The sequence below is a fragment of the Rattus rattus genome, chromosome 14 (genome assembly GCF_011064425.1).
Source record: "Rattus rattus isolate New Zealand chromosome 14, Rrattus_CSIRO_v1, whole genome shotgun sequence".
In the NCBI taxonomy this organism is placed as follows: domain Eukaryota; kingdom Metazoa; phylum Chordata; class Mammalia; order Rodentia; family Muridae; genus Rattus; species Rattus rattus.
This window is the reverse complement of record NC_046167.1, coordinates 40,188,000-40,476,357: the sequence shown is the minus strand read 5'-3', so window position 1 is coordinate 40,476,357 and position 288,358 is coordinate 40,188,000. Positions and strand designations below refer to the sequence as shown.

Below are 288,358 nucleotides of genomic sequence, written 5' to 3'. Positions count from 1 at the left end.
GGTCATCCAGAGACGGCCCCAACTGGGGATCCATGCCATTTGCTGCCACCAGACCCAGTCACTATTGCTGATGCCAATAAGTGCTTGCTGACAGGAGCCAGATATGGGTATCTCCTGAGAGGCTCTGCCAGAGCCCTATTGATAGAAATTGGGATTGTTGCAGATAACCATTGGGCTGAACAAGGGGAGCCCAATGGAGGAGTTAGAGAAAAGACTGAAGGAGCTGAAGGGGTTTGCAACCCCATAGGAAGAATAACAATATCAACAAACCAGACCCCACCAGAGCTTCCAGGGACTAAATCACCAAGCAATGACTACACATGGAGAGACCCATGACTCCAGCCACATCCACATATGTAGCAGAGGATGGCATCATCCAGCATCAATAGGAGGAAAAGCCCTTGGTCATGTGAAGGCTTGTTTTCCCAATGTATGGTAATGGGTCATTGAGGTTGGGTAGGAATGGGAGCACCCTCATAGAAGCACAGGGAAGGGAGGGGGTGTATGGGAGAAGGGGTAGGGGGATAGCACATGTAAATACATAAAATATCCAAGAAAAATAAAATTATAAAAAAAGTTAAGAATTGCTATCCATAAAGGATATATAAAAAGTATCTGTGGATTATTTAAGCTATGAATTATTTAAGACATGGTTTTATTCTTTAAAAAAAACCCTTTAAGATTAGATTTCACCACCACACAGCAAAACAATTCCTGGTTAGATTAATGACTGAGGCATGTAGAGAAAGTAGGTGCGAACTTGGCAGAATTTATTGCTCTACAAAAGAAGACAGAGTTTCTCAGCATAAAAGCAACAGAAGCAGCCACAAATTAGGACAGTGAAGGATATCCTGTCTTAAAGTATAAATAACCATCCATGTAACAGAAATGCCTGCAAAATTTAAAGGGCAGTAATAAAGCCAACTAAAACATAGATAATAAATTCTTTGTGCTAATATTTAATATTTGTATTTAAAGTGATTTTTTTCAAACATATAAATCCCTAATTGGAAAATGAATACTACTCAGGATATTAGCTAATGAATGTCCAACTTTATAATAACAAAAAGCTAAGTTGCAATTCTTAGAGCTACCCAACTAGAATATATTTGAAAAATCAGAGAAATAAGTGGTTGCTAGAAGTTCTGGTTGAAGCACAAATCAGAACAGAAGGACGTGTTGCAGATGTGGCAGGCCTTTTAGATTTTGGCAAACTAATAAACATGTACTAATACTTCCCTGCCAGTCTAAAATACAGACCAAAAGCTAGAGAATTTTGACTGTTCTGTTGCCTAGATATTCAGATAGTAACCTGAACATCTAGACCAGACCCAGGCACATAACACATTTAAATTAATTTATCAAAATGAATTTTATACCCTAAAGTTATTCAATATCTTGTATGCTTTTAGAAAATTATGGTAAGAAAAAAAATCCAACAAGAGAGCAATATTTGCATATGTTATTTTACCCCAAATACTTGTGGAAAACCTATATTCCCAGAGGGATTCTAAGAGGTTGCAATGGCAGCATAGAACAGTACAGACCCTATATCCTTAATAGACCACAGGCGGAATATACATGTTGATAAGGGAAGTGAGGTAGCTGGAAAAAAACAAAACAAAACAAAACCATTACCACTGTTTGTATCCACAAAGAACCTTTTATCTATGGAGTTGTCAAGATCAGACCTGTTTTGGACACCTCAAGCATCACAAGGAAATGGAAATTGCCTCATTTTTGGCATGTGCTTCCAGAAGTCTGTCTACCAGCCTCTTCCACAGGTTTGCCGGTCTACTCTTGATTCATCAGGAACCGAGCCATCATGCTCTGATTATAAATGTACAATGATTCATCATTTCATTCATAACTTCACTTCCTATGCTCTCAATGACTACATGGTCAACTAGGCTTCAAAAATATTAAGTAAAAAAATCCCAAAATAAGCAATTCATAACATTTAAATTATGCATAATTGGGGTCAGAGGATGAAATTTTGTGGTGTTCTGTCTCCAGCCTTCCAAGTATAGGAATCTTCATATGTTGTTTGACGGATCCACAATGTATATATTCTGCTAGCCTATTAGCTTTTAATTATCTTTTCAGCAAACTAATATATTACAATGCTTGTATTCAAGTGACACTTTTCTTAACAATGATCTTAGTTACAAAAGTACTGATGCTGGTGATTGACATACACCCAAGAGAATCTGTAAAGTCCTTCCCTAAGTGAGAAGGTGGGAGTTCTAAAGAAAGAAAGAAAAAGAAATTATATGCTGAAGTTGCTAAGATGTGCATTAAGACTGACTCCTCTGTCCATGAAATTCTGAAGAAAGAAAGAGAAATGTGTGCTAGCTTTGCCACCTTATCTCAAACTATGAACATTACAGTCATAGTAGGAGAGCAGTGCTTTAAAGAGATAGGACATACAGTGTTTTTAATTCTGCAAAGGACAAACCCATTTATGTGGAGTCTATCTCCCATATTGTTTCCAAAGGCTCACACTGGGAGTCTGGGCATAGGTCTCCTGAGAGTAATGCAAGGACACCTTAACCTCAGCTCTCCAACACACAATGGAAATGGCCACGCATACTAATGCCTTACTGCTGAGAGGGAGATGCCACTGTCACTGAGCGGGCCCCATAAATAGGGTACACACTGGCAGCAGTCCACGAGAATCTCACCTTCTTCATGTTCCCAACTAGACTGTGTTTTTCTCTTCTACAGGAGAGCATTTAAAAGCTACAGCTCTGTTACCAATGACAATTTTCTTGGGAACACATGGAGACAAATGTGACTACATTCTGCCTTCACATGAGCTCAGGGACAGAGAACGGTCTCAAATCTAGAAGCAAGGGACAGACCAAAGACTTTTTATGACACTGTGCAATTTCAGCTCTTGAATACTCTTCCAGTAATTCAGATCATGTTATGGCCCACAAGCAGGCTTCATGTCACTCTTACCCTTTGGAACAACATGGTCTCCTAGTCATTACTTAGCTAGTATAAGTCCAAAACCCCTGTTGGATGGCTCTCCGTTCCTCTGATCCTACTAGCTGAACCTGAAAGCTAACTGTTATTATTTTAGAATACGTCTTATTGAAGTCTAGGGCACCATTCACAGTATCAAATTTATCAAACAAACGCCATTGAACTTTGCAGTCTCCACTCTACCTTATATAGTATGTGGTGTATTCCTTTCATACTAAATGAAGAGCATGCTGTATCAACATTCCTAAGGAGCCCAGTTATGTAGTGTGCTCAATGGTCTCGTTCAATAATTCTAATCTACTCTATCTAGTCTTGTCCCCGTCTTCCTCCTGTCCCTCCCCATTTCTCTCTCTTTCCTCATGATCTCTGCTACAGTTCTTGTAGCATCTTTATCTATGATGCCGTCTTTGTCTCCTATCTACAGGAGACCAAAGGATAGGAGTAGGTCCAAAGATGTCCTTGGTTGTCATCACAGCTGGCATCTCAGAAAGTGTCCCTGCATTGCCACATTTCTTCCTAACCTCATGCTTTATGTTCCTTAGCCTAACACACCAAGGCCATTCTCTCACGTTGCGTTGATTCCAGAACTATATATCATCCTGAGACTGCAATTCTGCGGCCACTGAACCATGCTGCCGCAATTAGACTTCAGGGCTGTGCACACTCCCTGATGAGATGCCCCACATCCTGGCTGTATTGTTGTAAAGCTAACAAAGAGAAATGGTGTGCATCTCCAAAAGGACAGCAACCATGTTCCAAGCCACCTGCTGCAGACAAAGCCCCTTCACAGGACTCCAGACACAGGCAGCTCCTTTCCTCTACCACAGAGAAGTTATGTTGCTTCAACCAAGATAGAAGATTCAGGGAATTCTGGGGTTCTTTGATACTGAGACAGTCCAATGCTGTGTCCCATCCCAGGCCCAGGGATTGCATTCTTTCCTAATTGGTGCTCTAAGTGTGACATAAGACAATTCTAGAGACTGTATGGTCAGTTTCAGTGGCACCTGAATTATCCTTAATGACTAACCCTGGCTTGACTGTCTACACAGCCTTCCTGCTACTTGGTCTTCCAATGGGTCGCCTGACAATTGAAGTAGGTAGGACCTATCTCTTTCTCTGTTGCCTGCCATTGGATCCCCTTCCCCTAATTGAACTGCCTCCTTGGGCACCAGTGGGAGAGAATGTGCTTGGTCCTGCTTCAACTGGATGTCCCAGGTTGGGGTGGTGCGCATAGGGGATTTCCCCTTCTCTGAGGAGGGTTGATGGGAGGGAGAGACTTATAGGGGTGAGACTGGGACAAGAAGGGGAGAGATGGAGCTGTGATCTATCACATGTGGAGTAAATGAGTATATAAACTAATGAAGAAAAATGTACCATTTGATTAAACCCTGGGCCATGAGTTGACCTAAGACTACCATTGTTTTGTTTTGTTTGTTTGTTTTGTCTTTTTGTTTTTCATTTTGGTTTGTTTCTTTCACTTTATCTTGTTGTTTTAGTTTAGTTTTGCTTTATTTTAATATGGTCAGTCCATCTTTATGGAACGAAAGCTTTCAACAAACTTATTTGCCCTGGCTGGCCTAAAACTCATAAAACTCTCCTTAATTCAGATTTCTGAATATGCGCCACCATGCCTAGCTCGTTTTAATTTTTAAAGCTTCCAAAGCAGCCAGTTTCTCAATCCTTACAGTTTGCCATTGCCCCGGGCATTCAGCATTAGGGCTTCGATGTAACCATCATGTAATGGTTCATTTTCATTTGAACTCACTCGTCCCTGCCGAATCGGTTAGCAATTTTGGTTCTGTGCCTGCTATGCATCATCCACACTCCACCCGATAGCATAGAAAGTGACCGCTGGGGATTTGCTTTCTAGGAGAAGCTCCCAAAAAGCAGAACCTGAGGCTCGACTCAGCAGAAGGTTAATTATTCAGGGGTTGTTACAACAGGACAAATGGTAGGGGGGGGATGGGACTGGGGGAATGTAACAGGGAAGGATGAGAAATCAATAAAACGGTACATTATTTAGCTCAGTACTGCCTTGAACACCCAGGGCTCAATTTCCTTGGAATGCTGGGCATAGACTGACTTAAATTCTACAACCACAGACAGACAAGCACAAAAGAACATTTATCTACCAGTTTCCACTTCCTCTGGATGACAGGTATCTAAGGCATCTCAGTTTCCTCTGCTCTTGTGGTCTGCACACGAATTCTGTGCCGTGGATTGCAGAGCTACAGGACAAAGCAAAAATATAAAGTGCAGGCCCATTAAAGGAAAGCACTACCCACAAAATGTAAATAAAACCAAGTACAGACACTTTCATTTGCAGAAGCCACAACTGGAATCAGCATATGGTGGGGGCATGAAGCTCTCTCTCTCCCTCACTCCAACACCTCTGTTCTAATCCCCGGAGCCTGTGAATATTACTTATATAGGAAGCTATCTGTGATTCTATCTGTGATTAGTAATATTGAGGCAAGGTATTATCCTGGATTATTTGTATGGTATCTAAACATATCCCAAGTGGCCTGCTAATAGGATAAGGGCATGATGTTTTCCTGTAGAAGATAAAGTGTCACAATAACAGAGGTGGGCTTTAAAGCTGGAAGAAGAGGCCGCAAGCCAAGAAATAGATGCATACAGGAAAGGGCTAGAAGTGGATTCTTCTCCCAAAGCCCTGCAGAGAAAACCATTCCTTGATACTTGACTTAAACAAAGTGGCACTCATTTCAAATGATCCCCAAAGCTGTCAGAAAATAAATGTATTGTCCTCGGCTGATAAGTCAATAGTAGTGTATTGCAGTAGCAACAGCTAATAGCATGCAGAATTATGAGAGTGACCCTGTCGTGTTGGCCATGGGGACAACTAATATGCTCCTTTTGAGTCAGATTTAGGCTCAGCAACCCTTGTCCCTGGCCCTCACATACTCCTGCCTCAGCTGTGTATCTTGAGTTTCCTGTTTTAAAGCTCTCTAATACTCGTCCAATGAATGCATTCATCTCAGCCTTCAGAATTGGCCTATTTATCATCTTGTTACAGGACATGCAGGGCTTCCCATCTGTAGTCATCTCTTTAATCCTTCCCCGGAGCCCCATTTGTTTCTGTCATGACACCCATAATTTGTTCCTGTTTTACTATTTTCCTTGAGTGTGTGCTCTGTCTCTGCCTCTAGGGCTGAGTCTCTGTCTTGGTTTCCTTTCTCTTGCTGGGATAGAATACCCATTTAAAAAAGAGAGATTATTTTAGCTCACAATTTCCTGTTATAGTCCATTTCTGCATGAGGGAGTCACAGCAGGAGCTTGTCTGGTCACACATCACATCTACTCTCAAGAGCAGAGAGAAATGATTACATGCAGACTTGCCTGCTTCCTTGCTTGCATTCAACTTAATTCTCCACTCTTAAACTCTGTTTAGGATATGTACACCCCAGCCTAGGAAATGGTGCCACCCACAGTGGACTGGGTCTTCCTGTATCAATTAACTCAATTAAGATAATCTCCCACAGACATGCTCAAAGGCCAATCCAATATAGATAGTTCCTCGCTGACGCTCTTCTCAGTCTTCACCATTTTATATTCTCCACTGAAGAGAGCATCTAACACGGTCAACACCCAAAATAATTCACTCTCCTCATCTGCTTCTCTGTTTGGTCTTTTTGTTTTCCCCTACCCCGCCCCCACAAAAGTTGAGGACCAAACCCAGGGCCTTGCACATGCTATGCAAGTGCTCTACCGCTGAGCTAAATCCCCAACCCCTGCTTCTCTGTTTGAAAGAGCTGATCTCAGTGAACCTATCTGGTTCAAGTATGCATTTACAAATGATCAGCATTTAAAACTACAGGCACAAAATAACTTCACAATAAAACCATATTAAATTAAGTAACTTCATAAAGCTTGGCAAGGTAGTGAAATTTTACCTTTTCTAATAGTAGATAAGCACCACTCCAAACCAACATGTAAAAAATTAAAGTAATTTGTAGAAAAAAAATTCTGCTCCCCAAATTTGATAGTCAATGACTTTACTGTGTCTTTCAAGACAAACTGATTGATATCTTTTAATTTCCTAACAATTTCCTTCAGTAGTTTTGACCAAGTAAATGAGTTGTCCTCTGTCCTGTGGTCATTACCATCCATACAGCTAAAATTTGGTTTCTTGTCATATTTGTCAGTTAGAATAAGCCTATGATGAAATCTTCGCTGTCAGCTTAAATAGATTTGGAATCACGTAGGAGACACACTTCTGGGCATTTCTGTAAAGATGTTTCCAAAGGGCTTAAACAGAAGAAGGAAGGCTCAACCTGAATTTGGGTAGAACCACCAACTGATGGGTTGGTGTCTCAGACTAAATAAGAAGGAGAAAAAGAAGCCAATAGTTCTGTCATCTGTCTATCTGTCTTTCTGTCTGTTTTTGCTGTTCATTGCAAGTGAGATATGACCAGCCTTTTCACTCCTGCCTCTCTATGTCTTCCCAACTACAGCAAACAGTATTACTTTCAAACCATGAGTCAAAATAAACTCTTTCTTCCCAGAGTGAAACTCTGTCTCACAACAATACAGAGACTTTTCTTTCCTTCCATGATTATGCCCTGGATAATGAACAATGAGACTCTTAGCTCCTGCAGCCTCAGAGAATATTGGAGTAATCTTCTTTCTTGAGTATAGCAAGTGGGGAAAGACCCTTCTGGCAGACAAGAAGAATCCAGCCACCATGACCAAGCAAGGTAAACTCACATCCTCTACAGACTCTACAAGTATATGATCCTTTCAAGTTTAGAAGAACAAAATAGAAAGTCCTATTTGGACTTCAAAACTGTGCATCATTCTCCAAGCTAGATGGTAATATACTTTGAAACTTGCAGTTTTGTAGCCCTTTGCTATTTGACCACCAGGAATTTTGCGTGGTGTTCATTCACAATATGCACGAACTTGGAAAACAAAGGTTAGATGAGGAACATCCATCAACTGCCCCACAGTGTTGCAGAACAAAGCAATTCATTCTTCCACTACCTGCCTTACCCCATGTGACTGATGTCTTTACACTGTCTGTAATGCATTTATGTTTCTCTCAGACTGGTTAGATGATATTGTGGCACTGTTCATTGAAATGTCTCCAAAATGCTCCTGGTTCCTCCTTTATTAGTGGGGATCATTTGAAAACTTATTCAGCAACTAGTTTATCCACCCCAGACACTGAGCTAGACTGCAGAGATAAGCAAGGTATATCTCATTTATAGAAAATCCTTATTCAAAAGTTACTCAGATATGCAAAAAGGTCAAATAAAAGTTTTCTATGCTCCTTGACAAAAAGTGCTGCAATGATTCTATGCTCCAAGTAGTAATTCAGGAGTGAGAAAACTCTTGATCTGAGTGTCAAAACTAAAGAGAAATTCAACAGAGACAATCAGAGAACAAGAGAAGAGCATGTCAAATGTAAGCAACTGGGCAGGTTGGGAATGATTCAATGAAGCAGTGTGTGTGTAAAATTAAGTATGACAGGGAGAGACTCCAGAGGTATTGGGCCTGGAGGAGATGGAGCATTCATTGAAGGAAGCCAGCGCACACACATCCACTCATCTGGGGTATGACAGGAGGTATGCTCAGGTGCTAAACAGATTTGGGCCTTAAAAATTGTGTATTCATTGAAGATGCCTGCAGCATACACATCCATGTTTAATCCCTATTCTCACATTAAAAGGAGGAGTGTCATGGACTCAAAATCTCATTTAAAAGGCTGGGACTTAGAAGAATAGATACTCATTCCAACACCAAACCAGAAGGCAGCCATAAGGACTGAATGTACAAAGCATATGCTACGGGAAATCCAAAATTAAATGTGCATGCATTGAAGTTTCACAGCTCAGTGAAGAATAGTGATTGATGCTCTCTCTACCCAATCCTTCACTTGCGATTGTATGCCTGATAGAAAGCCAGCTGCCATCCACACTGACTGCTCTAACATGCACCAAGGTTTGGATACTTTTCCTATATTTATTTCATTCAGGGAAAGAAATCATGCATGAGTTTCCCCATTTTGGTGATGAAGAAGTAGAGGTTGGAGAAGTTAACACTGAGCCCAACTCATCTCAAGCAGTAAATCGCAGAGTTGAAATCCAGACTCAGTCTTCTCCAGTGAGTTGTCTCCACAGCTCTGAGTTGCACTGGATCTGAACAAAATTCAAATCTACACAGCTTTCCCATTAATGTCTTCCTGGGTTATTCTCTGGATCATTGCAAGATACTAGCAAGAGTAACAGTGTATATACATACATGGAAATGCATCGCTGTGCTGAGAGATGGCTCCGCAGTTAAGAATACTTGCTGTGAAATCATGAGTTAATTTTCCAGCACCCACAGAACAAGCCTGCATTCTACACAACCCTGTAACTCCAGTTTGGAAGGACATGATACGCCCTTCTGGCTTCCACACACTCACCAACATGCATCCTTGAGCATAGACTCAGACAGACACACACAACAAATAAATATAATTGTTAGGAAGTGCAATGCTGAGAAATCTACACACCAAAATGTGTAAAGGTTCTCTGAGTTGAATATCCTTCCATGAAATACTTGAGAATTTGAGGTTTCAGACTTTTTCAAATTTTGGAAAACTTGCATATATTTAATGGCATACGTTGGGAATAGGGTCCAAGTGTAAATACAAGGTTCTTTTGTTTCACTTGTACTGTACACATAACACAAGGTAAGTTTGCACAATATTAGCTACACTGTTTTCCTTTTCACTATTAGCACCATTATCTTAATTTAAAATCACAGTAAGCTGAAGGTTTATTACAAAGACAAACAATGAAACCCATCCTGAAGCTTCAGGTTTTTTCTATGCAAGACTTAGAATTAAACATTTGAGAAGTTAAACTTTACTCCCAAGGAGAGGTGTTTAACACTGACTGATACCTACCAGGTAGGGAACATTTCTGGAGAAATAGGTGATTCCACATGTGATTTAGAGTATGGGGACATTCAAGGATGAGGTGATCAGCCTAGGAGACAATTGTTCTGGGTAACATCACCAATAAGTTTCTCAGCTTTGATAAGAAAATGTAAGGAAAGTCCAGGAAGCCTGCGGGAGACGAATACAGCTTGCAATCAAATTATAAAGAGAGTGGGGAGGCGCATGGCATCTGGTGGAGAAGAAATATCTACACAGATATTTATTCTACCTCGACACAAGGCATCTGGTGGAAACTTCTCAAGCATCTGTCTAAGGCTATGTTTACTGGTGTGGGGTTGAGGGCAAATGTGTGTGTGTGTGTGTGTGTGTGTGTGTGTGTGTGTGTGTGTGTGTGTGTGTGTGTGTTTGAGAAAGGGAAAGGGACACACTGAGAGAGAAAGAACATATAGAATGGAATAAATCAAAGGAACAAGAGCAGACGAATGACTGAGACAAGAGGGAGTAAACACTCCAATATATCAAATCACACAGCTATGTTCAAAGCTCAGTTCTTGCACCCACTATTTTGTTTCCTAGAAACGTTCTTGAGCTTCCTAAATGAAGGGTGATTCTGTGTGAAATGGCAATAGTAACCAGAGTGCTGCTGGCAGAATAGGTGGAACTAAGACATTCTAAAGTTATTAATAAAGTGGGCCATTATTGGGACTGTTGCTATTCTCACTAGTCTGTTGAAGGATAATGAAACAAAAACCGGATAGACTAAATTCCCCTTTATAATGGAAAAGTCTCCGGCAAAAGCAATTGTGATTACAAACGATCAGCAGAGTAACAGTGGGTCACACACAAAGAACAACTCGTGAGTTAGGTTGAAGCACACCCTTCACAAAGCATGAGGTCCTTGCTGTGAGACATGTGGTCTGCAGCACCTGGGGGCCCATTGAAAATCCACCATCATGGCTCCCAACTCAGAAACTTCAAAGTCAGAGTCTGCATTTTAACAAGATCCTTTCATGATTCCTAAATGCCGTACACCATGAGAAACACTGAACTAGATCACAGGGACTGTGTCCACCAGCACACCTAACCAGCCCTCTAATGTCTGCAGAGGAGGGTCCATTTAGCTAGCAGCTGGTCCATCAAGCCACAGACGACCAATTTATGTCCCAGAAAATAAACAGCTGAGCTGACCAGCAATACCCAATGCATTCGTCTCTAAATGGGAAGCAGATGGTGTTTGTGAAGGGCCGTCCACATGATTTTCAATAAGAACTGTCCCTTGCACCGTGAACTTTATGACCATTTAGGGACAACAGAGGAGTAGACTATGAAGACACATTGCTGGGTGAGTAGCAGGTGGGGTAATATACTCTTCCTGGGAACATCAGAGTCACTTTCTTAGAGAAGACAGAGGTGACTAATAGTGACACAGCAGCAGCTCCATATGAGAAGAAAAGGAACATGAAGGCATTGGAGGGAAGGAATCCATGAGGTGTAGCCAGAGAGGGGTGTGAGATCCGTTCCAGTGCAAGGCAGGGCACAAAGACCGATAAATCTGCAGACTTTGGAACTGGAATGCAGGTGGAGGCAGTGTAGCAGCCTCATCATCGAGGCAGAGCGAGCTGACACGTAAAGGCATGCCATCATAAGCAAGGCAATGTGTGGAACATGTGTGTCTGCTATTCATTTTATTCAGCTATAGCCTAAGCAATAGGATGTAACCTCCCTGTGGCCCACACAAGGCAATTCCATGTCATCTAAACTTGATTTGTGGTGTTTGGTGTCAGCGACCAGCTCACTTTAAGGGCTTCCTCTCCCTGGTTTGCAATTTCCAGGCTCACTTTAGTTCTTTTTCTCATAATGGACACCTCAGACCCTTAAACTTAGAGAGCAGAGAGGGCTGTCTCCATATCAGAATGTACTCATTTTTCTTGTAGTAGTGCATTTTCCCTGGAGAATGACTTTTCATGGTGGCCCTACTTTATGAAGTAGGGTCTTGATTCTTTATCCACATTGCATGGCCAAGAAACTAGTTCTCACCAAAAACATAGAAACATAAGAAATATATTCGTGCCATTCAATAGTCATTGAAAAAGAGGCCATGTTTGTATACCTTCCTCTGCCCACAGGCTTGATGATAAGAGTGGCAAGACCATAGAAGAAGGCAGAGTCTGGGTCACAAGTCTCTATACCAAAGGGAGGCAACTCCCAGAAAACATGGGAGAGCAACTATGCTTTACTGCCACACAGAAACGAGATTAGCTCCTGATATGCCAGGGCCATTGCATGTTTTCAGGTCACTATGTTATAGCAGTTAGCATCACCCCAATATAGATACTGAAGGAGTGAATTTTCAGATAAGGGAAGAAAGGAGAAAGACAACACTTGGATTAGTGTCTTTTTGCAAAGGGAACAGTCAATGAGGATCTTCTGTGTTAGTTACATTTCTGGCTACTATAACCAAAAACCTGACAAAAAAATCTCAATGGGAGGTTCATTTAGGTCACAGTTCTAGGGTACAGTTTACCATGGTGACGATGGGGAAGTCAGGGTGGGTAGAGCATGACATGGCTGGTCATGTGGCATACTGGCTCGTTTTATGTCAACTTGATATGAGCTAGAATCATCAAAGAAGAGGGAGCCTCCATTCAGAAACGCCCCCATAAAACTGGGCTGTAGGCAAGCCTATGCAGCATTTTCTTGAGTGATGTATGAGAGGGCCCAACCCATTGTGGGTGGGGCCACTGCTGGGGATGATAAGAAAGTAGGCTGGGTAAACCATGAGAAGCAAGCCAGTAAGTAGCATCTCTCCATGACCTCTGCATCAGCTTCTGCCTCAAGGTTACTGCCCTGCTTGAGTTCCTGCCATGACTTCCTTCAAAGATGAACCGTGAAGTGGACGAAGAATCCAAATAAACCCTCTCTTCCCCAGTTGTTTTGGTCATGGTGTTTCATCACAGCAATAGTAACCCTCACTAAGACACCTGCTATTCAGACTCAGCATACAAAGATAGAAACTAGTGCTTAGCTACCTTTCTCCTTTTGATGCAGTCCAGGACCCCAGACTATGAGGTGAAACTCTCCACCTCAGTTAACCTAATCTAGTAATTCTCTCATAGACATGCTTAGAAGCATGGTTCTCTGGTGATTCTAAATCCCATCAAGTTGACGAGATTAACCATCACACCTACAGAGCAACTGTTCACCTCAAACATAGGAACAGCACAGATTTATTTTCTGTATCCAAGACTAGCTTCTAGTCACTATCTGACAGAGCAGGGAAGAGCTTGCAGCAGAGGAAGAATGGCATCCTGTCCTCGTTTATCCAAGGGAACAAAAGCGGCAGAATGTTTTTCACTGAGTTTCTATGTATTTATTTTTAAATGCATAGCTTGTTTTGTTCCAGGAAAGATTTAAGACAGCTTACAAGATGGCTTAATTTAGAAAGGAAAATGAAAATGAAAAGTCAAAACAGGGCGGGACCATGAAACCGAGTCAAGAATACAGCTAAATATGCAATCACTGATGGCTTACACACTCGCCACAAATTTGGATCTGAGATATCTGGAAACTGAATCAAAATGTGATGTGCTCTCTGCTATAATGTTTATAATTAACTTCTCAATATCCTCATTCACTACAGTCCAGAAGCTCCAGAGAGGACAGAGCCTGTGCCTTTCACAGTACTAACTCTTCTGTGCCCATATGATCTAGCCAAATTCCCAGTCCAAAGCAAGACCACAAAAAAGCATGTGCATGAGATGTTGATGCAGCCTGAGGTTCAACCATTCTTAACACCAAGACCTAGACATGTTCACTCCCCAGATCTTTGAACTATGATAAAACATGAAGGACTAGCAAGCTGTCTCATCACATGTCTATGATGGGCCCAGTGGCAGACACCTATACCTAGGTCATCACTTCCTGAAATCCATATGCCCGTGGCAACAGAGTAAACACAACCCCAAAAGAATAATTTCTTGATGGATAGACTCTCTCACGTTCACAACTGCCATTCTTAGCCAGAAGGGTGCAACTTTGAGAATTGGCATCTACTGGAAGGAAGGGATGGAATATACAACTCATTAGCAACTCTCCCTCAACACTGTGTTTCTTGAAGTATCTTAGATCCTTCATTTTCTCACACTAGAATCTGCACTTCCCAAGGGGATCAGTGAAAGGCATTACCAATCCTGTTAGTGAGGAGTTCCCCAGTAAAACTCTAATCGGTTGGACCAAAGTACAAAATAACCTACTTTTATTACCAAATGAGACCTTTCCTTTGTGTTTACTAAGGCTTTATGCCTGGCCTGTTTCTGTCTTTCGCTTTGGCTTTTGATTCTGTGACTGGGGTAGCAAAGTCAGCAATGTTTCTTTAGAAGGAATAGAAGATGTCCTGTTTAAGTGGCAGAGCATAAAGGGCCAATAGAGACATCAGAGATCAGGGCTATGACTGGGGTAAGGTACTAAAGATCAAGACAAAAGGAAATTCACGAATCCTACCTGCATTTGGGGACAGCACATGGTCCTCAGGTGTGTTGACAAGTGAATAAACTGGGCTTGTGGTCAACAAAAACCAAGCTGCAGAACCCCCCAGGCTCTATTTGCACTGACCCAGTCAATGTGACAGCGCCCCCTGGAGTTTTGCTGTTTATCTGTCAAGCAGAACACAGCATTTACAAAGAATTTCAGGGGACCGTTGCATTGTGTAAGGATTTTAAAGCATTACTTCACTTTCTCGTACTATTCTAAACAGGCACTATTGTGCCCCTTAACCAAAAGGGCAACTGAGACTTAGAAAGGTGAAAACAGACTTTTAAGTAAATAATGAAACCAGAACTCCAGACATATCTTCTGAATTCACACTCCATGCTCTTAATTTCTCTAGTGTATTTCCTTCCTAGAAAGGATGGGGGAAAACACTATCCAGATGTTGTATAGAACAACTTTTGAGTTTTTCCCTATCAGCTAAAGACTCATCCCTTGCTGAGACTGATACCTTGTTCAAGAGGACATTTATGTCAAAATACCAAGGAAGTATGAATGCTCTCCAGGGCACAGAGGCACCTGCACAGCAGATCTGGCCTTACAATTGCTCACTGCATGTGGGGATGAATGCCACCTCTAACAGAGATCATTGTAGTGCTAAGGCATTTATCAAGTTTGGCCAGTTAAATTCTCCCTCTGAGGCAAGCAGATGCCTTCTGTTCTCCATGGCGAGAGCTGTTGGGGACACGTTCAAAGGCAGAGCACAGCTGGGGACACTCTGAAGGTACCAAATCTGAGCACAGGGCAGCAGGAATTATGATGGATCTTTCTGAGCTGAAGCTGTCACTGGAGAGTGATTCCTGCCTGATGGCAATGGGGCTCCGCCGCACGAGACACCTGTCTGCAATATACAGAGGAAACAGAAATAAGGCACAGCAAATGACATGTTCACAGCAAGATGTTCAGGCATCCCCGTGCCTTTCTGCTCCCAGAGATATCAGTCAGGAAGAGAGGAAGCTCAGCGTGCCTCAGCTTCCCCTTCATCTGTCATATTCTGGATCAGCTTGTTCCCGAATAATAGTTTCTTCCATTTGGTTTTTCAGACAGGGATTTAAACTTGTAGCTCATGCCATACTGAAACTCACTGCATGGTCCAGACTGGCCTTGAAATTATAGCAATCCTTCTGCCGCAACTTCTGGGGTGTTGAAATTCCAGGGGTGATCCACCATGCCAGATTCTATCCCTTTTGTCTTCTAAGTATAGATTTAATTTTTCTTCCTCTGTTCTTCCCTTTCTCTGCTTCCCTCTATCCTTCCCTCCTCCATCCTTCCCCCTCTTCTCTTGCTTTTCCTGCATCCCCCTCTTTTCTCCACCACATCTGCTTTCTCCTCCCATATATCCTTCTTTCTCTCTCCCCTCCTCCTTCCTCTCATATTTCCTCTCCCCATTTCCCTTTCTTGTCCTTTGCCCTCTCGCCATTCTTCTTGTTCATCTCATTCTCTTATCCGTTCCTACATGTGCAGACAGATTTAAGTCTGAAGGTCTATCTCTTCATTTATGTGAGCTCTGCACACATAAAGCTAGAGATGCAGTCCAACCAATCATGTAATTCCATTTGTCCAACCCCAGTTTCTCCAGTGGTCATCCTCTGGACACCTGACACATAGATTGTCTGGACACACACCCATCCTTGTTCCAAGATGCTAATCTCCCTGATGCCTGCGCCAGGACAGGAACTACCAATAAGTCCACCTGTGGCTTGAAGCTGGGACTTGTCTCCATTCTGGAGTCTACACTACACTCATTGGCCCCAAAGCTCATATTTTTGGCTGAGGCCAGACAGGAAATTATACAGAAAGAAAAGACAAGGCTTCCTTTACCTAAAGCTGTTCAGTCAACATAAGATATGATTTTAAAATGTCACAGAGCCTATTTTGAAGTTCCTTCTGCATTATATTTATTTGCTTACAGTTTTGAATTTTTACCCAGACAGCTTCTAGGGTGAAATAACAAATATTTCCTATATTTCACATTATGACTTTAAGGTTTGTTTTTGGTTTTGTCGCCTTTGTAATGACACTTCTAGATGATTCTAATCTTTCCCTGGTCTTCTCCATCTTGGATTGTGAAGCATTTTCCCATACAAGAGTCTAATTAGCAATGGAAATCATTGAAATAGATCTTAAAGTCTGAAACAAGGGTATTTGAGATTTAGAAAAATCACCAAATGTAGTCCCCAGCTCATTTGTAGGCTTCTTACATAGCAAATTCAGAGATTGCTACATGAATGGTTTTCTTTCTACTGGGAGGGAAATATAGTGAGCAGAGGGTAGTTTATTAGTAAGATTGGACTAAAAGGCATGTGAGTGGGTATTGATAATTAAACTGCTGGGGAAATAATATGGGGTATGCTTAGAAGACAGAGACAAAAGGATAAAGAGTTAAGACCAGCCTCAAGGACAAAGAAGTCTGAGGCCAGCCTAAGGTCATGAGCTTCTATCTCAGATTACAGAGGGCTGAAGAGATGGCTCAGTGGTTAAAAGCACATGCTGTTCTTCCAGAGATTTTTTTCCAGAAGTAGGAAGTATACAGGGAATTTTTAGGCCAAAGGCATATCAAAATACAGAAAATGATATATGAAACCTAAACAAATAAATCAATACTGTATGAACATCCTGTAAATCAAGAACAAGGTAGACGTGTTCCAAGAATTCAGCTTTTGAAAACCAATTAATGTAATTCCCTATAATAAAAAAAAAAGACAAAATGAATTACTGGCATCCCAGTGCATACAGGAAAAAATACTCATAATCTTTCATATCAACATGAGTCATCAATATGACATGAGTCAGGGGGAATAAACTTTCTTAATCGTAACAGTGCTGTGTTTTAGAGTCCAGAAATATTCAATAAGAAACATGAAAATCGATTTTTCTTAGATTGACAATGTGGCAAGGAATCCCATCTTAATTACTACCATTCAGCATTGTCAAGCTCCAAACCAATCTAATATAGCAAGGGAAAATAAGAAATATATGTATATAACATAACTCCATATATATTTCTCATTTATATATATGATATATATTACTCCATATATATATATATATAGTTCTAGTTATTACTCCATTACAATGTTGAATAATCAGAAACTCTAAAACATAGAATAAACATGTAATAAACTATTAGAACTCACAGAACTGAAAGAGGTGATGGACACAGGACTCTATTCTAAAATTCAATGCATTTCTATATATTTTATGTTAAAATAGAAATGAAATAAAATACTCTTTCAAAGGCATCAAGTGTTTAGAAATGTATTTTAATATATGTAAAACCTCCATAGATTCTTTACAAACCATGACCAAGGATATCTAAATTTAAGTAAATAACAGAATAAATCATATTTATAAATTAGAACACCCTCCATTGTTAAGATGCAAATGATTCTCAATTTTGTCTTTTGGTTCCCTGAAATAGTACCCAGATAGCCATTTAATAGACATCTGCAGACATAGCCAAGTAAGGTCTTCCTAAAGCAATTTCTGTAACAAGCAAACAAAACATTGTTGGTGGGGGGAATCTCTCATATATTTAAAGACCATTCAAAATAAAGTTGTGGAAAAAGAAAAGCTAAGGAGCATTTATTCGAGAACAATAACTGTGCCTCAGAACAAGTTTTGTACCACGGTTTTGTAACCCATCCTCTGTGCAGCTCCTCAGTCATGTTTAAAATCAACCAAGTCGAGCCATGTACTGGCTGGTTTTGTGTATCAACTTGACACAAGCTGGAGTTATCACAGAGAAAGTAAGTTCCCTTGAGGAAATGCCTCCATGAGATTCAGCTGTAAGGCATTTTCTCAATTAGTGATCAAGCGGGGAGGACCCAGCCCATTGAGGGTGGTGCCATCCCTGGACTAGTAATCCTGGGTTCTATAAGAAAGCAAGCTGAGTAAGCGAGGGGAAGCAAGCCAGTAAGTAACATCCCTCTATGGCCTCTGCATGAGCTCCTGCTTCCTGACCTGCTTGAATTCTAGTCCTGACTTCTTTGGTGATAAACCGCAACATGGAAGTATAAGCTGAATAAATCCTTTTCTCCTCATCTTGCTTCTTGGTCATGATCTTTTGTGCAGGAAACCATGCAAGGTTATCGTCTCTCAGCCATAGCAGATGACAGGGCTACCCTTGCTTAAGGCTCCATTCTCAGGCGCTCCTTGTTATTTAACTTGCTTAGCAGGTCCCTGGATATCCTGACTCACAAGATTTGTCTTTACTTGCACTAACTCAAATCCATTCAGTTTGAACAGACCTTCACCTCAATGAAATTGCTGAGGACAGTCAGGGGAACCCATGAGTAGTGGACTGGGACTATGCAGTCTGAAGAAGAAGAAAAGAGAATGGAGAAAAAGAGAAAGGGGGCTGAGAAGTCTGAGGATGCCATGAACACACCAACATAAGCATGATTGATATTCCAGAAAGAAAGGCAAAAGACAGGGGCAAAAGAACATTGAGGCAATGACCAAGCAGGCCTAAAATCTGATGAAAAACACACACATCTGAGAAGTTCAACTAATTCCAAACAAGGTAAGTTCAAAGAGAACCACATCCAGACACATCGCAGCAAAAATGACAGGAGACAAAGTCTTGAAAACAGAAAAAGAAAATCAGCTCATTAACACAACACCCAGAATCACAGACGCAATTTTGAAAAAGAACAAAGTTGGACAACTCTCACCCCCTGTCAGAACTTACTGTAAAGCTAGCTATGCCCGTGGTGTGAGACTGGGGGTGGGTGGGAGAGACTGACAAGTCCGGAAATAAATCTTCATATTTATAGTCAGCTGGTTTTGGAAAAGATACCACTGACAGTCACTGAGGAAGGTAATCCAGGATCATTAGATATCTAGTAGATAAAAATGAGCTTAGAACTTTTCACACTCATATCCAAGTGTGACTCAAAATGATTCAAAAGCTTGAATACAATCTACTTCTAAAAGCAAAATAGGAGACTCCTGCAGAGATGGCTCCTGTGGTAAAGTACTTCCTGCTTAATCACCCAGTTCAGAGGACCTGAGTTCAAATCCCCAGCACCCAGGTAAAAATGTGACAGTGCATGCCTAGTATTCCTGACCTGTACAACTGTGTGTACATATAATATATATGTGTGTATGTGTGATAGATAGAAAGATAGATAGATAGATAGATAGATAGATAGATAGATAGATAGATAGATAGATAGATAGGACTTTGAGACAAGTTTTCACTGTGTCACCTTGCCTATCCTGAAACTCACTATATAAACAAGTCTGGTCTAGAACTCACAGAGATCTGCTTGTCTCTGTCTCCCAAGTGCTGGGACTAAAGAAAGATATGCCACTACACTGACAAATATTTTAATTTCAAATGACTGTCATAAGCAAATAAGTATATAAAACAATCGACTGGCAGAAAACATTTGCAAAATTCATACTCAAGAAAGGACTCAGCCATAATTTACAAATAATTTACACATATATCCCATAACACAAAACAATCAAAGAAAGGGAAATTATGTATAGAAATGTCATCAGTTATGAAATGGCTAATTTAGACATGCAGGTGCTAATGTAACAAAACCACAGTAAAATACCTTTGCACAGAGAGTAAGTATAAAAAATGAAAAGGATTAAAAATAAATTCTGAAGATGTAGAAAAATGGGTAATGGTACACAACTAGTGATAAGGACATTGTGCAAATACTTTGAAAGACGTTCCAGCAGTTTCTAGACTGTTAGGCACAGACCTTAGAGGAACCACTGATCTACTCTTAGTTATCTTCTCAAGAGCAAGGGAAATGTTGAAAGACATGTGAATATTCACCCCAGACTTGTTCAAATAGAAAAATATTACAAGTACACTACCTGTCTATTAATGGCAGAATAGATCACCGAAGTGTAATGTATCCAGTAAATTGAATAGGTCTTAGCAATAAAGAGTTGAGATGGTTCATTGAGTAAAAGCAGTTGCCACCAGACCTGACAAATCCTCAGAACCAAATGACAGAAGGACAAAGGCTGACTCCTTCCTCCAACTGGTCCTCCAACCTCCATACACATCTTGACATGCATGTGCATAGACATGTAAGAAATAAATTGATAAAATAACTTTAAATGCAATCATGATTCACGCCACAGCACCAGATGAGGTTCATTTTCATGACATTAAGTGAAATAAGTCAGACACAAAAAGCCTCATATTATGTAATTCTGTACAAGAAACTCAAGAAGAAGCAAAATTCAGAACCAAAAATAAAATGTTGGTTGCTGGGAGCTGTGGTTAGAAACGGGGATGAATATAGACACATGTGATCGTGTTGTATGGATAAAAAAGATGTCTTGAAATTGATTTACTGTGATGGCTGTACTTGGCAAGGTTACTAAATATAATTGAATCGTATATTCAAACTGAGTGAACTTAATGTTACATAAATAAAATTCAATAAGGCTATTAAGGAACAATAAGCCAAACTAGCAGTGTTATGGACTGAGTGTTCATATATCCCCAACATGGCTGTAATTGTATCTGGCCTCTGAGAGGTAATTACATAATGAACGTGGAACTTTGGTGAACGAGAACTTCCCTGCCCCGCTCCCCCCAATACCTTCTTCCATGTAATGAAAGCAGTCTACCATGCAGAGGAAACCCTTCCCACCAGCCCCACGCCACCAGTACCTTGCCATGTCAAACTCCTGACCAATGACTTCAGTCTCCAGGACTGTGAAAAATTAAGTCTGAGCCAACCCGCCAATGGCCATTCATTAAAACAGCTGAGCTGACTGAAAACATAAAATGGGGAGAGAGGGGAGACAGGCTCACTGGGTAAGAGTGTTTGCCATGCAAGCATGGAAACCTGAGTTCAAATCCCCAGTACCTATTTAGCAGGCCAATGTAGCTGTACCCATATCCCCAGCATAGAGGGGTGTGGGAAGCAGACACAGGAGGATTGTTAAGCTTGCCAGCCACCAGCCAAGTTCCAGATTCATCAAGAGACCCTACCTTCAAGAAGTAATGGAGTGCTAGAACTGGAAACAAAACACCCTCTCCTCTACATGTACAGAGGGTATACACACACACACACACACACACACACACACACACACACACACACGGGTACACATCATATATATCTCACACAAGTAAAATTAAAATATTTATAATATAAAATGTAGCAAACATTAGCATGTGTTAAAAACCAGAAAATAGTCTGTAGTGCAAGCCTTTGCTTTCTCTAAGTTTGAAATATCTCACATTTTCCAATTTTAACAATAAATCGATTACGGTGTTTACTGCCTGAAACCCAATGTGGTCCATGGGGTTATATCTTGCCATGACTGGAAAGTACTTCTGAGGTAGCTATATCATTGTTATTGTTGCTTTATGAGTTATCGAAAATCTATGCTTGGTAATTGCTTAGTGGTTTTTACTCACCTTCAGCAACACTTGACTTAGAACTGGGCTCAGAGGAGATCACTGTCAGCTTAAATCAGTGCCTTCTATTCTCCCAGATCTAATGAGAGTTTCCACAGATACCTTAGCCACTCAAGAGTTTCTTCCCGAGAACGCTGAATCTTCTAATTAGAAAATATGGCTGTCACAATGAATAGATACGGCGTTGTGAGATGAAGAAGAGGGACCGGGAGATAAACAGACTCAATTTGCTCAGTGGTTCTCTTCTCCACCCAGGCCCCTCTCAGCTCCTGATAGCCAAAGCTTACTCCCACGGGTGCAAATTATTCTCTCTATAAACCTTGGGTCAAGTCCAACATTCCCACGAATTAGTAATAATAACCTTTTACACGCATTGATTCCCTAAAAGTGTAATGGGAGAGCAGAAAATGTGATTATCATGTTATTGCAATTTATTTTTCTAATGAAGAAATGTAGGCACAGGATACAAGCTGGGCTAAGGCTCATGAGTATTCTCGGTATGCATGTAGCAGAACCAGAGAGAAAATTCTGCTATGTTGTGTGGTAAGATCAGGCTACAGAAGAACGTGCAGACCAGGTTATTATTCACTTTGACATTAGACTTGTACGGATATCGCAGAAATAGCATATTCAAAACTACATTCCAGATCTTCTCTATAGTCTTCGTTGATTCTGTAAATAGTAACTGTCCCTCCAGCTATTCAAGACAGAGTTTCAGCCCTCCCTGGGGCTTCCTGTTTTCTCTCCCATCCCCGCTACATCTATCTTTGACATCATCCAGAAATCCACCATATCCCAATAGACACCTTCACTTTCAATAGCCACTGCTTCAAGTATTCACAATGGATCCTCTAACACACCCCACGTCTGCTTAAAACCTGACAGCCACTCAGTCACTGGTTAATTAAACCCTCTGGGTTCACTGCATCCTCTAAATCCTATATTAGAAAGCCCTGCCTCTGGGAGCTTCCCTTTTCCTTCTCTCTAGTGTTCCCCTACCCTCCCCAGACCTTCACACTATTCATCAGACAAGCCACACTCCCATAACTGCCTCACCTCCTCAGGATGCAGGTAAGGTTGTGCCATCTCTGCCTTCACACACACATATGAACTTTCCATCAAGCCTCACCTGGCCCCCATATTCTGTCCTTAGTTGTTGCAAAGCAAACATCAACCCCAGCCCTGTACTTCCCCTTGCTGAAGGGGAACCCTGAAGCTCCACTCATAGAGGAGCTGCTTTGCAAGGGCTTCCCCTTCAGCTCTGTTCCATACACTCCCAAGATCTACAGGGAAGAGACTGGGCAATAGATTAATGATAGAAACATGGGTATGTAAGAATAAGCTCACCGGGGCCTGCAGTGGTCAATTCCAGACTCAAATCTCTTCGTTTCCTTTTCTAGAATGCCACAATGTCTTTCAGGTGACTATTATCCCATCGCAATCCAGAGCACTCATATGCCCTTGAGTCTTGTTTTCTAAAGCAATATTTTTAGGCTTGGTCTCTTGATCTCCCCAGGGCGCAGCAAGTCAGCCAAGCTATAAGCAGCATGAATCAGGAATCAAAGGCACGGATACCCTCACCCTGCTGCCCATGTGGGATTACCGGAAGAGCTTTCTATCACTGCCTCGTCAGAGAGTCACCTCAGCTACTTCCCCACTGTGTTTTATGAATATTTTGGTACTTGGCATTCAGCTCTACAGCATCCCACCCTCTTTGAAGAGTATCTTTAGCCTCTAAAGTGACAGTCATGACTGAGTCTGCACTGTTAACCCCCGACCTACTGAAGCAAGCCATCGTATTGTATCAGGAATTCACATACTGTTCATGTATTCCCAACACGCGGTGAGTGTTGTAGTTGGAAGGTTATGTGATATTATGGGAACACAGAAGATGGAGCCGCACCTGCTATTTATTTTGTATATACAAAGTGGTGTGTGTGTGTGTGTGTGTGTGTGTGTGTGTGTGTGTGTGTACATGAGTAGGTATGCATGCCTGGGTATGTGTGGGGGCCAAAGGAACATGTGAGATATTCTGTTCCATCACTCTCTGAGGTCTTCTCCTCTGCTATGCTTTTAATATACACTCTGGATTTTTACCAGATAAATAATAACTTTATAAGTCATTTAAATCAGAGGGAACTTGAAGGATAAAAAATGAGGACAAGGGTAGATCTTCAAGTAGTAGAAAAATAAAGCAGCATGATTAAAAAAAAAAGAAAAGCATGATAAATGCCACATATACTTTGGTCTGAATGTGTGTTCCCCAAATTCATATATGGAAATCTTAATTCTCAAGGTCATTTCCAGGAAATAGAACCTTTGGAAGGCAAATAAATCATGTGGGCAGAGTCATCACGAAGAGGGTTAGCTCCCTTATTAAAGAGATTCCAGAGAACATTGCTGTTTATACCCTGTAAGGGCACAGAGAGAATGTGCCATCTATGTGAACAGGCTCTCCCCAGACACCAGATTGACCTTATTTTAGGCTTATTGTCCACAAAGTTACAAAAAATAAATCTTTGTTGTTCTTAAGTCACTTAGCCTATGAGTTCTGTTTTTGCAGCTCAAATACACTAATACCATAGTAGAGAAACCCAGATGTATTTACTTTCTTAGGTAGACCACACCATGGCAAATCCATGTGATGCCAAGTTAGTTCATTGCAAATCCATGCATTTACCTAACTAAGCAAAGCAAAGCCAGGGAATTGGATAATTTAGAGAAAAATAATGTAAAACCATTGGGAAATTGGTCATTTACAGGATAGGGATCAAGACCCTACAGAGAGGGACACATGAGCCCAGGATTTCGTCACTTTTCCCTCATTGCATTGGCCAACTAGAACATAGGGACTGAGGAGCTGAGATTATCCTCAGAGAATTTCAAGATGTTCATGTGACTGAGGGACAAATCTGGAGCTCCCTGAAGAGTTTGTTTGGTCACCTTCAGGACCCTGAAAGAGAGAGCCCTGTGACCTGAGAATAGCTGAAACTGACCATCTCTTACAAATTTTAACCCTCACATTTGGTAAGTTGTCTGTATCTAAGCAAATGTCCTACAGTGACTGGCAAGCCCAAGCCATTTAAATGACCTGTGAGGCCAAGAAGCACTTGAAATGTGGCCAGTGCGACCTGAGAACTCATCTTATTTACTTATATTTAATTTTAATTATGTTAAATATATTGAATAGCCATGGTAGCCTTTTTTGGGGGGGGGGATGAAGACAAGAGTGACTTCATCCATAATCTGGTCCCTTTCCCACTTTCCCAGAGTGACACTCATCACTAAATGGTTGGCACCAGTGTATGAAAGCCCCACCTCTTTCCCCAATTGAGACCATGTGAACTAAACTAATTCAGCCACAGAGATGCCAAGGCTAAAGACACCTCACAGTCGAGGTTTCCTTATAGTGACCCTTTCTCTCTTCTTCCCTAGATACTGGCATCACTGTCTCTTCAGAAGGAACCCCTGAATACTAATCTCTACCTGGGTGTGACTCCCTGGAAGCCCTGTCTGTCGTACTGGATGCTTGAGTAGTGCAAAAGTGTAAGTAAAAACTCAATGTGGAGGTAAGTTTAATAAGTTGACAGAGACCCCCAATTCTGGTAGGACTGACTCACAGCCCATGCAAACTAGCAATCCGAGTGTTGAAGCTACCACTGACTGTGATTGGAATAGGATAGTGAAGGAAAACACTTGTCAACTTATGGGACACATTAATTGTGGAGAATAGTCACTGCCAATGGAACAGTTGTTTGAAAAACATTGGAGTTGAAGGCCTATGTAAGCTTTGTTAGGTGCATTGGAAAAATAAATGGCTGAGATTTCAGAGGTGAATGTAAGACTTACAGCTCTTCCTCAGCAACATAGAGAGAGCCTTTTAGTAAGAGGGCAGAGGGAGCTGAGAACCAGGCCCAATATGGGATTTTCAGAGTAGCTAAATTCCAATCAAATCTGGAGTCTTGATTGCAAACCAAGTGGCCCCTGGTACATGGGCTGGGTGACATCTACATGAAGGAGAGACATTTAACTTTCAGAAAAAAAATGTCAGGGTCCTTCCTGTGAAGAGTTAGCACTAACTTCAGAATTAGACAATGCAGAGTCCTCTTTATACAACACCCTCTGCGTGTGAGCCCACCTCCCCCAAAGGCTCGTGCTCAAAGGCAATCTAACCTGTCTGAGAATTACCAGTTCTGATGAGAGGTAAAGGTTCCATTGAACGTGTTCTGAAATAGAATACAGGTGGTACCCCACCATGGAGTACCTGGGAAAGGGCAGACAACAAAATCTGTTAATTATGAAGAGAAGAACTTTTATAGGATACTGGAATTTCTTCCTGCAAGACCTGGGAAGAGCTGAAGAGCCCAATAAGACAGTTCCTGGAACCCTGAAAAGAATGGATGGTCTATACCAAACAACACAGGCATTCAGGTAGGTGTCCAGTGAGTGATGGAAAAAGGTCTACAGAAGTGGATATGTCCACATGGGTATCCAATGGGTCTCTCTTACCTTCAGCTTGCATTCTTATAGCTTCAAAATCTCAAACCAGTAACATTTAATGATTCAAAAGAGAGAAATACACACACACATACATATAATATGTATGTGTGTATGTATACATATGAGCATCTTATGTATATATTATAGTATATTAATACAACTGTTCTAATTTTTCATTTTAACTGTGTCATATTTAAGGTATCACAACATCCATACAGTCAGACAAAACTATACCAAGATGCCTTGGCCCAAGGATGGTGGCTGGAGGTTCAGATATCACAGAGTTTCTGGGAGGGAAAGAAGGGTCCAAAAGTAGAAACTTAGAACCTGATGAATGAACTCGTCCTGCAGAAATCAGACTCAGTTCTCCACCTGCCTCACTAGTGTTCTTCTTGACACTTTATATGCTTCTCAAAGATCGGCTCTGGTTACATGGGCTCTGGCCCACTGGGAGGGGGAATGGACATTAAAGACTGCCCAGGGATTCAGAGGAAAGTGGAATCTTATTGATGTCCTGAGAACTGTGGCAACCAGCATGCCCTGGGGGAGGGACTTCCAGTGTCCTTCAAGGATCATGCTCAGCTGGAATAAGGTTTTCCGATTGCTGTTTTTACTATTGCTGAGTCGTCAAATACTAAATAGAGGATGATTCTGCAGAGAGGCAGTTCTCTCTCTCTCTCTCTCTCTCTCTCTCTTATTTAATGCACTAACCAATAATGGAAGTAACATTTCTCACCAATTAATATTTTAATGACTCATAACTTAAAGTACTGCCTGGCTGCAGCAGAATACAAAGTGCCTACTGTGTGCCACCTTCCATCCAATGGGGTTTGTAGGAACTAAATATCTTCATTTTTTATGGAACCTTAATGAAAAACAGTTTCTTATCACTATGTAATGAAAAAAAACTGAGGCCTAAAGATTCTGAAGAGCTTCCCGAGGCTAGACTGCAAGAATGTGATGATACTCAGTACTCAAAGCCAGCCTCAGGATAGGTACTGTTCACAGCTGTGCTGGTTACCTCTCGTGAGAGAAAAAGGACCTGAGCAACTCCCTTAGGGGCCAGAGTCTGCTTTCGTGCTCTGGATCTTAGCAGCGGAGCAGGAAAGCAGCGAGCACAGCTCTTTGGTGGTTGCATAGTTGTATTCAAACTGAAATAGAGTGGATCAGCATGAAAGCCGAGCTGTGGTCAGCATTGCTCCACAGTAGTCAGGGTCAGGTAGAACCTGAGGGCAGGAAATCCACCCGGCAAGGCTTCATTGAGAGGCCACCATCAAAGAAAGAGCCCCCGGACCCAAGAAGAGCAGCTGCAAGAACAGCGGCTCTCTGTGATGAGCAGTTTCTGTGTTTAATTAAATCCTCTGTGCTTGTTTTCATTAACTAGGCCCTGGCAGGCAAAATGAGTGCTTTCCCCATGCCCAGAGAGAGGCAAAGCACAATCCAGTCATTCATTGCATCATGGAGGCGAAAGGGCAAGCCCAGAGGGTTCATGGCCCGTGAGCTCCAGGCCTCCTTCCCAAAGCACAGCCTCCAGCTGGACCACTCTGACCTTCCTGCAGATGGATGCACGCTACCTCCTGTCTCAGCCCAGCACTACCACACCAGACTCCATCATTCTAGCCATCGCTGGCAGAATTGCCACTTGCCTGGAACGTGGGCTGGAAGTGACCTCCACTCAACTATTTCAACAACAATTCAACTGTCCAATGGCATTTCCCTAGATTTTTATCCTTTCAGATTCTGTCGCAAGGAGGCTGACCTCTTTCCCTTCCCCAGACTGGCCATCACTCTCCACATAGACAGACAAAATGTAATCAGAGGCCAGAAGACAGAACTTGCTCAAAGCCCATGGTCAGTAGAAGATAGCTAGCTCCAGGCCTTCCAGGTCCACAGCAGAACATTCCCACTGACCTTTGACCTCTCTGATAGGGGCTTGCTTGAGCCCTTTTCTTTCTACAGAAATACCAGACTAGGAGTTGTGTTTTTTCTCTTCATGAACTTGGTCCTCAAACTTGGAATTGTAAGCTCTGAGTCATGCGCTATCTCCCTGCTCACCTCAACTCTTCCCAACACATACCAACCACACAGGCTCCTGGTTCTCTAATGTGGACATATCAAACATCTCCATTCACAAATTGCTACTTGTAGAATCTTTGTCAGAGTTTTCTGCCACCCCTACAAAGTGCTTCCCATCCTGCTTCTCCTGTCCCATCCCCTCCCTAAGGTGCTCCCTGGCTCCCTGGATCTATACAGGTGCTCCCCAACTATAGTGACTATGAGCAAATTGAACTACACCTGTTTGGTTGATTCTGCAGCTCCAGAGTCTTGCCTTGTATGCACCCCCCAGCATCTAGCATCTATTTATCTGTGATTGTACCACACATGCACACACACACACACACACACACACACACACACACACACACACACACACACTGGAAAGTAAATGGGAAAAAGATAAATGAAAAAAGTTTAACCACTGTATGGCTATTGGACATAGATGACCTTGAAAATCCATTTTAGAATATCTATTTAGACAAGAGAGGGACACTCGTATTCCATTCACTTAAAAAAAAAATGTTCTCTGAGAAACAGTCCACCTTTCTTATGTCTGTTGCTGAGCAGAGAGCTTAGGCCCTCCAGTTTGATTACACTGCCTGCAGATATCCCCATCTAGGTTCATGTCTCAGGAAAGAGGCAATGAAGATGTCAAAGGTACCAGTTTCCCTGGGGATAGAAGCCTGGCCAGTGCAGCTAGCAGAATTGGCTTTGAAACATGCCCAGAGCAAATGGGCCTGGAAGACCCCTCACCTGATGGACCGGTCCAGATGGGTCCTTTCAAAAGTTGAGTCGCAGCCCATGAGTCCATTCTGCCTGTCATTTGTTTAACACAGCTGCAGCAGCATAAAGATGGGAACAAATTGGTGAAAACAAATGGCATGCCCAGCTGACTGCTCTTACATTTAGCTAAATCAGGACCAAAGAATGGACGTATTTCTCACCCTGAAAAGCCCCTTCTCCCACACCAGTATCACCCAAAGGAGCCAAGTGAGACTTATTTATTTATTTCTTGATCTTTAAAAACCTGAACCAAAATAAAATACATTCAAAATCCCCACTCAATTGCTAATGTTAACTTGTCCGCTATCCTTGAAAGCTTTTCTGACCCAGGGCATCTTAGCATTCGAAATGAGGATTAAAAGAGAGTATAACAAATGTCTCCCACTTGAGATTGTATCAATGACCATGTACCCACAGAAGGGCCATAGTGCCCTGGTCCAGGCATAAACAGGCTTAGAATGAATCCTTACCTGTGTGGCCATGGAAAAGTCACTTAACCTCTCTAGACATCAGTGTCCTTATTGGTAAGTAGAAATGCGAAGAGCACTTGTCTGTTGTGGTGGATCTTCCTGGTTGTCGACTTGACTACATCTGGAATGAACTACAACCCTCGAATGGAGGGCACATTTTTAATCCAGCTCTTGATGCATAGTGGCCATGAAAAGCTTAGGCCTAGGGAAGGTAGTGCATGCCTTTAATCCCAGGAGACCAAGGCAAGCAGATCTCTGAGGTCAAGCCCAGCCTGGGACAGAGCAAGTTCCAAATCCAGGTGTGGTGCTACGCACCTTTAATCTGGGCCACACCTTCTGCTGGAGGTCTGCAGAGGAGGAATGAAGAAGGAAGGCTCACCCTTCTTCACCTGCTTGCACATACTTGCCAGAACATCTGTTGGAATTCAGGATCCAGATTATACAGAAGAGCAGCTGAAACATCTAGCCCCTTGGGACTGAACAACTACTAGATTCTTGGACTTCCCATTCACAGCTGCCCATTGCTAGGTTTGTTAGACTATAGATTGTAAGTCATTACAATACATTTCCTTAATCTAGAGGAAATATATAAGTTCAGTGGCTTTAGAGAACCCTGCCTAATTCACCTATTATTTCAAGAGCTGTTGCAAATGTTGAATGTTAATACGACTTCCATAAAGGATTTAATGCAACAGTAGCACATGATAGAAGCTCAGAGTATAAGATGGTGGCAGGATTAACTCTCTAGAATAGTGAAATGCATAAGCATAGTCAAAATCGCCATGATTGGCAACTAAACTAACCTAGCCTATTCACAAAGACTTTCCTAAGAACTCACCTTCCTGTCTGAAACACAGAAGGCTGGCTCAGGTTGCTGGGCTGGAAGAAGAGTGGGGTGCAAAGTTTCTGATAGAATCACCTAATCTAGCACCTGACTCCCCTCTGCAATCTAGGGACATCATTTTCACTTCTTTCCAGATCTGTGCTGGCCATCTGGAATCACCCAGGCCAGCACAGAGCTCCCTGCTTCCTGTACACATAAATGCATTCTTCTACCCAAACATTAACATGACCCTTGGCTGAACAATGGGCATGGTTACCCTGAGTCAGTTCCAGATGCAAAGACAGAACTTTTGACGACCCAATCAGACCTCCCTGGCTGAAGGATCTGGACAGAACCTGGTAAAACATTGCTACTTTTAGAATTCCTTCTCTGAAGAGACAGAAATGAAACCTGCCCCTTCCTCATAAGGCCCCAATGGCAAAGAAAAGACCTTTATCCTTGGGTTCCAGTGAGATTATAGGGCTACATACAGAGTGTGACTGAAGACTTGCTAACAGGAGAATGACCAAAAAGTAATGGGATCACTAGAAAGACTTGTCTTCCTCAGAGATGCCGCCTACTTCAATTGGCTGTCCCACCTCGGGAGACCCAGAAGCCAGTGCTACAAAACCAATCTTCAAAACGTCTCAGTAACCAACTCCAGGCATTTGGTGCCTGCTCTTTTCAGGTTAGCTGCACTGTAAGAAAGTTAGGTGGCTGTGTCATCCTGGCCTAAAGGATCCACATTCTTTGCCATTGGGCATCATCTCTGGAAGAGCAGGCAAGAGTTCCAGGTTTCCTGGGTGGCTCTCCACACTAGGATCCTGGGTGAGTCATTGATCGAATAGAGGACAGGTACCCTACGTATACACACTCAAATTTCCCAGTGGTACATAGCACCAGGCATTCAATCCAATGAGCCGGCTGGGACCTGAAACAGGCCCTGGCACAATTACTGAGTTCTTGGAGGCAGGTAATGGGCTGGATCTAATGACGGGCCAGGGAGTGAGAAGGGCTGCACTGGGGAGCAGGGAGTTTGCCTAGGTGAGGCAGACCATCTATCTCAGCCTCTGCAAGCAAAGCCATTTGCCTGGAACATTCATGGATTCCTCCCAGGAGAGTATTTCCTCTTCCAGCTCACAGATAAGAAATCGCCAGGTGCTGAGTGACTTATTATGAACCATCTGAAAGCCTAGATCCGGGCCTCTGAAGGGCCCCCCAGGGCCTGAGACTGCAATTACACACAGCCACGGTGACTGAGTGTTTTAGAAGTTCCCTTGGAATTCATCCACTCTGTTATTTATCTCCTCTTCATAGCTCCAAATAACTACCTGACTGAAAATTTTCAATCATTACTGCTTTTTTTTTCACATAATTATCAGGATGTGGGGTAAGCCAAAAGCCTGCCTCAGTTGAAAGTCAGTCATCCTCTGGGGCATCTTCCCATGTTATGTGATTTGAAAATATATCATCACTACTATCCCTTCCATTCATTCATTCATTAATTCACTCATTCAATAAACTTGTATCAAGTGACATGTGTCAGATGCTGAACTAGAACATTGTGGGTGAAAAGGAAGGACATACATCATTATGTCTAACCAAAAGGGCTTCCCCCAGTCCATGATAAAAAACAAAAACATACACAATTATATAACTCTTTCTAAAAACACATTTTAATGTGTGTGTGTGTGTGTGTGTGCATGTGAACCATATGATATTAAATTACCAAGTGAACCCAGAAGAGAAGGTAACATTGAAGATGGGTTCAGAGGGAGGAAGAAGAAATTCTGAACAGAGAATATGTACTGGAAACCATAGACCAGCCACTCAAACTCTTGTCTTCTGACCTGTTCTAGAGAAGTCTAGAAAACTAAAAATCCACATTGCATTGGCTCCTTGCAGCTAAGGTCTGAGCACAAATTAAGCTGTACTCATTATAAGCATCCCAGTAAGTATGAAATATGGAGACACAGTGAAGCAACTTCTTTGCCCTTCTGGAAGGTTTTAGGATAAAATGTTCTGCAATACATCTTGGGCTTTGTTCTCCAGTTTCTAATTATCCAGTGGCATTTGAACTGGGAGCAAAAGCCCTTGAATTCAGAATAGCTCCCCTGGCAGCTTCAGAAATAGAAGCTTTCCTGGTGAATCAATTTTATGATGATTTGGGAGTGAGTCAACACGGTGATTTTGTGAGCACTGAATTCCTTTTTGCTTAAAATACTCGAATTGATTTCTATTTCCTACACTCAATTTTTCTGGTATTGAATTTGAGACCAAACAAATTCTTAAAGATAGGAACTTGAGATTCATTCCCGGAGTTTAGCAGGACTGAAGGCAGAAACAACGTCATTCCATTAGAAAGAGCTACCCAGAACATAATAGCAAGGCCATCATCAAATGACCACTTTGGAGCTTCTATTAGGCTGGTAAAATTGACCTTGCAGCCACAAATGATCACAAAACATCTATGTGAGGAAATGGGCACCACAGGACTGAAATCCCTGAGTGAGGGAAATTCACAGGTGAGACTCATAATTTCCCTGCATCTCTGAGAAGGTCAACCTTGACTGTGTAGTGGACACCAAGCCTGGCCTAGAGCTTCACTTAGAGAGTGAGCAACATGGATATTTGGAGCAGGGCTTTGGAGGTGAGAATGGTAAATGATGTGGAGAGTATCTTCTAGCCTCTGGGTTTCCCAGGCAATGGACAGGCAGGATTATTAATTCACAGAGTGGAAGGGAGATACCACAGGTGAATCAGGGTTCAGGGAGCTGAAATTCTGACCAAGTGCGACAGGAGGAAGATTGTTAACACTGCATAATGAGTTCAGTGTCACCTGAAATAAGAGAAGGGCCCTGGTTGTGACCCAGAAGTAACATTTGCACTGGACACGCAGATGCAGACCCTGAAATTGAAGCAAGAAAATCTGCAACAGAGGTAGTCTAGCAAATGAGTCTCCCAGAGCCATAAGACTGAAGAGAAAGGTTGGGGATTTGGCTCAGCAGTAGAGCACTTGCCTAGCAAGCGCAAGGCCCTGGGTTCGGTCCCCAGCTCCAAAAAAAAAAAAAAAAAAAAAAGACTGAAGGAAGGAATACCTTACATTTTTTCACATGCCAGTGTTAACAAAGTAAAAACTAACACAAGGTCAAGGTACTACTCCCAAAGGGGAAAAAAAATCAAACAAATTCGTCATTTTCTTTTCAATTAAAAAATTCTAAAATGCTTGACATTTTACTTGACAATGTTACTCAAGAACAATACATGGATTCAAATTCAGTTTGAAGAGAAAAATCTAGCTCTTAGTTCAGGTTTTACTGCTGTGAACATACAGCATAACCACAGCAACTCTTACAAGGACAAACTCTTAATTGGGGCTGGCCTACAGGTTTAGAGGTTCAGTCCATTATCATCAAGGCAGGAACATGGTAGTATCTAGGCAGGCATGGTGCAGGAGGAGCTAAGAGTTCTACATCTTCATCTGAAGACCACTAGGAGAAGATTGGCTCCTACATGGTTAGCTGAAGGGTCTCATTCCCACCTCCACAGTGACACACTTCCTTCAACAAAAGGCCACACCTCCTAATCATGCCCCTTCCTGGGCCTACAACATTCAAACCAACACATAAACTGGTACAAATTTAGTGAACTAAAGTTTTAAAGCAACTATTACAAATATGTCCATTGAACTAAAAGAAAATAGAATCTAAATTAGTGAACAGATAGGGTATTTCCACAAAGAAATGCAAAATATGTAGAGGAACCTGAAGAAAACTCTAGAATTAAAAGCACATGATAACACACACCTGTCATCCAAACATGTGAGGTGGAGTTAAGAAGATCACGAGCTCAGGGCCACCCCTAATTACATATAGTAAATTTTAGGTTTTCCTAGCTATATGAGAGCCTGTCCAAATTCTCCAGCACCAAATGACAAAAGTTCTGATGAATTTGAAGATATACCAGCATAAATTCTCCACTATTAAAAGTAGAATTAAATGGAGTGTTATCAGATGAGCAGATATATGTGGGACAATTTCTGGATGTCCTTAATGTCTCTGAATTACATAGGACAATGCCAATATCATACAGAGAATAAGGTAGTCATAAGAAAATGAAAACAAAGCAGGAAAAGGATTATACAATAGACTGCAGGATAAGAAGCAGAACTTATAAAGCTTCTAATTGGCTCTGTATGACGAATCTACAAAGTATTCAAGGCGGAAATGAGTGGAAGGTGAAATACAAATTCATTTCACCCTAGCCCCTCTGCCACATGAGTAGATCTCACCTCCCCAGAGCTCAGAGGAATGTCACAAAAAGACAGGCAGAAAGAACTGCAGAGACGGTGGGTGCTGTGGACAGGTTATGGTCATGGCAAGTGTGAAAACACAACAGCTGTGGCTGTAGGCACAAGGTGAGAACTATATCAGCCCCCTCAACATTCCACCATGAAGGTAGGAGGGACTCGTGAGGTTCTACATAAGCTGGAGGAGGATTGGATAGTTAATGGTTGTTGAGAGGAGCCATTTTCTTCAGTCCCATAACTACCTGTAAGTTGTCCTAAGTTGTCCATGTTCCAGTAAATAGGGCCTTGCCAGCAACCATAATTACACTTAGTAGGACACACACACACACACACACACACACACACACACACACACAAACACACATATACACAAACACACATACACACTCACACAGTCGCCTGGTGCAGGGAGCAGGGATGTATAATAGGAGAGGCCTAGGTGGGAAAAAGAAAGGGACAGTGTGAGTGAGAAAGGATTAAGGGGCAGTAAACAGTAAGCATGACTACAATACACTGTATACATATATGAGGTTGTCAAGGAGGAAGATGAGGAGGAAGAGGAGAAAGAGGAAAAGGAATTGTCTTTCAAAAATATTACATTCTGAAATGAAATGCAGCTCAGGCATTTCTTAGGGACATGTGTGATCCTGGCCTTTCAGGTGATGACCTTGATAAAGTGGGTCAGAGAATCACAAGAACAAGCATTCCCTAAGACAGGGGTGTATCTACAAAGGAAGGTGAAGGTAACTAAAGACAGACATCCTCCAGAGGTAAGTGTCTGACCTTTATCCAGTCTGCTGCACACGAGCACACCTCCACATATTGTATAGCAGGAGAAGCCACAAGGGGCTTAGGAAGATCTGGGGAGAGAATTCAGAAAACTCATTTTCACTGAAGAGGACAGGAGCCTTGGAGAATTGCCAAGAGCCAGGAGGAGAAGATGGCTGTGTGTTTGCATTTCATTTTGGGAAAGCCACAGAATTGTGCTGAAGGCCACCGAGGTGAGAAGAAATAGCATGAAACCACAACTCTCGGGTGCCTGAATTGCAGCTGAGTTCAAGCAACACTTCTCATGTTCTAAACAGAAGAACTCAGATAATAGGAACCTACAGATGCCACGAAATACAAAACCAAAATGCCAGGGACCACTAAGAAAGTGTCATGGGATTGCCTGTGCAGGAATATCAGAGTTCCCTTCTGAGGGTTTACTAATTGGGCCTGCTAAAACAAACTGCCAATAAGAAGTCTAATGGAGGGAGAAAGGTCATACTAAGTCCTGATACGCAAAAGTACACAAAATACAAAATTCACAGAATCAGGATGCATGCCATGATTGATGCTTAAATGCATGCTTCATAGGAGATTGAGGAACTAGGGAGCTATAGGAAAGTATAGAGCATCAGAAACTAAGAGAAATTGGTGAACCAGAGGGCAATGTCTTGTGACAGTTCTCTGGACTCTAGGTGCTGTGTTTGAAATCCACTGTTTTCCTCCATGATATGAGCTTAATCTTTCTCATTAATGGAATTCGGCAAGCAGGTATGAAGGCAGGTGGATACCTGTTTCACAGATCAGTCTCTACATAGACATTAACCATCAAGTAAAGCTCTACTTCTAAAGAGAAAGAAGATCAAAGCTGACCCAGAGATGTGTGGGGAAGGCCAGAGAAACAAGCTCTGAGGCTATTCCTCCTGCTGGGCACTGTGGGAGCCTCCCACATCTGGGGACTGTTTTCCGTGCAGGAACACCTGAGCCTTTCAACTTCAGGGCATACGGAACTCACTGTTACATCTGATCTTCATGACAGCCCACAAGGGATGTGGTCTCCTTTCCTTTTTACATAAGAAGACTCATTGAAGAATTGAGAATTCCTAGAGGCACATAATTAGTTCTCCTGACAGGACTGAGACACAAAAGCAGCTCCTTCCTCTAATCTATCCCCAGCCAACAGGAAAGAAAATAGCCAGAACTAATCCATAACAAAACTGAAAAGTCAGTGCTGCTTCCTCCTTCCTTCACTATGGCCAGCTGGTTTGATCCCAAAGGGAAAGAACTAAATTGTTGTAATTAAAAAAGGAAAAGACTATGAATGATTTCAATAATGCTGAAAATTATACACATGTATGAATTACACCAGCTACTTATCTTTGAGGCACAGAGATCTTTGAGTTGTGACATAATACAGAACAATCTAATACACAAAACTATAGATGGCTTTTCTGCTGTAGAGTGCTTTCCAACATCCTGAGGGCTGGTACACCTCTCAACATAGTTCCCAGGTTGTGGTGCTTATCACATGATATCTTCCTTCACTTAGTGCTACAAGGCTCTCTACTCCTAGTTTGCCATCACCAAAATAGGAAGGAATTGTGAAAATCTGCATATACCATGTATGAGGGAAGTCAATGAAGAATGGCCAATGTCTACAACACTGTCCAATTTCAGAAAAAGAAAGAAATGCTAATAGAGATGGCTTGTCCCAGCTTGAGCAAAGAAGCGTTTCAATTCTAAGACTCCTCTCAAAGATATTTCCCTTTAACCTGAAATACTAACATAATTCATGTACCCTTTAAAAATCTGTGACTGTGTGTATTTGTATTTATTGTTATGGCCAAATAGCTGTCATGGGGGAGGAAAGGTTTTAATGGGCTTGCAGTTGAGAGGAAGGACTGGCAATAGGAGTATGATGGTCACATTGTGTACTCAGTCCTTGGTCCATTTTTGTTCAGTCTGGGACTCTCAAGCAATGGCAAAGTACTCCCTGTATTCATGGGGAGTCTTCCCTCTTCAGTTAACCCTCTCCGGAAACACACAGAGACCTACTCAGAAGTGTGTCTCCCAGGTGATTACAAATGAGAGCTAACCATCACATCCTGTAAACAAAACGTCTTCTTGTCCAACTTTCTTCTTAGTTTCTGCTCTAGATTCCTTCCTCGAGGTCCTGACTTCCCAATGATGGTCTAGAAGTATGAAATGAAACAAACCCCTTCCTCTCACAGTTGCTTTTGGTCATACTGTTTTATTATAGCAACAGGAAGCAAACCAATACACATGGTAGAGTCATGTTTCAGTAAGACTCTATTAGTGGAGCTGCCTATTTTTCTAACATCATATAAATGGAATCTTGCAATATGTAATCTATTATCACTAACTTCATGAACTTAGCATAGTCTTGCATTCATGTGTCATGTATTTTTACTTTGTCTTCTGAATAGCATCTTGTACATGGCATGTGCTACTTAGTCTCTGTCAGTTTTACTAAGTCACTAAAAAGTCATCAACTGACTGGCCATGCCATTGTTAATTCAATTGACTCCCTGATGATGGGCATTTTAATCTTTCCAAATGTTTCAGAAAACCACACAAATCGTATATTTGTAAACATTTCTTGATAGATAGGTAATAACATAACTTAAATTTCAAGAACTGAAAGTATATATACTTAAGACAGGGGATTTTTTTGGTTGCTTTTGTTCTGTTCGTTTTTTGGTTTTGTTTGTTTTCAGGGATTTTTGTTTTGTTTTGTTTTGGATTGGTTTTGGTTTTTTGTTTGTTTGTTTTGTTTTTTGTCTTTTTGGTTCATAGTAAAGCACTTCCCTCTCTACCCAACAGTACTTCATAAAAATCACTTGGTCATCGGTATTGTCTCTTATTTTAACATGACAAAGAGAGTACTTGTCCACTCTTATCCTACCACCCTCCGAGTGGTGAGACACTAAGAATGTTTTCCCATTCTTCACTTCCCAGCCTTGTTTTGAAATCAGTTTGACAAAGGATTTAATAACGGCATACACATAGCTTCTGATTATGAGTCAAGACAAGAGGTTCAGAGGTTAGAAAAGCAGGGGAGATGGCCTGGTCCCATAGAAATGATAAAGAAGCAAACAGTCCTACAAATCTCACAAAACTTTCTGTTATAGCCTGGATCTTAAATGTATGTATGTATGTATGTATGTATGTATGTATGTATGTATGTATGTACTCAGGTACATACATATGTATATATTATTGTATATAAGTATTTTATCTACATTATGCATATGTATCACCTGTGTACCTGTTGCCCTCAGAAGCCAGAGGAGGGTGTCATATTCTCCTGCAATTAGAATTATAAACAGTTCTGAGCTTCAGTGTGTATGCTGGAAACCCACGCTAGTGCTATAGAAGAAAAGCCTGTGCTCTTAACCTCTGAGTTTCTGTTACCATGTTGAAACCTAATTGCCAATAGGATGGGCCTAGGTGGTAGACTTATTAAGAGATGTTAAGAACCAATCATCTCTTAAATGAGACTAGGGCCTTTATAAAAGAGCCCCAACCCCTCTCCAGCCAGTGAGGGCATGAGATGAAAAGGCCATCTACCAGCCAGGAAGAGGACACTCACCAGAAACAAGACTTGTCAGTACCTGCATCAAGGACTTCCAACCATCGAACTGTGGAGGAAAACATGTTATGCATAAATTCTCTTATCTGTGGTATCTTTTTATAGCTTACCAACCCAGGAAAGACACCCCCACAAGACAGCTCATCTCTTGCTATAAACAAAACCATCATAGACAAAAACATACACCAGCAAACGATCCCAGCAGAGACTCACACCTGTTGTTCTGACACCCCCCCCCCCCGGCCATGCTCTTAACCACAGGATGTCTGCATGTTAGCTGCAAGATTGAGTCTTCAGGAAATAGGAAGGTTTTGTAGAAGAGCCAGGACTTGATTCCCCCTGCAAACCTCTCTGACTGCTTATGAAAGGAAACGGATGGTTCTCTTCACAGTGGGACTGCCAGCTCTCTCCTTCCGATCCATTAAGCATGGCATGGAGCCTTGTAGCTTTGCACATGCCATGCTGTTCTGTATAAATAGGGGCCATCCATCAGAAATGTCACAGGCAGGAAGCCAGTGACGTCTCTACAACCAATTTACAATTGGAATCTGCTGCAAAATAGATGCAAAGAATGCCTTCACAGACTTAGAACATGCAAACACACGGTGTACATAGCCAGGAAGTCCTGTTAGATCTATGTTGGGGCACAGAGGAGCAGAAAGTACACAAAAGTGGAGGAAGAAATGGCGGAAATTAGGTGGGGGTCTCTATTCATATTTTAAAATGAAAAAGATGTGACAGATAGAGTGGCAACAGCCTATTTCTTGCCATTCTACAAAGGTTGCAGGCCAGAGGTGCTCCTAAAACAAATATCCAGATGCTGAATTTATTATTGCTAGGCTTTAAAGCATTAAAAAAAGTTGAGGATTACTTTTGACACAGAAAAAGTAAACTTACCTAAGAGGAAAGCAATGCAGGTTTTCTGAGACTGCTTACTTGCGGCAATGTTTTCTCAAAAGAATCACCCACAAGCATAAAAGTTGTCCAGGGTCCAATGTTATACGGTCATTTTTGAAGCTTCGAAACTACCCTTGGAGACTGTGGTGGTTTGAATATGCTTGGCCTAGGGAGTAGCACTGTTTGGAGGTGTGGCCATGTTGGAGTAGGTGTGGTCATGTTGGAGTAGGTGTGTCACTGTGGGCATGGACTTTAAGACCCTCATCCTAGCTACCTGGAAGCCAGTCTTCTCCTTGCAGTCTTCAGATGAAGATGTGGAAGTCTCAGCTTCTTCTGCACCATGCCTGCCTGGATGCTGCCATGCTCCCATCTAGATGCTAATGGACTGAACTTCCTAACCTGTAAGCCAGCCCCAATTAAGTGTTGACTGTATACCAGTTGCTGTGATCATGGTGTCTGGTCATAGCAACAAAACCTTAATTAAGACAGAGATGTGCCTGTCATCTTTTTCACAGGCAGCCTGAGTATGACTGTTCTTGCATAGGGTAGAAGTACCAGGCAGTTCAGTGGCACTGAAGAAAATCTAACAGTATCTTCCTCTCCAAATAGATGGATAGCGGGGAAAGATGACCAAGTGTCATCAGCATCCTCAATGTCATCATCATTATCATTGGCATCATCGCCATCCATTAACAACACTTAATGGGTGCTGATTTTCATGCAAATGTGCACTTGGGTGTGCTCACTTTAAAGCTGGAAGAACTTGAATTTTAAGAGTGCCAATGAAGCACAAGGTTCAGGATCCTAGCATTACCTTTTGAGGCCCAGACCACCAAGCAGAGAAGCAATGGGTCTCTTACCATTGACCAAGGTCCTTACCAAGCTCTTCAAATGTGTTCGATATCTATTTTTCTTCCTTAACTTATCCCTGCAACCAAATGGATCACCACCTAAATGACTTCTTCTTAGCACCTAACTGTATCATAAGAGCAAAACATTGAGTGCTAAGAGAACAAGTCATTTAAAAAACATCAGTTCACTCATTCATCCCATAGACCCATGGATTAGCTACACTTACTATCAATATTTTGCAAGTAAAGAAACTGAAAGAAAAATTGATGTACATGCCCAAAAACGTACACATGATTTTTAAGTGTTTGAACCCAGGATGTGATGCATCCTGAGAAGCTCTAGCATCCTAGATCCAGGTGCAGATATTTAGAAATGATAGATCCAAATGACTGTCTTACTGTTCTCTCCTGAACCCCTGACACCTTACTGATGGTTAATGATGACTGTTAAAATCCATAGAACTGCAGAGGTCAATAATAGAGTGAGGAACTAGGGGAGATGACGGATGTCCCTAGGACACAGAAATAGAACATTGTATAGATGGATGGGGTGAGGGCTGGATAGGAAGATCAAGTGCAGTGGGAGGAAATACAGGGGCAGGTAGCTAAAAGTAAGGGTCATTTGAGGGGTAGTATGGAAAGAACCTAATACTGTAGATAGACGGTTCCTAAAAGATATACATATATGAACCTCACTAGAGAAGCTGTACCAGATGGAAACAAATACAGAGACCCAGAGCCAGATACTCTATAGAGTGTGAGAGATGCTGGGGCACTTGGCCCGAAATCTGATCCATGCAAGAGCCAAAAAGGATGGAGGACACTAAGAAAACACGGCCCTCTGAATCAGCAGGATGAATACATAGATGCACTCACAGACTGAAACAGCATATGCAGGGTGAGCATGGACCCTTTGGATGTTCCAGCCTAGTATTTTTACGGGATTCCTGAGTGTGTGAACAAAAGGATCTCTGAGTCTAATCTACTTTTTTGTGCTCTTTCTTGGGCTTTTTTCATTCTGTTTGTTTGTTCTGTACAATTCTGATGTGTCAGTTTTGTTTTATTTTATTATATTCTACTATTTTATTTTATTATTATCCCAAAAAAAACCTGTTTGCTTTCTGTCCTACTTACGGTTTTACTGCTATGAACAGATTATGACCAAGGCAACTCTTATAAGGACAACGTTTACTTGGTGCTGGCTTACAGCTTCAGAAGTTCAGTTCATTATCATCAAGGTAAGAACATGGCAGCATTCAGGCAAACGTGAGTCTAGAGGAGCTGAGAGTTCTACCTCTTGTTCCAAAGGCAGCTAGCAGAAGACTGACTTCTAGGCAACTAGGATAAGGGTTTTAAAGCCCACGCCTACATTGGCACTCCTATTCCAACAAGACTACATCTCCAATAGTGCCACTCCCTGGGCCAGGCATATTCAAACCACCATACTCCATTCCAGGCTAGCAGCTTTCCACAGCAGAAATCCCACAGCTCTGGCTTCTCTAACATCTTGGGGTCTCCAAGGCAACTTCAACGTTGTAGTTCTTGTGTCAATGTCTGGGATTCCCACATGATTTTCTGAGCTCCTCCAAATGGTCACATCCCCAGCTCTGGCCTCTGTAGCACACCAAGCTCTTGTTGACTCCACTCCACGCTGCTGCTGTTCAAGTCATCCTCAGCAACAGAGTTTTCCATATTCCTAGTAGGATGGCCCACTAAGCTCCACGTAATGCATTCCACTGCCTTCCAAATCCAAAGTCCTAAAATCCACATTCTTCCAAACAAAAGCAGGGTCAAGCCTATCACAGCAATACCCCAGTCCCTGGTACAAACTTCTGTCTTAGGATTTCCTTGCTGTGAACAGACATCATGACCAAGGCAACTCTTAAAAGGATAACATTTTATTAGGGTTGGTTTACAGGTTCAGAGGTTCAGTCCATTATCAAAAATGGGAACATGTCAATGTTCAGTTAGACATAGACATGGTAAAGGAGGAACTGAGACTTCCACCTCTTGTCCCAAAGGTGAAAGGACAAGAGGGTCTTAAAGCCCACACACCAGTGACATGCCTACTCCAACAGGGCCATTCCTCCAATAGTGCCACTCCCTGGGCTAGACATACTCAAATAACCACACATTATTTTATTTTATTTTTTTAGTTTTTCTTTTATTAGATATTTTCTTTATTTACATTTCAAATGTTATCCACTTTTCCAGTTTCCTCTCTAGAAACCCCCTATCCCATTGTTCCTCCCCTTGCTTGTATGAGGGTGTTTCCCCACCCACTCACTTCCTCCTCCCCTCCTTGACATTCCCCTACACTGGGGCATAAAGCTGTGACAGGACTAAGGGCCTCTCCTCCCATTGATACCCAACAAGGTCATCCTCTGTTACATATGCAGCTGGAGCCATGGATCACTCCATGTGCACTCTTTGGTTGGTGGTTTAGTTCCTGGGAGCTCTGGGGAGGTCCGGTTGGTTGATATTATTGTTCTTCCTATGGGGTTGCAAACCCCTTCAGCTCCTTCAGTCCTTTCTCTAACTCTTCCATTAAGGACCCTAATTTCAGTCCAACGGTTGGCTATGAGCATCTGCTTCTGTATTTGTCAGGCTCTGGCAGAGCCTCTCAGGAAACAGCTATATCAGGCTTCTGTCAGCATGCATTTCTGGCATCTGCAAAAATGTCTCAGTTTGGTAACTGTATATGGGGTGGATGTCCAGGTGGGGCAGTGTCTGGATGGCTTTTCTTTCAGTCTCTTCTCCACATTTTGTCTCCATATTTCCTCCTGTGAATATTTTTTCCCCTTTCTAAGAAGGACCGAAGTATCCACACTTTGATATTCCTTCTTCTTGAGCTTTATGTGGTCTGAAAATTATATCTTGTTATTCCAAACTTTTGGACTAATATCCACTTATCAGTGAGTGTATACCATGTGCGCTCTTTTGTGATTGGGTTACCTCACTCAAGATAATATTTTCTACTTTCATCCATTTGCCTAGGAATTTCATGATGTCACTGTTTTTGATAGCTGAGTAGTACTCCACTGTGTAAATGTACCACATTTTCTGTACCCATTCCTCTGTTGAAGGACATCTGTCTTTCCAGCTTCTGGCTATTATAAATAAGGCTGCCATGAACATAGTGGAGCATGTGTTCTTGTCATATGCTGGAGCATCTTTAATTCCATCTCAGTTATTTATAGAGTTAGAAAGTGCAATTTGGAAATCATTTGAATAACAAAAAACCCAGGATAGAGAAAGCTATCCTCAACAATAAAAGAACTTCTGGGGGGATTCACCATTCCTGACCTCAAGCAGTATTACAGAGCCATAGTGATAAAAACTGCATGGTATTAGTACAAAGACAGGCAGGTAGATCAATGGAATAGAATTGAAGACCCAGAAATTAACCCACACACCTATGGTCACCTGATTTTTGACAAAGGAGCTAAAACCATCCAGTGAGAAAAAAGACAATATTTTTCACAAATGGTGTTGGTTCACCTGTCAGTCAGCATGTAGAAGAATGCAAATTGATCCATTCTTATCATCTTGTACAAAGCTCAAGTCTAAGTGTATCAAGGACCTTCACATAAAACAGATGCACTCAAAATAATAGAAGAGAAAGTGGGGAAGAGCCTCGAACACATGGGAACAGGGGGAAATTTCCTGAACAGAACACCAATTGCTTGTGATCTAAGATAACAATCAACAAATGGGACCTCATAAAATTGCAAAGCTTCTGTAAGACAAAGGACTCTGTCATTAGGACAAAGTGGCAACCAGCAGATTGGAAAAAGATCTTTACAAATCCTACATCTGATAGAGGGTTAATATCCAATGTATACAAAGAACTCAAGATGTTAGACTCCAGAGAGTCAAATAACCCTATTGAAAAATGAGGTACAGAGCTAAACAAAGAATTCTCAACCAAGGAATATTGAATGACCAAGAAGCATCTAACGCAATGTTCAACATCCTTAATCATCAGGGAAATGCAAATCAAAACAACCCTGAGATTCCACCTCACACCAGTCAGAATGGCTAAGATCAGTAACTTGGGTGACAGCAGATGCTGGTGAGTATGTGGAGAAAGAGGAACACTCCTCCATTGTTAGTGGGATTGCAAGCTGGTACAACTTCTCTGGAAATCAGTCTGGCAGTTCCTCAGAAAATTAGACAGAGTATTAGCTGAGGGCCCAGCTATACCACTCCGAGGTATATAACCAAAAGGTCACCGGACTTTCTAACAGAGAGAGACAGAAATAGGATGTGCCCAGATAGAAGGGGTGGTGGGAAGGAACTGGGAGAAATTGAGGAAGAGGATACCATAATCAGGATGTGAGGAAAATATATTTTCAATAAAAGGAATAAACTCTGGCACAGTATACAGCACAGAAAATTCTATCATTTAATCCTATTTGAGTGGACATCTTGGCTGCATTAAGTATATGTATCCAAGATGAATGTGATTGTCACTACAGTGTCTTCCTAGAGCTCTCCAGTAACTTTAAGCGGTCTCTCCCATCCCCTGAATCCTGTATTCCACTTCTTACCCATACCAACTTGCTTATTCTTTGTGCCTTATGGAAGATTATGACAGTGTTTTACATTTTCATTAAATTGCAACCTTATATGTCTGAAGGACAACATAGAAGGAAATCATTAAAAATGAAAAATGATAGGAAGCGCAAGGCCCTGGGTTCGGTCCCCAGCTCCGAAAAAAAGAACAAAAAAAAAAAAAATGAAAAATGAATGGATGCTTCAGAGAAGAGGTGGAAATGAACACTAGAAGACTTAGATCACATTTTCAGGGGAGGAAAACAGAAGCCTGGGGCCCTAAAACAATGAACAAAAGCAAAAAGAAGGAACTAAAGTCAGACACAAGCAGGAGTACTGCTGGAGACACCCTCCTTCGCTTCCCCTTCCCTCGCTGCCTCCCTCTCTTACTGTCCCCACTCCCTTACTGCCCTTCCCCTTGCTGCCCCTCCCTCCCTTGCTGCCCCCTGGTGTTTCAACATTAATTTTTGTCAACAATATTTTGCCTTTCATATTTTCCAGGATGAAGGGCTTGCACATCTTTTGTTAATGTTTTCATTAGCACACAGAGTAATGGATTCATTATGGCATTTTCAGATGCACATATCATTATGCTCTGCTCTCGTTTTCTCTCCCCATTGCCCTTCCCAGACCCCTTCTCTTACTGCTTAATGTTCTCTCCTACTTTCAGGTCCAATGTATCTCATTATCCTTCTCCATCCCCCTCTTCTTCTGTCTTTTTGACTTTGATATCCTATGCACATTCGTGTAAATTGAAATCTAGATTTTACCATGAGAAAAGGCATGCAATATTTATCTTTCCTAGTATAGCTTATTTCACTTACTATAATTATCCCCAGGAACTCCCATTTTTCTGCAGATTAAATGATTTCATTCTTCTACATGGATGAATAAAACTCAATGGTTTATACATACCAAAAAATATTGATTGTCAATTTGACAGGCTTTAGAATCACCTAGGAGACAAAAACTCTCAATATGTCTGCATGACTGCATTGAAGAGGAAGACTACCTTAAATGAGGGCAACACCATTTCTCAGGCTGGGGTGCTAAAAACAATAAAAAGCAGGCAGTAACTAAAAACCAGCACTCATCTGGCTCTGAATCCTGAGCGAAGATGGATGTGACCAGCTACCTCAAATTCCTGTTGCCATAGCTTCCTCACCATGATGAATTGTACCCTGGGACGGTAAGCCAAATTAACTTTTCCTCCTTAAGTTGCAGCAATGAAAATGTAACTAATCCAACCCTTTCTTTCCACACCAAAGGACCACCTGTAATCCTCTACCACTCCTGTGGCTTTACTCGAGTTAAAACAAAATATGTTCAATAAATTCACGGCTGAGCAAATGGGTCTTGCATCGAAATTCACGATGCACAAAAATTAAGTACCAGTATATAAATGCTCTCAGTATTCTGTTCAGTTTGCTTACCAAAAGAACTAGGGGAATGAAAGTCGTTATTTGGCTTACAGGTCATAGCCCATCTTCAGGAGAAGCTAAGGCAGGAACTGAACCAGACAGGACTCACTTCCCCTAACTTGTTAAGCTACCTTTCTCATATCAACCAGTCCCACCTGCCTAGGGATGACACTACCCACAGTGGGCTGAGCTCTTCTACATCAATTATCAATTAAAAAATGCCCCCACTGACATGCTCATAGGCCAGTTCAATAGAGGAAATTTCTTAATTAGGGCACCCTTTTCCTAGGTGTGTCAAGTTGACAACTGAAACTATGACAGGTGTTGTGTATGAAGTTATAAAAAATATAAAGGCATACTTGGAAACACAAATATTTGCATCACAACTGTGAATTGAAACTGCAGTTTAAATTATAATTCATTTTTACTATAGTGTATTAAGAATGAGGTTTAGAATAAAATTTTCAAAGCTATCTCAGAGAAAAGTCATTATTCTCTAACTCCCTGCGAGCAAGCAGTCGAGTTCTCAAAGCTCACACAGGTCCTCTTAATGGAATTGTGTGCCTCCAAACACCGGAAATGTAAAATGCACTGGCATCGGTGAAGATGAAAAGTCAATTTCACATCACAGCAAGAAAGTCATTTTCCAAGAAGTTACACAAGTCAGCAAACAGAAATACTCAAGCCTTTGGCACTGGCCTTGTCCAGGGAAATAACTCTTGAATTTAAAGAGGGAAACAGCCTAGAGAAATTTGGATGAAGTCACCTGTCTAGACGTTGACAAGAGCGGTGACAAACTGTTGAAGCTAAGTTCTCAAGTTCTGCAAGGTTAACAGAAATGTCTGTAAGGACTGCACGTGGCGGACCACTGAATGCTGTAACTTCTCCAAAATGCATAGAAATCCTGTCAATTATAAGCTAGTGAGCTTGACTTCCATCATCAAAACTGACAGATGGAAATGAGACACCTTTTATAAGCTTGATATCAAATATGAATTGTCAAGTCATCTGTGTCTCAAGCCTGCCAATGCCAATGAATCTACAGTAGCCTGCCATGTGTCTGATGAGGCTACAAGCTAGAAATGTGAGAAGCGCATTGTACAGAGAGCTTCCTCTTCTTAGCTGTGTGGTTCTCTCAGCACTACCCTAGACTCCATCATGAGCTTGTAGCCTAGCACAACCAATTCATGAATGCCACAAATCCCTAGAAACAGTAGGTGCATGTGTTGGTTTTGATCATATGAAACGTCTTCCTGGTGAAATCAATACCAGGACTTTGGCTTGAACCACTGAATAAGAGGGTGTGGCTTACCTCTGGAATTGCCATAGTAATCCGGAGTTTGCTGGGCCAGTAGGAAGAAGGAACTGTGTATGAATAATGACAATGTGGAGACAGAGGGAACTGAGAGATGGAGCGAGAGGTGCTGGGACATCCCATACCTCCCTGATTCTGCCCTAACTGAAGTTGAATCCACTACTGGTTATTTGCCAAGACAATATATTCTTATTTTTTGTCAAACTAGTTGGGCTGACATCCCGGCTACTGTCACTGTCATTCTCCCTGTTCCTGGAATATCACAACTACCTTTGACTCGAGGCATCCAAGTCTTCAACCCGACCTTGAACAATCTTGCTCTTTCTTGGACTAGCAGAGGTTAGACAGAAATAGTTTGAACTCCCAGTGACTTTACTCTTCACACTGCTGACCCCACTCTAGAGCCCTGTTTCAGTAACTGGGTTTTGCTTTGTTTTTGTAAATACACAGTCACTGATTCTGTGAAGTGTATTATTGCCTCAATCTCAGGTGCTTAACCTATTGCCTTCAAGAAACTTCCACACAATCCCAATCCAGCCGGCCATCTATGATTCTAACCTGCCTCAGACTGTACCCATAAAAGAGAAATAACATCTACCTAATTATTTGTAGACCAATCAGTGTCCTGTCCAGAGTCTCTACTCAATTGGTGCATTCAGCCCTATCTTTGAGCATTGGTTGCAGCAGACTCATAACCTTTCCTAAAGGACTAGACTCCATTGAACATATTCCTCTCCGGAACCCTGGAGGCTTAAATTGTCCCATATCAGTAAGCAACTCAGAGACAATGACCGATGGCAGCATCTTTACTTTGGGCAAGCCAAGGTCACACACAATTAATGCTAGGAAGCTTATGGGAGAACTAGGCTTCAATCAGGCTTGCCCCAAAGCCTATCTTTTTTTAATAAATCTTTTTTTTCCTTGATCTCTACTATTTCTCATCCTGTCATCCCATCAGCCTGTCTTTTGGGAAATCTTTCAAAAATCAATTTATATAGACTTTGTAAATTTACTCTATGACACAGACCAAACAATATTTGTTAATACTGCCATTACACAGAACAAAGACTACCTGTATTACATGTCATGCCCAGGAGAATTATAGACATTCACACTGATAGTATTCCCACGGTTGAGGAGAGGAAAGGGCGTGCATTGCAAAGTGAGTCTAGATCAGTAAAGCAGAAACATCAAGTGGACAACAATGTCCGGGAAACTTAAATACCCAGCTCCTTGACTGTTTTCACCTTAATGCCATGACTGGTCAGCACTGCAGGATAAATCAGAGTCTGATTTCCTCATGTGATCCTCATGCCTGAGCTCCAGACATTTACATCAGTGAGTTAATGCCAGACTGAATAAAATATAAGGTTGGAAAGAATTACAAAGCATTAACTCAAAAAAGAGAAAATGGAGAAAAGAGAGTAATGGCCTCAAACTGTTGCCATTCTCTGGAATGTTCCTATAGAGAGGGAGTTTCAGGTAGGGACTAATTCCTAAATAAAATTGAAGGATAAAAGCTTTGAAAGGGTATGAGATAAATGAAGAACACAATAAATAGTAGCTCAGCCAATTGGAAGACTCCAGTGTATATTAGGATCACTGTAATGGATAATCTGACCTCATATTAATAACAGCATTGAAGGAGTATTTTTCAGAAGCTGCAAATCAAAGGGAAAGAGTGCGATCATGGCCAGTGCCTCAATCAAAGTGCCTAAGGCTTCACAAGAAAACTCCCAGGTTTATGCTTTTTTCTTTTACAGTTTTTCAAAATGAACATCCCTCTACAAATAGATATACTTCTTTGCCTTATAGATAATTAAGGGTAGGTCCGGAGCTGCGGCAGTCAACTAATTCTTGGAAAATAGACTGTCCAGAAGACAGTCCTTGTGCCTAAAGTGGAAATGGTAATAAAGTAGTTGTTTGTTTAAGAGACCTTTTTACAGCAACTCCACACTTCTCAGAGTTGAAGCCTCCCTGTAGCCCTAATTTTGATGATGAGAGCCTTTGCTGTAGCCAAACATCAAATATCAAACATCAAGTACCACTGACAAAAAACCACTCAGTAAACATGAGGAGAACATGTGGCTTCAAAAATGGCATACAGTAGGCAAATCCCAAGTCATTTTTATTGTACTTGTTACATGCTCAGTGTCTCCTGCAGTAATGCAAATGTTGAATAGACACTTCAGTAAACAAATTTCTTCCTTCCCTTGTCATTTGCTCTTATTAGACCCCAGATTTCCTAACTACAGAATACTGCTGATAGGCCACCATGCTTTGTTTTATAGAATTACACTAAACAGTAAAATCCACACAAGACCTTTTAGTTTATAGGGTACCTAGGTACCATGAAAGCATGAAAGAATCCTATCTCCTACCATATACAAGGTTGTTAATTATCTCTAATTATGTTCATCGGTTGCAAAGGAAAGGAAAGTAAAAATAGTATCCACATACTGCCAATAATACAGCCGACAGAGGGGATGTTCACCATGAGAGAGCACGTGAACCTATGCCAATCGCTTTTTATTGTGTGCTTTACGCACACTGCTCTAAGCTTGGGAGGGGTGGGTTTTCTGAGGAAGCAGATGGATGTTGTGGATATGTGACCTACCCACAGCAATTACACAGTTTTATGGAGCTTTAAATCATCCCAAAGATAAAAGTTGAAAACAAAGTTTTGGAGCTTGTCAAAACCAGTCTAATTAAAGCAGCAAATGTGCTAAGGAGCTACTATGCTTCTAAGTGAGATAGCGCAGGAACTGTTGGGTGCAAAGCATGCTGGGATCTAGTTGACATGAACAGGTAAGAAGGAGGATAAAACCAACACCTCAAAATGAGAGATAAGTAAACCATTTGAAGGACTAGTGGAATGTGTCTTAGCTGGGCCTGGCTCTAAGAACCAATAAAGTCCAAGATTAGTGCTGGGGAGGTACCTCAGTCTGTAAAGAACTTGTCTACTAAGAATGAGGACCTAAATTTGACCCCTAGAGTCCATTAAAAATCAAACAAATAAAAATAGGTATAGTGTCATGTGCTTGTAATCCCAGTTCTAGGAAGTGAAAGGCAGGGAGATTTCTGAAGACTTCTGGCAAGATCACTTTCTTATCCTCAGTTCCAGGCCAGTGTGAGACCTTGTCATTAAAAAAAAAAAAACAAAGAAAAGAAACAATATAACAATATTCAAGGTTGTCTTCCAATCTACACACACACACACACACACACACACACACACACACACACACACACACACACACACACACACACACAAAAGGCCAAGCACAAGGAAATAGAAAGTAATGGGCAATTCCTGTGAGGAGAAAAAAAATCTTCAACAAATATTGCTGTCCACAGTACTGAAGTGTCAATGACCAAAACTAAGTGTCAGTAATCCAGAAAGTAAAGAGAAAGAAAAAACATAAACAGGACATTGTGTTGCAATAACAATTGGATATAGTTTATTGACCTCCTTTCTGTGATACCCGTCATGCTAGGTAGTGTTTGGAACTATTAGTCCTAGTGGACTCTAACAACAATGTATATACCAGCTCCCTGTCTACATCTCTAACTTAAGTAAACATTCATGGAACAAACATCACCTGCCAGGATTAATGTTGATAATTTTATGTGAATTGCCTCATTAGCCACTTGAACACAGTCTTAATTCTTAGAACTTGCTTGCATCCCTCTTAACAACAGACTGTTGGAGTGAGCATTTTACTCAAATTGCACTGGTAGTGCTTTTCCTTTGAATTTTGGTCTTAGTCTATTATTCTCACATCATCTTACCTCTTAGAAAGTGAAGATATTAATGGGAGCAGTGTGACTGTGGCCATCAAGGATTAGACATATCTACCTTCAGAAAGAATCCTCGACTGACATGTAGACAGAAACTAGAAGCGAAGGGAGCAAAACATTTTTTATTTCAGCTCTACAAATAGTGGGTAAGGTTCTAATTAGGGGACCATCAATATTATGACATTAGTTTAAAGCCCTTCAATAATTGCCTGTCCCCTTCAAAACAAAATCCTAGCATCTTTTCATAACCCACAATGCCATCTACAATCTGCCCAAAGTGAGCTTCTCCCATTGCATCTGGAGCTGTGACCTCTCACTTGGTCTTTTTCAGAAACACCCACTTCCCTTTCACTCCAAACTACCAAGACTGTTCCTGTTCTGAGACACTGTGTTACCTTTTCTCCCAGTTGGAACAATCATCTCTCACATGGTCAGGTGGCTGAACCTTATCTCAAATAATACCTGTTTTACAACTCTGTTCTGATATAAAGTAGCTTGACTGTATCCTCAGTATTGACTTTTCTCACTTTTCTATGCCATTCACACCCATCATCATCTTATTAGTGGAGTATCTCTGGGCTTGCAGCTAGGCTTTCTCTCCCTTACTAAAAGTAAACGAAGGCAGAAGAATTTTTTAGCATTATTCCCCATGACCTAAAATAGTTCTCTGTGAACCTGGAGGGAAATAGATGTTAGCAGGGTGATTGTCCTTTATTATGACCTTGGGGAATACCATTCATTTTCTCTGCTTCAGTTTCTTTATCCACAAGCATTAAGAATTCTAGCAAATGACCTTATCTAGCTTCCAAATAGCATGTTTCCTTGATGTTAGGCCTTTGGTGGATATTATAATAAAGAGAACCTACCCTGAAATTACTTTTTAAATGATAATCCTTTGTGCAAACACTAAAGTTACAAAACTCTAAGGTCAAGGTTGATCAGCGTGAACCCAACTGAGTGCAGGCATGAACTCTTTCATTCACTGCCTAACCAATTGGGGTGTTTTCTAGAATGTACATCCTGTCTACTTTGCAGCCTTAAATTTCATCATAAAATTCACATAACTATATGAACTTCTTTTCAATTATCTCTACTGGTCAGACATATGGAGAGAAGGCATTTGAGTTTATCAAACATTCAACAATGGCTTGATGACCTCAGCTCTTGGTGCTATGGTTCAGCAGCTCTCTGAGGTAAAGAGGATTAAAATTCCATCATAGAAGCACAATTCATTCTGTACCCTCCTTCCCAAGAAGTGGGACTTGCAAAGAAAATAGCTATCAATGTGGCAGTCTTCCCCAGCATTTATCAGAGGCACTATTAAAGACTAATGGGTACTACCAAGATTTCTGAGACCTTTCCCATGTGTTTCCTCATTTGATCTTATTTTTCTTGTAGCAGTTTGAAAGCATTTCAAAGCCTTCTTCTCTCAGTGCTGATGTGGGGATGTCTAATCCAGGCTAGCTTGTATTCACTGATGGATGTTGTACTCTTTTCACTTGGAAGCTTTGTAGGAAGCAAGAGAGCCCAGAGCATGAGGCTCCAGAACAAGACCCTGGAGGATCCTATTCCCTACTCTTAGTGTCTTTCTATCTGAGCAGTTCCTTGAATTCCCTGTAATGCACACATCCTTGTGTGTAAGGTGGTAATAATAAGAACTCCAGTTGTTAAGTATTTGAAGAGGTAATGTAGTCAGCTATGCAGCATAAGACAGTGCCTGCAAGATAACAGAACTGGGTAAATGTTGTATGTGACCATCTTTGAACTTTCCTGTCTGTCATTATATATGCCTGTCTGTCTCTGTTTGTCTCTCTGTGTGTCTCTGTCTCTCTGTCTCTGTGTATGTGTCTATGTCTGGCTCTGTCTGTGTATGACTCTGCAGCTACATCTTCGTTTCTCTCTGATAGAATTAAATTTTGCTTCCACATGTAACAATGTCTTTTTCTTTATCCACCCTGTCTTACCTGTAATGACGTCTTTGACCAAGATTTTTTTAAATCATTGTTTAAGCCCAGAAAATTTCAAGCCATTATTGCTTCATCTTTTGTCTTCCTAATTACTTTTGCATTTTCTTGTAGAGATGGAGCATAAAATTAAGAACACTTCTCCAGCACCATATCCAACTCTAATGCCTTCTGAGAGAGTGCCTCAAGCTGGCACTCCAGCTAATTTGTCCTCAGACTACAGACCTTCTGCTGTGCTCTCCATCTATTTTTCTTTATTCTATCACCCCATTTTCCAACCATGCATTTCAATTTGATTCTGTTTTACTAAAGTTTTGCTCCTGCTTCCCATCACCAATATTCTGTCTTATCTCTGAAGGAAAATTTATCATGCTTATTTTAAATTTATGACCTGTCTATGCCATTAATTTTTATTTTATATGAAACCTGAATCTCATATTCTTGTCTTTTTTTTATAGTGACTGTGCCTTCAGATATGGGGGTTAGTTTTTCTGGTGGGATTATTATTTTGCACGACAGAATTTTAATAGCATCAGATACTAGTTCATGTCACTCACAGTAAACATGCTTCCCATTTGGTGATACTAACCACTAAGATGGGTAAACACACAAAATCAATGTATTTTGCAGCACAGAATTATATATAACACCATTATTTTCTGTGTCAGTCATTATATTTCCTACTGGTATCATCTCTCTTCAAAGAGACTATAATTGCAAATTAACACAGGTCTAAGCTGTTGAGATGCAAAGAAAAATCTCCAAGTGACCTGTGAATGTGGATACACACTACATTTGAATCCATATATACTGGCTGTGGAAAGATCAGTGCATATAATTGTTTCTAATACAAACCATAAATTAAATCTTGTATTTTATCCTATAATGTAAGTCTAAAATCCCAAGGGGTTATCTCCTGTCTATACATACATTTTTAGTAAGCCATTACACATTTAACTAAACCAGAGGTTTCTGGGATCATGATGGACATTGTAATGACTGGTCATTCCATGGACATGGGGCCACTATTATACATCATATGAAGTGAAAAGTATTTCTTGGTCAGAAGCAATGGTGTGTGTAATAGCATGACTGCAAATAAGGCCAAGTAGAATTGGAAGGATGGGGATGTGTGCACTAGCATGGGCAATAATAGACAACCTACTCTTAGAATGATAGTCCACTCAGGCAAGAATAGACCTTGATAATGCAAGAAGTCCAATATATCCAACATACCACCTAGCAGCTGGCTGAGAACTCAGGAAATGATGCAGTATGAGAAGCTTACTGCTCTATTTACTAGCAAAGTTGTAAGCTTACCAGCAATTAAGCCTGGTCAGTCTTAGGTCATTTAGATGCTAAAATCAATAGGTCAAAGAGAAATAAGTAATGCAACCAGAGTTGGTTTTAAAATATTATTAAATACTCAGTACATGACAGTAAGCTTAAAAAAGCCAATGTTGACCTCATAAGAGAATAATTACTTGAAGAGACTGGAAATATATTCCTTCCTAAAATCTTAGAAGTCTGAATAGTGATTCTGCTGCCATTGCTATCTAGAGATATCATACAATTTCCCTATTTCCATGGAATACCGCAAGTGCCATGCCTTGAACAGATTAAGAGACCCCAGAGATAGAGAAACCTGCACTGTGACTGAAATTTGCTTTAGTTTCCAGGTAAAAGTGACAGCTTTCAGATGACTACAGATTTCCCATTGGCATGTCATGTCATATATATATGTATATATATATACATATATATATATGTATATATACATATATATGTGTGTGTGTGTATAGTTTGTGTGTGTAGTTTTCAAATTCAGATCAGTACTTACTCAGACATAGACACATATTCTATTAATCTTTGAAAACTGCACACATGCATTCAATACATTTTACCATGTTTAGCTCTATCTCTTTACCTAGCCCAATATCCTACCCTTCTGACCTTCATATCCTTTCTTCTCAAAATCTCCTGTGTGCTGCCCATATACTCATGGGTGTGGGGCTATGCACTAGAGTACACCTGACACCAGGGAGGTTGTTCTTAAAGAAAAACAACTCTTCCTCTCTTACATATCAATTTCTCCTCAGCTTGAGGTGGGGGATCATGAGCCCTTTCTTCTCCATAGAAGATAGGCTGTCTTGCTCTAATTCAAGTTTGGTCTAGCAACCACAGCTGCTAGGAATTCCAGAGTACAGCAGCCCTGTCCCATTCAAATGATGCTAATTCCTGAGCTCTTGATGGGAGGAGTAGGTTGCGGAGGTCCCTTTTATGACTAACACGTATTCTCTTTGACCAGTTGTGAGTTTCTGCATTAAGTTCTGTCCACTGCACAACGAAGCTTCTTTAATGAGGTCTGCGAGCTGAACTAATCTATAGATATATGCAATATTAAAATGCCATGCTTTTTCCTTTCCTTTTTCAAAGTAAGTATAATAAAGTGTGTTTCACCACAGGGGCAATATCTAACATTCCCAAGACCTGAGTGCCTAGAAACATCTCTGAAGAAGAAAGACCTTAATGCTAGTACTTTGTTTTCTACCCTCTAATTCACTTGTATCTTTTTTAACTCATCCAGGAGACTTACTGCTGCCTCACCAGATAGGGTCATCTAACTGTCAACAACACACCAACCCAACGCTTTCATTCATGAGATATCCAGGTCATTAAGAGCCCTGGGAGCTATGCAATGACACAGAGTAGGAAAATTGATGTTGCCTTGTAGCATCCCTGTGATAGGTCCATGCTGAGCCTGCAAGCCACTGCTCATGGTCATGAAAATTGATCTGGAAAATAAGGTCATGTCAGTGGCTATATAAGGTGTGATGGTAACTCCCTCAGTAGAGATGGTACATTGGACAACAATGACAATCAAAATCTGATTGGCCTGTAGACATTCTTCAGTATCCATCTGACTTTTGAGAAAACACAAGGTGGCAAATATAGGGGGACAGTGATGAAGATCACCATCGCTATGCCCTTCATGAAAGACTTTGATGGTGAAATGGAATGTTGAAATCCACTCCCAACCCCAGCCCCAGTAATAAAGCATTGCTCTGGTTACAGTCTTGGTAGGACTAGAGTAGAAGTATCAAAATCTCTACTTATCCCCCATCAAAGATAGCCTCATGCCTTCAGTCTAAGATCAATATAGTATTCTTAAGGTTTCTGGGCCTATCAGTTCTGGGTACACTAAACAACTCAGCAAAGTCATAGGATGGGTCCTTGGAACAGAAAGGCCCATCACTGTGAGGCGTTCACCTGACCAATAAACATAAATTATGACTGATAGGCTGTCATTCATTTGGGTTACTTTAAGTTAAAATAGAGTAAAGATATCTGATTATTTAGAGCAGAAAATTCCTCCAAGACTGAGTCACCAGGGCTGTCTGGGCACCAGGGAACATTGCTGTATAGAGCTCAATGACAGAACATTTGTACATCTAGAGCTCCAAGTGCATAGAGAGGCCCTTATTAGTTCTGCAAGACTTAATTTTTTTCACTGATGCTGGCATAAGCTCCAAACTCTGTTTATCACTCATTTAATGTGATATTCAACTAATATAACTGCTCTGTTTCTCTACTTTAGGCTAGGGCCCGCTGGCTGCATCTCAAACCCAACACCTACCATAAGTCAGTTGCTTTTTGACAAACCCTGGCTGTGACCCCTAAGGAGTTCACACATCAGAGACCTCCAATTACAATAAGGTGGTGATGTCAATGGCCAGGGTAGATGTGGGTGCTTCATGTGTACAGGGGTCACAGATGGCTTCTTATAATCCTGCATTGCAATCTCTTCACATTGATCTCTGAGGCTGAAAATCAATTGCTAACTCAAGCTTTCAATGACCACAGCACAATGCTATTATAACATCTATTTTGGGAATGCAAGATTCAACTCAGAGACTTGCTCACAGATCATTTCTTTTGTGCTCTACACAAAGAACTCTGTGGAGCAGAAAAGGACTGGCTATTCTTTTCCTCTATATCGCAAGGATCTTCCTCTAACCTTAACTTCTAGCATAGGCTCCCATAACCCCAGTGGGCTAGAACTTGAGGATAGATGGCTTCCTGGAGCTAAGGTCTGTAGACATAGGAAAGTCTAAACAGAAACAGATCAAGGGTACACTAAACAACTCAGCAGAGCCATAGGGTGGGCCCTTGGAACAGAGAGGCCCATCACTGAAGAGCTGTACAACCACTTAATGCTCACTAAGAACAGAGTATTTAAGGGGTCTCCAATAATGAAAAACTGACTTGAAATGGGACTCATGAGCATGACATGAACCCCCTAGAAATATCAGCAATGGGCAAATCGATAGCACCAGGAAACATGATTTGCCCTAGGGAAATTAAGATTAATATGGGCCTATCCCTAACCACAAGTCACAAACTATCTAGAGCTGAAGCAAAACTATGCTTTGCAACAGTTCTGCCAGCAAGATGTATAACTCCCCAGGCTTAGTGCAAGGATGTAAAACAAGCCACAGCCACTTCTGCAGAGGGTGGGGTGAAGGAGACTGGCATGAGGAGATGGCTCTTCCTTCAATCTGACATCCTGCCCCCAGAAACCTAAATGGTCTGGTGACTGAGAGCCTTTTGGATCATTCTGTTTTGGATACCCCTGTACCTCTAAGCATATTTGACCAGGAGCCCTTTAATACCTAATAAACAGTCCTAACAGCCTCCAAAATAAATGCTCCAAGAAACTATGTGGAGGAGCATGGCTTTTGAGCATTTGCACACAATTGAGCACTTAATAAGCATGAACTTGTATTGACCATTGATGCCTTCAATTAATCAAGCATAGATTATTTGATGAGGAGCCACTAGAAAGAAAAACATAATTTTTACATGAGCATTGCAATGTGCCTAATCCACTTACATTGTACACATATTGATGTTGTCCAGATTTTCCCCATAGCCACTGCCCAATTGATCATTCTCAAAGCTATTTGTCCTTTGGTGCACACTCCAGACTTTCCACAAGAGCACCCTAAAACCCTCAAGACCATGGTGAAAACAATGGCAAACCTGTAGGTAGAACTGTGTCTGAGTACAGAAAAAGTAAGACTGTCACTTTTGGAGAGAACCTGAAAACAATGACTACAACCTTTGAGATGAATCGGCCTGGTGCCACTGGCTGTAAGATGATCTTGGCAACATTAAAGGTTATAAAGAGTCCTAGCAGAGTCAGTACGTACTTACTGGAGCCTACCATAACCTCTCTCCTGCTCCAGCTCAAAATCACTAATCCATTATCCCTATCACTACCCAGAGTAATTGTTCTAAAGCATATGTTACATCACAATTACCTGCAATATTTCTTCATTGTTTGACTCCCTGTCATACCATAAAAGGCAATTCCCAAGTCTAGCCACTAGATAGCCCAAGAAAGTAGCATTGCTTGAGTCAGATAAAGTCCATTGTCATGCACACCATGAACTTAGTATGTCCTCACAAATATCCACAGCCTTGCAAAGCTTGCATGACTCAGCTTCTCTATTTTCAAAGCTCAGCTGATATCTGCCCCTTCTGAGCAAGCTGGCTAGGTCTGATGGCGTTATTGTTCTCCCACAATGCATTGTGGGCCTCCTGCTCAGCTCCTTTTAATGATGCTTTCCATCCTCACTATGGTGTGAGCTTTTCAAGGACACAAGCCTTGTCCTCTGCATCTGTCCCCTCCATCTAGCACTGACTCTTATCTGGCCATTACCATACTCAGTAATCTTTAATGGATTTGGACAGGGGGATAAATTACTGATACTGTGTTGCCTTTCTTAAAACTGAAGTGCTATAGCACACACACATATAAATGAGAAGAGGTCTGGGGGTATGGCATAAGAATATGGGGTCAAAGACGGGAGAGCAAAGAAATCGTGCTATTAAAGAAGAAAAGATCAACATCACAATCATGTTGGGTAACTGTCTTCTGTCTGAGGAGCATCTTATGCACTTAAAAATATGATCCTGAAATACACCCAGGAAAGGACAGCATTAATAATTAACTCAACTTTACTTCTCTTATCACAGCAGGTCTTGGGCCCTAGTACCTGTTTGTTGAAAGAATTAATGAATAAATTAGTGAATAAGCAAAAAAAATTTTTAAAAAAATATCTCCCATACCTGGAGGGAAACTTTTCAAAACCAGACTTAAATAGTCCCTTGGTTGTATGGAGAAAGACAAATGCTACCAGGCTCAGAGGCTGTACCAATCTAATCTTTCCCCAGAGTGCTAGAAATGGAACAGGCTAAAAGGCATTGTTTACAGACGCATGCATTGTATATTCTGAGGCAGCTGACGATTTCACTACCTGTCCCATTAGTCCTGGGGCTAGCATTCTAATAAGGTGGCATCAAGTAGGTCACAGCCTCCATTCATAAAAGAACCTCATTATCTTCCACAAGGACAAACAGGACTAGTCGTTCATCCATAGTCCATCTGCACAGGGAAATAGGGTTAAAGTGCCACCTTGATCCCCAAATCTGCTGTGAGGAGCCCACACCTGGGGACAGGCAGCTGCGCTACAATGTTCCATGTGAATATTAGTAGTTGGCATCAGGAAAACTATAGCAACATTGGAAGACACTGGGAATAAATTAGTAGGCTGGATGCTGGTCAAACCTAGGAACCTGGGAAGTAGATCTGCCTTGGAATCCCAGCAGAGCTAATGGCTAAGTAGGAGAGGTTGGCTAGTGTTTGAATCTTAAACTTCAATGTCCTTATTTGCACTACTTTTTGTTGCTGCAACATTTGAGAATTAAGTACAATGACATATGCAAAGCATGTTATGCACCTCAGCTACTGTCCCACTAGGGAGACCCAGATACAAAAAGGAGCGACCTGAGTCTGAAACAACCACCCAAGCATACCATGGCCCTGGGAGAGGTGTGCTCCCACTGTGGTGTCAGGAAGATTCCAGAGCATCTCATTTATGGTAGATGTGCATAGTAGATTGATAGTAGCCATGACCAGTGCAGACCAATGTAAAGAAGTTGTCTTTGAGGTCCAATGAGCCTCTCAGAAGAAACAGAAATGGTCCTCTATGTTGTGTGAGGAAGTACTTCACCCACTGACACTAATGAGCCTTTCTTTACCCTGGTGTGAACTCAGCAAGACAAAGTTGGAGAAGTTTATGTTCCACAAACAAATGGTTATATTGAGGCAGAAGATCCCAAAACACTTCTAGAGTTCAAGTAACAGATGATAACGTCAACGATGACGACAACGACAACAACGCTAATGCCGACGCCGCCATCTACAAATGCTTAGAAAATGATGAGACCACATGAAGACCCAGATGAAATAGAAGGGTAATTCCTGCACACCTAACTTGTACAGTATGCTCCATGAACCATTTATCAACATCTGTTTTAAGGAATATGAAATAAACAAATGTGATTGAGATGCACCAAGCAGTTCATAAGGGATATTCCAGTTGATTTACAATAGAATGCACGATTATACTACACCAGGGGTATTTTTTTAAAAGGGCGTTAAAAACACCTTCATATATTTAGCAAAAATGTCTAGATGTCTATGGAAATTATTTCATCTTTCTATTGAATGTAGGAAGTCATTTCTTGAATGCCCACTACAAAATAATTTCTCAACTTAATTTGTCCACTCAATAATTCATTAAAGTAGGAAAGAGAGGAATTATATAGCAGATTTTGCATGTGAGGAAACAAAAACACAAGTGTTATAAATCTCTAATATGGCTAGGTGGTGTGGCAAAACCTGTGGCATATCATATCACTTAATTATGACATGGAGGAAAGGGGACAGACCCCTTACTTTGGGAAGGCATGGGGTGGGTGCACTTCATTCTTGCTATGCAAGCCATTTGTGCATCACAACCATGTTGGAGGTGGACAGAATGAACCCCACTTCACAAAGATGAAAAATGGGGTTCCAAGAGGTAAGTCAACTGCCAAAGGAAACATATAGGGTAGGTGGCAGATGACAGTTTGAGTAATAAAATATTCTTCAGAGGACCTCTGCTCTCTAACACTGAAAGAGGCACAGCCTGGTGTGGATCACTTTAAGTAGAGTGTGTGCACCTGAATGAATTACAGAGTGAATAACTGCTGTGCCTTGGCAGAGAATGGGGCCATCATCTCTCTGTCACCACGTTTGATCGTAACTCAAGAGACTAGGGAAGCTGAGCTCCCAGAGGCTAAAGGAGTCAAAGAGTATGGGGGCGGGGATTACTGCATCCAGAATGAACACTGAGTTGGCAGATCAGTGCCCCAGAACAAAATTTAATTTGTTCCTTTCTCTCTTCCCTTGATGTTCAGAAAACTGTACCCTTTCCCTAAAAACTGCCTGAGGGGATAAATACAATTAATTTCTTGATTAAAATTATTAAATCAAGAGCCATGTGCAGTAAAAACAGGGAAGAAAGGAAAATGTGCAGTAAAAATTGGATGAGCAATGTTCTTGTGTTCTACCGGAGGCAATCACAGTGGAGTCAGACAGCCAATGAAAAGCTGGACAGGGCCTGGGCCAAATGGTTATAGAATGGGATTTGGAAAGAAGCTTCTGTCGGGAGAAAAGAATAAGAGTTCTAGAGTCCGGATATCCAGACAGGTGAAAAGTCTAGATTCACCCAGTACTATGTGTGATGTCAGCAAGTCACTTCTTTGTCGTTCCTTCCTTTCTCTCTTTCTTTTCTTTATAAACTTTTAATTCAACAAATATTTACTTACCATGACCAGTTGTCATGTGTCCCCTTCTTGCAAATGCTGGACTAAGTTAATGACCAACAGTCTGTGCCAAAATCAATAGAGACACCTCTGAGACAGCAATAGCAGCAAACACAACATTACATCTCTGGTAAACCCAGTGAAGAAAGAGGATACCAATAAGGTGTATCAATGAAGTATCTGGTCCAGGCTATAAGGTAATGAGTTGTTGTTATACACTAAGGCTCAAGAAGCAACAACAGTTAACCTGAGCATGAGCGGAAGAAGAATCACTATAGGCATATGGAAGCACTCAAGCAAAGGCCTTGCATCAGAGAGAGTGTGTTGCTTCTGTGACATTTTAGGTAAATGAAAAGGCCAGTATGCATGACATACAGATGTGCACGGGAGAATAGCACATAACAAAGATAGAAGGCAAATACAACAGGATGCCTTAACATGTGTTAAGAATATAAGCTTTTTATCCTACAATTATGACTCAGATAAAACACTAGTTCAGAATGGGTAGAAGGGTTACAGAGATAAGCAAACAGACATACAGGGGTAAGTCTGAAAAGAAATCACAGCCTCAGATCTTTAAAACCAGCCTGTAAAAACACATTTCCTGAGGCTGACAGTCACTTGGTGTACTGTCAAACTTTTTGTCTAAAATGTGTTGGGATTACCTTTAGAAATAAAAGCAGAGATCTCACGGCAAAGCACCCAGAAGATGCCCTTGTTGGCAGCACTCAGCCTGTGCAGCAGTTACCAGTGAAGAACAACTTTGCCAGGTAATAGAACAGCTGAACAGAGCAGCATTGCCTGTCTCTTTCAATGCCAGAAGCCAGGAGACCATGCGCACACCACACAGAGCCCATTGTCTGGAGAAAATCCTCGGCACAGCCTGGAGTTCAATTCTGATCCTCTCCTTTAGTGTATATCTTGTGGCTAGCTAGTCTGGGGTGGGTGTGGGGGGATTAAAACCCAAGCCTCCAGTCTCCCACCGATTACTACCGTGAAGTAGAACAGCACTAGCTGCAAATAAATACAACAGAATGGTCCAGGAAAGCCAAGGGTGGATAAAATTTACTTGCCAAAAAATGTAGTCATCAGTCAGAAAGTTTCATCTTTCTAGGATGCAGGGTTTCTCCAACTGCATCCACTCTCAGAATCACATAGGAGTTTGGCTAAAATACAAAGAGCCAAGGCTCACTGTCTGCTTAGCCCAAGCCTGTCCACTTTGCTGGATGATGCAGAGCCAGACTTGATGTAATCCGAGCTCTAGAGAAGCGGAGACAGGAAGACTGCTAAGGCTTGCAGACCAACTAGTCTAGTTTACTTGATGAGTTCTGGCCAATGAGAAACTATCTTTATAAAGAAGGTGAACGGTGGCAAAGGAATGACAACTGGGGTTATCCTCTGGATTCCAAATGCACTTGCACATACCTGCATGTGTACCCATACACACAAGAATGCACACACATGTATAAATGTGAGCACACTTGTGCATGCATGTGTACACACACACACACACACAGAGAGAGAGAGAGAGAGAGAGAGAGAGAGAGAGAGAGAGAGAGAGAGAGAGAGAGAATCCTTAATTTACTTTAGGAGAATTTGCCTTCTAGGAGTATCTTGGTCTTAGCAGAGGAAATAGAGGCATCTGGGAAGAGCGCAGCAATACAAGAACACTAAGACAGAAGCCCAGGCTAGAGAGGCAGGATTTCATGCTCTCTGTATCAAGGCTCTGAGACTTGCTTCATTGTGAAAACAGAAAAAGAAGTCGGTCCTGATTTAACATGAACCCATCCTTCCAGATGGTGGTGCATAGGATGTGCAGAAGGAAACAGGTATGAGAGTGTGGATTACAAGCTGTCAGGGAGCAGGGTCGAAGGATGAAGTATGACTGGGTCTTGAACAGAGCAAAAGGAAACCATGAGAATGGGAATGAATAAAGGTGATACAGCAAGAGGTCTAGAAGGATCCTCAGTGTCCAGGATGGCACGATGTCCTTCCCTAAGATGGAAGGTCAGGAAGGGGAGGGCAAGTTCCTTAAAAGTCTGGGGAACTTTTGGCTCGGTCAGGTGTAGTAATTTTGGGGTCCATCAAGAACAGATGCTTGTAACACAGTCATCCAGCATGTCTGACACTTGCATTACACAAATCATTGTTATTTGGCCAACCAAGTTTGCTGTTGTCTTCCTATAAGTAGCCTGACTTCCTGTTTGAGGATTTGTTTTTCAGGGTGACAGAAATTTAATCTACAAAGGTCACTTCATCTTTCCGTCAGCCTTTTTGGGCCCTTATTCCAGAGGTGAACCTATGCTGTTTCCAAACTTTGTAGCGACATGAGGACATTGGAGAACTGCCTTATTTAATCCCTCCTGACATCATGCTAACCTCGGGCATTTCTACTCTCTGCCGAAGGTTCCACCAAGGTGGGAGTGCCACGCATCCATGCTCACCCTAGGGGTGGATGACACAGCTTCTCCTTACTCTTGGCTTCTCTGTAACCTGTGCAGGCTCATGTTCCCCACTTCCTGCAATGTAGAGACATGGAGTAGGTATTCCCATAAACACACAGCAGTATATTTCTTCTCCATCCTCTTCTTCCTGGGACAAGGCTGGGCACTGAGAAGTTTATAAACTCAGAGAAGACTTCCTACTGTGAGCACAAGTAAGAAGGGGGAAGGATCAGAGACAACATCAGAGTTCTCAGATGCTGTGACCCCAGTTCTCTTGGGGAACACCTGCTCTTTTCCAGATGACTGAGCCATAGCTCTCTTGTCTCCCTTTTGTTTGGTGATGGTTTTACTTTGAAATGAGCCTGATAGTGAATAGCACCATATAAAACATACTCAAAGAGGTCATAGGCTTCTGCCCATGCACATCTGCCTGGCTTTCTACTTCTCATAGAGGCACATATCAGGTCTGGATGAGCCAGAAAACCAGACTTCCCAGAGGGCTAGAACTGCTTGAGGACAAGAAGAGGAAGGACAGGTTATACTGGTTTCCCAGATCCCAGGATGCCCAAGCCATGCACTGCTTCAATACCTGTGGTGTTAGCTAAGACCCCTTTCCTCATCAGCAGCCCCTGCAGAGCACAGGCACTCCCACCCCTCTGCCCTCCATAATGAACAAGCAATCCTTTGTGCCCTCACACTCACCACCCATCGCCTTGGGTTCTTAGTTTCTGCACTCAGCAAGAGGGAAAGGGAAAAGCCAGGAAGCTGCACTAGTCTGAAAACACCTCCAGACTTTTCAGAGCTGGAGAGAGTGATATAGAGAGAAATTCCCATGAACATTTCACAAAAGCCATATGGAATAATATCATTTTATTTTTACCCAAAATTACATATAATACAAATATGTGATTGTATATATACTAAATGAGATAATACATTATGAAATTGTGCCACTTTGGGTAATAATGTTCTTTCTAAGAGCCATAAAGCGTCTAAAAACAAAAGTAAAACAAACAAACAAAAGCATCAAGTATGAGAAACCTGTTTTTCAGTTGTTGGAAAGGGGAGTTCAAGAAATCCCCTAAACAATATATGCTATTGCTGTTGCCTCTGACTACTTCCTAGAATTGACAAGTCCCAATAGGAGACTTGAAGACACCACCAATTTGGGTACAATAATTGAAGAAAGAGAGGTGGAACTAACCTGGGACACTTCTTCCTGAAAACTACTTCTCATCGTTCCAGAAGGTGCAATGAAAAAGGGCAAGAGAAAAGTCCTAACCAGCTCTAATGCATATGAACAATAATAATGACCAATGTGGTAAGATCTTCCTACAGGTGCAGTGGAGGCACTTATAACTTGAGGTACCCAACAATTACCTAATTGGCGTTGGGTCCCACTCAACCAGTAGGGATTTCATTCTTGGTACTATAATCTTAGCTATCTACCCATTGAAGCCATGGAACCTAGAAGATAACCTAGTATTGCCACTGCCCTAAACCAGTGTAATTCCTAATTATATCCTAAATACTTATCCTTATACCCACAGGTTAAGAGTAGCTCTCAGCTCTCATTAAATAACTTTTGTCTAACAGCAAACAGAGAGCACTTCAGAAAGCCACAACTGGTCGATGCAGAAAACAGCCAAGTCTACAGCCTTAATTGATACAGACACAACACAGTCTCTATATCTAAGACTCAGGGAACGTCACACAAGAAAGAATGAAAAGATTGTAAGAGGCATAGGACCAAGTGGTCTGCAGTGAGACTATGTTTTCTATATATAGGAAAGAAGAACCCATTAAAACTCAAAATGCAGTAGCTTAAACAAGACCTGAACAATGATGACACATGTTAGTATGATAATATTAATAAAGGACATCTCACAAGGCCCCACACTTAGATGATGATCTACAGGCAACCAGAAATGGATGAGAGAGGATCAATCAGTCCCTTAGGATAAATTCCCAATTGGTTATACTAAGTAGTAAGCTCTAAAAACATTTATATATACAAAGAACAGTAGATGGACTCAGCAGATTGCATTTATATATCTATGTTATGTTACATGTATGTATACATGTAATAATAATAATTTAAAAAAAGAAAAATGGGCATGAAAGAAAGAAAACAATCGAAATACTACATGAAAGGAGGAGGGTTTGAAGACAGAGGAAGGGATACAGTGGAAGGGGATCTGGATGTGATCATAAAAACTTGAAGATGACTAAAGTGTGTGTGTGTATATATATATATATATAATCATAATTATATAAATACTACTATTTTGATTAATTAATAATGATAATAAATAAAAACAAAACCCACCTCTCAGAGTAAGAAAAAGGAAAAGAAAGCCTTAGTCACGTTAAATGTTCCAAAGCTCACAGCTACCTAGGAAGCAGCAAAGCGAGACCTAAAGTCATCCTAGGCTGACTTCAAAGGTCAGGCTCTTTCCAAAGCTTCTACCACCTGATGCTTTCCCTTTGGAGAATTGGCCAGGGACCCCTCAACATTGTGGAGTTGTCAGATTGGTACACAACAGAGACAATGCACATCTGAGTCAGAGGACAGAGATCCAGCTTGAGATGCAGGCTTCCTTCATCAGCTCGGGCCCCAGAGAAGCTGCCATTGTCTTAAACCTTAAGCTAGTGCTTGGACCAAAGCCTGGCTCTGCCCCTCCCCAAATGGGTTGAGCTCTTCTACTGCTTCTTCATCTGTGCATGCCAGCTCAATCCACGTGCTCATCACATAGAGATAAGACACAACTTTTACAAGGACTGAAACTGCTTCATAACTATTGAGTCATGTGTGCTCGATGAGAACTTACCTTTTAAGGGGCAAAAGAAAGCTGATTCTTGAGAGGTGAAAAATATTACAGTGTAATAATAGCCTGTGGTGCACCAAAGCTAAATCTTGTTCAACCAATGGCATCTTTGCTACCTCATGTCTTTCATTAGGAAGAGATGAAATCTAAAATTCTCTCCTTAAAGGAACAAAATGAAGGCTGAAAACCTCTACAAGAAGACTTACCTCTTAGCCCTTTGCCCTCAGCCCTCAGCACCTACCTGTCATGTACCTCAGTTCTGTGCATCATCACACTTCACACACAGCATGGAGACTCCTGCAGACTCCATCCCTAGTGCCCCACATTCCAAGGCTTCTCCCCACTTTTGACCCTGTGGTCTCCTTGTTTATCTTTCACATTTCGGCTTCAATCCTGCTGCTCTGTGAAACGCTGCCCTACCCTCCTAGGAGAAAGCAATCTCGTTTTCAAAGCCTGCTGATTATGCCTCTATTAAAGCAGTAATTCAATTTATGCCCTGATGGAGTGAGTTGTTTACATGGATGACTATAAAACAGAAAGACATGAAATTGCATTCCCCTCGCCTGCATGGCACCAGCGCTTTCGTATGGCAGGGAGGGAGTTGGCCTGCTGTGTTAGCTTCTGGGACTCTGGTTGCACTGGCTCTGAGAGAAAGAGGGCAAGGCAATCCAGTTGCCCCTGTGATGCTTGAAAACACTGACTAGAGCCAAGCCTCCAGCACAAAGTCTATGTCAATGTAGGGGGACAGAAAGCCGATCCATAGATGTCTAGGACTATGGGAGTATTTGAGGAAGTAGGAGTTTCATAGCCAATGGATTTGATGGAGCTGTTCTAAAATGAACTTTGAGTTAAACCTATTTAATTGTATACTTCTCCTGGGTGAAATGTCATGTCTAATACAAAACCTTATTTACACTTAAAAAGAATGTTGAGTCCAGAGAGCAGGGGATGGTGAGCAGGTAGAAGGTAGCATTGTGTCAGTAGGAGCTTTAAGGAGGGTCAGTGTAGACCTATCTAAAGATGTTTGCAAGACCTGGGATTTGAGGACCTTAAAGAGCAGGGCTGACTACAGTCTGCTACTGTAGATGATCTTACTTCAGTTTCAGAGTACTTTTATACATGCAATGTAATAAAGCACTAATCCAAGGAACGTTGTTGTGTGAATTCAGAAAAACATGTAAATAAACACCAGCAAGCACATACTAAATATTATCAAAAGCAGCCCTTTTCTAGAACTTTCTCAGGACAAAGCAATTTAAATATACTTGTCTGGCTCATAGTACAGTACATCTGGGAAAGCACAAATCAAAGCAGAGGCCATATCCAGATTTGAGAAACACTGAGGACAGCACTCAGCACATCCTTTCACCAGATTGGTAAAAGGCCCTTTTGCCTTTTTTCCTTAGAGCCTCTCTCACAGCTCCCTATGGCATTGATGTATCATTCATTTGGCCCCATTCCAACAAAGGGTGATAGTGTTTGGGGAACACTATGAAATTTAGTGCAAGGAAGATGGTGACACCCCTAAAGTTCACTGTGTTTTATGAGTGACTTAACTCTTGAAAGGGGGATTCAGAAGCTGGGAGGCCCACTACCATGGCATGAGTGAAGAGTCAAAAGGGCATGTGTTTGCTAATCTTCACTGTGAACTTGACATGGTTGAGAATCCCGTAGACAAACACTGTTGTGTGTCTGAGAAAAACCACTCAAATTGTGTGTGACACTAGCCAGGGTGCTGGGGTCTTAGACTGAATAAAAAGAAAATGCTAGCTGAGCACCATAGTTCATCGCTCTCTACTTCTTGATGCAATCACAGTGCGACCACCTGCTTCCTGCTCCTTCACTGGAATGAACAGCCCTCTCACATCTTGATCCAAAATAACCCTGGCCTTCCATACATTGGTATCGATGGGTACTTTGTCACACCAATGACACAGCAATGAGAAAAGTCATTAATACAGACCAGATGGGGTGAGTTTAAAGCTTCAGGAGTTAAACTCTAAATGGGGCACAGGGAAGACAGAACATTCCAGTTCATGCACTCCCAAGCTCTCTGGGTATGTCTGGGTCTGGAATTCCATGGCTAAGGTCCTGTCTTCAATTTTATAGCAATAATAACAACAAATGCTAGTACCAAGGCCATAGGCACCAGGCACTCTGCTAGATACAGCCACTTGTCATACATATATTTTTCATAAAAGGAAAATAATACCATTCTTACTAATCACTAGGTTACTAATAACTCAACAGTCTGTAGTCAATGACACAATCAAGAGCTGAATTAAGACCACGCTAAACTTTGCACCATGCTGCTCACACAGGGTGAATGGTAGTGGAAAAGCAGTTAGAAGCATGAGTTTTCAAAGGGGGAGGGGGGAAGAAAGCCTAATATTTTATTCAGTGCACCTTTATCAAGAATATTCTCTATGCCAGGCACTGGGCCAGGAACCAGAGAAGAAAAGGGACACACTTTCCTGCTACTTTGTTATCTCTAAGAATTTCTAACCAGGAGAAAAATGGAAAGACATCCTGATGTTGCACCGAAGCCAACTCACGAAGGCTCTCAAAAGCCAATTAGCATATTTTCTGAAATTATGCATGCTGGCTGCTAAACCTGGCCATTATTGAAATTAAATTACACAAACAAATGAAACTATATGAAAAACAAAGATACAAAATGCTGATAACTCACCGCGCCCTAATTAGTCTACGATGTCTATGCTGTTGAGATAGTGGGCCCTGGACTGCAGATGTAAGATTGGAGGAAGGTGCGGTGGGCACTTGTATTTTTCTACCTAGCTTCTCATCTGGAGCATCACAACCCACCATACTGAGGGGATATTTTCACCTCAGCATTCTGCCAGCTCTAGAAGCCAGTACCAGGATGATGTTTTACTGACTGTCCAGATGGAGGAAAGTGATAGAGAAAATATCAAAGATGCAGAGTACATACACGTGCATCTTGTCTCTTCCCTCTAGGTTGTAAGGGGCACAAAAGCTCAGTAAACTATTTGCGATTCAAAAATTACTGACTCAGCGAAGAAGGTATTCCCTTCCCCTTGTAAAAAGGAGCAAAGTTCTGACGCACAGCCTTATTCACTTTGCATTCATCTTGCTCTTCGGTGATCACCATCAACTCATATCCACAGTGAAGCTGCACGATTATGAATTGCAGGTACAGATTTCTTACTGATAAAATGAAACATCAATTGAACCTTCCATAAGATTCCACTGACGATATGGCATGGACGACAGTAAATACTGTATGTTTTATCATCATGTATAAATTATGGACCACCCATTCTTTACATAATTAAAATTCATAAACTCACTGGGTGTACATGTGTCAACCTTCATTTTTTTCCTACACAGACAAATAGAAATAAATATTTAAATTTTTTGCTTCTTCCTATATCCACATTTTCAGCAATGTGACTCTCCAGGATCTACTATCTTGCCTTGTGGCTTCTACCAGTCAGTAGAATGCAATGGAAGATGAGAGTGTTGGTTCTGAACCTGCTGTTTAAGAAGTTTCATGACACCCACTCTTCTTTCTGTCTCTATCCATCATGGTTGACATCAGAGAGAATGTGACATATTGAACAAAGTAAAATCAGTGCTGTGGCCCCAGCTGAAGGTCCAGACAAATCCAGCCAACAATAGAAAAGCCACCTAGCCAAATTTCAACTCCCCACATGCCAGTGACTGAGCTTTATGATATAGAAACATAACCGTCTGTTGTTGTGTGCTATCAAGAACAATTTATGATTTGTTAGTATTCGTGATACTTGAGTTAAAAAAAAAAACTTGACTGTGGGTCACATGATCCTGTTTCTTCATATGCTTAGAAATTTAAATTAGACCTGGCACATTGTAAAGCTTATACCAGTCAAGTTCCCCTCAGTTTTCCTTTTAGCCACTGTTAATTAGCTGAACACAAACTTCAAATCCTGTCTCCTCTCCAATAGCCACTACTGCAGTTTCTCCCGGCTTCCAATCATTTTATCTGAACAACTTGTAATTTGCCCTAAGCTTGCATCACTATGCCAGAGATTTAGAAAGAATTTATGCACAGAACTTGAGCTGGCTCCTTTTATGTCTCTCGTTTGTTAAGGTTTTGCTCGTCACTTTGGGGGCATGACAATTGTTCCAATTCAGTCATCCTGATCCCTTAGCCCGTAAGAGATACTTGGAATAGCTCTTTAAATATTTACCAACCTGAGACTCGAGATTAGAACCTGACCTTAAGGGCAAAGCTGTATGTTGGAAAGATGCTCAGAGCTGATTTTTTTCTTTCAAGTTTCTGGACTCTCAGTTCTACCTATTTTATCTCTGTATGAAGCTTATTTTTCTTTTACTTTACCATAATATTTCATCCAGAGTTTGTAATTACTTTTTACTCCAGGCTTGGCCCAGGAGAAGTAACTCCATGGCTACTTCCTAGAAATGAACTTTCAGTCACAGGTAGTTGTGATCCCTTAACAGAACCTTGTCCCTTGATCTCATGGTAGCTTCCATTCAAATAGCCACCACCCCACCCCATCCCCCCAAAAAAACACTAGGGAAGAATGACTGGAGACCTCTATTGATTGCTTAACTGAGGGGCTGAATCCATGAACTGTGCCAAGTATCAAGTGTTAGGGTCTCATCAAACCACTGGCACAATTGTAACAAGGCTCCAATCGACACAGACTTATTGACTATTTATAGTCTGGTGCTGTGGGAAATGTCTATGGAGACTGCCTTAAAGAGCCAGAGGCCAGTGATCTGCAAGGATTATTCATCTGTGCTCAGAATTAGGTTGGGGAAACATCCTCCCAGCCCAGTAATTTGTCACAATTTGAATACCTTTACAGGCTCAGGGAAAGTTTACAAACCTTGCAGCAGGGCTAGGGAGGGCTTTCAGGAATATTGTTACCTAGAGCCGCTGGGTGTTAGAAGATAAGGAAAGCATCCTGGTATATTTTATTAGGAATGATTGGACAATGTATCACCTGAAACAAGGCACGTCTGAGAATGAGGAAGATCCTGGTAATAATTATCCTAGGGAAAAACAGTGAAGAACTGTTATTGTCTCAGGAAAACTGGCATGTTTTAGACATTAAGAGGTGTCAAGCATGCCTGATCTTCTACACACTTATGCTGGGTAATCCGTTCCTTGTGTCCCGTAAGTAACCAAGTCATGGATGGCGCAGTAGCTCCTAGCTTTCTTGTATACAAGCTCTACTCAAAGGCTGGAACAGGGCAGCCTGGAAAGATGGCCACAAGCACTGGGGGTACTAAGAGCCAGAAATGAATATGACGATCCCAGTTTCAAGCTGGCTGGTAAAGATAGCTATATGGTTAAATGTTAGTGCCAAAGGATCTGGGGAAATGTGGGCTCGAGTCAGATAGAAGCTGATGTTTAAGGAATGTTGAGTGGAACAAGGTTCATGCTATACAATGGCAATTCTCCAAACTGTGCTATTCTAATTAGCGCAATTTATTCACTCAACAAACATGCATTGAGCAAAGGCACTCTGTTAGGGTTGAAGCATACAGTAGCAGTTTGAAGGCACACCCAGATTTTAGGAATCAGGGCCACATCTAAGGAACTAGAACATCATCAACCAGGAGTCAGATCTCAACAGCAGTCACTAAAGTCCAGCTCCGGGATGTACATCAAGCAGAAATTCGGCAACTAAACAGGAACTGGGACAGAACTTGGGTTATAATAAAAAGGATACAGGGTCACGATAGGAACCATGTACAGTTGCTGTAGAAAGAATGCATGCATCGTCACAATAGGAAGCATGTACAGTTACAATAGAAAGAATGCATAATCACAGCACTAGCAATCACAGTAGAGAGCGTGCAGCCTCACAGCAGAAATCAAGCAAACTTACAATGGCAAGTATGTGTGGGGTCAACGGAGAGCATACAGAATCACGATAGAAAGTTCGTATGATCGTAACAGAAAACATGCACAATCACAACAGAACTCATACATGACCCTGACAGAGAGCATACATGGTCACAATAGAAAGCATGCTCAACTATGTTCATAGTGGTTTTCATAATAGCCAGAAACTGTAAACATCTTAGATGTACCTCAACCAAAGAATGGATTAAAAAAAAAAAAAAACGTGGTACATTTACACAATGGAATATTATTCAGCTATTAGGAGAAAAGACATATCATGAAATTTCCAGGCAAATGGATGCAACTAGAAAAAGATTGTCTTGAATGAGGCAAGCCAGAGGCAGTAAGACAAACATGATATATACTCACTTATCGGTAGATAATGGCTGTTATGTAAAGGATAATCACACTACAATCCAGACTCAGAGAGGGTAAGTCATAAGAAGGGATCTAAGGGAGACGTATGGATCTTCCTAGGAAGGGGAGATAAAATAGATTTTGTGGGTGGGTTGGGGACAGATGGGAATGGAAACAGAAAGGATTGAGCTGGGGAGGGAGAGACAGAAAGATAGATAGATAGATAGATAGATAGATAGATAGATAGATAGATAGATAGATAGATAGATAGATAGATACAGAAATAGAGGGCATTTAGGAGGTAATAGAGAAAATTAGTGCAGTGGAAACTTCCCCCAATGTATGAGGGTGCACTTGGTAAGGACTCTCAGTAATGGAGGATGAGAAGCCTGAACTGGCCATCTTCTGTAACCAAACTAGGCTCCCATTGGTGGGACTGAAACACCAACCCAGCCACAAAACCTTTGACCCACAACCTGTTCTGCCTGCAGGATGTGCTAGGGCAATGGTGGCTTATATCTTAAAGGAGTGGCCAACCAATGTTTGGTTTAACTGGAGACCCAAGCCATAAAAGGGAGCCCATCCTGACACTGTCTGGATGGCTAGGAACTGTATCCTGTATGTATGACCCAGAGACCTAATGTAGAAACAAACAACTGACAAAAAATAACAAGGATCAATGAAATGATTTCTAATGATGTTCTGCTATACTCACACATGGGTGCCTAGCCCAATCATCATCAGAGAGGTTTCCTCCAGCAGCTGATGGGAGCAGATGCAGAGACCCACAGGCAAACATCAGGTGGAGCTCAGGAAATCCTGTGGAAGGGGTGGAGAGCTAGGAGGATACAGTCCATACAATCAACTAAGCAGGGCTTAAAGGGGCTCACAGAGAATGAAGCACCAATCACAGAACAAACATGGGTCTGCTCTAGGTCCTCTGCATACACACTGTGTTTGTTTAACTTGATGTTCTTGTGGGGCTCTTAACAGTGGGAATGGTGTGTTCCTGACTCTTCTGCCTGATATTGGGGTCCTTTTTCTCTTTCTGGGTTGCCTCATCCAGCCTTTATATGTGGCTTTGTGCCTAGTCTCATCGCATCTTATTATGCCATGTTCAATTGATATCCCTGAGAGGCCTGCTCTTTTCTGAAAGGAAATGGAAGAGCAACGGACCTGGAGTGAGGAGAAATCTGGAGTGACTGGGAAGAGTGGAGATTGCAGCAGTTGGGAAATATTGTATGAGAGAAAAATAATTTTAAAAAAGAAGAGAAAAACTTAAACAATAGAAAGCATGCACAAGATGACTGAATGGCCAAAGACCAGTCAGCTACTCCTTCCCTCCATCTTCCTGACATCCAGCCCCATGTTTGACAGATGTACTGATTGCTGGCACAAACTGATACTGCTAATCCTCAAACACATTGGCATTAGCAGGTTTTCTCTGGACTTTTGGGATTGATGAATGACTTCCCTGAAGTACAGAGCAAAGTTTTCAAAAGAAAACACTTTCATCTAGATACATAATAATATTCCAGAAATGGGGAACCATTCTACAATCACATAGAGAGCAGATCTCTGCTGGTCTCCATTCCTGACTCTGGGTATTCCAAGAATGCAAGGAGGCAACCCCTATCCTCAAGAGTGCACAGGCTAGTGGAAGAGACAGTTCATGACAATCCAGTGAGTAAGGACACTCATGAACAGAGCTTAGCAAAGGGCACTTGGCATGGCCTAAAAGCATAGAGTCCAACATTACTTCTTGTATTTTCTTTGTAAACAAAGAAGATGTTTGCTACTTGGAAGAAAATAGTCCTCTCTGGAGAACTATTTTCCAACTTTGGGTCATCACCAGCATTGCCTCTGTGCTTTGTTCAGTTGTGATAACCATAACATATTAGTCAACATTTGTTGAGCACCCAATATGAGTCAGAGGAAGGTGCTATATGGTATGCATTTGGCAGCTATTACTGCACAACAAACACAGTGACTTTTCACACACCTTTGCAATTTCTTGGAGCTGGGTGAGCTTGTCAAGTCTACTCCTTAGGCTCTTCCTTAAGTTGGAAGTTTGAGGAGTTCTAAGTCAAACTCTGCTTGTATTTCAAACACTGCTATGCAGAAACTTTGTATAACTAATATTCCATTTGACTTAAGTAATCTATATAGCTGAACTCATGGTCAAATGCTCTGTTGTCTTGTGGGAGGACTTAGAAAGTTGATGTCAGCAGCTCTGGAGTTGGTTGGGCAAGAATGGAGAACTGAAACTAATAACCAGATTTCTATGTTACATAGGATGCCTTCTAATACTCTAGGCATTGTGTAAGATAAACAACACTGTCTCAATCGAGAGAGAGAGAGAGAGAGAGAGAGAGAGAGAGAGAGAGAGAACTAAGACCTAAGACTCAGGGTAAGTTCTCCTCTTCTAGGGTTGAAGAAAGCCAGAATCAAAATGAGCACGGCCGTTGAGTGGTGCTTTCCTTCTCATCTCCCACTCTTCATGAGTGTGAAGTAACAGTACTAATGATAACAAAACCAATTTCTAATTTTCTAAGGTAAGAAAATTAGAGAACTAGGTATGCTCTAGAGAGGCCTATGCAGCAGACTGGATCACTAGCTTCTTCTGGAAAGATGTGTGACAGAGGTAAAATCAGACTATCAGGAACTGGGCCATGTCTGTTCTCACACTCACTGATGACACCAGAGCTCAGAAAGGCAGTAAATTAAATGTAGGCCTAGTTCACTGAGACCTGGAAGTGTGCAGCAGAGTCATGTTACATTCACGCAAAGGTCTTTCAACATCAGTGACAACCTCTGTGAGCAGAGAATTGTTATTGGTATTCTTTTTTAAACTTATTTATTTGTATGAATGTTCATTGGTATTTTGCCTGTATGTCTGTGTGGGGATATCAGATCCCTTGGAACAACAGTTATAGACAATTGGGAGCTGTCATGTAGGTGCTGGGAATTGAACCCTGGTCTCCTGGAAGAGCAACAAATGCTCTTAACCATTGAGCTATCTCTCCAGCCCTCTGCTATTGGTATTCTTAAGCCTCTGAGGATAGATGTGCCATCACTGATCTCCACTAGCTCACAGAATGGCACAGGACACAGATGGGTGGCTGAGTCTTTTCTCATCAGAGCTGCTGTCGAGGAAGGAACAGGAAAGCACCAACAGGGTCAGGACTTCAGATCCTGATTCTCACCACTCAGGATCCTTTGTTATGAAGTGAAAGAACTTCAAGTGTGGCAGGGAGGAGAGACTGCTATTTTCAGTCAATGCTTTGACCATAGCATCTATCTCTGTGATGGTTAATCTCAGTAGTCAGTATGATGGGTTTTAGAACTACCACAGAGCTAAGTCTCTGGGCACATCTGTGAGGTATTAGATTTAGACTCAGACAAGTAAAGTAGGAAGTCCTACCCTGAATGTCACCAGCACTTTTCTACAGTCTGAGCTCCTAGACTGAATAAAAAGGAGGTGGGGGTGAAAAATCAGCATCCCTTTCTCCTTCTTAACTGTGGATCCTGTGAGACTGGTACCCTCCTACCTCTTCTGGCAGGCATTCCCCCACCAATAAAGGACTGTGTATCCACTGCAGCTATAAACCTTTCCTTCAGTAAATTCCTGCCATCTAGGATTTTGTCACAGTAAGAAGACAAGTCACTAATACAAATTCTGACTTGTAGCTGCTAAGAGGGATGTGGAGGGCTCTACCTCACAAGTTATGTGGCCCAAAATGACCTGGAAGATTCCACAGCTAACTGTAGATGGTCAGTGACAGACTGAAATAGGTAGATTAAAATCGTAAACTAATAAGATGGATGAAGAAAAGAAGCGCAGGCCAACAGGAACCGGATATAGATCTCTCCTGAGAGACACAAACAGAATACAGCAAATACATAGGCGAATGCCATCATCAAACCACTGAACTGAGAATGGGACTCCCATTGAAGGAATCATGGAAAGAACTGAAAGAGCTTGAAGGGGCTTGAGACCCCATATGAACAACAATGCCAACCAACCAGAGCTTTCAGGGACTAAGCCACTACCCAAAGATTATACATGGACTGACCCTGGGCTCCAACCTCATAGGTAGTAATGAATAGCCTAGTAAGAGCACCAGTGGAAGGGGAAGCCCTTGGTCCTGCCAAGACTAAACCCCCAGTGAATGTGATTGTTGGGGGGAGGGTGGCAATGGGGGAAGGATGGGGAGGGGAACACCTACAGAGAAGGGGAGAGGGAAGGGTTAGGGGGATGTTGGCCCAGAAACTGGGAAAGGGAATAACAATCGAAATGTAAATAAGGAATACTCAAGTTAATAAAGATGGAAAAAAAACTAGCTCTCACCTCAGGAAAGGAAAACACTATGGCTCAAGTTAGAGATCAGGCTCCAGCTAGCCTCCCAACTGGCCTGGCTGATCATGGTCTTCCACAGACACAAGTCAGCAGGAAATACACCACTTTCTGAAGGAGAGAATACTACCACAGATGAATGATATTTCTTACACCTCCAAAAACCTCAGTTTTGTTCTAAGATTTTTCACTGATTGTAGGATACCCAATCTGTATCATCTATAACTCAAAAAGTTGACTGACTGCCACTGTTAAGTTCCTCTACATACCTTCAAGAGAGCAATTCCTAGATTAGTAGCCCAATAAAATAAGTTGAATACCAGGCTCGCCCAAGATTCCCCACTTTCCTTTCTATCTCTGTTTGTTTGTTTGTTGTTTTGTTTGTCTCCTTTTGTTTTTGGAAAGCCAAACAAGCCTCATTAGTTCTGAGGGTCCCAAACCTTTGTTTCAGGTTCTAATTTCACACTCATGACTCAGAGAACATCACAGAAGAGAAAGATTGTAAGAACCTGAGGGCACAGGTACATCTTTGTGTCTGACAGAGACGCTGCTCCTATGAATTCTCAACAATATGGTTGTCTTCATAAAACACAAAACTACATCAGCTGACATGTCAACATCGATGGAAGAAAAATTTGCAAGGTATCATCCTTGAGTAAAGAACAATAGGCAATTAATGGCTGTTGAGAGAGAAAGAGAGCGGAAGAGAAAGAAAGTGAGAGAGCGAGAGAGCAAGAGAAAGAGAAAAAGCAAGAGAGAGAGAGAGTGAGAGAGAGAGAGCAAGAGAAAGAGAGAGAGTTTTGTCTGATTTTGTTGGGTTTTTTTTGTGTGTGTGTGTTTGTGTGCATGTGTGAGAAAAAGAGAGACAGACAGACAGACAGACAGATCACGAATTTAAGTAAGACCAGAAGAAACACAAGAGAAATTGAAGGGAAGTGGAAATGATACAAATATGTTATACTCATGTGTAAAATTCTCAAATTAAAAAATTGCAGGAAAAAGAAAACATGAATTATCCCCAGAGTCTCACTAGTCTCTCAGCTCCTGACCACTAATCTTGTCTTGAGCGATTAAATGATTTGAACAAACCAGTTATCCCTATCCAGAGAGAAATTGCATTTTAATGAATATCATTGGAAAAAAAAAGAGCTTCAGAACCCAAAGGAACTTCATGGCTTCTAAGGCTTAGCTTGGGTTTATGGCTCTATTGGGGTAAAAGTTGGAGCCATGGTCCTTAGCTAGAGTGTATGACCATTGATTTATTCTGAAAACAAAGATAAGTTAGGCATGATAGTGCCCAGTCAAAAGCTCTTGAGTGGGAAATCTTTGAAGACATCTGCATACAGACTCTTGAATTCTGATATGGAGATTTTACTGGAAGAGAGCTGTCAAGTCACACATTCTTGCTGTACTGGTTACTTTCACAATGTGGTGAATATACTTGAGATGACAACTTAAAGGAGCAGAAGTTCACTGTATTAGTGATTAAGTCCATCATAGTATTGAGGGTCAGGTGGAATAGCTCTCACATCATGGTGGACAGGAAGCAGACAAATATAATAAAAGCTCAAAAAGATACTCCCAATAATGCCATTTTAATAATGAATCCACCAGTATCAGTAGACCACAGAGCTCAAACTAATGTGAACCACCAGGCCATCAGGGACACACACAGAAGCATGCTCTCCAATCTCCTAGATCATTCTCAACCCAATAAAGTTGATAATTAAAATTAACTAGCACATCCACCTTCTTTAGGCTGACAAGAAAGATACTACAACGATCCAGGAGCATAGCCTGGGTCATTCTTGTCTCCCACTTTTTCACTTGACCCTCCTGGTCATCTTTTAATTGCAACACTATCACTGGCCCCTGGGGTCATCCAACTTCTTAGAATGATCCAAGTGTGCTATTACTGTTTTCTATACCACACTTTAACTTATCTTATTCAATTTTGTTATATTCCTGCCTGGATCCCAAGTAGTCCCAATACCAAGCCCTAGAGAATGGCAGGAAAATAGGGCTTAGTAAACAAGCCCTACAAAACATGCTGGTCACCCTGCTCACAGCAGTGCTGGCTTTAGGAGAAGACAGGAACATACTCATTCCATTTTGAGCTCATTGCTATAATAAAGTTTCCCAAGCAACATAAAAGAATTAATTCTGAGTAGATGATTTCAAGAAGGCTGCTAACAGCAAGGGAAATTGGAGCAAGATTTAATGATAGTCAATATTGACAGGCTCACAGGACAGGCATTGCTCATGGCACCTAGAAACGAGAAAGGCATCAATGCAGGAAGGTAGGTCTGGACCAAGAAAGGAGCTTTCACAGACCCACCTACTGAGACCTGTGCCAACTGCCCACCAATCAGGTCATGTGAAACCGCAAAGCCATCATTTGGCTGGTGTGAGTATACTGCTGAGACCCAGCTTGGATTTACAGTGACACACATTGATTTTGGCTCTTGGAGGGTGTCAGCTCACTGTAAATTAGAAGGTTTGTCTGCTGGAGCTGCTGAGAGAAGTGGCTTTTCACACAAATACCTTCTTTTACTTTTCTTTAAAAAAAAAGAGTATAATTCTGGGGTTGCTTCATAGGAGGACATTTAGGGAACTCCTTGTGATCTACTCTGGCTAGCATACAGAGACAGCCAAGGATGCCCTGGCACTCTCAGAACTTGGAGCTATCCTTTCCTCCCTCTCCCTTGCCTACCACAGTTTAAGGTATGGTATGGCATCTCTATACTCGTTAATTTATCAAATCTAAACTTGTCTGGGATGCTGACCTCACAGACAGGGACTTAAGGCAGACGTAGAGGTGAAATAATGGAGCTCAGACAGTACCAGTGGACATGGCCCAAATTAATAGTATGTCATCAGGGATAATACATGCTAGCAAGAACACAAACTGTTGAAGGATGCTATCAGGTTCAGTGCAATCAAGCTTCTTGAACAGTAAAATCTGAGAAGAGCGAACCTGAAAATGACAAGTACATACTGTATCAAGGAACTGGAAAGAAAGCATTCTAAGAATTCAGGGAAGGAGTTGGAGCATTGCAGAAACAGGAATATGACAAAGGTAGCTGGCTGAGCATTTGTGAGTGATATAAAATGAGACAGAAGAGGAGAGTCAGTTGGATACCCTAAGTCAGTGGATAAGTTTAGATGTGATCATAAGTTTCATAGCAAACTATCAAGTGGTTTTAAGTGGAAAAGTGATTATGTTTTAAAGATGGCTCTGATGCTGCTGGAGATTGTATTGGAAGTTCCCATAGTAGAAGGGAAGCAGCTAGAGAGCTTCTGTAATCATCTGGGAAGGGGTGACAGTGGCATGTTGGAAGGCAGGGACGGCGGTGGCAAGTGGATATAATTTGAACTTCATTCTGAAGGATGGTATGTCTTAAGTGCTGAGATACCCAGGCTGCCATACTTCCAGGCTATAGTTTCTCAAATCATTGACAGCCACTTATAAGAAAATCAGCAGGCCACACCATCACCTAGAAACATTGTCCATAGACTTCTGGGCTCCCTGCCACTTCTGGGTGGAGTTTTCTGGAATCTGAGCTGAAGCACTGGGCTAACTTTTCATCATGCACTGGATTTGCATCCACACAGAATCCAGAAAGCTTCACAGAGAAGAGCTACTTATGGCATGATGTGTCAAGTGAGGGCCTTGCTTGAAATTCTTCCCCTCAGGGCCTTGTCCTTTTGTTTGGGCATCTTCTTATTCTATTTCCTTTCACAATTTTCAAGAGACTATTTTCCTCATGTTCTCTGCTACATCCTTATTTAAAAGCTAATGTGTTCTGGGTCCATGTGGGTTTGTTATTACATTCATTATTTGGCAAAATGGTTTTAGATTTTAGACTGATTGGTCCCGAGTGAATTGATTAGCTCAAGCTCCAAAAGGACTGCTATTGTTCTGACTTGAAGATGGGCTGAATTATGCTTTGGATATAAAGTGCTCCCCACGGGCTCATGTGTTTGAACAAGTTGGTCCCCAGATGGCAGTCCCATTTTTAGGTTTTGTAGAACCTTTAGGAGGTACCCAGATAGAAGAAGGGTATCAAGACACAGACATTAAGGCTTAGCCAAATCCCTCATCCAGCTTAGTTTCTCTCTCTCTCTCTCTCTCTCTCTCTCTCTCTCTCTCTTAGTTCCCCCAGATACAAGCAAGCAGTCTGACCTTCCCATAGCTGAAGACCCAGCCAGTTCAATTCATGAAATCACGAACCAAAAAAACTATTTCCTCCCTTTGAGCTTCTTTTTAACAGGGATTTTGGCACAGTAACGACATAAGTAACTGATGCAGACTCAAAGTAGAGCACCAGGGACACCACATGTGGTCTTCATTGCAGGCCCCAACCCTCGTTCCTTTCCCCTCAAAGCGACAATCAACATCTCATCTGTTCTGATTATTTCTACTGAGGACTATTGCAGCCCATCTAAGGCAACAGTGTGGCAAACACAGTTGCTTACTGAGATGGTTTGAATATGTTTGACCCATGGGACGTGGCACTATTAGGAAGTGGGGCCTTGTTGGGGTGGGTGTGGTCTTGTTGGAGTAAATGCATTGATGTGGGGGTGGGCTTTGAGGTCCTATGCTCAGGTGCCTCCAATGTGTGGAAAAGAGTCTGCTGTTGGCTGCCTGAGGAATTGAGTTTCCTTTTGGATGCCTTTTAGATCAAGATATAGAACTCTCCACTCAGTCAACACCAAGTCTGCTGGATGCTGCCATGTTTTCCATTGTGATGATAATGGTGTAAACTGCTAAAACTATAAGCCAGCCCGAATTAAATGTTTTCCTTCATAAAAATTGCCTTGTTCCTGGTATCTCTTCACAGCAATGAAACCCTAACTAAGACAGTTACCTCCATAGAGCCTGACCAGTCTGATAGTTGGAAGAGGTTGTTTGTGATGATGGGCTGAAGCCTGGTCATGGGAACTGGTTGAGCATAATTAAACAGACAAAGAAGCCAGTCAAGAGTCTTCTAGAAAAATTTTCTTCACTGATAAAAAGGTATCAGGAAGAAGTGCCTTTTCTTTCCACTGGGTATGATGGATGCTTGGATCTGGGTGTTCTGTCAAGGCCATGACTAATTGATAAAAAGAACAAGGGACAAAAGTAAGGAATCAGATTAATGGATACTGGGCTACTCCATGTCCAGGCTCCTTCCTTTATCTGAGAAAAGAATGTTCTTTTTGCTATAGTAGATTTCAAACTGTGACTTTTGCAACCCCTATTTTTTTCAGAGCTGCTCCCACCAATATACATTTTATTCCCAATCTAGGTGGTCTGCATCAGGTCAGGCTAAACTCTGCTTCCACTGGGCAGGACTAGGAAAGCTAAATCTAAATTGCTTCTGTTCAAAGTACCATTGGGCAAGGGGACAGGGGTGGGGGAGATAACGGTGCTGGATAAGCATTGAGGATGGAGCCAGAGATTAAAGGGGGCTTATCCTTGAGTTATGGGGCCCTACTAAGGATGCATGAAAGGAAAGAAGGGTGAGAATTCCATAAATAAGCTTGGAGCTGGGGAAGGCATCATCACCAGGGTCAGGATACTAGTAGGATACAAATGGGATTATCAACAAAGAGAAATTAGGGCATGGGGAAACCCCATAAAAGTGCAATGGATGGAGACTGTAAAATTCTAACTCTAAAGTCCAACAAAGTTAAAGGAAACCTTGATTAATGACCTTGAGGGTCTTCTAGCCTGGGCAGACATAAAGTAGCATCAATTCATACCAAATGAGAGGGTACCCACAGACCAAGAAAGGTTTCACCCAAGTCCAACCTAATGAACCAGTGAAGCTTGGGGAGGATTATCTATGGTAGCATGAGTTATTCAAAGGCAGCCATAATATAACAAAGATTCCCTTGGGCAAACTTATCACATGCCACCACAAGTTGCAAGTTGCCATGTAGCACCATAAACTCAGGTACCCTGCAGGAAAAACCCTGAAGGGTATAGATTCCTGGGTTCAGGTCAAGATCTTACTCACTTTGGGGAAGTTAAGCCTCTGGTGTCACTCATCAGGAGTCTCTTGGGCTAGTCAGAACTATGCTGTCTAATGTTTCATAAGCTTCCAGTCAATTTCATCAGCCCAATTACATGTTATAGTCACCTATGAGGCCAGATCTCTTTGTCCAACTTCAGAGAAGAAAATATGATCCCAAACTAACAATGCTAAGTAACTTGAAGCTTTCACGTTGTACCAGGCCTTTGGCAGGTACATGCTCACTTCATGTTCACAACTGCCTCGAAATTTCCTGGATGTTTACAGGCAGGAGTTGGCATGAGCAGCAGACCAGATCATCAGCATGCAATGGTCAAGACCATGTGCCTGGAAGGAGGGACATTTCAGAGACCTTCAATGGATGGGTGAGCTACTACTTGAAGCCAGGGTAGCCAGCTATAGAACTCATGTTCTTGCTACACTGTAGTTACAGCACCTGGGACTCACTCCTGTGTTCTCAAATTGTGGGAAATGTGACTGCTCTCCCTGCACCCTGGAAAAGGAATCTAACCAAAAGAAATTTATAATATAGAGGAAGAGGCAAAGGGAAGCACATCCCTCTGGTCAGCAGTTATGGAAGGATGTCAGAGTGTGTGTGGAGATAGGCAGAAGTCGGAGAACATTCCCATCAGAAGTCTTTCTCATCCCATGAATGCCATGGTTCAGGAAGGGGAACTGAAAAAAATATATATATATATTGAGGCATGGGAAATGCTCAGAACAAGGAGACAAGTAGTCACCTCTCCAAGAGGAGCTCAGTGCCACGGACCTTACCACAAACCTCATCTAAATAGGACTGGTATCTGCTGTCAGCACTCTACACAGGACCACATGTGCCTCGTCATCACTGGTCATAAAGACACACTAGAGGCTGCTGAGAAAGGAGTGCAGAAGGGGAGAAGTCTGAATGTCACAGGTGTTACATTAAAGAGGCAGAAGAAATAGTTAAGAAATTCATTCAAACCACATGTATCAGGATAATCTGTTAACTGACAACCTCAGAACCCCAAAGCCCTGCACCCAGTAGGATATGGGTTAGAGCACTTAGAAGTCACAGTGGGCATATTCCCTTATATATCTAATTCTAGGCTAGTTTGTCTGCCTGTGATGGTATCTCAGTAGCTAAGTGCTCTCTAGGATTCTACTAAAAAAGCTATGAAGTAGAAAATAGGACTAAGCTCACACAGAGTCTAAGACTTGGCTCCCTCCACATGCTGAGTCCCTGCAGCTGCGGAAGGAGTACCCCTGTTAGGAAGACAAGCTCTATTAGGAGAAGAGCTGTTTGATCCACCAAAATTTAATAAGGAAGGGTTCTGAAAAGAAGGGGTAAAGAAAATGGACTGGTAAGTGGATTGAACCTGGAGGCTAGAGAAGCCAAACAGCCTGGGGAACTGGAGCATCGACATCTCAGGAAGATATCAATCAATATACTGAAGACAAAGAAAGAGAATGCAGGTATGTATGAGACCCAACATCAAATGGGAAGTTTTCCATTTCTAATCTTCCATCCACAGGGACATCCCTACATTCAATAATGTTCATCTGCAGAACAGACTTCCTTCCATTTTGTGTTGATTTGGCTGAGGAGGGGGGCTGTCTGAAGTAAACAAAAGCCAGCCTGTTCTCTCTTCCCCTTCCATTTTACCAATGACCCATTATATCAAGAGATCAGAGTTGTGAATGTAATTCCTTGCATGGAGAGAGTGAGATTGCAGACTATAACACTGACTCTGGAAAACTTTAATGCCAAGCAGCTCCAGGTACCAGGGGCCTGCAAGAGGCAGATACATGAGAGCAAAGGGGCAAAGATTGTCCTTCAGGCATTGAGAATGACTGGACATGAGAGACAGGACCCAGAAAGGATGAAGCGATTGGAAAGGAAGTGACCCCATCCCATCCGCGTGCCTATGGCAGCTAAGAACACAGCACAGGTAGTTCGTGTTTTATCCCTGGAGATGATTAAAAGGAAATGCAAGTCATCTTGGTGCCATTCCCATCCTCAGCCGAATGGCGCTTTTATTGTCACAGTGCAAAGAAGAGTCAGGAACTGAATGGTGCTGAACTCCACGGCTGGGCTCCATGCATGTTTCACAGCCATTCATTAATATTCATGTTGTGACTAAATGACCCAGTTCAGCATCCCCCCACACTCCCTGCTCCCAGCACCTGGTCCCTACTGTGACCCCTTGGAGGGCTGCCCGCCTGCCCTTCTCTCTGCCTGGAACCAAAAGTGCCTGCCTACCTCATCACGCAGCGCCTGACATGCTCATGACAGACACTGACACCCTACATCAAGCCTTTCCTTCCACTCATCCAAAATCAAATGAGCTACAATGTGGTCATTTATCTTCCCTCCCATTGTCCTCCTCAGGCTGGCCCTGCCTCAGCGGAGGAAGGACAGATGGAGTCATCCCCTGGGATACAGAGATTACCTCCTGCGCTGTTCACAGCAATCTTGTCTTCTCCCTGAGCTAGCTTTCAGTGAAGCCTGGGCACTGTGAAATGCCGGGTGCGGTGAGGGCAATGGATGCGTGTTACTCCATTTCTCCAATCCCCATTCTTAGGACAGTTTGTCCCAGGATACTCTGGGCAGACTTCCCATCGCTTGGCTGAAAAGAGGTACAGGACATTTACTCTGTCTCTTTTGCATTTTTCTCAAATTGGAACTGGCACGCTGGCACGCCGGAATGGTGATAGTCATGTGGTCCCCATGGGGAAGACTGTAGAGACCTGGTCTTTGACCTAAGTGTCCAGTGGGGAAGGTGACTCAGCCAAAGGGCAACCTCTCTTCTCCACATTCACTCCACAGCAGGACTTACAACTCAGAGCAGCATACAACTTATAAAGCTCAGACCACAGAGTGGAGAGATGGGTGAGCTACTAAAGATGTCGTGAGAGGTCAGGGAACACAGTGGACATCACATATCAGACAAGGTCTCATACATTACTTTAGTGCTGTCAACTCTTCTCTATATACCTAACTGTTATGGAACAATATGCTAGGTGCTGTGCTGAGCAGCAAGCAAGACAGAGCCTTCTTGGTCCACACATGGTGGTCAGGGACCAGTTATGCTATAGAGAGAGCGGTAAAAAGGTAAAGGCACTGGTGAAAGTTGATGGAGATAGAGTCAGAGGCAGGTGGACAGCAGAGATGTTTTGCTACAGGATGATCAGGGACAGCTGTCGCCAAAAGTGTCCCTAGGAACAAGACAACTTCAGGATTCTGTGCTCCTTAGGAAGAGAAGAGCCATGGGACAGTGTTGGGTAGAGAAGTCATCTGACCTAGTTGGGCTTTCATAGGCCTCATTGTCTTCCTAAAGGACAAGGCAAAAAACAGGAAAGCCTGCCAGCTATGGGAATAGCTAGGGGATGTTGGCTTTGGGCCTGGTTGGCAGCTATGAAGATGTTCTGCAGGGTTTGAGGAGAGCTGGAGTGCCGGAGACCATGGACTGTGCCTTGAACAGAGCCACATTCTCCTATATTCTGGAAGACTAGGGCCCCAGCTTACCACCTGTGGCTCATTCCCACTGAAAAAGTAAGAGGAATGGGTGGTCCTATGGAGATGAGAAGCTTGGGCATAGATGAGATATTATTTCATTCTTTCTGAAGGAGAATGTGCAGAAGGGCTATTAAACCTTCCTGTCCGGAGTTTGCTGTGGGCAGCTGTCAGCCAGCCCTGGAGCATGACACTGCCAGTTCCTTTCCCAGACAGGGCACAAGGACATGTCAAACCACTTCAGTGGGCCAGGGCCACAGCTCCAGAGCCCTGGCAATGGTGAAGGCACACCCATAGCGCAGCTTCTGAACCCCTAACCACTATCCACTTCCTTTCCCACATAAAAAAATTCTAATTTCCCCTTTGGCCTTGTGTAGAAGGGCCTGTTCACCAGCAGCCTGCACCCTCAGCTTTCCTGGCAGAACACTTGGTCCCTCTCCTCTTCCTTTTCTCGTTTGTACCTTCTTCCTCCCCTGAGTTGAGTCTCAAGCAGAAATGACTCAAGCAAAATCATAACGGATAAGTAAACCCACTTATGAACGTTTAAACTTAACACATTGAAAATGAACTCACTCAACATATGAAGAATAGAATTCTTGAGAACTTTGTGTGTCCTTGATAATTTTTCTGTATTTTCTGAAAGATTTCCAGCAGGAAGGACCTTGCCCTTGGCTGCTGTTGGTGATGAGTTCAGATGGACTACAGATCACATGCCAGGACAGTGAACAGAGTGAACAACAGCTCTCCCACCGAGCTGTACCACTCCCAGGAGTCAGAGGGAAGAAAGAATTCATGAGGGATAATTAAAACATAATCCGGCGTTGCGAGGAGAATTAAAATGTGTTCCAATCTTCAAAGTGTGCAGATCTCAGGGTTCTGCATTTGGAACGTTTCAAAGCTTCCTGGAATCTATCTTCATTTGGTGCCCAAGCTCTGGAGAAAGATGATAAACAGGCCTGCAGCAAGACAGCCAATTAACAAGCGAGAGCTTAGAGAAAACCAGGAAGGCTTCTGCTTCACTCCTGTGCCAGTGGAGCGCTGTCTGGAATATGTAGGTGTGTGGTGTGTGTTTGCTACGCAATGGATGTGTGTATACATTTTGTGCGAGGTGTGGTCCATGTGCACAGTGTGGTATGTGTCAGTGAGGAAAGTGCATGGTTTTCATGTCTATGGTATCTACTTTGTATATGTATATGTACCTTCGGGCATATGGTGTTTTACTATGGTATTCGAACATGACGTGGAAACCACCCTCTTGAAATCAGAGCAATTAGGATTACTCCCATGAGATCGTAACGGGATTGGGCCCCTGAAGATTCTTTCTGGATGGGCAGGGAAACTGTCACGAGGTGCACTGAGCTGCACTGGAGGCACATGCAACCACATTTCTCCACAAGGATGTAGACAGTTAACCATCAGTGGAGGAAGGGAGCTGGTTGAGTGGTGCAGCTTCCCACACTCCTCAATACTGCTTCTGTAACCCCAATAAACCTAGTGGTTCTCCGAGTTAGACATGGCTAGAACTATTTCTCTGTTCCATCCTCATGGCCCCATCAGGTGCCTTACCCCAGGAAAAGCCATGTAACACGATACCAAATGGGTTTGCATTGTACGGGGCTATCTGTGTGGTGTATGATATGAATGTGTGTAACTAGATGATGTTTTGTATTTTAGATATGTGGAGCATGGTGTGTGTGGTGTGGTGTGTGTTTTCTAGTGTTCACAGGGAATGTGGCAGGGCATATAGCAGGGGTGAGGGTATTATATATGAAACACATCTGGAAAATATGGCATGTGTATAAGGGCTGTGTGTAGTGTTTGTGGGGTAGAATAGGAGTTGTTGGGGGTGCATGCATGATGTTTGAATTTGTGGTATGGGGTTACCGGTGAATGTGGGCTGTATGTATTGGGTTCAGTGTGGGGTGTCGTGTGATATATGTGATGTGAAGGTGGAGGAGTGTGTATGTGTACCATTGGGGTAGTACAGGTGTGGTAAAAGATAGACATGGGTGATATGAGGGTGCAGTGTATGATGTAGAGATAAAATTAGTATTGTGTAGTATTTGAAGTGGGTGCATAACATACATGTAGTTTTGTGGGGATATATACAGGGTGTGGTAGAATATGTCTGTGCTTTGTATGAATATATGCACTGTATTTTGTGTAACATGTAGTGTATGACATATGTGTGCTGTGCTTTGTGGGATGTGCGTATGTGGTGCATGCACACTGTGAATAAGTGGTGTGTGTACAGTGTACTGTGGTGTGTGAAATGTGTGTTTAGTGCATTGTGCGCATATAGTGTGTGCACTGTTTTATGGAGATATGTATGAGGGGTGTGTCTCTGGTGTGTACCCTGTTTTGTGAGATATGTGGTATGTGTACATAATACATATATGATCTGAACTGAGCTTCATCACTGATATCCACAGACATGGAATAATACTTCAAGACATCACCTTGCCTTGGGTCCTTCCTACTCCTCTGCTCATCTGTCTGGCCTTCAGTGCTCAAGATCTGGAACTTCTGGTGGAGACTGGCTCCCTCTTCCATCCCCACAAGGATAGAGGCATGAAGTGCTCAAACAGTCATTCATTCCAGAAGCCTGTTCCTCAGTGCCTGGCATACAGAAAATGGCCGGAAAGAACACTGAAGTTTGGCCCCAGACACTCACATAGCTGTATGACATGGGCATGCTGTGCAACTTCTCCAGGCCTCAGTTTCCTTCAAAGAGGCAAGGGGGAATTTATGAAGATTAGACACATCATAAAAGGGGATAGTTTGGCTGTACAGTCATTTAGGCAATGGAGACCTGCAGCAGCCAAGAACTCAGCAGTGCTGAGGGCAGGGATCTCCCCAAACACACATACACACACCCTCCACCATCACCAGCAAGCAGCATGACCTGTGACCCTTTGCTAAGAGCCTGGGAAACCAGAATTCTGGTTCCTCAGGATAAATGTGTGTTATATTTGTCAGTGAATTTGAGATCTTCTTAGAACCTATGCTGTCTCAGAATCCCCTCTTGTCTGACCTTCTATCATCCACCCCATCCCCACCCCATCTCAGAAAACCAAACACAAAGTCTTTCAGATCTCTGATCATCTCACCAGTTCTCCACCGAGTCTCTAATGTCCCAGGAACATGTCTTGTGAGTCCCTGTCAGATCCAGTACTGGCCCTTGTACACCTGACTCGCTGACTTAGGTTTCGGTCTATCTCCGTGTTCCAGGCAGGCTTTACTGAGATGCCTCCTAGGGAAGGGGAATCCTAACTACCGTGAGAGAGCACTTCTTCCCATTTGCTTTCTCTCTACTGTCTGGTCCAGAATTCTTATCATCCAACATTTTTTTTCATTCTTGCTTGTAGCTCCAGTTTGTGAGCTCTCATAGGCTTTCACATGAGGATGTCCCTTGTATCAGTGGGTCTTCCATAGCTGTGCATGAACTGAGAGGATGAATGATGAATGACAAGTCATACCCAGCAGATGGCTTTCAGAATCAGGGTAGGACTGCCCTGGAAGGTGGTCCAGGGAACCCACAGCTTTATCTACATAGTCGTTATTGCTGACCACATGAGGTCTTTATGAACTGCTCGTGAAGTTATACATCAACAAGCATTGGAAAGAAACCACCGTAAATTATCGGGATGAATGTGGTGGTGCTGTAGTAACCATAGGAGTCAAACTGGGATGATGGAGAATGTGAGATTGTTTCCAGCAGAGGAAGTAATACAATTAAATGCCTGGTCAATCTGAGCCCCTGAGAGCCTCACAAGGGGACCCAGGGGCCACTGAGCTAAAAGTCAGGCTGGGTGGAACCCTCTCACATGCTCCATGCCAATCCTACCCAGACCACCAGCCTATGAACACACAAGGAACTGGTGACAAAATTCAAACTCACAAATCTATACACTGCTTCTTAATTTCCCTCATCAGGGAAGTCAGAACATAAAACAAACTCCACTAAGTCCAGAAAGAAAGGCAGTGTTTTCATCCTGGTCTAGAACAAAGTCCTCTCACTATGAGGATAGTGTGTTTTCTTCTCCAGGCTGAGCAATACGGTTCAGGATCCTCTCTGAGTCTACCTTAAGCCATGGGGTTAGGAGGAACAGTCACCTTGGGGAATAGTGTGGAGGTGAAGGGAAAGAAGGGACAGATTTGGACTTTCTGTATGCTGAGCTAATCCAGTACTTAGTGACATGTGGAGAGACACTGAGTCCAACATTTCCTAGATTTTTGTAGGAATCCTCCCATGCTCTCCTTCCATTTTCCCCATCTCCTCCCTGATGAGTTCTCTTTTCCCCTTGGGCATGAGGTGGTTCTTTTCATATGGTTCTCTGGTGCTGAACTCTTGCCAGCCTCGGGTCTCTGTACATGCCGTGTCCTTCATCCAGTTCAATCCTGGACTTCCACTTCAAGGAGATGTCTTTGGACTATCCGATATCCTGAGAAGGCTTCACCTCACTCTCCAGGACAAGCTGTGCTCCTCTTTCACACCCCCATTGCTCTTCATACCTTTTATGTAGCACTCAGTTTTCTCATTTCCCAGTAATCCATCTGCCCTGATCATCTGGGAGATAGGATAAGAGTTAGATGGAGGTGTACCTCCTGTGCATGCTAAAGATTCAGGACAGAAGGGGTTCTTGTTAAATCCTGCAAGGGACTGTGTGCTTGTCTGGATAGGAGGATACACCACCCACATAGTCCAGGATCAGGCAATGCATTACCTGTGGAAAACCATGACTGCACAGCTAAGAGAGCGACAAGGTTAAAGTCCTTTGTATTGAGTTTGTTTATGGTGCCAGAGACAGGGAAGAGATAGCCCCAGGAGACCAGAGTCAGGAAAGATTTTCAGGCCAAAGGCTTTGTAGTGGTGCAGGACATGTGACTGTAGGAACAGACTGGAGGTTTGAGTTGAATCTTCAGTCTGGATCATGATTCGTCCTCCACAGCAATGGGACCCAGAGGTTGAGTGGATCTATTGGTGAGAACCAGGGATGAACTAACTGGGCTCAGGGCAGCAGCACAGGGCCCGGAACTTAGTATATTTCTCCACTCTTTCCAGGAGGGACAGCTGAACCAAATAGAGCTCCCATCCCTGGCTGGGAATGATAGAATTAATTGCATTTTGCAAGCTCAAGGAAGATCATCCAACTTAATTAAGATTGGCCCATCAAGGGAACATGCATCAGGGGCTGGTGCGGCAGGGAGGGAGGAAAGCTTATTAGGGAGAGAACGGAAACACAGTGAGGAGAAGCTACTGTACAGAAGAAGAATCCTCCATAAAAGGGTGTCCAGGAGGGGTGCAGACCCCCATATCTGTGGCTCCAAGGAACAAGGAAGAAAGAGGGCTGCTTGATCCATACACAGAAGCCTCTGCTTCACCTTGCTTGAATCACTCAACCCTTTTAACGTTTCCATACTTTAATTACAGGATATTCTCCTTTCTAACACTGTCTTATTTTCCTCAAAGCATCATTAAAGGAATTAGAAGTCACTAAAGCAGATATGACTGACTCATTCAGAATAAACAAAAAAGAATCATCATGATGTCTATATACCCTACTTCCCTTCCTCAAGCAGGAAATTGAGACTTAGACAAAAGGGGAACCCTCAGGAGCATGGGGCAGTTTCAGAGTACAACGCTTCTCTCCGATTCGTCAAGCATGGAGGACTGGCATCTTCAATCAAAGGCACCAGTGGGTTCCTGTTGAAAGGGACGTGTGTAAAAACTGAGTTAGATTTTGACGGTGGAACTGCTTGGCGGTTGGAAATAAAACATGAATATATTTGCAGTTTTTATCACTCTGACCCTATAGACCCAAGTGTCTAGGACAGGGTCAATAAACTATTACCTATGGGCCAATTCCAACTTTTATAAATGAAGTTATATTGGAATGCAATTGAGCTTACGTATTTACACAGCTGCTTTCACATTAGAGCAGCAGAGGGGAGCAGTTGCAGCAGAGACGACGTTGCTTACAGAATTTAACGTCTGTCTGGCTCTGCCGAAAAGTATTTGTTGACCTCTGTAGGACTGCAGTGGCCCATGGCTCCATTAGGAGCCCTCCAAGGTCTAGAAGACCCATAATACCAGGTTAGAGCAGACCACGCAGATTCATGTCAAATAGTAAGCACACTGTCTATAGCTATAGCCTACATAACATACTAGCTGGCAAGTTTACAGTACAGTTATACTCAATCATTGCCTTAGCCCTACAGAGTGAGAGCACTCTCATTTCCGAGCAAGCTAACTGAAGGTCTTTGAGGTAAAGGAACACATCTCAGGCTACAAAGTTGAAATCTGTGAAGAGAAACTCAGTCCCGAGAAGACTTCTCAGGGTCATCCATGGACCAAAGCATAATTGGGAGGAAAGAATTCTCAGTCTATCTGAGTGGAATGGCCTTTGGTCCTCATAATGGGATTCATTGAGCATGTGCTCTGAGTCACATGAGGCTCTAGAAAGATCTGAGGTCTTATCTCCATCTGTATAAAGACCACAAATGCCTGAGTGCCTCCATTTTGCCAGAGGAAGACAATGAAGGCCAACCCACAAAAGGCACATTGTCCAAGGGGCTGCTGCCAGGAAAGCCGAAGGAGGAGTGCAGGACTTCCTGGATCCCAAGTCCTTCTCTTATGCACTAGGCTGAAGGGTGAAATGGAGCTGCCCTGGAGGCAGAGAAAGGCTTCACCTCCTCTCACTCACCGGGACACTCAAGACTACACTAACTAGCAGTCTACAGACATCAGCCTAGGTCACTCAGCTTGGACCAACCCGGGGAATCCTAGCTCCCCCTACCGGTGGCTCACTGCCTCAGACAATGGTATGCCTCCTTTTTGGTTCTGTCTCCCTTGAAACCACATTCCCCTGCAGGTTGCACCTTCAGATGCTAGAGGAGCGTGGGAAGGGAGCTGGAACTGGACACACTATAATGAACATCGGTTCTCAGCTGCCACGATGTGTGTGTTCCGCAAGTGGGAAGTGTGTGGCCTGACTAGGAGGAAACACATGCAGACTCAACAAATATTCTCGCTGCTGGGCTTATATATAGGAAGAAAACGAAGGCACCAACAGCTTAAAACTAGCAAAGATCTGTAACTTAGGGGCCATGAGCCCTAGGAATCACAGTACCATTTGCATGTATGCACATTTTCTTGGGAGTAGGTTAGCGTTTCTTCTAGGCTCCTCCCAACAGTTACCTAGCAACTGCCAGATGGAGCCTGGCTTGCTATGTAAAAGGACTGTTTGGCCTCTCTCTGACCCCCTCCTCCCCCTGGCGTCTTTCTCTCTCTCTTTCTCCCACCGCCCCATCTCTCCCATGTTCCTAGCCAGTCTCTGTTCTCATTCTTCCCCACTCTCTCCCTCTCTGTCCCCTCTCTTTCTCTGCTTCTACTCCCTTCTCAACCCCCCTTCTCTTGCTTCAAAATAAAACTTTATTTTATACTAGGCTCATTGTATGGATGGTATGGGGGGAAGGGGTGGAAGGGAGTGGTCAGCATGGGCCTGAGGCACCTCCTCCCACTGCATCATATCTTGTTTTACAAAACATATCAGTAGATCTTTGCCTTTCATCAGGACTCCCCAAAAAACTCAATCATTGTTCAAGTGTGTGAGGGAACCTTTTGGCAGCACACTGGCTTCCACAAGTGGGGTGTTCTCCCCTCTCATAAGCCTGTAACATCCTCCAGGGATAAGAGTAGGAGATCTGGGGTTGGGTACAAACTTTACCTTCTGATCAAGCAGACTCCTATCCTCCAGAGAGGTCAAACATTGTCTAGGTGAACTCAATGTAGACATGAGAGTACACGCTGGGTTCTGCTCACCTTTCTGTCCAGCCTTCCATAGACAATGTCAATGCTAATTGGGCTGGGTGCAAGTACAAGGCATTTAACACTTTTCCTACCCCAGGGTTTTCAGTTCACAGCCTTCCACCCATACGAGCTCATCTACCTAAAATTACTTTCACTATACAGTCAGTAAAGAGTCAGGCCAGTTGGGGTGTCCCCTTCTGTGGACAAAAGGTCCTCTGACCAACACATGATCAGCTCCTATGAAATCGAATGGGGATGGTGGGGTGGACTTAGGTTTGCAAATATTCCAGTAAGATTATTGCTCACTGCAAAGGTACTTTGGGGTGAGTTATGACATCTTGGAGGGCCAGGAACAGACATGCAGATTAACAGTGTCCTCAACTATGGATGTTTTCCTTCTGCAGGCCATGGAAGCTCCTGATGCCCAGCTTACACTAACAGGAGAATGGCTGTATCTCTGTGGCGGTCCACAGTGGGAGGAGCTGGTCCTTGCTGCTGGGTGGCTTTGTAAAGCCTGCTTCTGAGTCTCTCCTGTCCTGTTCTGACAGAAGGTCAACGGCAGCAGGAACTGAAGGTAGGATGACAATGACATGGCAGGGACAAGCCTTACCCAAACCCTTACTGGGGCACATAGCTCTCAATGGGAAGACCTACTTGTTCTCGTCATACGATGTGTCCTATTTCCTGAGCCTGTTTGTACAGATAGCTCCAACATTCCATACTCTGATGTGGTGCATTCATTTACATTGTCCTCTCTCTCTCTCTCTCTCTCTCTCTCTCTGTTTCTCTCTCTGTGTGTGTGTGTGTGTGTGTGTGTGTGTGTGTGTGTGTGTGTGTGTGTGTGTATGTGTGTGTTGGGGGTGACTTGATGAACTTCGCACGTCTCCCATCTCTACAGCTGGTTTGGCAGTGCACTAGCTGACGGCTGTGACTGCATTCCAGGATTTGAACTGCTGATGAGGTGATGGTATTAGAAGGCAGTGACGAGGTCCTGAAGCCTGTGCCCACATGGACGGGGAGGGTGCATGTTCTCTAGAAGAGCCATGAAAGGAACCTATTCATCCTCCTACCAAGTATACAGTTTGAAGGCACTACCTGTGATAGTAGGGCCTGTCATCAAATGTGTTAGCTTTCTGTCACTGTAACCTGAGATAAGATCCTGGAGAGGTGTATTTGACCAACACGTGATCAAGTGACCCACGGCTCCATGTATGCCTGTGGTGAGGCAGCAAGCACATCATGGCAAAAACACAGAGCAGGGGAAACCTGTCATGGCTGGGGAGATAATCAGAACGCAAGGACTGGGCTGCATAATTTAGTCACCAGGGGTCCCTTGCCAGGTGGTCCACCCTTGTCAGCCCCTTGGAGCAGGGCTACTGTCTGAATACCTGTGACTCACAAATTTGACTGAGAACACCCTGGAGAGAAGTATAGAAGCAGAAATCATGACCAAGAACTGGGTGGCAAGCACTACTGTCCTCTCCCCTGTTCGCCCAGGGGACTCTGGCCTGACACGGCCTCCTCCGCCCCCCACAGACCTTTCTCTTCCTTTTTATCTGCTTTGTGGTAGGTAATACACCAAGCTGTCACTGCCTTCTTAGCCTGCAGGAAGTGTAACAACTGTTATCTACCACAAGTCACCGAAGCTTTAAATTATGGCAGGAATGGGGACAGTGATTGATTAGAATTTTTTAAATCAAACCCAAACGTGTCCCTGCCACAGCTAAGAAAGGGGCTGGGCTGACTTCAAAATAATTTACCTGGAAAATTTTGTGGTACATGGTAAGTTAAGCCTCAGCAACCCCTCCGTTTTCTTTTTCTTCTCCAGCAAAATATTAGCCTACTGAATTGATTCTTAGACATCACTCTAGGACCTAAAATTATTACCACTGGGAAGAGATTGATGTAGCCCCAGGGTGCTTTCAGGGACAGCAGGGACAATTCACTGGAAAACTTTCAAAGGGACATAGCAGGGAGACAGCTTAGCACCACATGGTCTTTTTGCTCCAGCCTTGAAAGGCAGATCCAAAGAGCAAGGAGAAAGTCATCAGTGACAAAAGCTAATGAATTTTAAATAGCTAGTACAAGAAAAATTAATTTGCTAAATTAGTCTTGTAGATACAGGTTAGAAAACGAGTCACTGTCACCTCAAAAGCATGAGACACAGATAAACACTGCTCAGTCATCAGCCAGGTGGAAGATCATATCCACAGCTAAGCACTACCCTGAGGGGCCAGAGTTACCCTCTGCTCAGCACTTCCCGAGTTCATGGGGCAGCACTCAGTGGGTCTCCCCTGCTCTTGAAATTAAAATCTAATTACATAATTCTCCCCTTTCCTTTCCTCTCTCCAACATTTCCTGGGTATACGCCCTTGCTCTTTTTCAGATTCATTCTCCCTATCCCTGTCTTTAGTTGTGTTGGTTGGTGGTGGTGATGGCATGCATGGTGTGAGTCTCAGTGTCTGTCTGTCTGTCTGTCTGTCTGTCTGTCTCTGTCTCTCTCTCTGTCTCTCTCTCTCTCTCTCTCTCTCTCTCTCTCTCTCTCTCTCTCTCTCTCTGTGTGTGTGTGTGTGTGTGTGTGTGTGTGTGTGTGTGTGTGTGTGTTCTCTAAATGTAACCTTCTCAGTACAAACAATGATGCTTGTATTTATACGATTTGGGGGCTGACCACTTGTTATCAGATAACTAATTTAGGAGCTTGAAGACTGCTTATGTGAGCATGGCTTCAGAGGGACAGACACTGCAGATGATTCCAGGCCTGACCAACACTACATTATGCCTGCAGCCCAGCCCCAGGTACACAGACACTCTTGGCTGATTTGCTTGTCTGCTCTCAGACTGACACTGGGGCCTCTCTTCTCCCACTGGCTCTTGCTCGCCAGTCGCATGCCCGCTGAAAAGGAGAACTGGGCCTTTTCAGATCCAGGTAGCAGATCCAGATTCTGAATAAGTTAATTTCTTGATGATAGCATTTCCTATCACTGAAATTCGACTGCTGGCCCTAATTCACTGGGCTGCTGCTGTGGCAAAGCACAGCTGTGTCACTGACATTGACCTTAGCCATGCTCCATGGAAACATCTGTGCTCTGACCTTACAGGGACACAGGTAGTGGGCAGACCGAATGCCGTAACACATCAAGATCTGGCTAAGCACCTAATGGAAAAGAAAGCCTGAAGGCAGAGTCCATTGTGCCTTTCCCAGCTATTTCTTTATCTGACAGGAAATACTAGTTGGGCTTAAAAAAATCCATCTAACACATTCAGGGTTGTGAGGAGGTCCCAAGGGAGAAGCCGGAACAAGCTATATTTTATTATTGCTGGAATGTTCAATCCATCTTAGAAAAACAGTCTATGAAGGAAGCTCTGAGTCACCAACCTCTCTGCTTGATTCTTGATGTCCACAGGGATATGGGAAATGTCACAGAACACCTCCTGATACACACACACACACACACACACACACACACACACACACACACACACACACACACACCTCTACCACTCTCATCAATCCCTTTCCAGGGAAGAGCTGTAAGAAATGTGTTTCCTTCCTTCCATCCCTACAAAAACAAACAGCAAGGATGCCTCCCATGCGGGCTAAGGTCTTTGGTCTCTGCCATGGTCAAAGCCTCTCAAGGTTCAGATACCCGAATTTGTCCATAATCAGAGAACTTGGCAATCAATCACACTCATTCATTTGCAACTGGACTTGAAGGAGAACTCCAGCAACTTGCTGAGGAAACTTGGATGAAGACAGAGCCTGCTTGCACTCTGGACACTGGCTGTATCTACAGACACTTGTTGAGACAGAGAGCTCCCCAGAACACTGGCTGACTCTGTCACCTCAGTGTATTAAATGGCCACCACCAACCGAGGGTTCTGGAATAAATATAATCCCAGTCTCTTCACAATCCCACCCCTTGTGGAGCTGGCATATGGATAATTCTTCCCATTCCCCCTTTGCAGCCAGCCCCACTCTGGGGCAAAGCAGAAATTGTCCCTGTCCACTGTCCAGTGTACACTGGACATAATCCCCATAGCAAAGCCCATGGCCCTTCCAACAGCCACTGGTGTAAACTAACTCATGCGAGCAGAGGGCCCTTTGTTCCTCTGAGGTCAGCATACCCTCCCATCTCCTCCATGCCAGCCTTGCTTGGCTTCCTACTGAAGTGTTCTCCCACAAGTTCTGGAAGGTCCTGTGTGGTAAGGTTAGGGACAACTGGGATACTAACAAGAAGTACTATTGTCTGTGTCAGTCTCTACACCCTTGCACACAGCTCCACTGGGAAGGGGACTTCAGTAGAGGAAGTATAAACTGTCCCCAAGAAGGACAAGGAACAGGTACAAATGCTTTAATCTCACCCACCTCCCTGAATGGGGGGAGGGGGTGAAAGAAAAAATGCATTTATTTTAAAAGAGAAAAGAATTCTAAGCTGGGCCCTCGTGATAGAGGACCATGGGTCACTGATTTGTTTCCAGTGTCCCTGCGCTGAGGAGGGCAGGGCCCAGTGAATGCTTGGATGGTTCTGCCCACCCTACCCAGGGTTAACTCAAAAGACATAAGGCCACTTGCTGTGTGATGTCTGTCTCCCTCTCACAGACAGCACAGTGGGCCCAGCCAAGGATGTGCACCAAGGGTGGAGGGTAGGGACCCAAAGGGCTGGGGTTGAAAGAAGATGCTGATGGGGAGAGGAATCTCTGAATCTTGAAGCAAGTAAGGGGTAGGGCAGGAGAGTTGATGGAAATGTCTTCTGGAAACAGAGGGTCCTGGGTCAGGATGTGACTTGTATTGAGGACTGGGCTTCTGTACTGCTGGTGATACTCTCTGGCTTTGACCACACAGAGGACAGTATGGAGAACGTTATCTGGGCCAGTGGGCAAGAAGAGCAGGGATGGACCTGGTGGGTTAGGAGGTCTTCAGGCCCACAAAGGCTGGCTGCCACAGGAGGCAGAGATGCTCTAGAGTTCTGGGGCTGGCTGCTCCCCGACCTGCTCCTCCATGGGCTGGACAGCCTCTTGCACGTACACGATGAACTCTGAGGCCTCCCCACCCTGTGTGTACACTGTCACTGTCTCAATGCCCTCCACGTCATCAGAGGACACCACCAGATGGTGCTGCTCGGCCAGCTCCACAGAGGCCTGCTGCAGAGTCTCCTGGATCATGACTGTGTGGTTGGAATTGGGTTCCTCATCGGTGACCTAGGAGGGAAAGCAAAAGGTGACTTAGCTTCAGTAGTAATGTCAACATCACAAATGAGGCATTAGGAGCCGCACACCATCCTCTCATCAATGCTGCACTGTCTCGCCCCTTTTTCATGAAGAGAAGAATGAGACTCCATAACAGAGTGACAAGGTCAGGTCTTTCCCTGTTGCGAATGGAAGTGTCCACACCCCAAATGTAATCTCTCATCCTGATGCCTCATCTGATTTCTACAAGGTGTGGAGTCACAAAGCATGAGGGTTAGAAGGCACCATGGGGATATTAAATGCATAGGCATAGAGTATAGAGTAGGAGGCTCCTAAAAACTATGTACCTAGTCCATTTGATACTGATAAAGTGGCTAGGTTCTTTCTGGTTTCTTTGTTTTTACTACTCTGGGAGTTCCACTTCAAATGCTACAGTCCCCAGGGGCTGTCCATCAATGTGGATGCCTGGCAATTCTTTGGAGGCCTGCCAATAGATCCATGCTGCCACAGTGCTGAGCAGGGGAGGTCAGGAACACTGACAGTGGAGAAAACCAGCTGATTTCAACAGCCAGGACTTTCTAGATTGCTCGGAGACTGCAGAGTCCAAAGCCAAATTCCTACCAATGCTAAGGTACCATATCACTGAATACCAATCAGTTCCAGGCTGTTTGTAATTGATAATAACCATCTTTAACCAGAGAAGAGGGACAGGAGACAAGTTTCGGAAGAACTGAGAACCTAGATCGCAAAACTAAGGGGTGGGCTGAGAAAGACAAGGTGCTGGTGGTAGCCCCACTGGTCCATAGGGGATATTGGAACAGCTGTCCTTTCAGGGTCTCAATGACAAGGCTAACATTCTCTGGGATGCACTAAGCAGGTATGAAAGTCAGCTCCAGCACTTCTGGGAAGGCTGGGCAAAATGCTTTACAATCCTTGGTGAAGAAAGGACCAGCGTGCCTACCTTAGAAGAGCATTAGTAAGCGTCTAATGCTTGTTAGCTGATGATCTACCAGATCCCAGGCACTGTGATGGGTGACAGCAAGACAAGGGGGTAAGAATTGACAGGGTGGTTCAAAACAAATCATGACCACACCATAGATGACTTCTGGGTCCCATGCAGGTGTGGGGCAGATTCTAGGCAAGTGGAAGAAGGGAAAGAGGGGAATTTGCTTAGGCAGCCACACAAGCTCCCACTCATGACTTTTCAGACTCTTCTTCTGGCTAGTGACTGACAGCATGAGAGTAGCTTTCTACTCCCCACACTGCCCATCCATGGCTCTCTAGCTTGGAGGGTCTCACCTCAGCTCCATACCTACTGAAGTTGCCTGAGAAGGACCAAGTAGAGAAGGTTCAGCTCATAGAGACTGGGGAGGGAGGAGACGGCTGTGGGTGGAATCTGGGCATCCTGATGTTAGATGCTAAAAGGAGAGTGCGACAGAGAGAATTCCAAAGCTGCAAAGCTATTCTGAGAGAAAACTGCTAACTTATCTAGCCATTTCTTTATTTATAAACCAAAACATTTATTTCCTTTCTTTTACTATTTATTTCCATTTCATTTATCTGGGAGATGCACCAGAACCAAGGCTGTGGAGGTAAACACTGATTTCTTTCATTTTAAAAGATAGTACCTAACCGGAGATTGGAATGCTGCAAACCTCCTTCCTCACTGGTTGGTAAATTATACAGAGGAAGGAAGGAGGGTGGGTGATAAAGACTGAGGTCCTCAGGAAACATGTGCAAAAAATACAGCACCTTCCAGGTAAGTGTGGTGGTATCATGTGAGCAGAAGGGGAGAGACACAATGAGTTCGTGTGATACTTTGAGCTGTACTTATTACGGCAGGGTGAAGGCTGCAGAGAAGGGCAGATGAGGTTTAAAGCGATGTTTGCATGAGCTCATCAGATCTAAGAGCCTTAGCAGTTCACACACAGACTGGGCCTTTATTTCACAAAGCAAGGCAGCCATTTCTGAGAAACCCAGGCCTCAACCTAACCATCCTGCCAAACAGTTCTGTCTGTTTTGTCTGCTACCTTTTTTAGGTGCTGAAGTCCATTTAAGAGAACCCTTTCTCCATCTGTTTCTTCAGTTTCTAGCCCTGGTTGGTCTTGTCAGCAAAACCTGTACTACATTCATCCATGGAACATCACAATTGGTCATCAGAAAAGGTGACAGATGATGGTAACTGTGCATTCACTCAAGTCCTAGCATAAGCATGTGTTAAGTAACACAGGTCACGCTAACTGGGGGATCCCTGAGTCTACCTGCTGCCTATGGGTGCACCTCCTCTAGATACGTAGGAGCTCCACAGTGAGGAAGAGCCAGAGGCAAGAGGCTGCCTTACAAGGGGGCTTATGAGGTTTGGAAATACGTGTCCCTCAAGCATTCTAAGTGTCACCTGCTCATTCTGCTTTTCTGTCATTGCTGTAATAATGCACTGCCTACCCTGCTCCCACAGAAGTTAACAGCTATTTAGTGCTGCAGTTTACTGAAAACTCCATCAAACCTCACTCCAATTCCTCACACATAATACCTGTTCCCTCTTCACCACGGCATCATGAACCCCCTAAAGGGTCCAGTGATTCGAATAAGGTCGAGCTCACAAGTAGCAAAAGCTGGTCTGGTGTGCACAGGCGAAGTCGAGAGCTCTTTCTCCCTTAGCTGGCGAGTGTGGCAGTGACTAACGGTATCACATGTCACAGATTGATAGGGTAGAATTATTGCTCTTTAGCCATCCGAGGCAGACAAAGGTTGGCTTGTACTGCTCTAACCAATCTTTTTGTTCAAAATGATCACTCTAGCAGTTTAATCTATTAGCACAGGCTTAAAATTGTTCTTTGCAGCAGAAATAATATGGCTTTCACAGTGCCATTATCCCCTGAGACAGATACTCTATCCTCCCCCCCTCACAATGCTGTATCTAACATGTCTTTCAGCTAAATTATTAGCAGCACAGATAGCTTAATAGAAAACCTTAATCCATGGGACTGCATACATTATTCACTAAATCGGGTCCTATGTTCAGTACTTCTGCCCACCTCAGATGTTCTAGAATCAGGATTAAACCCTGCTATGACCTACCCTTGGCAGATCTATTGCTGCTGGAGAGCAGCTTCCTGTGGGGACCCTGTCTCTTCACTTTCATTTCACGGTCTGCTCTGCAGCATGGATAGATATTTTGCAGGATGCCATGTCATCCAGGGGCTCCCAATCACTCCACTACTTCCATATTCCTCACCTGTTCTTCCTTCTTGCTCTTCTTCAGCTCTCTTCTCCACTGTCTATATAAAATCCATCCCCATGAGGTTAAATCCTTTCCTTCCCAACTTTAAAGAAAGTCTTGGATCTCCCCTTGCTCACAGACCCTCAAGGAATATATGACCCTGACTGGGTTTTGTGTTATAGTCCACTTCCAAGTTCTCCCAGTAGACCTATAGCATCGAGCGAGAACAGCAATAGTTGCTGTGCAGATGCCAGCATAAGCATCAGTGTTTACCCTAGCAACCACTCCCCACAGCATCTGAAGGATCTTAGCACCCGAGCCTCAGAGGGTATGGGGCTCAGAAAAGATGGGAAGCTGCCTGCAAGGCCCTACTTCCCACAGTCATGGATGGTCAGGTACAGGGTAAGGCCACACCCAGGTTCCTGTGCTTCTGGTGGACAGGAGCTTCAGATAATTATTCCAACTCAGGAGTGAGCCAAAAGGGCAGCAGGTATTGGGACCACCATTCAGAATCTTCCCCAGTCTCTCATCACTTTCTTGGGCTGAATCTCATTTTACTATCTCTTTAATAAGAATGCACTGAGAGGCTCCTCTGCCGAAGTGTTTCATGTCTCAGAAAAAAAATATGCCCACAACAGAGAGCAGGACCAACAGCACAGTCTCGTGGGCTGGGCACAAATGTATCCTCAGGACCCAGCATTGGTCAGGAGAAAAATATGAGGTGCCTTGTCCAACAAAAGGACCACAGGAAAGAGGCGGTCTATTGGAGGCCTGCAGAGACTTCTTCCTCTTGGCAGCTCTAGACCTTCGGCTCGCATCCCTCCACACCTTTAGGGTCTTGACCTAAGCACATGTTCTTCTGTTTGAGACTACACCAATTACTACCTCTGCGGACACCAAAACAGCCCAGAGACACAGTCAAGGACACAGACATATGGCAAACAAAGATAATTAATGGAGGGAAAAGCTGTAGCTCATGGCTGAATCCCAGCAGCAGTGATGAGGAAAGGAGAAAACATTCTCACTAGCTGGCATTGATAGGAACACTCTTTAAAGCCACCAAGGACCACAAAAAGCAGGACACATCTGCAGCATATCTTCACCCAGAGCTCTCAAAGCAGTGTGCAAATAATTCCTTGGCACCAGATCCCGAACACCTGTGCTGGGGCTCATAGCCTCATCCTCATCAGCACCATCTACTAAAATAAGTTTGAGTTCAGTCCCAGTGGGGCATTGGAACTGCCAGGCTTCATACAGGGAAAAGTTGGACCCAGCCTGGCACATAAATAAATGCTTAAAGAAAGATGAGAAATACTTCAGCTGGCCAGAAGGACAGAGTGGGAAGGCATTGTCTTATCATATACTTAGCTTATATCTCTAAATAAATATAGCCAGCAGTAGCCTATTAGTACATGCTGCCCTCATGCCCAAGCTTGGGGGCCACTGCAGACCTGCAAGCAGACAAGTGGATTCAATTCAAGGATCCTAGTTGAAGGGTCTTGTCAGGATAGGAACCCTGTGTATGCCTTTCAAGAGGCAGAAGGTCAAGACCATCATCCTCTCTGCCACTGCTGCTGCCATTCCAGGAGATTGCACAACTCAGGCATCCTTCACATTTCAGATAACTTGAGTTGAGCCAAGTTCCTTTTTATTAAGCCATGCCTTGGAGAACAGCTCTCTCTAGATGTCTTTAGTGTCCATGATAAGAAGTACCTGGGGCTGCAGCCCAGCAAACACATGAAGCCACTTCTTGCTCTCTTCGCTTTGGCACTCCTGTTGCTTAGGAGTGGTTCTTAAGAACTGCTGAGAACCCTGTGACAGGGAGAAGGTCACAGGACTCAGAATGCCTCAGGAGGATGAACCATGCTCAAGACAATCCTCAGAACATAATGAACCCTCTGCACGGGTAAGGCTATTAAATAAGACTCAGAATCAGAGGCATAAAGAAAGAATCCAAGAGCCTGCCCCCCCCTCTCTCACACACACACACACACACACACACACACACACACACACACACACACACAGAGAGAGAGAGAGAGAGAGAGAGAGAGAGAATGAATATGGGAAGGAAGATGGGTTTGCATACATATATAAGATACATGGTATCTTGGTCCTGATGTCACCTCTCTGGATCCAGCTTCATTCTCTATCCCTCTTAAGACAGCCAGTTATTCATCTTAAATCCAGTCAGGTTAGTGCTGTTTGTAAGTGGAAGCAGTCACACATGCACAGGGGAACAATCGTTCTGCCGACCTCTGAATCTGTGTGGTTGGAGCGGAGTACTCTCACTGTTTTATGATGAATGAGTCTATTTACTTTGCCTTAGTACACATACACCACTAGATTGTTTTTGTTTCTTTTGGTCTTGTGTATATGGGAGCCTTGGGTAGTAAAATCAAGGTAACATAGTGTCTACCACTCAATGAAACCTCTGATTCATGGGCTGGTGACTCTATGAACTGTCAAGTCTTCTGCTCTCCTAGCAGCCAAACCTGCTACTCACTAGCTAGCCCTGGTTCTCACTAGAAGAACAAACCAAGCCTGGGGCTGATGTCTTCAGAGCCACTATCTTAGTGTCACTTCATTCCTGCCTCACCTGTGTCCTACTGATCAGTTGTTCCCACATATACTCTTCAAGATAGAAGGAAAGGATGTAATGAATGGTTTCATCTAAAACACCCTGACTCCGAGGACCGTCAGAGCTACTTCTCAGACAGAATCAAATGAGAAAGCAGTCCGAAGTTAAGTGGCATATCCTGTGCACATTTTGGCCCTGTAAAGGAGTCTCCCCACTGCCTGGGTGATTACCCCACCATTGCTTCCCCTGCACTCCCAGGAGAGAGGCAGATCTGTCTCATGGGAGTCATAGCAGGCACACGCCCTGTTGCAGCCTAGCTTAGGAGTAGAGCTCCATGCATTGGAAACAGGGATATTATAACTATAATCCCAAATTTATTGAGGAAAGAGAAAGGAAAAATGAGTGTGCATTGTGGGTAACATTATAAATTTCTAACTCTAGAAATATGTATATTTATATACAAGACCAAAATGGGGTGATGCTATCCTCAAGAAACTTGTACAAATACCAAAAATATTCACAGACAGGAAGAAGCCATTCCTGAAGATTGAAAGTCCTTTCAAAGGGGCAGAATGCAAGGATGGAGGGAAGCCATGGCCCTCTACACACCAGGCAACCATCTCTCGCAGGAGAGAGGGCACGTTTCCTCCTCTACTCACCATCTTCCCTTAGTAGTATGCAGATAGCTGATATTTTTCTTTTCTGGGAACACACACCTCAGATATAGCCCAAAGTCAAGTTTTCACAGCAGCTTGCTAATACTTGTTCCTGGTCTCTATAACAATCTCCAGGACCTGATAGGCTGGGCTTCTTGGTGAGCACAGAAGCACAATTGTTTGAAGCACAGGGCAGGCTCTGATGCAAAATGTTATCATTTTATACAAGTTTGTTCACTTGGGCTCCCTGACCCAACCAGAATGGGAAGGACCAACTGTCTTTGATAAAGAATGTGGTAAAGGAAGAGAAAAATGATGGGCAGACTTTTTCCTGGTCCCTGAATCATAGGAGAAGGACAAAAAGTTTCCATATTGGACAAATCAATTGCTGCACAGTGATCAGATGCTCCCTAACTGGACATCTCACACTTCTCTCAGGAGTCTATGTCCCGTTTAATCTGCCCTCACTTGCCTGAGAGGGGGAAAAGTAGACCCGTGTCTTGGAAACAATAAGCAACGGGGAGGGCAGCATGGTATCTCAGGAGTAAGTGGTTAATGGCACTCAGTCACTGCGAGCTGCCATTCCTCCAGGAGGAAGAGTTCCCACCCGGCTCCATCCCCAAAAGATGGCCTTCCAACACATGAACCAATCCTCACACTTGGCACATGCCTCTTCATTGAATACATATATGGTACCTGCTTTACAGTGGGTGCTCAATAAATACCGACGTGTGCTAGTAAAGTGGGGACCAGAGGAGTATTTTAAAGGCCCACTGAAACAGATGGTAGAGTAGTCACAGTAAGGGGTAGAGAACATGTGTGGCTTTTTGCTATCTTTTGCATCTTTCCATATGTAGACAACCTTATGGAAGATGTTATTTTGCTGTACTTTATGCTCAGGACATGCAAATGCACATCAATGCCAGGATCTTCCCACAAGGCTTCTCCAGGTTAAAAATTTCAGACATACAACCCAGTAAGGCTTTGCTTCTAATAGCAACCCTTCAGGTCAGATAACCATTTCATATAGCTCTACAATTTCTCAAGAGAAAAGATCTCCACCCTACCCACCCGTCACTCCAGAGCACAGCACTCCCAACTCTCACTGTCCACCATTTTCTCAGTCTGGTGGGTAGGGGCTGGAACAAGGCCTTGGCCAGGACTGTCTCTGCCTTTTGTTGGACATGTAAGGATGCTTCTCTGTCAGCAGGTGTACTGGTTACTTTTCTGTTGTTGTGATGAAATAACATGACCAAGAGCACTTAAAAACATATAATGAAACAAAAGAGTTTATTTTGGCTCCCATCCACAAAATGCACAGGCTTACCTCTCGTCACTATTTCTATTGGAGAAGAGCCCTCACTCTCATAGTCACCACCCACTCCTTTTCACTTTGGTCCACGCCCCTCAGCATCAGTCACATCAAATCAGCCCATCTTGGCTTGGGCTGCTGTAACAGAGCACCTTAGACGAGGTGGCTTATGAACAGCAGAAGTATATTTTTATATTTTTATCACTCAGAAAGAACAGAAAAGGAAAGGCTGACACAATGGCCCCAATGTGGCTGGAGTCTAGAAAGGACTGTGTTCACCACAGCACATGCTGACTTCATGTAATCTTCATGTAATGGTTGAAGGAGTATGAAGGAGTTTTGAGGCCTACTTTAATAGCATCTGTCCCACTCATGAGTGTCCCATCTCTTGTCCCAAAGCCCTACTTTCTAATGCTACTACCATATTTGGGGTTGAACTGTACCATATGTATTCTGAGATACAGGCATTCATTCCATAATGGCCTCTCCCAGGGAGGACTGCCTTTGTGAAAATAACTCAAATTGACTCAACATGAGGTTGTACAGGGACCCACAGGCAAGTGTTAATTTAAGTTAATGGAATTCTTTTTCTTCTAGGATGAGTCACACAACAAACTCTTCTAAGAAACAGGTAGATCTAGAGAGGTAACTACATGATAGCATACTTGCCTAGCCTGGGCAAGGTTCTGAGTTCAATGCCTAGCATCACAAAAGATAAAAAGGAAAAAAATGTCATTTTACCTTGCTGAGACTCCCAGTATGGAGCCTAGATAAATGCCTGCTGCCTGCTGAATAGAATCATCAAAAGATAAACATTCATAATTGAATTCTATGCATATAGTAAGGAGTTGAGGAGTTATGCTGTGTCTGTAGTGCCAAGAGCTAAGATACTGCAGTCGTAACACATACCAAGCCCAGGGCCAACTGCCTCATTTACATAATCTATTCAATTGCCCCACTGGGGAAATTCTATTATTTTAAAATATTACAGAGAAAGAAACTGAAGTTCATTGCAAAGTACTTTTCCAAGGTCATGAGCTATAAGGAGAGATCTGGGGTTCAAACCAGGCATTCTTTACCTCCCATTTAGGTATTTGCATAAGCTCAATATTCAATGCTTGTGCCAAGGGAGACCCAACCACTGTGACACACCCTAGGTTGACACCCATGTCATAGACTTTGTGGAAGGCATGCCTTTGTGATTTCCACACAGCAAGGTACCCATAGCCTGCCTGGAGATGATAAGACAGCTCAGTAAATGCACTCCAGCCCAGTTAGCTCAGCATCCCCGGTTCTGAGCTCACAGTCATTAGTAGAAATGCTCATGATGCCTGGGAAATGAGCCAGGCCCTGAGTCGGGTGCTCGAGAGCCCAGGGACACCTAGGAGACTACACCTCCACCTACCGTGACAGGTCTTCAGTGTATAAGAACTAACCACACATACAGCAATACTAGGGATGATTTGAACAAAGTTTCTAAGAACTGGATGAAGAAGAGGGTCCTGCTGCCTCTTCACATTTCCTTACTGCTCAGAAAGAGAGGAGAGCTTCTTGCAGGGTGGGTCTCCTTGCAGGGAGAGGTCACTACCACTCACCTTCTCTCTGCTTAGAGCTAGGGGATAGAGACAGAGAGAAAACTGAGTGTTCTTCTGGATAAAGCCCTTCCTGGGCAAGCAAGAAGTCCGTATATGCCTGTATACTATTCTCTGACCAGGGCCCTATAATGCAGGTTACTGTATATAGGTCTAATGTTAAGATAGAGTATTTGGGTCTCATTTGACTATTTGGTGACTAGACCCATCATCTATATTGCCTAAAAAATTAACAGAAAGGCAGTAGCTTATAACCCTAACTCCCCTGACCCGAATTGTATAGGTGGCTGTCACCAACTGGAGATGGTCTCTGCTTTATGGACCATAGATTTGATTACGGCTCACTGACCAAGCTTCCTCCTTTAGAATCTACAATGTCACCTAGCCACAAAGAAGCAGGGTCACTTATATTCACAGGTTCTAGAGGACTGTACCCTGTGGATTAAGAGGTCCACTAAGGGCTTACTGCCAAGAAGAAGCTAGGACGTACAAATAGGCAACTCTCATCCTGGGCCATGCCTACATCTGATGCACAAGCCTCAAGGTGGAAGGAGAGGAAGAAAAGGCAGCGGTGGGCTGGTACAGGCTAAGCAAGGGGGGTGGGAGGCAAAAGGGCAGGTGGCCTTGGAATTAGCGGGACCATAGTGAAGTTCTAAGTTTAGGAGCACATCCTAAGTTATCAAAAGAGTTAGAAGAGCTAACTCAGGGGGTGTGTGTGTGGCAAGCCCAGTGATTGTATATGTATATGTGTATATGTATGTGTATGTGTGTGTGTGTATATTTCCCAATGTCAACACTACTAGCACTAGAGAGCACATTTTAATGAGTGAGCACCTAGATGAGAGCAGCAGTCATAGACAAAGGGAGTTTTTAAGGCATCTTGTACAGGTGAAGCTTGAAGAACATGCTAGTAGGAAGGTGACATATAAAGGAGCACAGTGACTCCCAGGCTCCAAAATAAATGCCTATGTGGCACATTTGGATTGCTTATGGAAACAGAAAAGAGGTTATGGAAACAGAAGAGGTAAGAAGTGGATAGTGTACTGAGGGGAATTCCTATGGCCAGGATGTAGGCTATTGGCTCAGTGGGAGTTTGGAGCAAGGGTTAAGTCAGACAAGTATTATGTGGGGACAAATCCAAGAAAGGCCATTTCACATCCTATCTCCTATTTCCTCCTCTGAGGAGAACTGCCCTGGCCTTATCTCCGCACCTGATATAGACTCAGTGAGTTCAACCATCCACATATTTTCCCAGAGTGAAGTTGCAGAGAGAAGGGATGAGACTAAAGAAAATTTATCAGCAGGGTTAAGGATGAGAGGCAGGAAATAGGTACCAAGCAACTGTAACAAAACTCAAGAGGGATTCTGCAGCGTGTAGGAGACCACAGTAGGAAAAGTGGAGCTCAGAGAAAGGGAAGGAGAAGCGATGTTCTGCAGATGGGCATCCTCAGCACTAACAGCAAGATGTATAGGGAAGACTGGCATCCTCAACTCTGAAGCAGAGATATACAGGGAAGACTGACATTCTCAACTCTAATGGTGGAATATACAGGGAGACTGGCATCCTCAGCTCTAATGGTGGAATATACAGGGAGACTGGCATCCCCAGCTCTAATGGAGGGATATACAGGGAGACTGGCATCCCCAGCTCTAATGGTGGAATATACAGGGAGACTGGCATCCCCAGCTCTAATGGTGGAATATACAGGAGACTGGCATCCCCAGCTCTAATGGTGGAATATACAGGAGACTGGCATCCCAGCTCTAATGGAGGGATATACAGGAGACTGGCATCCTCAGCTCTAATGGTGGAATATACAGGAGACTGGCATCCTCAGCTCTAATGGTGGAATATACAGGGAGACTGGCATCCCCAGCTCTAATGGTGGAATATACAGGGAGACTGGCATCCCCAGCTCTAATGGTGGGATATACAGGGAGACTGGCATCCCCAGCTCTAATGGTGGGATATACAGGGAGACTGGCATCCCCAGCTCTAATGGTGGAATATACAGGGAGACTGGCATCCCCAGCTCTAATGGTGGAATATACAGGGAGACTGGCATCCCCAGCTCTAATGGTGGAATATACAGGGGAGACTGGCATCCCCAGCTCTAATGGAGGGATATACAGGGAGACTGGCATCCCCAGCTCTAATGGAGGGATGTACAGGGGAGACTGGCATCCCCAGCTCTAATGGAGGGATACACAGGAGAGACTACATCCTCGGCTCTGAAGGAGGGATATAGAGGGAAAGGTACCATAATGAGACAGACAGAGCCTTTACTCAGTTTCTGCAGACCATTTCTCCTACGTCCAGTGTTATACCATGGGACTTATTTTTACTTCTAAGATCTCACAGAGAAATGGGCTTTTCAGCAACTACCAATGCATGGGAGGGCACAGCAAGTAATAAAAGAGCTTTGAGAGGAAGCCATTTGGAATGTCAGCCATCAGACATTATGCCAGGGACAGAACCCTCTGAAAAATGTCATTTAGCAAGAAGAAAGAGAAGAGGTTTGAAAGGCAGGAGGAGAACTAAGGAGGGCCTACAGAGTACAAAGGTGGCACTAAGTAACAAGAGAGGGTCAGCTGCTCTTTGTCCCAGCGTCTCCATGCTGTAGGCCACGGTTCAGCAACAACAGAACAAATGCTCTGTAGAGAAGGCACAGTATGAACGTGCCCTAGGAGGCTACCTACACAAATGTTAGGGTCCTGATAGAATTAAAGTTGGCAGGGACTTGTGATCAAGTCAATTTTATGGCAAAGTTCCTGAGGCAGCAACCAAAAGTAATCGAACAACCAAAACCAAACTACAAGATGAGAAGTCTTGTCACAGAGAGCGCTATGATGGGACAGCAGGGAGAACAGTCATTTTCACAAAGGACCCAAGGAGTTGGAAATGCAAGCGCTCAGAAGAGAAGGAGGCAGGAGGATGAGAACAAGTTCCTGGCCAGTCAGCATTAGAAAGTGAGACCCTGTCTCAAAGAACAAACCAAAGTAAACCAAACATGCAAACAGAAGAGCTGGGAATTGGACAATACTAGTAAACATGGCTTGGAGGCATCTGCTGGAATCCCGAAGCATTAGACTCCCAGAAGCCAGCAAGTGTTTACTCTCCATCCCTGTGACATGCACTGGTCTGGGTATCCGCAAATGCATACATACACACACACACACACACACACACACACACACACACACACACACACACACACACAAATGCGCACATGCATATTTCCTTAATCTCCTACAAAGAATCCCTTAGATGAACCACAATGACAAAAGCCATTCATGGGACTGACAGGCAACAACACAAGCCAGCATTTTGTTAATGGTGTAAGAGGATTCAGCAGCTGTTACCTGAGGTATGCACGCTAGACCAATATGAAGTCACACCAGCCTAGGAATGTAGCTAGAGTAGGGGCCAGGCCTGCTGGGGCCTTATCTTTCGTCTCTAGCCCTTGGCTGTCTTGAACCTCAGCAGAAACTGTTTCTAGTCCTGCACAAACAAAACTGTCAAATTCCATTATTTTGTGTCATTAGCACTGAAGAGACAACAAAGAAAACAAAGCCAAGCTTCCTGAGGTCAAGGAAAGAGAAACCTAACCTTGAGCCACCTTAAGGTATTTCATCTGCCAGATTTCCTCTATACCACGTAGGATTCTTGGGTCAGGCTGCTAGACATGTAATTACAATAAAATAGAAGAGGATGCTTTCTTTAAAGTGGTCATGAAAACAGACTTTGAAGCCACTTCACCTAAATCCTTTCCTGTATGGCTCAGCCCATAATCTGGCTACAGTCTCAGGTCACGCTCAGCTTCATGAGCTAAGGCAAGAGGCCAGGCTGGGCTCTCCTTGCAGGGCACACAGGCTTTCAGGCCAGGGGCTGCACTTGTTCCTCTGTAGAACAGCTTCTCTTAGCACACAGTTCAGATGTGTGCTGAGATGGTGACAGTGGACTTGGCAAGCTTGAAAATTGGGGACAGATCACTTTTAATTATTGCTCTATTCTGGAATGTCTCCAAAGACTCATACCTTGACGAGCCTGGTCCACAAGGCTAGTTAGTACTGCTGGGAGAAGGTAGGCGCTTTAGGAAGGAGGGTCTTGCAGAAGAAAGGAAGAATATGGTGGCAGTTCCTAGAATGGATTATTTAGATTTCCAGCCCTTCCTGCTCTCACTCTGTGGCTCAGGTACCATGACATAAGCAGCTTTACTTCAATATGTAATTTTGGCCAAATGATGAGGCTAAAATAGCACAGAGTGAAACCCCTGAAGCCACGGCCATAATACATATCAGCTCATAAGCACCACATAAAGAGCAGAACATGGTAGTGCATGCCTGTAATTGCTGTGCTGAGAGGTAGACACAAGAAGACCTCAGGGACTTTCTGGTCAATCAGTAAAGCCAATCAGAATCCCAGATTCAGTGAGAGATCCAGTCTCAGAAAATGTAGAAAATTATGGAGGAGGACATGCGATGCGGTATCAACCTTTGGCCTGTACAGGTACAACATGTGGGCACACCCACCCACTAAATTCTCATGCATACATGCATACACCACATACACATATAGAAAAATGAGCCCATACAAAACCTAGAATATATTTGGACGCTGTAAAATAAGTACATAAAACAGACAATTCTGTTTTAAAAGATATAAGATTATGGCATGCAACAGGAATTTCAGGCATTGTTGTTATATGTCTGAATGTGCTTTTATGACACTTCTTGCTCTTTTCCTCTTCAGTATTAACAGGAGGTGAACAGAAAATGAACACATGAAACCAACAGTGCAAGCAAACTTAGTCAGCATTTGCTGGTCAATTGCTTTGTGTCCTGACTTGGGTTGCAGCAAGAGAAAGTCTTCGACACTGCTGCCCTGTGTGCTCTGCCCCTGATGAGAGGCAGCACTGGGTGGCCCAGCGGGGGGCAGGACTCCATCAGGGCTTCATCAGTCTCCTTAGCACATGTGATTTCCTGACTGAAAATACCGTAAGCCAGTGCTTAATTAAAAGAAAAAGAATCAATCAACCCATTAAAAACAGCCAAAGTAAACCCAAATGATGGGATAATTTAATCAAAAGACAGACATTCCTTCACCTGCAAAAGCTTGAGATGCTGCAGCCCCTCTGCTATAGGTGTGGGCAGGTTAACGTCTACCTGGCCATCCAGCCATCCCTCCCTCCCCCTACATTTTTATCCATTAAGAGCCACAGCTGAAAGGGAGGCTCAGCCAGGTACACGAGATGGTGACGATGCCACACACATTCTTGGGAACATTTTCAAATGTCGTCCTGTATGAATATGTTCCCAGTTTCACTTGCGGCTCTAGGCTGAAGTAAGAAAGAAGATTCTTCTGGGGTATCACTGTCCCCTCCTCCTGTGCAAATCTGGACTTGTGTACAATTGTATTGATGTGTGTCTGCCTTGGCCTCTGTTGGGCTGTCAGTCCGATGGATAGACGCATATTTAAGCAGGACTCTAAAAATTTGCAACCTCATGTATGGTAGCACTGCCTGTGACACTCAATAAATCATAGCCCTGAGTAACAGCCTATCGATATGAAAAGATACAGATGACAATAACTGCACCTTAAGTCTCAGTAGTCACGTGGTCAAACCAAGCAAGGTCTCCCAATACTTTCCTAATGAGACCCCGTGCCAGTTCGTACTTTAAAATTCCACAAATTTAAGTGAGGAGTTCCAGAAGATAAGACAACCTGAAGTCTGAAACCTAGCAAATGCCACGATAAAACAAAAAACTATAATGTGTCTTTCCAATCAAGATGCTGCAGAGTTAGCACTCATCTTTCTGCTGTCCAACTTCTATCCAAGACCTGGAGAGGAGCTTCACTATGGAAGAAGAGTTCCAGGACACCCAATTCAAATACTCCTCTCCAGGACAAGCCTTGTCTCTGGATCAGGAACTCCAGTGTTAAACCGGAAGTTCCTACTGCCCCAGAGAATTGTGTGGCATGAACTTCCTATGTTGCACCAGGCACTGAGTACAGTCATGGAGACAACAGTGAGATTGCCATATTAATCACAAAGGCAATTAGTGTTAGCCAGGGCACAGGACCCAGGAGAGCATATATCAGAACCATTGTAAGACATGTCTTCATTAATGCAAAGGAAAAATGTGTGTGTGCACAACCTTTTAAGTTAAATGTTTCATGTTTTCTTCTTATTTTCAATCACAAAAAAGCTACACTAATTTTACATTAAAGTCTGGGCAGCTCTAGTAGCCAAGCCTCACATTTTAGAGACATCTGGCCTAACAACGCTTTGTTACAACAGCCTTCAGCCCATGCTTGCTGGTCCCCCTCCGGCCATGATACGTGCACTGGGTCTGCATTTGTTCAGCATTTCACATTCTTCATGGCCTACTACTTTATTCCTGTTCAATCCCTTTCCATGAGGAGTGGCCACCCTGATGGCAGGCATTGGTTTCTCCCTGGCACTGCAGCACCACAGCACTGACTGACAACAGCCGAGTACTCAATAAATACCCCGTGACTCATAAAAGAACACACAGCAGCCAGGCAAAATGCTAAAATCTAAATAGAAACTTACTGTATGCATTTCAAGTATATCGTTTCCTGGTTCTGATGCGCTTACTGGATTTGTTTTACACCTTTAAAGTAGCTGTGTAAACTACTCTTAAAAACTGAAGCCTGCGGTAAAGAGGCAGGCATGCGTGAGTAGAGAGGAAGCTGATCATCTATCTCACGTGCTGTATTCTAACAGACTGGTGGCGTCTCTTCTGAGGACAGAGGAGAGAAGGAGTGGATGAGAGGAATACCAGGACAACGTGGTGTTGTTTCTTTCCAACTCATCATTTTCTTCCTCTCCTTTGTGAACATAAAGAGATGATAGTTCTCTTTTAAAAGAATCAGCCCATGGGCAAACATTCCCGGGCACCTCTGGCCCTCCCCACGGCTCCGACTAGTTTACTTCTGGGTAGTACACTTCTCATTATGCTCATTTGCACTCTATGATTCTCTGAAAGGAAATGAAGAGTCTCCTCAGGGCTCCTAAAACACCTGGGTGCTTTCTCTAACACATCTGCACAAACAGAGCCATCAAGACACAATCCCATAATAATCCAAGAAGACCCATTTCCTTGTAAATTCTACTCTGGGCAAACTGAAGTTGTGAGGAAGAAGAAAGGAGAAAGATGGCTAGTGGCTTGAACAGACAAATGCTTCTGAGCAGAGGGACCTCACCTGCTTTACAACAGTCACTGTCCCAGGCGCCATGGCAACCACGGAGGCCACGGCAGCAGCATCGTGAGTCTCTGAACCCAGTTCAATGATCTGCTGTAGGATATTCACAGCTGTGGGGTCAAGTCGATCACCTATGGGAAAGAAGCAACAGGACATCATTAAGCTCTCTGCACTGAATGGCATCCGAGGGCAAACTGGCCCCTAGACGAGAAGACTGTGGGGTCTACCTATTCAGAGAATTCATAGATTCTCACAAATTCTTATTCAGATAAGAGTACTTTACAGCTCACTACATATTTCCTATAAGAACTGCTCAAGGCCTGACTGAAACCATAGAGGATGGCATGATGGTATTATCACTTGGACACAAAAGCAGAAATATGCCTCAGGCCATTGGGGCAATGACATCACAAACATGGAACTGAAGCCCAGATGACCTGGATCTTGATGTGGTTACACAAACTGCCCTTCGGTGTCACTACTGAGGATTACCAGTTGACATGCTCAAATGCAGAGCTCCTAAGGGAGGATGACAGGCAGTGGAAACATGCCGAGTGGCAGGCAGGACACCCAAAAATGTCTTACTTATTCAGCCAATGGGCTTCTGAACTATTAACCAATTTTAGCTTGCTGTTGTTTTAATCTTGTCAAAAGACAGGGGCCCACATCACCAGGGCAGCAACTTGGCACACCCCTCCTACTCTCTCTCACCATCTGCTGCCCATCTGTAATCCTCCTGAGCACACCCTCACCCAGACCATTAATTTACTAAAATGGAAATTACTGCTTGGTCTCTGTGCTTCGTAATGCCATGAAGTGTTTGCCAATGTTTACACCCCCATGCATGGCTTTCTGCAGGCCTTCAGCCAACACAAATCAACCAGTAAGAGGTTGGAGAAAGAGGATTTGACATGATCAGAGCGGTAGGTAGAACTGGCTTAAGATAAAGGAGGTGACCTGCATATGCTCAAACACACCACATAGCATCCCCCATCTACAGCACCTCTGCCTAGACCTGGGGCATGACTCAGATGTGCCCTGCAGCGAAACACCCTAAATTCTACATACAAAAATGTTTACTTTGGTGAGTCACTGAGGTTAGATTTTAATTCTTCCTCCATTCCCCTCCTCACTGCTCATTATCCAGCCCAAGCTTTGGGTCAGCCAGGAGCCGTGGTTCCCACTGGGAATACAGATAAAGAAAACAGATAAAGCATAATCCCTCCCTTAATCCTTCCTGGGCTGACAAGCTCCTGAGACCCATGTGTAAGCAAATCATCCTAACACATGGTATTGGAGGGCAGTTAGGGGACAGCATAGAAAAGTCTGGTGGGATCCCAGTAGACAACATGCAATCTAAGTGCTGCAGATGGTGGTGAGCTAGGCAGAAAAGTGCCATGAGGGGACCATAAAATTGAGCATATACCTATGAGGAATGCAGCCTATGATAATAAGCGTAGAATTTGGTCTGCACGACATAGCCTGGAGGCAAAAAGCAAAACAAATAGGCAGCCAGGAGGTAGAGAAGGAGGTCTGGCCTGCTGAACTACAGAGGAGAGACAGCATCACTGACAGACACTGGTGGGCACGTGGGCACATGTGCATGAACTCTCCAAAGAAACCCACTGGCTGGCAAGTGCATGCGCTCACGGATGTTCTGAGACACTGGAGGGAAGTAGACGTGCTTACATACACCCCCTAAGAAGACACTAATAGGCAAGTGAGCATGAGCTCATGGTTCTCACAGGAAAGACATGGGTGGGGAGAGTGGACATGTGTACATAGATGCTCTAAAGAAAGCCATTGTTGGGCGAGTAGAAATGTGTCTGTGGACGCTCTATGGGAAGACACTGGTGGGCAGTGATCATGGGAGATGCAGACATCACTAACCACTGAGACAGAAACCCAAATTCAAACAAGGACTCAGTAGTGAGAGTCCTGCTTAACACTATGGCCTTGATTCTGGTAGAGGCGGGGGTGTTGCAGCCCCAGTTTGCTCTAGCCTGACAGGCAGCAGCAATTGACTGATCAGAAACCGATGCCCATAGGTGTTTGGACAGAGCTTTCTTAGGACCAGGAACTGAGGACTTCAAGTCAGGGCAGGAGCATCCTCTTATTTCCCATTACCACTGTTCTCACCTAATGCTTTCCCATCAATCCTGCTTGCCTCACTCAGCCTCTAATACGCATGTGCTCTGGCACTCCTAGAGCTTTGGAAAAACTGTTTCCAAGTACAGTGTCCAGTTTAGAAATGGATCAAAAAAATTCAAAGTTATCACATTTGATTTAAAAATATGATCTGGGTTTTTGGGAAAATGGAGACAGATGAGTGATCCTGAGCATACAGGTGAGTTTTGGTAGTCCTGGGGTGACACACCAGTACATCACATCCTATGCCACCCACTGTTATCACCTGCCTGGACACTCTGGGATAAGACCTGTGACATAAAGGCCATGAGGAAGCATGAGGTTGTAGGTAGGGCTGCCTTGAGGTAAGTCAGGAGAACTAGACTCCAACTCTGTGACCTAAATGGAAGACTCAACTATGTTCGGTGGCCAGCCATCTACACAGCAGTTAAGTAAGAATGGCAAGACAGCCCACACCCGAAGTTGCTCTGGAAATAAGTCTGAGCTATGTAGGCCCCACTCTGGCTAAGTTCATTCTGGAGCATTTACAGGGAAAGACATGTTGGCTTATTTATTACATAAAGAGCATCACTGAAGTGAGGAAGAAAGCCAGGTGTGTCCTTACCACTCTCGGAGGTATATCGCAGGTCCTGAAGTGCAGCTACAGCTGCTTGTGTCCCCTGAACATCTTCAGCCTCGGTGATGTAGAGATACTGGGTGGAGGGCTCCTCAGGAGTCTCTGTCGCTGGCTAAATAAAAATATCATGTCTCAGCATCCTTGCAAGGGACTCACAGCAACCCAAAATTCGAGGATGAGAGAAGCACGTTCAGGAGAACAGCACTAACACTTCACTGGCATTGCTCCCCCGAAGAGCCATCGGCTCCAACAGATGCATCACCCAAAGAGAACACTTTCTCTCGAGGGTCAAGACCTTACACAGACACTCTGTGTGGAAGCTTGTCGTCCCCATGCTCCGGGTGTGAAGTGAAGAATGTTGTTCACAATGAACACGCTTGAGTACCCACTTCTACAGGCTTCTGTCTCCTCCCACTGCTACCAACACTGTCTTTAATCTGCCCCTTATACTGAGCCTCCAGACACGCAGCTAACAGAGGCAAGGAACAGTCATGGAGGAAGGTGGAAAGGGAAGAATGCATTGTTACTTAGCACATGAAGTACAGGCCCTACCATACAGTGAGATCCCACTGAACTTTAGCTACTGACACACATCATATTATACAAAAAATGCAGAAGGGCATATTCTGCAATGTCAGAATTTGTGATCGTACTCCATGTAAGGTGAGGGCCATGAATCTCACCAATAAAGAATGAAAGGCAGAACTTTGGCCAAAGCATATATGAGCCAACATTGTGCTCTATCAACATCCATGAGTAACTGACAAGATCAGAGTGGCATGTAACTGCCCTTTCATAGTCAACTGGCCAAATTCAGTTTGGTTATACTTGTTTGACATAAAGAAACGCCAATAAATATCAAATGAAGGCAGAAGCTATTAAAAAGATAATTTCTTTAGAATAGCATTGAGCAATGTACTGGCTGGCTATGTGTCAGTTTGACACAAACTATAATTATCAGAGAGAAAGGAGCCTCAGTTGAGGAAATGTCTCCAGGAGATCCAGCTGTAAGGTATTTTCTGTTAGTGACCAATAGGGGAGGGCCTAGCCCATTGTGGGTGGTGCCACCCTGATGGTGGTCCTGCATTCTATAAAAAGTAGGCTGAGCAAGCCACGTGAAGCAAGTCAATAAGCCGTACATCCGTAGCTTCTGCATCAGCTCCTGATTCCAGGAGTCTTCCCTGTTTGAGTTCCTGTTCTGACTTCCTTCAATAATGAACAGCAATATGGAAGTGTAAGCAGAATAAACCCTTTTCTCTCCAACTTGCTATTTGATCATGGCGTTTTGCTGCAGCAACAGAAACCCTAATTAAGACAAGTGGGTACCAAGAGTGTATGATGTTGCTGTAACAGACCTGACCATGGTTTTGGAAGAACTGTGGAAGAACTTTGAAACTTTAGACTAGAAGAGCCATTGAGTGCTAAGAATTTAGTGGGATGTTCTGTAGGAGCTTGGAAGACAAAAATGTTGAAAACAGTGCAGAAGATGGAGGCTTGGCTTGTGAAGTTTCAGGAGTATAAAGACTATCAGGGCCACTGGCTATTTTAAGATTCTGTCATTCTGGTTAGCTGAAGCTGAAGAATCAGCTGTGATTAACAAGACACCAGAACTTCTAAAACAAAACTTTGCTTTGCTGAAATATTCAATGTTGGTCAGCTGGAGCTGTGAATTTAGCAGTAATTAAGAATAAATAAGCATTGCTGAGGTGAAATCTCCTAGAAAATGTTTCCTGAGAGTCAGCACACAGAAGCTGTGCTCCACAGACAACTAAGTACCTTGAGCCGGCAACCAAGCTGGGTAGTGGGAGAGTCAGCCACATGGTGCTGGTTTTGAAGGCATGAGGGGCTGTGGAGAACAGCTGAGGCTTAGAATGTGAGAGGCCAGGAAGGGCCGCTAGTGAAGGTGCAGCCTCAATAGCAGTTGAAGACCCAGGAATGAAGGAGTGAAAAAGACACTGAGGCTTGGCACTAGAAAGACAGCCTATTGAGGCTATCAGTGAAAGTGCAGCAGGAGAGCCAACCATTTTGGAGATCTCAGTTCAATGGGATGACCACTAAGAAAGCAGCAGCAGTGGAGTGGAGTCAGATGGAGCCTAGAACACAGGCTACGGCGTGCGTGTGCTGGCTGCTTGGAATTTGCTTTTGCTTTGCTTTGATTGTGACCATACTGACTTTTCCTTCGTGAAATAATCCCAGTGGAGACTCTGAATTTTAAAAGACTTTGTATTTTAAAGGAGATTGTCTATTCTAAAGGAACTGAAATTTTAATGTATCCAATTTTGTAAAGACTATAGGACCTTTAGTTATTTATGTTTTTACTGTGATATCTTGGTGTCATCCATCCCTGGGTTGGTGGTCCTGGGTTCTATAAGAAAGCAGGCTGAGCAGACCAGGAGAAGCAAGCCAGGAAGCAGCTCCCCTCCATGGCCTCTGTATCAGTTCCTGCTCTAGGTTCCTGCCCAGTTTGAGTTCAGATCCTGACATGCTTTGGTGATGAACAGCAATGTGGACGTATAAGCTGAATAAACCTTTCCCTCCCCAGCTTGCTTTTAATCTGTGCCGTTTTGTTACAGCTACAGAAACTCTTACTAAGACAAAGAGTGCACTACCCAACTATAGACCCATGTGTCTTAGCTTATGAAAGAGCTGCTCTCCTTCTGAGGAACCCAGGTAATCATGACATTCAGTAAGGCCTGTGTTCTCTGCAAGGCACTCCTAGGAGTTAAGTAAAATCTAAATTGCCAGGCAGCCAGTGTGTTATTCTACTGGGGGCCGCCCTGTGTCCAGCTTCCTCTATGTTTAGCTGTCTCACTTCGAGAGGCAGTGCATTTTTTTTTTGAGCTGGGAACCGAACCCAGGGCCTTTCACTAGGCAAGTGCTCTACCACTGAGCTAAATCCCCAACCCCTGCAAGTGCTTATTTTTGTGTGTACTGTTTTGTGAGGGTCAAAGCCCTACTAATAGCTCGACTCTGCTGGAGGTACCTGACTTAGTGAGCTTTCCACCATGAACTGGTATTCCAAGTCTGTCTCTTTAATAGACAACACATTCTGTAGCATGAACTTGAGAGTTCTGGAAAATAATCATGGCACCATCTATGGTAATGAGACACTGAGCCTGTCCTCAGCACCTACAACACAAAGGGCTTGTCTGTCACACAGGGACTCCAACATGTTACAGTATTCGCTGTCAGTTTTTCAATCTATCAGCCTACTGCATGATTGACAACACCAAGGGTAAACTGAGTCAACAATGGCTCAAGTCAAACAGCTTATAGATAACACAGATAAGTCTAAAGACTGTAATCCCTAACCCTAACCCATTAGTTGTAATTTATAAAATGCTTCAAATACAAATAGAAGTACAGAGAAAGGAATAATAAAGCTTCACATATCGGTCACTCAATCACCTGATTTAAACAATTATCAACTCACAATCAGTTGTCTCACCTATTGCCCCACATCCTCCATGCCATGCTTTTAGATTTGTGAGGGAGTGTCTGTGTGCATGCCACATGCACATTTAGAGGTCAGACAATAACTGTGGAGTTGGTTCTTTAATTCCATTTTACATGGGTTCCGGGGAACAAACTCAGGCTATCAGGCGGGTACAGGAAATGAATCACACATCGTGCTAATCTTGCTGTGGGTCTACCACTGGTAGCTTTGAAGCAAATCAGAACCATTGTTTCCTCCACAAGTATTTCAAATGAGGTGAGATGGGAATTTTCCACTTGTGGGGGCCACATTGATATCCCAAAGCTTTTGGAGTTTACAGCATTGTGGATTCTGATTATTTTTGTTTATTTTAGTTAGGGATTTTCATCATGTAGATGATGGTAAATAATAATAACAGTAAATCACATGAGTTTGGAGTTCTTTGATTCCAGGTTGGCGCTGAGGCTCCATGTAGCTTAGGCCTATGCTATTGTAACATCTCAAACGATGAAAACACAGTTCCATTTATATACAGAACGTTCTCAAGAGAACACTGCTCAATTATAGAATACACAAGAAATGGTTGCAGAGATTAAGCATAGTACTGTGGCAAGCACTCTGAGCAGACTGCAGCACTCATCGGCTCTTTGACTTTGGCCCTAGAGTATCCAGCAACACACTGTTTCCATAGTTACTTGCTTCTGACTTTAGTGAAAACCCTCTAGTGTTTCCAAATGAAACAAGATGCTGGCTTATGGCCAACACAAATACTTTTGTCCTCTTTAGGAGCATCCACTACATTCTACTGAACGTGTCTAAAAGGTGAACGATGCTGTCTGTCAGGCCTTTTGGCATCTGTGAAGATGATTATTCCATTTCTCCCCTGGTTCATGGTTAGTGGTATTAACATATGTTCTTCCATGGGGCCATGCTTTCCTCACACTCCGAAGTAATCGCCACACAGTCATGGTGTTTCATTATTCCTATGTGCTATAAACTGTTTCAAAGACTTTACTCCTGACTGGTTATAACCAGGTAACCTCTAAATCCACTATCAGCTGGAGGTGTCTGTGATTTCCAGAAAGTGATAAATCTTGGCAGTGTCTGGAAACATCTGTAATTGTCTCAATGAGGTGCAGAGAGGTAGGGTGATGCTAGAGGTATCTGATAGGAAAAGGCTAGAAATGCAGCTAAACTTTCTATAAGGTCAAGAGTAGTCCTCCCACAACAAAAAGTCATGCAGATCAAAACACCAACAGAACGGAGTCTCAGAAGCCCTGCCGAGAATGACTGCAATCTGTCCATTGTAGTAGCATCTGGTACCTGAATACTTGGGTGGCTGCTGATGCTCATAATGGTGACAGATTCAAATTCCTTAGGGAAACAGCTAATGGGAAGGACCTGGAACCAGGGAATAGGGCCCCTTCCAATTCTCTCTGTGAGGACAGCAACAGACCATTTGCCTTCTACTCTGCTGGGTGCAACATCTAAAACAGGGTTTGTGGGCTGGAGAAGCCAAGACAACATTCACAAAAATGTCTAAATTCAACCCAGAATAAATTCACATTGGTGGCTCAGATCTCACTCAGAGGGACCCAGAGCCCTGATCTGGAATGGCTGCCGAGGATTTCCAAGGAACACTTCTGGTGATCTTGAGGGCTGACTGTGCCCAGCACCTGGGCTCACCTGACTTGTCACCTGTGTTTCAACATGTTGAGATCAGACCACACTTAAAGTGTTACCTCCCATTTGGGGTCTCCATCAATCTCCACTACCTTCAAGCCATGCTTGTTCTTCAAGTGTCTGTTGAACTCCCATTTGGTTCCATACACAAAGCTGCAAACAGGACACTTCAGACCACCTGCAAGCACAGACAGGCAAAGAGAAGTTTTTAGACCACAGAAGCATGCTGTGTGTCTCCTATCCACATGTGTGGGATCTATAAATTTAGTACATTATTTTTTTCTCCAGCAGCCACAGTCACTCAAGCTTACCTTAGTATTGGAATACAACAGCAACCACACATCAGCTTTTAGAGTAGAGATTTTAGAACTTAATACACTTTTCTTATTTACTGAATAGGCCTTTGCAGAGAGCCTAATACCTGCTTGATATTTTAAATGCCAGAGAGAAATGAGCAACATAATCCCCTTGACCAACTAGATTGTGGCTAAAATCAATCTTCCATGTTGTTATCTGTAAATAACATTTTTTAAGTCACTAAAGAGCAGTGGCTGATTTGTTCATCTCCTTTGCTCCCAAATGCTTAAGATCAGATGCTCAATTCTTAAACCCCTTCCAAGAGAAGCTAAGTCACAAGGATAAATTCTCCTGTGACATTCCCAGTAAAGAATAAATTAAAAAGCTGGTCACATCCTGAAGTGTCACTGTTTATTGAACCAATTAAATTTTGCACATGTTCCAGGAAGAGTTTAGATGTTTTAACTGGAAGTAAAACTCAAGGTAAGAATAAAAAGAACACCACCAACAAAACCAACCCTAAGGTCACAAAAGAGACTTTCTTTCTAAAACTGTATCAGAAGCAGTACTGAACACTAATCTTGTAGCAGGAGATGCAAGCTCTAGCCAGAGAAAGCCAATTGCTTTCAATTGGTCGAGGTGTTAGATGACCAGGTGTTAGCTCTCTAGGCTAGAGTTGGGTCTCCACATGGGACTGGAACCAGACAGTAGATACCCTTACCAGTGCCTCCTGCCTGAGTTTTTGCAGCCTGCTGCTGACTATTCACTTCCAGCAGCTCATGTCCCAAAGGTGAGATTTCAGGCCTCACCCTCTGTGCCCTGTGTTTCCCCTATGGATAGCCTTTCCTCCCCAATCTCATCCTTGAACTTAATCATGAGAACAATGAAACTTAACCTTAACTTCATAAGGAGGGCTTGCTCTTCCCTTCCTCTTTAACCAGCTCTCCCTGTGTTCTGTTAATCTTGGAAATTCAGTGTTCCTATCTTGCTTGTTCTTTTAATCCTGCCTCCCACCATGGCAAACTTCTCCCGTACCCAGCACATGATCAGATCAGTCAGTAAGCCAATGAACACTGTATGTCATACTTCTATAACAGTAGCAGCAACAGTGTGATGGCTATTTTTGGCTGTCAACTTGACTATTTCTGGAATGAACTACAATCCAGAAATGAAGGGCACACTTGTGATCCAGATCTTGAAGCTGAAAAACACAGGCTTTTAATCCGGATCTTGGCTTGGATAATGCATGCTTTTGATCTGGATCTTGAGGCATAGCTGCCATGAAAAGTTTGGGCCTAGGCAAGATGGTACATGTCTTTAATCCTAAGAGACAGAGGCAAGCAGATCTCTGAGTTCAAGGCCAGCCTAGGGCAGAGCAAGTTCCAAATAAAGAAAAGTTTAGGTCCAGGCATGGTGGTACACAACTCTAACTGGGCCATACCTTCTGTTGTAGGATACACAAGGACAGTGGAAAAGGAAAGGTTGGTTCTTCTCTGCCTGCTTGCACTTACTGCCAGTACATCTGCTGGAACCTACTCCTTCAGGTCTCCAGCTTATACAAAGGACCAGCTAAAACACGTCACATTGTGGGACTTAGGAACCACTACCTTCTTGGACTTCCCATTCACAGCTGGTCATTGTTGGGTTAGTTAAACTGCAGGTTGTAAGTCATTCAAATAAACTCCCTTAATATATATATTCCCTAAGTTCTGTGACTGTAGCAAACCCTGCCTAATGCAGAAATAACAGTAAAGCCTCTGTAGTTGGTGGATCATAAGCTATGCTGACTTCCAGCAATGATTACCTCATTTTAAACAGAGGTTGGGAGTATGAAGTAGTATTTGCCTTTAAACAAGGCTGTAGCCAGCCTGAGTTATGCAAAGTAAACAACAACTGTAGCCACAATTTCTACCAAATATTTCCTGGACAGTATGACACCTCACTCTCCCCTCAACACATCTCTGGCTTGGACACCTGCACCAGCTCCTTCCCTTTAGTCTCAATTACGAAGCCTCACAAACAATCCTTTCTACATCCTTGACATGCACATCAAGTGACGTCCAAGGTGACCCATTTTTCCAATGTCTCTGAGGTGAGTGAATCACAGAGATGCTTAAATTTAGGCCGCCAAGGGTTGAGCTGATGAGCCTGTCTCAGGCTGTCATATCCACTTATTTATTACTCATTCTGAAGAATTCTGTCTTGATATTGAGTTTGTCTGGATAAATTTATTATGGGCCAGGTAATTTCAGGGGCATGCATCATTCAATTTTATCTTCTTTCACGTGTAGCTACAGTACACTCCGTCTCCTGAACTAACTCCACGTCTGTGGAATCTGCGCAAAACATTGTCTACAATTCGAGTTTCTTGTCTACTGCAGAAGTGGAGGCTGACAGCACTTCCCTTCCTACCTGAGCTCATTGCTCTTCGATCTTCTTATCCTGGGCATGTTCAAGCACATGCAGAAAAACAAGATAGAGGAGAGACAACGCCAGATGACAGTAGTCATCATCAGAATGTCCAGAATGAACGTCAGATTCTCCTTACAAAACATTCTACAGAAAAGGCAAATTCTTAAGTGAGTGTTTATGTTAAGAATCTCAAAGACATTGCATTGTTCTTATAGATAAGATCAATGAATTGTTCTTAGCCAGGAGCATAAGTCAACTTCCTTTTAAACTTCCACAGTAGTTTGAGCAGTGACCCCATAGATTTGGGTGTCTGAATACTTTGTTTCCAGTTCCTGGTGTTCTTGGGGAGGCTACAGAACTTTTAGGATATGCAGCCTCTCTGGAGGGAGTATGTCACTTTGCAAATGTGAGCCTCACTCCAGATCCACTTCTGTTTCCTGCCTGTATTTGAAGATGCAATTTCTCAGTTTCCTGCTCCAGTCACCTGATGCTATGCCTCTCCTACCACTCTGGACTCTCCCTCTAAAACATAAGCCAAAATAAACTCTTTCTTCTATAAGGTGCTCTTTGTTGTAGTGTTTTATCACAGCAGCAAGAAGAAAACTTACACATGCTCCCTGTTATCATGTATTAGTCACCTACCCCACTGTCTTTCCCCATGACCATCTCTGAGGAGCATCTTTGAAGACTGGGAGAGACCATAACTCTCCCAGTGAGGTTCTCCACCTCTGCTCATGTTGATGCCAACCCTGCTTTTCCTTAAGTTAAAACCAACAGCAAACTTCCTGAGGTCAAATGGAGGCTTCACAATGAAACTGGAATACTATTTTAAGGAAACTAATTCAGGGAGAAAAACATTCTCCTATTATGTTTAAATTGAGCTTAATATGATAATGCCCAATATTAATTAAAACTTCAACCTTTGCCATAGTTAATTTTAATTAAAGAACAACAAACAGAAATATGTAATCTTACCTGAATGTATAACAATGCTAGCTAATTGACATTAAAGCAGAGAGAAATAATTTCTGCTTCAATTAATTAATTTCTTAGCATGCACAGCAAAGGTCAACAGAAGACTTAGCTACTCACAGCCCTGGCATTAAGTGCTCAGTAAAGGTGCAAATGGCCAAACCACAGTTTTTTCACCTGGGCTGATTAACCCAAAGAAAGCTAGGACATTCAGGTGCAACTTTAAAAGCTCACAGGGCAACCTTCCTCTTTAAAGAGTCTAATCTATTGGATTCCTAGGTATTAAAAGATTTGTCCTTTATTGTGGTCCCTAATGTTACGGAAGATTCCATGTCATGTTTAATAATATCAGTTCAGGAATGACATAGAACATTAGGCAGGCAGGACAGACTTCCTTACACTTCCGAGTTTTCTCTTCTACTAAGGTAAATATATGAATTCTCATATCTTCATGGAAGCTACAGCATGATAGACAGACTAGAGACCCCAAATGTATGGATATACTACTGCTTGGAACATATCAGCATATTACCTTGCATGGGCAAGGTACTTTGCACATGTGACTCAGCTAAGAACTCTGTAGTGAAGATCATTGTGGATCATGGAGTATATCTAATATAATCAAAAGGATCCTTAAAGGGACAAAGGAAAGAGGGTCATTATTATGAAATATGAGAAAGACTCCACTGACCACTCTTGATTTCAAAAGTGGAAGAAGAGCCCCCAAGCCAAGGCATGCGGTAGTATTTAGAAGCTAGACAAAGTCAGAAAACAGACACTGCCCTAGTATCTGTAGACTTGTTAACATCTCTGTTTTGGCTTAGTGAGCCTCAGTGTGCATATCTGACCTTTGTAAGATAACAACTCTGTGTAGTGTAAAGTCATGTACAACAGCAGCTTTGGGAAACTAAAGCAGGCACTCGGAGACCAAAGCAGAAACAGCTTCGTTAATGAACCTGGAAAGTAAATAGTTTAAGTTTACAAGGTGAGGAAGTGAAATGTGGTTAGGCCCACTTGCAGAATTCTCATTTCCTGTTGAATGACAGTGTTATCCTTAGTGGCTTGAAGTGCTAGAGATCACACCAGGCCACAGAACTCAATGTTAGCTAAATCCTGTGTCAAACTCTAGCCTCTCTCCCCACAGGATCCTTGAGAAAAGCAGCAGAGAAAAACAAGCACAATTTATCATTATCTGAGCGAATATCCTGAACTTTAATGAGTCATCCCTGGTAAACAGAGTTCAAGTAAAGTCTTCTCCGCTTCTCTCTAGGATCTGAGACCTTGGGAAGGACTGAGCAAAGGAGATATATAGGTCCCATAGTTAACCTCGGGCCACATTAGTGACTGGCCTTAGGGACAAGGCTAAGAGGAAAGAAGGAGCGCCTCATGTGAGAACCTGCAGGTACAACTCAATCGCTATCCCAGTGTGGGACCATGCCTTGTCCTCACCCTCATCCCACTCTTCTGCCTCATCACATACTGAAGCAGGAGACAGAACTGGCCTGGTCACTTCCTTACTGCCCTCTCTCAGCTTCTCATTTTAAAACGGCTGAATGAGCACACCAACCTCACAGGACTATTGCTAAGAAAAGTTAACCAAGCACTAGCAATAATCAGTAAGAGGCATACCATCGCGCCGCTAGAGCACCTAGCAATAACTCACCGAGTCTGGGGTTAGACATTTTAAATATGTCCCAAATACTAAAGTGATAACGTCTGCACTACTTACAAGTTACAGGATTCTCTGCTATGCTAAGCTATTTCCTGAGATTAGCATGAATAACATGATATGCATTTGCAAACAAGGTTCCCATGGACACAGATTTACATTCTTCTAATTCAGTAATTCAAAACAACAAAGACTTCAGCAGAAGACAAAACGGAAACCATCCTGACCCTCTCCTGTCATTACTTCTCTAGTCTTGATTATTTACTGTCACTTCAGTAACTAGGGCTCCAGAGAGAACTCAGTTACTGCAGAACAGCTGATGGCCTCCCAGGATCTTGTTCTCAGGTGGAAGCGATGTGTTCTTTAGCAACACCATCACAACATGGCTGATTACAGGAACTGCTTAGTCCCACTGCTACTGAACAAAGAGATAAACAGGTCCAATTCAGGTAGTAATACCAATGAGTGCCACCGTAAAATCACCTAGTTTAATATTGAGATTCAGTGGCTGGAAATGGGCTGACCACACTGACGAGGCTCATGAGACATGTGCTCAAGGAAATGTATAGATAACTATAATCTATACATTTCATCAAGCAGTTACTCCATGGTCAGGAAATAGCTAGAAGTGTTAGAGAATAAAATGTAATTTTTGCAGCTACTTGAGGCAGGTGTTGGTCTTCTTTATGATGATCTTGAATGCAAGTTCAAGTATAGGGAACATAAGTACCTAGTCCAAAGGCCACACTGTGCAGAGACCCCGGTCCCAGTCTGTGTTGTTCCTAACCCTGTGTTTATTTTGGAGAATCTAGAGAAATTGCACAAAGTGCTTTGGGGCACAGGAAAACTGACCTTTCCTAAGCCCCATCTTCATGGTATGGCATAGCACTCAGAAGGGAGCTATGACTTCATGAAGCTTGGCATCCAAAGCACCTTACACACCTCAGTGGCTCTGATACTTTAATCAGGCATGGGCGAAAGGGCAGGAGTGGAAGGCCTGCTGAAGCAATCCAAGTACACCATCCTCAAATAGCATAAAAACAAAGGCTTTTACAGGAGAATGTTTCAAATCTATACTGATGATAAAGTGAGTGCTAAGAGCAATCTGCTTTCAAAATATGAGATGTACATACACTACAAGCCAGGAATAAACTGCTTCATGTATAGGACTTAGAAGTCTAATGTTCAAATAGTACCAGAGTAGTGAAGACACATTTAGATGTCTGCTTCTTCAACAAGTACCTGGAATGGTACAGGGACGGGTAGGTGGGAAGGGGGCGGGTACCTGAAAGAAAATGAGAAAACACTCATCTTCAACGCTTAAATATGACACCCACATCTTATCAGGAAATGTGAGTTGATTGGAGAGATACCAATTGATTAGAGAGCCTTAGAAAGTTAACAGAAAATTTGGGGCAGAAAACATCACAAGTTCAACATGTTTTTTGCAAGGCAGTGTTGAAGGTCTAAAAGCAGTGATAGCCTCATCAATCAGATCCAGGGGCCTGTCCCACCAGCCACACTGAAAGGTTGTTTGCTGCCAATCAAACCCAAGAGTGTGAAGAATGTGAAAACCAAGCCCCAGCCTCCTGCTCATCATTTATGGTGACTCTAAGTCAATCTATTCTCCCTGGTGATTGCTGGACACAACTGTCATTAAAAAGTGATGTAATGGAAGCTGGTGGTGCAGCTCATGGTAAGACAACTGCCTAGCATGTTCAAGTCCATCCCCGGCACACAAGAGGAAGACCCCAGAAATGGTTCTATAAGTGTTAGATACTTCCAGAAAAAAATCTAGGAATGAATCAGTCTTGCGTGCCAGATGCCCCTGCACTGCATTCTCTTTACCCTCATGGCTGATTGTGCTCTGCAGTCAAAGGACCCAACAAGGCTAAGTGACCTGCCTAAGACAGCACAGTTTAAGAAGAGAAAACACAGATTTGAGGCAAGATCCTTCCTCTTTACTCTACCATCCTGCTCCTAGCCCCATAAAACTCTTGCTGAAGAAAACGAAAGGCCCACAGTACCTTTCTGATGGAAGGCTCTGAAATGCTCCTGAGAGTGAGCTGCTCATCTATTCCTGTTCTGCTCTGTCACTGGATGCTCCAGATACAGACAGTCCATTTGTGTTACGTGGAGATGCATCTCTAGGCAGCTCAGCAAGGGATGCTTTGTACCGAATCAGAAAAATAAGCATCCCTGGCTCTAACACAGCTCACAATCCTCCAACTGGTAAGGTTTCTAAAACCTCTCTCAGTTCCACACAGTAGCAGCCATCAAGGAGTAATGACTAAAGCTACACACTGTAGTCAATCTTAGCTGAATTACTGGAATGGAGACATAAACATGGCTATACTTCCTTATGTGGTAAGAGCATGTGTTATGCCCTCTTCAGTAGTAATGTGTGGTTATTTACTTTCAATAAAACCCATAAAGAGAAGCCAGACAGTGGTGGCATCCTCTTAATCCCAGCACTCAGGAGGCAGAGACAGGTGGATCTCTGTGATTTTGAGGCCAGCCTGGTCTACAGAGTGATTTTTAATTACAGTATAATCATTACCTCTCTTTTTGCCTCCTCGTTACTGGCCCATATCTAGACTCCCATCTGGAGTTCATGGGGGTGCTCTTTTTTAATATCAAGGAAGAGGAGGCAGAAAAACTGCAAGAGCCAAAGGACCATGACATGTTTTGTAAGATCACAGCTCTAGCTATGACAGAGACGCTACACTCATGAATACTCAACAACGCGGCTGCCTACACAAGACCTGAAGAAGTCCAACACCAGCTGACAGCCCAAGAGAGAGGGAAGAAATTTTACAGGGCCCCACCCAAGTGTGAGGAGCTAAAAACAAGCAGCACTGAGAGAGGGAGAATTAGTCCTCCGTGACAATGAGACCCCCGATTAGTTATCTAATACCATGTGGTCAGCCCTAGAAATGTATAAATACACATGCTTGCACGACACAGAATGACTCTGCAGGTTGTACTTATGCTTATTCTTTTATATGTGTTTGTAATAATAAGAGTTAAAAACAGAAAAAATACTCAGAAACTCCATACTTTTCAACAACAGAACTTTTAAAGACTGCACCAAAGGACAACAAAATGTTCCTGTTAATGACACTGAGTGAAGAAAAAAGCCTAAAATTTCTAAAGTCTGCAAACATGAGCAGATAAAGAGTAGATGAGAGTGTTGACAATTGTATCAGAGACTGTAGGTAACCACCATCCTTTTAGCTCACCATACGACAGCTGCAATATCGCCTCGTGCTTTCTGGTGACTGATGGGATGGGGATGGCATGGCCAACAAAGAGGATGGACTAATGCCATGCCAAGTCCACAGGTTAGAACTGAGCTTTTAGAGGCTAGCAGACATTGGTGCTTCTCAGAAGGCCCGGGCTCCTCACTCACCTTGCTGGATGAGGGCTTCAGCTGCAAGCTCCCCGCTGCCCACATTGGCATACTCCTCGTTGGGGTGCTTCCTGTTGTAGTGCCGTTTCAGAGATCCAGAGATGTTACATGAATAATGACAGTGAGCGCAGCGGAAAGGCTGGAGGAGGACAAGGAACAGCAAAGGTGAACCTCTGCAAACAAGCATGTCACTCCCCAGTGTGCCTCCTAGTGAACATCTGCCACCAGAATGCTTTCATGAGCAGGCCCAGTAGACCCTGCCACTGAGGAATTGCTCGTCCTAGTTAAAGTTCCTATTGTGATAAAACACCTTGACCAAAAGCAACTCAAGAAGAAAAGAACTTATGGCTTGCTCAGCCTGCTTTTTAAAAACAATTCAGGATCACCTACTCAGGGGTGACACTGCCCTCTGTGAGATGAGTTCACCCATATTGGTTATGAGTCAATAACATGCTCAACAGGCTTGTCCATAGGCCAGATCTGGTGGGGACATTTTCTCAGTTGAGGTTCCCTCTTCCCAAATGACTGTAGTTTGTGTCAAGTTGACATAAAAACTAACCAACATATCCTGCCTCTGTGCTACACCAAGTGGCCAGGGCAAGGACTCAGGGTGTCAGCTAAACAAGTTTGTTGTCCTTACTTCATGATTCCTCTTTCTCTCCTCCACTGTCACTGAAGATGTCATTAAAAGCGGTTCCTGTTACAGCCGAGTCCTTTGTACTCTTTGTTTCTTCATCTAAACAACTTCCTTGGTGACATTTCCCTATCATCATCCACATGCAGTACTAGGATGTGGGGACCTATATTTGGCAAAAGCCACTTGTAGCCTGACCTGGGCTGGAGGAGGCACTGACAGAATGGGTTACAAATGGGTCCACAGCCTTGTCTGGCCTCCTGCACATCACATCTGAGGACTCAATGAGAAGTAAGGAAGGGGTGCCCACAGGTCCCTTAGAAAAACACCAGCAGCAGCCTTGGAATAGCTATGTATCTGGATCTATGTACCTAGCCACATGCCAGGCTCTTTCTCATACCAAAGTGCCCTTCTGTGTCATGGTGCTATGTAGCTCAGACAGTGACAGGAATCCCTGTTTGGTATTTGGGCCCATCTAGCAGCACCAGATTTCTGGTGCAGCAGTAACAGAAGCAGCACATGGGTCAGTAAGATGGCCTCAGTGGTACTCTGAATGGTGCAGGGTGGTGCTCAGAGGAAGCATGCTTAACCTCACAGCTGGAACTCATCTTCAGTGGAACCTCAGACAAGGAACAAAACATCTTGGAGCCATTTCCTCATCAGGAAACCTGAGGATAATAACTACTTTCTTGGTTTATGCTCTGGATGAAAGGGTAGAAGGCACACCAGCAGCTAAGATGCTCCTTATGGTTTCCGTTAGCAAGTTTCCAACTCTCTTTCACACACAGAAGCCGACAAATCACTGTGTCTAGTAAGACAAGCTTGACTCTGTGACTGACAAACTCATCCTTTCACCATTATTATGCAGAGGCACACTAACTGAATGTGGGGAGCACCAACCAGGGGCTTGGGCTGACCTGAAGCTTCCACAGCCTCTAACAATGGCTCTTCCTCTCAGGCATACGAAGGCAGAGAGGAAGGATGGATGGGTAAACAAAAAGGAGGCCCTTTGCCTAAGTCTTCTTTCTCCATACTGCATACCTGACCATTCCTTCAAAACCGTTCCTGTCCATGCTTTCTACTCCTCTCCTTCCTACTTAGGGCTCTACAGTCCCCTGGGAGAAGAGTTCCAAGTGGTTTGGCCAGCACTGCCTTGTCAGATCCTATGTCCCACAGCCGTCAGTTAGTGTCACCTCCCAGGACAAGAGCACACAGCAGCACTGCTATTGCCAGCTTCTGCTGATGGCCTCTGAATTACCTGACAGGATCAGCATTTCAGTCCTGATATTTAGGGCTGACTCTCTCTAAGGCACTGCCTTGGGGCCTGTTCTGTCTTTCTGCTCTGGTTTCCATGATCATTTTTACACTGTTGATGGCTGGCTGTAAATGTTCAGTGTGATCCTTCCTCTCTCTTTCCCCAGGTAGGAATATCTAACTTCCTTCAAGTTTTCACCACAGGGACATGCTACAGGCATAACTCAAAGCAATTTCACATTCATATCTTCCTACATAATCTGCTGACCATTCAGACACAAAAAGCTGACACTCACCACAGCCACCACTTTTACAGCTTAACCACTTCTGTTACCTGGCCCCTAGAATCTGTCCCTGCCCCTCTCTGCCTGCCACTGCAGTCCAGAGACAGAGGCTATTCCAACTGTATTGGTTTGGGTACCAGAGCCTGCAAGCTAGAGCCTCTCACTGTGAGGCGAGCATCCTGCTACTGAACAAACGTCTGAAGCCCAAATCCTCCTACAAGAAAGCTGTCATACCCCAGGAAGGCCATTCTCAAATGAGAGACAAACAGGAGCTTCAAAGCTTCCCAGAGAATTCCCTACATCAGGACCACAAGGACCCGAAACAAAGGCAACACTTGTAGGGGCTTCTCATCTATCAACTGCATAGGGAGCAAATGGTTCAATAACAGACTATTACAAGTTAAAAAAAAAAAAAAGCCACCCCATGTTCTAGTGCTTTCCTTTCTAAATAAACAAGCATATGAGTTTATTATTTTTGGAATGCTAACACTTACACAGACATCAAGAAAAGAAACTGAGAATGCTATCCTGCCTACATTGGGGGGGGCAGTAAGTGGGCAACAGGTGCAAAAGAGAGAGGCCAATCAAAGTAAGAAATGGTCCTACAAGCCAAATCCAGATCGTGGAGCCAAGTCTATCCTTCATGTGGCAAAGCAGATAAATTGCCACAGTAGAACTTCAATGCCTTTTAGTTTCCATGCAGAGTCCTTGGAAGAATTTCTAATAAGAAAAAATTGCAAGCAGGTATTGGTGGGGGCTGGGGGGTGGAGGGGTATCTGCACATGGAAGGCCAAATGAGAGAGCAATTCCGAAGCTACAGAGTTTTATCAAAATGCCAATTATTGACATTGGAAGGCTTGTGGGAGGGCTCTGCCACACCATCACAGACAGACTAGGGCATCAGGTTGCTGTGATACAGTGAGCTCAGCACTAAGCTGAGCAGAGGGCTCCCAGGTGAGCAGTTCTGGGGCTAGAAAGATAACAATTGCCTTCCCTGGGCTTGATTCTGCTCCTCAACCCTTTCTATCACTTAATGAAATCCCTTGCTAGGGTATTCTGTTCTAAACTACATTCACTGAACTACATTTGGACCTTTCTACAAATCCAAATCTAGGTTGAGAAGGCATGGTAGTGCCAATCTGGCAACTCTCCAGGGGTTGTGGTACCAAGAAGGGACACAAACCACTGCTAAGGCCCTGCGTTGCATGAGGTCTGGCTGTATCCCCAATGCTCACGGCTTAAGATTTCATATCTGAAGCATCTATTTATTGACTTCCTACTGTGAGTTAGACACTCTTCCCTGACCTGGGGAGTCCATGATAAATGAGGCAGGCTTGTGATTCTCTGAATGCATATGAGCTTCCGAAGATTAAATGCTACATAGGCAAACTAAATCATAAAACTTGGTTCCTAAGCCAGATACTCGCAAATAGCAAATGACACTGGACCGCCAAAGAGACGTTATTTATTCTGAGCTTCAGAGCAGAATCTAGCCAAGAGTTAGGGAGACACATAAACTTGAGGCATCAACATAGTTCACTTGGAACAAGGTCTAAAGTTCTCACTGTGGTTCAAAAGAAAAGAAATCCCACAAAAGACAGGAACCCACCAGTCATAGCTTCTGTTCAGCACACTGGAGTTGTTTAATCAGCTTTCTGAGATCTACCATCACAATTAAGCTGTTTCACCCAACAGTTTGAGCTACCATATGCCAGCCAGGTAGCTGTGCTTTTCATGGATTCATTTCTCTATGTCTCACGATTTTGATATGGATGCAATTAGTGGTCCCATATTACTAATAAGGCAACTGGGGCACAAAGTAATGAAAGGAGTTGCACAAAGCCTCATGGTCTCTTAGTCTTCACTGCTTCAGACCCAGGAAGAGTTCATCACTCAGAAATGATTTTGTTTTTCAGTAGTCACAATTTTGAGAGCATTGGTCTTCCTCACAGCTCTTCTGGGAGGGATTCAGGCTGGTATTCTTATATAAACCAGATATGAGTCAGCCCAGAGCCAGAGTTAAGCATCAACTAATAGCCATGGTGGACTGGGAAAGACTAAGGATACTGCTGGTCTACTATGGTACATGCATATATGCGTGCACACACACACACACACACACACACACACACACACACACACACCACACCAACTATTAATGAGTGATCTCTGGGAATAATAACATTAGGCTCTAGGTATCAGGCAGGAGAATGAGCCCATGTAAACAGTAAACAAGCTCAGTGTCTTTTCTTTATGTCTGTGTAAATACTAGCATGCCAAACATAATAACTTCAGAAAATTTGCTTATTTAGAGAAGAAAGTACTAGTACATGATGTGGCTTTTAACTTTGCAATTTTTGAAGTATTGGAATTGTTAGAGTTTTTGCTCAAATTTCAAATTATTGCTCCAGAGACTAAATAAAGGATGGACTAAAAGAAACTAGAGTGAAGGGGCTGGAGAGATGGCTCAGTGGTTAAGAGCCCTGACTGCTCTTCCAGGGGTCCTGAGTTCAATTCCCAGCAACCACATGATGGCTCACAACCATCTGTAATGGGATTCAATGCCTCTTCTGGTGTGTCTGAAGAGAGCGATGGTGTACTCACATAAAATAAACAAATAAATCTTTAGAGAGAGGGGGAAGAGAGAGGGGGGAGGGGGGAACTAGAGTGAAGCAGGAACCAATCTTCCTTTGCTGCAGTGCTATAGGACAGAGGCACTGAGGGCCAGCCTAGAGTGGGGAACAAATACCCTGCACAGAAGCCACTGGTCAGAGAGAAGGAGACAGGAATTCAGACAACCCAATGGCTGAGATGATGTGCAGGAAGACAGAGATTAGAGGCTTGAGTAAAGGGGTATTCAGTGTATCTAGTTCAGATAACAGAAAAGATGATAGTAGTCTTACAGGAGTAAAACCAAGAAGTCTAGATCCCTGGTCCAGAGAAGAGGCAGAGCCATAAATATAAAACATGCCAAAAACTGTGGTATAGACACATATCTGGACATAGAGCCCCACAGATGCTCTATGATTAAATGTGCCTGTGGCAAGAGAACTGGCAGCTATGCATTACAGAGGTGGCCCAGAATAATGAACAGGAAAAGGGGCAGCAGAAAGGGAGCTCAGTCAGCAGAATTAGAAGCTTCTGGAGTTGTGGAGTCCAAGGCTGTTGTCCTTAGGGTGGGAGAGATAGTAGAGTCAAGTAGATTGAGAAGCCCAATCAGAAAAGGCCTTAGCAGTGTTCACAGTCCTGACAAGGAAAGTTCACCTCTGGTGAGCTCACTGAGGAAATTCACTAAGGTAAAAACAAAGATGGAATTCAGCAAGTTGCTAAGGGGACAGGGGTCAGGAATGAGTTCTGGGTCATGGGCTGATGCTCAGAAGATGTCATCTATTCATGATCCATAGTGAAATTGCAAAAATGTAAAATTTGGAAGGCATGATTCTCTAAGTTCACGGATTCATATCAGGAAGAGCTTAATCCAAGCAAAAAAGTGCTGCCTTCCTTTTGTGGGTGTGTTCCAAAGGCTCAGAGACCAAGAGCTGAACCTGCACCTTTGAGAAGGACCTCCCTATGCAGAGGGTGACAGTAGCAGATGACTCTAGTGCCTGAAACCTATGGCCTAAGTCTGACACCTTGAAAGAGACAGGCCTAAAAAATTAACACAGAAAATTAAGCACTCCTTGGATTTGCATCCTAGTAAATGTGGGAAAAGACAAGGTAATACTAGCCTGTACCAAGCAGACTAGTTGGTGCAAGATATGTTATTAGAAGCAGCATTATTAGACCACAAACACCTCCACACTATAGTAGGCCCTGAATAGTGACATTATTATTGTTACATCAAGCAAAAAAGGGTGGACAGATAGATGGAGTAAAGCCATAAGTGAACTAGAGACGAGAGATGAGCTCAGATATCAGATCCATCACTAGTTAGCCATAAAAAGTCCAGTTGCTTTGGGAGATGGAGTGAGTGCTCTTTCTCGGTTGTGTGCATATTAATTTGATGTGGGTTTATTTGGTATACGGGTGGAGGTCAGAAGCCAACTTCAGGTGTTGTCGTCAGGGGCAACCATCTTGTTTTGGCTCTTACTACCTAGGATGTCGCCGAGTTTGCTGGCTGGAGAGGAAGGATACACACATCTCCACCTCCTCAATACACTTCCACATCCTGTCTGGCTTTTCCCTCCTCCCAATCACTTCTGCTCCCCTATTAAATGCAAGAGTAAGCCCTGCTCACCTACCAAGGCTCTAAAGAGATCACAAAAACAAAATGGGATTATAATTTCAGAAGTACAAAATGCAACAGGCCTTGTGACATTTGTCATTAATCAGCTGTGTAATACTGTCAGTCCTTTATATCTATAAATTCCATTTCTAGGGATTCAACCAAGGAACCAAAGTTTGTTTTAAAATCTTCTATTATGGGCAGGTCTCTATAACAACTGTTTAAACTGTAACATATTGCTTTACGTATGGCAATTTACTCTGGAGACCAAGTATTTGTGATGTACCTAGGTCACATGCGTATCCTGAGCATCTTATGAAAAGGACTTGAGCACAGCAGATGCTGGTGTCTGTGAGGATTGTGAAGGCAAGCTCCTCAGAGGCAGACGGTGAACTTTGCCTACATTTGCTAACTTTAACTCTCCACGAAGAGAACATTCCTTTCCTTTTCACCCCAGAGAAGGCCTCCTCTTCCTATAGCTGTCCATTCTGAGAGACGCCTGCCTGCAGCCTGAGGCACACTGAGTGAGGTTTGCCCCTCATCATGCACCATGGTCCTTGCACCATCAACAAAGTCTCCAAAATATTTCCCCCACATCGCCGCAACCATATCACAACATCTGTGTACACACTGACTGTGACTCTTGCCTATGACATGCTCCTGTAAACAGTAGAAAAAGAGTTTGAGGTTTGTTGCTTTTCATGGTGCTGGGGGTGGAACTGAAGAGGTACACCGTAAGCCATTCTAAATACTTTCATAGCGCTGCATTTTAAGTGAGTTAGCAAGGGGACCAGCAGCCAGAGAACACTTGGCAGACTTCTGACTGTGGATGATCTGACAGAAGATGCTGTTTTCAAATGTCCCATTATTGTCAGTATATTTAACCATCAACTAAGTTCAACCTTGTCACATAGGACCTTGGGTAAGCATTCATTCATCTTTGGTCTAGAATCATATTCTTTAGGTTAATGAAAATACACTTAGTACTGGTGCCAGAGATGAGGGCCCAGTTCTTACAGGCTTCAGGTATATACAAACACTGTGTACTGACCAAGAGAACATGAACTGCAGGACCTCTCCACAGGGCCCAGAAGGGAGCCTCAGAGCTTAGATTTATCTACAGCCAGTCTCTACATAGTCTCTACTAACCACACAGACGGCAAAGGCAGGAGAACAGTTATAAAGAACAAAGGAGACAAGGAGATGAGAAAAGAACAAAGAAATGAGTCCAGAGTTTGAGGTGAAAGAATAGTAATATATCAGTCCCAAGACCATGAACCACTGTAAGATATATAACCTTTCTAATAAACTCTTATAAATGTTCATACATAAGTTATTACTTGCTTATTAGTGCGTTGGGAACTAGAGGTGAGATTACAGCAGGGCTACATTCATTAGGTCATCACCAAGTCCACAGATCAATAGCTCTTTCTCCCATATCTGGTTCTCTTCTCAGTGTCTGAGCTACCCTGTCCCACAGATTCCAGACTAAGATACATCAATGCAGTGGCACTCTGGTGACCTCAGGATGCGTTCCCTACTACTGCAGCAGCATGACCCTTGCACACACTTACAGATCTGCACTTGCAGAGCATGACTATCATCAGCACTACGCATGCACAAACATATGTGCATAAGACATGGAAGGGGACACTTTGCACATCTTTGCTCAGCCTCACAACAATTGCAAGGCTAAAATGTTTTCCCTCCCTCCTCCCTCCCTCCCTCCTCCCCTCCCTCCCTTCCTCCTCCCTCCTCCCTCCCTCCCTGGGTCCCTGTTTCCTTCCTTCCTCTCTCCCTCCCTCCTCTTTGTTCCTTCCTTCTTTCCCCTCTTTCTTTCTCATTCAGACAGCTAGTTGAATTTAAAGATAGTTATATGATCTGCCCAAAGTCCCACAAGGGGAAACATCTGGAAGAGCAAGTGCCAATATAGATACACAATGAGCTGACTCCAAAGCCTTTGACCAAGTTCAAGTCCAGCAATGAATTCAACTAAAGGAATTAAGAGTGGATATTGCCCTACACAACCAAAACTACCCATGGGCAAGAAAAAAGAATTGGGTTAGATTAATACAGCAGTTTAAAAGATACTAAGAATGAAAGACATCTGAAGCCAGGCATGATGGTACATAGTTTCAATAGCAGCAAACAAGAAGCTGAGGCAGGAAGATCAAGAACTTGAGGCAAACCTAGGCTACATAGCAAGAATATCTCTAAAACAACACAATACATAATAACACACACGCGCGCGCACACACACACAACACACACACACACACACACACACACACATTGTGTGATGCCTATGAAAACCTCTTAAGCTAATGAAAACACAAGTACCATCTAATCACAAGTGCCTGGGAAAGCCTCTTGACCTTTTTTGTGCCTCACTTTTCTCATCTGTCAAATGTACATAAGATCAGATCCTGTAAGGATGGAGTAAGATGCTATAAATACAGCACATGACACATGATAAGTGTTAGTTCATATGTTAGCTGTCACCACCATTGTTATTTTCAATGTCAACAAGCTATAGAAGAAAATGTCAGAAAATGAATGGAAAATTAACAGCAGCAACAGGAAAACGGTTTTCACAGCTTTTGCACAAATAGAACAGAACCACATCTTTGCTGCATCAGAAAAACCTGAAATGTCAAGAAGATAACAACATTTTTACCTGTCCTAGCAAGATTTGGAACAGAACAATTCATAAAGTCCTACTGGTTTCTTCAGCTCCCTGTATCCAATCAGAAGTGTCAAGCCCAAAACTGTCAAGACAGAAGCGCTGCAGAGACGGTGATGGGAGCAGAGAAGGCAGCAGTAGGCACAGAAGAGGAAACAAATTGGCCACAGACGATTTCTCAATAGGGAGGAAACTAGAATGGGGATGGTACATCCTGATCAAGAATCCTAAACTCTTTGCTAAACATTCAGCAGGACCCTGCCCAGCACTAAGTGAGCACTAATGGCACACAAGATCTGATGACAGGACTGGGGCATACCTGACCTTCTGTGTTCCTAGGCCTTCTTAGTGCAATGGGTCAGGTAAAAGGTTGCCATCGTCACCTATGAGCCATTAAACATTTTCCCCCACCCCCTGATGTGTTAGTTCCCTCCTCTGAAATATGAAAGTTAGAAAGTACTATCAGAACAGTTATTATAAGGGGTCAGGGAGACCATTTCTCTGACAGTAATGCTAAATGCTCAAGTATCCCGTTACATCACCACTGCCAGAATCCATGGCTCTATGCTCTTCCTCTGTCTTGTTCTGTTGTTGTTGGGGTTTTTCTGGTTTTTGTTTTGTTTTGTTTATTGTTTGTTTGTTTGTTGAAACTGTATTTCTCTGACTGTCCTGGATCTCTATTTGTAGACTAGGCTGGCCTCAAACTCAGAGATCCACTTGCCTCAGCTTTCCAAGTGCTGGCATTAAAGGTATGCACCACTACCACAAGACTTCCATCCTGTGTGATAGCAAGTAAATATCACAGCAACTCAGATGTCCTCCTTGGACCCTTGGAGGGTCTCTACACACACTTCTTCTTTGGAGTCTTGCATCATGAGCTCAGAGATCATCCTCTTATATTTTGCAACTGGTTTACTGCAATGACTCTATTTTGTGGCTTTCACTGTCTTGTACTATGACACACAATTAGCCTTGTATTCATTCTGCTTATGTCTAACTCTCCCTTGAGAACATGTACTCTAAAGAGCAGAGTCCCCTTTGGCTAGAGTGTACTGACTTGACAGCACCTAGGACAGCACCCAAGGAAAGCAGAGACAATGTGGCTGTACCAGTGACACAGGAGCATTCCCTCCCGGCTACATCTGCACTCTGGTGATAAGTCAGTCCCCCAGGGTTTTTGTAGCTACAGGAGCAAAAAGGGAGACAGTATACCCAAAGGTTAATAAGCAAGCACAACTGGGGTTATTGTCACTTCAAGTCTTTTCTTCATAAGCCATGTTTCCATGGCTTATGCATTTTTAAATAATCAGAAATATGTAAACATTATGTTAAGTAAATTAACAAATCAAAAGAGAAACAGCCTCCACCTATGCTCCCTGCTCCCCAAGAGCTGAACTTCTGCTTCAGAGCATTCAGAGGGGAAGGAGAGTTTAGGCAGGCAGTGAGGACCAGGTGAGAGAGAGCCTGACTGAGTCCCACCCTCACCTGGACAGATAGCCCAGCCTACCCTATTGTCCAGAGTCCTTCTTCTGCACTGAACTTCTGTGAGCAATCTTTTCATACATGAAAGTAGACCATGTATGCCTTGGTCTTGTTCCCCACTGCACAGTGCAAGGAACAGCACCTTCCCCTTAGGCTTGTCTGCTCCATGTCTGTCCATGGCTCAGGCCTCACTGCTCTCCATAGTCATCCACAATGGCCAGATGCAGTCATAGCACATCCTTTCTTATTGTCACTCTGCCCTAATCTTCATGTACCATGTCCTGGACCACACTCATGACTGTTTCTTACCACCATTCACTTTACAATTCCCCCACTTCCTCCTGACGGCTGAAGTTTGCAGAGAATAAGACAGGCATAGTCCAGATGATCTTCTCAGAGTCTCTGTGATAAGGCAGTTACTGCACTTGGTGGGAAAGGCATGTACAAAGCCCCACATGAGCTTAAGATATCTTCTGTGACTGTCAGGTGTATATGAGATATGAGACAATGCTTAATAGCTCACTCCACACTGTATCACCCTACAGCTCTACTCACATCCTCTGGCTGTTCCTTTTTCTCTAAAGAAAGCCCATCTCATCCTGCTTTACTCTCTAAAACTTTAGGGCAACTTCAAGGAGATGGGCAGATATAACTGTCCCTTTGAGGGTACCTCATGCTCCTCTTTGTAGGAATCTCTGCCCTTCTGACCTCACTTCTTTCTGCTGGAGTTCCTAAGGCCACACTGTGCCTTTTTCCTCCATAGTTTCGTTAATCAACCAACCAATCAATCAATCCTAACACCATATGACAAGGAAAAAAAGGATGTGATATCTTAGTGATATATGCCATGCCTTAGTGACAGTCAGCTAAAGCCACGTGAATAAAGAAGTTCAAAATGAGTTCAGTGCTGACCCACTGATTCCTGCCAAAGCATCACATCATATCCACAAAGCATGATTCACAGAACCACATCCTCTGAAAACATTTCCCATCCCTACTGAAGACAATTCCTGCTGGTGTGAAGGCCTTCAATTATGCCGTGAGTCACACATCACAGATTTGAACCAAAACTGATGATTCTAACAACATCTCTTCATCCATGTTACTTACAGTACATGTGCTGCCTTGTGCTTGATAGTAGACACATGCAACACACGTGCTCATGGTCTACCCATATGACATACACCCACGTGCATGGCAAGGACTCCCCAACTTCTCTCAGAAGAAGCAGTTCCTTCTCACTGGAAAACTGACCAGCATGTCCATCCGCCCCCATGGCCTGCAGCTCCTCTCTGGAGTCCACATCAGGGCATAATCATCTATGCTTCCCTAGTGGTCAGGCTGGACTCAGCAGCCAGTAGACTTGGCTACTGCAAAGAATGAGTGGATTAGAACAGGGGCAAGAAAGACCCCTTTTCTGTCTCATCTGTATGTTGCAGAAACAGAGCTCAACACAACCATTTCAAGTGTCCTGGACATACATGCAACATGAGGCCTGAATTGAAAGCATCTAAGGTAATGGAGAAAAATAACTGGAGGGAGAGAGTGGGGAGGAATCAGACTCAGTATACAATGTATGAAAATCTTAAAAAATAAATAAGGCATAGCCATTATATGTATAATTAAGATGTTACATACTAGGTTAATTTCTCTGGACACACAAGTGTAGATGGTAAAACCACAGAGTGAAAATAAAAAGCAGGCAGTAATCTTGGAATAGAGGAAGCAAAAGCCTAGGAAGTGTCCCCCCTCCTTTAGGTAATCTAATCTAATAAGGAAATGATCCGGTTCTGGACAGTGACAACATGACTGTTAATTGACAATCTTTATTACATAGTTCATATAATAGTTGATATTCTGTATATATACTTAATTTCACAGTAAGTGAAGGGAAGAATAGAGAAAAGAACTGGATGACTAATGGGGAACTCAGTGACATGATCCCCCTGGGCAAGGTTTGATGGAGAACCCGCAGAATACAGAGAGCATGAGTGGTCGCCTCTATTACTAATAACAAGGCCTCTACTTGGCCATGAAAGGAAACTTCTAAATGTCTTTTCTTTAATTTGTGCCACAAAATTGCCTTGCTATTGTACATGTGCTTCATCAGCACCAGACCCTGGGGTACAATGGGGGCCCTTCAGCAGGGGCACAGGCCTGGAGCAGACACTAACTATGGATCTGACCCAACCACCCTCAAGCTCCCTCATGCTCCAGCAGCCTTGGATTATGCAAGCACTCCCCAGGGCTTCGGATTCAAATGAGACACTCAAAAGATTTACACCAGCACTTGGAGAAGAATGTAGTCTGTTTCATTAATGTCGGAAGTAGCCATCAATCTCCTAAAATGCAAGCTTGCATTAAGGTGGCCTGCAAAGATGCAGCTAGGTTAGAAGAGGCAGCTCCCGCATGCCTGAGAACTTTGAACTCAGCGTTCGTCTCTCTCCCAGACCTAAGTCAGTTACTATTTAGGCATATGAGATAATTCCATCCAATCAGATCCTAGGAAAGAGGGCATAAGCTGACAGCCCTTTCAGGTTGAGGTGTCCCTGGATTGCATTTTTTGAACATGGTCCAGGGCTGATGCTGCTAGAATGTGTTCCCAACAATTTGTTCAGAAGAGGTTTGTAACCTTGGCTACTTCTCACCACCTTTGACTGTCTGTCAGCAGTTTCTGGTGTCAGAGATCCCTGGACTCAATCTGGGTTCTGCCTTTGAACAGCTGTGCAACCTTAGGCAAGTTTGCTCGTTTTGTTGGCTGGATTAGTGGTGATATAAACAAAGAAGCTATACAGACACTTTATCAGCTAACTCTCACCAGTGGCTCAGAGGCACCCTGGATGCAAAGGCCTCATCTAAAACAACAGAACACACGCATTCCTTTCATCTGAACATCTGCGCTTGAAGCTTGAGTACCTTACTATTTCTGTTTGCACTGACAGAAGAGGAGAAGATGAAGGGGACTCCAATCTGCTGATGATAAGAGAGGAGGAGAGAGTAGTAGAGTGGCCCCTAAACCTGTCCTGCCTGATTGCCATCTATGGTGAAAAAATAAAGCACATTTTGCAGATGAGACGTGGGGGATGGGGGCTGGTGCAGAGGGTTCCCAAATGAAACCAGGCAGACTCCAAAGGTCAGGTACCATCCTCCTGGGGAGCTGGTGCACAGATCAGTCAGGGCCACTGCAAGTAAGTGTGACTTCAGCTACAATCACTCCTGCTGCTGCATCAGCTGGGCAACATGTGCAACTTTCCCACTACACTGAGCTTTTCATTTTTCAGATGACTCTGGGTTTCGAATTACAGCATCAACATGGTCTTGTCATTTGACAATGGCACGTCTAACACCTAGAAAACTGGTGGTGGCACAATCAGCCATTTCTTTCCCTTTTCTCCCTAGCCCTACTGTGGTGATCTGGCTTTGTGTAGACCCTGTCTGGAATGCCTGTTAACCACCAGTGTGCTCCTGCTGACTGGAAACTGCAGAGCACACAGGATTAACACTGCCACAAAATGAAGACCCATATTACCTCTGTTTTCCTGTACTTCCTAAGGATACACCAGAATGGATCAACCATGTGCCTTCCACAGGAATCTTCGGGTTGATATTCCTTAACAATGGTAGAACAAGGTATACAGGGTCCAACAAAAGAAAACAATACACTAACAGATATTTACCTTCCCCTTTGCTGAAAGAAAGACAAGCCCTTGTCCACTGGCTGCACAACTGCTCTGAGGCTTGGCACTAACCAGGGCCTGACTCACTGAAGCCAGGAGCAAGGCAATGACAGGACATCTCACTTCCCAAGCACTCCCATTTGCTTCATCCCATTTTAATATCAATGATCTCACTACTTCGAGAAGGATGGACTTAGGTCTCAAGGCTCCATATGAGAATGAACCATAATAGAAGGTCTGAGGTATTCTGAACCTTTGTGGTACTGAGCTCTTGAGGCAGCTTAGAATGCAACACTCATCCTAGGAGTCATACCACCATACAGACTGGCAGACTAGAGTCAGGAATGTAGCTCATCTGGCAGAGTGCTTGCTTATCATGCAAAGAACCCTGGGTTCCATTCCTAGCACCACATAAACTAGACATGGTGCCCAGCACCCATAATCCCAGTACTCGGATGATGGAAGCAGGAGGAGTAGGAGTTCAAGATCACCCTCATCTACATATCAAATTTGAGGCCAACCAGGGCTAAGCGAGTCCCTGTGTAAAAAAATATAAAAGATCTACAGACTGTGTGCTTGTGCACAACTTAGAAAGTGCTGCCCAAGCATCAGAAATAGAACAAAAAGTAAAACCAAAGCCTCACAGAAGTTACTTCCTGCATCAAAACAAAACACATAGCATTTGCCAGAAATAAACCTAGAAAAACCAAGAACGATGCTTGAAACCTGGAAGAGATGAGACCACCGTGGCCACCTGGAAGTAAAGCAGAGAAAAAGTGAGGAGCAGGTGTAAGCTGAGCATGGGGCAAAAGACAGGGTGACATGGCTGTACTGGGTCACCCAGAGGAGTGGAGAGGAGGGGCCGGTAGCTGGCAGCATTTTCAGTCTCGGGTGGAATCCATGCCTCCTTGGTAAGTGCTGCCAAAGGACAGGGTTGACTCGGCCACGCACATACTGATATGTATGCAGTTCTGGAGGGACAAACAAGAGAAGAGCAGCAGGAGTACAGAAGCCACTGGCTATGAGAGCCACGTGACTCACAGAGAAGCACAGGGAAGGGTGGAACCTTTCCTGGACCCATGTTCCCGGCTCGCAGAAATATCTGTACCAAAGATGAGAGAACTACATACAAAGGCATCTAAGTAGCTCGAGGCTTACTGGATATGGGTGTCAGTGAAATTCCATTCACTCCCCGCAACACAGGCAGATTTTGCATGGGAGAAGCTTTGTTGTACTGGGAGTCTCGAAGACAAGATTACCAAGTCAAGGGTTAAAAGTTTTGCTAACGCTTTTGTCTCTTTTAAGAATTCCCATCATCCAAAGCTGGTGCTCAGTTCTACTGTGGATCAAATGTGGCAGGAACAAAACCACTCCCAGGGTCACTATCCAAAGAGCAGGAGTCAGACCTTCATACCAGATAATAAGCACAAAGCTAGCTCAGTTTTCAAATAAGGCCAGAGAGAAATTAAACAATTTAAAAGAATAAATATTGTAAAGATGTGGGGTACCACAAGTTCAAAGCCAGCTTGCTTTGAGGCAATTAACTCATCACAATAAATAACAGTAAATCAATCAACACTAATTGCATTTTGGTGCAAGAGCTTAGAAGACTCTTTAGTGTTAGCTGGTTATTGATTTTATTTTCTTGTTGTTATTATTATTAATATTGTAATCACTTGTGATGTCAAAAATGCAATATTTCCAGAAAATACACTGCATACTCATAGATGGATAGGACATTAATTTAAACCTACCCAGTTTCCATACTTTCCAGAGATGTTTAAAACTCTAAGGTACAACAGAACTGAACAGGAAAGGGCTTTTGCACAGGCTTCACCCAGTACACATGTCCTTTCTTCCCCCCACACACATCTCCACACTCATAGGAAACAGAGAAGAGTGCAGTATCAGAGACCTTACTGCCCTTCAAGCTCAGATACTGCCACAGAAACCCCACATATAGTCCTCACCTGCTGCCCCTGTATTCTGTGGTTTCCACTGAACGTGTTAAGTGTTCCAGCTACTAACTCAGTCAGCATCCTGTGCCGCATACTCCTAACTCATGTCCCTTCATCGGATTCTGAGCCTTACAATCCATAAAATGGAGATATAATACTTGCCTTGAAGGGTTTTCAGGGCAAATTAAAGTGTGCATATAAAACAATTTCTACAGCAACACCAGACAACTGAGTGAGATCACTCATGGGTACTAGTAATTTGAACTGCTTGCAAATTTTTGTCTTCTATTCTATTTACTCAAGATTATCTCTTCACTTCTACTCCCTTCCTTACAAGGGTTAGAAGGAAAACCAGGAGTAAATTATTTAAACAGGAATCTCCTTGGCTGATTTCATCCTGCACACTATCTTTGTCCAATGTTGCATATGTATTCTCATGTGTTCAGATGCCCCTTCTACATACATAGCTCACTATAGCTTGCTGTATTCACATCGCAAAGGCCTTTAGAATTGATTTCACTATGAAAATGCAGGCGCTTAAAAACTGCTTTTGTTAAAACTCTACAACTTGGACCTACGAGGTAAATGTTTGTAAATGCAGGATGAAAGTCCAGCATTTCTGCCATTGTTCCCGTCTGTCTCTTTCAGTTTGGATGATGACAGGTAAGCCACTATTATGAAATTATCTTCTTGAGTAACCTTAGATTCCTAGGCAAGAAAACCTTTCTAGGGCCAACACTTTGCCACATAAGAGGGTCTCTCCATAAGGATGAAGTCACACCACGGAGCAGAGCAGCCCTCTCTGGACAGGCACTCTGGTCTCTCAGGCAATCTCTGAGCACATTGAATAGCACATTCAGAACATCCAGACACAAGATACCACAGCTCGACCAGGATTGCTCAGCTATGCAAATCACGTACACCTCAATTTTCCCCACATGTAAACCTACAACACACTTCAGTACACCACTGATGGACTTGTGGACACTGAACCCTTTTATCTGTTCCTTCTCTGAGTGCTGCTTGAATTCCCTTTGACTTGTGGTTATCAATCAGTGGAGAATCTTTCTGTTGCAGGTTTCTAAAAATATGGGTTTTAAGCATTAGGGTACTATAATCTTAACTTGGCTGAAATAAGAATTAAAAACTATAATTGGAATGATGGTTGTGCTGGTCTTCTGAGTTCCCACAGACCTAGGACATAACTTTCTCCTAATACACCATACAACAGCTATTATTTTTCTTGCACTTTTGGCTCTGCAAAAGCCTATGAACCTGGCAAACAGGGGCCTGGGCTCAGCCCAGAAGCCTGTGTACCTGGCACACTGCCTGACAGAGAAGGGTCTGGTTCCCAGATCATCTCACGTACATTGCATCAAAAGACCCAGAAAAGACTGAATTCCTTCGTTGCCCTTACTTTGCCCCTGAAAGTTCTTACTGTTGAGCAGTGGTATGAGGTACTCCAAGGGGAACAGTTAGAAGTTTATCAGTGATAATGAGATTAGAGATTAAGGTCTTCTTGTCATCTTATCAGTTTTGTGACAATGCTGTGACTATGCAAATTTTCAACTGCAATAAAGCAATAAATTCCTTGGGCTTTGTGGCATTGATTGTCAAGTTTTCAACTGCATTCAAACACATCAAATATAAATTTGACAGTGTGTTGTCAAGGTGAAGGGTCAATTCCTAACCTCAGCTATATCTAAGGGCTTTCTGACCACAAAAAACGGAAGGGCCAATGGCCAAGAAGGTCACACAGTGTCAGAAACAGAGGAAGCTAAATAAAGATGGGTCAGCATTCAGCCACCCTGAACAGTTTCCAAAAGGTACATATTTCAAAACTGCTGACTTTAGAATGAATTTTTCTTTGCAGACTTGCACAACTCACAGACCATTTTTTAAAAAAACACTTATTCTCTAGAGGCCAGGAGATTCTTGGTGACCTTGAAACTCTATGGAGGATAGAGCTAAACTGAGCCCTCGTGACATGTCTCAGTGTGATGAAAAGCACTGGTGGACAGCGTCGACGGGGAGAGAATGCTGGGGAAGTACAGAGCCTGGTCTTTGCCAGGAAGCAGAACTGGAAAGCACGGACAATAGGTGCAGTGGGAAGGGGTGGGGCTGATGAGGAGCACACGCCTAGATGTTCACAAGCATTGTAAATGGACCATGCACCTGGTGAACGGTTCTCTCTGCCCAGGGCATGTATATGTGTTAGAGCCACCATTGAGGAAACTGTCAAACCAGTAGGACATGTGACTATGACTCTAAGAACAGTTGGAGCCTGTCTCAGATACTAAGAATGTTGAGTAATGGGACCATGATGGACAGAGTATGCACAGTCAAGGCAAGTTTACTGCAACCAGGAAGAAGGCAGAGAAAGAACAGATATAAACATCTGAGAATTGTGTGGCAAGTCCTTGTCACTTAGTTTCTTGCTAATGTTGGTCTGTACATTAGCTGTTCTCTTCCTAAGCAACAGGTAACAGGACTTGCCCAAGATCACCCAGTACATGACTGAGCTGGATTCCAAGGCAGTATGGAAGCACATGAGCACAGGCCTTGCTCTAAGACACAGGGCTTTCTTCCAGTTGCACACTGGTGCATCTCCCTCAGGTGCTTGTGAAAGGACACGAATCAGGGTCTTCCCTGTCCTAGTGTGAGTAACTCTTTGTAGATAAAACTGTAACAAAAATGCTGCCTGAGTACTCAGTGGGTAACCTTCAATCTGTCACATCTGTCTGCAGCTGGCTATTTCCTCAATCACTCTCCTCTCTCCTGACATCAGGTGAGAGTTCCTCTGGGTCTGGCATGGATAGGACAGGGCCAACATGAACATGCAATGGGTAGTCACTCTAGGAAGGCATCAGGGAAGACCTGTGAAGGTGACAGCTTCATGGTTAGAGATCCATGGTAATGCCCAGGAGTGTTGCGGTTCAGAAGCTTAACCTTACAGGAAGCAAAGTCCTGACTGTGTTCCCAGAATATCTGCAGACAGAGGAACTGCTCTGGACCCAGCTGGACTACATACTAGAATCACTGCTCTCTGAGTTGGAGGGCCCTAAGAAATGAATGCAAGTTTACAGACTCACTGGGAGGCCCAGAAGACTCATCATAAAACCAATTATTGAAAAAGAGGACAGAGCAATGTCAGACAAGATAAGATACACATGCAGCAAAGTCAAGAGAAACCAGGAGCAAACATGTAAGAATTTTCTTCCAATATGGTCACAGGGAACATAGTCATACTCCTTGAAACAAATATACTGATGCCAATCAGAGATTTTTCAGACTCAGCACCCGCACATTTTGGGATGGGTACTGCTGACATGGGCATGTTCTTCCTAACATGTACCCAAGCTCCAGGAAGGAAGACACTTCTCCAAGATAAGTCATCTCTCTCTTGTACAGGGAAGTCAGAGCAAGTTCTTACCAGCCAGGTTGTCAGGAACTCATGAAGTCAAGTTATCATACACCAACCATTAAGCCAGCTCTCATGAGAGCAGCTGGGATTGCTTCATTGTCTCTTCTGCCCAATACTCCACATCGAAATCACTTACGATTCTGATATCAAACAACATGTACCACAGACTTTATTATTTATTGAAACATAATATTTGATCTATTAAATATTCTGATATATGTAGAGAGAAGCAAGGCAATGTAACCTCAAAATGGGGGTGAGATTGATATATAGATTCCATATGTTGATGCTGCCAGAATGAAATGTGAAAATAAGTATGTGTGAAAGGCTCTGGGAAGACAGAGAGAACTTACTGAGACAGATGGAAAAACTGGGCAAAAAATAAAGCCAGTTGAACCAAATGAAAATGCTAGGAAGTTGTAACCATTAAAACCCTTGATTTGATCATCTTCCGAATGGCACGTACAACCTAATGAGCTTGAAGAAAGGCCAAGAAAAATAACTGAAACACAAAGAGATAGAAGTAGACAGAGAGAGAGAAAGGAGGTGAGAGATCTGACGAGTAATGGGATCTAAGGCACTCACATTACTGCCCTAAGAAAGGGACATGCAAGAAATTAATGAAGTGAATAGTACAGGAGACGATGGCTGAGGACGGTCCAGCTGATGAAAGACACCACCTACAGACCCAAGGATTCACCACCTGCAAGTCTGGTACACACAAAGGGTACCCTGATTCCCGGTGTTCATAAGACAGAAACAAAATAGGGCAGAAAAAACATGAGTCAGCCTGAAGAAAGAGACCCATTACAGACTGGTTCAAACCAGTGACAGAGAGCAAAGGAAAAGTATCTTGTCATGATGTCCCCCCAGAGATTCAATCTGTGGCTCAGCCTGTACACAGATCAGCATGTAGATCAGTATATAAATCAGGCTAGCCTTCACCTGACGGAGCTTACTCCTCCTGCCTCTGCCTTCAGAATACTGTGTACAAATGAAGGCATCAGCAAAGATAAACAGAAAACCCAACTCAGTCAGGAACATGAGCATCATCAGTATGCTCAAGGACATTCTCCAGGCCAGAAAATAGAGTCTCTGACCAAAGCCCAGACCTGCAAGAGAAAGCTGTTAAAGATATAGGTAAAATTTACATTACAACTCTTAATACATTTCAAGTTAATTTTCTAAATTTAACACTTTAAGAATTTTATTTTCAAAGGCATATTTGAAATTTCATTAAATGTTGCCGGTTATTTAAAACAAAGGCAGCACTGTGTTGAAGAGTTAACAACTTGAATATAATGTAAATGATAATAAAGTGTAAGCTTGTCAATGTAGAAATATAGAGTTTTGTAGATTTTAGTATTTATATTCATGAAAGAGTATATTATTTGAAACCGTAGAGTTTTTAAAAAATAACATCTACAGCAACTACTTAAACACAGACTCACACACACACATGAGAGAGAGAGAGAGAGAGAGAGAGAGAGAGAGAGAGAGAGAGAGAGAGAGAGAGAGAGAGAAGGTGTAAAAGCAATATTCTCTTCTAAGGTCATCAAAACCAAAATGTCTAAGAAACTGTCAAATTAAAACAGTGCTGTAAAATATAAGATATTTAGTAAAATGTTGTTTCCTCCTCAGATCCTAAAGCAAGAAAGGGACATCAGATAAAAATGAAAGGATGTGAGACGCAGACTCAGTTAATAATGTGTCAGTGTTAACTGTCAGTAGGAACACACGGCCATACCCATGTTGGCTGTTAACAACGGAAACTGCAGTGGCTTCAGAGCCTTGAAAGCTTTGGCGTCACCACCACATGGAACGTGTTTCAGTCAAGGAGAATGACTGGCTCTGGCTCACTGAGAACACCCCCTAGGGCTAGAAATTCACTCTCCACACATTTCCAAGATCCAATAATGATTACAATGCTCACTATAGAGAAGCCAAATAGGTATGGAGATGGCAATAGGCCTTGGAGAAAGAGAGTGAAAGTTGATGCCCTTCCCAGCCATCCTCATGAATGTGGCCGGTCAACAGCTATGCAGAGTCATTGTCCAGTTTCTTCACAGCAGTCCTCCTAAAAGCAGCTTTTGAAATAATCAGATTATTGTTGGAAGTTTCCAAAGAGGCAAGCAGTGGCTCAAATTAGCAAAGGAGCACCACAGAGGTCTACTCATGGGCAAGCAGTGGCCCAGCGGTATGGCCCTAATCTACTTGCTGATGAACAATACACACCACAGTGAGGAGAGCATCACTGCCTAGAAGTGAATAGAGGAAAACATCTATGAGAATATTAGAGCAGGTGCTTTACAGACTCAGTGCAACCCAAACAATAAGAATATGGACACAGTCAAGCTGGCTTACATCCCTTGCTTTGGTACTTTTGGGAACTTGGAGCCATTTTCAAGAGATACAGGAGAGAAAGATGGAGCCAGCATCCTTTGATCACCCACCAGGTACCATGTACCGGACCCACTGCTCATAAAGTTACATTGCTTTTAATATCTCCACACCAGGAGACAGATAGCGCATCGACATTTTACAGGTAGTAAGATTTACACAAAGGAGTGAAATGACACAATGTACAGGTGGCACAGTGAGGAACTAACTACACCGTTAAATCCTGCAGTATCTAAGGTACCTCGCTGCTCTGGAGTTTTCAATTGCCATTGCTCATACAAGATGCCACCAGAGACTACGAGCGTGCTCAAACTCTGCTAATAATCTGCTTCGACTTTAGTTTCTAAGATACCTTTTTTTCTTACAATGTATGTTTTTTATTTATATATCAAGGAGGTGACCCATTCAGTTCACACAGTTTAAAAATCAAGCATTGGTTGGGGGTAATGGCTCAGTGGGCAAAGAAAGTGTGAGGCCCAGAGCACATATCCTCAGGACTCATGCAGAAGCTAAGTGGGCATGGTCGACCTGTAGTCTAAGTATACAGGAGACAGAGACAAGGGATTCCTGGGGCAAGACGGGATGCCAAAATGGCACGCTACAGGTGCACTGTATACGTGAGCATACATACAAATGTGAACCTTTACACATGTGCCCCCCACACACAAACATGCATGTGTGTACACTCCCCACACATCACTATAACCCTGTCCTCCCATACAGTCAGTTCATATTCCTACTCTCCTCAATAGATGATGTGTCTGTTTCTATTGCATTTATTTTTTACAGAGCCTTGAAAGTAAACATAAGAAATATGGTTTTATCATTTTTAATCTTCCTTTTGCAGTTTCTTAACAGATTAAATATCTCTCTGTAAAAGTGAGCAGAGAGAGATTTTTAGCCTCTTTTAAAGCTACAAATCATTCTGTTGCATTTTGCTGAGTTCTAACTTAACCATTACCCTATACATGCATATATTACCTATTTCTGATAAATGACCCTACGCGGTTATTTCATATATCTGCAAGAATCTATGCAGTAGATGAGCTCTTACAAGTGACCATTTTACATCTTCTAGGACACACCTGCAGTTGGGGCAGTTTCTGCTGCACTCATCTCCTTGGGGAACATGGCCATTTTTACTCCCAACAACAGTATCTGAACAGAGCGATTCCCTCATGGCCTTCAGTGGAATGTGTACTTGAACTCTGAGATTTACTGATACAAGTGAAAAATGATCATAGCATAGTTTTGCTGATTTTTAATCAATGAAGTTGAACATTTTTTATCATGTACCCAAGTTATTCCCTTTTTTTGTGACCAATTCTTGTTACATACTTGTTTATAAGAAAACTCTTCATAAAAATAAAAGATAAATTAAAAACCTCATATGAAAATAATTCTAGCTGCTCAGCCTTTCTCTTGAATTTTAGAGTAATCTCAGAATACCATTCTGAGGCCTTGATATCTCAAAGTTTGTTAAGAGAAAGCTCAGTTTCCTTGAATGAAAGAGATAATCATGCTAGGAAATAATCCAAGGAAAGAGAATGGCTCAACTCAGCAAGGAGGGAAGATCTAAGCCACCACTTATATGTGAGGCTGTGATATTATATGATATATGATTATATGATATAATATCCCTGGGATATTCTTCTAGCCATCTCCTTTCCTGATCCCCTCACTTCTCTCTTCCCCTCCTCCTCTCTCCCCTGCCTTCCTCCAGCAGCAGCACCATCCACATACCACATCTCTCATGATAGGAAAAAGTACAGTAGGGCTACATTTTCAGAGCTAGCATTTAGACAACACAAAGGATGTAGGACTCAACAGAATTAAGAACATAACTCTCAAACTTAGGATGGATAAAATGTGATGCCTATAAAATAAAGCATTGTCTTTAGATGAAAAGCAAGACTTCATTTAAAAATAGTTTGTTTGAACTACGATACAACTCACCTGCAGATGCATGCTCACTGGCCTAACAGGGGCATAAATGTCATGGAACTAAGCAAACATTCCTGGTTGTATTTAATACAGGCATTGTACATTTAGACATGACGACCAGCCTATTGTTTAAACCCTCCAGCTCGGGGGCTGCCCATCACAACTAGATGCGTTCTCCAGCTCTCCTCTAAGGTTAAGCATATTGACTATTGTGGGGAGTACCAGAAGCCCTGAGAGAATATGAAGAAGTGGGTACATCCTGAAGGAAGCTGTATCATTGACATGAGCACAACCATGACAAGGATCCCAGTGCCTCAGACCCAAAGCCTTCCTGGAGTTAGGCAAAGCCTTTCCCTGGTTCATGTGTGGATGTAGACAGTCTGTACAGGTAATATGGACTGTTACTTCTTCTTCCTTGATATTTATAGTCTGCGACTTCTCTGATTCAGAGACCCACCTACATAGATGAGCTGACCCTGCCTCCTCATTCACTTCACCTACATATAATAAAGCCACCTCCATGATTCGAATTCATAAAACAAACCCACTGAGTTTCCGGGCTGCTGGTGTGTCACCATAAAACTCCAGCTTTTCTATATGTGTGCCTGTTGTTCTTAAATCCCCGTTTCCCCAGTTAGGTCAGTCCCTAAGCCGTGCAAGGTCAAGACAGACTCTGCCCTTGAGAATGCATTGTGATTGCAGGCAATATCTGTGATTTCTCAGTGGTGTGATGAGCTTGGCTCTCAACTTTATCACCCATTAGATTTTAGGAGACACGAAAACGCTTCCTGCATGAAGATGTCCACTGCGCAGTTATTTATAACAGCCCAAACTGGAAGCAACCAAAGGACTCAACTGAGGGGCAAGATTAAATAAAGCGTAGAACTCAATACTTCTGCAGCAATGACAAGGAGCTTGTAAGTCTATTTCATGAAGTGTGAAAATAACTAGAAACACTCAAGGGAATGCAATGCTTCTAACTGCATAAAGGGCCCTCCACCCTCCTTCAGCTGTGAGGGTCCTCTACCCTCCTTCAGCTCTGATGCCAAAGAAGGGCATTTTTAGCAAACCACCAAGACTCAGCTATGCCACAGAACCCAACAAAGCTTTATCAGTGGTAAAGCTGGTGCAGTGATTTCCATCAAAAAAAAAAAAAAAATCTCATTTACTGCTGGACTGCAAACTCATCTTTTAAAAATGCTTCAAAAGCACTCTAGATTCTATGGAGAAAGAAATTTATAAGCATTTTCAAGTCCTGTTTAATGAATACTAAATAAATACATAAATAGAAATGTGCCATTTAAAAAAAAAAAACAATCTAGGAATCTGCCTTACTTCAGTGTTTCCTGTCACAAGTCATATACTATAAATTATTAAGTCTACCTCAGGAAAAGCAAATTGTTTTCATTTTGCAAACTAACTGCAGAAGTTCAGTAGCATCTCCTGAGGAGCCCTGCCCACTCAGAGGGGTAGTCAAAAGAGAAGCCTGAGCGCTTTGCAGCATTAGCTAGCAGGCGAGATGGCTTTTCTGGCCTCCGTAGAACAGCTCCTCCACAGACAGACTGGAAAGGAAAACTGTGGGGGAATATGATGGCAGAACAGTGGCCCTCTCAAGACGCCCATGTCCTAATCCATGAAACTGTTTAAAAGGAACGAAGACTACAGGAAGTAGACGGTGCTATTAGCTCAGAGTTAAGAGGCTTTCTAAAATGGATGAGACCTGGGTCACCCCCTGTCACTGAAGAAAACCCAGTAATAACTAAAGGACAGAACCTAAGGTTCAGACAGCTGGCCAAAGCATAAAAAGACTTTACTTGGGTTATAGGAGTGTCATCACAGGGGCCTTTAAACATTTTATTATTTGAGACAGGGTTTCCTGAATCCCAAGCTGGTCTTGAACTTTCTACATAGTCAAAGTTGACCTTGAATTCTGAGCCTCTTGTGTCCAATTCCTGAGTGCTGAGATTACAAACATGCTGTCATTTTGTATTTACTTGGTGGAAACTGAAATGGAGTACATGATAGGCAAGCACGATACCACCTGAGCCACACCCAGTAAGCATTAGTTTGTTTCTCTGTTTCTCTCCTCTCTCTCTCTCTCTCTCTCTCTCTCTCTCTCTCCTCTCTCTCTCTCTCTCTGTCTCTCTCCTCCCCCCTCCCCGTGTGTGTGTGTGTGTGTGTGTGTGTGTGTGTGTGTGTGTGTACAGGTACATGTGGTATGTGCACACATGTTTATACATCCATGTGCATGTCAGCCTGGGGGCACATGGAGGCCACAGGCCAATGTGAGGGTGGTGATCCTCTGTAATCCGTGTTCACCTTATGTTCTGAGAGTTTCTTCAGTGAAGCCAGATCTCACTGACTCCACTAGGGTAAGTATCATGATCAGATCTGCTTGTCTCCATCTCCCCAGCGCCAGGATTACAGACATGCACCACTGTAGCCAGCTTTACATGTGAGTGCTGGGGAGTAAACAAAGAACCTCATGCTTGTTCAACAAAGCGCTCCACCAACAGCCATCTCTCTGACATCACCCCACCACCATCAGCAACCCAAAATGGATCTTTAAAAGTCAGACAGGAAATTCAGAGCAGAAGTTATGAGGGGACATGCCATGTTACTGGCCTTGAAACAGAGAAAGTGGCTACAAGCCATGGATTGCAGGTGATTCTAGTGGTGAGGAAAGGCAAGGGCATGGGCTTGAGAGCTGGCCTTGTCAACATTCACAGTTGGGAGCAAGAGCAGCATGCTAGACTGTTGAGTTACAGAACTATAAAGTATGTATGTTCTTTCAACACAACATCCATTTTACCAAGAGGAAACCAACATGAGGTGAGAGAGGGGAGAATACAGAGGAGTGATTACTACTGTCTGGATGGGAGAATACAGAGGGGTGATTACCACTGTCTGGATGGGAGAATACAGAGGGGTGATTACTACTGTCTGGATGACGGTGGCTGGTGTGGACCAACCTCATGCAGCTCTATGAGCTAACTGAGAAATTCCCTTAGACAAACGGACATGGAAAAGCTACAGGATGACAGACCAAGGCTGGCTGTGGTGTTCCACAACCTGGGAGAGTTTCATTTTAAGCTATGGTACTACTTGATAAAGAGGTTCCTGAACCCACTGGGAGTCTGAGGGAGACCAGCCATAGCCCAGGGATCAGCTAAATGCAGCAACAACAGGTTCTGAACTGGATGCCAAAGACATGACATGTATTACTGCCTGTGTGGATGCTTAACAGAATAAATCCCCCATTCCTCTCCTGAGCCACAGTCAAAAACCTTAGAAACTGAGAATTAGTTCAGGGCCAAAGGCTGCTTCGCCTGTTCTGGTCAGGATCAATGTAAACCAAAAATGACTGCAAAGGCCACTGAGACAGCAGCAGCTAGAATTATTCTCAGTGGACCTGGCTTCTCATCTACAAACACAGAAGGCTGCTTTGGTCCTCTGATCTCTAGCACAGTAAATGCACTTTGTTTGTGTCCCATAAGACATGATCTAATTATATACAAAAATAGGGATAAAACTGAAGATATAACAGACTCAGTTACTTGGTACTCGGTGACGTGTAGGTTCCGCCTTAGCAACTCATGCTCACTGTGGACAGATCAGCTCCCTCAAAACTGTCTGCCGCACTGTAGCTTTCCCAGCCCTCCCTTCTGCCCAGTCACTAAGACACAGCACGAAGAGCACTGAACATTGGTTGGATGCAGTCTAAGTTCTCGCTCCTTTGCTTTCTGGATGCTAAAAGTGTGTGCCCACACTCAGAGTGCTTTGAGCCCTTCAATCCATGAGGAAAAGCCCTAAGGCACCTCACAAGCTGTCCTGAACACAGGATGAGCTTGCTGCTGGGAAAGGTCCTTCTCACCTCACAAGTGACAGACAAGGTCAACATGACAACACCAGCTGAAATGAGAGTCTGTGGCAGAAAAGACTAGCACTAATCAGCTCACTTCTGAGGCTCAGGTTTCTCATCTGATAAGCAAGGGTGGCAGCATTTACCATGGGGAGCTCTAAGGTAACAGGTATGAGCCTCCTTACACAGAGTCAGCGCCTGAGGTGTTCAGTGAGAGAGAGCCTGATCCGGTGACCAACATCCCTTCCACATTAGACAGTTCTATGGGATTCTATAGTAGGCATTTTAGAGCAAAATGGTTGCAAACCTTAAAAATTCAATTTCCCGAGTACATATCAGCAAACGTAACAATGTCAAGGGTCAAGCTGACTTAAGTGATATGCAGAGTTTTTATTGAGAGACATAGTGGGCCATCTTTCTTCCTCTCCACAATTCCATGAGAGACTGGCTAAGTAGATATTACCAAACACATGGAAGAAACAGTACTTACAAGCATTAGGAAAACCCAGAGGGACTCCACCCTCCAATCTCTGTACATAACAGGCCAGTGATTCTCAACTTGTAGATTATGACTCCTTGAAGGAGGGGTGTCAAACAACCCTTTTACAAGGATCACAAATCAGTTTTTCATTACAATTCACAATAGTAGCGAAATTACTGCTACGAAGTAGCCATAAAGTAAGTTGATGGTTGGGAATCACAACAGCATAAGGAACTATATTTGAGGGAAACATCATTAGGAAGGTTGAGAACCACTGTGCTGGGTGGGCACTACAGTGGGTATACCAGAATGTTCTCCCACTCAGACAGAAGCCTGCTGGTGAGATTTATTACACCTGTTTTACCACACAATTTACCTGCAGTAATCCAAGCTCTGAAGGCACAGATACACCTCCCTAAGTCTGTACTTTGCCCCCACCACCACCACAGCCCTCGCAACTCACTCAAGCTTTGAGTGGGAAGTGCATGCCTTCTTTTCTGTCTGCATCCTCTTGAACACTCTTCCTTGACTTGGTTTCCAAAACACAGAGAAACTCTATGATTATGGAAAGAGGGAGCACAAAGTAAACTCCACATATGACAGCTAAAGGGCTGAAAAACAAAGTCAACACAAGTGTTGTGCGTCCACCTGTGTCCTCCCCACTTCTGCCTTGCACACCTCTTACCTTGAAGGAGGCATGCTGCTCCATGTGTCGCAGCAGCTGTGGTTTCTGGGCAGCTGTGTAGTCACACACCGTGCACTTGAATTGCTTCCCTGGAACGAAGCGGAGGACAAAGTGATCATTGCCAGGCTTGTAGCTCCTGCATGTAAAGGGGCCATGTACACACAGGTGTCCCTTGCCAATGGGAGAGCAGATTCTCAGAGCGGGTCAAGAAGGCAGTACACAGATGCAAGGCAGCATGATCAGTTGTCAGCAAGGAGGTCCAGAAAGGAGCTCACCCATTGAAGGAGGAGAGTAGCCAGCTTTGTCTAAGAAGGTTCTGAGCAGTAACGTTACAGCAGACTCCTAAAGGGAGAAAAGTGTATGCCCAGCCACCTAGAAAGGACACTGAAAACAGAGGAGTGTTTATGACAGACAGAGAGAAAGAGGGAGAGAGGGAGGAGACAGAAGGAAAGAAGAGAGGGAGGGAAGGGAGAGACAGAGAGAGAGGGGGAGCGAGACCAAGAGAGGGAGAGGGAGGGCAGGAAGGAGTGAGGGAGGGAGGGAGGGGAAGAGAGAGAGAGGGAGAGAGAGCACAAGAGCAGCAGAATAGGCCACACCATGGTCAGAATCATGAAACAGCCACATGTTCCTCCTGGAACAGGAAGTACGCAGTCTACAGGAAGTCAAAAGCTGATCTGGAGAAGAGGGAAGCAAAACATTGAGGATCTGGGGCATCTCAATGAAGATAAGGTCCTGAGCACCAGAGGAATCTGTAGAAAGACTTTCCATGTGGAAAAAGAACACTGTGCAAAGTTCTCATGCTGGTGGGAGAGCCAATAGCATACCTTCAGAAGTGCCAAAGACAATGTCAGAGAAAATCACTGTTTTAGCAATATTCAATAATCAGGGGACTGGGTGAACATGTTAACACAACACAAAGAATGGATATGTGGAACACAGCACCCTGTTCCTTATGAGAGTAACTCAAATCTCCATTTGCAACCATACAAATATGTAATCAAACAAGTATGACCTACTCTCTGCAGCAAAAAATAGCCCTAATGGTGCCAGCATTACATGAACACAACTACTGCTTCAGCAGTATGGATCCCAAAAATTCTTGCTCTAATGTGGAACCCTACACATCTCCATCAGACCAGACTAGTAAGACTGCTCCATAGTTCCATTCCCTATACTCCCCTCTTCTGAACCCCTGAAGTCAAAGCAAACTGAGCAAAGTCACAACTGGTCTTGACACCTGTTCCTACCAAAGTAACCACTAGTCAAGCCAATGGTAGATGTCATTCCTGGTGTTTGTCAATGACTCTACTACCTGAGTCTCTACTGACAATCTATGACTAGAAAGCCTTATTCTTTGGTACTACATCATCAGCACCTAAGTGTGTCTCTCTGACTAGCCAATAAGTATTTTGGTTCTCTATAGGCTGATGCCCCACAGTGTTCTAGCCCATACTGTTTTCATTCTGCACCCACTGCACATGAGTGATTCCTACACTTGATGCCCATATCTACACCTTCTACTCAGATCTCTTCCCTCAACCCAACATTTGAGACATTACCCATTGCCTTAGTCACTGCTCTATTGAGGTGAAGAGACACCAAGACCAAGGTAACTCATAAAACAAAGAATTTAACTGGGGTCTTGCTTACAATTTCAGAGGATTAGTTCATTATTATTAAGCTGGGGAGCATGAGGGTACACAGGTAGACAAGGAGCTAAGAATTCTACATCTAGATTAGCAGGCAGCAGGAAGAAAGCAACATGGACCTGGCCTGGACTTATGAAACCTGAAAGCCTACCCTTAGCGACTCATTTCAACTAGGCCACAGCTCCTAATCTACTTCAAGTAATGCCATTCCCTGATGACTAACCATTCAAATATGTGGATGCTTGTTTAAACCAGGACATCCACTCCCTGGCAACCACAGGCTTGTAGCCATATCATAATGGAAAAATGCATTCAGTCCAATTTCAAAAGTCCCTATAGTCTTTCACAGTCTCAAGACTTCTTCAAAGTCCAAAGTCTCTTCCGTGACTCATGGCAATCTCTTAAATGCAACCTTCTATAAAATTAAAATCAAAAAGCAGATCACATACTTCCAATATATAATGGCACAGGATATACATTACCATTCCAAAAGGGAGTAAAGAAAGCACCATGAGAAAATACTGGATCAAAGCAAGAATAAAAACCAGCAGGGCAATCTCCAAATTCTGCATCCCCACATCTGATGTCAAAGCACTCTTCAGATCTTCAACTGCTTTCACATTGCTGACTGCAACATACTTCTTTGTCAGGCACTGGTTCCACTCCCTCTTAGCAGCTGTCTTTGGCAAGCACCCCATGATTCTGACCTCTCCAACATCTTGGGGTCTCCAACACAATCCAGACTTCACCTTCACAACTTCATGAAATGGCCTCTCTCAGTCTCCATGCAGGGACACCCCTGACATCTATTTGACCTCAGACACTTTCCTTAGTAATGGAGGGAGCTTCCACAAGCCCTCTCTTCTATTCTTCAGTCTAAAACCAGAACCACCTAGCCAATGCTACTACTGAGGCTGGAACTTGGTTCCATCTCTCAAATATATTTTCATCCGCTTTCTGATATTGATGGTTTTCTTCACTGCTTAAACTTTTCTTTAATTCCTTTCTACATGTTGAAAACTTGGCTGGGTAGGTCTTGCCCTAAGGTCACCACCCTCTCCATTTCATTTAGCATCAGGCTTCTCTTCCAACCACACCCTATGCAACAGTATGCTTCCCACCCTACACACACTAACTACCTGCTCACAAGATGGGCTGTCATCAACTGCCATGCATTCTTCCTCTCAGCAACCCAGTGTCTAGGTTCAGACATATATGACCATATTACATGTATTTTATTAAGTTGAAATAGGTAAGAAACAAACAGAAAGCTTTTACATCTTACACACATAACAGTCTTCATAGAAGCAGCAAAAACAACAACCAAAAGACAGATGGTTCAAAAATATTAATACTAGAGTTATATACCTCTCATCTTAAGGGTATGAACTCCAAACTCTAGATTTTACTAGTCTCTCTCTCTCTCTCTCTCTCTCTCTCTCTCTCTCTCTCTCTCTCTCTCTCTTTCTGTGTGTGTGTGTGTGTGTGTGTGTGTGTGTGTGTGTGTGTGTGATATACAGCCTGACAAAAAACTTTGATAATATTAGCAGGTGCTATTGCCAAGGGATTGGAGGCAACGAATACTCATAAGTAGTTATGAACAACAAGGACAGTGATCATAGCAGAAATAACAGCAGTAGTGGTACTCATATCTTTGTGGTAACAAGGAGCTCTCTATTTAGAGTTTGGTACCCTAAGCATAAGGAAATCCTGTCTGATACTGAAAACACAGTCAACCATCCACAGATGAGGTTATGTATCTTACAGGAGAGCTACTACTGACATTTTATTAAACCAGCATGAATCTTAACTGCACTTAAAATATTTATTAGTATACTGACAGATATAATATAGCTCTCATGACTTGTCAAAGAAGCTTTTCTTTGTAACAGAGATGATTAGCGGAAATCACAACAGGTCAAAATTAATAAAACCAAAAAAGACAAAAAACTAAACAACAACAACGACAATGACAACAACAACAACAAACCCACAAGTAATTGTGGATGTCTAACCCAAACTGACTGTATAGCAGATTCCTTGCACTTACGGATAGGGGAAGGAACATTGATGGAAATCCGGTGGAAAGACTGAAAAAGCAGAGGACCAGAAAACTGCTGTGAGAATGTATCTCATAAAAATGACAGAGAAGTTTTATCCATGATACCTCAACAATGTGGCTGCCTAAACAAGGCCTGAATAATTACAATACCAATAGACATGCTAACATTGAAAAGGAAACTCTTATGGGACTCCACCCGCAGACAAAGAACTACAGGCAACTGAGGACAGCTGAGAGAAGGAGAGTTAGCCTTTCCTAGGGATAAGCCCCCTAATCAGTTTTCCAATATCAAGTGGCTGTCCCCGAAATTATATACATGCAAGTAACTAAACAAACTGAGCAAGTGGCATTTATATATGAGGCATGTGTATGAGGGGTGTAATAATAACAACAACAAAATGGGGCCATGATTTCAGGAGGAAGTGGGGTTTGGGGCACAACATGGAAAGGACTAAAAGGAACAAAAGTGAGAAAAATTATATAATTGTATTTTAATTTAAAAGATAAAAAAAATTAAAGGAAACTTTGAAAGAAAGAAATGAAATGACCTAGTATTCAAGGCTCTGCATCACATAAGGAAAGTGGGTGCCTCCAAAAGGCCATCCCCACCCTGGACAATCCAGCCAGGCAATAGTGTCCCAACCAACAGGCCTGAAAACATAGTTACATGATCTTTATTGCCTAAATAAAACAAGGGAATGCAGATTTCCGACTAGTTATAAAGAAGCAATTTTCAGGTTGTGACGTGGATCCCAGCAAGATACACCTGGGAATTATGAATAACATGGAAGGCAAGCTAGTGCTTCCTGGGTTAAGATGACCTCACAACACTGACAATGAACATCACACAGCTGTATGTGGATACAAACCACACAGTACCCAAGAAGGAAAACAACAACAAAGCAAAAGAGGTTAATTTTCAAAACTGCCCATCTTTGCCTCTCGTTCTCCTTACTGAACTCCTAGGCATCTTTTAGCTGCCCTAGAGCTGGGTGTGTATCTTCCCCCTGGGCACAGAGACCAGGGAGGCAGGAAGTATCATCAGTTTCTGGATGGCAAATCAGAGCTAAGTAGTTTTCTAGGTCCTAAACTGGGGCAAGAGAGCCCAGACTCAGACCCAGATACATTCTACCTTCAAGCACAGAGAGTCATTTCATCCAGTGAGGGCTGACATAACTGCCACCAGTCATGGTGCTCAGAACCTCTCACATATAAAGGTGGCCTTCACAGAGTGGCTGTCCATTTGAAAGACACCCAAGAAAACAGTCGCAGAAAAAGTAACTGGTTCACCCTATGTGGTCCTGGATAATCAGGGGCCACAGTAGACAACATGAAACACAAACTCCTCTCTACTGTAAGGATGACTAAAGCACAGGACTATGAGCCCTAAAAATAAGCCCTTGAGAGACGAGACGGGGTACATGCAGGGGACCAGAGGGAGCCTTGTTTCCACAGGGGGCCCCCAGGCTACTTGGTGGTGACCCTCCTTTCCTCTTGCTATTCGTTTCCCTGGCATTCTCTAAGGGAATCCAAGCTTAACCTCTAAGGAAGGCTGTCTACACAGACTACGGATAGAGGAGAAAAAGTGTAACGATTGTGTAAAGTACAAGCAGTGTGGAATCAATGCGTTTATGAAAGACTGTTGGCTCCAGCCTCCCACAAGCTCTCGGCCTCTCCACCCCCAACACAGGCTCAAAGCCTGCAATGGCTGCATGGGCCTTCCATCACATGACTCCATCTCTCCTCTCTTCACTCGACACACCCAGAGCCTGTTCTTCCCTGTTTTGGGGATGCTTCTCAGGTCATCCACGTTCTGTTGGCTCAGTGGCCTACACTCAAGTGTCATCTCTCCTGGGTCACTCCACAGCCATCCAATATAGAATAACAGTCCCCATACTCCGCCTTACTGATTCAGTTTGAGTACTAGGAAGCTCATGTTTGTATAGAAACTGATCATTTTTTACTTATATTTTTACTTTCAAACCCATTTCCTCAGTACTTGAGAAGGTTCAAGATTCCCATTGTAACACAGCATGTCTTTATTGATTTTTGCCATGTGTGCCATCTATCTCACTCACTGGACTTTCAGCCTCCTGACAGTGGAAGTTTATACTTTCTGCTTGCTGTCACCAGGGATGTCAAAGAGAAGATTTTCTTCATGAGGCTAGAGCAGTTAACCAATGCACCTCTGCTGAGCTGTGAGCTCCTTTGTAGATGTGGGCACGCTGGAGTCAGAACTATAAGCCTTTCATTCTACAGCCTAGGTGCTGAGAACTGAGGGCCTACGGAAGATGAGACCAGTGATGAATGCTTACAGCAGCATTCACTGGGGCTGCATAGACACCCTGTACAAGTAACTTTTATTTGCCAGATGTTATTGTTGTCTGGATGCTTCTTTCTTCTGTCTGGTATTCTAGACCTAATCCTGGAAGATTCTCACCTCCGGACAATCGTATCAAGGCCTAGAATATTTTCAGCCTCTGAGACTGCTGAATAAGCTCACCCCTTCCAGTACTTTCTGATCTTTGACTGGCTGGTTCAACTCTATTGTTCTGGCTCAAACTCTAGTCTAAGCTGACTGATTCAGTCTGCCCCCCACCCCGCCCTCCTCAGACTCTCCTTAACTCTCTTTGGTCTCAAACTAACTAGCAATCTCTTCTAATCTTCTGGCTCCTTCTCATTCTGTCTTCACCTGTGTCTAACTTGTTCTTTCTCTGCTACGTGTCTCTGTACAACTGTCCCAGTAAAACGCTCTCGCTCTCCCCCCCAACCCCATTGCCCTTCAAGTAGCTTCCCTATCCTCTTTCTTCTTGTGAGAGTTGGGCACATCCTATTCTGTCAAATTCATCAATTTGTTTGCCACTCAATTAGACATCACTTTCAAACATGGGTGCTTCCTTCTACAAATAATTTTACCTTCATTGTTAGGTAATTAAGTGCACATCTGTATTCAGTCAGAGGGATTAAAGGTGTGTTCCAAGGGCTAAATGACACCAAAACCAGAAACAGTTGTTTTCAGTAAATAACACAATCTTGGGATTTAAGGTATGATCAAACATCCTGCAACACACTCCCTTTCCCTCTCCCCAGTCAAGTTGAAGGTATGACAGGAGTTGGGACACAGCCTATGTATTATCTCCAGTTCTAGCCACAAGGGACTAAACCACTAGAAAACAGGTGGCCTGAGCTGATCCAGAAATTGAACTATCTAGAAATGAATCAAATATTATGTCACAATTAGTGGCTTAAAAATGTAGCAGTGTGCATGGGGGTAGACGGTGGCTAAGGGAGACAATGTGAGATAGACAGACAGAGAGAGAAGAGAGAGTCTCAAAAAGAAGAGGGCAAGGTAGCTAGTGCAGAGTGCAGATGGCAACCTGAGACCTGTGTTCAGTACTTATCAACTCTCATGAAACAGTCGCTATATGCCAGAGCCATGCCTGACTACAGGAGACAAAAGTGAGCAAGCCCATGGAGCTGGTCCCTCTGGAGCTCATCAACTTTTATTTGCCAGATGTAACTGTTATCTGGAGGCTTCCTACTTCTGTCTGTTAACCTAGGCCTAGACCTGCAAGAATGCAAATAAAGTATTATAAAAATGTGGACGAAGAATGATTATTGACACAGAGTGCGGAGTATGCAGGTCATGAGAGGCAGCATGGTCCTAGGGCTGATTTATAGGGAAGGCCCCAGTGAAGATGTGACATCAAGCTGAAATAGATGGTAAAAGAGAGTGGCTAAGTAGACAGAGCCAGCTTTGGGAAAAGAAATAGCCACTGTCTCTGTAGAGGCTAAGGACTTTCACAATAAACCACTGTCTGTTTTGGCTCCTCAAAAAGGTTCTTTCCACAGGTCAAGACCTCCAGTACAGGTAGCTCCTAAACCAGCAAGTAATGGATGAATACACACCTCCTCAAGAGAAAAGAAAATCAGTTTCAGGCCACCAACAGAATTCCTTACAAAAGCAAGCACACAAAACCCTAGAACATGATACATAAGCCTCATGAAACGTAGGTCATTTAATCTGTACAGTACTTGGTCAACTTTATGAGTTGTCAGATAAATACCAATTATAACCCAGAAGACTCGATAGCGATTGCTAATCATTTTTTCATAACACATAGTACTAAAAACTGAACACATTAAGATAAAAAAGATATTATACTTTCAAGTCTCTGGTAAAAGTACTTAAATAGTAAAACACTGGTTAATGCACAGGAACAAAAGTATGGTGGTAGAAAGTATCCGAAGGAGGACTCCTATTAAGGGAAGGTACGCATGTAAAAGACAACCCCCTGACACAGACTATAGCCACTGAAGGGTAGAAAAGTAATAGACTGTCTAAAACTAAGGAGATGTTTCAGCAAGCCATGGGTCACCACGTTAATATAACTGCAAAGCCAGTTTATCTATTGCTCCACATGCATCAAGAGTGATTACAGTATCAAAGTGTTATCATAGCTATATAATCATATCCATATAAACTTTACCTAGGATCAAACACATATATCAACTAGGAGTCACTCACTCCCTGATGACAGAACCATGCAAACCTATATGAAGGTGAAAGTTTCCCTGTAATTTAAAGCCATATGTGCTCTGGCGTAAAAAATCCCAGGTCATCAGCATCATCCCCAGTAGGTCAGGATGGCCTCTCTCACACACAACGTACAGAGGCAGGTCTGACACTGAGGAACAAAAATGGTGCCAACAGCTCCTGATGTGGAAGATTAAGAAGACTTCTTGTCTTTCTGAACCCCAGACTGGCTATTTCGTGATTTAGTACTTTTTCAGGCTAAGTGTCTTGAATTCCTTACTCCCAAGAGACAGGGGCCCAATTTATGTTTAATCTCAGCTATTGTGCTCTGAACCAAGATTTCACTGCTATAAACAGTCAGAAGTTTTCTGATCCAGGTCTTTCCTAGATGATATGTGAAAGAAAGTGGAGACAGCCCTCCTTACGGGGACTGCACCACAGAAAGCCCCCGAGTTTTGCAGTACTGGTCCCTTCAAGGATGGAGGCAACAAAGTCCTTCAACTCAACTGCAGGATTTCCATCTCATTGTTAGAAAACTTCCCTTCATTGAGTTAGGGCTCAGGTGTTTAAAAGTCAAAGGCATGGCAACCTGGATGAATCCCAGAAATAACGAAGCCACACACGCTATACAGATGCAATGATATAGACATCACATGTGCAAATGTCAGAGGCAGTGTGAGAAATCAGAAGCAACTGCATTAGGACAGGGAGACTTTGGAAGGTTTGGGAAACTGTTCTTTGTCCTTGGCTATCATAACCTCTTCTATTTCTTCAACTAATAGGAGCTCCTGGCTCATTCTTTGAATATGGGCAAATGTCCACTGATGGACTCTGACCTACTAGTCACAGCCTGGGAACCAGATACTTCCTAAATTCAACTGCCACCCGATGGGCAGAAACGGAATACAGTGAATCTTCCTCAGCTTCGCCCTTGCTCAGGCCCTATTGTTCATGGACAAGTACTTGACCTACTCTATGCAAATGGGACAGGGAGCGATTTGCAGTAGGGGAAGATGGACTGTGGTCACCCAATGGCCTGCCTCATCTTAGATAGAAGGTCCAGCAGACCTCTCTAGAAGTTACTGCCCATGTCTTGCCTGTTGTAGAAGAAAGACCAGGTACATAGGTGGTTATAGGAGCCAGCAAAGCATCACCTCTAGGCTGTAGCAGGAAGTTATACTGAAATAGAGGCTGAAGCACAGAAACATGTGGTTGCCCACAAGGGAGGGGAACTCTGAGCCCTGCTCTAATGCATATACAAGGTCGCCATGAGGAACAAACGATCTTTGCCTTTACCCACACCTGTGCCTGCTTCATCGGGTGCTCAGGGACAGGTTACAGCTTTAAATAGAGTTTTATAAAAAAGTAATACAATGACCAAAGAACCTTAAGCCATTGCATTTGGATTCTAGCATTTGGACTACATCTGAGCACAAAGCCACAACAACGGAAGATGCCTGCAGACCGAAGGTAACTTGTTTGCAATGTCTGTTAAGCAAACAGCACTGCTAAATCGATCTTTACATGTATCTTAGAATTGAAGAAATCCTGAAGTTCTTAGAGAAAGAATTTTCATAAGCCTAGACTGTTACTAGCAAAAAATCTACAGGAATAAAGTAGAAATGTCTCATGACTGTTTATCCAGTCTTACTGAAAAAGGTAATTTTTGCATAAGTAAATCTTTAGGAATTTTTGGAAAAGTTGCTTTATATACTTTTTTCAGAAAAGTAGTGTTTACCCTTTTCCTACAGTAATACTCTGATATTCTCTATGGCTCTGTGTCCTAAGGACAGAATGTCCAAGAAAAGGTAGATTTGTTTTCCCCTAGCCACTATTGTCAAGTACTGTGCTTTTGAGAACCCTGGCCTAGAGATGAGCAAGGACAAGGCCCAAATACTTGGTGTGAGCCCACTACCTCAGGGTAGCAGGCTAATAATGACCCATATGTGTCACAAAAGCAAAAAGTTCTCAAATATGAAACCAATACTTTATGTAGAGGGAAAAGGAAGTCTGTAGATATGACCAAGTAAAGTCTCTTAAGCTGGAACCTATCCTGGAATATGTAGAGGGTCTAATGGCATCTGAAGAAGGAGGCATGAGGATCAGAGACAGAAAATAGACGTGAGGAAGCAGGAACAGACTAAAAGACACTGCACTGGTGGCTCTCAAATTGGAGGAAGGAGCTGCTAAAACAAGGGGTTCACAGTCCGTGCACTACAAGGGAAGGAACAGCACTCTGCCCAAGAGTTTCATGAAGGAGTGCAGCTGTGCTGACAGCACAATCACAGACCGAGGGCCTCCAGAGGCATGATGTCATGAGCCCACCACTGCGCTAAGCCACTACACCGTCAGCAATTTGCTACAGCAGCATCGAAAATAAGCCCTGGTTACAAATCTGCTAAGGAGGTTGTATAGTAGGAAGTGTTTGGTGAACATGTCCAAAGTGTTCATTTCTATTCACTCTAAGACAAAGACTACACACACACACACACACACACACACACATGCTCTAGGGTGGTTACTTACACAAACTTGGATAATTATGAACAGCCACACCATGGAAGATCCCCCTGAAACAGCTAACCATCCTCAGTGATGGGTATGACTTAATATACTTTATAAAACTCATGTGTTCTCACCCCTTTTACCAGAAAATGTCAGTGGGAACAGTCTTGTGAGGGTTTCCTGTCTATCATCATGGCTCTTCAAAATACCAATAGTTGTGTCATGCCTGAGGACAGAGTTCTACGTGACCTTTGACCTGCTCTGCCTTCTTGCTTCTAGCAGGCCAGCCACTCAAAGGTTGCCACCTACAGCAAGGAGAGCATCCTGCAGGAAGCGGCACCAGCTCTTTGCTGCTAGAGTTTTGCAGAGCCACAGCTCATAGTTTGAGCATCAGCAGTAATTTGTGCAATGGCAAACCAGAACAGAAATAGCTACAGCAATAAAAATACGGCATAAGACGTCTCTGTAGTTTAAAAAGCTGAATTTCAAGCAACTGCAGACTGAGCCTGCTGATGACTCCCTGTAATTAGTGCATCAGTTTTTATACAAAGAGGAAGGGACCAACATGGGGCAATAATGCAGAACCAAAGAAAAGAAGAGGAAAGAGTAGGGCACTAGGCCTCAGCTGGAGTGGCAGACACTGTGTCAGGCATCCATCTGCACAAAACCTCTACATCACTTAATTTGTGACCTCGATCTGCATATCAAGCGAGTAAGGCAAGTAAGCTCACAGGCACATGTTGTGCAGTAGCCTCGATTCTTTTTCACAGTTCTTGTGGTTCAGATTAAGTCTGAGAAAAATAAAAAGGCTTCATATGGACCAGAGCACACATATAAAATGATCCCCTTGGCCCTTGGCATCAGCTCACTTTCTCCCCACACCACTTAGGCAGCAGCCCACAAAGACACATAGGGGCCTGCAGTATCTATCACCTGCCCCACACCCACCTTTGCTCTCAGGCTTCTTTCTAGGGAAAGACAGGAAGGAAGGATGAGATCAGGACACTGTCCTAGGTGCAGGCTGCTTACACATGTTTTTCGTATGCCCTTCTTGACTGTCACAGTTCTGAGAAGTTAGAGCCACAGATGTACTTTAACCCAGAGTGACAGTGCTTTCTCTTAGAGGACAGAAAAGGAAGGAAAGGGAGGGGGAAATAATCCTGGCATCACCAGGAATATTCCAACCAATGAGCAGCTACAAGAGCTCTTGATGTGAAGTAAAGGGAGAGAAGTTACTTTCTGAACTCAGCTCATTTCTAAATCCCAGTCAGCTTGTTTAATTATTACACAAGGGCTTGAAGTCTGAAAAACACCTCTTAATAAATCTTACCAGAAAAGTCTTCCTGAGTGGATACAACAAGGTCGAACTAAAGGAAGTAAAGACTCCACGGAATCAACAGAGAACCTCAAAGAACTGCGTGTTTCATGATGAAAGGATTCACACTTGATTATGTAAGAGAAAAGCACCGTGGGGTCCATCCTTCCTCAGCAGCCATACATACACCCAAACAAGTGGAAACCTCGAGTTTCTACATCATGTATATCTATGTAAAAAGCCAAAGTGTGTGGTCTCACGGTTTCCCCCTAGAGTCTACACCACTGACTGATCAGGCCCCTAACAGATCAATTTCATACTGACAGGGAAACCTTTATAAGTAAAACCCTCACCCAGATCGGCCTATCCTTTCTAAGTTACAATAATGAGCTCCTGTGGGAAAGAGAAATGTAACACACAGGGATAGATCACTTTAAATAAGCCAGTAAGTGTGAAAAATTAGATTCACAAGCAGGTAGAAGAGAGGGCAATGAGTCACCATCCTCTTACTTCATTAAGAGGTGCCCAAGAAGATTCATTGAATAGTGAGTTCCTCAACTGTGGGTTTTAAAATACCTAATTCACATGCACTTGATTTAATACAAGTATCTAAGATGAAGCGATAAAAAAAACCTGACATTTTTTAAGTGGGGCTTTAGCCCAGCCTCTCTATATGAGAAGTTTTAGATTTTTGTTTTTCATATCTGCACCTTACAAAATTTTACTGAACCCAGGTGCTGTTCTGAGGCTGTATATACAAAACAAATGCACCATGTCCCATGCCTGCTTGCTGAGCTAACGGCCTAGAGGAAGACACAGGAAACCCATAAACAAGGGAATGCTACAGGGCACTGGAGAGTGACAGGGCTAAAGAGATACAGAACACACAGGAGGAAAGGGCATGAGGTCACTGCCAGGAGGGCTCCTCCAAGGGCAGAGGCAACAATCAACTAGACAAGACAGCTGAGAAGACAGCCCGGGAGAGGAGTGTGAAAAGCAGACAAGTCTAGACAACTGGTGAGACTTCAGACACATGGTACCCAAGAAAGACAGGCTCAGAAATGTTCTTCAGGAAAGACCGAAATCTCTGTTGAGAAGAGGAAGTGTATTCCAGAATGGAGATAAGGAGACCTATGTATCCAGCAGATAGATCAGGGAGGGTTAGAAGAGATGAGGGCAGAGAGGAGGTAGGTGAGCTGACCACGTAGACCCCGCAAAGAACTTGAGGATTGGCCAGGAGGCAGAGGCAGGGAGATCTCTGAGTTTAAAGCCAGCCTGGTCTACAGAGTGAGTCTCAGGACATTGAGATACCCTGTTTCACAAAAACAAACAAAAAGAAAAGAATTAACTTGAGATTTGACTCAGAATGTGCATAGCTGTACTGGAGGAAGGGCTGTGGACCCAAAGGGACAGATATGGCCTCTGTTGCAATAGGGCCACTGGCTGCAGGCAGGAGAACAGGCCCCAGAGCAAAGAGCAGAAGTGGATTAGCAGCAACCAGGCCACTGCACTCCCTGAAACACAGGGATGACAAGGACAATTTCTCTCCCCTGAGCTCATGTTCACAACTACATTGACTATATTCTTTCATCAGTTCTGAGATATTTTTCACCTCTTATCTGTGAAATTGAAATGTGTCTAACAGCCAGAACACTGTTGAAGAGCGTTGAGCAGTGTGACAGAGTATGTGGTATACACAGGTATAAACTCTGTCCTACCGCTCACGTCACTTCAGTTATGTAACGTGTATTTTTGATATGTGCATGAAGTTTGATTAGCTTTCCAAAATGTCCTCAAAAATATTCTGCCTGAGGCGGTGAGGCTGTAGTTCAATATCAGAGTGCTTATTCACTCCCCAGCACGGCCAAAACCTTTTTGTTTGAATCATCATATATAGTATTGGGATTTAGTACGGTATTCTCAAACAAAGCTTGGGTTTCTTTTATGGTTGATCTGAAAAAGTCACCAAAACTATTGGTAAAAGTCTGGTTATGGTGCCCACCATGATCAAAGACAGAGCTATAGAGCATAAGTATGACCAAAGTACACTTTCACCTCTGAGGGAGGACCCTGATGCTATGTCGTCCTCTACAGTAACAACCTGCATGAGGGTATCTGCACAATAGACCGAGCTGAGTTACAGCAGACCAGTGGCCTGTAAACAGGAGCAGGGATTACTATGACCTGAATGGTTCAGCGGAGAGTGGAATTCTCAAAGCTCTCAGAAAGAATATCAGCTTTTCAGGTGATGAGGCCAACAGACACTTTTCCAGGGGCCCAGAGAACATCAGAGAGTAAACTAGCAGAGTAGAGGTGACAGCCAGGGCGAATAGCTGGAGATGGAGTTGTCGTCTTCAGAGCACCTGAAGCTCTGGGCATCGAGCCGGGTGGAAAAGCCTAGAATGCCATCTCCTTATCAGACCCAAGCAGAGGAGCTGGGTTCAGACAGGAGCTCATGTTAGGAAATCATCGAATTTGTTCCCTTTCTTTCTTTTTATATACTCCCAATGAAACAAATATGCTGTATTAAAAAATTGAACAGAAGCGAGACAGGACGGTGTTATAGACAAAAAAGGGCACTGTGAGTTATGAAGTAGAGGGTGAATTCTAGATCACGTGAAAGAGAACATGACAGCTTGCTAATGGATCTTTTCTGAGTGAGAATACGGCTGTCCAAACTGACCTGGTTTCTTACCAGAGCAGCTGAAAATGGGTAGCCATTCACTAAAGGTGCATGCAGCGGGGGTCAGCAGCATAAGACCCACACCAACTCCATGCTGCTTCCTGCTTTTATATATCTATCTGCCTGTTAAGAACAGTTGTTTTTCTACATTTTCGATTAGGTTTGTAAGAACAAGAATGGAAGCTAAAAATGTGGCAGAAACTAATTGGAACAGAAAACTTAAAATATTTACTATCTCATTACACCGTCTGGCTATCCCTGTGGCTCACAGAAAAGTGGGTGTGTGGAGGAAAAGCAAAAGCTGGTGTTGAGCAGTGGAATGTGGGGGCATCTAAAAGAGTGAGTCAAGTAGACATCCACAAGCACACATACAGTGGGCAGTTAAGCAGGGCTGAGGCCTGGGTAGCAGAGTGGGACGTTTCTGCACGGAGAGCCTCCATGAACAACCCTGATGCTCACAGGAAGAGATGCTCAGTATACATGGAGCTCGGCAGCCTCACTGAAGCATGAAAAGTCCTCCACTACAGAGTGTAAGTAGGTAAGTAGCTGAAAATGACAGTTCAATGACATGGAAACAGAGAAGTCACCTGTCCTAGTAACCCTGCAGGGAACGGACAGACAACATTCAACCCAGACTCCCAGCTCCATTTACTCTATGTGGTTTCTCAAGCAAGAAACTTAATTCTTCCTAATAAGATAGTGTACTGTAGACCTAATGGCCACTGCGGACTTTGAAGCAGAGCTTACTGTTAGACATGAAGTCCCTCCATGTGAAATGCTGAGGCTTCGTTAGGACACCCAGGGCATGAGTGAGGAGCACAGGTGCCAGCCAGGCTGGTCACAAGGCTTATGGGGATGAGCCAGGGATGGAAACAAGGATGCTTTCATGACCATCACTCCACGAGCAAAGAGAACAATCCAGTGAGACTTCAGAATCTCATTACCAGATCAAATAGAAGGAATAATACACGACAAAATTACGTTGGTTACAACAGTATCTTTTAAAGCAATGACCTAAAACAAAACCCATGAGGACAACCCCAAATCTCAGAATGAAACGCAGCATCTTGGGGAATTCTGGCCCTGCAAACGTAAATGGAGAGGATTGATTTCTCCATAAATACGCTGAGTCAGTAGACAGCTGTGGGAAAATGAAGACTCCTACCACACTGCAGACGCTAGAACAGATTATAAGAACCTGAAATTCAGAAATGGTACAAAACTATAAATAAAATTTATGGCAAAAGAATTCGTTTTGAAGTAAGAGAGGTTTCTTTTACCACAGAGAACTCAGAGGGGGTAAACACATAAAGGAAAAATGTAAATGAGCAAAGCTTTTTAACTTCTGTCTATATAAAGAGGCCATAAGGTATAAAAGCAAATGATAACCTGGGGGGATATTTATAGAACCCTGCAATGCACTGAGGTCCACAGAGCTCTATGAAGCCAAGGAAATACAACAGTAGCATTGCAAAACTCAGTGAGGGAAATAAAACCTTTTCAATGTCTGTATCTTATGGATGGCATCCGAGGGAGAAATTCAAAGCTTTTTAAATAAAATAAAAAGGGGTTTAAGAGCACATGGTCTGAAGAGAACTACAGCAGATCATCACTGGAGGTAGGAGAGGTGGGTGAGCTGAGCGTTCTGCTTACAGCCAGCCCTCAAAGTGAGGAATGCAAAGCCAGTGTCAAAGGGAAGAAAACACAGATGACAGGCACAGTGGCCTAGGGGCAAAGAACCAAGCCTCAGGCACATCACATTCCACACACAGCTGATCCTCCTCACTGTTGCTGCCTAGAATTGCTCGCTGCACACCACAGCTAAGAGACCAGGAAAATTTTAAGGTCTTGTCTCTACATTTTTTCAGAGTAATGTTTCCCAAAATGCTGGGAAAAAAACAAATGAAGAAAAACTGCAACTTTCAATAGTTTTGCTAAGAAAGACTTCACTTCAACTGCTAGGCTCTCCCTTGCAGAGGCCATATTGCTTTTTAACCACACTGTTTGCAACAGTCCCTTCCCTCCATGTGCAAAGCCGTTATCCAGGGTCTGTCTGAGTAGTTGTTTTTCCATGGCCTTTACCCAGATTTCAGAGTCAAACTTAAGACCACTGTACCCCTTGGAAGTCCCCAGGAATGCCTTCCTAATGCTGTTCCCACAACTCAGGAGACAATGAGACTACTGTGGCTCTGGGGCTTGATGCCATTCATGAGTACAGGTTTTAGTGAAAAACAGGCTACCATGTGAAGGAGCACAGCTCCTGCAGAAAGACTCAGGTATGCAAGATCAGCAAGACCATTGTCTAAGAAGGTGAAACCTTCCTAAGTAGCTACATGACCACGAAAGCCTTTTTATCCCAATGTGGTGGTCTATATTATTGGGTTTATCTCTTGGTTTAGAGATGGAACCTAAAGTCATCCATGCAAGGCAAGTACTCTACCACTAAGTACGCCCAACCTTGCATGTTTTTCATCTTGATATGGCTGTTTTTTCATTTTTAAGAAAGTATTGTTCAATACTCACAGCTGTGGCTTTGGTTCAATATCCCCCAAGTCCCTGACTCTAGTTCTAATGAGTCACAACCAAGCATTCAGCCTTCCCCATTAAGTCCCTCAAGCTCAGCCTGATTCTTGCTAAGGAACTAGCTAGCAGGTCTTCCTCCCAGGACATATACCCCAGAAAAGCCAGACATGACAGACAAACCACCTCCTAAGCTCCAGAATTAGAATCACCATGGAACTTGCTTTAACTTGTTCAGTAAACCCTAATTCTTATATCTAATTATGATGCAATAACAATATATTAAGAAATCTTATTAGCATTGTAACATGGAGTATTCACAAGTACCTCCTACCAACTGAGATTTCTAATTAAATCAAAACTTTGTAAGATCTTGTATAGTTTGCCTGCCTGTGTTTCTCAATGTCTTTGTTCTACGAAGCCCATACCAGAAGGTGTTATGGGTGCTCTGTGCCTATCCATTAGAACTTTGACCTTGACCCACAGGCTTCTGAGCTCCGCATATCCAGACACTTACCTCCAAAAGCATACCTGCTCTTGTGTTATCCCACCTAGATGATGACCTCTTGAAACAGGAACTGATCCTTATGGCCTTGTTGTGCCTAGAACCCACCTTCATGGCTATGCACACAGGGATTCATACTGTTTATATTTTAAGCTAAGTCCTAACAGTAAGAACCCTGAGGTAGCTTTGATGTAAAAATATCAACTCAAAAATCAGGCCAGGTGCCACCACAGTTGTCCTTACAATCTCAAGGTGAGATGGAAGGCTAAAGAGGCTTTAAACTTCCAGAACCGAACATTAACAGCTTACTTCCTCCAGCAGCCTACCTCTCCCCGCTATCCCAAAAAGGTTTATGCAGAGCCTGTTGAAGGGAGGCACTGCTTAGCTCTGGTCAGAGGTTGTAGAGACACAGGATAGGACCTTGTGCCCTTTCAGAGCGTACATCCTACAAAATACAGTGCTTTCCTGCCCCACCGGTTTGGACAGTCTCTGACGGACTTGGCATACCAGCTTCCAGCCATACATTTACAGGTCACTGGGGCTTAGGAACTCACCATCAGATGTGTGAAGGAGCTTATGACTCTTTAATGTCCCTTTGGATTTGAATTTCTTGCCACACATGTCACAGAGGTGGGTCTTCTCAGTGCTGTGACGATTCATATGAGCTTTGAGGTTGCTCTTGCTACGAGTTGCATACTCACACAAAGAACATTTGAAGGGCTTCACACCTACCAAGGAGAAATGCATAGCTGTAAATTTACACATGTCTGTGTACACATGGGTGGAGATCCAGATGAATAGTTCACACCATGTAAAGCATCCATCTGAACAAAGCAATATACTTGCTTACTCCCAACATGCCCACACTTCCCATATCTAGCCTATCTCATCTTGTTCCACCTTACAGAAATACTACAGAAGAAGTCAAGGTCCCCAAGTCTGTACTTCCTGACCTTTCTAGTTGCCTATCAACATTCTACAATATACTCTTGTATATCACAACAAGTTGGTCACCTCTGCTCTCCCTATAGTCTGATAACTCCCTAAAGACAGACACCCTGCTCAACTTACAAAGCAGTTATTAAATCCAACTGAACTGAGTTAAACTAAATAAGAATTAGATTCTTTGCAGAAATCAATGGGGTCAGACACTCAGGGTCAAGTCTAGAAGAATATTCCCATTCATAACATAAACAGAGTCACACTACACTGGATGTTCTGCATGCCAATGACTCGCACTGAACCATTCCCAAGCTACTGTGCCTACTCTGCTTGTCTTGCTTTCACCCACTAGCCATCGTGGTTCATCTCAAATGCATTTCTTGACCACTTTGAACTTTTAGATTCTATGAGTACATCTATGACTATCGACAGTCCCCAGGACTTGTCTTTATGTTCCTCTTCTTGTTAGTCTTCATGCTTAGATCTTGCATTTTCCTACTGTTGATCTTGTCCCGTGTTTTATTTTGGAAGGGAGCCGAGAGAAAGAATACTTACAGTGCAGTGCAGTGATTAGCTCTAAATATCCCTGAACACTGTAATGTGGGTAAGTAGGCTTTTCTTTTTCCTTTATAATTCCATCATTATAGAGAGATTCATAAACAAATGAAAAAGAGCAGGCCATGACACGCTAACATAAAACAGCAGCCTTTCATTTCCTAAACCTTTACCATAATTCAGAAGGTTTTCAAAATAAGAGATTTCTTCCAAAAGCTCGATGTGGAATATCAACACCCCTGTCTCCTGTGGATGCATTCTGTTGGCTATACATTAAGCCTGGACACACACTGAGTCTTCTTCTAAAGAATGTAGGAGACCATCTGACTGATACCTACAGCAAATCCCAAGGCAGTTTATAGTAGTGTTTCATGGCTAAGTGACCGGAAGATAGAATGTTTGTCCCATCCTGCATCACATATACCTAAGAGGGAAGACTGCAGCATGCTCTCCCACTCCAGACCTTTGTCTAACATGCAAGTGTTATCACCCAAGGGAATGGATTTATGATCCTGGATGCCCTTCAGTATCAGGTCCTTGATTCTGTCTCTGACCACTCCCAGATGATTCCCATGCGCACCATTCTAAACCAATCTCCATACAAAGGCTTCTGCCTCCTTCTCTACTGAGAAAATTTCTACCTACCAATGAATCCCTTCAATGCCCTCAGAAAATAACATGAATGTTCATCTCATTACCACTGTCAACTCCTCCATTCTTGCCTCCACATAGGAGGTATTACTTTCTCTTAATGCGAGCAAGCAAAGACGTAAAGAACAGGGCTGCAGAATCATGCATCATGGGTTCAAATCCCAGTTCCTACTATTTATTGCCTGTTCAACACAAGCATTTGTTTTAACTTTCTGTGCCTCTTGTTCCTCACTGGTAAAACTAGCGTAGCTTTCAAGTCCCTGAATACACTGACTAGGGTATCATGAGCAAGCTGAAAATACACTGCCGGGGCCCACAGTGCTTAGTAAGTGCTGGCGAACAAAAGAGCACCTTGACGGCTCAGCATCGCACCTCAGTTCCGCTGCCTTCTCCTTCACTGACAGGGGTGTTTCCCTTCCCACCTGCTCCTCCCTGGACCCTGCCTGACTGTATATTATACAACATCCTTGGCCATGCCTCTTCCTCTGACCTTATGGTCCTGCCTATAGTGGTCAAGCTCCTGACAAGGACTTGCAGGGCATTTTGCCGCTTGCACCTTCCTCATGCCCACGAGGGCAACATTCTCCTCTAGCAGCAAAGAATGAGGTAGATGACAGAAGACTCTTGACCTCCAACTTGCCAGAATCCTGGCAAGCGACTGTCCAACACTTTCATTCCTGGTCAAGCCCCCTGAGCACAGCAGGCCCTATGCTTCTCTGGACTGCCACATTTCTACTCAACCCTTCCACTGTCCAATCCTCTCTCTACAACACAAACAGTGACACTCCTCACTGCCAAAATGCCAAGCCTCCTGCTGCCCTCTTTACTGCCAATCATGCATAGTTTCATTGTACTTCAATGCCAACTACATACAGAGCATAGTAATGGGCAGTGCAAGTGTCCAGAGAACATATGGGCTTCCTGATCTCAGGACACTAGTTAACCAGTAAGCAGAGTATGGTGATCTATTTCACTACAGTTATAACCAGAGCTTGAAGGTGGGAATACCTCTATTAACCACAGTTAATACCTCTATTAACTGCAGTTAAAGTCATGGTCTTAATCTCTGATCTGCATTGGCTGGTAGTCATCTATCTATGTGCTAAAGACATCCTAACATCAGGGCATGTAAAGGTAAGTGTCCTCCTTGTGTAGTCCCAAAATAATGCACACAGCGTGAAATTAAATAGGTGTTCCAGATGGAATGACAACTCACCCTCGTGAGCCCAGATGTGCCGCTGAAGGTCTGAGCCATTCTTCATGAAATAGAAATCGCAATACGGACACTTCATGGCTCGCTTTCCAATTAGCCCTTTGAGCTGAACTCTTCTCCCAAGAACCTCAGAAATGGTATTCATGGAGACCTCTGTCAGAAAAGCAGAGTGATAATCAGAGAGGACAAGGCACTCTGCTCTTCAGGTGAGAGGTAAATAAGCTGCAGTGGGGCACCTACACACCTAAGAAATACCCATCAAGTACACCCTTGGTGCGTGAGACAGGGTTTTTTACTGAAAAGGCTAAACTTGAATCCGATGAAGCCGTGATCTAAGAACCTGTTAACCTACAGTATGAAGAATGGAGAAAACACTGCCAAGCAATGACCAGACAAATGTGAAGCACAGGCTTTTCATGGGAAAAATAACTCAGTTTCTCCCAGAAGTCAGTGGTGTGGAAAACAGACAGCAGACTGGGGACTCTACAGACTACAAGGAATGTAAGTAACATAATCGCTAAAATACTGCAGCTTGATTCAAACAAACTGTACCAAAAAAAGAGTCTTAGGTCAATTCAGGATGTTGTAAATGGCCATACATAATATCACAGGAAGCAGTAAGAATCAAGGTTAGCACCGCTTTTTATAGGTCACCAGAGGCCATCCTAAGCTAAAACATTATTTATTGGAGATAACCTGTAAAGTCTTTCATAGGAAAATTAAATAAGATAAACTTTAGAATATTCTAGAAAACAGTTCATGGATGGATACATACAAAGAGCTTGGAAAATGTAAAAGAAGCATGTGGAGGCTGAGATTGGACACACAAGGTTCCTTGCAAAATTCTGTATTCATGATCAAAGGTCAATGCTTTTAAATGTAGTTGTCAGCTCACACTTAAGTTACATAGAACAAATGGCATAAGCCATGAGTTCCCACACCAACGAAGGTTCAAGGCTCTGTGTGTCCCCAGCTAAAACAGTCAGAGCCCTTTGTTCTTCACAGAGAATTCCAGTCTCTTCTATCAAGGGCACATACAGATTTGTAAAGAAGAAGAGACAAGAATAGAGAAGGAGGTATATTCTTGCTACGTACTTAATTAACACAGAGTACCCAGGTCTGCTCTGCCTGCCCTATTTAATATGACAATGGAGTCTGGCAGTAAGGTCCACCTCAAAGATCACACAGAAGTAAAACTGACATGTCCTGGAGGGGCCGGTAGTCAGCATACATACCACAGTGCAGGGTGGAGCAAGGCAGACACAGGTATTCCCTTAGGCAAGAACATTTCAAATACTGAATTCATTCAATCCTCCCTCTTCATTCTAAGCTGGTACCTCTTACTACAGTACTATGTTTTAAAATAAACATAAGTATCTAAAAATTAATCTTCTTTTTAAATGCATAACCTTACCTGGATGATTAGTCTTGATATGTGACTTTATCAATCGGTCTTCTGAAAAAGATTTTTCACATACAGGACAAGAATAACTCCTTTTGTCCTTAATAAAAAAAGGAAAAACAATTAACCATCTTAAATCTAGGTTCTGTAAAAAATAACTTTTATTATCTCTATCACATCGCCAAACACAATCATCATCACCACCACAACCACCATACACCATTACTCTCATCAAACACCATCACCATTACTACCACCATCATCACCATTATGAAATGCCATCATCAAAACCATGAACACTACCACCACGACCATCATCAACACAGTCTCCTCTACCATCAACACAACCATCGTCATGGACACTATCATAATCATCATCAATACTATTACCCCCTCGACAACCAGAAGCAGAAGCCTCATCAAAACCAGACATCCAGCACATCCTTCCTAGCACATAATATACAGTCACCCAGCCCTACCAGCCTGTGGAAGATTTTGATGAGGCAACTCTAAGAAGATAGACAGGACAGCCAAGAAGGTCTACCACACACTCCAGGGCTGCTCCATGACCCAACGGCATATGATGACCTCAGCACTCAAAACATTGCTCATACTGAGCTTACACATACGACTGAGATTCACTCAAGTACCTGTTAATATTATAATTCATGCTTACATTACAGATTCAAAGACGGAGGCCCAGAGAGATGAACACAAGACCAAGCCAGTCAACATTCTAGCAAGGAGAACTGGGGAGAATGAATGCAGGTGGCCCTGCCCCTAATTGATGGGTTATTTAAAGTTGATGGCTTCATTAGAAGGCTGGGAGGAAATCTGGGAGGGATTAGAGAGAGAAGTCTGAGGTGAGTAGGATCAATATACAATAAAAGATAAAGCTTTCTATTATGAAACACACACACACACACACACACACACACACACACACACACACACACAAGATCTTGCTATGTACTATGAGCTATCTGGCCAGCCAGTGCCACTGACTTTCCTGACAATACAGCCTTGGGATTTCTCAATGTGCTCCTGTTACTCCCTTCCACTGTCCTTGACACTGGGTTCACATTGCCATTTTAGAGAAATTCGTGAGATCCCTCTGGCATTCTGGAGGCGCCCTCCCACCTCCGTCCCAGCCGCCCTTGTCATCAGAGCTGATGGAAGCGTTCAGAAGGGCTTTGAAGGAGTTTACACTGATCTCCCCTGAGTCCTTGCTGTTTGATTTTTCTTCTTTTAATCCCTGATAGTCTGAAAGCAATTTATCTTAGAGCTTATCAGGGGCCCCATTTCTTGATGTCTTTGAAGATTGTCAGGAAACAGAGAGGAGAGGGGGCTGGGAGAAGGGTAGACTCTTAGGATTCATTTACTTCTTTTTCAAAAACTCAGTGTCTTGCTGCACATGAAACCCAAACACCAAAAACACACTCAGCAAACATTAAAAGGACTATAGCTAAAAGAGCCCCTGGCAAAGGCAGGGAACACAAGAAAGCTAGCCACAGGGTGCCTAAGAGCCCAGCCTTTGGAGTCTGTTTGCTCCAACAGAGATGCCTTCAAAGCCATCTGTGCCCTAGAAAGAAGTGGGTGTCTGCATGAGACTGAAGCCATTGCAGGAGATGCAGGAGAGGCCCTTGGCTGAAGCTTAGCTTATCAGGCAGGTGACCTCATCTGGCCGGTACATCACTGGCAGATAATACTGGCCTCTAAAGAAATGGAAAGTTCTGAGGTCCACACAGGCTACAGAAGATCAAAATGAATCCCCCCAGAATATATATATGAGACACATTCTTGTATGTCCCTATAAAACACTGATATCAAGCCTTAATGGTTGGCACTGGCTCTGAACGATTTTTCAGGAATGGGTCACAGCCACAGTGCCTGTTATGTACCAGAATCTGCTGGAGACAAAGGAAGCAGATCTGTGACTTGTAAGTCATCTAAAGACAACATGGAGAGCCCGCCCATTCATGCAGGATGGAGAAACCGCAGCAAGGAGGAGGAAGGTGACACGTGTGTTATCACAGATTGGAACACAATACCAAAATGTGCTGGATTTAGGGTTGAGGAGAAAAAGTTTTCTGTCTGCTAAAAAGCCCAAGGAAGATGCTCTCCAACTGGAAGCTTAGAGAGCCTGAAGGAGTAACTCAGAGTCAAGCATGGTTGTGTCACGTGATCAGTCTTACAACCACATTTAAGTTACTGCATTTCCTTCTGCTCACAGGAATGCAGTCTGACCAGGTATACCCATTTCCTTCTGGAAAGAGATGGAAAGTATCTTCTTTTAATTTCTCTGGGCTTTTAGGCAACTTATTGTTTTATCTTCTCCAAAAAGTACTTATTATTTAGCAAGTACCAAACAAAACAAATTTGTGTGCTTCTTATAAATCAGGGCCAAGTATTCTGAACACTTACTGAGAACCCACTGGATGCTAAATGAACATACCACAACTCTTGCTGCTAACTCCCTCACGAAAGGCATGAGGAGGGTGCGCTAGAGGTGGAGAACAGCAATAGCAGTTACCAGGGCAGCTTCACAGGCATGAGACCATGCTGAGTCCTCATGAACATTACCATACTATGTTCCCAGGGCAAGCCTGGGCGTGGACAGTAGTGGCCTCATTCCAGGACATGGGCTAAGAGAGGTTAAAGGACAAGGGTATGTTCCATCTAAACACTGAAACCAACACTCAGGCTTGGAATGCAGCTTCCCAACAGGCCCATCTGAGGCCTCCTGACAGGAATATAAAACAGAAGCAGGGGGCTTCTTCGAGTAACAGATGCCCAGAGCCCACAGCAGATGACCAGGAGTCTCATTCCTAACAAATGCTACTGTGATACTGAGGTTCACGGAGGTCAAGGTCAAGAGCTTACGCACTTTTTAATAGGGACCCAGGAGCCCAGCTACTTGACAGCTTCCATTCTCTTCACTCCCCACTGCACCCCACAATACCAATTACTCACTGACATTCAAAACACTTAACACCAAAACAAACAAACAAACAAACAAACAAAAAAACCTCTGGAAGTGATTACTTGCCCTGATGCCATATCCTTAGTAATGGGAAGGAAGAGGCAGGGGGAGGGGGAAACTACATTCTTCTCACTCTTCTTGATTGTTAATGTGTTCTTAACTGTGAAATACCATGAAGAGCACAGAAACTGGCAATTTGCTAAATTATCTCTGCATCCTAATACAACCAGAGTATGCCAGGATATGTAGGCTCAACTGGAGGTAGAGGACGGTATTTTAATTTCTGTTCTTCACAGGAATCTGTGTTCAAAGCAAAACAACAAAAGTGAAACCTTGGCCAGGACTATAACCCATCTGATCCTCTCTTCAAGAGCACATACAAGAAAATCAAGCCCTAGGAGAAGGTTTCCCATGGTTTCCTAGTAAGAATAGAATCGTGCCCTGACCCAGTAGCTGATGTGACTGAAGTCCTCAGCTAGACCACAGCAATGTAAAAAGATGTTTCTACATCACCGGCAGGTTCACCTAGTCTCCCTGGAACTCAGCAGCCTCAGGGAAAGACTGCTCACAGGACTCTCTGAATGGCTTGCAGTCAGCATGAGGTCTCGGCGTGCTGGGCCTCTGTCCTCAGCTCCAAATCCCCAGTGTTATCTATTCCTCAGCAGAGATGGTGTGAGTGTGTCAGCAACAGTGACGACAAGTAGCTGGTGAGGATAAGTCACTAAACATGGACGGAAGGCTTCGCAGTGACAATATGGGCAGCTTCTCCTGAGATGCTTCAAAGTTGTGAAAACTTTTTAAAGGGACAATTAACACTTACTATCCGAAGGTTAACATGCCTGTGTTACTGTATGTATTTCACCAAGAATTAGCTCAAATGCTGTGAGTGTAAGAGAGCATCGCTGAAAGCTCCGGCCTGATGTGCTCATCACTAAAACTGCACTGTAAATGCCCATCAACTCCAAGGGAGCCAAACTCCGTACAAGGGAGTACTGCCCAGCTACAAAGAGCAGAACGTGAAGCCTGCTATCACTCAGGTAACAGAGGGAACTCGGCACACACATCCTATGACCTTTTATATAAAATGTCCATGGACATACAAAGTGTCTAGGGACAGGGAAGGGAGTGGTGATAGCAAACAGGAAAGCCTTCCCTTGGGACAACAGAAGCTTCTAAAATTGCTGATGGCTGCATAACTGTGTACATACTAAGTTCCACTAAACTTCCCACTGTAAAAGAATAAATTATATCTTATGCACATCACAAATCAATACAACAGCTTAACAACAACCTTCTTTGCTAATGTGGAGCATTTTAGAGCTAACACCGTCATTATCGGGTCAGCAGCATCTAAGGAAGGGAAGGAGATTTGTCCCTATGTGGCATCATCAGCCGCCGGACAGAAATAAATTACATCAGGCCCCAAAGACAAACACCACCCCGACTCAAAAGCTGGCAGCTTTCAAAGTCCTCTTCACTGCAAAGGCAATACTGTCCCGCACTTCAGGAACAAGTGCTCAGGCACAAGCCCGAGGTTCTCCTCCCCCTCTTTCTTGGTCCAAATCTCCTCAACCTCAAAATCACACTCCATAAGTTCTCAGGGTGTCTGCAGAGGGCAGTGTGTTGACCTGCTAGCCTTCTCCTCCCATTGTTGATCATTTATCCCATAGAAAACAGAGTGCTCCTTGCAGAAAGGAATAGTCTTATTTATTTGTATCTGAAGTCCCCAGGCTAGCATGCAGAGGCCAAAGCCTCCCATTTTAGAAGCAGCAACAAGTTATGTACTTTTAAGAGTGCCTTGATTATCCATGCCCAGTCTTACTGTAGCTTGTTAGGGTGGTTATCCCTGGGAGGCCTAATTTTTTTTAAGGGAAACAAAAGAGCAGTTGATGTAGAGAGAGGGGAGGCTGGGGGAGGGACTAGAAAGAATGAATGGTGGCAGGGAAAAAGTGACATCTGGATATAATATATGAGAGGAGAATAAAAGTTAAAAACAAAACAAAAATAAGAGAATGCCTCAATTGAGCTGGGCAAGGTGGCTTCAACCTATAATCCCTGAATTTAGAAGACTGAGGCCAGAGGAATACTATGAATTTAGGCCAACCTGGGCTAAATAGTAAGGACCTGTTTTCAAAAACAATTTATTTCAATGGGAAGAATTAAAAATACCAACAAAGGCAAAAGCAGAAACGAGACCCTAAGATCTTCTAAGAAAGTGTGAGAACTGATGAGAAGCAGGACATTATCTCTTGTGAGGTTAACTGAGCCACACTCCTTACATCAGGATGCTGTACTTCTCTAGGAGCAATGTGCAGATATTATTAACTCATTCAGCTTTCAGAATGGCTGTCACAGCAGTATTGTCTCCTCTCCCTACCTGGGCCACAGTCCACCTCTGCCACATTCCTTCAGAAAATGTACAAAGTGTCCAAGAGATTCATCACTACTGCCGATGACCTGACAAGCACCAAATGAACAGCCCTGGACTGTGATAGACCATAGAATGAAATCCTCCAGCCTTCGTTCATGCTATAATCACAGACCAAGTTTTACATGACAGAGACTTAGACAGCAGACTCTTCACGGCAGAGAAAATGATTCCTAATTCCTGGAAGGGACTCAGGAATTATGGGAAAACACAAAGAAGTGACTATGAGATCACACCAGCAGCTTTCTGCTCCAAGGTTGGTCTCCCCAGAGCTTCTTACGTGTTGCTAGAGGTGAGATCAGTGCTTGGAAAGAAGTCACAACCACATTCATTACCACAAAAGTAGAGAAGTGAAATGTCAGTGTGGCATGACATTCCTTGGGGAGACACAGACAAATGCCTACCCACTCCTGACAGGGCTCCAATGACAAAGCAAAGTGAATGTCATCAGAGACTTACCTGGGGGACCAATGAGTTTATTGGACTTATTTATACAACATAGGTGAGAGGGGTTACCCCAAAGGAGAAGAGTCTCATCTCAGAACTAGCAACTCATGACAACTAGCTAAACAGATGAAGTTCCAAGTATTTTGGTTAACCCTCCCCCCATGCCACCCGCACACAATCTACATACTATAACATACCCAAAGATATCAAAGATATGTGTAATTAGGGCAGAATTATATACAGCTAGCTGCAGGGTACAGGAGAAAGTAACTGTGACCAGATGAGGGTCCAATGACGCTCTGTCTGCCCCTGTTTCTATAAGAGAACATTAACAGTCATTGTCACTGATCTCAGAGGACCACTGCAGTTAGCACAACTGTTGTGACAAAGGTGCTGTTACACTCAGAGAAGAGCATCTACAACAGCTGTTTATAGGTAAGAAGCAAAGCACACACATACAAGACTAAAGACATCAGTTGCATATTCCTGATGCTCCCAATGACCTCACACTCAGGGATGTGGTCAAGAGACTGAGCATCTGCATCTGAGGAAGAAAATAATCAGGCTAGACCAGCAACCCCAGGACATTACAACTAAAGGGCAAATTCTGCATGTGGAACGAGAGGCAACCTAGGCTCACAGTCAGTTTTTCAGTGAACAATGGCTTAGTTCCTCTCACCCATTTTACCTGGGTTCAAACGCTCTAAAGTCGAGAGCAACGAGCTTCAAAGCAATAGTCCACACCAGGCCCTTACATGTCCTCCTTCACCTCGAGATCACCTCTCAAGTAAACGGTGGCACAGAGTAATTACATCACTCATACCACACGAGGTGACCAGGGGAGTGAGGGTTTAATCTATCCTCTGCCTTCCTAGCTTCCAATAGTACACCCTAAGGCTTCTAACGAGAACATATTATAACACTGGACTCCTCCTCAGGCCCAGTGCCAACCTCAAAGTAATGACAGAAGAGTTGATGAACCACATGCCCTACTGGAGAAGGAGGAAGACCACTATATTATAACACTCCAATAACAAAATAGGAAAACACAAATATACATGGATGTGTGTGTATATGCAAATATATGTGTGTGTGTGTGCGTGTGTGTGCTAATACATGCTTATATGCACCAGTGCACATGAGTGTACAAAATGGATTTAGTGATGGTTTGAATGAGAATGGCCTCCCATAGGCTTACAGATGTGTGTTTGGTCCCCAGTGAGTGGCACTGTTTGAAAAGATTAGGAGATGAGGTCTACAAAAGGATTGGAGGAAGTATGGCACTGGGAGTGGGCTGTGTAGTTTAAAGCCCAGAGTCTATGTCTACAGATCAGAATGTGGTTCTCAACTTCTGTTCCAGGGTCTACCTGTATGCCGACATGCTTCTGCCATGAAGTTAATGGACTAAGCCTGTAAAGTGTAAGCAGGCCCCCAACTAAATGCTTTGTCTTTTAAGAGATGCCTTGGTTATGGTGTGTCATCACAGCAACAGAAGAAGCCAGACTTTAAGGGTACATTTTATATAAAAGATAGCAGCCGACAGACAGGACAAGTGAACTGTCTGAGGCCACAGAGCCTGTGGGAATGTGGCAGATGGTGTTGGGAGTCTACCTCAGCATGCGTTGATCTCCTCATACCTCCAAATACCCCAAACGCATCTTGATGACAAACCTCCTGACTGTTAGTGATTCTTATACCAGAAAGTCAGAGCAACTCTTCTGAATTCTGAAGCTTCCTTTTGTGCTGTCTACATACAACAGCCACACAGGTATGGCTTCTTTATGATGGTAAATCTGTCTCAGGAGTGTCAACCTCTTCTCATCACACTAGACCCTGCCAGAAGAACCACCATTCACTCATTGAATCAATGGGATCAGCCACTATTGAACCAGACACGACCACCGTGCCGTTAAGAGCACCTCGGATAAGCATGTCACTTCCTAATCAAGGCATCAACGCTTCCCAGCTTCTGTTGATGTTTACAGGGAGTGCCAGGCTAATAAGACAGCAGTGCACCGGGTACACGCACCTACGCCTATGCAGTCATCCAGTCATCCCCCAACAACACTCACAGGCAGCCACTGTTACCCTGCTGCTATAAGACTTAACAATGCCACTTATGAAACCTTTACTTCATTTCTACTCTGCAGATCGTTCTTCTGTAGACTTTCTCAAATGAGAGAATTCAATTTGTCCAGTCTAGTCAGGAACTCACTAGGAAAGGAGCTAAGGTGGGGAAAGTTCTGTGAGGCATCGAGAGGAAGGAGAAGGCCCTGTGTGTCTGCAGGGACAGGGTGTGCACGCCCCTGCAGCAGGCATAGCTCTATATGCATAAATGGGAGGGAGTAACGGGCACCCAGGGGGAGGCAAGGGCTGCCGTTTGGGCTTGCTACTTACCAGCTCTGTGTGAACTTTAAGGTGGGCCTGTAGCTTATATTTATCTGGAGTCGAGTAGTCACAGCCGTCAGTGGGACACTTCAGCAAGATGTTACTGTGTTTCTGAATTACATGGCGTTTAAGGCAGTTTTTGGTGATGGAAGAGTAGTGACACTGGGAGCAATAATACAGATGTTCCCGGGTGTGGGTGCGGACATGCATGTCAAAATGCACTTGGTACCAAAAAAGTTTGCCTAAAAAAAATTTTCACATGAGAACAAGGAAGTTTCTTTAATATTAAACTTGATTTTTTTAAAATTATCATCCTTAAGCTACCATATTTATCTCCTTTATCTTGTATGCCCTTCACACTCTCTACCACATTTCTGTCAGGAAATTATTTTTCAAAAATGGCAGTACTCAAGTATTAAGGTACCACCAGCTTTCACATGGTGTTAGGGCCAAGAAAAGAGAAAGGAGAGCCAATTATGTCAAACCCTACCCTGCAAATGTACAAAGCCAAGAGCCTCCTAGTCCTCTTGACACTCTGGACTACGGGCCATGCTCTAGGCTGCCCACGTCCTACATTCCTACTGTCTGGGATCTCCCACACTGAGCTTTCACTACCAGTCAGAAGGAGCTGCATGGGCCTCCCTCTGCAGAGCTGCAGCCAGTCTCCTACCCTTGCTACCCAGTTGATGGAACCACAACTGAAAGCCAGAAGAATGACTCTTCTTGGTCAGAAAGTGGTAGGAGTTGTGGGCAGCCCCCAACATGGCCCTCAGCATGGTCAGCAGTGCATCATCCCAGCCGACTCCTGGAAGGCTCCAACTGGGACTTCTGACACAGGCTCATCGTTTCTATCTATCGCAGAGGAGGGCGGCTCAGGTAGGAGGTGATCTTTGCAAAACAACATGAACTCAAATGGAATCCATGGTAAGAATAGCATGATAAGAATGGAGAGGGCTGCTGGGAAGGAAAGCTCCACTCAAAGGCACACCTGACCAGCATAGCCGTTCCTTACCGCAGTATTCACACTCCAGGTCTCCATAAACCTTCCGGATCCGCTCGCACAGACTGGTGTTCATCTGCTTCTTCTGGAGACTGTCTAGGACCTTCATGAACGCTGTGCTGCCAGGGTGGTGCTCAGAGGACGACGTGCAGGAGTCAGGCTGGCACACACCGAGGTCCCCTCCATCAGCCGCTGTAGGAAGGAGATCTGAGGTCTCTGCTGGGTTTGCCCTGAGACACCTGTGAGAGTCCGATTCACTGGCTGGCAGAGCACCCACATTCTGCCCTCCACTTGGAGGACTCTCTGAGTCTGGTCCAGTACTTTTGGCCTTGGCCAGCAGCAGTGTGACTTCTTCACCCTGAGTCTGGGCTGAGCCTCGATGCTGTGTGTCCGAGGTTGGCTCAGCAGCAGCATGAGGCTCAGCAGAAGAGGTATCATTTTTCAGTAAAAAATCATCTGAAACCACTCCAAGAGAGTTGAGGTCGGAATTGACCACAGTGGTTTCCAGTTTGCAGGGGGACAGGGAAACACTGACACTCTGGGGGTTGGCCAAGGGCACGGCTGGGGCACATGCTTCTCCAGGGGCCTCCAACTCCCTCAGCCCCACCTCAGGCTGAGCTTCCCCAGGACAAACCTCCCCCTTACGTACATCAATTTCTGGACACACAAATTCCTCAGCTGCCAGTGGTAGCTGGTCCCCCAAGGCTTCCTGCTGGATATCCCCACCAGGCTCCAGGAGGCAGAAACTCTGGTTGATGGAGCTAGTAAAAACCAAGGTCTCCTGGGCCGCCCCATGCACCTCTCGGATATGGGAGCGCAGCCTGATGGAGCTGACAAACTTCTTGAGACATATAGCACAGACATACACAAAGGGGTGCTTCCTGACATGCAGTTCCAAGGCCTGGTACTTAGTGGCCCCATGGCCACAGAGCTCACAAGCAAAGGGCCACTTGTCACCATGAACCAGCATGTGGCGGTCTCGGTCTAACTCATTCTTGAACTTGCGCTCACAGATATGACAGTCATAAAGCAGCTGCCGCTTGCCTTCCCTCGTCATTAGGCGTAGCTCATCTAAGGCCTCCTTGACCTTCTTGTCCTGTGGGTCATGCATGTCCCGGATGTGCTTGATGAGGTTCTTGACATCTGAGTATTTCTTCTTGCAGAAGCGGCAATGCTGTTTGATTTTCTTGTGTACTCGCTCAATGTGTACCTTGAGGTGGCCTTTGCTGAGGCAGGTGAAGGAGCAATAGTCACAGGCAAACTTCTCTCCAGTGTGCTTGCGCAAGTGAACGTTGAGGTTAGCCTTGATGGCGCTGGCATAGCTGCACTGGGAGCACTTGTATGGCTTCTCATTAGTGTGGATCCTCAGGTGGGCCTGCAGTGAGTGCTTGAACTTGAACACCTTGTTGCAGTATTCACAAGTGAAGATCTTCAACTGGGTGGGTCCTAACCTAGGGATGGAAGATGGCACCATTAACTTCTGGAGACCTTGAAGCATTCCAATGAACCAATTACGAAGCCTGTGCAGTCCGCCACAGGGGAGCAGGACAAAGGTTCAACATCTACTCATTCAGCAAATATGACTTGTGGATCAGAACAGAATAGGCACAGACAATGAGGAAAGAGGATGCGGGTCCTTGAGGAGCATAAACTATAGTGGGGAGAGCATAAACTATAGTGCAATGTGCAATGTCCCACAAAGCATGGTAGTCACTGAAAGGAGCATATGCAGAAAAGATAGGACACCTCTAAGGGAACAAAGGCTTCTGGGAATGCCTGGCAAGGCAACATCTGTGTCAAAGCTCAATGAACAGGAAAGGTGGTAGCAAGAGAAGAAAATAGAAACTGGGCATGACCATACAAGCACAGACACTGGGTATGCTTCAAAGCTGTGTTCATTCTGGAATACATGAACAGGAGCAAATTCTGTCCCCATGAGACTAGACAGAATGAGCTTTTTCAGCAAAGTTGGTAATCCACACCTGCCTATTCATTCCATTAACTGTCTGGGTAGATTTCGTTCTCTTCAAAAGCTTGCATGGGGGAGACCCCTCTGGAGAGACAGACCCTTGGCCTTTCTCTATGCCCTCCCTTCTACACAGAAAGGGAGAAAACAGATGGATAGTAATGCATTTGGAAGAAGACCTATGGTTTGCTAGATGGCAGGGATGTGCCTGCCTGTGGTGAGCAATAGCTATCAAGAAAGGCATCTGTGAGATTGGCCAGTGATGGTCCAGGTCTTAGGTAGGAGAGCCAGGCTGCTGGGCAGGCTCACTGCTGATATGAACCACACTCCTACCTTCTGAAGCTCTCCTACATAGCTGATGACAAACTCACTACCAACTGTCCTCTTCTACCATTTCTGGGTTAGAGGAATGGGGAAAACAGCACTGCCTTTATTAACTTCACATGCCATTAAATAGTCTCTACTGATTAGACATGACAGCATGTATTAGATTTCACATATACAGTGGTAAATAAAAGCATGATCTGTTTCATGGAACCTACCTCTTTCAATGCGGCAAGGAATATACTGGATGAAATACAGAGGTTCTCACTAATAATCAGTGAGTGCTTACAACTAGTCCTGCGTGGACTATTTAAGCCCCACTTTCATTAGACCCACTTTACACATAAGGAAACTAAGCATCTGTCCAACAGCAAACAACTGCTTAGTGACTTGACCCCAAGGATCACATGGCCTCTGGAGCATGCTCAGCCTTCCTCATCCTCCTTATGACATAAACTCTCTTGTGCACAACAACCCCCCTACAGTGTGACTGCGCACGTGGAACAGGGGCTTTCAGAGGGGCTACTCCTGCTACCAAAACTGCAGGCACTGAAATATGAGACCACGAACCAGGAACAAGAACATTGAGAGAGATCAAGGAAGCAAAAGAGAATGCACCTCTGGCAATTGCTGCTTCCTCTGGAAGGTCTACCTAGGCTAGCCAAGAAGGATTTATGACACACTAATAACCATGCAGTGCTATTAATTAGCCCCATTAAACTATGCCTACCACAGATATAAGGTCTGTATTGATGAGGGGATTCATACAACTGACTCTTTAAATTTAAAGCACTTAAGTGGACTGCAGTCCATAAATGCTAAAGAGTACAATTCACATGATGAAATTACAATATTCAAATTTGGAAGTTACTAGTTCACCTGTATGCTACATCTAAAGCTTCTTTAAGGAAAGTAATTTGGATGTTTCCCAAATGCCAAAGACATCCAGAAGCTAATACATTTTATAAAGAACACTGAAGAAAAAAGTCCTGGACTCATCATATTAATTAAATAAGCAAATATCTCAGTATTTCCTCCTCTGTGGGAAGACTTAAATGGTCTTAAGAGACTCTTTTGCTCTTCGTTTTTATATTATTAGACAAATACCTAGCAGAGTCCTGAGCGGCCTGCTTTGACAAAAGGTGCTACAGCTAGTGACATTAAGAAGTTGGCTCCATTGGGTTTTAAGCTGGATCCCTAAGTGATCACTGAGCACCAGTGCACAGAGCTGTGATGGGGGCAGAATGCTTTCTGAATTACCTTACAGCAAGTGTTTCCTAATCGGTGAGAGAGGTACTGCTGAAGACTATTCAAAGGACACCCTAGCATTGTGCCTTTACCTCTAGGAATCTAAGGAACAATGGGACAGTCAGTTGAAGAAAGGAACACCTTCACACCCATTTTTCACAACAGTTAAGGACAGAAAGAGCCTTGAAGCCTCCCACATAGACACACAGTTTGTGTTCAGAGCCTGCTCATCTATTTGTCCACTGACTTCAAATGGGCCATACCCAACTAAGACTTATCTAGAAAGCAATAAACAGCCCAAGTCTGGGGATAAGGGGCAGGTTTTGATGTCCATTTAACTTTTAAGTATATATTCCTGGATGTAACAATTTCACCTGGAGCAATTTGTACTTCAGGAAATCCTTTAGAAGCTTGGGAAGGTGAATGTCCCAGAGTGAATCACTGCACTGCCTATCACACCAAAGCATGGCTGTTTGACCTGGGCAGTGTGACACTTGCCTATAACATTGTGGCATACGTCTCCATATATGTAGGAAGCTGAGACATGAAAACTATGGGTTTAAGAACAGCCTGGGCTACATGAATTTTTTTAAAAAAGCCATTTAAATTATAATAGAAACACATAAAAAAGAAGACAATTTGGGGGGATATCAAGACTCCTGGCTATCTTGAAGCTTGCTTTGTAGACCAGGCTGGCCTTGATCCACCTGCCTCTGTTCCCGAGTGCTAGAATTAAAAGGTGTGCACCACCACTGCCCAGCTACAAATATTTTCAATATGTACTAAAATTGAAAGATTTTTTTCAAGATTCAGTAAATTTTTTAAAGGAAAAAAACCCAGCATATTTAGTATTTTGTATTTGAAAAATAAGACATATGTATATTTATTAGTATATCATGAAAAAATATCAAATATACGCAGTGAACTAACAGTGCTAGTGGAATCCAGAAAGAATGATTGGTTCCTGTAGCTCCCACCATGAGGGCTGTTTCAGTTTTCCCTATTGAAAGGCAGACACTCTAACGGTACCAGGCCCTGTTTGCACCTTCTCATAGTTGAAGAATACAATTGACTGGGTAACATGTGAAGACAAATGTGTGCTCAGTCCTTAGGGTGCACTGTTCTGCTTTGGTCTTTGAAGAAGAACTATACTAGGACATGATGGAGGGGTGGACTCCAGCTAAGTTATAGGTTAAAACCCTATAGATAAGGTCATGAATAGAAACCAGGCCAGCAGATGTACACATCTCCCTTGCTCCATGTGCATGGCATTTGCCGCCCACCTTTAGCTAGAGCCAATGGGACAACTCACCTGCTTGACTTCATGGGCTGCTCATATGGGGTCTGCTGAATGGCGTATTCTTGGTACCCTCTCCGTGGCACCAGGTCTGCTGCAGTGGTCTCGGGAGGGGGTGCTCCTGTTTCAGGGGGCCCAGCCTCCACTGGAATAATCTTGGTAGCACCTGAGATTGATATACAGTGCATTGCTTACTGAGAGGTGCTAACTGTAGCCTGACCCTGTCCAGCAGAGCCAGAAGGTCCTAAGGGGCTCTTACTGTAGGGCTTCACACAACACATTTGTTTTCTTATTCAGAAAACAGGTGTGTGTGTGTGTGTGTGTGTGTGTGTGTGTGTGTGTGTGTGTGTGTGTGTGTGAAAATACAGATTTTCTAGTAATATGCCCAAACGTCTTCTTAAAGTACAGTTTCACTTGCTCTGATTATGAAACTATATATATATATATATATATATATATATATATATATATATATATATATATATATATTTTATAGCAAAACTTTCTACACAGCCATAACTGTTAAACTGGAAGCAGGTATAAAGCCACATTACTGCACCATGGGGTGGCAGAGGAGTAAACAAGTTGGAAATGTGAGCACCCTGATGTTACTGATCTTCTTCCCATGAACAGAAATGGGAGGTCCAAAGAGAAAACCCCCAGGTCACCTTTGCTTCTGCAATTCTGTAACATAAACTGACCCAAGAACTCTCAGAGCAGGAACACTTTGTGGGTGTGGGTGTGTGACACTGGGTATAAGTATGTATATGGATATGTCTATCAGTCTATGTGTGAGAAAGCAAGTGTGTATGAGTATGCACGTGACTGTGCTTTGATGCATGAGTCTGTGTGGGTGTGTTGAATGCGCATGAGTATAAAAAAATATTAGAGTTGGAGAGAGTGTGGGAGTGTACATTAGTATGTGTGTGAGTGTGTGTATAAATGTGAATGTGGGTGTATGTATATGTGAGCTTTGATTGTGTGAGTTTGTGAGTGGAGGGGGGTGGGGAAGGATCAGGTTAGAGATCCACTCTACCATTTGGTTCTAAAACACTAAAGGGAATTGATTATGCTTTTACACTCATGGGAATCTCTAAATATTACTACAAATTTTTAAGAAAGATTGTAGAAATTTTCTCTAATATCCACTGAGAACAGGAAACTGTCCTATGGGATTTTTCCTTATCCACAATAATATTTCTCTGAAGCAGAGTAGGGCAGATGAAGTGACTTTCCAGAAAATTCAAGTAGCCTAATGTTATATGGCCTATTCTCTCCTGAAAACCTTTCTTAGTAGTCAAGTATAAAAGAGAAAATGTATTCAGAGTTTTGAATTTCAATGTCTACCATTAGTACTGAAAATAGATGCTTAAAGTGGGTAGCTGTTCTGAAAACCCTGAAATGTCCCCATTTTATTAGACAGCTAATATCACCAAAGCACACAAAGAGAAAAAGCAATATTATGATGCTACCTAGTTTTTATGTCAACTTTTATGATAGTTTGAAATCCATCACAAACTGCTGGCTAGTTTTTATGTCAACTTGGCACAAGTTAGGGTCGCCTGCAGAAAGGGAACCTCAATTGAGTCAATGCCTCCATCATGGCCTGTGAGCAAGCATTGGAGAACTTTGATGTGGCAGGGCCCAGGTCACTGTGGACAGTGCCAGCGCTAGGCAGGTTTGTGTAAGGCAGCGGGCTGAGCCAGATGTGGTGGTGCATTCCAGCAAGCCATGAGTGAGGAAGCCAGTAAGCGGCACCCCTCCATGGCTTCGGCTTCAGTTCCTGACTCTGGGTTCCAGCCTAGAGCTCCTGCCCTGACTTCCCTCTGGGATGGCCTATGAACTGAGAGTGCCAAGCTAAAATAGATCCCTTGTTCCCAAAGTTGCTTTGGCCATATTTTATCACAGCAATAGAAACTCTTGAGACACTGTTTGCTTGCGTGCTTGTTTTTCTAAAATAGTCTTTCCTACAAGAGACCTTTAGAAAAGAAAATATAACATATCTATAAGGAAAAGGAAAAACAAATAGAAACTTCCAGCACTAAGAAAATATTTTAATGAATACCACCAAAATGTGAAGAAGCCAGGCAGCATCTACCTGGGCCTGGAGAACGGCTGCTGCTCTTGTGCCATGGGCAGCTCCCACTGCAGTCACTGTAGCTGACAGGGGCACCACCAGTTGCACGAATGGGGAGAGGCACAGAAGGGACTGTTCTTGCATACCTGAGTGACAACAGAGTAGGCTGAGGAGATAGGAGACAGCCCCAGAAGATAGGAAGGTCTGTGATCACTCCACACTCATAAGTGACTAAATGAAACTCCACTAGGATACCTAACACATAAGCTCTGATCTAGGCCTCCCTCCTCAGGCTGACCCAAGGGCAGCTGTGCTACACACTCTCACTGTATCATTTCCAGCCTGTCCTCAGTCACCTGGAATTGCTTCATGAGCAGTTAAGACCACGCTGATGATAGGTTTCTTCGCTCCAGAAAGCTGCCCTGCCTCTTTTCCTGAGATCTTCTGGACTTTCTCTGTTTTCTGAGCCCGGGGTCTTTTTGAAGCTTTTTCTCGATCATCTTCTTTGTATGTCTTTTCTAGATCAAGGTCTGACTCGTTACCTAGGGAGCAAATGCCAAGATGTATAAGTTTTCCATTCACACCAGTTGGAGAGGAAATATGACTCTTACCAGAGGTCATAGCAAAGGAGATGCCTCCCTCCCTCCGGCCTCATGCCTACTCCAATATTCCCATATTCATATTCTCTCTCTCTCTCTCTCTCTCTCTCTCTCTCTCTTCCTGGCCCACAGTGCTTGCAATACATTGTGCTGGTTTATCCACAATTGCTGGCTCTTCACGACCTCAAAGCAAGCCATGTTCACTGTATCCAGGTCACAGCTGGGTACTGGGAATGAACTGCTGGGCAAAGCAGCATAGACCCTGGGCTCAATTTCATGAGCCACATTAATATCAGCACTACAGAGAAAATGATTTGAAATTCACAGTCCAAGACAGTCCTCTTAATCAACTTATACTTCCCAGGCACGTTCTCTGTGCCAGGCATGGTGGACACACAATAAAAACATACCAAGCCCTCAAGGGCCTTCCACTCCAGAGCAGACAAAGAGATATTAGATGTGATCAAGAGCAGTCTCTGTTCTGTGCTATATGAAACAAAAGTAAAGGACATGGTTTGAGAGGCTACCTGATAGGTCAGAGAGGCTTCATTGAGCTGTTAGCTATGGCTGCCTAAAAAAGCAAGGTTAATGAAGCACTGGATGGGGAAGATAGGAACGTGGTGAGGAAAGAGCTGTGTGGTCCTAGGAATGTGTGTGATAATAAAGGGCGGTCTAATAAAGGCAAGAGATAAACACTAGGCTGAGCGTCCTGGAGGCCACACCTCCATAAGAAAGGAGAGGGTGACCAAAACAGATATCAAGATTAAGAGGTAAGTCCCTGGAAGACCATGAATGCTGAGAGGGGCCCCAATCTCCTCTGGTGAGGACACTAAGCCCAGTCAACCTACATTAGAGAAGATATAGACTGTGCCTGGCCTGTCCCTGCTGGGAACTCCTGGGACATGGAGTGATTGTCACATCTTTTAATGGCTCCAAAGAAAAGACGGTATATCCAGGTTTTTACAGGAGCCATTGTTTTTTAAGGCTAGTTGCTACCTTACCTTTCTTAAGACAATGGGGAAGCCAAGCAAAACATATTTAGGATATCATGGGACCTGCTGGCTCCCATATGCATCTCTTGAAGGTACTGGTGAGCAACTGAAGCCATCTAATCCAAGGAATAGCTGGGCTGGCTTAAAGCTCTACATGTATATCATATTGTGGAGAATGAAATAAATGGATTCGCAACCATTCAAATGCAATTGCAGAACAAATGCATCAGTTACAGACGTACAACAGCAGCCATGACAGGTCCAACCTTGGTATTAGCCTGAGGAGTAAGACATATGTCCTTCACATATCAGTGAAGGACAAAGAAGCACTCGAGAATACAAATACCTGGACAGTCCCAAATGAGATAAACAGAGAGAATAAGGGGACAGAGAGCTTTAGTAGAATTACCATGTCTAAAATGACTCACCTGAGGACCAGATCTTCAGAATGTCTAAAGAGAACACGGGGAGTGATTCCACACATCCCTCTATATGAAACGTGTGTGTAGCAGACAGACAACGGATACAGCCCAGGCGAGTATACAGGCAGCTGTGAAGGTGGGTTTTGGCAAGGGCAGAATATATGGATTATAAGGGATGTGAGATTGAAACCAGGAAACATTGAGGTGGAGACAATAGATTAGAGCAGTGGGGGTTGGAAGGAGCAGGCAAAGGGAGACAAGCAGAAACCAATCTTCGGTGCTTCCTACATCTCAAGTCAGCTCCAGCCAGCACAACACGAGTAAATGTACAACAGATAACCTGGCAGCCATGCTAGCTGAGGTGAAGCTAGGGAAATAGAATGATCAAACCCAAGCATTCACACTGTGTCCCATAAACCAACAGTACTTGCCAGGCTCCTGGATCATCTCCAGACCTGCAGGAAACAGTCTGGGTTAGTCTTTAACAGAGCAGTATTAGTATTAAATACATTAACATCAAACAAAAGAGAAAGGTGATAGGAGGCATCATGAGTCAGCATTGCACGCTGCGCTCCAAGGCCCAAAGTCAAGGAGCACCACTATACTAACACCGTCAGACCCTGAGAGCGACAGGATGGGCACAGCACCTGGTCTCCAAGGTGGCTGGCGGAGCCTCCATGTTGGAAAGCTTGCTATGCAACATGATTCACAACAGTTTTTGTTTTGCTTGACTTTTTTTTAGTGGCTATTACAAAAACATTTCCAAAACCCTACAAATTGTCTGAGTCACAGAAGTCTTTCTGTCGCCTAGATATTGGGTGATATGTGCACATAAATACTACAGCAGGATATTTAGGATGCTATAAAAAGGTAGAACAACATTTAATGGATTTTTTTTTTTGCTTGTAAAATGATGTCTCACTCTATAACAGAATTCACTGTGGGATATGATTCGATGTGTGGGTGATATGCCAAGAATAGCTATGTTGACATAAAAAGAGGACCTGAGAATCTGAGCTTACCGTAAGCTTAGCCAGGTTAACAATATAAATCCACAACCAGCAAACAACAGTATCCACTGTCAAGCAGGGTCATAGGGGATGCAGAGGCCCCACCCACTGCAAGGATAGCAGTAGCAAGCTGTGCTGTGGGCGCCAGATGTACACACTGCAGAAACAGTGAACAGTTGGGGGCTGGCAGCAGGTGGAGGCTGGGAAGCCACATCAGATTAAGAAACACTGGAGGGACCTGTGTCGGCCCCAGTAGAGACTATGAAAACATCTCTCACCTTAACTACTGCAGCGACTCCCTCCTCCTGGCTGCAGTGTGGTCAGGCTGTTGGGATGCACCTGGGTTGGTTATTTTCCCCATCCTTGTGGCAAATACCTGACAGAAGCAGCTTAAGTGGTACAAAGTTTGCTTTAGCTAATAGTTCCAAGGAAGCAGCCCACCATAGCAGGTGGTGACAGAGCTAGCTCCAGTAAATGGCAAAGGTGTCTGGTCATACGACTGTGACAGTCAGGAAGCAAAGAGTTCTGACCAGAAGCTGTAACCGTCAAAGGCCACCACCAACCAGTGTCTCCTCTGCTAGCCCTGTCTCCACTCAAAGGGTCCCACAGCTACAACCCCCAATTCCACCCTCAGTAGGAATGCCACCACCCTTTGTAGGAACTGAGAATACACTGCACACCTGCAGAGTGCCTGGGCTACAGGATCCAGGCTTGGCCAGTCAGGGCTGAGAGAAGGCTGTCAGGAGTTTCTGAAAGCACTTTTCTTTCCTAACAAGCAAAATACTGCTCACGGACTTAACCAGGTCCACTTGTTGAACTGAAGCACAAGCCACTAGGAGAAACCAAGGCAAAGCTTGTTCATAATGTTCATAAAGGAAAAGAGATGTCACACAGCATCTAAGATGTCACACTAAGACAGTCTGGACAACTGACCCCAGTCAGCTTGTTCTATGGAGAGAGCCGTTCTGATCTAAACTTGTTTTTAACTGGTGTCTCTAGTAAGATCTTTACACTACCCTCCACCTTAGCTCCAGAGTGAACCATTGTACAATCCAAATCTAATTAAGTTACTCTCATACTTGGACTATTCAATGCCTACCCTCCTGTCTCCATTAGGAGCTAGTATGAAAGTCTGCAACATTTCCATACACCATCTGTCACAGGACCCACTGAGCCCAGAGCCTGGACACCCAAGTAACACCCTCGCATGCATATCTTCTCCCGCTCATGGCTCCAACAGCATGGGCTACAAACTGACTGAAAAACCACACTGCATTTAGTCCTTGGACCTACACATCTTTTGTGATTCAAAGAGTAGCCACATTCTGAGGGTGGCTGTTCCCCAAAGACTCATGCACTGAACTCTTAAGCCCTGGTGTAATGGTGTTGAGAAGAGGGGAAAGTAAAGGAGTAAGAGATCAGAGTAACAGAAAAAAGGGCTGCCATAAAGAAGAATGAAGTAATGATGCTTGTAGAAAAATGGATGGAACCAGAGGCCATCATGCTAAGTGAGATAAACCAGACACAGAAAGACAAATAGTACATATTTTTTCTCATGTGTGTATGTAGACGTGTTTATACTTGTATATGCGTGTGTGTGTGTGTGTGTGTGTGTGTGTGTGTGTGTGTGTGTGTGTGTGTGTGTGTGTGTTTAGAGGGAAGACATGAAAGTAGAAGGAGGCCATGGGGAAAGGAGGGGCAGAGGGAAAATAACAGAATGATGGGAGAGAGGAAGATAGAGATAATAAATGTTATCTTTTCTCTCTCATAGGTGGAGAACATAGTACAGACAGATATAAATTTATATACATATGGCACGAAAATGGAAGGCAGACTATTTGAAGAAAGGAAGAGAATAGTGAGAAGAGGGGAAATAAATATGACCAAGCTAGTGTGTGTGTGTGTGTGTGTGTGTGTGTGTGTGTGTGTGCACGCACATGCACATACATGTATGAAAATGCCACAATGAAATCCACAAGCCTATATGCTGATCCACAAAATTAATTAGAAGAAAACCTAAAAGTCAGAGTGAGAGAGTATCTTATACCTCTCGCTGCTCCTGGGTCATCACCATTCTGACATACCCTCCAGCAGAGTCACTCACGAGTCCCTGGCTATGTACAAATGGCCTAAGCCAACTTTAGCAGTCACTGAGGCTGAGCCGGCACACAGTCATTCTGAACCACTGTCACAGGCTGCAACTGCTAGAGTCGTGTGGCAGCATCTGAAAGTCCAACTCCCACACCTAAGGCAGTGTCCATGACAAACCTTTCCCTGGGGAGACATACAAGCATCTACCCTAACCTTATAAGGAGGGTACCAACAGCTAATAAATGCACAATTCTACCAAGAGCAAACTTCAAGAAGCAATTCATTTGTGAGGGGTCACTCAGGAGCTGTTAACTGGTTTGTGGGTATCACCAACCAAAGCAGCCATACCACTGAAAACTCACTTACTTCTGCATGGATGACAACTGCAGTCAATGCTTCACATTCTGTGGCCTCTAGTACCTCTGAGCCCACATGCAGTAACGGTAGAAGTGTGTGCAAATGACCAGGAAGGGCAGGCAAAAGTGTCTGGAATCTCAAGTGAGGATCCAATGACTCTCACAGCCCAGCCCCTTATAGGAGGAAAGTCAAAGGCCAACAGGCCTGATTTCAGGGTCTCTTATGAGCAGTCAAAGTGGGAAGGATGAAGATAATGGCCACTATGCTCTAAAATGACTTTCTGCAACACTCATTTTGGTAGGTCTCACTTGTCCAACTCCAACTCTTCCTTCCTGGGATCACATCCCAATCAATGGCTAGCAGCAACAGCTACTTGCAAACAAACACAAGCTAAGAGGTTTCCAGGAATATTCCCAGTGAACACTCCTGAGTCCCTTCAGTCTCCAGTTTTACACGGCCTCAAAGGATGAAGATCAACAGCCTAGAATAGCCACAACTTGTGCTTAAGAGACTACAGAATCTTAACACTAAGTTTTCCCCATGGTTTTGGACACCATGGGCCAGGCAGTATCCAGAGCATCATGGGAAATGGTTCTTGGAGATAATTTTCTTCTATCCCTTGTGGACAGGAGAATTAATAAGGCCATGCAGAGACAACTGTCCAAACTTGCTCCAAAGTGGGGTACATAGAGAGTAGTGAAGAATTCAGGTGTTTAGTCATAGCAATGAGAAAAATAATCAATACAACTCTTGACCTAGTTGTTCATGAATTTTCCAGCTCTCTCACTTGACCTATCTCTGTTTTTCAAATACAGTTGCCTTCCCCGACCGAAAGAAACACCTCCTGAACATCGGCTGACAGTCATGATGATAGGTGCTTCTTTAAACATGTGGTATTTCCAACTTTCAGCTAGCATGCTTCGAGGCCTTTCCTTGAAGTGTTTTAAACGGGCTCTTGCTTCCTCTGACTTTGGGAGCTTTTCTACTTTCTCCCTCACCCCCACCCCTGCCAATACTTATACTCTGTAGCTTCCTTTGCTTTGGAAAATTCAATAGCTCATAATGGATCTGCTTCGCTAGTTCTCCCTCTTGCAAACCATGTAGGATTTAGTCCTACTGTGTGCACACTGCCAATGGGCCAACATACATATCCAACAGTCTGCTAACAATGGAGGACAGTCAGTAGACAAACACCACACTGTGTCTCTGGTCAGGATCTTCCAAGGCAGGAAAACTGGACACTGGATGTGAACAAGAAATGAGTCACCCAGCAGAAGTATAATTCACCTGAGCCAGTAAAGCGCAGGACTTGGCAGGCAGTGTGAGTTTACATTTCCTAAGTGTGGCTGTGCTCTGGGTTCTAATGTAGCAAAGACATCCACATCTCACACCAACATCCCTCCTGCTGGTCAGAAAAGCTACTGAGACTTGGCGTATCATTGGTTAAACCCTTCTCATCTGTCTCCCTAAAAGAGAAGCCCAGTGAAGTTAGCAGGGTTCAGCCCATTCCGCTGAGCAACTTCCAAAGTGCCCAATACAAGATGAAGTAGAACGAGATACTCAACAATGTGGAGAGAGAGGAAGAGCTACAGATCTCAGAGAAGGGAAGTCATTTATTCCTTAAGCAACCAAAAGGAAGGGTCCCAGGTGTCTGGCCCTACGTGGGGTACTAGGGACCTGAAAAATGGCCAGACCTGTCACCCATCCTCCGGCAGCTCAGAAGCAACCATGGGGAACAATGACTAGACCGCAGTCATACAGCTCACTGGACTGCTATTGTCTGTCCCCTCTGCCCTTGAGGACTACTCCCAATTCCTCAGAGACATTATAAGGCAGGGAGAGGGAGGAATGACATAGGTGAGATTCTCCCTGAAGTGACAGACCGGCATCATGTGTAAGTCTATTCAACTGCAAGCATGTTCCACTGTCCTCTCTTGCCTCTGAAACTGTGCAAAGCCAACTGTTAGACAAAGTACATGGGAAGGAGTCAACTGCATGAGGAGTTCTACAACAGGACAAGAATGTGGTCAAATAGCAAAGCCTATATAATAGAAATCTAACAGAATATGTCCCAGGCACAACTGACGGACCTAGTTGATACTGGAACTGGTGAATCTTAGCTGTCCTAATACTGTGACCCTTGTATACAGTTCCTCGTGTTATGGTTACCCCAACCATAAAATTATTTTGTTACTACTTTATAAGTGTAATTTTGCTACTGTCATCAATCATAATGTAAAGACTTGATATATGACCCCAAGAGGGTTATGACCCACAGGCTGAAAACTGATGCATTGGGCCATGATTGCCACAACTATCACTGCAGTCTCCAGAAAGCTGGCCAGCTTACAGGCAGTTCATATATTGCAGCTGCTAAGCAGTCCCCTCCCAAGCCCAGCTCACTCAGACAGGCCCAGACCATCTGCGCTTAAGGCTAATTTGGCCAGAATAAAGAGTGGCATTTGCTCTCTGTGCCTTCAGCCTTGTCTCCACAAACAGCAAGAGGCTATTTGCTCCTAATCACTTTATGCAGATGAGCAGCCCCACTTGAGCCTGGGCAAAAGCCTGCCATGCACTCAATTGCACAGCTGGCTCCTAGAGCGACAGATGCAGTGCCAGGGCCAGGCATTCTCAATACTATTAAGGCTGTCTAGGGTATTCCCAATTCTTCTGGCTGGGTGGCCATGTTCCTTGTTATGAAGAAGCAATTCTCTGTTCAGCAGACAAGTGTTTATTTCCCCAGCACAGAGGAAGGCTGAACCCTAAAGTCACCGCCTTCCTGTGATGGCAAGGCACAGGGCAGAGTGAGGGACTCCATATCCAGAATCCACAGTTAGTGTCAACAAGAAATGTGGAACAATTACTCTTGCTCTAGAGACTACCTCATTGACTTCCTTCCCACCTCCTTCCCCCTCAGTATATAGGGTGGATGCCTGGTGAGGAATGGCTGAAGGGATGACAAGCTGATGTCTGACTGTCTGACTGTCTGTTTGTCTGTTTTTAGGGTTATGAATGTTCACATACTATGTGGGTGCAATGCCCACAGAAGCCAGAAGGCACTGGATGTCCCAGTATTAGAGTTACAGATGGTTTTAAGTTTCCATGCGGGTGTGGGGAAGAGGACCAGGTCCTCTGGAAATGCAGCTACTGCTCTCAGCCACTGAGCCATCACTCCAGCCCCAAGCTGATCCCTCTGAAGAAACACTTCCAAGTTCCAAAAATAAAGACAGCGAAGGTATCTGGGTTGTGGGGTGCTCTTCGGCAGATGCTGGCTGAAGCTGGGGTGCTCCTAAAGGTCACTATGCTAAATGCTTACTCTGCAGCCTGTGGCACAGTGGAGGCAGAGACACCTCTAAGAGAAGAGAGGTCTAGTGAGAACTCAGATCAGTGGATGAGCCCCAGGTTATCCTGAGATGCTCCTCCCACTCTGTACAGCAGAGTCAGATGATCACAGAGTAAAACTTCTGAGATCTTTCCTCTTTGTAAGTCAGTTATCACAAGTATTTTATCATAATGACCCCCCAAAAATTAACACACACAGTTAACTCTAAGGCAGCATCATTTTTCAACAAGTCTAGAAAAGATTCCCATTCAAAGAATAACAGGACATAAGTTTTAGGAGCTCAGTAGCTGAAACCCATCTGAGATACTTAAGATTTAGTACAAACTAGACTATGTCAAACCCCTGCAATCTTTTCTTGGTCCCAACTGATGAGTTGTGTCATCAGGAAGGAGGAAGGCAATATCAACCCCAGCAGCAGCTGTGAGGTTCACACAAAACACCCAGCAATAGTCTCTGGCACCTGCACTTCCTACAGTCAATATCATAGGAGAGAGAGGCGCCATATTGCTTTACTGATGCCTTGGTCCCTGCAGGCAAAGCACTACAGAGAGCTGTGACCAGAACTCATAACTTTCCCTACACACACGCTTGTGCCTTTCTAGCCAATCATTTCATACATCTTTTTCCCCTCTATGGCTTTTAAAAATCTGTGCTCTCAAAGAACAAGGTCCTTAGCCAAAGTCTCCTTGTCCATCAAATATTGTACCATACTTCAGTGCTGTGTGATTCCAGCTTTGTTTGTCAAGACACTGGGATGGTGACTTTCAAACAATTTTTAATAGTAGGACTTTTTCAAATGACCTGTTCAGGCAATTTCAGTGTCATCAATCAATTCAGACATGCCAACTAAGGTAGAATGAAGAAGGTGGTCCCACCACCACCCCCTCACCATCTTGCACACCTGTCCTTGGTCTCTGCAGCTCTTTCCTCAGAGCACTTTTGAAGGATTCTGGTATCGGTGTCAAAACTGCTGGATTGGGATACACCACGTATTTGCCAAATGTCACTAGATGTGAAAGTCAGTTTTGAGAAGGCACAGCAGAGATCACTAGATACTATGTCAAGGGCATCACAGCTGAGAACCTGTTCTGCCTTTCCATTGTAGCCATTTAGAATTCTCTACATCTAAGAGCAGCATCTGCAGAATGAGTCACTGTGAGACTCATGAGACAGCAATCACAGTGCCTTGTCACAGGGTGAAGCAAGCACACATAAGAAGTTCTCAGGACAGACACGTCTGTCCCACTGCAAGTCCAGCTCAGGTCTGGACTGGAACTCAGTCACACCCACTGGGACTGGTTTCAATTATACATGGTCAGACACAGTCTGAAAATACTACAAGTAAACAAGTAAGAATTTTAGGCCACTTTTATTACAATATTATCATGATCAGTTTATTAGTAGTGATCATTATTAATCTTCCTATGTCAGATTTCTAAATCAACACTTATAGCCATATATAGTCAGGAATACACATCATCATAGCTGTGATCAGTATTGTTAGCAATTCCTCTAGGCTCCGCCCAACAGTTACCAAGCAACAGCTTGTGTCTCTGACCTCCAGGTACAAGCTAGGAGTCAGGCTTATAAGAACACTCCTTACTGGGCCAGTCTCTTCTCTTTCTTCCTCTTCTTTCTGTCCTTCTCTGCCCCACTTTCTCTGCCTCTATTCCTTTCCCAGATCCCCTTCCCTTCCCAACAATAAACCTCTTTTATATCAGACCTACGCCATACCCTATTCCTCAGGGTGAACACCTTGGCCAGCCCACTTAGGTACTCCTTCCCACCGCATCACACCGTTGTTTTATAAAACATAAGTATAGAACTACAGCATGTGCAGAGCTCAGCTCTATGCAGGGAAGGTCTGGGGCATCCACTGAGGGTCTTGCAAGGTATCCCATTTGGAATCACATCCTGCTTTAATTTGCTTTGTGTTAGTGAAAGCTATGGCCACTATGGGTCTGCTCTAAGAGTTGGAAAAGGGTAGAGATGGACTGTGTACACCTGCCCCATCCTGCTACCTAGCCATGTGTTTTCCCATTTCTGACAACTATAACATTTAATTTCTTGACATCTGTGCAAAGTCGTTCTTCAACCCCAGCAAATTAACATAATTCTCTATATTTCTTTTCCTTTGGAAATGAAAAAATGATGACACTGCACAGGAGAAAGCAAACCTTAGAAAGGGAGGCAGATGTTACTGGATGCTTGCACACTGCGCTCCAGCCCTCCCCTGCACCACAGCTCTAGCACCCTTGCATGCAATGATGTGTTCTGACGGAATACTAGAGACAGCCATTGCAAAGAAGCAAAATCTGATCTGTCATTTTAAGGGTAGATAAGAAGAATAGGACTCATGTACCCTGGGATGATCCCTCTGGGCCACCCTCTGTTTTTCTTAACCCAATTTCCATCCCCATGGTTGATCCATAATGGTCACACAATAGACCCTAGAACCCTCTGGTTTCTAACTGTGCCTGGCCACTGGAGGCACCAGCAAGAGGTGAAAGCAAAAAGAGAGTAGGGTGAATATTTATTCCCAGAGTCCCTTGTTCCCAGTTGATCACTGGGTAACTTCATCTCAGCCCCTAACTATAACAGGGCCACAGAATTTAGCACAACTGACTCCATGATGGAAGTATCGCTGAAGCCATAAAACTTAGCATGTAGATAGCATCACCTGCCAAAATGAAAACAAAACCCTTACCCATCAAAGTCCACAGTTCTGAGAAACTCTGTTGGCTTCTATAGTTCTGCTTCTAGTTAACTGTTCTTGTCAGCTGAAGTATCTCAAAGCACAACATGTGTTTTGTGCTTAAAAGCTCACCCTGAGAAAGGCATGGTGCTACACTGGGGTCTAGAATACCCAGTGTAGTCACTGGCCAGGATAAGACATTTTCTTGGTTTAAACCCACTGTCTAGGTACTCTCCTCTGGTGGATATTCCACACACGACCCCATGGAGTTCTAAGATCTCCCGGCCCCAGTCCTACACTTACTTGGGTAACATGACCCTGTAGCTCCTCTATACCAGCCTCATTTTTCTGGGCCTCCAGCTCCATTCTGCACTGCAGCCATCTAATTCCCCATAAAGGTAAGCATTATTGCTACATTCCTCTGGTCATTCCAGGTCCTCAAGAGGCTGCCCTAGATGTCCAGCTCTTCTGCTTCCATCCACTCCCCTGACCATCATTTCACACGCTAAGCTACTAAGGACATTGATGTTGCAGCCCTGTACTAGCATGTTGGCTCACCACTCTGACCGGTGGCATTCTCTTGCACATGTTCAGTTAGCCGAACTTGATCCTCTACCAACATTAACTTATCTTCTCTACCAAACCTGTTTTTCACCCTAGGTATCTGAGATTACCAGGTTTGCCCCTGTCAGCTCAAGCTCCCAAGCTAAGAACAACACAGCCAGCGCCTCCATCTCCCTCCCTCAGCATCTCTAAAGTGGGGTCCCATCTATCAATCTTAGCTACCTATACCTCAGAGTCCTGCATGGGATCCTTGTGCCTACTGTGTAGTTGCTGGTTTCTCTGTAACTGAACTGATACTATGTCCCTTTCCCTTGCTTCTCATACCTCCTCAGGCCTTCAGGTATTGCTTCCATCTCCATACTTCAGAACCAAACCTTCAGCTACAGGGCAATTCCACATCACCCTTGCACCTCCAGCAAGTCCTACCCCTATTGCTAGTACATGCCCGAAGTGTGGAAGACCTTTCTCCCTGTACAATACTCTGAGAATTTTATGGCAAGAACCTTGGCTTTGTGAACACCATTTAGTCATCAAGTCCCAGAGATACAGACAGCATACACTTGATGATTCTAGGTCACAACAGAGGTTCATAGCTCCCATTCCACTTACCCCTTACCCATAAGCATGCATACACCCACACATTCACCTTCAAATCTGCTCAGTATCGCCCTACACTTGCACAAAAGAAATTCTAGTATTCTGCATTGTTCACTTGATTAACTCACAAAGGAGATCTGTGTGTGTGGGTGGGTGTGGATGTGTGTGTGTGTGTGTGAATCTGTGTGTGTGAATCTGTGTGTGTGAATCTGTGTGTGTGAATCTGTGTGTGAATCTGTGTGTGTTCCTAAAGAAGATTAATTCAGGAAGAAGACCCACCCTGAATGCCAGCCCACCTGCCTTACTGGTTTGGGCTCTGGACTGAATGTAAATGAGAAAGAGCGAGGGTGAGCAACAGCTCTAATCGCTCAGCATCCTGACCCACCCAGATGTGAGCCAGCGGTTCACCATGACACCATAATGAACTGAACCTTTCAGACTGAAAGCAAAACCCTTCCTAACTTCAGCTCCATTAGGAGCTGTCACAGCAGTGTAGTAACTGATACAGAACGATGCTAAGCTCTAACACCTCTTCAGTTCCTTTTGTGCTGATGTCTTCTAGCTCTTTCCTCTGCCCCTGGGCTCCTTGCCCTCAGTTATCCACACACAAAGGGTAGGATGTGAACCCACATTTTCCATCCTTTAACTCCCCACAGAAAGTCACAGAATGTTCTGCACGTCACAGGTCTTCCCGACCAATGTGCCAGTTTGTAGACATTATTAGTTTATGTGCATTCCTGAATTATTAGCATTGCACTAATGTGCTAAAGCACCTTTGCTAAATTGCCCCAGAACTAATTAAATCTCAGAATGCCCTAGAGAGTCCAATATGATCAGCCACATTGAGGAGAGGCCCAGTCAGGACAGCAGACTGTAAGGGTTATATTCTGGGACTCTGGCACCGATTTGTTCCACTGCTAATCCAGCAGTTTAGGACCAGATCCACAGCAATTCTCTAACCTGCTGAATATGCATCATCCCTTCCCTCTTCCCTGGGGCTTTCTCACACCTCCCTGGCTCTCTTGTGCTGAGGGAAAGACAGGTGAACCCTGCTTCTGACAGCTTCCACAAAGAGATTTCAAAGAAAATGGGACCAGGATGGACAGAGGCCTCCATGTAGCATGTCCCTCCCCACACTATACTCACTGAGTGCACCACCCAGACCTCCTCTCAGGGGAAACTTGTCCCTGCTTTTCCTCCAGGTTTGGCACACGCCATCAAGCAGCAAATGCCTGCAGACCCTTTCACTCCCTCACCCCTCCATCACCACAGCATGCTAACTCATACCCCACAAACTACTCCTGTAGGAAACCCCCAAGGTGTCCCATTAGCGGGGTGGTCCTGCCCCCCACATGTGCTTCACTCCTCCACTGTATTTCATGTATCTGCTCTCCAGCTGCTCAGCCGCTCAAAGGAGTGGATGTGTCTAGCTCAGGTATGATCCCCACAGTCTACCTTGGCACACAACAGCAGCAGCATAAGCTCAGGGGCGTGCAGAGGAGAATGCAGAGGAGAGATTGTGTGTGCTTCGAAGGCTCACTTAGCCCTGAGCTACAGCAGACTTCCTCAGCATCTTGGAAGCCTAAGTAATTTGCTGAAGGGCTGCCAGCCCTGGACCATCTATTCCAGGACCTCACAGCCCAGAGAGACTGCCACTGGGACACAGAGCAGTCCTTGGGCCCAGGTTTACAATAAGCAGCAGTTGCTTGTGTTAGGTCCAAAGTTGCTTGTGTACTGGCCCTCATTCTGGGGCCCCACTCCCTTCTACCAAAGGAGCCGTTTCCTCAACACTGCCAAAAGGGGCAAAGGCTACCTTTGGTCCCATTAATAAACCAAAGTGCATGCTAGCCTTCAGGTTCACTCAGTATCACAAGTACCTATGGCTATCCCTGTCCCCTACCCTAAACTGTTCCAGCTCATGGGCTGCTCTTCACCCAGCTTCTCATTCCTATATAATGTTGCTATTCTGCTAGCTCATTCTGATTCATATTCTTCTCTCTCTCTCTCTCTCTCTCTCTCTCTCCTCTCTCTCTCTCTCCCTCCCTCCCTCCCTCCCTCCTCCCCCCCCTCTGTTTCCTCCCTTGTTAACTTGTTAATCTCTTTCTCTTCATCTCTTTATCTCCACTCCTCTCTCTCTCTCTTCTCATGGTCCTGTCCAGCCTGCTAGACATATTCAGTTACCTTCCCCTCAACCATACTCTGGAGTGGTTGTTACGTTCTCCATTTATAAATCTAGTGCTGAAACTCTCAGTTTATATACACTTGCATCTCTGCTCAATAAAGCCCAGTGACAGAAGCTACATTACACGCACCCCAGTCCTGCCCTGTTCACACTGGAAGAGAGCAAGCAGTCCTGAAATCCAGCCAACAACAGTCATTGATTTGTTCCTGTTGCCTCTGTCATGTTCCAGCAGGCCTCCACTGCACAGTCCTAAGAGCACACAGCCTTCAGATGCCTCCAAGATATTGACAGAGCCTTTCTTTAGAAAGTATTGGTTCAAATCTTTTGACGCAAGATTTAGTAGGTACCCCAGATCCTTGAAAAGGGGCCCAGCATCATTTGCTCCAAAGGCAGACAGAAGAGTCAAGAGCAGCAGCATGGAATGCTGCCTCCTAAAGACTGTGATCCTTATAGCAAGAGTTAGATTGTGGTCTCAGAGATCAAAACCCAGTTCTTTATTTCCAAATGCACTTTCCACCCACACCTAAGAAATTTCTCTAGTCCACCAGTGCACGGAGCCATATTGGATTTGGGCCTAGCCGCTTTTTGATGACTGCCTTAAGTCTTAAGATTGTTGAATGAAAGCCTCTCCCATGAATTTACAGCACAGGAAGATAACATTCAAGGGATGCCTCAGCTCCCTTAGCAGATACCTGTTACCTCCTGAATCAACACCCGGTGTCTCCACTGCCTGACCTCATCGTCTACCGCCTGACCTCTTTGCCTCCTGCTATCACTACCTATATCCGCACCTCCCCCTCCTCTGTGTTTCACAAAGGACACTCCCCCTACCTGAAAGCCTTAAAAGCTGTAACGTTCATCCCAATAAACGAGACCTTGACAACAGAATCTTGCTTGGTCTCCTTCTTCTCTTCACCCCCATTTTGGCCCACAGGTAGAAAGCCTCTTCGGGACCCTGAATAACTGGGTCCCCAAAAAGGGGGGACAAGTGGCGCCCAACACAGGGACCCCCTGAAGCACGGCCAACTACGGGACGACGGAGACAGGAGATCCGCTGGAGAGATTGAGGACTCTCAGGCTGCATCGCCGTGCATCACTGGAGAGGGAGGTAAGACCGGTCGAATAAGTGTCGCCCCATCGCCATGGGGAAGGTATTGTCTAAGGAGGCTTGATTCATAGGAGAGATCAAGCGCTCATTCAGGGAGAGAGGAAAGAGTTAAGAAAAAGGATTTAATCAATTTTTTTTGTTTTGTTGATGAAAAGTGTCCTTGGGGTAAAATGGGCTAGAAAAGGCCTTGATGATTTGGGCTAGCGTAAGTAAAACTTGTAATAAAAAAGGGACAAGGTAATGGTAACGTGTTTTTGTGTATGCGTTCTTTTAGAGTTATGCTTTAGTCTTTGGACCCTGACTAGAGATAGTTTACACCCTAGACATGAGAGAGAATGGGTTTGGGGAAAACAGTCCTCCCGGACTCTCCGCAGATGCTTTGGAGAAAGAGAAAAATTTTCAGAGCTCTCCTGGAACAGAGGGAAAGCAGGAGACGTCCTGCCTCTCTGCTGGCTCCTATTGGAGAAATGCTTATTTCTGGTTCTGGGTTCCATAGGTAGGATATGTGGGTCCCTTTGGTGGGACACCATCTAGTTTTTTCCCTCTATGTCTATTGTCTGTCCCTGGTGCACCAAGCTGTCCATGTCTGTCAGTTTATGTCTGTGATTTTTGTTTCTCGTTGTTTAAATGTTTTGTGTTTCATGTTTAAAAGAAAAGGTTAAAATTTTAAATGCTGGTTGATTCACCCATTGATGTAGTTTTAACTCCTTTCAAAAAAGGTACAAATAAATAAAAAGTTTCAATTGGCTTTTGGATCCTACATCTGTAGCTAGAAGCCTAAGTCTGCTGGGCAAGCTCCCCAGGGGGCTGGCTAAATGTTTACACTAGCCGTTCTTAAAGGCGCAGCAGCTCCTCAGCTTCTTTGGTACAGAAACTGATAGCTGTTTCTCTTAGAAAAATCCCTGACTTATTATTAGACTTAGCAGGTGACAAGGTGCTTCTCTTAAAATCACGGCTAGAAAAGTAAAAATGGTGCTTGGTCTAAATATTAAAGATAGGTGTAGCCACTTCAATTTTGTTTCTGATTGGTTTTAAATGTATAAATATGCTCTACATGCCTTGGTTATGTACTATTGGCTTTTAAGTTATTAGATATGGTTAAAAAGGTGTAACATTGGTAACAGAAAGTTGGCTTAAAACTGTAATTTGGATGAAGTCATTCTAGATAACATGTGGCAAGAGCCAACCTAGGGAAACAGATCTAAACTGAGATAATATTTTTATGGAATTCTTATTCTAGAAACCAGTCTTCTAAAAGATTTTAGGGCAATGTCTCTTTGTTGAGGTACTGGAGACTGCACCATCGTGCGTTCTTATGTAGGAATTGGCAGTCAAACTTAGTAGCATGAAGGATAAACTCGGTTTTGGAGACTAGTTTATTGGAGTTTTGCTTTCCATAGTTGTGGTTTGCCCTGAAGTTATCTATATTTTAATGCTAATTCCACTGCCCCAAGGACAGCTGCCTAGTCACTACTCAGAACTCAGGTGACCTAGTGGTTGTGCTCTGTTGTTACAAGGAGAATTTAAGGATTGTGATTAAGGATTGCCAGTGTTACATTGACTAACTCAAACTTATTTATAATTGAGAAAAAATCAAACAGGTAGAGATTGCTACAAGATTTACGAAGGATTGATGAGGTTTTAGAACTTGTGAGAGCATTATAGCCTGTTTGCTTACTTCAACCGCCATTCAAGATAGATTTAGAGGATTGCTAACAGCCTTGTATTATGTAATTTTGTTGCTTCTTCATTGTAAGAAGTTAGAACTTAAATCTTTCAATGTATATGGAAATTTTTACTACAAACTTTTGCTCTCAAAATGAGCTTTAATATTTGGGGAGTAGCTGTTACACTACTCTAGAAAAAAATATTTGAAGCTAATTTTAAGCTTCTAAGGATATGTTAATTGGCTATATACCTCACCTTACCAGAGGACTTAAGCCTTCCTTTGTTATCCTCATTGGAGATAAAGCTTCAGTTGTGTTAATACAGAATTGTAGACTAGAGTCATGGAAGTATTTTAAAAAAGAAACCTGGTAAAACATATCTTATTCCAAACAACAGTTAATTGGTTATTACAAAATACTGATATTTGGCCTATTACATATACAAATTTTCAGGCAAAATTGATAATTTTACTCTTTGCATGCTTTTGTATTTCCTATAAATTTGTGCATGCAACCCATAGGAAATGAGCTTACTGTATTTATAGGTGGTTCATCTAATGAAAAGGCTACATGTATGATTGGATCACTTGTTTATTCTCTTGAGTTTCCCCTGCTTCAGCACAGATTATTAATTAACTGTAGCCAGTTTTTAAAATGTTAAAAAAAAAAAAAGCTTTCAATTCATATACTGATAGCCAATGTGTGGCTTATGGTTTACAGTTGATTAAAAAGTTTCCTTTTTTATATACTACTAGCCCTCAAATTATACAATTACTTAATGCTATATTAGAGGCAGGTTTTCTACTTGAAATCAGTGAGTGATGATTTCAGTGTGAATGTCTGACAACTCACTGTCCTTTCAGTGCTCTGACTCAGACAACTAAACAAAACCATAGACCCAGCTCTTTGAAAATGATAATGGAGTTGATAACACTCCCTCACAAAAAGAGGAAGACTCCATTTGCTTACATTCAACGCCCAGCCTCACCCTGCCAACTCAGGGATTTCTAGTACGACTGAATCTGGACAGAATTTATAGGATTTGGCATCTCTAATTAATGCTTATGTTTAGGTAAATAAAGCTGGTGAGGTGCTGGAGAGATGGCTTAGTGGTTAAGAGCACTAAGTACTGTTCCTTTATAGGCCATTTAAGAACTCAAACTGGATTGCCTAGACCCCTTAGCAAGGGAGGACAATGATACCAGGCATGTTATAGGCCTTACATAGGAACAGTTAGTCAAAAAATCTCATTCTTTATATATCCAAAACAATAATGCTGGAGACAATAATTTGGTATACAAGTCAATTTATAAATACAAGTGCTCAGTGTCCTCAATTTAATCCTCGAAGGACTTATCTTAATAAATAATATCTTAACTATATCTTAATAAATAAAAAGGGGGAGTTATCCCTGTATGCTATACAATTATTTAATAATACTCCTTTTATTTCCAATTTTAAAATTTGGATGCCAAGGTTTATGGCACCGTACAACTAGGCATACTTCTGCCTAGGTGAAATAGAAAGATCCACATATTGACATGATCCTGTTCAGATATTTTATATGGGGAAGAGGGAATCTTTGTGTTTTTTCTACAGGATGCTACAGGAGTGTGCCAGCTGCCTGAGTGGCTGGTGAGACTTGCTGATCCTGGGAGCATGAAGATTCAGCTCTCCTGGTTCGGGTCCCTGGAGTCATTCCTGTGTCCTTGGAGGAATATGGAGGATTCCCACTCATCTTTTGTCATCACAGAAATTCTGGCGTTGCTGCAGTCATTGTGTCCCATCGCACCTCGGCCTGTGTTCCGACCCTCTGTGCACTACTGCTTGCTGGAAGCTGCTGTGGACTGGGGAACTCTACTCTGCCTTGGTTCTGCAGATCTCAGACATGGTTCCATTGCCTGCTGGTTGTTCCAGAGAAGAATGACTGATCCTGAACTGTCCTGGGAAAGACCTTGGCACTTTCGCTGCTATTGTAGCAGCCATTACTGCTACAGCCATTGTGTCTGCAGTGTCTGGAGTTACCTGCCCCCCAATCTATTGTTAGACAAGCACAATGGGTGAACTTTCAGGAGTAGTTGCTAAAAATTGGGAATTCTAAATTTTATTACAGGAGCAGCTTGAAGATGGCCCTTGATGTTATGGCCCTCCGAGTTTGGCCCTAGGGCCCTTGTGCTTCTTTTCACATGCTGAGGAGAACCAAAAAGACAATGTACTTGATGAGGTGATGAGGTGCCCACTACTTATCGGGAGAGGCTTTCCACAATCTCCTAAATTATTATCATCTGGCTCCTACTTTTTCGCCCCTGGGCTCAAGTATGAGGAATGAGAAGATGACCCGATGTAGTTTCCTCAGCGACGGGCAACTTCCTCTGACCCTTGACCAATCTAGACACGGACCCTTGAGGGCGACAAGGTGATCCTATGTCAGATAGGCTGGGGTTCGAGAGGTCGATCCTAAGACAGAGGTGACTACGCCCCGTTTAAATGTACGGGCCGGTCAAATGCTCCTCTGCCCAGTTTCTCCCCCAATAAACACACACGTATAGCCCAGAACGGTGTGTTACAGCATAAGTTCATTCCTAGCCATTGGGGTGCAGTCCTAACTGCAAGAGTGGCTCGCCATGGCCGAGCTGGGCACTCTGTGAGGCATGTCTGATCCCTCTCAGACCACTACTTCCACCTAATGGTCTTTTATAAAAGAAAAATGGGGGCGATGCACGGAGCCATATTGGATTTGGGCCTAGCCGCTTTTTGATGACTGCCTTAAGTCTTAAGATTGTTGAATGAAAGCCTCTCCCATGAATTTACAGCACAGGAAGATAACATTCAAGGGATGCCTCAGCTCCCTTAGCAGATACCTGTTACCTCCTGAATCAACACCCGGTGTCTCCACTGCCTGACCTCATCGTCTACCACCTGACCTCTTTGCCTCCTGCTATCACTACCTATATCCGCACCTCCCCCTCCTCTGTGTTTCACAAAGGACACTCCCCCTACCTGAAAGCCTTAAAAGCTGTAACGTTCATCCCAATAAACGAGACCTTGACAACAGAATCTTGCTTGGTCTCCTTCTTCTCTCGCCCCCCATTTAGGCCCAAGGGTAGCGCCCCTTCGGGACCCTGAATAACTGGGTCCCCGCTGGCGGGGACACACCAGACCCTCCATGTCTTAACCCAAGGGAGGAGAAGATGCTTGCCCCAGCATCCAGTAGTAGAAGGAAGCAGACGTATATAGTGCACAGTGGCTGGTTCCGGTGGGCACATGAAGAAGACAGCAGTGCCCAGCTTCCCAATCCTCAACCTACATTTGTGGAATTACATTAAGAGTGGGAAGCGCAAGCCCCTGGAAGCTTCCCTAAATACCGTATAGCTCCACTCATGTTCACAGCCCTAGGTGCCCAAGTCCGCCTTTTTCCAAGCAACACCAAGAATGAACGGGAAGGTTGTGTAAAGAATCATTCACCCCTGTATCCACATCCCCTCCCCCTCCCCAGCACTGCCTCTGCTATAGGCACCGTACTTGTCAGTAAAGGACAATATAGCTGGCTAAGGGGGATGAGAAGACTCTGCAGGAGGCAAACACTAAAATAATCTAGGGGACAGGGACTAACAAGAAATGCAAAGAGGTAGTGGACTGCGACAAATAGCCCAGTCCCAGACCATAGTGAAAACAGGCCAGGTAAATCAATGGTCTAAATGGTCTAAATGGTCTAAATGGTCTAAATGGTCTAAATGGTCTAAATGGTGGGGCATTGGGGAAAGTTCAGCAAGAAGCACAGGTCCCTCTATGTTCTGTACACTCTGGACAGGTTCTTAAGTCCAGAATGAGAATCAGAAAGTCAGTGACTGGTCTAAAACCAACATAGCCTCTATATGGACATAACAAAAGACCAGGAGTAAGGGAGGTCATAGGTCAAGAATCCAGAAGGACAGGTCAACAGAGCTCTGCTCAGGAGGAGTGGCCATGCCTCATGCCTATGGGAAGAATCAGGCACAGTTCTGTGATGGGCAGATGATGGGGGATTAGGGCAGACTAGGCAGGTACAGTGGGAAGGCAGGAGGGCTGTAGAACCTGAATCACAGGGATCAGGAACCATCCTGGGCCACACAATTTGAGAGTATGTAGCACTTAGCTCTCAAATCAAAACATTTCATCCAACAGGGAAGCTCCTTAAGGCAGAAAGAAACAACTCAAACTAGCTTCAGGAAGTCCTGAAATTACCCAGATTCAATAGCTCCCCCACTAACCCTTCCACAGTAAACAATAAAGTCTGCTGAGAGTCGCTCTCAGACAAGCCAAGAGTTCACGGAGAAGAGTCTAAGTCAAGCCCACATGCTGCAGCAGAAACCAGTCAGCCACCAGAAAGAGGTTTAGACCAACCAAGCCACCTGGAAAGGACACTCCAACCTTCAGAGCTGCCTGCAGGCTGTATAGTGTGCTCCAGATTTTCCACTTTTATGAGGTAGGCTTTGGTGGTGCAGCTGGCTTTGAGTCATTTCTACTCCTGTAAGTAACTAATAAACTTACTGGTTCACCAAGGTTGACTTTGTTGTGTCCATACTTTGGTCTCCCTATCTATGGTGAGTAGGTGTGTGTGTGTGTGTGTGTGTGTGTGTGTGTGTGTGTGTGTGTGTGTGTGCCTGTTGGTGTCTGTTTCCAAAGAGACTCTAGCCAGCCCAAGCATGACAAACATAGCTTTGACAAACAGGCTTTGCCCTTCTCCCTCATTTTCTTTTGCCTGGTTAAAAGAAATTTACATTCCTAAAGCTAGTTCCCAAAGTCTGTTCCCTTATTTGGTCATTTCCTCCTCTTGCGGTTAACTACCAAGGTCCAGCTCTCAGAGTACAGAAGTAATCAAATGTCCCCTTTGTCCCACCTAATTAACACGCCCAGTTAAAATTAAACACCTCATCCTAACACAGGGGGTCCCCTTTTACCTTTACAAGCTGCCATTTGCCCACAGGCCGTATCAGTCTCCTCTCTCTGGAGGAAGTCCTTTGTCCTCTGTAAGTACCCCTTCTCTCTCCCCTGGTCTCCTCCCCTTCTCCCTCTTCTTCTACCTCCTGTCTTTGTCTCTTCTCTGTCCTTTGTTCCTCTGGGGCAAACAAATCTCCTTTGCGCTGAGCTACGGTTCCTAAGGTTCCCTGAGTTGTTAGGAGGGGGAAATCGGCATGAACAGGCAGCAAAATCAAAGAGTCAGAGTCATCACTCACTTTCCCAGGGAGAAAGTGTGCACTCAGATGGCTGCCACACACACACCCTCGCCACCTGCAAACTCTCAAATGCAGCTCAGAGCCATCTTCATCAAGTCTCCAGCAACTGTCACAAGCAACTGTGTCACAAGGCACAGAGCTGAAGGAGATACAGTCCAAAACTCCAAGGTGTCTTCAAGAAGACCTGGAAACTACCATGTGTTCTTGCATGGGATGTGTTTAACATGAGCAGTGGGCAATTTTACAGCTCTCTTTTCAGGGAATGACCCCAGAAATGGGAAACTTCAGGGGCTCAGAAGCCACTTTCACAAGCTTGACATATTCATTTCTGTAGGCTGAAAAATGTTTTTCAAAAACACCAGCTGTTCCTCATAACAACAGGGAAAAAAACTCTATTCCCAGTTCCTCTTACTATTGAAATGCAGAATAAAATAAAAAAAAATGTTGAATACATATTCTAAATGTTATTTTAACTTGCCAGGGTTCAGAGGAGAGAGAAAAAAACACTTATTTTGTTTTCTTCTAATTGCTTTAACAAGCTAAGGAGTCAAGGTCAATTTCTGAAATGTCACTGAAGTGCTCTTTACAGTGCATGTACTGCAGGAATTAGGTGACCATTTTCCGACTGCAGTGCTGTGCTTGGCAGTCTAGGGAGCACCGTGCAGTGTGTGGAACTCAGCCGTAGCAGCTGGGCATGAGGGCTCTTCTACATCCCTGAGAGTCGTCCACCCAGACCAGAGATGGGGAAAACAACGAGGCCTCTACCTGCCCATTAGGTATCTGTGAAATTAAAGTTCTTTTAGGCCACCAGGATCAATGAAGGATGAGGATATTTTCCACAGAGCTTATCACTGTGTACACTGATAATCCTGTGAGAAGTCAGTGCCTGCCTGCCTGCCTCCCTGCCTGCCTGCCTGCCTGCCTTGCTACAGTCACTATCTAATTATCACAGAGTGGACTACAAACAGTAGGAAGCTTACAGAGGAACTTTCATTTCTTCCTGAGGTACAGGAAACCAGCCCTGCCAGAGGCCTGGGGAAGGAGTGTGCCCTGCCTCCCAAAGGCAGAGATGGCACTGAGTGTTAAGGCAGGAATGTGGTGGCACAGGACACAGCCTGAAAGAGCAGATCTTGCTCCTCACCTGTCCCCAAATAAGTAGGGGACGCTGGATAAACACCTTGGCTACACTTAAATTCCTCAGGGACCGAATTAGAAAAGGAGTTTAAACACCCAGTTGTTTTTTAACCAATCTTACAGGAGCACATACTGTGTTGTTCAATTTACACAGCATTCTCAAAATGACAAAATCACAGATTTGGAGAATAGACCTGTGGAAACCTGATGGGAGAGCAATGTGGGTAAAGGGGCAGCAACAGGTGAGCTTCGAGGGAACAGGGCAACTGTGCCACCTGCTGGCAGAATGGCTGACAACTCCATATAAGCAACAAGTGACCTGAACCACAGGGCACACTGGGAATGTTGATACTCCTTAGCTTTGTGTGAAGGGGTGGGGACATGGGGCTATTCTGCACTGTCTTTGAAACACAAAAGCACAATGTTTATTTTTAAGGGTTTTTTAGACTCTGAATTGCAAAACCCTATCTTCTCTGTAGACCTTATATTTTTAAATATTTCATTAACTAAATAATATTTATTAAGAATTCCTTTACAGGAATGCATTGAGTGAGTAGGGGTGTGTGTGTGTGTGTGTGTGTGTGTCTGTGTCTGTGTCTGTGTCTGTGTGTGTCTGTGTCTGTGTCTGTGTGCGTGTGTTTATACACGCATGCATGGGTGCAGGTGTATACTGCCTTACTTTTCAAGTTATGCAAAAATACAATTTCCAAATGATAAGTTTCAAATATATAGGTTGAATGAAAGCACACCAGAAACAGAAATTTACAGAAGTACATTTCCATCATTGGAGGATATAATGACTGTTTTCTATGCAATAATAAAAAGGGTAAGGAATTTAACATCACAAAGAAATGCAAGGGACAGTAAAGGATGTTTTAAGAGCACAGGACAGTCCAGAAGCACAGTGAGTTAATGGTATGAATGAGAAATACCCCAGTCATCTCCAAGCACAAACAGCCAATAACCTACACATGCATACGAGAATCCATTAGGGACGAGTGGCTACAGATTAAAGTTTTAAAGCATGCTTTGCATGAGAACAACAGGATAACTACAGACTCAGTAGAGGCAAAGAGGTCAAAGGCGGGTGCAGTCTCAGCTGGAAGGGAGCTGGGATCTGAAGTCTCAGGTCACTCTGACAACACCCACACGTGTTAAAATGTAAAGCAGTCCTTTACCCCAAATTGTGTGATGAGCTGTGTACCTAAGTCAAAAATGATAAAACTGCAGTTAAATGCATTAAAACAACACTACTTCCCCTCAACTATAGGTCCACACCTATGACAAAATGTCACATGGCTTTTAAAAAATGACAACAGTTGGCATCTGCTGATTGTTTGGGGTTGGGATGTCTAGCAAAACAGTCACAAGTACCATATACAAGCTGTGTCAGTATTTTTCAAGCTGGGAGTAGTGACATATTCCTTTAATTCCAGTACTACAGAGGCTTAAAAAAAGCAAATCTTTTTGAATTCAAGGCCACCCTGGTCTACATAGCAAGCTCCAGGCCACTCAGGGATACCATCGTGGGGAGCAATCTTCTCTCCTAAGGCATACCACCATGCTTTCCTCTTGAGGTTGACAACTAAATGAAGCACTCTCTATGGAACACTGAGAATCGCCCCTGCAGCAGAGGTGCTAGAAAACAGTTTGTTTGATAGTGAAAAAAACTATAGTCTTAAAATGTATACCTGAGCACATACTGTCTTATAAGCTTACTTAACATACTTGTACACATGCATGCACACACAGAACAGGGCGCTGTTAATAGGACAAAATGGCTGCCTACAGATTGGGAAAAGATTTTCATGAACCCTACATCTGACAGAGGGCTAATATCCAAAATGTATAAAGAACTCAAGAATTAAACAACAACAACACAAATAACCCAATTTAAAAATGGGGTACAGAGCTAAACAGAGAATTGTCAACAGAGAAATCTCAAATGGCCGAGAAGCTTAAATAAATGTCCAAAGCATTTAGTCATCAGGGAAATATAAATCAAAACAACTCTGAGATTACATCTTATACCTGTCAAAATGGCTAAGATCAAAAACTAAGTGATCGCACATGCTGGCGAGGATGTGGAGAAAGGGAAACACTCCTTCATTGCTGGTGGGAGTGTGAACTTAGTACAACCACTTTCAAAATCAATCTACAATTTCTCAGAAAACTGGGAATAGTCCTACCTCATGACCCAGATATACCTACCACTCCTGGCATACCCAAAAGATGTCCTACCATACCACAAGGACATATGTCCCACTATGCTCATAGCAGCCTTATGCAGACTACGCCTGCTGCAAGTCAGTATCTTTTAGACACGATAGACATGCTGTACCTGTGAAATCTCAAAACTACAGTTGCCTAAAACGGCAATCATAATTACCATAGCAATTGACATGCCAAGAGGATAATGGGAATGTTTCAAGGCCTCACTCCTAAATGAAGAGCTATAGGCAGTTAGGGGACATTTAGAGAAGGAAGATCAGCTTTCTCCAGAGACTTCCTCCAAATAGTTTAACCAGTCTCAAGTCGTCAGCGCTAAACCTATGTATATATGGGTAACACTAAGGGAACTTGATAGATGCTATACACACACACACACACACACACACACACACACACACATACACGCATGCACACATGTGCATGTAACAATAATTATACAAGATGAGGGAATCAGCCCTAAAACAGAAATGAGGGAAGAGTTGGAGAAGAGAGAAATGTGAAAATGATACAAATATCATATACTCATGTATAAAATTCTGAAAAATACACACTTCTTCCAGAACACAACATCAGTTCCCAGTGCCCATGTGGGACAGCTTGCAACTACTTGTAACTCCAGCTCCAGAAGATCCCATGCCCTCTTCTGTCTCCTGTGGGTACCAACATACATGTGACAAACAATCACAGATACACACACACACACACACACACACACACACACACACACAGACACAGCACACACACACAGGCACACACACACACACAGGTACACAGTCACATACACACATGAAAATTTTAAAAATGTTAAAAGTGTATCTGCTACGCTGGAGAAAGTCCTGTCAAGATGCATGGGGCCAAGGATGGAGTAAGGCCTCTCGTCACGGGCAGTGTCACTGGCACATCACCTGTACTCATAGATTCAGTTAGAGTTGCCTTCTCGGAATGTCCCATGTTGTGAAAGGAGACAACAGGATGAGGGAGCTGGTGCAGTCGGAAAGTGCTTACCTTGCAGGAACAAGGAGCAGAGTGTACCCCAGACTCTAGAGTAAAAAGCTTTTTAAAAACATAGGCATGGTAGCACACTCTCAGAATGTCTTCTCTGGAAGGAAGAGACAAGCAGAGCCCTGGGCTTCTCCGGGCAGACAGCCCAGCTTAAACAGTGAGCGTGTGATGTCTACTCTTGGTTGCCAACTTGACTGCATCTGGATTCAACTATAATTCAGAAATGAAGGGCATGTCTCTGAGAGATTTCCTGCTTGGTCTGAAGTGAGACAGGAAGACATAAACCTTTGATCTGGATCTTGAAGTGGGAAGACACCGCCTGCTGAAAGCCTATATGCGGACATGGAAGGAGGAAGCTCTCGCTCTGCCTGCCTGCCCTCACCTGACTAGCACATCCCTTTCTTCACCGGCATTGGAGCCTACTCCTTCAGGATCCCAGTGTATACAGCAGACAGCTGAGACGCCCAACCCAGTGGACCGATCAACTATGAGATTCTTGGACTTTCCATTCACGGCCAGACACTGCTGGATTAACAGAACTACAGCCTGTAAGACATTCTAATAAGTGTCCTTTTCATATATTGATATAATCATTCCGTAAGTTCTGTGACTCTAGAGTACCTTGATGAATACAGAGCTCAAAGCCAGTGGGACACCCTGTCTAGTAGACAGAAACTGAGGATCAATAACTGAGGATCTCTTCATCTCCCTATGCATATCTGTATACACCAGAACACACACACACACACACACACACACACACACACACACACACACACACATACACACACCCCAAAAGTTAAAACATCCAATGCTGCTTCCAGACCTTTATGGGCCATAAGTTGGTAGGAGCTTTCTAGGGAGAAATGTAGTAACATGTATTTTCTGACTAGGCAGACCTATAATCAAGAATTTAATCACACGAACAGACACATATGTAAAGACATTGTACTAAGTTGTTTATAATACACAGGAAAAATAGTAATATAAATTGTCACCAACTGTGCCCTGGCTGGTCTCAACACTGGAATATGGGGACTGAAAAAGCTGATGCCACAGTACCACATAATAAAGTGTAGAAATAGAGAGATAGGTTCTAGTCCAGCTACATGAGAACTTATTACTGCACCCCAAAATCAGACCTAGCTCTGGGAAGAACTCAGTATGTCGAAAGATAACCTGACCTAGTCATCTTCAGAAAGGTCAGGGGCACAGCAGGAGAAAGTGGTGAAACCACAGGAACAGGCACTAATGGCAGAGAACTAGTTCTCAGAAGGACCAGGTAGACACCAGAAAGGCTGCCTTGACCAGAGCTGCTGAACGTGGAACAAGCATTAAGTAGGGTGCAGAAAAGAAGAGAGGAGGCAGTGTTCATGCATATATGTGTGTGTCCGCATGTGGTGTGTAAAAGAGACAGGCAGTGAGATGGAGAAGCAGAGATACAGAGAGAACAGCAATGTCCATAACCCACATCAGTGAATTACAGAGCCAGGGCTGTCCAAGTTTCAGCTTCAGAGATGGTATGACTTTATCCTAAGCAACTTCTCTCTAAAGCCTTCCTAATGACTTTAGGTTCCAAGCTGAGATGCAGACACACACACCCCCCCCCCAAACACACACACACACACACACACACACACACACACACACACACACACACACACACACACACACACACACACACACACACTGAAATCTCACACTGAGGGACAGCAGCCAGCCTACCGCCATGTCAGGGATCTATTAACACACAAAGTGGCAAGGGCCACGTGATCACCTAGAGCGCTCTATAGAGGATTGGAAAAATGTTTTAATCAGCTGCCACAGATGCTGGCAATGAGCCTCAGCCACCCACCTGGACACCTGTTAAGTATAAATTGATGAATTACTTAATAATTCATCCAATCTGTGCTGAGATTTTGCATACCAAGCATCTTGCTACATCAGTGGGAGACATTTACAGTTTAAAAAAAAAAAATTAAAAACAGCAATTCAAGAGGGTGGCCTGGGGTCAAAGGCCAGGTCCTCTTGTTACCTAACAGACAGCAGGCAGATGTCTTCCCTTCTCAGTGTCCAAGTGTACAACACAGGAGACAAAAGAGCTATAGCCAGATGGATACAACAGCTAACAGCACTAATGTACACTGGGTCTTCTGACTACTATGCTAAACTCCACAGAGGTCCTGTCTCATTTAACACTCAAAGCACTCACACAAATTAGCAGGTTTTATTCCTGTGCTATCGATGACAAAACTGAAGCTACAGCAGGATAGCAAAGCTGGAGCAGCCAAACCTTGACCAATGCTGGGCCCCACATAGCACACTTAGGACACCACAGCACAGCCCACCTTGAAGACAGGAAAGAGTGTGAGCATCAAACAACCGCACGCCCACAGCAGTGGCCGAGGCGCCCTTGAAATAGCTCTGCATCTTCCTCTAGAAGGAAATCTGCAGATGTGCCAGGGTATACCCACTTCATGCCATGCTTGGGGCCACCCTTGATCCCACTTCATTTGCTTCAGAGTTGAAATCTAGCCAGGAACATAGACAAAGGAACAGCCACCACAGTCTAGTCTTCAGTCAGCAGTGACCGATCAGCCTGCCTTTCTTGGCTCCATCCGTCCACTGAGTATCACCTTACCTCACACTCAAGACTGTCCAGGTCCACTGTGTTCACATTCGAATGCATGTTCTTGATGACTGCCCTTCTGCCCATCAACACTTTGCTTCCAAAAGCTCCCCGACTCACCGAGGTAGAGACAGAGTTTTACCACTGCTGTGATACCCTCATCTCCTCCCCTGACCAGCATGCCGTGGGTCTGACCTACTGCATGACATCTTCACCTCAAGGACTATTCTAAGATCAGTAAGCAACCACTGAACCAGACGGAGAGACCTGCTCGAGCACACAGCACTCCCAAGCAACAAGCCTGAAAGCAGGTCTTAGCTGCCACCGCCCTTGATAAAACCTAACACACAGCACTGACCTGCATCTCCCTCTTCACCCAGATTCAGCACGATGATGCAGATGTGCTTTCGCAGCTGGCGCGTGTTGGAAAACTTCCGGCAGCACTTGCTACACTCCAAGCTGCTAGGGGCCAGTCTGCTCCCTTCTTCTGGAGCCAGGGGACCATCCTCATTGGGGCTCACGAGGTTTTCTACTACTTCCTCTTCAGTGCTGGGCTTCTTTGTGGAACCCTTAGGCCTGCCTCTCTTTCTCTTCATAACCAAAAACTCTGTAAAAGAAACAAGGCAGGAGGCAGTCACATGAGGGGCAAAGCAGGACAGTTACTCAACTTCTTTATGTAGGAATGGTCCTGTGTTTCATTAAAATAAGAGGTCTGAAGCAGTTCCCCAAATTACCAGCTGCAAGTATCTTTAATGTTAATGCCGATGTATCTATCTACTAATGGCAATTGATTTTGCAATATCCTGCTTCAAGACTATCAACTGGACAAAACCTGTGCACGCAGTCCTTCAATAAAGCTGGAAGGGGCACAAGTTCATATCGTGGCTGGAAGTACACAAATTCTGTCCCTTATTAATCCCTGCTTCCACTTAAATCCAGTTCTCAGAAAGTGCTTCAGGACGCCTTTGCAGAAGGTTTTCAGGGACTGCTGAGAGTGACACATTCCTAATGAGTTACACAACTATTCTGATTATGTCAAAGACTCAAATTGTCCTGGTAAAAAGGAGAAAAAAATATTATAATGTAAAGCCACAAATTGCAGAGCAAAAGATAATATTTTTCAAGTTGCCTAGTGACCTGGGGATTTTTAAATAGCATGATCCGAACTGCTTCAGAGTGAGTTCCAAACTACAATACAAAGCATTCTGGTCCATTAGTGCTCATCATGAGGCTGGAATGAAGGTGGAATGAAGCAGGGAGCAGGGAAGCAGGTAGAACTGCACACAATCATGTGAGTCGAGACTGATACAGTTCTATGGACGTGGTATGCCTGGGAAGGACTCTGAAAAGCTATGGCCCCAGATTGATGGTGCCCCCAATGCTAGAGCTGTCACTGGACAATCCCTCAGGGTTGAGGGGGTCCTAGGGTTTGGTGCCATCTTCAGTAAAGGCTTGGTTGTGGAAAGGTGAGACTTGCAATGAGAAACACCAGACATTTTATTCAACTTAGCACCATGGCACCCTTTAATTAAGGGAGTCACCCAAGCCCATGAGGCAGGGAGGGAAAGGGGAGCAGTCTGCAAGGCAGAGCAGCATGACTGCAGTGCTCTAGCCAATGCAACCCACCTCAAGCATGCAGGGACCCTGGAATGGGGCAAGAAACCCCCTGGGAAGGGAGCACCCTGTGAGACAGAGCCTCTGCAGAGATACAATGCCAACCACAGGTCAGCACTGCCTGAGGATCTAGGCTACAGCCTAGGAAGTGCGGACCATTTCAGACTTCAATCTATCTCACTAGGGCATATGGGGTGGGTAAAAATGGAAGGAAATAGTGCATAGAGACATGAAGACACACTAAGAGACTGCACAAAGCGGCCAACCGATTAAAGCCCTTTGGTCCCCTTGCCATCCCTAAATACCACCATCTAGGGACAGAGGCTGTGTTTGAGGAGGACCAGCTGCTGGGCACTGAAGGTTGAAGGAAGGAATCCAGTAATGGAATAAAAACAAAGCCTTTATGCCAGCGTCTTGCAAATGTCCTATTATTATTCTTTACAGCAGCATGTGCAACCCAAAGGAACAGCAATTAACATCCAAGAAGCAGCATTAGCAGAATCTATAAAAGACCCACCTCACACCCACCAGCTTAGCTGCACATGGCACTTACTGAAGTCTGGCCCAGCCCTAGCCCGGTGGCTAGCAATGCTCTGCTGTGCAGGCAGAAGCTGCTCTCTGAACGTCCTGAGCATGCGGCTGTGTAGTCAAGATAGATTTAATCCATGGAGAGGTATGATCCTTGCCCTGGGTAACCTCCATGCCTTTATGTGCTTCCTGATAGGTATGTCTATGTCTGCCTGAAAGTATGACCTAGGTACCATGTGAAGGGGATTTCACAACATGACATAGCAGCTTGGCCCTCCAGATGGACTGAAGAGAATTGGAAATTCCAGGAGGGTAGAGGTCACAGAAAAGCAGGATGTCTTCCAGACCAAAGTAGAGGCTGGGTGCACTAGAGCTAGAGGGACTTCCCGTGAGCTTTGACCTCATGCACCAAGGATGGAAGGAGGTGATGAGCCCAGCACTGTGAGCTGTTCTAGTCCCAGCCTCAGCCCTGCATGTAGGCTCTAACTGTGTTCTGCAAGTTCCTCTAGCAAGTTGGCAAACCCAAGGAAGACCAGAACAATCCACCAAACTGCAGCTACCCATTCAGAGGTTCAGCCATGGCTGGTGTCTTGTAGAGAGCTGTGCCCTCACCTGTCGGACTGGGAGGCTCAGTGTAAACAGTACCCCATGCTTTGACAAGGGGTATCCAGGCACGTATGTGCTGGGCTGGTAGGTGCTGAAGACACACGGCGGGAGCACGGCACAAGGAGCAGCAGGGCAAACTGTGAGTCTCTTTGCCAGTGAACTGCTCTAGGCAGGCAGAGTCCTCCTCCTGAGTGTGCCGTATGTCTCTTAGCACCGTAGCCAGTGTCCTGACCCCACAAAGCCAGGCAGACTGAACTAATGAGCAGTGTGGAATCTGGTGGTTAAGAAAGAAAAAAATCAGCCCTGAAAGCCTCCAACACACAACAGCGACAAAACTAATCTTCCATCCTCTCCATCCATAATTCAGATCCTCGAAACCAATTAGTTAGCTAAAAATGAAATATTCATAAATGAGCTTGGAATAATTTAAGTTCTGAAAACAAGTTGCTGCTGTCAACTACCCACATTTTCACGAAGAGCTGTGAATTCTGGAGCTGGGAAGAAAAGCACGCAGCCTCAAGTCAAAGCACCGGGACAGACCTGGCTGCCTTCCTCCTCAGCTCCTCCCCGAATCCCTTGCCTCAGACTGTCACTGAGCTCTGGCCATTTGTCCTAAGTCTACAGAGGAAGTGACTCTGCCCACTCATTTCTGTCCTAGCCTTCTGTTCCAGGTTTTTCCTGCCACTGGCCCTCGTCTCCTTTTCATTTCCTGACTCTGGAACATCCCATTGTTCTGAACAAGTCTGCCCCACAATCCTCAAACAAGGTGCTGTCTTCTGGAAATGGAGCGGCTGTGATTAGGCCCACTACCCAGCCCTCCTAAGGTCGAGGCTGCTGCCATCCCTCACAGGAGGAAGGCTGGCAAGGGCTAGTAGCCCTCTCTCTTCACCCTACACCAACGTCCCAGATGCACAAATCTAGGAGGTGCTAGGCTACATGAAAGGCAGCAAATTAAAAAAATGGTAGATTTAATCTATGCAATTGTAGGGAGGATGTTACCCATGCACAGTGTGACATTTTGGTAAAGCAGCTGTTGTTAGGTTATGTAGGCCCCTGGAAGTAACCCCTCTTCTGTGTTCCTATAAGTGAGCCTAGGAAACGCACTGGCTCACCAAGATAGACCTGGATGAAATCATAGCTCTGGTGTGCCATTATTATTCTATTCTGCGTACACGGACACTGCTCACGTCTCCCTAGGAAAAGTAACACAACGCCAGGCTTTCTCTTGGCACTTTAGCACATCACACACACACACACACACACACACACACACACACACACACACACGAGGGCATAGGCATGCATGCCCACACACACAAACACAAACACATAAATACACAGGCATGCATGCAGACACATACACACGGGGTGGGGGTAGGGGTGAGGGTAGGGGTGGGGGTAGGGGGTTCCATTCTTTCCTCTGCTTCCCCGTATAATACCCAGTGCAGATGCTCAGAGTTTGCTGAGTGTATGTATGTATATGTGTGTATATATATATATATATATATATATATATATATATCTCCCCTGTCTACCCCACCCCCACCCCAAGTCCACTTCCCTCCCTGTAGGTCAGACCCTAATGAACATCCTAGAAGGTGGTTCTATCCAAATCTTAGCACCTTCTCCTTGGCGCTGCCAATGGCTACTGGGGCAGGACTAGCCATGTCCTCACTAGATTGTCACATGCACAGGTCCATGGGCTGTGCATTCAACTACAGTTTCCTAAGTCCTTTTCCTCTCCTCCCACTATAAACCCTGAGGCTTGAGCTGCCTTTTAATTCCTGGGTCTTGCTGGTTCTTGAATGGAAGTAGAGAGGTGTAAACGGGTAAGTAGCAAAATAATCAGTGGGTGACACGAGCCAAAGGGGCTTTTGGAGAATGAGCTGTATCCTGTGTTCTAAGTTTCCAACAAAAGAAAGGGACCGAGCCATTGTGTATCTGAGCCTATGAATTCAACTCTCTTTGTCAGAAAAATCACCCTTAAAGATCCAAGGCCAAAAGCCCTACCAAAGAAAGGAAATAATCAGGTAGAAGTTTTCAAAACAAAACAAAACAAAAAGCCTAACAAATAAAAAAATTATTATAAGCCTTTCCTTTGTACATCTCAGTTTGTGAGATTCTTTCCCAGCTAGTATCTTATTTTATTGTTAAAAAAAAACCTTTGTGAGATGTGTACACCAAACATAATTCACTCAGTAAGAAACAAACCAAAGACCTAGAGATGCCCAAGGCTTGGCACTTTTTACAAAACCATTTGCTAGACATGTAGAGCTGGGAAGTGGGTGCTCTTATTCCCTACCATAGACCTTACTCCTGAAGCACCTCAGGGCTGGCTAATGATAGTCAGCTGTAAACATCTGGATGGACCCATGTATAGTGCAGAGAAAATGCCTTTAAGTTGAGCAGTCCAATCCTTCCACCTCAAGTTTCTAAGCACACAGATCTGTCTCCACTCTACAGAGCCCCTGATAGAAATGTGGCCACTGTAACAGTAGGCAGTGTAGTCCAGAATGGCTGGCAGAATGACAACTAGATGTTATTTCACTGTGGCCTTAACATTCTGAGTTACAATATCCTAGTTAAGAAAGTACTACAGACAGAGGTGGCACTGCCTAATCCCAGCACTCAGCAGGTATCTCTGTGAGTTCGAGGCAAGTCTGGTCTGCAGCACAAGTTCAAGGACAGCAAAAACAAAAAAAGAAAACCCTATCCCAAATTAACCAAAAAAAAAAAAAAAAAAAAAAAATCAAACCAAAACTACCTTCCCAATCAGGCTATCATTAAATAACATGGCTCCTGTTCTCCTATTCACTCTGACTCAGTGGATGCTCTTCCTTCATTTTGTCTTTTAAAATAGCTCACACCCATGAAAGCAAAGTGGAATTGAGGTCACACTGGCTTTCTCATGGCCTCCCGATGCTCTTCTATGGCAGCTTGGTCTCCAGTCACTATAGCTCCAGATACTGGGAAGTCTGGAAAGACTAACATTGTAGGGCCCTGACAGTCAATCTCCCTGACATTTATTTCCAAAGCCCAGGAAGCGATAGGGGAGACAATGAATTATTTATCAGAACCTGGAGAGAAGGAGCCTTTTAGGTTTCTGAACAATGCCATTCTCCTCTGTGGGGAAAGACTGCAATCCTGTTCTACAGCACAGCTGAGGCATCAGAAGGCAAAGGCCGATGCTGTTTCCTCCCTGCAGTTTCATCAGCCATATTGTGGAGAGGACAGTCATAGTTAATAATGCTGATGTATATACAGCACAGGCACCATGCTGAGCACGGCACAGGCTCTCCTTCATTTAATCCCCAGGGGTGGCACATCAGCCACACTATCCCAATTACACAGTCAAGAAAACTGAGACAGGGGAGATAGATGGCTCAGGCACTAAGAAAATTTGCAACTTCTTACAGAGAACCCAAGTTTGTCTCCTAGCTACATCATGTGGCTCACAACAACTTGTAACTCTAGTTCTATGAATTGTGATGTCCTTTTCTGGTTTCTATTAGTACCAGCACACATGTAATGCGTAGATATACATGCAGGTAAATACACATACATACACACGAACACACACACACATATAAAGCAAACTAAATATATATATATATATAACATTATATATATATATATATAATTATACATATTTAAAAAAGAAAACAAAAAACCACTGAGACTTGCAAAGATTAGTTAGCATAACCCAAAGCCACAGGACTAGTCAGTAGCAGAGGTAGGGTTTGAACAGAACTGTCTTAGTCAGTAACCTTCATAACGATGTCAGAGCAATATACTCATACACCACACAAATGGCTTTATATGTAACAAATGTCCAGAGGAGACAACCTAACTGTTAGGTTTCAAACCTGAGACAAACAGATGAGATGCCTATATCACATACCCACCAGACTCCCCCGGCACCCCTCAGTCCCTTCTAGCTGGCACACCCTACCCCCTACCCTAAACTAATCCAACCATTTTGGCTACCTGTTCTCTTTGTACCTTTGAGTCTCCAAAGTGCTGTACCTGGTTGCCCTCTCCCTCTCCCCTCTCCCTTTTCCCCTCTCTCCTCTCTTCCTTCCCCTCCCTCCTCTCCTCACGAGACTCGGTGTCGTGACGACTCTGGACTCTTGCAGACATGTCTGCCTCTGGCTGTTCTCTCCCTTTACCTACACTAAACCACACCAGCAGCAGCCATGTCCATCCCTGTTTATTTATTGTTTTCATTCATTTACTGCTGAATCCTGGGACCAGTCATGTTAAATGTTCTCTCTCTCTCTCTCTCTCTCTCTCTCTCTCTCTCTCTCTCTCTCTCTCTCTCTCTCTCTCTCTCTCTCTCTCTCTCCTCTCTCTCCCTTCCTCGTTCCTTCCTTCCTTTCTTTCTTTCTTTCTTTCTTTCTTTCTTTCTTTCTTTCTTTCTTTCTTTCCCGAAAACTCGGGACTAGTCATCTTCTTTCCTTCCCTTTATAAATTTCTTTTTCCTTTTTTAATTCAATAACAGGTCTAAAGGTTTTGACATCAACTTCTCTCGGAAGCCTCCTTTTACCCTCAAGCCAGAGCATATGATCTAGCATAAGTGTAGGCATATGGCTTAGCCTAGACATAGCACCCCAAAAGCACACAGCCAGGATACTCACAGTACCTCTTACGCATCATCCACCTGAGAGGCGCAGCTAACAGGCAGAGCACTTGGGACCCCTAGCATAGCAGCCCAGAACAAAGCAGGCCCACGGGCAATGGGTGGTGAATATACAAGTGGAAAGGAAGGGGAAGATGAAAAGGAAAAGAACTTGTTCCCCTTGAGGGGTCAGCAAAGGGCTGGAAGATGAAATGCTGTTGCTGGAAGACCCATAAATTCTTCAGTTAACAATGACCCAGCTTTCCATGCAGACAGGATCAAGACCCCCAAACACTGCATATCACAGTCATACACACACTCATGAACACACCAGGGAGAATGAACTTGATGCTCAATCTACTTGGCAATTTTGTTTTCTGACTCACAGCTTGGAACACTGCCAGAGACTTGATTTGCAGTCTCTGGGAAGGAGGGAGGAGGTGAAAGGTCATTTTGCAGACCACATCCTTGGTGAACAGAAAAGATTACAGGGCTATCAAATAAAGCAGAGGGTTTAGGAGACTTCATGTTATAAAGGGAGAGAAAAGCAATAAATCAATTACTACTCAGTTAAAATTTTAATTAAACCATTTCAAGTATCTCTCAAGTTAAAATAAATTGTGAAGGTTAAACCTGGGTGGCAGCCCTTAGAGAGAAACTAAGCCTGGACAAGCTTCAGGCTTTCATAAAGAAAAACAGAGGAACACTGAGCTCCTAATAAAGACTTTGGAAGAAATTTTCTCATTGTAAGAAGATGGTTTTAATTAAAGTCTTAAGGAATACTTTTTAAAATTAAAATACACAAGCAGTTAATCTATTAAATACAAAAGGACAAAATGTACTAGAGGAGAATTTAGTCAAAAGTAAATTGTACCACAGAGGAAAGTGACAGAGAAAACCATTGAGGTGGTGACTCCTGGCCGTCCTGTGCTGCTGACCCTCCTCAGCAGAACAAGGGTGCACTTTTCATGACCACCATCATCCAGGACAACGTTAATCCAAACATATCAAATGAGCAATAGCAGAACTAATCGAGTCCACAGGATGATGAAATCTCTAGGTATCATCTCTTCATTCAGCATATATTCACTGCATATGCTACCTGCCTGTTAGTCCTTCCATGGTGACCTTGGTTAAGAGAGTAACTACCCAAGGATCAGTGCTTATGTTTCACCAATCTTTATTCTACTTAATAATGGCCACAAAGTACAAGATTAGCCATGCTGGCAATTTTATTACAGACCATCATCTTAATTGTTCTGTATAATGCTATTGTTGCTAACCTCTCTCAATGGTACATATGTATAGGAGGCAGAGAAAGGTAGATCCTGAGAGTGTGCTGACCATCTAGCCAAATCAAAATGCTGAACTCACAATTAAATGAGAGACCTGTCTCGAAACAATAAAATAGAGTTAGAGGAACATATAACATCCTGCTATTGCCTCCACATGGACATACAGAGACAAATATACACACACACACACACACCCAAACACACACACACCCACACCCCACCCACACAACACACACACACATACAACACACACACATATACATACACACACACACAGACACACACATACACACAGACACACACACACACACACACACACACACACACACACACACACACACACACACACACACACACACACACACACACACACACACACACACAAACACACACACACACACACACACACACACACACACAAGAGACACACACACACACACACATACACACACACACACACACACACACACACACACACACACACATGCACACACACATGCACAGACACACACACACACATACACACACACACACTCAAAAATATTAAACACAGAATTACGTAACCCAGCCATTCCATTCCTAAGTACATACTTAAAAGAAATGAACCCATATATATGCATGTGAAATCTGTGCATTAATATTCATTGAAGCATTATTCACTATAGCCACAAAGCTCAAAGAAGCTAAACTGTCATTAACAATGAATGAATGGATAAAAGCATGGTATGTCTGTGCAATGAAATGTCATTCACTCATGAAAAGGAATGAACTGGTACATGCTAGCACATAGATAAATCAGGAAACCAGCACATTAAGTGAAAGAAGCCAGACACAGAAGGCCACACCTTATGATTCCTGTTTATATGAAACACACAATGTGGACATCCACAGGGACCCATCAGAGACTGAGTTCCAGGACATAAAGGGAAATATGGTTGCTTAGAGGTACAAGTGTTGGTTTGATTTGGCTTTACAGTGACAAGAATGTTCTAGAACTAGGCAATTGTAATAACATACACATTTTGATGCTGGTTAAAATCATGGAAATATATGCTCCAAGGTTGTTAATATGGCAAAATTTGATGTCAGTGTTATCTCAGAAAAAGTTGAGCAAAAATAGAATTAGCAGTCTGAAAAATAGGTCAGAGAAAACATAAAACGCACAGAAAGGAACAAAACCTTAGGAAACGCTAACATGAACACAAAGACCCACACTTCGAGCAAGCACTAATGGATTATTAGCATTTCTTCTGTTTCTATGTCTGTGATATTTCTTTCTACACAAAATACATAATTTTCTTGACAGCATATCTCTTTTCTCTCCAACTTTTACACAATGCACCAAGAACACTATACACTGTGTATTTATGCAGGCTCTGTTCTGGCAAAGAGAGAGTGTACTCATTTAGAGGTCTTCAGAATGCTCTATGAGAAAGACTGCCCATTAACATTATACCCAGGTCTAGAAGCTTCTATTTTTCCATACTCATATCAACCAAGAATACCAGTATATGTTTAAGAGCTTTCACCAATCTGATGATAAAAATTAAAATTATGTATAATTTTAATTGACATTCTGTTGGTCACTAGTGATGCTTCCTGGGTGGGATGAAACAGAGTCTCTAAGAGACAAGGTGAGGCAGCAAAGTCAGCATCAAGAAAACAGAAGGGGACAATTTCAAATGCTGACCCACATACTTGGCTCTTGGGTAAGAGGACTGTGTACCAGGCCCTGTGCTGGGGCAGTGCCCTCAAGAGAGGAATGGCCCAAAGCCATCTTCAGGATAAGTGAAAGAGAACAGCAGAGACATAGTTAATGAATGGCCGGGGGCATTGCTTTGAGACTCAGGTTTTATAGCCTAGATAGAGGAAGGGGCTCTAACCCTACACATGGCTAATGCCAAGTCCTCCCAGGTCAACCCAAACTGATTAAGAACTGTGCAGGAGTGAACTGGACAAAACCATCTTTCAGGAGCTAGCATCCCCGGCAAAAGGTTGACCTTTACCTTCTGCCAATTGCTGCTTCCCCAGCAGCTAGATCTCAGGTAATAAAGGAGGGAGTCAGGCATAAGGGACTCCTTATGGAAGGCCACAGTCAAAGACAGATCATGCCACAAGGAAGGAGCCGAGGCCTTGTGTGGATAATGGCATCATTAGGTAAGAAGGGAGAGGGCAGAAGTCACAATATACATCTCACAAACACCCCACAGACCTCTCTGTAAGCTCATGGGCTTTCTTTTCATTTCTCCAGTTCTTACTTATAAAAGAAACAAAACTGTAAAACTGTTTTCTGTTTGATTCATGCTCCATTTCATTTTTAGTAAGAAGCTCTTAAGAAACACTGACGAAAAAGAACTAAAACCTTTGCAAAAGCTACTCTGACGTGCTGGCCACGGTAATCCACTGATAAAGAAACAATCCTCTTCCCCAGGTTGATGCCTGTTCAACCCGAACAGTCCAGGTGTTTCTTAACTGGAACCAGTCCTCCTGGGAAGCCTCACTAAGCAGGGAAGCACTTCTGTGAATGGTCTGCAGCCTAGGAGCTCCCCACTGGGGTCAGGCAGGGAAAGAGTGGGAACTGAGGCTTCCAGTGCTTGGGAGAAGCAGTTCCTTCCAGTCTATGCAAGCCTTCCTCCTCTTTTTCTGAGTACCAGTCCCTACAGGTTGAGAAGTGACTGTGAATAACTTTCCACTGAGTTGCTTTTCTGTGAGAGAGAGAATGATCTGTGCCAAAGCTTCTGAGGGTGGAGGCAACACAGGCACTGGGCAATGTTGATGTTGACCCAGGGGAATCCCCCCTCCCCTGATGCCCATTTCAGGAGCCTGTGTTCTTAGTTTCTCATCATGCAACATGAACAGCAATATTTCTTGTTTCTCAACAACTTAATCATCTGTCAGACATATTTCTCCAGCACCCTAGGCCTTGGCCAGAGGGACTTATTAACCAAACATTTTTTCATCTGGAGTCTCTCCTTGTTAACAGTGTCCGACAGATGATCAATAGGCCAGACTGTTTTGAATGCCAGTCTGAATATTCTCGGGAAGGAGCAACTGTACAGTGAGAGTGGCTAATGAATCCCTCAATGGGACATTTGCGACCCAGCCTGGGCTTCTGCTCAGGAGACTGGCTGCTGTCCCTCATCGTATATAAAGGGTTTTGTGGGGCATTTTTCTAAGTCTTGTTTGCAGCTGTCCCTCCTGCACTGTTTCCTTTCCTGTCTGCAGGGACCTAATTACAGTGCCTAGATGGCTTCTCCAATCCATGGCGCCTGCTGGAGCTGCTATCATTCAGGAATCGAGGTAGAGCAGCTGCAGACAGATGTATCTCACTTTGCCCACTGACTGTGAACCTGAAAGATGCTGTGTGAATCCAAGACTCACAATCTGAACCTTCCTTTAGGTTTACACTATGGGTTTGGAGACAGTTCCCAAGCTTACAGATGGTAATTTATGGATAGTGTACAACACCCACCTTCATACTCATCTGTGCAGGACCTGAGGTACAGGAAGCACACTCTCTGACTTAATCTGAATATTTGTCTTCATTTCTCAGATAAGTAAGTGAGGATTAGAAAATAAATTTCATTTGCTTTAAATAATTCAGCTGATAGGTGCCAAAGCTGAACTATTCCACACTTGTCTGAGGTCAGACTCCTGCTTTTATTCCCCTGGAACCTGCCTCAAGCATGCATACCTATACACATACATAGACACAAATATACATATGGACACACATACATATATACAATGCATATATACACACATATATATACAAACACATCTAAATGTACATACACACACATATATTCATACAAACATATATATAAAAAGATATATATACACACATGCATAAATATATATATACATACATACATACATACATACATACATACATACATACACTCACACAAATACACACATACATATCCCTGACCAGGTATTGGTAGAATACCTACAGAAGCTACTGGGTAGGAAATTCAAAGATCTGATCTGACACAAGAAGATCTCCATTCAGACAATTATTTGGCTCTGGGGTGGATTTCCTAAGTTTCTGCTGTGGCCATGAGCCAGAGAGCTGGCCTCACAGTAATCTACAGTGTTCCTAGATCACGAGTCCCCGCCCAGCGTGCCTGTTGCCCTTACCATCTCCACCCTTGCTTGGGTTGGGGTTTTCTGGAGTATTCAGAGGCCTGAGGGGAATGATGACATCATCCACATTGACCCCTTCTTCCCCATGCTTCTCAGAAACGTGGGTCACGAGTTCTGACTGATTTGGCGAGAAAAGATTACAGCATTTACACATGAAGATGGCTGTGTTTTCTGTAAGAAAAAAAATAAAAGAACAGGAAGTATTGTTATTTCTCTGTTACATAAACAATGATTACTCCAAGGCGGGGGAGGTATGTATTGTCATCCAACCCCTGCAGACAGTGTCCCCTTTGCGGACACCTCTGGTGGCCATGATCATAAGGAAACCTTTTTTTCTGTATTTCAAGTTTCTCCTGAAGAGACTAACACAGACCTCCCTGTGACCCAAATCCACCCAGCAGCCCAAACTCCAGCAAAGCACAGCCAGCCTGAGCCGTATCCTGCCCTCAGATAAAGGCAGAAGCACACTGGGGGTCACTCAGCATCCTAGCCAAGCTCTGTCAGACCAGGTGTAGGGAAGCTTGACCAAGGCAACACTTTCTGAGAACTAAGACCCTTGTAACAACTGAACTGAATGACTGGTTCCAGCACCCAATGAGACACAAAAGCTAGAAATGTGTTGCTTTCTTATTTTCATTAATCAATTTATTTATTCACGTTATATCCTGATCATAGCCCCCCTCCCTCCCTCCTCTCCTCCCAGTTTCACCCTCCCACCCCTCTTCCCCCAAACCTGCCTCCCTAGATACCAACCCACCCAGGCACATCAAGTCTTATTAGGATGAAGCACATTCTCTTCCACTGAGGTCAGACAAGGCAGCCCAGCTACAGGAAAGGGATCCAAAGGCAGGCGACAGAGTCTGACTCAGAGACATCTCCTAGTCCAATTGTTAGGGGTCCCACACGAAGACCAAGCCTAAGTCCAGTCCATGCATGTTCTTTGGTTGGTGTTTCAGTCTCTGTGGGCCCCCAGAAGGCCAGGTTACTTGGCTCTGTAGGTCTTCTTGTGATGGCCTTGATCCCTCCAGCTCCCTCGATCCTCCCCAGTCTTGTCCACAAGACTCCCTGAGCTCCGCCTAAAGTTTGAATGTTAGTTTCTGCTTCTGTTTCCTTAGTCATTAGGGAAAAGCAAATGAAAACAACTCTGAGATTCCATCCTAGACCAATCAGAATGACTAAGATCAAAAACTCAAGGGATAGCACATGCTGGTGAGGATGGAGAAAAAGGAGAACACCCCTCCATTGATAGTGGGAGTGCAAACTTGCACAAACACTCTGGAAATCAATTTCTCAGAAAATTGGGAATAGTTCTACCTCAAGATCCAGTTATACCACTCCTGGGCATGTGCCCAGAAAATGCTTCACTACCCACAAGGATACTTGCTCAACTATGTTCATAGTTTTATTTATGATAAAGCTATCATAGATATTTATTCAGCTTTATTCATAATAGCCAGAAACTGGAAACAGCCAGTTCAGTCCCTCAACTGAAAAATGAATAAAGAATGTGGTTCATTTACACAGTGGAATACTATTCAGCTATTAAAAACAGGACATCAGGAAATGTTGACAGCAAATGGATGGATCTAGAAAATATCATCCTGAGAGAGGTAACGCATATCCAGAAAGACACTCATGGTATGTTTCACTTATAAGTGGCTATTAGCCATCAGGTATGGGGTAGCCATGCTACAATCCACAGACAAAAGAAGTAACAAGGAAGGATGCTTGACTATCATTCAGATGGATAGAAAGAGGGAACTGGCTGAGAGGGGGGCTGGAGAGGGAAACAGGAGTGGGGAGAACAGAGGTAGGTGGGAGACTGGGAGAGAAAAGGGGAATCATTGGGGGGGTGTCTCTGGGACAAGCTTGAGCCATGGGATGGGGGAGGCCCCTAAGAGGGTATAGGGGTAACCCTAGCTGAGACTCCTAGCAGTGGGGGAATATGGAGCCTAAAGTGGCCACCTCCTGTAGCCAGGCAGGACTTTCAGTAATGGGAACACCAACCTGTCCACAAAATCTTTCACACAAAATTTGAAAAGAGGGAAAAGAGGGAGCAGAGATTGAGGAAATGGCCAACCAACAGCAATCCATGAAAATCTGCTGTGCTTGCTGACAGGAGCCTAGCATAACGGTCACCTCAGAGGCCTCATCCAGCAGAGGCTAGAATATATTGCTTTATGCCACTTAATTCCTACCTAAGACACTGTCACTTTTCATAACAAAACTAATTATTCCTAATATAATATTAGGTAGGGAGACATAATGAGAGGAGAAAGAACTCATATTTCAATTTGATAAAAGAATTATACATACAGATAAAAGCATTCTATTTAGGACCCAGAAGCCATTATGAGGCAGGATTTTGTTGACATTTTTACATGTTTACTGAAATGGAGAGACTGGTGTGATACAAAAGACCATGGCTTTCCAGACAGACAGATGCAGGATAAGTTTCCAACTCCCATCCTAAACACTTTAAAGTGGCGTGGCCTTGGAGAAGTTCAGGAGCTGTCTCGGTGGCTGATGTCAGTGGGCAGAAGGTCAGTGCCTTCTGGGTGGCAGATAGCGGGTGATCCCACCATGCTCCAAGGCCATGTTTCCGCTGCCCTCTGCCTTGCAGACAGCTGGAAACCATACACTGTCCAGCTCCCCATGGGATCTACATGTCAGCTACGAGAGCTGGGCACACGCCCACCAATGCCACAGACCTCTCGGCCCTTGCACTCTGTCCTGTTAAGTAGGTGTCACACATCTCTCATTTACCTTTCTGCCCATTTCACTAGCTCCAGCCAGAGTAGTTCCTTCCCCACAGACACCTGCTCGGCCCTCTTGTTCCCTCGCCCATCCCAGGACACTGGCTGGGGTTTGTGTCAGAATCGCACAACACTGGCACTCATGGGTGGGCCACGGGCAGCATGCAGAACTGTGGGCTCTAAGAGATGAGAAGTGCAGAGTGCCTTGAACTGTGTCATATGTAGCAGAGGATGGCCTTGTTGGGCATCAATGGGAGGAGAAGCCCTTGGTCCTGCCAAGACTGGATGCCCCAGTGTAGGAGAATGTCAGGATGGGGAGGCAAGAAGGGGTGGGTGGGTGAGTGGGGGAGAACCCCCATAGAAGCAGGGGGAGGGGGAGGGGATAGGGGTTTATGGATGGGAAACCGGGAAAGTGGATAACATTTGAAATGTAAATAAAAATATTCCCCACCCTCCAAAAAAGACAATGCACCTCTTGTCTTTATCCAGGAAAGCATGCCATTGGCCACATCATGTAATGGCTGGAGCCTGCAGGCCTGCCCCTTTCACCCACTGGGCAACACTGCTTGGGTCACTGTTGCTTCTCTCTGAAGCTCATCCCCCCACCCCCGGCTGGGGCTCTCCAGTGGGCCTGCAAACACGCCCCATCTGAAAGCCTCTCCCGATCCCCACCGTCCTGCTCCATCCTTCTACTTCTCTTTGTAGAAAGAAAGACAATACGAGCACCAGGGTGACCAGCCACGCAGCTTTGCTGGCATAAAGACTAAAGCCAGCCAGGTACAGGAAGTCCAGGAAGGAGACCCTCCCTGGATTCACAGGACAGATCTCACCAGAAACTGGCAGGGGAGGTGAGTGCCTCAGAGATCAGTTGCTAGCAAATATATAAAACAGGAACGTAACAGCAGAACACTGCTTTGTCGATAAAACATGCTCATGAGTACTGTCCTTCCATACTTTATCTCTTCCAAAAAAGGTTTAAATTCTTAGGGAAGGCCAAATGTTTTCTAGGCAAGATGTTACATTATAACAACACTTTTCTTTCTGCATAGAAAGACTGCTTTCTGCTTTCTCAATGTGATTCTTGCTGATCATACAGACATTAGCATGGTTTAGGCAGGAACTGGCTGATAATCCACAGCCCACAAGAGAGAAAACAGGCTAGAGAAGAGACTTGCTTCTGTCCCAGCGGTAGGACCAGATGCCCTGTGTATCGGTTACTCCTGTGTTATGATAAAACACCCAACGAAAGCAGCTTAGTGAGGGAAGACTGATCTGTCCTCACAGAGCTCAAGGCAGCTAGCTGGTCACACGGCCAGTCAGGAGGAAGAGACAATTGCTTAGTTCACTTCCTCCTTTTTATTCAGTCTGGACCCTAGCACATGGAATGGGGTCTCTCATTGTTAGAATGGGTCTTCCCACTCACATTAGCAGACTCTAGATTATCCTTCAGAGACATGATCTAGGTGTCCAATGGACAGGATTAACCATCACATGCTGATACCTGGTTTTGACATGGATATGTATGACCAGAAGCCGTGAGCTGAGTTCTACCAAGTTATAGCTAAAATACTCAGGATATCTATGGGACTAAAGCCAGTCATCTTTCACACAAACTTAAACATATAATGACTGACTAACATGTCAACCCCAGGTTATTGACAAGCCCTGATCCAATCTGCGAATACAAAGATGAATCTAGTCCCAGGCCTGCCAAAAGGTAATAACCCTCATGCCACCATAACACAGACAACACAGAGTCACTGTTTCTTACAGTTCGCCATGATGTAACTTCCTAGCTAGCATCTAATGTTAGCTAGGTCTAATGTTCTAGTGTCATTTCACACACATTCTCAGAAGGCTGAGAACCTTGTGACATTTAGCAGGGAAGAATGCCTGGGGACCGCAGAGTTATTATAAGGCCTCTCTCAGTTCAAAGGCACAGTAAACATCATGTGGACATTAAATAAATCTGATGATGTTTCATAAGACAGCACCAGTGAGGGCATGGGTACCCCAGGGTGACACCTACCTCAGCCATCTGCTATTAACTAGCATGAACTTCCCAGGCACCCACTGCGTTTTCAGCTGTTGGGCAGGGGACTATGCCTGCAGTTCCAAGTGAGGACAAAAATAAGCCCTGAGACCCAGGGCCATACACAGAAACATGGATTCGGCCAAACATGTGACAGGGCTCAATGAAAAGTCTGGACCAGGAAAGGCCGCCAGGGAAGAATCTACTCAACAGGGACTGAGACCAAGAGACAGATCCTAGAAGACACCAAATGGGAAGGAAACGCCCAGAAAGTGGGGTGTTCAAAGAGCAGAGCAGGACAGGAATGAAAGGTCCAGCAGTGATGGCCTCACTCTCAGAGCTAGTCCCCAGTCCCTCACTCATGTGCTACCCACCTCCCTAAAGTCCTGCCCGGCTGAGAGGCTCACTACACCAGTCCTCTGCAAACGGGAGGATCTGTTTACCTACTGCAGCAGAATACAGCAAGAGTCTGAGCTGTGGGAGGAGACAGAAAAAATGGGGTTGGGGGAGAACTGGCATGATACTGGAGGTCACTAAAGGGCTCTGCCATGAACAGAGATGGGGCATGAGGGCAAGGGCAGGATATGTAGGGCTGAGAGAAGAAACACAACACACACTGGGCAGAACACTGCTAGTGACTGGAAATGAGCAGCAGAGGGCAGGCAGGTGAGGGCCTCTGCTCTGTTACTAACAGCGTAATTATGTCTTCAGTAACTGCCTGCTCCAGACACCCAGGACAAAGCGCAGGGCGTACCCTCTTGAACACAGGCTCCAACATAGGTGACTTCTTGGAGATGATTGCATGAACAACAAATGCCAAAGCATATAAGAGGGGCACAGTATTATGCTGTACCCCCTCCCAAATGTTAAGGAGTATTAATATACCGAAATAACAACCGCTTTTATTTCTACAGTGGCCAGAAATGAAAAAGTGTATCTTACATCCTGAAATATAGTCCTAATTATGTTGTCAGCTAGCTCTGATGAAGATGTGATAATCTGGGTGCATTTTGGGGTCCAATTACTATGCTCGCCTCCTTAACAAAAGAACTCAGAGAAAAAATGACATGCTCAGCACAAGGAGACCCACAGCAGTCTGAAGCATGAGCATGCGATTCCCCTGAATTCTCTCCGCACTGTTCCAGAGGAGACCCTTCAGATGCTGGCGTGAGCAAGTCCTCATGCAAAATTCTAAGCTAAGGAGCAGCCAGGTCCTCTGTGAACCTCTGTTGTAAACTCCCCTAGGAACCCTAAGATGAACAAGGGCTCTGCCCCAGTCCTCCCCGAAGGTAAGTATGAACTAGACTGTGAGTCTGGGGTTCCACAAGATAATTCAGTGTTAGTGAGGCTATGGTCTGAAGCCACAGGGTTTAGTCACTATGAAGAATATTCTGGCACCGGACACACTATCTAACACCCTATGCTGTGGATCTTGGTAAATCCATTCGTCATAACTAGATTAAAACAGGGCTCTGGCCTCTGTGGTCTCAGCCCTTATGCCAGTGCCTATCTTGAAGAGGCCGTTTACTACAGAATTAACAGTGAGCTCATGCCCATCATCAAACAGTGCCGAATGGAATTAGAAGCGATAGACTCACTGAGTGCTCAGCAAGTCTTCAGATCTGCTCTGCATCCCAGCCAGAGCAAGACAGCAAAGCAAGGAGGATTTCTCATATCATTAAGAGGCTTTCCTGTCCTTTCAGGGGCTCCCATGCTCTTTCCAACTCCAGACACAGCATGGGGAAAAGTAGAAGAGACATAGGGTATCACTGACATAGATGGTGTAGTCAGGAGCCCTGGGTGAAATCTTATAAAACTCTGTCTTACAGGAACATCCTTAGTGACACATGACTGCCTACGCTCTTGTGAAGCTTCTCAGGGCTGGCTGTCAGGATTCCGGGATCCCCTCTGACTACCTGTGCATCTATGGCAGAATGGTCTAACTCAACACAGAAAAGGCTGAGGCAGAAGGGAGGCAGATGGCCCAGAATACCTCTGTGTTCGGCTTCATCTAGCCAAGGTGTAAAACCCGAGCAGACCAGGCGTCAGGACTCTCGGGAAAGAAGCCGACACACATATGTGCCCAGGGCAATACACAGCCCACAAGCAATTCCTACATCTGACACTCTCCTGCAGGGCAGTACAAGGCTGACATGCCGGTCATCTAGAGCCTGTCAGCCTAATGAGGCCAGACTCTGACAACGCAGACCATGATGAGAGGGAGACCACTGCTGGCACCTTCTCAACACTGATTTCTGAACTCTCCAGAAATTGATTTCATTTACATGAAATTGACTGAAATGAAAAAAAAAACAAAAAACTTAAGGCTAGCTGGAGGCAAGACAAGACATGGCAGTTGAGTGGCCCAAGGCCCACTAAGGAGATGCAGGGGCTGGTGTCAGAATAAGGGGAGTAACTAGCCAAGGCATCTGTCACAGACAGACACCCTCAATGCACACCTGCCATTCCAAACCCTGTGACAAAAGGTCCCAGAAAGATGGAATACATGAGTCCGTCCTTCTCACTAACAACCAGCTAACAGCACTGGCTCTGCCAATAGGGAAACTGGAATCTGAGCCAGGCCAGCTCACGGGACCTCGGGAACAGCACAGCAGTAGCATGCTTTGGGCTTCACCCTGCCTCCTGCAGCTAGTCTGAAACCAGAGGCCACAGATCTGGAAACTCCAGGAAAAGCCTGCTTTCCACCCAAAGACAAGCAAAAGAGGAACTCTACGCCCCAACCATAAGCAAACGCCTAAGTAAATCCTGGCCCTGGCTCCATCCCACATTCAAAAGTTAAGAGGGAACCATGACTCTCACAAGTGTCCAGTCATAACGCTCATGCCAGTTCTCCACTAAAGTGCTACAGAAGGTCACATGGGAAAGCATTGAGACCCATCAGCCCTGCTGGCTCTGGGCAGCCTTAATACAGCAGCAGGGGCACTAGGTCCCACTATTCAACCCAATGTTGGCAGAGGCAGTATGACCTAGATTTCACCAATTTACCCCAGGGTCAATGTGGGTAAAGCCAGAAATCTATTACCTACCCCAGTGAGAATCTGGCCTCTACCACCCAGAACACTGGACTCCAACACCCACCCCATTGGAGCCTGGACTTGACCACCTAGTCTAGTGGAAGCCCAGATTCCAACATTCAGCCTCGTGTCAAAAGAAGAACAGGGAAGATGGACGCAGGCCCACTGAGCCTCTACCACACATAGTCAAGAGCCAGCCTAGGCAGAAGAGCTAAATAAAATCTAGGATTTCACAGCCCCAACAGCCATTACTCATGATCATTCACAATCCATGACTCTTTGAAAAAAAGAAACAGGAAAATAGCATAAGGAAGAAGAATAGAAGGCCATTAACAGACATCAGCAACATGACACCAACAGGAGGATGTTACACATGCTCTTGAGCCACCATGTGGTCCTGGGAATGAAACATGGGCCTCTGAAAGAGCAGCGGTGCTCTAAACCTTGATGATCTGTCAGGGACTAAAGCAACCACCACAAAAATGTCTTCAAAAGCAAATCCAAGCAACACCCACGGTGGGAACTGGAGTTCCTCATCCAAGAGAACCTACTGGAAAGTTAGAACAGAGAATTAAAGCCACTACCACCAAAACAGTAACAAACAAAAGCCTCCAATGCTGGGCTCAAACCCAAATGACAAGAGCAGGGGAGATGGTGACCAGGAAACAGAAGACACACCCATGGCCAGAAAAGGATGGTGAAGAAAGCACAGAGAGGCAGGAGTCACAGGAAAAGAACTAAAACTGTGTCATCAGAGCCCGGGGAGAAGAAAAAGATGTTGAAACTGGGGAACAGGGCAAGAAATGACAATTGAAAACTTGCAAATTTTTAGAAAAATAAACTAATGGATTTAAGAAGCTGAGCAAATCCCAAACAAGATAATCAAATAAACCTATTCCAAGAAATATAATCAAATGTTTGAGAACTAAAAACAAAGAAATACATGAGAATAGCAAGGGAGAAAAGAAAATAATTTCCTATCAGGAGAATCATCCAGGAGACAGCAGATTGCTCCCCAGATGATGGAGACCAGAAGGAAGTACCACAGTCCGTCTAATTCCAAGCACTGCTGAGACCTGAGACTTGGCAGGAGGGAGGAGCACAACTCACAGAGGCATAGCCAAGATGCAGTCCAAGCTCATGCCCACCTCTGAGAGGTGGGGCAGATGCTCGGGTACTGAATTCCTCCCTGCACAGCCCACACCTCCAGTACATTTCATGTCGCCTCCACTCATGAGCCACTGCCTCACAGGCCCGGCATCTTCCTCTTAGTAATAATGCCAGTGGGGATCCATTAAGAATCCAAATCAGTTAGATGAATTAATGATTGCAAAAATGCATAAACATTTATCAGTAACCACAAGAAGACAAAATGCCACATTACTGCGTTATTAAATACTCCATATAAAAACTGTACTTTTAAAGTCTTTTACTTCTGCACCTTGATTAGCATAAATAACCCTCTCTGCTCTCCAATATCTTTTATTTGGATGTATTAACTGCAAGAGTTCAACAGCCAAAGCCAAGTCCCTATTGAATTGTCTGCCTTATAAGAAGGTAGGGCAAGAGCATCCTTATAGTTTTGTTTTTCTGCTTTTCAATTGACCTTAAGTTATTAAATTCATAGATACTAACAGCTACCAAAAAAGGAGTGAAAATATTTTAACAACATAAAGCCAGACTGTTGTCACATCCGACATAATGAATAAAGTCTCGTTGTGCAGTTTTGTGTAATATGATACCACCTTCCACCTGCCTCCCTGGTGCAGGGAGGACATCAGTCCCATAAAATCCTACTTTCCTTTGCTTCCTTTCATGTGTATGAGTGATTTGCATGCACACACACACACACACACACACACACACACACACACACACACTGACTATAGTGCCCTTAAAGATCAGAAAAGGGCATCAGATCCCCTGGAACTGAATTACAGATGGAAAGATCTGAAAGAGAAACAAATACGCTAAACCACTGGGCTATCTTTCCAGTTCCTACCCTTCCTTTATCTTTAAGGGAAGCAAATCAGGTTAGGATGTTTTCCTTGATTCCATTTACTCTAAAGAACCTTTAACTACCTGTGTACATATTCCATGTTATCATCACCATCTCCATCACCTTAACCATCATCAACATCATCATCACCAATGTCACTGTCATCACAAATACCATCACCATCACCATGACCACTATTGTCATCATAACTACCATTGTCATCATCTTCATCACCACAAACATCAACACCATCACCATGACTACTACTGTCACCATAACTACCATCACCATCACCACCACTATGGTTACTAGCATCACCTCTGTGTTATTAGCATGGTCATCAATACCACCTTCACCACTTTCATTACCACCACCGTCACCATTATCATCACCACCATCATCACCATCACTTATTAAAACCTGCTGGAATTAAAATTTAAAAGGATGAAGTAGAGGGGGAGGAGGCTTAAAGTCATCAAGTCTCACCCTCAACCAGTGCCACACACAGCCTCACATGAATCAATCAATCCTCTACGATTCTCCACTAGAGGGCCACATCTATCCTAAGAAGTACTAATGATTTACAGGTCACTCACTAAAAGGACAAAACACAGGGAGCAGACTAAGATATGCAAGCTCAGGTCACACCACTGAGAGTCCTCTTGGTGCCAGGGCGGCTTCCATCGATGGCCTTTCGTAAAGTTTTCATGATTCAGTGGAGGCTGCAGGCAACGCAGGTCGGGCACACACTAAGTACCAGGTAGGCTGGCTATGAACTCAGACACCTGAGTCCTGCTTTGCCTTACCCCTGTAGAACATCACTTCCCAGTCTGCACCGCACACCGGCTGCAAGCTACTCTTTCAAGACAAAATCGAGACATCCGAATAAAACAATAGCAAGTGTTGTCAGACTCCTGCTGCACGCCTGGCCACGACACTGCCCGCCTAAAGAACATCTCTACATCGTCTTGATTCCATCAGAAAATCATGGTGCATGGACATTATTGTAACAGGTCACATTTCTACCATGTGTAGACTTTCATGATCCGAACGAACCTATTATGTGAAATGAGCTATCTCTTCCTTAACCATGATGCCATCACACCATGTACAATCTGACCACCAGCACCAGGAGCCAGGCAACTAAGCCGCACATGGAGACATGCCCCTGTGTTACAGGCGAGCAAATGCAACTAGTCTAAGAGGAACGCGCTGTGGAGCTCTGAGGTGACGTGCCCCACTACAAATATCAACTTAAAGACCAGGATGTAGAAAACGGGTTATGTCAAACAGAGAGCAGCTGAGTCTGGAGAAAACCCACAGGGCCCAGGAGATACAGACGCAGCCCGGCATGGTATAGAAGGCTCAGACACACAACCGAGACCCTGACCAGAGCAGGCACTCTGCAGGCAACCAGCTCCTCATAGGCTACCACAGATGCATGGTCAGGCAGCAAGGGCCAGGAAAGGGATTGTCCAGGATGCCTGCAGTTAGCAGGCAAGTAGAGGAAACTTGTCATCATCTGCGTCCTATGTCTAGGCAGCAGGGGCCCAAATTCTGGATGTGGTTCAGGAATCTCCTAGAAAACTCCCAAACGTGTTTGGCAGACCACAGAAGTCAAAACAGTTCAAGGGCTGTTGGCCAGTAGCTTTTCATAAAAGCTTTCACGCCTCGGTGACAGCTGGGAGATAGCTGCTACCTTACAGGGAGACAGTCAGAGAAAGTGGCATAAGGAAACAGAATGAGAAATGGAGCTTGCTGTGAGTGAGAGAAAGAAGTGGAATTCAGACTGTCCATCCATGTGGCTCCCAACAACCAGTTCCAGGGACAGGCCCTGGAGAGGCAGGTGATGAACAAGGCTATTTTCTACATAGAGTCTTACTCGGGGTTTCATGGTTCTAAATACATACATACATACATACATACATGCATGCATGCATACATATGGATTGAGTTCTGTGGAGACAGCTCAGTGTTAGATTGGACAAGCATGGTCTCAGTTAGATACCTAGCCTCCATGTGAAAAGCCAGGTAGTGTGGTGCTCCTGTAACCCTGGGCGACAGAGACAGATGGACACCTGAAGTTCAGTAGTCAGCCAGTCTACTAAAAATGGAAAGCTCCAGATTCAGTAAGAGACCCTGTCTCAAAATAAAAGGTAAGAAAGAACCTCTGCATACTGACAGCAACTTCTAACCTCACTATGCATTTGCACAGACAGGATGCACAAGCACAAACATGTGAACACAGATACACATACATATGTGCATACATACAGGCACATATAGACAGGCCTGTGCATATACACGTACACATACATACCCACAAATACATATACATGCATGTACACATCAGAAATATACATACACACAAAGAAATACACATGCACGTATACACACAAACACACAGATATATACACATGCACTCATACAGGAATGCATGCATACATACACATATGTACAGCACTTGAGTTGGTGTCAGAGGAAACAGACACTGAAACAAAACAATAGGGTGTGCTTCTTGGGGACAGAAGTCAACAGTTCCCAGCAGCTCTGCATTCATATAAGCCACTTAGTGCAAGTCACCAGACTGAGCAAGACAAGGAGACCAAGGCCAGCTCTGAACACAGTGACAAACTAAGGCTCACAGCTAGAGAATGTAAACATTTCCCTGATGGACGTGAGCCAGGTGGAACTCTCTCAGGGTCTGTCCCTGCCTTTCTCTCACAGGACAGGCTAGACTGATTAGAGAATCCAAAAGAAAAAAGCAAGAAACTGGTTTAAAAGTTGCAAAGCCAATTCACATGTGGCTTAAATGAGAAAATATAGTTTTGATACACAAAGTATGTGCATTACATAGGCACTCTGTGGGCATGGTAAGTGTAGACTGCCCAGCCTCAGAGTGGCAGATTCCAGTGCTGCAGTGTGTAGGTCAGGTAACTGGAGGACCAGCTGAGGAGAGAGTCCAGGTAAGTGGAGGACCAGCTGAGGAGAGAGTCCAGCTGAGGAGAGAGTCCAGGTAAGTGGAGGACCAGCTGAGGAGAGAGTCCAGCTGAGGAGAGAGACCAGCTGAGGAGAGAGTCCAGCTGAGGAGAGAGAGTCCAGCTGAGGAGAGAGTCCAGCTGAGGAGAGAATCCAGGTAAGTGGAGGACCAGCTGAGGAGAGAGTCCAGCTGAGGAGAAAGACCAGGTAAGTGGAGAGCTAAGTGAGCACAGGACCTAGGTGAATAGATGGCCAGGTAAGTAGAGGCTTGGGGAAGTAGAGGACTTGGGTAGGTAGAAGACCTATCCAGAGTTCAGAGTTTTACAAGTGTCCACATACTTTCCACAAGAAAAATGCATCAAGATTCCACAGCCTGGGTACCATCCCAACCTTCCCTGCCAGTCTGACCGCAAAATAAGATCTATGCTACCCCCAGCAGTGAAAAATATCCACATATTTCTCCATATCTGTGACTAACTTCAGCATCACTGCCGTCCTAGGAAGTAGCCAAATTGGTGGCGTTGTCACCACCACGAGCACCACGACTGTCACCACCATCATCACCACCATCATCATCACCGCTATCACCATAATCATCATCATCATCACTATCACCCTTATAACCATACACTGCAGCAGCAGCAACATCACCATCATCACCGCTATCACCATCATCACCACCGTCACCATCCCCACTTACAGAAGAGAAGCCTGAGGCTGACAGACGCTAACCAGCGCCAAGATCTCCCATCCGAATAAATAATAACACCACCAAAGCTTCAACAAGGCCTTCCACGTTGACTGCACAGCAGCCGACCTGTGGTGTCAGTGTGTTGTTTGGTGATTGCCGAGAGGCATCTAAGTGCTGCTGTCCCCTAACCCAATCAGCATCATAATCAAAGGAATAATTAGAACTTAGAAGAGACAGTAGGTTAGGAACTGTGTTCCTTGTGTGTTATTACTTGATAATGGGAAATAATTTGATGCAAATTCACCCTGACCATATATATTTACTAATCTCGCCCACCACACAGTTTAGGGACAAGCTCAAAACCAGGAAACAGTGAACCACCATTCCAGGTAGATAACTTTTCACAAATATATGTGCTAACATCACCCTCTGGTGGTCATCTGTGGCAATACAACAAAATTTAAAACAGCTACAACACTGACTTTGCTAGACATTTTTCTGCCTATTAACCTACTTAATTAGCCTTTACATTTACCTCACCAAGGAGAGGCTTTCGTGTCCACCTGACAATGAGAAGACTAGGTCATGTGAGGCATTACTGGGTCACATAACAGGTGGGCATGCACTAAGGACTCAATCCAAAGTCACAATCAAATCCAGTCAAGTCCACAAGAATGGACTTGTCCTGGCAGCCCAGGTGCACCTACCTGGTCAACCCTGGCAGGTTAGTCAGGCGAGAGTCAACTCTTAACAGACTGTCCTCATAACCAGTCAGTGCCTGGCCTAGTCTTAATCGGCCTGGAAGCTACAGAGCACAAGTCTGCAGAGCAGCAAAGGTGCTAAGCGGGAGGTTGAGCATTGGTACAGATGTGCACTGATGTGAGGGATGGTGTGGGGGTTTGAATAAGAATGGTGCCCATAGGCTCATATATTTAAGTGCTTAGCCAGCAGGATAGCACTGTTTGAAAGGCTGAGAAGGATTAAGAGATGTGACCTTTTTGGAGGAAGTGTGTCACTTGGGCTGGGCTTTGAAGTTTCAAAAGAACATGCCAAGCCAAGTTCTCTCTTTCCCTTCTAGATGTAGCGCTCAGCTACTGCTCCAGATAATAGACTAAACCCATTGTAACAAACTTTTGAGCAAGACCCAACTAAATGCTTTCTTTTCATAAGAGTTGCCTTGGTCATGGTATCTCTTCAGAGCAATAGAACAGCGGCTAAAACAGACAGTGACTGAGGCACGCTGTGTGAAACAGAGCCAGCTTCTCCAATGTGGCTGGGGCTGGAGCCTCCTGGGGAGGGTGGGGGCAATAATAACCTGTTACAGGTCTGTGTGCTGGTCATGTGAATGCCAGTGACATCCATTCAGCTACTCACATATGAGATATACATACTACCAACATGTTATTCATTAGTCTGTGGAAATTCACACAGCTAACATTAAAGGAACAGTAAGTGCATATCCTGATTTAAAACAGCATAGCTCTGACCCTGGCTTTGACCCAAATAGCTAATGACCCAGAGCAGCAGATCTGGTCTCTATGGACTTGTTTCTTCCTCTGTGCAGAGCGATGGAGAGCAGGAGGAAGCTAAGAACACGGTGCACAGGTATGTGAACAATCACTTGAGCTTCACTTGTGTGTCTCAGAGGACTGAGGATGCAAGAGAGGAAGCAGACAGTCATGTTAGCCAGCCAGCCAGACGTTAGGGTCTGAACTGCTGTCCGTTCTCTTCAGCATCAGGATTTTATTAACCTGCACTGTCCCATCCCTCACATGACGGCTTCCCCAGTAACCTCCCTGCTGTCCTTGCAGGTCAGTGGGGCAGTTGTAGTTATTATCACAAATTCAGAGAGGGGAATGTGGCTCAGTGCACCTCAGTGCCTGTAGCCCAGAGACAACACTACCCTAAAAGCAGAACAGACATCACTTAGACAGGATTGAGAGACTCTCATCATCTCTCCAACAGCAGATAAAATGTAAGTCTCTGAATCCCTTCCGGTCCGATTTCTCATCTGAAGGATGAATAGCTGTTGGTTGGACATGTTTGGAAGTGGAAGCTGGTCTTAGGTTAGCCATCTCCAAAGCCTTGAAAACCATGCCAAAGCAAGGGGAGCTTGGACAGGCAAGACGCCAGCCTCCCCTACCCACAGATAACCCCCAAGGTACCTTGCCAGCTCAGTCCCGGTTGCTGCTTCAACAAACGCATACCTTTAAAAGTGTGGGATTACCAGCATCTCAGAAAACGCTGATGCACACACCAACCTCTCCAGCTTACAAAGTTAACGGCTTTATTAAATGCCAGGGAGAAATCCCAGAGGCGTTTCTCTGCTGAATTTGAATTAACTAAATAAAATGAGGAATGTACAATATCAGCTATAATTATGGCTGGGCCAACAGTGGCATTATAATTTTATGCATACACATTTCTTCCGTGGTAAAACTTGACATGAAAATTTTAAAGTTATTTTTAAGCACTCTCAAAGTGAGAGCCCTGTGCAATGAAGTAAATTCACACTGAACAGGGCAAGCATTGAAAAACAATGTGGCCCTATTCATGGGAAACCACCGCAAACACTAACCGAGACAGGGATAGCCCCTGAACCCAGCAGACCTGTGGGAGCATGGGACCATGAGGCCTCAACGCACAAATCAACAGCACAATCCATCAGGAAATGGTTGAGGCCTCCACCCATAACTCACCTGATGCCTCTGAAGCAGCCAAGCCTCTGCCATGATTCCCATGCTGAAAGTAAAAGCAGCAAAACCTCCATGTTGTCTGTTTCTGAGAGAGAAAGAGTAATACCCACGGACATCTGGCTTTCTGGATTTGCTCATCTTCCCTCTGAAGTAACAGGCTGTTTTCAAGTCACTGACAAGTGTCCCATCAGACACCACAGCCAGTAACAAGTCTGGAGCCACCTTTCCCTCTCTGAATATACAGAGAGTCACCCTGGACATAATAATAACTATAACTGCCCCACTGACCTGCAAGGACGGCAGGGAGGTTACTGGGAGAGCTGTCATGTGGGGGATGGGGCCGTGCAGGTGAGCAAAGTCCTGATGCTGAAGAGAACAGGCAGCAGTATAGACCCTAGCTGACTAAACACTACTGCCTGCTTCCTCAGTCCTCTGCGACACACATAAAGCATAAATGCTTGTGCACATAAATATCCATGTACTCATACATACAAGCAAAAATGCATGCCTAGCTGTATGGACAAACGACATGCATATGCATACATGCAAGTACAAGCACACACTTTAGGGAATCAAAGGGCATAGGCAATTCAGAAACTACTAGAACAAAATAGCATCAGGTGATACCAAGTAGAAATGGAGGCTATGACTCTTACGGAGCTGAGAAGCAGCAGAAAGAAGAGAGAAAAGAAGACAGGAGATGAAAGGGGTTAGGGATTTAGCTCAGTGGTAGAGCGCTTGCCTAGGAAGCGCAAGGCCCTGGGTTCGGTCCCCAGCTCCGAAAAAAAGAACAAAAAAAAAAAAAAAAAAGAAGACAGGAGATGAACGGAAGCAAGAAGAGATGCCAGGTACTAGAGTGATTTATCAGGAACCAGGAAGAAACTAGGATCCAGCTCTGGAAGGCATTCCCAGCCTCTCCACAAGGGCCCAAGTTCTGTTCACATAATCTAGCCCAGCAGACAAGGACAAGGCGTCCTCGAAGATAACAAAGCCTGGAGGAAGGGCAGGACACTGCAGGAAGGCCAGGCCACCCCTGTCCTGTTAGCTGTGGTTTCCTCATTTGCCTGAATGTTAAGATGGGAGGAGTTTATGTCCCTGGGCACAGGTTCTGTGGCTGCCACACAATGGTGCCCTTGTACCCTCCCCATGTGTGCCATCTGTGGACAGGGTGCTTCTTGGGAGAGCGGTCCAAGAAAGGAAGGCCAAGCCCTGGGAAATTCTGTCCTGGCTCAACCCACTTGTACACAGTCAACATTTACCATCAACAAGCCTGGGCGCAGCATGCATTGTGGGTAAGCTGGGTAGGACTTGTTGAGCAGCTTCCAAGTTAGACGATCCACTGAGTCAACGCCGACCTGTAAGTCCCACCGGCCAGGCAGGGTGGACTCCACAGATCCTTCCTTCCTCTAGGGTACTGCGCATTGTCCCTGAAGATGGCCCTGTCTAGAGAACACTAGCAAGGGTGAAGGCAGATGCCACAGATGTGTGAGGAACTACACCCACTCCAGCCCAGACACAAGCAATGCCAAGTGAACTGTGAGGTAGCCATGAATGGGATTCAGTTGTCTAGAACCCATATTAAAGTAAAACAAAGCACATAAGATGGCGTTTAGCAGCACACTTTATTTAACTGAGTATACCTACAACAGCATCCACCCTGTAACCCACTTCTCATTTCCGAAAGCTCTATGAGAAACTCTATCCTCTTTGTACCAAATCTTCAAACTCGAAAGTCTTTCCACTTACATCACATCCCAGTTTGGGCTAGACACAAACCCAGCACCCACTAGCGCTGTTTCCAGACACCAGGAGCGTCTGCCACTGCACACCTCCCTAACCACCAGGAAGCTAGGACAGCTTCTACCACCCCAAAACTGAGTCCCTTCGGAACTCAGTCTAGAAAGTGCAGACAAACAGTGGGTGGAAATACAGGCTATGAAATTTCCATAGTGCTGGTCACACTCTGCAGGGAAAGGCAGGTGACAGAGGGACATGTTCATTTATTACTGCCGCCAGTTTAAATGCCAGCTGTGTGCTTGGGGCTCCAAGGGTCATAGTCAAAAGAGCTAACAGCCTAGACAGAAGCTAAAGGTGGATATGGGAAACATGCTAATTCTAATTCAAATTCTAAATGTCTGCTTTATTTATTATCAAAGCCTGAGATTGGTCTTACTTAATAAGTGTCCAGGGTTTCAAAATTAATTCCAGGAGTAAGAACTGCCCTGTAATATTCAGACACGGCTAAGGTCTTTTGCAACTGCAGAGGAGAACTTTAAATTTAGGAGAAAACAGCAGGTATGGAAAGAAGTTTCCAGATCACCCACCTACCCTAAGCTCACCAAAATGCCCCAGCTTCTTTTCCTGAAGACAAAATATACAGTGAGTCTTAGATCTATTCTCTGAATAACAAGGCTCTGTGCCTAATGTATATGCAGTGGCTCATACTCCAGTAGTTAATCACTGCCCAATACGTGTCACAATTAGAAATGAGAATGATCCATCCAGGCCTCCCTCCAGGAACACAAACGAGCCACTCCCTTTGTCATGCCTGTGTTGTTGTCTGGGGCCTGACTTTGAGGACTCGTGCCACTGGGGGGGAAGGGGTAAGCACAGGGAAGTGCCCACCTCAGATACAGGGTACAGTCTTGCAGGGTCAGACTCCTGCCTGGCCCACACACCTCACTCTGCAGGGCAGCTGCCCTCACCCAAAGAGTTCCTGGAAGTGCCACCTCAGGACAGAGGACTCTGGCAGCCCAGCCCTCTCATAGCTCAGGGTTGTGAGGACACAGTGGGCAGATGGGAATTCTGGCAGAGGCAGCTAACTCCAGCTCAGATTTGTGCTCCACAGAGAGGGAGAGAGGGCAGCACCTGCTCTCTGTCTATCAAACTTGTTCATGGATTCTTGAAGTCTTAGAGCCAGCCTTGTTCTCACAGAGAGGTTTAGTAACCACTTTCAATATTTCCAGAATGTCCTATCTCCCCCCACATACGTGCGTGGTATTATGAGCACAACCTCCAACAGCAGACCTAATGGTGTGCTTGGTTTTCTGGCTTCTGTTCTCCCTAACACAGCATAAGCACTAAGAACATCAATAAGAATTACCAAAGAAGTTGCTTCTTTTCAAGCAACAGCACACTTTCTCTGTGGTGAGGGCAGAACAAACACTTCCAGCTTTCACTTGAGGGCCTCTGAGAACATGGAACAAGGCTCTCTTAACTCTCACTTCCTAACAAAACAGATAAGACCCTGAGGTAGGTAAGAAGTTGAGGTTCAGGAGTCCCATCAGTGAAGAAAGCACTGACTCCCGCTCAACAACTTATCTAAAATAGGAATACGCACCGTGTCTAAGTGATGGATTAAAAGAATCCTATCAGGGGTTGGGGATTTAGCTCAGCAGTAGAGCGCTTACCTAGCAAGCACAAGGCCCTGGGTTTGGTCCCCAGCTCCAAAAAAAAAAAAAAAAAAAAAAAAGAATCCTATCAGAGGTGCCCTATCAGAGGCCAAGTGTCTGGAAAGGAGATGCTCACTGAAGGGGAGCAGAGCCTAGGCAGCTCAGCTCGACCTCAACGGCAGAGCCCTAGCTCAATTCCAATGCCTCTTAGGGCTTCTACTTCTCTTCTACAGATGTACCGCCCCTGTCCCCCACTCTCTGCATGCATGTCTCCATACTGAAAACTTGAAAATAGGAGAGAAAATAAGAAAAAGAAATTCTGCCCTCTCACTGAGATACAAAAAAATATACTGCTCCCAAATCAATATATTCAACACAAATAAATAAAATAAATAAGTACAGGGACCCTAAAGTGAAATGGAGATGACACAAGTGAACTGTTCTCGTTTTAAAGAAATATGTGTGACTGCATTGGACAGGTGGACAGGCAAGATGAGCCCAAGAGACTCTGCCAAGCAGAATCTGCACCACGCTTTAAGCTAGAGAGGGACAGCCTCGGATTAAGTCAGGAGGGCTGGTGAGCACACATCAGAAAGTTCCTAGCATATCTTAGGACAGAGCAAGCAGCCAGGCAAGCTGTGGGTATAGAGAGGCTTCCTTGCTACCAGGAAAGGGACGCACAAACGTGCAGAATGGGGAGGAAAAACAACCCCTGTGCTTAGCTCTGTACCCCACTGTTTAACTGGCTTATTTGGTTTGTCTAACTTTTTTTTTTTTTTTTTTTTTTCTTTTTTTTTTTTTTGAAATAACCCAGGTTCCTTTTTTCTTCCCCCCCCCCAAAAAAACCCTTAAGTCGGTAAATCCCCAACCCTTTTTTTTTTTTTTTTTTTTTTCTTTTTTTCAGAGCTGTGGACCGAACCCAGGGCCTTGTGCTTGCTAGGCAAGCGCTCTACCACTGAGCTAAATCCCCAACCCCGCCTAACTTCTTGAGTTCTTTATATAACTTCCATATTAGCCCAATAACAAGAAGCCAAATAACAAGGAGGGTCCAAGGGGCAACTCTAGCTGAGCAGTGAGGGATATGGATCTTGAAGTGGCTACTTCCTGAAGCCAAGCAGGACTCCCAGTGGAGGGAATAAATAAATAATTTTAATAAAATATTTTTAAATCTGTGGTATTAAATAGAAATGGAAAGTTCTGTACAAAATCAATGGCCTTAAAAATAAAAATAAAGATGATAGTATAGATAAGCATAAATACATTATATACCATATAATGAGACCTATAAAGAGACACCTATTTCTTAGTTGTTTACAAAGAGCACTGGGACACAAAGGCCCACCAGTGACATGCCCAGTCTGCAGTTTCCAATGCTACTCTTCTCTACAAGAACCCAAGGCTCTTGGAAGAAGCATCAGGTGCCAGACCTGGAAGAAGGAAGAGACTGAATAAATGGAGAACATGTTGGCCCAGAAAGCAATGTGGTGCTTAAGAAAGAGTCAGTACATCAGAAGGACACGGAGCTTAGGAGCTTCAAACACACCAAACAGGCAATGTGGTCATCAGAATAAATAATGAGTAAGGGTTAAAACCACTAACAAAAATAAGAGTCCATGTAGCATAAACAGATCAACAAAAAAGACTTTCTTGTCCATAGAGAATGAACTCCCTCAACTTGGTGATCCCTTGACAGCATATACCTATGTGTTAACCTTAACTTCACCCAACATTTATACTGTGGTGCAGTTCATACTACAATGAGGGGAGACACTCTGTAAGAGCAGGAGAAACCATTGAGCAAGCATCATATGACAGTTTGGTAGCAAACATTAACAGAAGCGAGGGCAGGGAAAGAAGGGGTGAGGACTAAGGTGTAGCCTGACAAACAACATCTCTACTTATTTGCCGTTGGGCATTTAATGACAAAGGCAAAGTCTGCAGCCTCACGACAATGAACCTGACATGTGGTCTTGGTAGCAAGGAGATGCTGGCCATCATGAGCCCACTGCGAGCAGTGCTGAGACTCTGTATCATCCCTGCGGTAATTCCGAAAAGTGCACAGACCAGGACCTAGTCAAAAGGAAGCATTGTGCTTAGTAAGAGATGGGTAACCTGCAAAACAAACAGCTACACATCTCCAGGGCCAATGCTATAAACAATGACAGAGTTAGTGCTCCAGCCCAGAGATCACAGAAACACGATGCTGGAACACTGAACATTCACGGGATTTCCCTTTGTTATAAAGGACAGTTGGTGGAATGTGAAGAGCTGCACTGATGTGATTCTCACATTAGGACTACAGTGATGTTCTGTTGATACAAGAGGGTACTCCTGTTTATAGGAAAGTAAACACTGACCAGAGTCAGAAGGTGGTAAAGGGGCATTGATTCACTCGCTTTATCTCAAATGATGCAGACAGACAGGTAAGTGGGAAAGGCAAAGCAACACTAAAATGCTAACACTAACCAGGCTTAGAGTAGAGGGTATACGAGAGGTTGCGATGTTCTCAATTTCTTTTCGAGAGAGCATTTATGCAAAAGTAAAAGGCAGAGATGGAAATGTACTGGGCAGGCCCAATGTTTCCCTCTGAGCATCTCAAGAGGTCAGCGCAGAACAGTCCCCCTGGCCTCTCTCAGGCTCTTTCCCTCTCCTCTTTCCACTGTCCTTTCCAGCCTCACTCAGGCCATCGGATTGTCTTTCACAAGCTCTCACAGCTAGGCAATCCTCAAGCACTTGGGTTCTCACATCAAGTTGGCAAAGAACAAAAGCATCAGATGGCATCAAACAAGATAAAGAAAATGTCTATTACTGTAATTATTCTTGTCCTGAAATTTGTATAAATGTTTCTACATTATATAACTCAGGTTTCAAATAGTTTGAAAATTCATTCTCAGGAAATTCTCTTTACTATTAAAAACATATAAGAAAAAAGTCGCCTGCAAAAAGGAAGATTGTGCCACCAGCAGCTGCCTCCTGGAAACACCACAGGCAAAGAGGTTACTAACTAAACCCTCTATATCAGGAGAGGAACCTGGGTGGGAAGCCCAGGGAGACTGGATTTAACATAGCCCAAGGCATCCTTCTAGAAGATAAGACTAGCAGGTAAAGGAGACATTCTCATGGCTGGCAGTCCCTAAGGTGGGTCACAACAGAATGAGGGCTATGTGTCTGCTCCCAGCATGTCTACGGGAGGCCTCCCACTGACATGTTGGCCACTGAGGACAACTGGTTTTTACTGCAGCCAGTCCCAACGGGAACAGGCTCTGACACCCAAGAAAGCTCTCAACCGGTTTGTCTAAGTGGCTGCTAAGACTCCTCCAGCAGTCCCTGCTCTGGCAGACTAGGGGTGACAAGTGGCAGAGTAGTCCCTAGGGTTGGCAAGAAAGCCCTCTTGCAGTAGGAAAAAGGTTAATACAGATGCCCTAGCAGCATCCAAGAAACCAGCAAGCCCCAGAGAAACCAAGTGGAAACCAACAGATGTGCAGGGAAACCATTTCCTAAAATGCACTTGTAAGGAGGTGGGGGTTGGGAAGACCTGAGCCCATATGCCAAGCTCTTCTATGGAGAACAGACCAGAAAGGTGGCGGATGCCACCCTTCCCACCATGCACACTGCCCTTCCATTTTTATTTCCCTGGTGGTGCTCCTAAAACAGAGAAACTTCACTTTGTAATCTAAATATATCAAAAGATGTGGTTTAGCGTCAGACAAATAATATGCAACTCCTGCTTTATTCACTGTTACTGGTACCAGAGTGTGACCCAAGGACTCTGCCCTCCGGGCTGTAAATCAAAGACTAAATCCCATTTATTTATTGAAATTGTGTGGGGAAAGCAACTGCTGCAGGGGTTTCACACACACACACACACACACACACACACACACACACACACACACACACACACGCACGCACAACGCACGCACGCACGCACGCACGCACAAAAAAACTGAATTTTAAAATGTAAAATAATAGTAATAATAATAACAACCTCTTTGTTGTTGAAGGACATGCATGCTGGAAGGTTCGTGCTGGATAGGTTGTAGAGACCAGCAGGAGCAACACTAGGGAAAGCTGAGCCCATCTGTGAGAGCTGAGCAGCCTATGGGCTATGCTGGACTCTCATGGCTCAATGCAATAAAGCAAACATAGCAGTGGATCCTGGGAGTGACATTCCAGGACAGATACATGCTCAGGGAGTGGCGTTCTATGACAGATGAAGCACTACAAGGCTATCTGAAGTGCCAAGCACAAGAACTTTCAAGGCCACTGCAAAATCCTTCCAAGAGCATTAGCCACTAGGTACCAGTGGGCACTTCACCTGATTGCCTTCCTCAGAGAACAGAGGCAGAGCACACTTCCCCACCCGGACTCAGAGGAGTACAAAGACGACACATGGAAACTAAGTCTGCAACTCTTAGCTGCCACTGTTTCACCCCAGAGAAGTACTGGCCAAGCAGCTGGATTTGCAGAAGCCACCACATGCCCTTCCCCTGCTAGATCCCTCTGGAATGGCTTCTCAGCTCAAACATCATTCTAGAGTAGCTGTTCTCAACCTGTTTGTTATGCCCTCTTTGGGAGTCAAATGACCCTTTCACAGATGTCACCCAAGACTACCAGAAAATGCATATTCACATTACAATTTATAACAGAAGCAAAATTACAGTTAAGAAGTAGCAATGAAAATGTTATGATTGGGGGTCGCTACAACCTGAGGAACTGTATTAATGGGTCACAGCATTTGGAAGGTTGAGAACCACTGCCCTGAGACTTTCCAGCACCCTTCTCCAACCCAGTAGGCAGTGACTGCCTTCTGCGTCCCCCATCCTATCCTATGCACCCTACCATCACCCGTGGACAAGTCAAGACACTGAACACTTCCATCACCCTACCCAGTCCCCTCTCCCTGCCAGCTCCTACCAGTCTGACATCTTGAACTCATTCATGATCTTCAAGGACCCAAGGGCTTGGACAGGCCCACCTCTCCAGTTCTGACATCTTCAGCAAGTAAATCTTAGCAGAAGAGGCCATGGTAAAATAGACAGAATATCTCAAATGCTTTTCATTGTCCAGCTCAGGACACTGTATACACTCACCCTGGTGTACAGCCATCACCTCCAGACAAATCCAGAAACGTTTCATCTTCCTACACAGAATCTCTGTTTCCATCAATTCCTTATGCTCCTTCCTCCCATCCTAACAACGACCGCTAGCCATCCACTAAGGAGAAGTTTTTGGGGGAAAATGTATCTGTACTAAACATGCATGAAACTTTTTCTTGCTACTAGTCCCTAAAGAAACATCAAATAGTTGATCCAGTCTGCTTCAGTTTTGCTGTAATAAAGCACTGACCAAAGCAACTTGGAGGTAAGAAAGAGTTTATTTGGCCTAAGGTTACAATCTACCCATCATCAGGGAAAGTCGAGGCAGGAACCTGGAACCTGGAACCTGGAACCTGTAAAGCAAAGATCATGGAAGAATGCTGCTTACTGGCTTTCTCCATGACTTACTCATCTGTTGTTGTTATACAACCCGGGATATCCCAGGGTTGAACTACCCACAATGGGCTGGGCTCTCTTACATCATTCATTAACCAAGAAAATGTCCCATAGACATGCCCAGAAGCCAATTGCCAGAGGCAATTCCTCAGTTAAGGTTCCCTCCTTCTAAGTGAATCTAGTTTGTGTCGAGTGGACAAAAACAAACCAGTACACTACTTAATAGCATTAACTGTGTATTAAATTAAGTATTATAAGTAATCTATACATGATATAAGGCTTACAAAAGAATGTTTGCACAACACATGCAAATACTACACCATTTTATATCCGGGATTTGAGCATCCAATCACTGGGGGTCTGGGAACCAATCTTGTCCATGGATACCAAAAGATAACTTTGTCTTCAAAACCTTCTGCCAATTTAGAAAATGTCTTTCTCTGTTGTCTATGTTATAAACTCCTTGAACACAGGCCCTTGGCAACACACACACACACACACACACACACACACACACACACTCACACAGCTCCAGGAAGAATCAACCCCAAAGAGTACTACAGAGATAAAGCTATAGTTTATCAGAAGCTCAGCCCTTGATCCACTTACAGTGGGCCCTGGACAATTTGGCAGGCGCCATTGATAGCCTTTAATAAACTGGGCAGCTTTCAAGAAAGGACTCTCCCATCCCTCCCTGCTCAGGTCTCTCCAGGTCACAAGAACTAAAGCCAAGCCTGGTCCACACCGGCCCAGGCCCAGATCCTGGAACTTACCAAGATTTCAGGAGAAAATCCAGGTTGAGCCTCTTAAGGGAGTCAGGGACTTGACATGAATCCCACCCTGCTCAGCACCCTGTTTGGAAACCCTCCCTGGAGCCAGGCTAGCGACTCCAGTCCCAGCTTCTGCTCAAGTGCAGAGCAGACAATGAAGCCACTGTGCGGAGCTTTTGTGAGACGATGTGAACCACCCAGCTGAGCAGGTCTACAGAACAGTGGGTATTACTGGGTCCCATTTTATTTGTTACAACTGCATGATTTAATAAGGGGCCAGGCCACTGAACATGCACTGTGATTTCTAATTTCAAATCACTTTTACTATGCATCAGATTTCCAAGGATACTATTGAAATCCACAAGATGGGGAGAGACAAGGAGGGGAAGTGAAAGACAGATCATAGCATAGAAGAAAGTGGACTAAGGTCCAAACTGAGTGTCTGATTGTTTCCCAGGGAGACTTTATGCCACATAGCCCAGTGCTTTGCGGAAACCTTTTTCACTTAAGACTGTAACATGGCTTTAATATGAAATGTCCCATAGGCTCATGTGTTTGAACAATTGGTTCCCAGCTGGTGGCACTGTTCAGAGAAGACCAGCTGACAGTTATAAGGCCTCAAGGCTGGGGCTTATGATTTATAGTGGAGGCCCCCAGATCAGGCAAGGTGTGTCTGCTTCCTGATCAACTGCGATGTAACAGGTAACACTGAAAGTTCTTATAACCATGGACAGAGCACCAGCAGCCAGGCCTCTGTGCCAGAAACTAAGAACTAAAATAAATCCTTCCCCGAGTTGTTCTTGTCACTCAGTCACAGCAACCAATAACAAAGTCACTAAAACATGGTGGCGATGGTCCAGAGACTGCCACAGTCCCAGAGTTCAGCAAGAATTCCCATACGCACACCACCATCTCCTCTCCCCTGGCTTTTCCCTTGCTCACTGCATTACCTGAGCCTGGCTCACAAGGCTCCCTCCAGCTCAGGACTGAGTCCCAGAGCACCGTACATGCTCTTAGCAAGGAGCCACGGCCCAATTACTGAGCATGACATTCTGGCCCAGAGTATAAGAATACGCGATGCAGTTTGATTCACAGTAATCGAACCTGAGCACAGGTTCTGGTCTAAGAGTCTTACTCACTCCACGTTCCCAAACGCTTCTAATTGTCACCTTAAACCAAGAGCATCTGCAGTGCTGCCCCGTCTAACCTGAACCTCACTCATCTCCAGCAATGCTCAACACATGCCTCTATGTACTATCTCAAGACAGAAGTCTCTCCAGTCTTTTGCTTGACCTAATGACTCGAAGAGCCTGTTTTCCATCATTGGGTTGTGGATAGCTAATATTGTCCCCTCAACAGGATCTAGGAGACAAACTTCTTTGCATGACTTCAAGAAAGTTTCTAAATTGAGTTGAGGTGGAAGGCCTGCCCTAAGTTTGGTGGCCCCTTCCCATGGGCTGGGGTTTCACTGGAGAAAGCGTTTGCATCCTGACCATGTGAACAGTGTGACTGGCTACCTCAGGCTCCCCCAGCAGCCAGAGCCACTCCCTCAATGTGGTAATATAACTGGCAGGACCACTGACAGGAAAACTGGAAGTGTCTATAAAAGCTAAACATGCCTGTAGCCAACAAACTAGCAACTCAGTTATCACCAGGCAATTATTTACCCAGGAGAAACGGAAACACATATCCATAAAGGCTGATAAGAATACTCAGTACAGCTTTGTTCACAGTAAAACAAACAAACAAACAAACTGCAAACAAGCACTTGGCTATATGCTTTAATCCCAGCACTCAGAGGGCAGAGGCAGGGATGCCTATGAGTTTAAGGCTAGCCTGCTCTACATAGCAAGTTCCAGGCCAGCCAGTCCTACATATGAGACCCTTCAAGAAGAAGGAGGAGGAGGAGGAGGAGGAGGAGGAGGAGGAGGAGGAGGAGGAGGAGGGAGGAGGAGGAGGAGGGAGGAGGAGGAGAAGGGGAAAAGGGAAGGGAAGGGAAGGGAAGGGGGAAGGGAAGAGGAAGAGGAAGAGGGAGGAGGAGGAGAAGGGGAAAGGGAAGGGGAAGGGGAAGAGGAAGAGGGAGGAGGAGGAGAAGGAGAAAGGGAAGGGGAAGAGGAAGAGGAAAAGGAAGAGGGAGGAGGAGGAGAAGGAGAAGAAGAAGGAAAAGCAGCAGCAGCAGCAGCAGCAAGGGCTGTGGAGATGGCAGTGGAGGTTAAAACGAAAGACCTGCTGACCACCATGGGATAGGAAAGACACCTGCAGACACGCCCTCCACTGCACAGCATGGGCGGGTCATAAACATTCAGAGCACCTCCTGCTGCCATGCCACATGGTGCTGGACAGGGAAAATGTCCATAGACCCTGCCCCCGCCCCCGCCTCCATGCCACACGGACTGGCTGTAGACACCTAGAAGCCCGCTTGCCACCACACACTGTAGCATGAACCGAAGAGGTCACTGCAGCAGGAACCAAAAATGTGTGATGGATGTCTGTGTCGTGGCTATGCAAAGGCAAGGGTCCATTGCTTATCTTACCTCTAGAGACGATGCGGACATCTCTGGACAGAGAGAGATGGCCCTGCCCCTCAGCAGCTACAGCACATGGTAGAGTGGGCCCTGCATCTTGACTCGGCAGTACAATAGAGCTAGCTCGGGTAGAGGAGGTGCAGGAGAGCTAGCCCGACCCCTCCTCTGTCCAGTAATAGAGTGGGCTTGGGGGTGGGTGATGCCCTCCCCACCTCACCCCTAGCCACCTGTGGTAGCCAGAAATGCCGCCCTGTCCCCCGCTGGCAGTTGAGTAGGCCCTGCATGGCTCTTGAGAAACATAGTAAAGATGGCCTGACATGAAGCAGCACTTGGGAGAATAGGGCCTCCAGGCCTTGACTGGGCAGCAGGGTGGAGCTGGTTCTGGAGTCACTGGAGCAGGCAAGCCTGCCCTGGGGGCATGAGAGCAGGAGAGCTTGCCCTGCCTCCTGCCCATGGTGGCGTTGGGTTGCCTAGCCAGAGCAGTGCTAGAGAGCTCGCCCTGATGGTGAGGACAAGGATGAGGAAGAACAAAAGGGGTACCTCCCACCCCCAGGCACAGATGCACAGCTTTGAATTGGCCACCCCAAAATCTATCATCTATGATCTGTTGGGACATATGAAAGGGAAGGACGGTCCTGCTGATCCAAAACTGCAGGATCCCCATGACACAGTGCACCAACAGTTTAACTAGGAAGTACTAGCGAGGAGCCAATATTGATGAGGGTCACGGAAGCCAGAGACCTCAAACCAGACCATGATCTACTGTAATGAACATTCACAAGGGCAGATGTGTGAATAGAGAGGTATATTGTGGGAGACACTGTGACACACTATAAGATGTAGTCTATGCTTCATTTTGTTTTGTTTGTTTTCTTTATTCTGGGGGAGGCTGCAGGAGCAGAGAGCGACACAAGGACACAGGGAGATGAAGGGACTGGGATACATGATGTGAAACTCACAAGGAATCAGTTAAAAGTTTAAAAACAAAAACAAGCAAACAGAAGAACCCAAAACTGGAAACATGATGACAACCCAGGTGTTTACTAAGAAAGACACAAGCAAACAAACTGTGGTGGGCTCCAGGCATTAGAACACCATTGAGCAATTTTTTTTTTAAAGTAGATTTCTGAAACTTCATGATGAGAAAAAAAAAAAAAAAGCTTGACACAAAGTAATTATGTGATGTCCTCAAAAGGCAAACATAAATTATGAGGTCGGCAACACGGGAGATTGTTTGGCCTGAGGGAGAAAGACTGGGTATGGAGGGGCAAGAGAGAATTTTCTGTGATGATAAAATAAAAAAAGCCTATATATCATTAGGTTGTGGCTTAACTGAGTAATGTCTATACAAAAGATCCCTGTGCTTCTGTGTATTAAATCACAACTACAAAAATGCCTCCTGGCAGGCACCAGAGAGCAAGTCAGCAGGCATTGTTCTCCTGGCTCTCAAGGCTTTCCAGCCAAATTCCCAACAGCTCCCCACCTAACAGTCTCAGTGTCACAGGCCCCCGTCCCTGCCCCAGTCTCAATGCTCACAACACGGCTGCAGGAACGAGTGAACAAAAACTGATGAAAAGAAGCCGCAGGTGGCTATGACTGATCGGCCGATTAGAATTTCAGTGCTGGGGAGAGACTGGAACGCTGAAGGTCCAGGTCCAGAACTAATTACCTTATCATGGGATAAGCTCTGGCCCTCCCCTCCAGAACAGTCATTGCTGGGTTACAGACACACACACACACACACACACACACACACACACACACACACACACACACACACCACCTACCTGTGTCACAACACCTTGTGGCAACAGATAAAAACCTTTTAGAATCTATCTATTTAGCAGGCAAGTAGCTTTTACCAATCCAAAGCTCAGCATGTAATGAGATAGAATTTGAGCCTATAGGAAGCTTCCCCCATCTTGATATACCTCCCTCTCTGATGTACCCACCAGTGTACTTTAACCTTGCCTTTCTCGATTTGGTAAAACTATAAAAACTTTGTGAAACTGCTTTCACAGTGGAACCTGGAATTCGGAGTGACCTGAATCTCTGCTTCGGGGCCAGGGCTACGCAAAGTGAATCCAGAATCAACAATCCCTTATTCCCTTAAAGATGGGAGCTTTGTGGTTTTGTGTCACGCATGTCTTGGCAGCCATTTTTGGTGGATATCTACTCACTCTGCAAGATCCAACTCCAGTACCTCGTGCTTTCCCAGAATTCCTACCTGGAGCCCTACTGACATCTGCAATATTCAGAGATCACACCAGGGCTCCTGACACCTTTTCCTACAGAAACTGTTTTTCCTCTCCGAGGTCCCTCAAGAAGGAAGGGACAGTTTGACAAACGTCTAAAAGATAGGGACCCTGCAGCTAAAGAATAAGAACAGACCAAGGCATGAGTAATGGCAGCTCATGAAGGCCCATTAGCAACAATGGAGCAATATGGACTCCAAGGCTAGCTGGAGACCTCAAGAGACTGGTGACTGAGTGCTGCCAGATACCATAAGCTCTCTATGCTCCCTGGCCCCAGGTCCCTCACCTCATCATGGTGGCAGATACCACAAGCTCCCTATGCTCTTTGGCTCCAGCTTCCTTTCCTCATTGTGAGACAATGTCACCTTCCTATCCAGAGGGCCTGCAGCTCTGTCCACTATCCTCTGAAGCAAGGTCCCCACCTACCCATCCAGTTGCTCTCCTGGAACACAAAGGTACCAGATTCCAGAGGTCAGCATTTTGCAATGGCACTTGTCCGGGAGTTAAAGGAATGAGAATATTCTAAATCAGTTGACAGAGAAGCATCTGAGCTTCTGATTCGTTAAAAAACTATTAAGACCCAGGCGATGAATCTCCCTAAGTGTCCATAAGTAGACGAAGGAAGGAACTGTGTAATGTGAGCACATACAATGGAGTAGACTCTGCCTTTTTAAATAGGCAGGTGGAGCTGAAGCAACAGACCTCACAGACGTAGAAAACAGAATGGGGTTGGAGAAAATGGGAGGTGAGGCGTGAGCCAAAACTCTTATTATATTAGCAGGGCTGTGTTTTCACTTCCTGTGTGATATGCTGCATACCACAGTGAATAGAATAAATAATGTATTTTTTACTTCAAAAATCAATAAAAGAATACATTTCAAATGTTCTCACCTTAAGAAATGATGACAAGCAAAGGTGCCAGCCTAGACTAACCTAATTATTCCACATCGTGCTCATCAATCTCAGGGCTGGGAGTACCACAAGTATGCACGGCTATAACTATCAACTTACGATTTTTAAAACTTTAAAAGGAACAAAGAAAATTCTGCTTCTCAACTTGGAGGCCCTAATTTACATTAATATGCCAAGCATGATTATCTTTTCATAAGCAAATTCATTTGTCCTTATATTTTATGTTCTTTCTAAGCCAACTTTGAGTCTACATGTTTAAAATGTTCACTTTTCTTCACTCCAAAATTACTTTTTTCCATCTTCAAAACAAAAGAAATCATAACCATGCTGCGTGAGATGCCACATGCTTCTTGGGAAACCCTGTCTCAAAAAAAAAAACAAAAACAAAAAACAAAACCAAAAGAAACTTCACCCCACCTTTCCATCCACAAGCACTTCCCAAAGCAAATGGATGGTGACAGTGTGTTGTTATGAAAACCTTCTGGAGAGCCACCAGCAGGAGCTAGGTAGAGGCACAACACCTGAGCCTCAAGCACAAGGGTCAGGGCCCCTGACCTCACATCTCAGGAGCCGCTCTCTCCAGCAAAGCTGTACAGTGAGTGACTGCCTCTGAAGGGAATACCTGCCCTTGAAAAGCTTCACACACTGAAAGCCTAGCAGCACCAACAGGTGACAAGGGGCAAACGTTAGGCTAAATCCCCCTCAGTTAAACTGGTCCATCTTGATAGAGAGGTTTTCAGAGCAGCATGCATGAGATGTCTATTAAAGGAAAAGCAAGAAGGAGAAACAGTGTAACACAATTCTGACCAGGCCTGCTCTGAGAAGTACTAAATTCTCCCTCGAAACAGCCATAGCTGAAAGGCTGTTGTATACACTCCAAGGTGTGAGGAGAAAGAAGCAGAAACCTTTACACCGGAACAAGAGATACCAGGAAAGAGAGACCAACACAGAACAGAGCACGAACTGGGGCAATGACCACCCAGCTTGTTTACTGCCCAAAGCCACCCTCCCATCTCTTTATCTACTGCTCTACCTCTCCTAAGTTAACCAACACCAAAACCAGAAATTTCCCAGAAATGAGCTGCCCATGAGTTGACAGAAGTACACTTTGTTCAAACTATGAGCCTTCTACACTTGTCAGAAAAATAGCGTATGTTCTGGGCTTGTTTTGTGTCCCCTTGACCTATACCGGCTCTGTATCACCAACATTAATTCCAGAGGTTTTCACAGATAAAGTGATAGGTTCTGAAGCCCAAGCTGGAGAGGGGCAATGGCGGAGGGTAAGCCCCAGGAACACTGTTTTTCTGTTCCCTGTGGACACAGGCTCCAGCAGGAAACCACATCGACCTGTATGAATGATCAACAGCTCCTTCACTCTGTCATTCAATATATAGGTTGCCCCTACTAACAGCCTGTCTAAATTCCAGCGGACAGCAGCAATGGCCAAGCAAACATGCAGTTCACACTGTTTTCCAAGCTGGAAGAAGTCTGATTTCTTTAAGGCTCCGCTGTTAGGAATCTTGCCTCTCAACTTTTCGGTTCCTCCGTAAATGACCAATTAAGAGCAACCAAAAGACATTAGCAGCCTGCGACCCTTGGAAGTCAAAGTCCAAGAGTCTAAATTGGTATGGATCGCAGGCCAGGGGTGACAAGCTTAAGGTTAAGTGAAACCAGGGGTTAAATAGGAAGTCCACCCCTCCAATGAGTCCAACTAAAACTGCTTCTGGCTAGAGAGTCTAAGGGCTGCCTGGAAGAAGTGGCCCCAGAGCCATTTCACTCAAGCCCATGAGGACAATGCTCTACAGAACTGGGCCAAAGACAGAAGTAAATTATACTTGCATGGGGCAGAGTCACCCGAGACGGCTGGACTTTAAACACGCCCTGGCCATGAACATGTGGCTGATAACTGGAATGGAGATGTCATCTACTTTACAGAGGGGGAACTGTGACTAAGCAAAAAGTGAACTCAGACAAAGCTCACACATACAGCAGCAGGCAACGGGACTCGAACACCTATCCACCCAGAAGTACGCGGCTTGCCGCTGGCGGGCGCCCTGGCACCGCCCACAGCCCTGGAAATAGCTTGCAAGGCGCGCAGGGTACTCCCCAAGTTTGCGCTCCACTGGTTCCCTCTTTTTCTTTCCTGCGGCAGGATAAAGCCAGCTACTGAACGTGGGCCGCAGAACGCTGCGACGTCGGCGCTCCGCCCGTCCCCGGATCCCTCCGCCACCCCGAGCCTGCGCGCGGCCTCCCCACAGCACACCACGAGCGGTTTCCCGCGCGGCGCCGCGCCCCACCCCCACCCTGTCGCACCCCAACCCCCATTCCGGCTCACCTGCCGCCCGCGTCTCCATGGCAACGCCCCCACGACGGAGGAAAAAAAAGCCTCGGGCTCTTCCTGGCTCCCTCCCGTGCCGAGCGAGAAGGTCGGACACCCTGAGGAAACTTCGCTCTTTATTTTTATTTTTTTAGGGAAAGAGCCGGAGAGGTTATGGCGAATCTGCGGCATCCAACATGGCGGATGGAGTCTTCGCCCTCCTCCCCACGGGGATCCTACGCCTACGTAGCGACGTCCGCCGTGGGGAACCGCCCTCGGCACGCAAGGCACAGTGCGCATGCTCAGGTCTGTCAGGGGTGCTGGCCTGTCGTCCCGGCGTTCTCCGCGCAGTTTTGAGTCACTCCTGGGTCAGGACGTTGTGATCCTGGGACGTCCGTGTCAGGATCCGGAGTGTCCTGGATCCTCCAACGTAGGGGTCCAGCTGCAAGCAGGCAGGATAGTGCACCCTTTTTCACACTAGCTTTTCCAGGGTTGTTTCTTTCCAGGGTTGCACATCGGGGTGCCTAGGTGTAGTTGGCACAGGTAAGCCGAGTGCGCAGTCTCACGTGAGTTCGCAGCTCCTCTCCCTGTCTATGGGAAGAGCCGGGTTGGAGGTGAGAGTGCCTCACACATCATTTCCTTGGAAGCTCAGTAACCACCTTTCCATTTTTTATGTTAGGAGCTTAGAGCCCTCTCCGCACGCTGTAGGAAGTGCCTGTCCCACATAACTTTAATATATTTCTACCGACGTCGAAGTCGATTATTCCTGCCTGTTTTGGTCAGCTCTTTAGCATTCGAACATTCGAAACTGGAAATGAGTTTTGAGTTGGCAAATAAATATGTATATAATAACAATCGTACTTGTACCGGTAAGGCTATCTTTTAGATCGATTTTTAAATCAGCCATTGGGGGGGAAAAAAAAACAACAAAACCTCCACATGTACAGAAACAAGACAAAAATAATTTTAAAAGAAGCAGAACAGAAATGACCTGCGTCAGGGGAACACTCGTTTGTTTTAACAGTACTGGTGAAATGGTGGGAATAATCCTTCTGTAGTAACTTGAAATGCTCTTCATACAGCCCTAGGTTCCTCCATGCACCCTCACAGGTCAAGGTCATGTGGTTACTCCCTCTGTACTTTAAGGTGCACTTAAGCTGTTTGCAGAGCACAGAGTCCTGTAGCAAAGGCCCCTGGGTCTTTTAGTCTTTACCTGACCGACACAGATCGCATAGTGATGATACTGAATGAGCTCATTCATTTTGTTCAGGTTTTTTGTTTTGTTTGGTTTTTTTAATTAATGTTGAAGTGCCTTTGGGCAGTGAGCCTTAAGGTGACTGGTCTAATTCTTCGTTCTTCTGTTAAGGATGTATTAAAATATCGCCTTTATTTAATTGAATTGGACAGGTGAGCAAAGGAAAGGTGTTCAGAAGGGTTGTATGGCTCTTTTGAGATCACACAGCCAGCTGATGAAGTGTGTGGCCCCATCTTTCTATGACCCACCAGATACCCACTTTGCCCAACAGACACAACATGAGGAGAACCATAGAGTTGTTCACCTCCACTAACTTCTGCCACGTGGATAGCTGGGAGGTATGGGGAACACGAACATCTTTGTTTTGAAAATGAACTGTCCAAACTATCCAAAATGCTTCATTTTGTGTGTGTGTGTGTGTGTGCTTTCCTTTTTAGAACTAGAGATATTTACAATATTTTGTCAGGAAATGAGAGTTGTCCTGATTGCTGACAATACTGGTTTTGTGCTGGGCTGCCTTTCTTAAAACAACATTGAAATGTTATTTATTGATTAGCAGATGGGTCGATTGCCCCTGAATGTTGTAGCTAAAGTAAGTTTTGGAAATGAAACAATTTAAAATATATCTCAAAACTCAATTGCTTCCAAAGAGTAAAGGCAAATTTTTAAAAAGAAAAGAAACTGACTGTAAATGGTGGTCTTGGGGGTTTAGGCGCTGGGGACGGAGGAGGGGGGGTAGCTGTGATTTTTCTCCACTATCTCTTTCTTAAATCTACTCAAAGATACTAGGTATCTTTTCCCAGGAATTGGGCTGGCCCCAGGCAGATGGAAATTAGTAAGGAAAGGTAGGGGACCCAGTTTTGTGAACAGAGACACAGTTGGTTCCTTGCCTTCTTATACGGTTCACACTTTTGGATCAGGGCATGAGTGTGCACGTTGAAGCCAGAGGCTGGCTTTCGGTCCTCTCTATTGTTGTGTACCTCATGTTTTGAGATAGGAACTTTTGCTGAACCTAAAGCTCGTTGTTTGGCTAGCCTGGCTGTAGGCCTCATGTTTCGGCAGAACACTTTACCCACTGAGCCATCTCCTCAGCCCAGGCTGACATTTTTAATCTTTATATTTCTAGATACCTGCAGTTACGAGAGAATTGGTGGAATGAAGTATAGATCACTGAGAATTTCACAATGAATAGCCCCCTGCTTTAATGGTTCCTGGAGGAGACTAGACCCAGTTTGCTCACTGGTGACAGTCCACCTTTCAGGATAGCTTTGTGACAAATCTATGGACATGACATGGTATTTAGTTATATGAGAAAGGTAGTGCCTTGTATAATTAAATATATTTGTGGCAATATTAAATGATTGTATCAATAGCTAGCAAATGCATTTATATGAAAACAGTTTATGTACATAATTTTATATAGTGCTGATTGACAGCAGTCTTGGAAAAGGATACATATAGCATTAACATATGGATTTTGAGCCACATAATTATTAAAAGACAAGGAGAGAAAGAAGCGTTGTAGTCAACATGTTAAAAACCTAAATAGGGATGTTGTCCAACAGAATAGCATAAGCTGTTAATATCCACATGATTTTGATTTTAGGAAGCAGTAAGAGCCACAGTGTCATTTCCTCATAGATCTCCATGTCTCGTTCACCTGTGTGTGCCTAGTATGTAGATGTTAGCGTGAGTTTTCCATCGGCCATAGCCAATGTCTAAGAAGCTGTTCCCAGCATTGGCAATAAAGAAAACTCAGGAAAGCTGGAAGCTCTTTTGTCCTCCAAATACAGGATGCTGTGAAAATTTCTGGCCTGCTGGAAAGACAAAGGATCTAGTGAGAAAGGCATAGATTTCTCTGTGTGTGCTAATTTGCATACCAAAAGCATGACTGTAATTGGTAGTTGTTGATCTTTAAGTACGTGACGTCTGGAAAGCCATGAGTTCCTGAAAATTGTGCATATGTAGGTTCCTGTGCCTATGTCTGTACACTGAATGTGAAGGCTAGAGGTTAATGTGCAGTGCCTTATCACTCTCCATGGGACCAGAAAGCATTGTGACTAGGGGAACCATTCTGGAGCAGGGGTAAGGTGGAGACCTGTCCAACCCTGGAAATCTCATCTTAAGGCTACCAGGAGTAGGACTGTTTTCCTCCTTGCTCTGGCCCTTACTGGACGGATCCCAGTGCATGTAAGCGCTGTAACCCCTACCTCTGCCATCTTTGAAGTAGTACAGGTAGCCTGGTGACCAAATTACAGGTTTAACTTCCACTCTCCCTATAAGGGCTGTCCAGCAAGCACCTGGAATTTCTCTTCATGCAAATGAAGCATTACCAACCAATAATTACACTCACCCTGAAAAGCTCCACCCAACCCCCAAGGTTTATATAGCTCTTGCTATCCCCAATAAAAGAGCCGTTTCAATGAAAACCGTCTCAGAAAGGTTGCCCCCCCCAAAACACACACTGCACTCACCAACTCCCAAGGTTAGGTTTCATTCCTTTGAGTCCCACCCCAAGGGCGGAAGCAGAAATGGGTTGGCTAGTTTTTTTGAAGCAGGTCCTCTGTCATCCCTCATTCCTCCCCCTCAGGACTGACTCTCAGCACACACTGTTGAACCTAACTTTCTTACATTATGGCTAGGGAATCCAAACTCAGGTCCTCCAGCTAGCATAGCAGATTTGTTACTCACTGAGCCATCTTGATGTTAGACTGACTGTAGAACGAACAGCTTGTGTATTGATTGTATGGATGAATCACCTGTCAATTCAAAAACCTATGGCCTATGGCTTAGGCAGGAAACAGAAGATGGGGCATGGGAGGAGAAAGGAGGTGGGGTGATTCACTGGGGAGACGTGACAAGATGGACACATGGTACCTTAGCACAGGTAATGAGCCATGTGACAGAATGTAAATGGGTTATTTTTGTCCTGATCTGTTCAGAGTAGAGCCTAGCTATATGTCCAAGGTGTTTGTAAATATATTTTGAGTCTGAGTCTTATTTCTGGGAGCATGGAACTAAGAGGAAGAACTTACGTAAGGGCATAACCTCAATGCTTAGCATGTATAATGCCTTAAACTTGATCTCTAGGGCAAATGCACACATAGACACAGACACACACATGCACGCATGAACGCACGTCCTATGGACAAAACTGCATGTGCTACTTTAATTACTAAGCTATTTCAAACTTAAAAGATAGCAATTAGGTATTTTAGCAAAGAGGTAAATGTGGTATGTGTAGGATTTAGTTCTTGAAGTTCTGTGTATCCCTCTACAAAAGGGTACAGTGCAACAGGAGCTGAGAGTTCTACATCTTCATCTGCAGGCTGCCGGCAGGATATTACCTTCCAGGCGCTATGGCGAGAGTCCTATAGCCCACACCCACAGTGATACACCTACTCCAACAGGGCCACACCTAATAGTGCTACTCCCTTGGCCAAGCAGATACAAACCATAACACAATGCCTCAAGAGCCTTGGGAGAACTTGTATCTGAATCTTGTTAACGTAGTGACTGAACTTGGTCAGAAGTAGAACTGATCTACAAACACCAGCTTTCATTTAAGTCACATTGGAGCATGAGGGACTGTGTGGAAATACCCTGGGAAGTGTAGCAAAAGAGTTGTCTTAAAAGAAAAAAAGGAGGTGTAGAAAGGTAGCTGGCACTATAGTTCAGTATTAGAACAAGGTCCTGGATTCAATCCACAGTTGAGAGCAGGAACTTTTTCTAGGAATCTATCAGCCAGAGGCTGTGAATTTAATTTACCTGGGAAGAAGCTAATCCTCTTTGGGGGCTAATAAGTGCACTTCTAGAAAAGGACAAAAATGAGGTTTTTCAGAGATAAAGAATTGGACCTATCAATAGCAGTGCTTCCCATAGACTTAGATATGCACACAGGAAAGACTTGTGTTCTTAACATACCCAGAGCATATGGGAGCAGTTACATTACACTTGATTAAAATAGGATCTTCTGGCTGTATATGTTTAAGACATTCTGATTTATAAGGTTTTAAGCTTGGTCTCATCAGTTGGGTTTTAATTAAGGGAATGTAACAACTCTTAAGATTGTTAAATTTTTTTTAGGAGTAAGTGGGCCATGGAAAGAAAAGTGGGGCAGGATAGTCATGGATCCCAGCAACAAGGAAGAAAGCAGGAGCCCTCCCAGAGCCTGGAGGGATGCCAGGCACTTAGCAAGGCCCCAATAAACACTTACTGAAGAAAGGGATGGGTAAGATTTATTTCAAGAGAAAAGCCTGTCAATAAGGAAAGGGGAGAGAGCAACACTATAAGATATTTATTTTGTACTGTATAATCAGCACTGTTTTAGGGATCTCAATAGAGAACAGATTGGGGGGCAGTTATAAGCAAGTTGAATGAACACTTCAGCACCACATGGAAATAACCATGCAGCTACTGGAAAGATTTCAACGACCCACTTGGAGACAGGTCACCCATCCACCTCTCTAGGGCACAGACGGGGTTAAGCACTGTTAAAAATCGCTGTCAGGATGAATGGTAAGCTCTTTAAATTCTTATTCCAAGCACTGCTCATGTTCATTCATCTTTATGTAAATAAGCAAAAGTGACAAGAGATGGAACAGTCTGACCATCTGATTGGCACTTGTTTGCCTTCCCTGTGCTGCCCTAGCTGCCTTAAACAAAAGGACTGTCAGTCATGGCCAGCCAAGTCTACCCATAGGCACACACTGGCCACCTTGAGTCTTCAGGAATCTCTTGAGGAAGCTGCAGGAAGATTGGTCTGCCTCCTGAAAATGTGGGCTCATCCAGGGCTGTTGAAATGGTGGGTGGTGCAGCTTTTACCTGTCTGAGACTTCAGTGAACTTCAGTTATCCTGCAGCCATTTCTACCTGGCCAGAGCCAGAGCAGTTACTCAAAGGCCTACTGAGACTGGTGCTAGAGGCAAGGACTGTGACAAGTTGTCCAAGCTCTTTTGAGCAGTTACTGGGAGACACTGTGCTGCCTCCCTGGTGTTGCAATAAAAGCCATCATTGCCCAGGTGGTCAATTTCGTACCAGTTTCCAGTAAGGCAGCCACACTGGTCACAATAAAGGGAGAATAATAAGGGCAACAGCTGAGCAGTAGGCAGGCCAAGCTGAGGGCATGGCAAGCCATCTAATACATTGGCAGCCAAAAAACACAGCTGAACAGGTCAAGTGACCAAGGCAGGGAGAAGTGCAGTTAAAGAAGGTAGAGAACTGAGACTAAAGCAGAAGGAGCTGTAACAAGCCAGAGGAGAGAAATACAGGAATAGTCACCAAAGGAGTAACAGAGCTCTCCGATCTTCAGAACCAGTGGTCTCAGCAGCCCTGTCCACAGAGCTATAAACCTGGCCAGTGGTAAGGGCTGAGGAGTCCTGGCTTTTGAGACTATACAATACCTTGAACACTGATGTACAGGGCTAAGGAGTCCTAACTTCTTTGACCTACACAAGAGCTGCAATACTTGTACAAAAAATTATCCTGATGCCAGAGGTCTGTGGCAAGAGAGAATACCTCCTAGAGCTGTTCACACCTGCTGCAAAAGACAGAAGGAAAGCAAAGTCTGCACATGAGCTTCTTACCTACCCTCGGCTTCTATTTCAGTAAAGAGCGGCAACTAGCAAGTTGTTAACAGATGCATAAGTGAATGGAAAATCAGGGTGAAAGTAATTCTTAAAAACTTGTTAGTTACCTGTATTTATACGAAGCCCATGCATGGAGGTTCTAGGTGTGCAGGATTCTTTGGACATTCTAGCTGCAGTCCAGAAGACAGAGTCAAACACTCTGTCCATTTAATTCATTGAGCAATGTTCAGACCATATAGAGTATTTGGAGCAGTGGGGACCTCTGCTGTATGAATGGATCACTTCCAAAGTGGGGAGAAATGACATGTAATAAAATAATCAATCATGGTCATGTAGGCCAAGTTCCTAGAGTTTTCTGTCCACTTGATCTCTGACAGCCTGCACACTACTGTGGGGTAGTGACACAGACCAAAGAATTGACATGGTGATCACAGGTGACAGTAAATTCATCTCTATAGAATGCAAGGCTAAGGACAATAATCTTAGGGCATACTCTCATCCCCCAGTACCACGTAATTATCTGGAGAATGACCTCAAAGCGTGGTGGAGAGCAGACAGTATCTGGTCACATGGCAAGTAACCATATTGTCTAGCCTCCACAGATGCAAGGATTGTGGGAGAAAAATGGTCTAGCATAAGAGTTCTCACACATCCCTGTCTAGCCAAGGAGATCACAGGGTAATAGAAGAGGGAGACAGAAGTTAGAGGAAATGAATGTTCCATTCCATTCAGTTGTTTATAGGAAACAGGATTCACCTCAAACCAGACAAGCTGTATTCACCTGACACCTCTTAGAGATGCCAGATCCTGGAAGTTTCCTCACTGCTTTTCTGTTCAGTGGACTCCTGTACCATCCTTTAAAACCCCAGAGCAAGTGTCCCCTACTCTGTGACTTTCAAGCTGTTTAATGACTCTCAGCCCTTTTCATGACTTTTTACATCTGTACCTGTTCACATACCTGTCTTCATGATTAACAAGAGGCTTCTGTGGCCCAGCAACAGAACCAAATCATTCTCTATGACCTCTCCGCAGATGATCTGAATCTGCATGGTTCAAGAAGTTTCAAGAAGTTGATAGTCAACTGCTACCTTAGTGTAAGAAAGAAAAATACCCATTGTCCTGATAACTGAATAACTTTGGTGAGCAGTTCATTCTGAAAGAGGAGTTAGCTTCTTCATATAACCCTTCAGCATTTGTGGAAAGCCTACCATGTGTCAAAACCACTCAAAGAATACAGGCCACAGGATCTGGTTGGGTTTTGTTTCTCACTAACCTGTGAGCTCAAAAGAGGATTCAGCCTTGTCTTAGGGGTTCTATTGCTGTGATGAAACACCACAACCAAAGAGCAAGTTGGGGAGAAAAGCCTTATTATACCTACACTTCAAGATCTTAGTCCAACATTAGGAAAAGTCAGGCTAAAACTCAAACAAGGCTGGAACCTAGAGGTAGTAGCTGATGCAGAGTCATGGGGGTTGGGGTGGGAGGGTGCTGCTTGCTAGCTTACTTTCTCATGGCTTGCTTAGCCTACTTTCAGGACTACCAACCCAGGGATGGCACCACCCACAATGGACTGTGTCTTCTACCATTCATTACTAATTGAGAAAATGCCTTACAACTGGATCTCGTGGAGGTATTTCCTTAACTGAGGCTCCTTTCTCTGATGACTCTCACTTATGTCAGGTTATACACAAAAGCAGTTGACCCCTTGTCCACTTGACATACAAACACTGAACCACTATTAAGCCCCAACCCTCCCCTTTCTTAATCATCCCGAGGATCTCACATTAATTCAATAAATAACTTTAAAAATCCCACATTCTTTACAAATTCAAACACATTAAAATTTCAGTCTGCTTTAACACACAAAACTAGCCAGTACAAGCCTAAAAAGATGAGTGTGGGCCAATTCACTGTAAATGAGCAAAAAATCAAGAAAGACACAACTATCTTGAAGAATCAGGAAGATTGCTGGAGGCTAACACAAGGGACCCAGTGGTGCTATGGTGATAGAACACCCTGGCTCTGGGCTGGAGAGATGGCTCAGTGGTTAAGAGCACTGACTGCTCTTCTAGAGGTCCTGAGTTCAAATCCGATCAACCACCTGATGGCTCACAACCATCTGTAATGAGATCTGATGCCCTCTTCTGGTGTGTCTGAAGACAGATACAATGTACTTATATATAATAAGTCTTTTAAAATAAAAAAAGAACACCCTGGCCCAGAAGCAGAATAGAGAAAACTGGGCTCAGGTTTGCCCAGTCTTCAAGGGAGGCAGAAACATAGGGTCACCCAATTGCATTCAAAGGTTATGTGCTTTGGCCAATACTATTTAAGTGGCTGTTTGTGTCATCCCCAGAATCCATACCCACAACAAATGAAGCTTAATTCAAAATGTCTTTCTAGAAAGGAGTTTAGGGAATGTGATAAAAAAAGACATGGAAGGATACAAGAAATGAGATGACCAGCTATAATCTAAAACGATGCCTTGGAGTAAAACCAACCCCACAGGCTGCTGGATGTTGGACTTCTAGACTAGGACTTCCTCTCAAACTGTAGAGTAATGGAGGCCTGCTAGCTAGGGTAGCCATTCTAATATTTACTATGTTGACCCTAGCCAACTGATAGATAAACTCTGAAAGACAGACATGCTACCTATTAGAATGTAGAATAATGTGGATTCTGGTTAGCTAACTGGTCAACCATGAGTCAATGTTTCAACTCCATTACCCACAAAGAGCACCTTGAATATACCTAAATGGCAAAGGTCCTTGGTGGTTCAACCTCTAGGAGGCACCTCAAAGTATGCAAACTAGGCAGAAGTTGATACAGAGATTACAAAGATATATTGGGGGTTTAAGGACAGAGAAAGTGACAGTGATTTTCTCTCACTCTAGGCCTCACAGAGCCTGGAAAACATGTCAAAAGCCCTAACACTTAGCTAAGGAGACAGGGAACAAATGTTCAGATATTGAGTCTTTC

At 44.0% G+C, this 288,358-nt stretch overlaps 1 protein-coding gene across 5 annotated transcripts; it reads right to left on the bottom strand.

Annotated features, from left to right (window-relative positions):
- Positions 1–100,265: 100,265 nt before the first annotated feature.
- Positions 100,266–278,802, bottom strand: Zfat (zinc finger and AT-hook domain containing). Of its 5 annotated transcripts, none has more exons than XM_032884972.1 (16): positions 278,556–278,791; positions 244,678–244,854; positions 232,232–232,480; positions 202,390–202,575; positions 199,972–200,122; positions 195,134–196,572; positions 194,131–194,363; positions 185,888–185,975; positions 184,477–184,626; positions 181,667–181,840; positions 163,337–163,425; positions 134,344–134,482; positions 125,641–125,759; positions 120,451–120,574; positions 117,699–117,829; positions 100,266–101,118 (listed from the first exon to the last, which is right to left on the bottom strand). In XM_032884972.1, the coding sequence occupies exons 1-16, from the start codon at positions 278,572–278,574 to the stop codon at positions 100,879–100,881; spliced, it is 3,708 nt and encodes a 1,235-aa protein (XP_032740863.1). In that variant the 5' UTR covers positions 278,575–278,791; the 3' UTR covers positions 100,266–100,878. The 5 variants fall into 5 exon arrangements, with proteins under 5 accessions (XP_032740863.1, XP_032740864.1, XP_032740865.1 ...); XM_032884973.1 differs by having other exon boundaries at positions 125,674–125,759; positions 278,556–278,789; XM_032884974.1 differs by lacking the exon at positions 278,556–278,791 and adding an exon at positions 278,202–278,443.
- Positions 278,803–288,358: the final 9,556 nt, after the last annotated feature.

What these genes read in the sequence shown, in the direction of transcription:
- Zfat (XM_032884972.1), bottom strand. An exon ending in CCTGGAGTGTGAATACTGCG is followed by an intron (nt 194,364 to 195,133) that starts GTAAGGAACGGC and finishes AATTTTTTTTAG; the next exon opens with GCAAACTTTTTTGGTACCAA. An exon ending in TATCAAGACTAATCATCCAG is followed by an intron (nt 184,627 to 185,887) that starts GTAAGGTTATGC and finishes CTTTTCTGACAG; the next exon opens with AGGTCTCCATGAATACCATT.